The 249691-nt window shown below is 39.2% G+C and overlaps 3 pseudogenes; all 3 read right to left on the bottom strand.

The window, feature by feature from the left end:
- Window positions 1-23463: 23463 nt before the first annotated feature.
- On the bottom strand, window positions 23464-26383 carry LOC129490788 (G protein pathway suppressor 2-like; annotated as a pseudogene).
- Window positions 26384-41749: 15366 nt separating this feature from the next.
- On the bottom strand, window positions 41750-44619 carry LOC129490804 (ATP synthase subunit d, mitochondrial-like; annotated as a pseudogene).
- A 16690-nt stretch (window positions 44620-61309) lies between these two features.
- On the bottom strand, window positions 61310-200699 carry LOC129490787 (histone-arginine methyltransferase CARM1-like; annotated as a pseudogene).
- Between the last annotated feature and the right edge of the window lie 48992 nt (window positions 200700-249691).

The raw sequence follows: 249691 nt of genomic DNA, 5'->3' as shown, positions 1-249691 counted from the left end.
ACGCTGTTGGGCACATGTGTAGCCCTCACCTCTGCCATTGTGCTCATTCTATTCATGTGTCCATCATGCCCAATGCTGAAGACTGACCAATGTCAACTGGCCATGATATTTTGACTACTTAATTGTTCAATGTTTCTCCTTTAGTGGATGCTTTCTGATGAGTATTAGCACATGAAAATGTTTATACTTTGTGTACATTCTCATCTGACTCCTGGAAGCTTCACCAAAGTGGCCTGTGCCTGAATTTTTGTAAGATTTCTCTCCTGCCCTCTGGAACACATGTTCCTTACCAAGATTCCTAGCATAGCAGCCATGTCTTCATTTTATTGATGTAATGGATCCAATGTGATATTCTACAGGATGTCCAGATGGTCCAGATCTCTTCGGACTATATTAAGACAGAGGGTGGGCGAGCTAACATAGCCCTGGTGCAAAACTGTAAATGAGTATCGTTGTTCATTCCAAGGAATGTGAACTGTTTCTGATCTTATTTTCCATCTATTTTTTTCCATCTTTTTTACCATCTGCTGTGGCAACTCAGGCATTTCACCTTTGCTCAGCAACTGGGCACTGCTTTTACTAGGCTTTGGAAAGCCACATAGCAGTGTGTTTGTCCCATCCCTAGGGCCTTACCAGAGTGCTAGAAAACCATATCCTGAGAAAGTGACCCCAAGTCAATGCACTCTTGCTTGTTCACTTTTGTCTTCCAGCCCTTTGGTCAAGAACTCTCATAATCCTGCCTCTGAGTCCCCAAGTCAATGCACTCTTGCTTGTTCACTTTTGTATTCCAGCCCTCTGGTCAAGAACTCTCATAGTTCCCAATTCTTGAAAGTAAATGCTGTAGGTAATTGTTGCAGGTCCTTTAGGGTACATTCTCTCTTTATCCTCATAAGGCCCGGTATTTCTCTGGGATTTGACCTCAGTTATTGGCCTGGCAGTCAGGAGAGGCATCTGGGGCAGCTCTGGGTGGGGGAAGAGGGCAGATGTCGTCTTTCAGAAAGATACCTCTGTGTTGTCTTTCTGCAGGAGGGAAGTTTAGGTCTTAAAAAGGCCCTAAAACAAAGATTCAAGTGCAAATGGCTTAGTCTAGGAATGTCTGTGTGGGAATGGGGAGTGAGGCAGGGAACAGAAGATAAGCAACAAAATGTTCATTGTCAAACAATTTACCATTGTGGATAACCGAAGAGCCATCTTGTTAGGGAACTTTGGAAGCCAATGTAGTACATATAGCTCAGAGATAGCCCACCCAAGGGGTCCAGAAGCTGGGGCATTCATAGATGAACTTCCGTCAGTCATTGGTTGACGACTGCTTCTGAGGATGGGTGCAGAGGTAGTATTTCCCTAATATTTCTGGTCTGGTATAGGAGCATGAACGTGGCATCTGGTGGCATCAGAGAAACTTTCAGAAAAAGATCCATCTGCTGGCAATGGAAGGCCGGACAATGTGTACTGAAGAGGCAAGGGTGGGGATTTGGACAGTCTACTCGCAAGATCCACTACAGGATTATTAACAGTGGATTATTTCAGTTTCCTCAGCAGAAAGTCACATGGGCCCAGACCAGTGTGCTGATAGTAGGGAGTAAAAAGATAGAACAGATTTTATGAGCTTGTATAAAGGAATATTTGCAGGGATTGGTCTTAAAGACTCTTGTCTTATAAGGCAACCAGGGATTTTGGCCATTTAATGACTTTGGAGTCAGCCTCAAAAGAAATGTTATCCTGGTCCCACATGCATTATTCTTAATACAGTAGGGAAAATAACTGTTCACAACATCAATCTTTTTGAAAGAAGGATCTGGGGAAAGGTGGAATAAACACACTAATGGAATAGTAGTGTAATGTACAGTCACGGGCCATATAATGCCATTTTAATCAACAACCGTCCACATATACAAGAGTGGTTCAACAAAATTATAATGGAGCTAAAAATTCTTATCACCTAGTGATGTCATTGCAGTCATAATGTTATAGCACAGTTACTTAAAAAATTTATGTAACCTAACTGTACAGTGTTTATAAAGTTTACAGCAGTATACCATAGTGTCCTAGGTCTTTCCATTCACTTATTAATCACCCAATGACTCACCCACAGCAATTTCCAGTCTTGCACTCAATTCATGGTAAGTGCCCTAGGTAGGAGTACTATTTTCTATCACCTATACTGACCATTGTGTTACAATTGCATACAGTTATGTAGCACAGTAACCTGCTGTACAGGTGTGTAGCCTAGGAGCAACAGGCCATACCGTACAGCTTAGGTGTATAGTAGGCTGCACCACGTTAAGTTTGTGTAAGTGCACACTGTGATGTCCACACAATGATGAAACACATTTCTTTTTTTTTTTTGAAATGGAGTCTCGCTCTGTCGCCCAGGCTGCAGTGCAGTGGCACGATCTAGGCTCACTGCAAACTCCGCCTCCTGGGTTCACACCATTCTCCTGCCTCAGCCTCCCAAGTAGCTGGGACTACAGGCGCCCGCCACCACGCCCGACTAATTTTTTGTATTTTTAGTAGAGATGGGGTTTCACCATGTTAGCCAGGATGGTCTCGATCTCCTGACCTCATGATGCGCCCTCCTCAGCCTCCCAAAGTGCTAGGATTACAGGCGTGAGCCACCGTGGCCGGCTGAAACACATTGCTAACAACACATTTCTCAGAACGTATCCTTGTCTTTAAGTGACACACAACTGTACCTCAAACTCCAGACTTGCTCGTTTTAGCCATTCTGTCCTTTTCATAGAGACGAAACAAAAAATAAGAAATAATGGAAATCAAGAAACATTACCTAGGTATAAATGAAAAAAAATTAAAAGTACATTCTAACAGTTTGTTCAAATATTTCCAGCAGGAGCTTTTGAGAAAATCTCCCCCAAGTCTGATAATCAAAAAATAGAAGCATGAGCGAATAATACACTGAGGCATTAATTCAGTCTCATTCTCATAGCTGTAACAAAAAGAATGAGAGCTATTTTCCCTTTTCTTCACCCCTTGGCTCATCAGCAAGACAGAACAGACTTTAAAAGAAAAGAATATAAAAGAAAGATAAAGGAAAGCCGGGCTCCTTGGACCTGAGATGTCCAAGAGGGAAAGCATTCCGGGTATCAGGGAGCAGTGCAGGTGGTGATGGGACTGCAGTGGAGGTGGAAGTGGGAGGTGGGGGGCAGGACTCCCGCAATGTAGGGGAACACAAGGTGGAGCAGAAGGGAATGCCTCTGAGGGTCCAAAGGGCTTGGGGAATGAGCATTTCTTTGACAATGACAATGAACTAAAGATTAAAGACTCTGTTCCTTGATTTTTTTTCTGGCAGCTAAAGCCCTGTGGCACTCTTCGTGATGCAAGAGAGAGGGAGGGACTTCTAGAGACACCACTGAAAATATTCCACCACCTCTAGTGGGTGGCAGCTTAGCCAAATCTTTTCAATTTAGAAAAAAAAAAAAAGCTGATTCTTGCAGCAAATTCATACCTGCAACAGAAGGAATAACTAAGACATACCCTATACTTAAAAAAATCCCGCTTTTTTGCAATTATGTACTGAGAAGCACCACATCTGGGCGGGCAATGAGTGATATTTTGCCAGGCTTATGGCTGGAACCATCCTCCCCATGACTATTCTCAGACTTTGTCCATCAGTGTAGGTCGCTAGACATTCTCAGCAACCTAAGAATATTTCATTTTCCCCACTCTTCTTCTGAATTATTTTCTATCCTCTAGAAATTGACATGTGAACAAGAATGGGTACATATGACCAAGGAGAATGAAGACCTTCGAAAGGTATATATTTGAAAATAATGAGAAAGGATGAAGAGAAAGCAAAGCACAAAGGTCAAGAAGACAAAACATGAGGAGGATGAGAAGAGTAGAAAAGGGAAGTGGAGGAAAAGGTGAAGAGTAGAAAGGCAGAGGAAGAAGAGAGGGAAGAGAGGCTTGGCCAGGTGCTGTGGCTCATGCCTGTAATCCCAGCACTTCAGGAGGCTGAGGTTGGAGAATCACTTGAGGCCAGAGGTTTGAGAGCAGCCTGGGCAACATAGTGAGACCCCACCCATCTCTACAAAAAATTTTTAAAAGATTATCCAAGTGTGTTGGTGCATGCCAGTAGTCACAGATACTTGGGAGGCTGAGGCAGGAGGATCACTTGAGCCCAGTTTGAGGCTACATTAAGCTATAATTGTGCCACTCCATTCCAGCCTGGGTGACAGAGCAAGACCCTGTCTCAAAGAATGAAAGGAAGGAAGGGGAGGGGAGGTGAAACACAAAGGGAGTGAGGGAAGTAGGGAGGGAGGGAGGGAGTCTTAGAAAATACTATATATGCTTGAATATACAGAGCTCCTCTCTTCCATTTGTTGAAGAAGCCTCCAAAGTATATTTGGGCCAATTTGGTTAACTAAATTTTTATAGACATAAGTGAACTAGCCAAATGTCTGCTTATAATATTAATTTATGTAGTGACACAGACACATTTAAAATCACTTTAAAAATAATATACAAATTTATAAATATTGCTTGTTCTTACTTTGACATTTCATTTAGTAAACTCTGTACATTCATTTTTGATAGAAGTATCTTTGTTATCAATAGAGCCACTTTTTGAGTCATCCTATGCTATTTTCAGGAAGGACATTCAACATTAAGGTTTATAACTCAGGAACGACGCTTTGATGCTATAAGCAGCAGAGAAACCTGCCATAGCTCAGAACATAGCTGAGAATCATCCAGTGACCCTCACAGGCCAGGAGAGTCCAGGTGGGACAGATCTCACAACAGGCACAGTAAAACAAAGTCCATCTAACAGGTAGACTGGGATCTCATCATGGCAGGAAATATGAGTCTTTTATTTAACAAGCATTCGGTTGCCCCATGACTGGCAATTTTTTTTAGACACTAGGGAAATTTTAATAACAAGCAAAGATGACAATCTCTATACTCATGGAGATTATGTTCGAACAAGACGAAGAAAACAACAAAAATTAATAAGTAAAGCACAAAAAAATTTAGATAGTAATAAAGACTATGCAGAAAAATAAAGGAAGGGCCACACAGTCTCCGGGCCCTTGAAAGAAGCAAGAGAGTGCAGAATGCACCGTGTTAGCAACTGGAGGAACAGTGTTTTAGGCAGAGGGAACAGCAAATGCAGATGTCCTGAGGCAGAGCCATGCTTTGTTTGAAGAACAGCAAGAAGGCCCGTATTGTTAGTGAGGGTAAGTGGAGAAGGAGATGGATTTAGGGGGTTATCTGCGAGCCTGATTACAGTGTCTTGGATATTGCGAAGACCTCTATTTTTTTCTCTGAAGGAAAGGGACTGTGAGCAGAGGAGTGGGTACGATCTAACTTGTGGTTTTACAGGATCATTCTGGCTGCCATGTGGGGAATGAGCTTTGCAGGGAAAATGTGGAAGAAGGTAGACCAGTTAGGAGACTCTTTCAATAATCTGAGAAAAAGGGCTGGTAGCTTGGACCATGAAGGGGGCAGTGGAAGTTGTAAAAAGCAGTAGACAAGGTGGGGAAAAGTAGCAGAGCACACACGCAGAGCCAGAACCAGAATCATAACTGTTGAGTCAAGGGCAACTTGACCAAAATATGAAAGAAAACCCAGAGTCAGTGTGTCAGAAACCCGGGGAATCCACTAACATCAACATCAACTGAAGCCTGCAGATAGCACACCACACTCACAACCCTACAGCCCCGATATCTCTTTGTACACCTTGTATTTGAAATTATCCAGGCATTATAAAAGATGAAAATGCTATTTTGAGGGAAGAGGGACTTTTACCATTATTGAAGTCTTGAGAATTGGAATTCAAATTGCCAATCACTGTCTCCTGCTAAACATTTCTAAAAAGGAGACAAAAATGTGATTCCACAGAACACTTAGCATTATCATTCATTGAATCTGTGAGATTTGTGAATTGACAAAACTGAACACATGCAGTGGACGGAAATGTGGAAGAGCTAAGGCTGATACTTTTAAATGCCACTGTGTTTCACTATGAAAGTTTCTAATTACAAGACAAACAGAAGTGTGCACCGGAGGAGGGGCATCAACCACCAGATGGCACTATTTCCCTGAAATACCCAATGGTACCCAAAATCACCAGGATGGCATACTCTCCAGGATTCTGCAATACTCTCCAGGATAGAAAGGAGACTCTTTCATTATTATTAACATCTCTTCTAAAGTCAGGGCCTAGAACCACAGAGGCAAAGGTTCTGTTTGTTCTGAGGCAATTCGGTTCTCCTGGCACAGGATGGCCTGAAAGATTCTGTTTTTCCCAAAAAAGCTCCCAAAAGAGTTTAATGCAGGAGCTCTTAATCCCTATGGCAGTCTGGTGAGACTTCTGAACTCCTTCTCAGCATTGTGATTTTAAATGCAAAAATAGGATGCATAGGATTGCAACGGAAGCCAGTTAAATTGAAATGCAGCTACTGGAATATTTAAGCAAATGCAAGACATAGTAATATATGTGCTTCTTTATTAATGCAGTAAATAATAAAAGCAGAGGCAGGCCTCCCATCCATTGTAATTTTGAAATAGAAATAAGCAAAACCAATATTTCAAAATATCTGCAACAACTGTAATATGATGTTGTGGCTTACAATCATATTTTATAAACTATAATTTTACTTAAAAGTTAGTAAAAAATAAAGGTGTATTTTCTTTTCCCTTCTCTCTCTCTCTTTCCCTTCCTCCCTTCTTTTGTTCCTTTAAAAAATATTTTCACTGGCCAGGCATGGTGACTCACGCCTATAGTCCTAGCACTTTGGGAGGCCGAGGTGGGCGGATTACCTGAGGTCAGGAGTTCGAAACCAGCCTGGCCGACATAGCGAAACCCCGTCCCTACTAAAAATACAAAAAATTGGCTAGGCGCAGTGGTAGGCGCCTGTAATCTCAGCTACTTGGGAGGCTGAGGCAGGAGAATCACTTGCACCTGGGAGGCGGAGGTTGCAGTGAGCCGAGATCACGCCATTGCACTCCAGCCTGGGCAACAGAGAGAGACTCTGTCTCAAAAAAACAAAACAAAACAAAACAAAACAAACAAACAAAAACAAACAAAAAATTATATATATATATTTAGAAACTGTTTCTGTCCATGAACCTCTTGATTTCTGTCCATGAATCTCTTGAATATTGTCCCATGTTAATAACCTTTGGTTCAGTGCCTTTTTAATGACTGTATCATACATTTTTGCCAACTGAAGAAAGTAAAGCCTCCCTCAAGCTATCCACACTCAAAGAAGAAATGAGTTAATTAAAGAGATCTTTTTTTTTAAGTTACTTTTTTTTTAAAAAAGTTCAGGTGCAGTGGCCCACACCTGTAATTCCAGTGCTTTGGGAGGCTAAAGTGGAAGGATCACTTGAGGCCAGGAGTTTGAGAGCAGCCTGGCCAATATAGCCAGACCCTGTTTCTACAAAATATTAAAAAATTAACCTGCTGTGGTGGCTCATGCCTGTAGTTCCAGCTACTTGAGGGGCTGAGGCACAAGGGTTGCCTTAGGTCTAGGAGATCGAGGTTACAGTGAGCCATGATCACACCACTGCACTCCATCCAGCCTGGGCAACAGAGTGAGACCCTGTATCTAAAACAAAATAATAAACAACCTCCACCCCCGCAAAACCATCTGCACTTTATACTGTCTCTCTACAAAATGTTTGTTGTGGGTCATGAGCAAATTTCTATCGCTATCAAATAGAATACACATATCTATATATATACGTAGCTAAATATTTTAATATATATATAGCTAAATACTCTAGAGACTGGGATAAACTATAAATATAAATATATGAGGAAGAGAAGAATACGTGTTAACTAACTTTCAATAGCACAAATGAAAGTAATTTTGTTATTAATAATTTAATTTCTTTGTAAATTTTCTTACTTTCTCATCATGAACAACATGGGTAAGAATATTAATCATTTTACCTTTGTGTCTCATGGCCCAGGCAAATCAAAGTTGTAGTTTACTGAGATAATATGCAAATGAGATCATGGAACTGCAGCTAGTGGGACTTTTTTAACCTCATGGGTAACAAGAGACTGCAAGCAAGAACTTCACATCCTTTACATTTTCTAAGATGGGAAGAAAATAATCTCTACAAACTGCAGATTGGGGAACTCAGTCTTCGTTCCCAAGAGCGTACGAACCTGGAGAAACTGTTAGGAGACGCTGATCCCAGTAGGTGGCGCCAGCAAGCAGTCACCGAGGACAGACTCTAGCACAGTCACTCCACTCTTTTTCTGGAGCTTACTAGACTGGAGTGGCATATTAAGAGGATGTGTGAGTCCTCTGAAAGGTGTCTGAAGATCTTGCTAATGCTATACTTTCTCCAAGTGAAGAGATGTATGCTAAGCACAAATTAGGTGAATTCAGAACATTTAAAAATAAATAATCAGCCATTCTCGTATCTTATTAGTTTGTAAGATCTGCCATCCTGTCCTTTTTTCTGTGGGAAACCAGTCTTCTAGACTCACACTGGCATATGAACTTGTTTTCATCAAATGAGTTAATAGGAATGGGAGAGTTGATTTAGGAAATTTTTGGCTACATTGAGGGAAGAAGTTGAATGTCTTGAATGAAAGAGATGATGCATTTACTCTCTTTTGGGTGAGGCAAACCAACCTGGAAAGTTGTACTCTGTTTGGAAAATCACGTTTTAAAATTAGATACAGACAAATTGGAACACCTCAAGCAGAGAGTTAACGATGCTGACGATTCGGGATATGTACAGGAAATAGTACAGAGGATTTGAGATGTTTCAACGTGAGAAGGAGCATGGGTCATGACAGGGAGGGGGACAAAGCGTGTTGCTCACAGGCTGAGGCTGACACATAGAAGACTGTACAGTTCAGACAGTAAGTGCAGTCACTAGTCTAAGACCACAAACGAAGGGGAAATAATTAGTTTCAACAGCAGAGGAGCATTCAGTCACAAATGTTCTAAGAGGAAGATATGTTAGTATCTCTAGGAGTGAGTTCTAATTCACTGGAAGTATGCAAGCATAGGCAAGCTCCAGTTACACCTTTTACGGATTTGGGGAAGAAGAGTCAAGTATTGGATGAGTGGTAAGTAAGGTCAAAGTTTCTCACACACCAAGTAGTCTAGGGACTGATGGTAGTTTATTTAAAAATTTTTACTGGCTGGGCACGGTGGCTCACGCCTGTAATCCCAGCAATTTGGGAGGCTGAGGTGGGTGGATCACCTGAAGTCAGTAGTTCAAGACCAGCCTGAATAACATGGTGAAACCCCATCTCTACTAAAAATAGAAAAAATTAGCTGGGCGTGGTGGTGGGAGCCTGCAATCCCAGCTACTCGGGAGGCTGAGTCAGGAGAATTGCTTGAACCCGGGAGGTGGAGATTGCAGTTGGCCAAGATCTCACCATTGCACTCCAGCCTGGGTGACAACAGCAAAACTCCATCTCAAAAAAAAAAAAAAAAAGAAAAAAAGAAAACTATTTTTTTTTTTTTTTTTTACTATGTCCCTGGAAAGAAGTAGGCAGCATGGTTCATAAATCTAAATTTATTCAATGTAAAGGGCTATCATTTATTCTAAAATTATTTACTTCTTACTTTGTGAGGGTGAAATGCCTTTTCTTTGTATGAAATAATTGTCAGTGATAGATTGTAGTATGTTTGTAAATATACCTTACCTGTGGGAATAAATTTTGGAAATCCTCTATTGAACTCCCTAATTTTTATTGAAATATAATAATAAAAATTGAAATGTAAAAAATTAAAGGTCACTTATCTCAGTGATCTTTAGGCTCCTTTCGGTCCTGAGATGCTGTGATTCTAGACACTAATTATTCAGCATCCTTAAGGAGTGAGAGTCTCTTCCATTTCATTTGTCTTCCCAGTCAGCCTGGAGTGGGGCTGGCACATGTTAGGCCCTGCCTTCCTTGCTCACTCCTTCTATGCTCATCACTGTCTGGCTTCTCTTCACACTTTTACCACATAAGTGTGTACCCCTAAATACTATCATTTATGCTTTGCGTGTATTTGTCCTTTATAAGAACAAAATCATAGAAAATGTGTCCTTTTGTTTCTGTTCTCTTTTGCCCAACACTTGAAAAAAGAAGATCGATCTGGATTGTTGTGGATAGCTTTTATTTTGTGGCAAAATATAGCCAGAATATAGCACATTTATCAATTTTACTTTGATGGACACCTTTTCTACTTTTGGCTATTTTGAATAATGCTTCCCCAACATTCTTATTCATATCCCCTCATGCAGAGTAGAGAAGAACTGCTAAGTAGAATATTTTATATTAAATATAACCTTTGTGAAAATCAAGTATCCTTTCCATGCACAACCACTGGCCCAATCCTTATTGCCCAAAAGGGACCCATGACCGAAATTCTTTCAGCCTGTTCACAAAACCAGGGAACACTATACAAAAGTATCAAGTATACTGTTTGAAATATGAAGAGGTCAATTTGCTGATTTTCCCTCTACTTCAGATATGTCTGCCTGAATTGGGTCAGTCTCTCTCTCTCTTTTGTTTTCACGGCTCCGTTTTTTTTTCTTTTAACTCTTATTTGGAAAATGACTAACATATACCAAAAAGGTACAAAAATATACAGCTTACTGAATTAGTGTAAGGTGACCATCTGGGTAACTACTGCTCATGTCAAGAAATAAACAACATTTTCAACACCCTAAAAGTCCCCACAGGAGTCTCTTGGCTGTTCTTTGCCCTTGACTTTTGTATTGAACCTTCAACAATTAAACATAGATTTATCTGGTTTCATTCTTTTCTCTCCTTCCTCTTCCCCCGAACTGCTTGCTACTAGGGAGTCTTTTTATCTAAATTTATTTTATAACAGCATACTTGCTTATGTAATTCCTGTTACCTTCTCTCAGGCTCAAAAAATCTGGTATTATAAAAAAATTATTCTCTCAAATTTTTTTAAGTAAAAAATTTTTTTTCTACATATTTAATAGGGTAGAAAAGAGAGTGGAGAATAAATGAACTTAATTGGTCATTCAAAGTAACTTTACATGTCATGTGAATTTAAACAAGATGATTAAACCAGCAGAGCACCTGAGTGCCACCATGCCTTCAGCTTTATCACAGCTATGCCAATCTCGTTATTGGAACTGGTCACCTCCTCCTCCTCTCCTCACAAACTTTCCTCCCCTATTTGGTAATATTTGGCCTTTTTTCTGTGTATACTAAGTACACTCATTCCTTTTCTTCTAAGTTTTCTACCAAGTCCCCATTTCAGATACTACACTAAAATCTGTATCAGTGATAAGACCCACAACTCTCCCAATGATATTTGCATTTAAATAATTATCAAAAACATCCAACAGAATTTTATAAGCTCTAAATAGTATTTATATGCAGGCTTTATATAAAAATATTGATGTAACTTACCATTAAGAAAAATGGGGTAAATTTTGCAGAAGAGAGACCTATCCCATGAGTCAACCTTTAGGAATGCTACACTGAAATATACAAGCTGAGCATCCCCAAGGAAATCTTGATGGGTAAAAAGAATATGGAGATTAATCATTTTATTCTCTCAAACAATATCCCGAAAGACAAGAGAGAAATCTTTTAAATGTAAGAAATCACACCAGGCCAAGTGGTAAAGAAGCTTTAAATATAAATCATATTAATAAACTTGATATTGTAAACATTTCTAACAACAGGGAGGCAGGAGTGTGATATGGCATGGATCTGTGTCCCTGCCCAAATCTCATGTCAAATTGTAACCTGTAATGTTGGCGGGGCAGAGGGCGGGGGGCGCTGGTTGGAGGTGGTTGGATCATGGGGGTGGATTTCTCATGAATGGTTTAGCACCATCCCCTTGGTGCTGTTTTTGTTATAGTGACTGAGTTCTTCCAAGACCAGGTCGTTTAAAACTGTGTGGTACCTTCCCCCTTCCTTTTTCTTGCTCTGGCTCCTGCCATGTAAGATACCTGCTTCCCCTTTGACTTCTGCCATGATTGAAAGCTTCCTGAGGCCTCCCCAAAAGGAGAAGTCGCTATGATTCCTATACAGCCTGTAGAAATGTGAGCCAATTAAGCCTCTTTCCTTTATAAATCACCCAGGCTCAGGTATTTCTTTATAGCAATGCAAGAACAAATGAATACAGAGTGGGAAGGATCTACACAGGGAAGTTTTGATTAATGATATATTGATGATATCAAGAGCAACATGTATAAAGAAAATGTGGTAAATATACACCACATGGAATACTGCGCAGCCATAAAAAAGAATGAGATCATGTCCTTTGCAGGAACATGGATGGCACTGGAGGCCATTATCCTTGGCAAAGTAACACAGGAACAGGAAACTAAATACTGCATTCTCACTTATAAGTGAGAGCTAAATGATGAGAACACAGGAACACATAGAGGAGAACAACACACACTGGGGCCTCTTGGAAGGTAGATGTGGGAGGAGGAAGAGGATTGGGAAAAGTAACTAATGGGTACTAGGCTTAATACCTGGGTGAAGAAATAATCTGTACAACAAACCTCCATGATACAGTTTACCTATGTAACAAACCTGCACTTCTTCCCCCGAACTTAAAAGTTAAAAGTTACGTTAAAAAAGAGCGACATGTAAAGCTAGTAACCAGGAATCTCAGAGCTGCTTCTTCTTGATTAGAAGTCCCTTCTAAATTCGTCAGATCTATGTAGTGGGTTCTAGTAATCAACTTAATCACCTTGGGTATCCTTATCAATTGGAACTTTTTCCCTCTAGCTCCTTCCTAACGAAGATCTAAATAAAATAATAAAGATTTAGGGAAGGAAGCCTAAGCACCAGCTTGAGATGGCCTAGAGGAAGCAAGATTCTTCCTGATATTGTGGAAGCCATACCCCATAGACCCTACTTCTGAGGGCTGCTCTGCCTTACCCCTTCTGTTTGGGTAACCCATGTGTTTGGCCACTGATGCTGGTCTGGCCCATCTTTTACCAGGTCCTTCACATAAATTTGGAGGTCAATACGTTTCATTAAGAGGAAGTTGAGTTTCATTTGGAAAACTGGAGAAAATATATTTTACATATGATCTTTCCATTTTAACTGTTAAAGCCCACATCTGCTCACTCTTGCATGTTACTTCCACAAGACCTCACTACGCATCATCATCCACCTGCTCCAGAGTTGCCGAACAACTGGATTTTAGAAATTAAACAAAAAATTGGCTGCACGCGGTGGCTCACGCTTGTAATCCCAGCACTTTGGGAGGCCGAGGCGGGCGGATCGCGAGGTCAGGAGATCGAGACCATGGTGAAACCCCGTCTCTAATAAAAATACAAAAAAATTAGCATGGCGTGGTGGCGGGCGCCTGTAGTCCCAGCTACTGGGAGAGGTTGAGGCAGGAGAATGGCGTGAACCCGGGAGGCGGAGCTTGCAGTGACCCGAGATTGTGCCACTGCCCTCCAGCCTGGGCGACAGAGCGAGACTCCGTCTCGAAAAAAAAAAAAAAAAAATTAACTACTCAATGATTAAGGAAAGTTTCATAGTATTTCAGGAAATGATTGTCAGACTTTCAACCCAAGAAATTCATGGCCAGTGTGCTGGTGAATAGAGCTAACTAAACTAAAAGCTTTATTAAAAATTTTTAGCTTTGAACTGCATCCAACTGCTGGTAACCAGAGACCTGATCTGAGAGGCTTAAACAGATAAGGGGTATATGTTTTCATATTAAAAAAGAAACACAGGTAGACAGGATAAGGCTTGTATGGTGACCACTGCCATCAGGAATGCAGACATCTTCCTCTTTGCTGCCTCGCCATCCAGAAGGCAGCCACTCTTCTTGCAGTTTAGCAAAGCCTGAATAATGTGAACAGTTACAGTGAGTTCCAGAGTGGGAAAATGGAGAGGCTTTGCCTTTGAGGGCAACAAAAGAGAAGAGTTAAGGAATATTTCCACTGAAATAGAAGAGTTTGGAAGCCAATGGATGCCACATATTTTTCTGCACATGTCTGTGTAGATTTCTGGATGATTAGTGGATCAAAAGGACCTTGATTCATATTTTAAAATTGCTCTCCAGGGAAGTTGTACACCAGCAGTCCATGAGAGCGTCTATCTCACTGCTGCTCTTTGGTTATACTGGCCCTCACCTCCCTATGTACCCCATGCACTCGTGCCTTCTCTCCTGTTTTCTATCAAGCCTCCGTTTCAGGTATTACACTAAAATCTGATCACTGAGAAAAACTGTAACTTTTTAATGGTATTTGTATTTCAACAGCTGTTGAAGACATCCAAAATTGACCATTGTAATTGCTTTACTTCTTTTCCAGTTTGGGATTAAACACAATATTTCATTGCTGTATTTTATTTTAATGTATTACTAGTAAGTGGATTTTAAACATGTTTATTGGACTTTTGCATTTCTGCTGGAAATTCTTGCCCATATCCTTTGCATATTTAAAATTTGTAGTGTTAGGGTTTTGTTTTATTTCCAATTTATACAGGCTCTTCGTGTGTTAAAGATATCAGTCCATTGTCTACCATATTTGTTACCCACTGATCTTCCAACTCACTGATTCATTCTTCAGTTATATTCATCCTTTTATTTATTCCATGTCTTGTGTTCTCTATTTAGAATAGTATAGCTTTCACTTGGTTCCTTTTTGATTTCTTGCTCTTGTTTCATATATCTAATATCTTCTCTAATCTTAAACTTTTTTTTTTCTTTTTTTGATATGGATTCTCCCACTGTCCCCTTGGCTGGAGTGCAATGGCGCCACCTTGGCTCACTGCAACCTCTGCCTCCCGGGTTCAAGCGATTCTCCTGCCTCAGCGTTCCAAGTAACTGGGATTACAGGCCCCCACTACCATGCCCAGCTAATTTTTTTATAATTTTTTTTTTTTTTGTATTTTCTGAAACCCCACGAGACGGGGTTTCACTATAGTGGCTAGGCTGGTCTCGAACTCCTGACCTCATGATCCACCCACTTTAGCCTCCCAAAGTGCTGGGATTATAGGTGTGAGCCACCACACCCAGCCAAGCTTTTTTAACATTCATTTTTTTTTGTTATTATTATACTTTAAGTTTTAGGGTACATGTGCACAATGTGCGGGTTTGTTACATATGTATCCATGTGCCATGTTGGTGTGCTGCACCCATTAACTCGTCATTTAGCATTAGGTATATCTCCTAATGCCATCCCTCCCCACTCCCCCCACCCCACAACAGTCCCCGGAGTGTGATGTTCCCCTTCCTGTGTCCATGAGTTCTCTTATTTCCACAATTGTGCTTTAGATGAAATAGGAAGGGCGCATCTGTGCGAGTTCAGGTGAGTCGGAGGAGAGAGGAGGGATGAGCTCCAGTTGGAGCCCTGTGTACCCACAGAACCACTGTTGATCTTTGCCATTTGCTGCCAACTCACTATGCAGCTCCTCTGGTCAGGCTTGCGCCATTAAAAACACAGGAAGAAGGAGCCCTACGGGAAGGGAGACTCCCCTCGTGGCTGTCAGCAATAGCTCTGGGATTGAAGGAGAGCAGAGGATTACTCAGCCTTGTGTCTCTTTACATTCAATGTCCTGTTCCTACAACGCTTAGCGCCTGCATCCAAACCATCCTGTGGATACTGGCAGAGGAAGTGTGGACAATTGCAGGATTTTTTGCAGTAAAGAGTCAGTTGCTCTCACACAGTGTCTAATTTACATTAAACATTAATGGACACATAAGTTCTTTTTAAAGTGAAAAGATGACAGAAAATAGAACAAATAAAATAGAAAAAGAAAAAGAGTCAATTGGTGGTTGCACCAAGTAACCTAGGGAAGAGGCCTGTGTAGAATTTAATCAGCTTTTCTGCAACTCCTCTTTTCACTATTGCCTCGGGTCACCCTTCCTCTCAGCTGTAGCCACCCATCTATCCTAGCACAAACCAAGACAACTTGTCTATTTAGGGACACCTTCCATTTTTTCAATCACTAGTTTCTAGAGTTCTCGTTTCCTCTTGGTTCTGGGGTTTCCCCAGGGTTGATTTTGGAGGAAGGAGACAGCAGCTTGGGTAGTTGGTCATTTTAATAGTTTCCTAAGGCTGCTAGGAAATTGCCACAAACTGAGCGGGTTCACAACAGAATTGTATTCTCTCACAGTTCGAGAGGCCAGAAGTGCAAAATCCAGGTGTTGGCAGGATTGGTTCCTACTGGGGGCTCTAAGGGAGAACGTGTTCCAAGCCTCTGCCTAATTTTTGGTGTTTGCTGGCAATCCTTGGTGCTCCTTGGCTTGTAGATACATTGCCCCAATCTCTGCTTCCATCTTCACATTGCCTCTTCCCCTGAGTCTATGTCTTCTCTTCATATAAAGACATTTGTTGTTGGATTTATGGCCCACCCAGATAATCCAAGATGATCTTATCTTGAGGTCCTTAACTTATACATCTGCAAATATTCTTTTTCCAAATAAGTTCACCTTTCCAGTTTCTGGTGGGCATAGTTTTTTTTCCCCCATTTATTTATTTATTTAAACTTTTTTTTTTTTTTTTTTTTTTTTTTTTTTTTTTTTTTTTTTTTTTTTTTTTGAGATGGAATCTTGCTCTGTCGCCACGCTGGAGTGCAGTGGTGAGATCTCGGCTCACTGCAACTTCAGCCTGCCAGGTTCAAGCAATTCCGCTGCCTCAGCCTCCCAAGTAGCTGGGACTACAGGCATGCGCCACCAAAGCCAGCTAATTTTTTTGTATTTTTTAGTAGAGACGGGGTTTCACCATGTTGGCCAGGATAGTCTCGATCTCCTGACCTCGTGATCTGCACGCCTCTGCCTCCCAAAGTCCTGGGATTACAGGCATGAGCCAGTGCGCCTGGCCTAACTTTTACTTTAGGTTCAGGGGTGCATGTGCAGGTTTGTTACGTAGGTAAATTGCATGCTGCAGGGTTTTGGTGTACATATTATTTTGTTACCCAGATAATAAGTATAGTACCACACACGTAGTTTTTCGATCCTCATCCTCGTCCCACCCTGTATCCTCATGTAAGCCCTCGTGTCTGTTGTTTCCTTCTTTGAGTCCATATATACTCAGTGTTTACCTCCCACTTACAAGTGAGAACATGCAGTATTTGGTTTTCTTTTCCTGTGTTAGACATAGCTTTTTGGGGGCTATTGAATCCACTGTTGTTGAGCTGAAAATTCTAAGGGCAGCTGGTTCATCTGTATTTGTTTTCATTAATTCATTCCAGCAGGCATTTGTGTTACCTGATATACTACCTTTGCCTCTTGTGAGACATGCTTTCCTGAGCTTTGGAGCCAAATTCCCCTAGAATCCACCAAAAGGGCCTTGTTCCTCTCTCGAGTCTCCAGGAGGTCATAAGAACTCTTATTAAGAAGACATTTCTCAGTCTGGCCTGGAGGAAAGCCATGCATTTGTCCCAGGACCTTTGACCTTCTCTCTCCTCTGTCAACCATAATAGAGACTTAATAGACATGCCTAGCAGGGCCAGACTACATAAAAATCTATAAGCCATTAACCACAGCTATATTAAACTAATAAGAATCAATTCCCACACTTGCTTTCAAAGCATGCTCGGCTTCAGAAGTGACCTGAAAATTGACAGTCTGCATCCGGGCTGTGACCAGAGGGGTCTGGCCTGGAGCAGTCAGCTCCTCAGAGTTTAGAAATTGTCTGACCCTCAGGAGAAGGCTCTTGGCATAACCTTAGGAGGATGATTCATCAGGAGTCGAGAAGACCATTCCTTAACATGGACAAGAAATGAAGGGTCCAGGAAAGATTGAAAAGGGAATTAGTAATGGCCAAGCTCCCAAAGTCACTGAGTTTTGAAAACCCTGAGTTTTGCTTTGCCAAACAGCTCTGGGTTGCATTATGCCTATTGATCTTCCTGAGATTTCGCAGCCTGTAAATGATGAGCCTTTTAGCGCACTCCATGACTGAAGGGCACACAACTGTGAGAACAGCTCATTTCATTTTTTTCGATTTATACAAAAGATGCTGTGGCCCAAGCCCTCTAGGCACCCATCTCAATACATAAATATGCCAATTAAGCTAAATGGAGATCCTGCAGGTTAAAAGTGCCTCATAAAAGAAGGAGGCTTTTTCCAAAGCCAGAAAGTTTATCCACAGAAGAAACACCAAATCAACAAAAGTGGATCCATGCCAAGCCATGAAGGTCAAAAAAACAAGGCTTCTGGGATCCAAAAAAGAAGAAAAACAACCATTATTTGTTCCCCTAGAAAACTGGGGAAAAAATACCTTTAAGCTGTGACTTCAGGATTCCAGTCAGATACTACTACTATTATTATTTTTTTCATTGCATTTTCCTGGGCAGGGTTGATGGATGGGGTGGGAGAGTGGGAGAGGGAAGAAATCAGTCCTAAAGCTGAACTGACACAAAAGTGTCTCAGTTACCCACCAAATGTCACAAGGGCAGGTGTGGGCAAATCAGTGTTAGTTAGATATGCTATAGCCTTGCCACTCAAGGATGGCCCAACACACTCACGCCTGGCAGCCACAGCAGCTGCATCAGCTGGGAGATGGCTAAAAGGAGAGAATGCAGGCCCCATCCCACATTATATGTTAGCAAGAGACTGCATTTGGCCAAGATCCCCGAGGATTTTCCCGCATATTAAAATGCCAGAAGCCTTGACCTACACTAAATGGCCAGCCTGATACTCACCATCCCATCCCTGGAGAGCTTATACTCTTTCTGCCTACCCTACAGCACTGAGGGAATGGAGGTCTGGATCCAGGGAATGGGCTGAGGGAAAAAGATAGACAATTGGGTTTTTCTCCAGCTTTTAGTCAACTTCAACTGAGCGTAAGAATCTCAGGAGATGCTTCTGAATGGATTTATATACTCAGACTTGCCCATCATACATCTCCAAATCTTTGATGATCAGCTTCCAATCAAAAACTGGGTTTCTTGGGTCATCTTTAACACCTTATTTGGGGTCTGATACTATTTGAGGGCACTGAGGAAAAGTTTGGCAGTTTAGAGAGCAACAGATGGTAGCAGGTGAAAGCATTTTTACCTTATGCCCTTGGCCCTTGGATGTGCTTTTGTGTGAGCCAAGAACGCTGTATAGTTCTTCCAATGTTTCCTCCACTACTAATACTAAAAAGGCTTAGAAATGCCACAGACCCAACAATGTCACCGATGTTATGCAGACCATTTCATGAAACCCCAAGCATCTTTCCTCACTCACTCAGTCACTCCCTCAGCCATTGATTCTGTGAGCATTTCTCCATTATCTACTTGTCATAAACCCATTGCTCTGGGATTGCTGCCCTCTCATCTACTTTTTTTTCCTGCCAAAATTTACCCATAGTCATCAATAACTGCCTTCCTTTCCTGAGACCTTGCTGTCTTTATTTCTCTGCCATCTGTCACTATCCCCATGTCTCTATAGAAATAAGCCTTGAAAATCCCTTGTATCTCTTTGCCAAATGCAAGACAGAAATTCTTGACCATCTAATCGGAAACAAGAACTAAGGGTCATACTCTCTCTATGGCTTCCATGATACTGCATTTTATCTGCTCTCTTACTCCTGTAACTTCTCTCTTTCTTTGCCATCTTTATTTCCTCTCATTATTCATCTTCCCCAAGTTGAAAGAGCAATCACAAAGTTTTCAATTTCCATCTACAGACTCATAGAGTAGATGGGCAGTGGGGCAAGCACTCTACTACACATTTAACTTACATTTTCAGTTAAAGTCACAGCATGTCATCAAGTAATAGTTCTCATTCCTATTTTATTTTATTTATTTTTTAAATAGAGACAGGGGCTCGCTCTGCCGCCCAGGCTGGAGTGCCATGGCATGATCATAGCTCACTGCAGCTTTGATCTCCTGTAACTTCCTCTCACCTCAGCCTCCCAAGTAGCTGGGACTACAAGGCACACAACACTATGCCTGGCTAATATTTTTGTTTTAAAATTTTTTGCAGAGATGGAGTTTCACTATGTTGCTCAGGCTGGCCTCTTGAACTCCTGGCCTCAAGTGATCCTCCCACCTCAGCCTCCCAAAGTGCTGGGATTACAGGCATGAGGCACCATGCCTGGCCCATTATTTTAAAGACAATAAACTCAAGGCTCAAATGAGGTAAGTAACTTACTCAAGGTTACAGAGCTTGTTAGTGGGGAGCCCAAGCCCATTACATCCAAAATATAACCAGCAGGAATCCGTGGCCCTCTGAGGGAATCTAGAATAATGGGAGCTGAAAGTACTGACCAAACCATTAGGGCAATAGAAATCCTGGATGGATGGAGGGCTTGGTACGAGGGCTGGAGGGAAACTGGGCCATAGATGGAGTCACATAGAAGAGTTCTAGTCAGAGCTGACGGAGGCTGGTGGAGCAAGCTGGGATGGGGGCTGTTTTATGGGAGCTAATGCTGAGATAAGGAAATCAGTCACTTCAATGGAGGAGCAGCTTGGGTCTAGAGACAATCTTACCTGTTTCACCTATATGCTCTTGAACCCACTTTACCAATTCCTGAGTGGGTGTTATCACAACTTCATTCAATCCGGTGAACACTACTGTGGGCTTTTTCTGTGTCTCATGGTCTCTAGTTGGCAAAAGGGGAAAGAGCACATTGATTTAATTACCCCAAACATCAATATCAGAGAGACAAGGTGTCCAAGCCAAGCTCTACCACACAGTTGCTATAAGGCATTGTACAAGTTATATATCTCTCTAAACCTGTTTTCTTATCTGTAAATGGGGATGATAATAGTTTGTTACTCATTCAATTGATGCAATGTCTAAATGGATTATGCTCAAGAAGCACTTATTACATAGAAATACTCCCTGAAATGTCTGATAGACTGGAGGCTGGCAGGGAGGGGAATAAGACACAGTCTTTGCTCTCATGGGCTTATAATGGGGTGGGAGAGGGTAGGGAAAAGGCCTTGAACTGGGCAGTTTAAACATTTACCCGTATTTGTCTCATGGGATTTTCATGGGGAAGCATTTGTTGGGTAAACATGTGAGATGACAGATTCTATCTTTATCACACTGAACAGCAGAATGAGAAAAAGGGATGGAAATGGTGGGGAACCAGATTCTTCCAGCTCATCAGAAGTAATAACCTTCTAACAATAAGAATTGTCAAACAGCAATGAAAGAGTGAGTTTTCCAGCACTACGATTATATAAGTCAAAGATGGATGGCCCTTAGTAGGAAATGTTTTACAAAGGCATTCACAGGAATGAAAGACTGAATTTATGTTGTTTTACTCCTCCCCATCTGCCTGGCCTTTATGTATGACAGACTCTCAAGGTCAGGGCATCCTCCTCCTCCTCCTCTTTTCTTTCATCTGCTCCTACTGGCCACTCTCTCACTTCTTTGTCTGAGGTCTCTCTTCTGAGCTCCAGACACATGAATCCTATTGCTGATTGAACTTAGAAGGCTCCAATTCCCCAAGACCCAAAAGGAAGCTATGATCTTCCCCCACAAAACCTGGTCCTTCTCCAATCTGTGAACCAGAACTCAAAGGCATTTCACAGGCATGTCACTTTCAAAGGACTTCCCTGCTGTGTCGCAAAGGAAAAGTGAGAGAAGGTACTGTCAGTAGAGGGAGATGTCAGATAAGAAAAGAACCTCACAGGCTCTGTCAACACACTTTTCAATTGTGGATTTTTTTTTAACTAAAAAAAAAAAAGGTTTTAAAATCTGCTATTTTTTGAGCTTTGAAAAAAATTAATGTTGCTGTTTTATAACCTCTGACAAGGTTTTATTCTATAGCTGGACAGGTTCTTTCTGTTAATTTGCCTTATGCAAGTGAAGCAATTTCTGTATTTGCGTTTTAACGTATATGATACTCACAAACACACCCATTTAGCCCGACTTCCCCCCAGTGCTACCCATTACATATGCCACCCACAAAGCCCAGCTGGGTGTGACTGACTCTAAGCAAGACCTAATCATAGAGGCAGATCTGGAGAGGAAGACACATGCCACAGGCCAAGACCACAGGTTCAGCAAGATTCTCACTCTAGTTATGTGTATCACTGTTTCTCACTGTTTCTCACAGGCACCTCCTTAGACAGGCACACGATCCAGCCATAGTAAGTGTGTGTGGTCAGCCCCATTCCTGGTTTCATTTTGTCCCCATCCTTGTGTTTCTGTGTAATTTTGCCTAATTATAGTTTATACTATATTATTACATACACTTTATGGAATGAGCTCAAATCCTTTTGGAAAAGGGCAGGATAGATGAATAGATGTGTGGGTGGGTAGATAGGTAGGCCCTCTTTACAGCCACCTAGGAAAAGGGCTATTGATAAATCTTTACTGTTTCCATCGATTGATTTCCACTTAGAATTCCCCTCTCTTCTTTTCTTCCTTTAATTCAGTTTCTCTTTGCACTCGTCTTCCTCTCTTGCCTCCATCCCTGCTTCTCACCTCATCTCTGGGCCAAGATGGGGTTTGGGCTGACTGCAGGCTTAACACTATTAGAACTTTCCAGAGACAGTCCCTCAACCATGTTCCAGAAGTGCTAGGCCAATATTAATTTCCTTGGCTACTTTCCTGCCCTTGTTTCATTTCCTTATTCCCCCCAATCTTCATTCCAGAAAGATCATTTCCCACTTGTATCCCACCCAGGTTGGCATGAGTCTGCTTTTCTCTAAGATTGAGATCAATTTTCTCTTGAGGCATTTGGGCATAACTGTCATAAAATAGATAAAATTTCTGGAGGATGGGGAGTCTTGAGACAAGAAGTGTCAGAGAAGAAAGAATCCCAAGTGCTTTCTTCTGGTAGAAGGGGCATATGCTGGGAATGTCCTGTAGTCCTGGAATATATAATGCCCATGCGTGCCCACATGCACACACACACACACACACACACACACACACACCCCACACAATCAGGTTCATCACATTTTAGCCACGCCATGAACCCTCACACATTCCCACATATTTACTCTCAAAGGGAAGAATTGTCTTCAACTATTCAGCTCTCTCTTTCTCATCAGGACATGGCTTCATACTGGATTAGTTCATCCAAGATAAAGCTGAATGAATCAGCCAGTTCAAAAGTGGAGCCTCACAATCCTCTAAGAAAGAGAACTTTCAGTCAGAAGACATGTAATGAGTACCTACTGCATGCAAGGAAACCTAATAGGCAAATGCAGCGAGGGTGGAGGTAGACACATGAAGATGTGTGCAAGTCAGTCCCTTAAGACTCTTCAGGGAAAGCACCAAAAGCAAAATATTTATTCAAGATTGGCGACTTAGAATCAGCAGATGTGACACATTATGAATGTTCTTGGCATTCATTGCCAGCACATTAATCAAGCCAGATTCTTTCACAATTTGCATGGATATATTGTTGCCTTTGAGATAAGAGACAACTATGAATACCGATTCTCCAGGAAAGGCAGTTACCATCAGTCAAGTCCATTACTGAGTCACCAACAGTTAGGAAAATGTTTATTCCCAAACCGCTGGAAGAAGGAGCAGACCAGACAGGGAACCAGTAATCATTTTTTTTTTTTTCAGGGAAAAAAGGAAAGAAGCAACAAATTGGGGTATTAGTGCAGACAAACTTCAGGTAACTCTCCCCAAGACTGTGGCCCTCAAAGACACTGGGCAGAAAAGCCTAAAATATACTGCTTATTTTCTTTTGGTTTAGCTGCAGTTGCTATATTTTAATACAAAGCTATGTATTACCTATACTGTAAATAAATGAACTAAAAACCTACTCTGGCCACACGGTTGTTCACTAGCCCTCAATCTTGAACATTTGGGTTTGACCCTCTTCCCAGGATGTGTCTCTCTCAAATTCTTGAATTGGAAGATTTTCATTTCAGCCTCTCTGAGTTTGGCATTGATAATGCTTCTTTTGTGCTTCGCTCTGTGGTCTGCTTTGATATTCTCCTTTCTAAGAACCTGTCTGTTTCCTCCCGTTTCTAAGATTAGGCAGGAAAATAATACAGTTTTTTTCTCTGCTTGGAGCCACCATCACCCCCTAATGTATTATGACAGTGTACATAAAAGGGCTTCATAAAGAGTAAAGCAACGCACAAATGTTAATTGACGAGATTATAAGTAGCTGTTGTAAGTATCTCAAGTTGACTTCCAATCTCAATTTCTGTTACTAGGTCAAACATAAAATTGCCCTTCTTGCTTCTGTGACGACTGAACCATTCAGGCACAATGCTATTGTACCCTCACCCACGGTGGGGTGTGGGGGGACATGGTATTGAAGATATAATCTGATGGTCACTTGTGGTAGAATCGTAGGTTCCGGCTGTGTTGGGTGAAGGGGAGCCAAGGGCCAGGTTGGCTGGTAGCTGCAAACCCCGACTTCCCTGCTGGTTGCATCTGCACAGGGAGCTGCGGGAAAGCAAGGAGTCCAGGGGCTGGATGCAGAGCCTGGGGGTGCATGGGACGCAAAGACGATGAGTCGGAGAAGCCAATCTGCTGGTTAGCATGTTCCATCTGCTTTTGCAAGCATAGGGCACCACCAGGCCAGAGGAAATCTGTCTCAGTGGGCTCAAAGTGGCCGTGCAGGACACAGGGCTGTGGTTATGGCTGAGATAGGTACTGCACTGCAGGGAAGGACGAAGGAGCTCTGAGCTGCTGACTAGGATTATAAGCTGGCTGTGTGGGCCCATAGTGAGGTGGGGGCTAAGCAGTACCATAGGCACCACTAGGACTGCCTTGGAATTGTCCATGCTCTGGTGTCTCTGCAAAAGCAGCTGCTGGGTCAACGTAGTGCCAGGTCGTAAGCACTTTGGGTCCAAACATTTGTTTGGCTCTGTCAGCTGCCATGAGGGTGCCCGGGCAATTGTGTCCTCCAGGGCTCCCCTGCATGCTGAGGAGTAATGTTCCGGTGTGAACAGTCAGGCTCTGCTGGTATGAAGCTGATGTCAGGGTGGTCAGGTCACTCTGTTCCTTTCGCCTCCGTTTTTCTTCCTCATGTAAAACTTTCTTGAGCTGCAGGAAAAGCTGGTGCTTCTCTTCCTATAGCGCCAAAAGCTTCTCCTGCAACTTCAGAATTTGTTCCTTGGTCTCCTCTAGTGACATTCTCTCCTCCATCTCCTTTTTCTTCCTTCTCTCCTGTTCTTCCTTCATCTCCCGTTCCGTCTCTTGTCCACCTCTTCTTCCTCCTGTCGCTTGCGCTCCTGCTCCGTCACAACGTGCTTGGTGCAGTGCTCTGGCCATGGCGTTGGAAAGCCTGGGGACGCTCCGAGTGCGGGCACGGTGCTGCCCTGGGCGCTCGGGCCTTGGGCGCCTGGCTCTGTCTCTGACTCCAGACCTCAGACAGGGACCGCCTTCTCTCTGCTTTCTCCCTGTCTCCCGCGCGTCCTGGCCTCTGCGTCACGTCCGGCAGCTGGGCCGAATCCTTCCGGAGTCCCACAGGACTATTATAACAAACGGGAATCATTTAAAAATGAGCTTCTCTTCACTTGGCGTGTCAGGTGGTCATTTTAAAAACCGGGCTCTATGTTTTTATGAATTGGAACTGGTTCATATTTAAAAGGCACATGCCCCCTGCTTGGAGAGGGACTCAGGCAAGCAGTGGGGAGTGGGACATCAAACTAGGATCATGGGGACCTTGTTCGATGGTAAATCCTGATGGAACCGTCTCAAGAATGGCCAGCCAAGAGGGAGGCGTTTTGCAATACAACGCCAATTTTGACAGGGACAGGTGGGGATTCTGGCAGCTGATTAACTTAAGGGAGAGCCAACCAAGGACCTGAGCCAGCCAAGGGTGTGCTGGCAGGAGGGCAGGGCTTTCCCAGAAGCTCTAGAAGGGAAGGGATGATGGCAGGCAGATACATCATTGATGGCAACTTTCCATGACATCCCTGGGAACTTGTGTCAGAATGCTTAGGCACAAATGTCACATCTGCTAAATTTATTCTCCCAGGTCTCTTCCGCCTCCTCATAGGTCAGCTGTATTCAACAGACACTCCAGACACATGGGAACTCAAGTTAGACTCTACTTACCATGCTTACTACCTAAGAAGTAACTGCTTTTCTAAAAAAAAAAAAAATTATTAATTCAGAAGCTGTTAGTGGATTTGCAAAAACCTACTGCTTCCCACATTGGCAGATTTCTGGCTTTGTAGATGCAGAATAGCACGTGGGTAAAACACCACTTGTATCAAAAGGTGGAGGGTGGGAAGAATGTGCATGTATGTATGGAAGAATGACAAGAAAGTAATAACATTGGTTTCTTTGGGGGAAGTGAACTGGAAAGCAGGAAACAGTGATCAGATAGAGACATCATTGTGCATCCTTTTTACATTTTGAATTTTGAACCGTCTGAATCTATTGTATTTATTTGAATTTATTGAACAACTCAAAAGTTAAATTTAAATAATCCCCAGCATTGTGATCATCTGTCACCTTGATGGTTGATGAGGTAAGAGCTGTGACTTTCTCACCATCACACTCATCTTGATGGCCATGTTTTTGGGGGATCCAACATTATCATTGGCTGCCATCAGGTGCATAGACCCTTTCTGAGTTTGTGAAGAACAGATTTATTTATTCTTTCTCTTTTTGTTCATGTCTCTTCTGAGCATGTGGTTTACTATTACTTTATATGGAGATTCTGACAGGGAAAAATTTGCTCTCGGAGTGGTCTGTCTGGCAGGTGTACATTCCCAGTCTTGGGGACAGGATTCAGGAGAAGCCCCAAGCCCATATGGAGTCTACAAATACCAAGCTGAGGGCCCAAGTCTAACCAAAATTGGAGGGCATGAGATGTTATACACACTGTCAAGGCAGAGGTTCAGATACAGGGACCCTACTCCTACTCCATTTTTTTCCTGTTATTCTTCCCATTGAAACTCCTGGGAAAAGCTGTCTAGATTCTCTACTTGGTCACATCCCCTTCAGTCTTCACACCTGAAATGGCTCTTACCAGAGTCACTGATAACTTCTGTGCTAGGTATTCTAATGGCCAAATATCTCTTTTCATCATGTTTGAACTTATAGCCACATTTGACACAAATTTTCATCTTTCCTTCTTGAAGCAATTTTTTCATGTTACTGCATGCCTCCTACCTTACTGGGTAAAGCTCTCAGTCTGCCTGATGACCCTTTCTTCTCTGTGCAATTTTTAAATGTTCGAATTCTCTGCTCTTGCCTCTCTTCTTTATGCTGTCTTCAAATGGTCCTATGCTTTATCATCTGCATGCTCCCTGATTTTCCCAACCCTGTCTCCAAATAAGGCTTCTCCTGAGTTCCAGATGCACGTGTCTAACTGCCAGCCTGATAGCTCCACTCGACTGCAAGTGGCCATCTCAAACCTAATATGTTCACAGCCAAACTCTCGATTTTCCCTCCCAAACCTGCTCCTGACCTCCCCTTTACCATTTTACTAAATGGCACTGAGTTGCTCAGACCAAAAGCCTGCAAGATGACCTTTGATTCTTCTTTCCCTCTGCTACCGACAGCCAATCTGTCAGCAAGTTCTGTTACTGCTGTCTCCAGAATATATCCTGAGTCAGGTCACTTTTCAGCAACTTCACTACTAAAAGCCTAGTCTTAATGCCTCATCTCTCATTTGTTCTATTACAATAGCCTCCTGACTGATTTTCTTGCTTCCTTTTTTGCTCACATACAGTCTGCTTATCAAAAGTAACTGGAGTGAACAGTACACACGATCAATCCAATCTGCTTCAAACCTTCAGACTTCTGTTCTGTCTGCCAGAGTTCCTTTCTCTAAATCTTTATATGGCTACGCCTCATCAGCTCAACTACCAGCACTTCTGTGAGGAGTCTCTCTGAGCACTGCTGTGTAAGCAGCAACCTCCAAGTCAGTCTGCATCCAGTTTCCCAGTATAATTTTCTTCATGACACTCATCATTTTCTAATATTTTATATATTTGTTTGCTTATATGTTTATTGTACATATTCCTCCTACTAAAATGTAAAAGGGAGGTGCTCGGGATGATGCTGTATTAGCTAGGGTAGGCTTGGTCATTCTGCAATAAGAAAAGACTCTCAATCCTCGGTGGTTTTAAACAACAGAGGTTTATTTTTTGCTCAAACTACATGTATAACATAGGCTGACAGGAGAGATTCTCACCTCACATGTATTCAGAGGCTCAGGCTGAAGGAAGCCATACCATGTCATGACACTGTCAACACAACAGGACTCCTACAATTACAAAGGAGGAAGAAGAGGTACAAAGAATCTCACACCATCTCTCAAATGCTTCCACATGGAGGTGACGCACATCACTTCTGCTCACAATGGATGCGTCATGAAAGTCATAAGGTCTTGTCTCATTTCAAGGGGCCTAGGAAATAAAATCCTCATATGTTCCCAGAAAGAGAAGAAAACTGGGAATATTGGCAGGTAGCAGTTACACCTACCACAATGCCTAGCTGAGAGTAAGTACTCCATAAATATTTATTATAAATAGAATGGGAAAGAAAGAGACTCGGTTCTCAGATACGGGTACAAAGTGGAGACCTGGATTTCATGCACAATGCAGAAGTTTATGAAAACTGGAGCACCAGGTGAGAGCAGGGCAAGCAGCAAGGCTAAGTCGGTGCAGAGTCACCATGTGCATTGGACGAGGGCTCCTGATACTCCCTAACTAGGAAAAGATCAGGTTTCAGAGGCAGAACAGAAAAAATAGAATGCTTGGGAGAATAAGACTTATTTCCACTGAGAATTCACTGGAAACAAGAGAAGGAACTCGGCTTTACTAAAGAACGCGAGACCACCAGGCAGGTCTGCTAATATGAAACCGTGATTTACAGAGGGGTGTAGCTCCACAAGAGCCAGGTGCCTCTTAGTGATTTAGGTTCCTGAGAGTCCCTGAAAAACCTTATTCTGAGTGCTTTCCTTTGTCGGAATAGCCATGGCCTCAGACCATAGACTAAGATTTTCCCTTTGAAACTCTGTCTGTTCGTGTATCTATGTCTGTACTACAACCTAATAGAACTAAAAGGAAAGGATTACAACTATTCACCAACTAGTGATTACTAGGGACTTTAGATTTATTTCATTTCACCCTGAAGTAAATCTTTAAGATATGCGTTAGTATCCATATTCCACATCTGAGAAAACTGAGACTTAGAAAGGTTAACAAGGTTTCAATGGCTTTGGTCTTCCCTGTGAGTTCTCTCATTCTGAGAATATCAATAGAGGGCACTCAATAAATGATTACTGGTGAATAGTCACTGATGGTTTTTTATTCCTTTGAGGGTACGGGCCAAGTCTTCTGTGTGCTCCCAGGGCTTGGAGCAGTGAAGAGCACTGAGCACCCAGTGATGTGCTAATGGATACAATGACATGTCAAACCTGATAAAAAATGTGTGCCTATTTTTTTTCTGAAATTACAGCACTGGTGCTCAGGATTAAGAAAATGGCAGTGCTTTGAGGAAAAGGAAAGAGAACAAGGGAGCAGCTTCAAAAGAAGAAGGTGGAGAGATTGTAATGGCAGTCACAACAGGAGAGTTACACAGAGCACATCTCCTTGCTACTCAAAGTGTGACCCATGACCAGCAGTGTTGGCATCTCCAGGGAGTTTATTAGAAGTACAGAATCTCGAGCCATACTCCAGACTACTGAACCAGACTCTGCATTTTAACAAGACTTCCAGGTGATTCGTATGTACGTTTAAGTTTGAAGAGTAGCACTCTAGAGACCACCTGCATCTCTATCTCCTGCTCTAGCCCAGCACCAACTTCTCTAACTGACTGTTAGGGGCCAAGGAGGCCATGGAGCATTGCACCTGCTCCTCATTTGACCATCCATCACTCAATGGGCCTGGCGGTGCAACCCTAAGTGCGCAGAACAGCCTTCTACAGGTGTTATCAATGTGATCCCCAAATCTCTCACTCTTTACATACATGCAAATCTGTTGTGTCTGACTCAAAGTTCATGGTCTTATCCCTTCCGTTGTTGGAAGAACATGATTCTGGAGTTTCTGTCTTAATGAATACTTTCTTTTATTCTAATTTCCAAATATCTAGAAAACAGCGCCAGCCACTTTTGGTGCTTCCAATATATAAGTGCTTCTGTTGTTCCCCCCAAAATAACTTATATCCTAATAAGTAATCTATTAGTGAGATTTCCAAAAATTTTGTTCCTTATTACATTATTATAACAATGACAAATTAACTTTTCAGTAAGGACAATATACTACAAATATTAAAAGAATGTATTTTTATTTCTCCTTCAAATGACCATACTTCAGTTCTTCCTTTATATAGAATTTTTGACCCAGGGTAATTGAGGATGAAAGAATGAAGGAATGAATAAATGACTGAGGTTATTTCTTTAGCAAGACAATACGTTTAAAATTAAGCTATGGACAGAAAGTGGATTTTTCTGAATTGTTTTCACATATTCTACACTCAGTCAGAAGTTTCTTCTGTAAAGTAGATAAGCTGCCACTCCATATCTGGCAGCTAGATCACAAGGCTATTGCCTTTAGGTAGAAGAATAAGATTATAAAGTAGGGGAAGGAATAAGTAGCCATTCCTTCTGCTCTTAAAGAGTGTGGGTTGCAGAGGGAGAGAGGCTGATTGATAGGAGTAGCCACACACATGTCCCTCTTTCCCTGTTTTGGAAGCACGGTGGTTTTTAGAAAGGGCATAAGCATGGAGCTGGGAAGGGAAAAAAATAACCCATTCCATATGATAATAATAGCTATAGTTAATGAGTCAGGCACTGTGGTAAATGCTTCATGTATCTCTTTGCGATCAAACTTCATAAGAACCCTGTTGTAATTACTTTGTTTCAGTAGATAAGAAACTGAAATTTAGAGAGGACAAGTGACTGGCTCAAGTTTATACACTGCATAAATGGCAGAAATAGAATTTGAATGGACGTATATCTAAGTAAAGAGCCCACATCTTTAACCACCACGCTACAATGCCATTTTCAGTAATAGTTGGTCTAGAATTGAGTTGCTTTGGGTGCCTAAAAGCTCTGCTTCCTTGAATCCCTCCTTCATGCTGCCACCAAAGAGGTCCATCTATGATATAAACTGGATTGTGTTACTCTTCCCTTTGGCTCACTCCTGTAATCCCAGCAGTTTGGGAGGCAAAGGCGGGCAGATCATGAGGTCAGGAGATTGAGGCTGGTAGCATCATAATGTGTTCAGTGGACAACTCTGTGGGTCCCTCTTGCCCAACTCCAATCCAGGTATTTAGAGGTTACAATCTCTTGCGGGTTGTCACCTGTCCACCGTGGGTTGGAGCATTAGGCCCATGAAAATAGGAGATTGACCCACTCCACCCCAGCTGGGGCTTCATATCTTCTTTTTGAACGAAACCCTGCAATTTATCCTGGCCAACAAGGTGAAACCCCATCTCTACTAAAATACAAAAAATTAGCTGGGCGTGGTGGTGCATGCCTGTAGTCCCAGCTACTCAGGAAGCCGAGGCAGGGGAATCACTTGAACCCGGGAAGCCGAGATCACACCACTGCACTCCAGCCTGGCGACACAGTGAGATTCCATCTCAAAAAAAAAAAAATAAGTGCTAAATATCTCCTTATTACCAGATAAAGTCCAAAGTCAACATAGCGTGTACACTGAGGGGAGAAATGACTAAAAAAAGTCATGGGATGAATACTTGTGTGGTAATTACCTCCCTTGTTGTCCAATTTCTTCCACCATTCCATTAAATAAGCTATTCATTCAGTAAGCTCTTGGAATGTTAGCATTTCTTTTTGTGTGTGTGGCTTTTTCTTGGGTTTTAATTTATTTATTAAATTTCTTATTGTTACATAATAGTTGTACATATTTTAGGGGTACATATGATAATTTGATATATTCATGTAATCACATCAGGGTAATTGGGACATCCATCACCTTAAATATTTATCTTTTGTTTAGGCTTGGAACATTTGAATTATTCTCTTTTAGCTATTTTGAAGTGTATAATAGATTAATGACTATAGTAACCCTACTGACCTATTGAATACCAGCTCTTAAGAAATAATAGTATATCTTTTTTAAAAAATTTTATTATTATTTTTTAAAGTTCCAGGGTACATGTGCAGGATATGCAGGTTTGTTACATAGGTAAACATGTGCCACAGTGGTCTGCTGTACCTATCACCACATCACCTAGGTATTAAGCCCAGCATGTATTAACAATTTTCCCTAGTGCTCTCCCCCTACCTCAACCTCCCCCAACAGGCCCCACTGTGTGTTGTTCCCTTCTGTGTGTCCATGTGTCCTCATTGTTCAGCTCCCACTTACAAGTGAGAACATGCAGTGTTTGGTTTTCTGTTCCTGCATTAGTTTGCTGAGGATAATGGCTTTCAGCTCCATCCATGTCCCTGCAAAGGACATGATCTCATTCCTTTTTATGGCTATATAGTATTCCATGGTGTATATGTACCATATTTTCCTTATCCAGTCAATGATAGTATTTCTTAAAATGACATTTATCTTGTCCACAAACGAATATTCATTTTTTCTCTTTTTTTTTGGTGGGGGGGAGGACACTATTCAACCCACTATGCTACATTAAAAAAATAAGAAAAACCAAACATTAAATTTCATTAATTCTAATGCTTTATTTAACTGTGACTATTACATTTAAACAAGACACTACACATGTATGGCCAGGTCATGTGATCAGTATAATTAAACAGAGTCCCATGCTCAGAAGTGGTTGGGATTTAATGCGCTATGGTCATCTTGAAGTCCTTAATAATTATATCTTTGGATTTGTGTTTTGTAAGTAAAGTACAATGCGAAAATGGAGCATAAGCCAGGAACTTAAAGCCTCAGATCATGGTTGTCCTGCTTTGCTGCTGCCTCTCTGGGATGGATTTTCATCCACGTACCAAACCTCAGCCCCCACCTAGTCTATTCTTCCCTACTCCTTCCCCTTGACTACTACAGCCATCAGGTCACATTGGTTGGAGGTTCTTCCCTTCCTGGGCACAAGCCAGGAAGGGTCATGCCCATAAATGTGTCCTGCTGCATCACAGGATGGGGCAAGGCAATGCCAATCTCTGCTGGGAGCTGGTAGTATCACAATGTGTTCAGTGGACAACTCTGTGGGGCCCTCTAGCCCAACTCTAATCCAGGTATTTAGAGGTTACAATCTCTTGGGGGTTGTCACCTGTCCACTGTGGGTTGGAGCATTAAGCCCATGAAAATGGGAGATTGACCCACTCCACCCCAGCTGGGGCTTCATATCTTCTTTTTGAACTAAACTCTGCAAAACTTATGTAGCCTATTTTGTCTACAGCTTTCTAATATGTCTCTTTAAATATAATGTCTCTTCAACATAGCAGAAATGTCCAGTCATAATAAAATTGTGACATTAATGTTACCTCTAAGGGTGCCAAGTGCAAGGCACTAACAATTTAATAAGTTTGGGCTTTTGCATGACCTATGTTAATATGTGATTTCTTGCTATTTTACATGGCAAAGGAAGTTTTTCAGAATTCATTTGATTGCAAGATCAATGTGAAAATGCATTATCTGCCTGCCTTGAGCATGGCCAACTCTTGACCTCTCCAATTAAGTAGAGTTGAGAGTGAAAATTCAATTACAATGAACAAATGTTTCTTGAACATTTTCCATGTGTGAGGCCCTATGCCAGGCCTTGTGGAGAATATGCAGATCTGTGAGATTTTTTTCCTGTCTTTGGGATGCTTGCAAGCAAGTTGAAGGAGGCACAGACCCATGCACGGATGATCATGGTATCACATGCTATCTTAACTTATGAAAGCAGAGGAAATGGAGTTAGCGAAGCTGGACTTTTTGTAGGCAGCCCCTCATAGCAGGCATGGCTGGTTCCTTGCCATACGTTCATTCCCTTTCTATGAGATTAAAACCCTACTCCTGTTCTTTTAGGGCCTCTTTGTTGGAAAAGAGGAGTCCATCTCCAGCTCAGTGACAAATCTTGATAGCTTTATGCTTTTCATGATAATTCCATGCCTCTTGTCAGTGATTAGTTAAGAGGTGGGCCTGTGACTGAGTTCTGGCCAATGAAATATAAAGTAAAATCTCTGGGTTACTTTTAGAAAGGTTTTCTTGTAGTAGAAAGAGTTTCACAGTTAAGAGAACAGATTATGAAGTGAACCGCGTGGTTTATAATCCTGGGTCCACTGCTTACTAGCTGTGTGTCATTATAAGTCACTTAACGTTTCTGCCTTCACTTTCTCATCTGTTAAGTGGGATTAATATGTACCTAATGGGGTTGTTGTGAGTATCAAATTAGTGAATATTTTGTAAATAGACCAAGCCTACAACTCAGTGGCATTCCTGAGAGAGAAGGATAGAGAGTAAGCAACTTGGAAAATATATTTGAGGACACAGTTTTGAAAATTTCCCTACTCTCACCAGAGAAGGTGACATGAAAATTCGAGAAATACAGAGGTCCCATACTAGATGCTATACAAGATGATCATCCCCAAGGCACACAGTCATCAGATTCACCAAGGTCAATGTGAAAGAAAAAATCTTAAAGGAAGCTACAGAGAAGGGTTGGATTACACAAAAAGCGAAACCCGTCAGGCTAGCGGCAGACATCTCAGCAAAAACCTTACAAGCTAGAAGAGATTGGGGACCTATTTTCAGCATCTTTAAAGAAAAGAAACTCCAACCAAGAATTTCATTTCCTGGCACACTAAGCTTCATAAGCAAAGGAAAAGTAAAATCCTTCTCACACAAGCAAATGCTGAAGAAATTCATTATAACTAGACCAGCCTTAAAAGAGCCCCATAAGGGAGTGATAAACATGGAAACAAACTGACGACACCTGTTACCACAAAAACACACTTAAGGATATAACCCACAGACACCATAAAGGAACTACACAATCAAGTCTAGAAAGCAACCAGTTAACAATAACAGGATCAAAATCTCACATATCAGTATGAAAGGGGCTAAATGCCCCCACTTAAAAGACAGAGTGGCAAGCTGGACAAAAAGGAAAGACTCAATTGTCTGCTGTCTTCAAGAGACCCATCTCACATGCAGTGAGACTCACCAGCTCAAAGTAAAGGGATGGAGAAAGATCTACCACGCAAATAGAAAACAACAAAAAAAGCAGGAGTCACTATTTTTATATCAGATAAAACAGAGTTTAAACCAACAACAATAAGGACAGAGAAAAACATCCCATAATGACAAAGGGTACAATTCAACAGGAAGATTTACCTATTCTAAGTATATACGTACCCAACATTGGGGCACCCAGATTCATAAACAAGTTCTTCTTGACCTAGGAAAATACTTAGCACACGATAATAGTGGGAGAATATAACACCCTATTGACAACATTGGACAGATTATCAAGGCAGAAAACTAACAAGGGAAGTCTGGAATAAAACTCAATGCTTGAGCAACTGAACCTAATAGACACCTTCCACAGAATATACATTCTTCCCATCCACACTGGAATATATTCTAAGATTGGCAATGTGCTTAGTCATAAAGAAAGTCTCAATAAATTCAAAGAAATCAAAATCATACCAAGCACAATCTTGGACAACAGTGCAACAAAACAGAAATCAATAGCAAGAAAATCTATCAAAACTACATAAATACATAGAAAGCAATTTCCTCCTGAATAGCACTGGGTGAACAATGAAACCAAAGCAGAAATGGAAAAATTTGAAATTAATGAAGATAGAAACATGACTTACCAAAATCTCTGGGATACAGCTAAAGCAGTGTTAAGAGCAAAGTTTATAGTGCTAAACACCTTCATCAAGAAGTTAGAAAAATCTCAAATTAACAATATAACTTTGTACCTAGAGGAACTAGAAAATAAAGAATAAACCAACCCCAAAGCTAGCAGAAGAAAAGAAATAACTAAAATTATAGAAGAACCAAACCGAAAGATCAATGAAACTTAGAGTTGATTTTTAGAAAGAATAAACAAGATTGATAGACTGTTAGCTAGATTAACAAAGAAAAAAAAGAGAAGATCCACATACCATCAGAAATGACAAAGATGACATTACAACTAATCCCACAGAAACACAAAAGATCCTCAGACATTATTATGAACAACTCTATGCACAAAAGTTGAAAAATCTAGAGGAAATGGATAAATTATTGGAAACACACAACCTCCAAAGATTAAACCAGGAAGAAAGTGAAAACTTGAACGGACCAACAAGAAGTTCCGAACTTGCATCAGTAATAAAACACCTAACAACCAAAGAAAAAAAAAAGGCCCTAGATCAGATGGATTCTCAGCCAAATTGTACCAGACAAACAAAGAACTGTTATCAGTCATACTGAAACTATTTCAAAAAATCAAGGAGGAGGGGCTTCCTCTTAACTCGTTCTAAAAAGCCAGCATCAGCCTGATACTAAAATCTGGCAGAGACACAACAAAAAAGGAAAACTGCAGGCCAACATTTCTGGTGAACATAAATGCAAAAATCCGTAACTAAATACCACAAAACTAAATCCAGTAGCCCATCAAAAAATTAAAACACCATGATCAAGTAGGCTTTATTCATGAGATGCAGGGCTGGTTCAACATATGCAAATCAATAACTGTCATTCACCTCATAAACTGAATTAAAAGCAAAAGCCATCTGATTATCTCAATAGATGTAGAAAAAGCTTTTGGTAAAATCCAACATCGCTTCATGATAAAAACCCTCAACAAACTAGGCATTAAAGGAAAATATTTCAAAATAATAAGAGCAATCTATGACAAATCCACAGCTAACACTGTACTGAATGGGAAAAAGCTGAAACCATTCCCCTTGAGAACTGGAACAAGACAAGGATCCCCACTCTCACCACTCCTATTCAGCATAGGGCTGGAAGTCCCAGCCAGAGCAATCAGGCAAAAGAAAGAAATAAAAGGCATCCAAATAGGAGAAGAAGAAGTCAAACTATGATTCTATACCTAGAAAACCCTAAGGACTCTGCCAAAATGCCTCTAGAACTGATAAATGACTTCAGTACAGTTTCAGGATACAAAATCAATGTACAAGAATCAGTAGAATTTCTATACATCAATAATGTTTAAGCTGAGCATCAAATCAAGAACACGATCAAATTTACAATAGCCGTACACCAAGAAGTTGAAAGAGCTCTATAAGGAGAACTACAAAATACTGGTGAAAAAAAACAGAGATGACACAAGTAAATGAAAACACATTCCTTGCTCATGGATTAGAAGAATCGCTGTTTGAATGGCCATATTGCCCAAAGCAATTTACAGATTCAACACGGTTTCTGTCAAACTGTCAATGTCATTTTTCACAGAATTAGAAAAAACTATTATAAAATTCTAATGGTACCAAAAAAAGAGGCTGAATAGCCAAAGCAATCCTAACCAAGAACAAAGCCAGAGGCATTACACTACCCAACTTCAAACTATACTATAAGGCTGCAGTAACCAAAACAACATGGTACTGGTACAAAAACAAACACATAGAATAGAACCCAGAAATAAAGCTGCACACCTACAACCATCTAATCTTTGACAAAGTCAGCAATAATCAGCAATGAGGAAAGGACTCCCTATTCAATAAATAGTGCTGGGATAACTGAGTAGTCATTGCAGAATAATAAAACTGGACCCTATTTCACCATATACAAAAATTAACTCAAGGTGGATTAAAGATTTAAATGTAAGACCAAATTATAAAAATACTAGAAGAAAACTTAGAAAATACCCTTCTCAACATTGGCCTTGCCAAAAATTATTTTGCTAAGTCCCCAAAAGCAATTGCAACAGAAGCAAAAATTGACAATTAGGACCTAATTAAATTGAACGGCTTCTGCACAGCAAAAGAAATTATCTATAATCAGACAAACTCCAGAATGGGGGAAAATATTCATAAGCTATGCATTCAACAAAGGTCTAATATCCAGAATCTATAAGAATATTATAGAAATAAACAAAAAACAAACTTATTAAAAGATGGGCAAAGAACTTGAGCAGACACTTCTCAAAAGATGACATACATGTTTTCAACAAACATATGAAAAATGCTCATCACTAATCATCAGAGAAATGCAAATCAAAACCACAATGAGATGCCATCTCATACCAGTCAGAATGGCTGTTATAAAAACTCAAAAACCAACAGCTGCTAGTGAGGCTGTGGAGAAAAGGGAACTGGATAAAGAAAATATGGTACAAATACACCATGGAATACTACCCAGCCATAAAAAATGAAATCATGTCCTATGTAGCAAAATGGATGCAGCTGGAGGTCAGAATCCTATGAGAATTAATGCAGGAACAGAAAACCAAATATCTTATGTCCTCACTTATAAGTGGACACAAAACATTGAGTACACATGAACATAAAGATGGGAACAGTAGACTCCGTGGATTACTAGAGTAGGGAGGGAGAAAGGGGGCTGTGGGTTGAAAAACTACTTATTGGGGATTATGCTCACTACCTTAGTGATGGGACCTGTACCCCAAACCTCAGCGTCAGGCAATATACTTATGTAACAAATCTGCACATGTATCCCTGAATCTAAAATAAAAGTTGAAATTATAAAATAATAGAACTGCTTTTTCTTTTTTTGAGACAGGGTCTCACTCTGTCACCCAGGCTGGTGCAGTGATCTCTGTAGCCTCTACCTCCCGGGCTCAAGTGATCCTCCTACCTCAGTCTCCCCAGTAGCTGGGAACACAGGCTTGTGCCATCACACCTGGCTATTTTTTAAATTTTTTGTAGAGACAGCGTCTCTCTCTGAAATCCGGTCCTCAAGAGATCATCCCGTCTCAGCCTCCCAAAGTGTTGGGATCATAGGTGTGAGCCACCATGCCTGGCCAAAGTACATTTCTTTGCCAAATGCTTAACAGAGGGTCATTGCTTTGCTTTGCATAATGATTTTTATTAAAGTTTTGCATTTTCATGTCCAGACAAAAATTAAATGAACTAATTATGGTAAAAAAATAGTTATATTTATAAAGCATTTACAATAGTGCCTGGCGCATAAGTGTTAAATGTCATTATCATAACTTTAAGATGAAAATTATGATAACAAAAATGATAGTCATAGTTTTGCTGATGATTATCAACAAAAGTGATAGTCTCTTTTTATGACTCTGAGTGTTATGGTGTCTGGATGTGACCTCTGGAACTTTCATGGTCACCTTGTGCCTATAATGGGGGCTGGATGCAGAGCAAAAAAAGGAAAGAACCTCAGTCTTTGATGAAATCACAGAGTCACTGAGTCATCAATCTAGAGCCCACTGTACCTCTGGACTTCTTGCAATATGATATGATAAATTTCTTTGTTTAAAGTATTTTCAGTCGGGGTCTTGTGTTCTTGGCAAAGGCACAATTTAACTTCCATAGCAATTTACTGGTGTGTGTCCTGGAGTTCCTCAGCCCATGTGTTTTCCACATCCTCCTATGCATGTCCCAGCTGCATACCCCAAGATGTGAGCTGCCACAGAGCAGTTCCTCACATCAGTCATCATCAGTTCCTGCTATAATTCTTCATAGTTTTGAACTTATTTTAATTATGACTGGCTCACGAAAAACTGAGATTTCCAAGGTGTCCTTAAATCCAAAGCTACTCTTGATATTCACAAGTGTATTAGTCAGGATTCTTTAGAGAAACAGAACCAACAGTATGTGTATGTGTGTGTGTATGTGCGTGTGTGTATATATATGTGTGTGTATATGTGTGTGTGTATATGTGTGTGTGTGTGTGTGTGTATATATAGATATATGGTTGGATCTGTGTCCAATTCATTTTATATATATGTATCTTTACGTAAAGATATATATACGTATATATATATATAAAGAGATTATGAGAAACTGGCACACACAATCATGGACGCTGAGAAGTCCCTCAATCTACTGTCAGCAAGCTGGAGGCCCAGGAAAGCCCACTGGTGTGATTCAAGTTCAATTCCCAAGGCTTGAGAACCAGGGGAACTGATGGTGTAAATCCTAGGCCAAGGGCAGGAGAAGACCATGTCCCAGTTCAAGCAGGCAGGCAGGCAGGAAGAAGTTCCTTCTTCCTCTACCTTTTTGTTCTTTCAAGCTCTCAACAGATTGGATTATTCCCACCCACACTGGGGAGGGCAATTTACTTTATTAAATTCAACTGATTCAAATGCTAATCTCATCTGGAAATACCCTTGTAGACACACCCAGAAATAAAGTTTACTCTGACACCCCTAGTGCAGTCAAGTTGACACATAAAATTAACCATCTCAATGAAGGACATGCTTTGAGGTCCTTTCTAATTTACAAATACTAAAGTTACCTAATTTCCCCCACAAAATGCAATAAATGAACACTTTAATAAATAAGCTCCTTTCATTCTTTAATAATTCTATAGCTACAAGTTGAAATAATTAGTAAAGTTACAAAATTCCTTAACTGGAATAAACACAACCCTACATTACATCATTTTTATAGTAACATTTACTTAAGCACTTACTTAAATTTTCAAAACTAAGGTGAAGATGATGAATAGCAATTTTTAATATGAGGGGAATTGTTGCTTGCACGGAGGTGCATCCTCTGAGTGATCGATAAAAAGTCGGTTATTTCCCCACCTTGTAGCATATATCCGTAACAAATTTTTGCTTCAGCAAAATTAGAAATTCATAAACCTCACAGATCTTTCGGACTGTTCAAAGATAGGAAATAATACCAATTTGTGGATCTTTAAAAGTCATAAGTTTCATCTCTTATGCACACTTTTATATATTGATAATGGCTTCCTAGAACATGGGGCCTGAGAAGGATGGCAAGGCCTCATCAAGGCTCAGCAGGAAAGACTGCTAGGACAGATCATGCATGTTTGCCCTCAGTGTGGGTGGAGCAGAAGCCATCATGTATTTCTGCAATCTAGGGTTTATATTTTCTGCCTACCATGCTTGAAAGGCAATTAGAACATTGTCATGTCTGATTCTATAATTTTAGTTACTCTTAGGATCAATTTATTTATTTAATCGATGTACATTTATTGAGTACTTCCAATGTATGAGACATACTGTTAGGCAACTTGGGTAATAAACAAATGCATTGGATACAGATCCAACCAGTAAAGAACTTAAGTCTGATAGAAGGGAAAGATTTGTGCATGATAAAATGCTGCAAGATAGGACTAGATAAGGGGAGGGACTGCAGGATATGTCAAAGGTAGGAAAGGTACCTTTAGTGAGTGTGGAAGGAATCAGCAAGGCATACTGGGGAAGGTGTATTAGAAGTGAGCCTTGTAGTGATGTAAGATTGTTCGCGTGGATAGAAGGGGAAGACTATTTCAGACTGAGTAGCCAGAATGAGCAAAAGCACCAGAGTGGAAAGCTGAAAGCTCTGGGTGACTGCCTGACTGATGAGAATATGTAGCTGCTATTTATTCCAGTTCTCCCTACAGAGTGAGCAGGTTGCCTGGGGGGCTTCATTAGACTGGTGTGCTGATGTGACATCCATTTTTATAAGAGTTGTTTGGGCCAGGGAAAAATGCGCTCTTTAGAAAGATCATCTCTCATGGCCATTTGACATGTGACATATAACAAATGTCTTAAAGAAAAGGAGAGCCCTCACTGTGGTCTCACACTGTACATTTTTATTGTAAACCTAAGAGAATTGACAAAGGCTCCATCTTTATTCTCTTAACTACATACAGACTCATCAACTATTGCCAGCGAAGAACATTCCTGACAGCATATTATTCAACAACATGAATAAGGTAAAAAATTCCTAACACTAAGCTAGAAACTAGCTGACTTGTTGAAAATATTTGCAAAAAGAGATTGAAACTGCAAACAGAGGGTCACTCCTAACATGCTGTTATCTCAGTCATATATGTTGCATACATATAAACATGAGGTAGGGTTTTGTTAAATTTTTTTTAACTGTATAATTATCTTATTTTTAATGTCCAGAATGTGTAATATAAGGGCCAGATCTTCCTCCTGGACTCAATTTTATAAATTCTTGATTGGTTGGTGAGGTCATTAGGGATACTTTTTCTTGTCTAATTTGGTTTCTGGGAAAGCTTTTTTCAAGCCCTCAATGGTCATCTGATCAAATGGAATTAAGTTCTTCATTTTCTCCTTCTGTTTCTCACATTCTACAATCCTGGCCTTTGAGAGAGACACCCACTTAGCACAGATTTCACATCTTCTTTTTCTTCAGCATCCAGCTGGGCAGTATATTTATCCTCTGGCAGAGGAACCTTCAGGGCATTAAACTTCTCAAAGTCATCCACCAAGCCTGCCTTGGCTACATGGGCCTTGTAGTAAGCCCAGTCAACAGCTGGTGGATTCTCAGGTAAAGTAGTCAACCTGGAGGTGAGGGTCTCATTCCAGGATTTCAGGGAATTAACAATGGCCTTTTGGTTCTGGGGTATGATCTCTGCAAAAGCTACATAGTCAGTGGTTTTTATTTATTTATTTTATTATTATTATTATTTTTATTATTATACTTTAGGTTTTAGGGTACATGTGCACAATGCGCAGGTTTGTTACATATGTATCCATGTGCTGTGTTGGTTTGCTGCACCCATTAACTCGTCACGTAGCATTAGGTATATCTCCTAATGCTGTCCCACCCCTCTCCCCCCAACCCACAACAGTCCCCGGAGTGTGATGTTCCCCTTCCTGTGTCCATGAGTTCTCATTGTTCCATTCCCACATATGAGTGAGAACATGCAGTGTTTGGTTTTCTGTCCTTGCAATAGTTTACTGAGAATGATGTTTTCCAGTTTCATCCATGTCCCTACAAAGGACATGAACTCATCATTTTTTATGGCTGCATAGTATTCCATGGTGTATATGTGCCACATTTTCTTAATCCAGTCTATCGTTGTTGGACATTTGGGTTGGTTCCAACTCTTTGCTATTGTGAATAGTGCCGCAATAAACATACGTGTGCATGTGTCTTTATAGCAGCATGATTTATAGTCCTTTGGGTATATACCCAGTAATGGGATGGCTGGGTCAAATGGTATTTCTAGTTCTAGATCCCTGAGGAATCGCCACACTGACTTCCACAATGGTTGAACTAGTTTACAGTCCCACCAACAGTGTAAAAGTGTTCCTATTTCTCCATATCCTCTCCAGCACCTGTTGTTTCCTGACTTTTTAATGATGGCCATTCTAACTGGTGTGAGATGGTATCTCATTGTGGTTTTGATTTCCATTTCTCTGATGGCCAGTGATGATGAGCATTTTTTCATGTGTTTTTTGGCTGCATAAATGTCTTCTTTTGAGAAGTGTCTATTCATGTCCTTCGCCCACTTTTTGATGGGGTTGTTTGTTTTTTTCTTGTAAATTTGTTTGAGTTCATTGTAGATTCTGGATATTAGCCCTTTGTCAGATGAGTAGGTTGCAAAAATTTTCTCCCATTCTGTAGGTTGCCTGTTCACTCTGATGGTAGTTTCTTTTGCTGTGCAGAAGCTATTTAGTTTAATTAGATCCCATTTGTCAATTTTGGCTTTCGTTGCCATTGCTTTTGGTGTTTTAGACATGAAGTCCTTGCCCACGTCTATGTCCTGAATGGTATTGCCTAGGTTTTCTCGTAGGATTTTAATGGTTTTAGGTCTAACATTTAAGTCTTTAATCCATCTTGAATTAATTTTTGTATAAGGTGTAAGGAAGGGATCCAGTTTCAGCTTTCTACATATGGCTAGCCAGTTTTCCCAGCACCATTTATTAAAAAGGGAATCCTTTCCCCATTGCTTGTTTTTGTCAGGTTTGTCAAAGATCAGATAGTTGTAGATATGCCGCATCATTTCTGAGGGCTCTGTTCTGTTCCATTGATCTATATCTCTGTTGTGGTACCAGTACCATGCTGTTTTGGTTACTGTAGCCTTGTAGTATAGTTTGAAGTCAGGTAGCGTGATGCCTCCAGCTTTGTTCTTTTGGCTTAGGATTGACTTGGCGATGCGGGCTCTTTTTTGGTTCCATATGAACTTTAAAGTAGTTTTTTCCAATTCTGTGAAGAAAGTCATTGGTAGCTTGATGGGGAGGGCATTGAATCTATAAATTACATTGGGCAGTATGGCCATTTTCACGATATTGATTCTTCCAACCCATGAGCATGGAATGTTCTTCCATTTGTTTGTATCCTCTTTTATTTCATTGAGCAGTGGTTTGTAGTTCTCCTTGAAGAGGTCCTTCACATCCCTTGTAAGTTGGATTCCTAGGTATTTTATTCTCTTTGACGCAATTGTGAATGGGAGTTCACTCATGATTTGGCTCTCTGTTTGTCTGTGATTGGTGTACAAGAATGCTTGTGATTTTTGTACATTGATTTTGTATCCTGAGACTTTGCTGAAGTTGCTAATCAGCTTAAGGAGATTCTGGGCTGAGACAATGGGGTTTTCTAGATATACAATCATGTCATCTGCAAACAGGGACAATTTGACTTCCTCTTTTCCTAATTGAATACCCTTTATTTCCTTCTCCTGCCTGATTGCCCTGGCCAGAACTTCCAGCGCTATGTTGAATAGGAGTAATGAGAGAAGGCATCCCTGTCTTGTGCCAGTTTTCAAAGGGAATGCTTCCAGTTTTTGCCCATTCAGTATGATATTGGCTGTGGGTTTGTCATAGATAGCTCTTATTATTTTGAGATACGTCCCATCAATACCTAATTTATTGAGAGTTTTTAGCATGAAGGGTTGTTGAATTTTGTCAAAGGCCTTTTCTGCATCTATTGAGATAATCATGTGGTTTTTGTCTTTGGTTCTGTTTATAGGCTGGATTACGTTTATTGATTTGCATATGTTGAACCAGCCTTGCATCCCAGGATGGTTTTTAGAGTAAGTTTTCACCCAACCATCTTGGGATCCTTCACCAACCCTGGCTGCCCACGGTCCACAGCCTAAATTTCTTTAAAAATACTTATAAAATTAAAGTAATGCTGTTTGTTTTGCTATAGTAGTAATAAAGAGAAACCCAAAATTAAAAGAAATTGAATCTTCAGGCCCATGCAGAAAATTATAAAGAGCTAGTCTAAGAAGCACCGAGAAATAGACTTTTCAATAAAGTTTGTATGCAAATTTTAGAGTTAGAAAAAAAATTAAATAAACCAAAACACCCTTGTAAAGTTTAGAATGCATAGATCGTGAAGTATGAACTTGGATGCAGATAAACTTCACAGGCCTTCATTTTACTTATTGCTTGGCTTGTTGCTAGTGTCTTCTAAGCAAACCTAAAACAGAGAAAGTGATTCTATGGCACTGAAGTGGTTAAGTTCTAGCCAGATCCAAAGCTATAAGCAAGCAAGTTTTGTTTTCATGTCCTCTCCTTCCCCTCCTTTCCCCTTTCCCCTTTCCTATTCTCACTCTCACGCCTTTCCCTGGAGTTTTTAGGGGCAGCCTTAAATCTATATTTACTCACTATATTCAGTACGTTTGATTATGCGCAGCCTGAATTCAGATCCAAGACGATGATCCAGATTTTTGTTCATCAAAAGAACTTTTTTTCTTTTCTGTAGATTTATAGCAGAGCCTAAGCACTGACTTATTTTTCTGCTACTCAATAGGCTCATCTTGCCTGAGGCCCTTGCTCTTACTTCTGTCTTCTGGAAGGTTCTTCGTGTGCATCTGCCCATGCTGGCTCCTTTTTGGACATTTAGGCCTCTACTCAGGTGCCACGTCTTGGGACAGATCTCCTCCACCAATCCTCCAATCCTTCAATCCTGGCCTTGACACTTTCTAGCTTATCATTCCTTTTTCACTTTCCTGTAATTCCTTTATGTAATCATTTTTAAATAAGTTTTTATGTAATTAAAAAATTTACATACAGTAAAATTCACTCTTTTTAATGTATAGTTCTCTGAGTTTTGACAAAGCATATAGCTATATGTGCTGCCACCACTACAATCACGATATGGAAAAGTTCCATTGCTCACCCCTAAAATTTTCCCATGCCTCTTTAGAGCCAACCCTTCTCAGAACCCCAGCTCTGTTCTGTTTTTTTGTTTGTTTTTGAAACAGGCCCTTGCTCTGTCACTCAGGCTGCAGTGCAGTGGCACAATCTCAGCTCATTGCAACCTCCACCTCCCAGGCTCAAGAGATCCTCCAGCCTCAGCACCCTGAGTAGTTGGGACTACAGTTGCACACCACCATGCTCAGCTAATTTTTATATTTTTTGTAGAGATGGGGCTTTGCCAGGTAGCTCTGATCTGTTTTCTTATCCATAATGTTGCTTTTTCCACAGTGGCATATAAATAGAATCTAATAGTACATAGCCTTTTGAATCTGGCTTCTTTCAGTGAGAGTAATGTAGTGATATTGTTACACATATCAGTACTCCATTCCTTATTATTATTATTATTCCATTGTATGAATGAACAACAGTGTGTTTGTTTATTCTCTATTTAAGAGACATTTCAGTTGTTTCGAGGTGTGGTGATTACAAATAAAGCTGCAATAAACATTCAAATGTAGTTTTCACTGTTAATGCAAGTTTTTATTTCGCTAAGGTAAATATCAAGGAGTGAGATTGCCAGGTCACGTGGTAAGTGAATGCTTAACTATATCAGAAGCTGTGAAACGGTTTTCCTAAGTGATAGTGCCATTTTGTATTCCCACCAGCAATAAATGAGAATTCCAGTAGTTCTACATATTTGTCAGCACTTAGCATTGTTGGATTCTTACATTTTAGCCACCTAATAGTTGTGTAGTGGTATCTCATCATGGTTTTAATTTAAATTTCCCTAATGACTAATGATGCCAAACATCTTTTCATGTGCTTATTTGCTATGATATGGAACTTTTTTTTTTTTGGTAAAGTAGTTGTTCAAATCTTTTGCCTTTAACATTATTTTTTAAATTGAGTTTTCTCATTACAGGGCTTTTAGACAGAATTATATCACAAGTTCTTTAATATTCTAGATTTTTTTTTCAGGTTTGTGATTTCCAAATAGTTTCACCCAGTGTAAGACTTGTCTTTTAATTTTCTTAGTGTCTCTTTCCAAGGTTATGAGTTCTTAATTTTAAAGTATTATTTATCATTTTTCTCTTTTGAGTTTTTGAGATCATATGTAAGAAATCTTTGTCTAACTTGAGGCCACAAAGATTTTCTTTGATTTTTTTTCCTAGAAATTTTATGCTTTTAGGTTTTATATTTTAATCTACGATTTCTTTTAAGTTTCGTAGATGCTATGAGATATAGATTAAAGTTTATTTTTAAAAATCACATACTGATCTCCAATGATTCCAGCATTTTTGAAAGACTAACTCTTCTACATTGAATTATCTGCAACTGCCAAAAACCAATTGACCATGTATGTTAGGGTCTGTTTTTGATCTAATCCATCCTATTGACCTACACATCTACCCTTTCATGAGTACTGCACAGCCTCAATTACTGTGGTTTTACAGTAAGTAATGAAATCAGGTAGCTATTACCCTTCATCTTTTTCAGAAAACTTCCCACCATCTAAAATTATCCTATGTGCTTAGCTTCTTTTTTTTTTTTTTAATTCCTTTTTAGATAGGAACTTGCTTTGCCACCCAGGCTGGAGTGCAGTGGTATGATCAGGGCTCACTGCAGCCTCAATCTCCTAGGCTCCAGTGATTTTCCCACCTCAGCCTCCTGAGTAGCTGGGACTACAAGTGTGCACCACTATGCCTGGCAGGGATTTTTTGTTTGTTTTTTGTTTTGGTAGAGATGGGGTCTTGCCATATTGCCCAGGCTGGTCTCAAACTCCTGAAATCAAGCGATTATCCCACTTTGGCATCCCAAAATGCTGGGATTACAGGCATCAGCCACCTTGCCCAGCCTACTTTTTAAAAAAATTTCTGTTGGGAGACATCAAACCATGAGACTCTCTAGAACCATGGGACCAGGGAGTTTGTACCTATCTCATTCTCTGTTCTACTCCAGCACCAAGAACAGTACCTAACACACCATAATTGTTTAATAAATTGTTTGAAAGAAAGAAGGGATGTTAAGAAATACTTAAGTTGAGGAAATTAAGCGAACTTAATATTTTGGAAAAGGAAGGATCAGATTGTTTTGTGAGAGCTATTAATATAATAATAGAGGTTTGCTGTTGTGCTAGCCTGGAAGATTAAATGCTCTTTTGGCCATGATATTTTGATCATAAGCTTACTTCTTTTAGGACGCATGAGGAGCTCTTTGGGGCCACATTCATTCACTCATTCATCAAACATTTATCCAGCACCTTTCCGTAACACTGTGTTACAAAGGGCAGTAGACAAGGTCTTGTGTTCAAAGCATTAGGGGTCCCAGACAAGTTAAACAATAACTGAGACCAACCTCATCCAGATGCCATAAAAGTGATGTTTGTGCAGGGGTCTTTGAGTGATGTGGGAGAGGCATCTAACTCAGCCTTGGGAAAAGCTTTGCAGAAGACGACATGCTTGATGAAGTTTTCAAGTTTCAATAGGAAACTTTGAGCCCCACCTTCCCTTCAAATAGGTCACTCTGTAACAATGTACCACACGTTTCTTCTTGCGTTCTAAAGCACCTCCAGCTGTTTCTGGATTTGGGTCACTGGCGGTGGCTGTTTTACAGATTAACTCTGCAACTCTGCAACTCTGCTCTAGGTCTCCCACTAAATGCTCCCTTAGCACCCTTTCGCTCTCCTTCATATCACTTATTGCAATTATGATAATTAATTATGCATCACGCTATTTGATGCCTACTTCCCTCCCACTACGATATGAGTTTCCTGGAGGCAGGGATTGAATCTGTCCCAATCTGCTGCATTTCTGCTGCCTGACATAGTGAGTGACCCAGTCACTGAATGATGAAGCACTAGTCTCAAAGCTCTTGTAAAATCTGCCAGGTTACCTGAGAGCTTGTCCTCTCTGATGAAGCGTTTTTGTCCTCTTGCTCAGTTTTAGGAACATCTGTTAGCTTTTCTTTTACTTTCAAATCACTTTAAAATAATTAATTTTCAAAATAAAGTTTTCCACCCCACCAAGGAAAAATAGAAACTTTCACATTATATGCAATGGTGGATGTTTGTGCCTTTAGTAATAACTTCGCTGATCTTGAGATGTTTCTAGTATGTCAGTGACACCCAGATGGTATGCTCCTGCATATCAGTAGTGTTTATAGTGCCTTAAAAATGGTAGAACAAAAAACAAGTGGAGAAAAAGTTATTCTGGTGCTAAATTACCAACAATTCCTCTGGGTAACACAATTTATTTTAGTTCTTCCCAACACACACACATGCTTCCTCTCAGATGCTGTAATAGCAAATTGCCATTGAACTGGGACAGGGAGTGGTTTGGAGAAGGGCATTACCATTGTTGAACACTTAATTGAGCACCTACTGTCTGCTAAGCACTTTTCTAATATTCTGTCATTTAGTCCCCATCTCCACTGAGGATGCTGATGTCTAGACATCAGGAAAGAGATGGTGAAGAAATATAGTCAAGATCTGGAATTCTCGGGGAATTAAGCACGCTCCTCTGCTTCTGTCTGTCCGCTGCTGAGTAAGAGGCAAAGGAAAAGGAAAGTCATGTGCCCTTCGCTCAACAGCCAGTCTGTTTTGACTGGGCTGTGGCCATCTTGAATTATCCTCAGACCTTACAATCTCTCGCTATGACCTTATGGTCACTGTTTGTGCCTTCACTCGAGGCAGGTGTTGGCCCTGGCCAGGATCTCTCTGGGTGGTTTTTTGGTAAAAGCCTTGTTCTTGAGGTGGGACTCAAGAGTTAGTAGTTTACGTGGTTCTTGTATTTAAAGGGCGAGTTTTCTAAAACCTTCTAAGTAGTCACGTTCTTTTTCAAATCCCAAAGCATTCTGTTTGGCATAAACTACAAATCATCATCTATTTACCATATTGAGAGAGTTGGAAAGCAGAGAACAGGAAGAAAAGGGAGGAAGAAAGAAAATGAGCATTTACTGAGCACTAATTCTGTGAACTGTTAGGTACTTGAGCATGTTATGTAAATTCTTGCAATCCTAGTGAGGTATATGCTTTTTATCTCATTATACAGATAAAAACACTGAGGCCTACGTAGGTTAAATAATTTGCCTCAAATTGGTCTGCATGTTAGTGAGCAGTCAGCTTGTTCTCTCTGAGGCCCAAACCTGTGCCCTTTGCTTTACATGGCATGATTGTGTTAAGGACGGATGAAAGCAAGGACACCTCCCTTCCCTCAGAATTAAAGACGTGATCTGTATCTCTAATGGGCAATGAGTTTCAAAGATTCATGCCATATGGGACAACTGGTACACAATGTATTACATTGTAGCTTTGCCCTTTTTTTTTTTCTCTCCTGCTTCAAGGTCAAAATCTCTCATTTTCTTATCTCTGCTAAAGAATTATTGGTTTGGTTTCCTGAGTTTCCTCTTTGCTTCAAGTTTTTCAATACTACAGAGATATGATGCTTTGACTAATACCCTTTGGGAGACATTGTAATATGAGGAAAAAGCCTCTTTTTAATAAGGAAATCATAGTAAGAGTGTCCAGTGGTTTTATTTGTGTGGCTGATTTCATGTGTGGATTTTTAATTGGCTCATAGTTGAACAGGTGTCTAAGGATGGGGAGTTTTTTTCTGAAAACAATTGTTGTATTCATCTCATTGTGGCAAGTTCCTTGTATCAGATGAAATCTGCATAGCTCTTAAAGAGAGGAATGTCCTGACTTATGTGAGCTACACATCTGATGAGTCTCAAAAAAAGTAACTTAAACGAATTCATGTTTTAGGTGTATTGAAATAACTGCTACATAAAGTGAATGAAAGTCAGATTATCTTTGAATCCCACATTTTACAGATGAGAAAACCAAATGCCAGGGAAAGAAACTGGCTTTGCCTGAGGTTACACAGCTCATTATAGCTCAGCTGGAGGACTGAGCTCACTTGGAACTGGAGGACATGGTAGCTCACTTTGTAGGACTCTCTAGTGCCTTTGTTTCATGTCAGATTATTGTGTATTGAATTCTGTTTAAGGGATCATAAAACATTCAGCTCCATACAGGTGCCAAGTCTCCTCAGAGAGGAAGAGAACTAGTAGATACTTTCTTTTCATCTTAGGAAATATAGAGTTATTCTGCACCTCTTTACCTGGTCATGGAGTGATTGAGATTTTATAAACATAGGTGTAAAATGCATGGGAAGATTTCTTACCTAAAGAAAGGATTCTTAAGTCGAGGATGTTCTCAGATCTGAAGCCTGTTTGGTTCACCAACGCCACGATCTGAATGTCATAGCTCTGTCTGCATTACAGAGAAAAACATCCCACAAGACTGGTCAGCTACTCATGTACATATAAGGCATCTTCCATATACACATACTTCATAAGGGTTTTCAGAGTAGGTGTTTGGCATTTTATATAAGTACATGTGCATTTATCTGGAAGCCATTAATATTTGTAGAGGCAATTCAAAGTCTTGTTTATTCATTAGAAGAGTTTGATAGCTATAATTTCTTGATCTAAAAATTACAAAGGTAATGGTACTCCTGGTTGATCAAAGCACATTTTTGCGGGGGTGTGGAGTAGGGAAGCTTTATCAACATCAATGACAGAAAATGGCTGTAAGTAACAGAGATGCTTTATATGTCATCATTGAAGTTCCAAAACAATCTCAATCACGGAAGGATTGGGTGAGCTAAAATTTCAAACTGATGTAAAACAGCTAATAGCAAACAGATGTGATTGATTTTAGGCGGCCTCAGATGAAGTCTCATGCAATTAAAGTGAGAGGAATTGGCTGTTAAGAATAAATAACATTCCTGGTGACTAGCCTGAAGGAGTTATGTTTGTATGATTTTATTAGTCATTCTTAATTATATATTTCTGCTGATTATAAAAATGTTACATATTCACTGTAGAAAAACAGAGAAAAATATAAGGAAAATAAAATAAAATAATCCATAATAATGATTCTTTCAGCTATTTTATTTTCCTTCTATTTTTCTCTCTGTATACTTATAGATGTAAATGTTTAACAAAATGATGCTTAAGTATTGCTTTATATATTCCTTCTTTTATTTGACATAAGCACGTGTTTATCCTGTATCATAATTCTTGAAAATGTATTTTTCAATTCTATGAACTACATAATTCATCTGAATTATGTGAATATATAGCTCTATTTAATAATTTCCCACTGCTGAATATTTATATTTTTATAATATATTATTACTCATAATAACAAACACTGAATTTTTTACAGAAATGTGGTAAAGGACATTCTTGCAATACATCTTTATGTCCTACATACAATTATTTACTGGAATAAATTAGAGGTAGACTCACCAGCCTAAAGCATATCCATGTACTTAAAATTCCCAAAACTAATTGCTAAAATATCTTCCAGAAAGAGTACCAAATTACTTCCTCACCTACAAAGCATGTAAGTGCTATTTTTTTTAAGAGACAGCTCTCGCTCTTTCTCAGGCTGGAGTGCGGCGGCATGATTACAGCTCACTGCGGACTCAAACTCCTGGGCTCACGTGATCTTCGCACCTAACCTGCCCAATAGATAGGACTATAGGCGCTTGCCACCACGTCTGGTTAATTTTTATTATGTTTTGTAGAGACAGGTCTACCCATGTTGCCCAGGCTGGTTTTGAACTCCTGGCCTCAGGCAATCCTCTTGCCTGAGGTTCCCCAAAACATTGGGAATACAGGTGTGAGTCATCATGCCCAATGTGAAAGTGCTAATTTTATTATGCCTTTCCAAATCCGTAATATTTAAATATTTGGAGTTAAAATATAGATTTTTAATTTCCTGGATTATTAAGCTTCTTTTTTAAATGTCAGAAATTAATGAGTGATATAAAGTCCTCTATCCCCACTTCCACACTGTCATTGCCAACAGAAGCCTGAGTAGCCTTAAATATGATGTAATATCCTGTAAAACCAATAACTCAAGTTCTGGATTTTATTGGGCCAGGCAAACTAGGAAGAAAACATAGCTACGACATGTTTAAAAATCAAGACTATATCCTTTGATCCCTTTTAACTCAGCTAATTGGCTCAGAACATTGTTTTAAAATTTTTCTTCCAAGACAACTACATCCAGTACTTTACTACATTTGTGATACCTGAAGGTAGATTCAAGGGGAACTAGATATTGTGACAATGAGCTCCTTAGGAGAGGTTCAAACCTTGCTGGAATCATAGAAAGACTGAGATATCAGCCTGGTGAATAAGTCAGGGAGAGACACATCTACACTTTTTGCCAAATGAAAGACATCTTAATAATGTCTGAAGTAATTAACATAGAACTCCAAGTAGGAACTGAGTATTCTGACGTACGAGTGGATGTGTGTATTTATGGACGCACATATGAACCAGGTTAGTCACAAGAACTGCATGGTTCTTGTTGTGGTTGGGATGAACAATCAATAGATTTTTGTTATGGGGTCTTCAGCACGGCTCTTTTTCAGAACAGGATGTATGATAATGTAGCTACTTCACACTCACTTTTTACAACCCATTCCTCTTTGCCCACTGTCAAAATCCTACCTTCTCTGCTGGAAAGAAAAAGAGGGAGCAGTTTGGGGTCAGTCTGGGCAGTGAAAAGCTGAGATTTGTGGTTAAATCCCTTCAGTGTGTGGCAGGGGAGAAAGAGGGGTGCAGGGAAAGAATAGTCAGGTACACTGATTTGATAGCGATTCACCTGACCAAGGAGAATGTGTCCTTATTTAAAATTTTGGGAAAATAATATACTGTAGTAGCAGTGTCATGCTAATGCCAAGATACCGAGAAGGTCAACTCCAAACTCAACAATTAAAGTGCAATGTTTATGGAAAGTTTCTAAAGCAGCCAATAATGAACAATCTAAGACTGTGTCTACAGAACTTTTAACAACTATTAGTTGTTTTGAACTAGTTATTTGGCAATGTGCATTTTTTAAAACCCTAGTTCTTTGCCACACTTAGTTATTTTAAACTGTATAGAGGCAGAGCAGGTGGGTTAAGTGGGAACATATCTTAGTTCAAGGATTGAATACAAAACCATCACTTTGTATACCAGCATTTCTTTTGCAATATCCAAGAATAAATTGGAAACTTGGGAACAACATATGCAGAAAATGTCTTTCCAGAGAGTATGGTAATTCATGATAATTTCCTCTTACAGAAGACAGAAGATGAAATAGTGGGATAGGCTTAGTTCTGACCATCAAAGAATAATGGGATGGAACAATAAGTGGCAGGAAGCTTGGGAAAAAATTACCCAAGTCACCGAGGATTCGCTGATACATAAAGAAATGAAAGCCTCTGCAGGCATGGACTCTACACCAGTGTTCTTCAGAGGGGTTGAATTTTTCACCAGAGAGAACGTGGGATGACACATTGGAGTGTAGAAGAAAATGCTGCACTATTATTTTAAAATTTTTTATTAGTTATGATGGATTGAATTGTGTCCTTCCAAAACATGCTCAAGGCCTAACTACCACTACCTGTGAATGTTACCTTGTTTGGAAATAGGGTTTTGCACCCGTAGCCAAGTTCACATGAGGCCATACTGAATTGGAGTAGATTCCAAATTCCATGACTGTCCTCATAAGAAGAGGAGAGGACACAGAGATACATGCAGGGAAGACAGCCATGTGAAGACAGAAGCAGAGACTGGAGCCATGCAGCTCCAAGGAATCCCAGGGACTGCAAGGCACCATAAGAAGCTGAAAAGCAAAGGGCAGCTTCTTCCTTTCAGCTTTCAGAGGAAATGTGGCCCTGCTGACACTTTACAGAATTTCTGTCAAAAATTCAGTGTTTATTATTATAAGTAATACAACATTATAAAAATATGAATATTCAACAATGGGAAATTATTAAATAGTGCTATATATTCATATAATGCCATTGAAAACTACATTTTCAAGAATTATGATATAGGACAGACACTTGCTAATGTCAAATAAAAGAAGGAATATATGAAGCAATACTTAAGCATCATTTTGTTAAACATTTACATCTATAAGTATACAGTGAGAAAAAAATAGAACACTCTGTAACAGCTGAAATAATATACCATCATTATGGTTAGATTCAATAAGACTCTAATCACATTTAAAATAATATGGTGCAACATTAGTGAGTAAATACCAGCCATGTGATGGGCACACGGGTCAAAGCTAGAAGAATATGAGTAACATTGTAGAGCAAAAAAATGTCATCTAAAGCTGCACTAGCACATTCTATTACTTCACTGTGCTGAGTAATGCACAACAGTTTCTTCCATAATTCCTTCTGATGCACATAAACACATATATAACTAGGGAGAGGTTTCATTTTATGTGATGTCCAAGGTAAAGCAGTTTAACAATGACCATTAGAAATAGCAATGATTGCAATGGTGCTTCCTACACTTTAATTCTTTGATCAGCATTTCTTCCAGGTTTATAAACTACAAAGCTCATCAAACTCTCTCGAAACCAAATCCCTCGGCAAATCTGGGTATAGCAGGCCTTCACAGGGATCCAAAAATTTTAAATAATGTTTCAAAATATTTTGGTATAAGTGGCTGAGCTAGATCCAACAATCAGCCTATATTTATTCTTCAATGCATCCTTTTGATTTCTATTTTTGTATGTCTTACAAAATATATATGAGTTTCTATATATGCATATGTACACATAGATCTGTCTATGCATGCATGCATATATATATGTGGATAGGTATATATAGCATGTCTGTATACATCTGTGTGTGTGTGTGTGTGTGTGTGGGTGGGTGTGTAGTTAGAGAGAAACTACTTAGTTCTGGGCTTTCTATTATTATTACTGCAGTACATGCACATAATTAAAAGATAAATATTGGTATATTGGGGAAGACATACATAAAGTGTTTTTATTCATAGGTGCAGATGATCAAAAATTTTAAAGACCACTTCTATGAACTTTCAGGATATAAATTTCATAAAGTTAATGAAAACACTAGGTTCTACTTTATTGCCAGAGCAATAAAATTAATGACAGCTCCAGAATGATGGGAGACTGTCAAAAATAAAATGCTAACAGTACAATAAAAAATGGGCCTGATGGGGAAGAAAAGGGCAGTTATTGTCACACCTGTGAGGTTGCATAGGGAGCTCTCCTAGGAATTCAGAGTTTAAAAGAATATTTGACAATAAGGGAGGGGGAGATTCTATCCAAAGCAGTACAAAGGGACAGCACCTTACTGAAAAAGAATGAAAACACTGACATTCACGAAGTGCAGAGGCTTTTAGAAAATACCAAGGAAGACAAGGATTTCAAACCCAAAATATCTGAAGAGATACATTAAGAATAAGGATGAGAATAAGGGAAGGGGAATTGGAACGAAGATACTGTGGGCTTACTATGTGTTAATCACAAATACTATCTTCTCTCTTTTAATATTTGTAAAAGTTTGGTGAGACAATGATTACAAATACTACTTTATAGGTGATGGATGAGGTGAGGAAACTCGGATGCTGGATTCATTAACTTGCCAAAGATCACTCCAGTACCAACCAGTATACAGAAGAGACTGAACAGAACTAGGACATAGCAGACTCCAAACCCTGGTCTCTCTACTACATAAGGGGGCTAACCTAATAAGATTAAAAACTTCCTCCCTTCCTTTCTTCCTTTGCAAAGCATTACATGGCCACATTTTAGCTGCTTCGTTCAATTGTGCTAGACTAACTTCTTAATGAGAGATGGATATCAGCTCATGACACCTTCACTCAGTAATTCCACAATATTTCTGGGTCTCTGAATTACATTAAGTAAAGAGTGATACACCATAGAATAAGACTCAGTCTGTCTTCTCAGGCAGTTCACATATAGCAAATTATAGCAATAAATGGGTGCTCTAACAGAGGTATTACAGGGCTGTAGGAGCCATGGGCATACGTGTGAAGTAGATGGTTTGCCTCCTTCTTACCTATTAGGGGAAATGAAGAAAGAAGGGTAGAAAAAATATTACCCATAAGGATGAAACACAAGGTGTGTCAGAAAAAAAATGACAGAAGAATAAGATGACTTAAATTCACTCACAAAATTATACACTAAGAAATTGTAAAAATATAAATATCTGAAAGAAAAAGAATGTTATCCTGGTTTGCAAAAAGCAGAAAAGGCAAAGTCCAAAATTCCAGGCAGATGTTGGCTATTGCTCCTTTGCACTTTTCTTTTTTTCTTTTTCTTTCTTTATTTCTTTTTTCTTTTTTTTTTAGAACTGGTCATTAAACAGATGGTTTATAAGGATTTAGAAAGAAAGTAGTAACTTTCAGGATGAACATGGCATAAGTCAGCATTTTCTACTTTTCCTTCTGGAAGCTATCCAAAAACAAGAATCGAAATATTTTGCAGATGGCAAACCTCATTTTCTATAACACTAGGAGAAGGAGATAATCTAGTCTTTGACATATATGTAAGGGCTATAAAAGCAGTCAAGATTGGTTATTATTCATGTGGGAGAAGGTACAAAAGAAGTGCAAAGAGGGACAAAAGAGCCCAGGGGCAGCACATCTTAGCAACTGAAGATTAGAAGCATTTTTCTGAAATGCAAAAGGTATATTCCTTGTTTGTAACATCTTGTGCGGGAATTGGGGTGAGCAGAGCTTTGGACAGAAATGCTGCTGGAACTGGAGCATGGTGGAACTACCCAAAGAATACAAGAGGAGCCATTCTTTCAGGAAGCAGTGTGATTCTGTGGCAACCTAGAAGGAGAAAAAGTTTGAGTTGAGAAAAACTGATAGAACGAAAACTGTCACATCTTCTTCTGCCATAGAAACTTTCTCCTGTAAATAGCTGCCCAGAAAAGTCCTATAATTTGATGAACAATAATAACATCAAAACAACAAGCGAGAGAGAGGTAATCAGGAATAAAAGTAGAAAAAAGGTAGTAAAATTTACAAACACACGAAAAACATGTGTCAGTAAAATGATGCCATAGCACGTGTAAAAAAGGTGAGCAAATATTTTGTCACAATTTTTAAAACACAATGAAGACTTCACCACTATGGAGGAAGCAATAACTTTCATGAAGGAAGATCATGATGCAGACGGAAGAGAACAAGAAGGATCTTGATGTGCAGATATGGAAATGTCTTTGCGATGTATTGTTAAGTGAAAAAGGACATAGAAAACAGATACAGAATGTTACTATTTAGGTAAAAAAGCAGTGAGGGGGAAATAAATAAGAAAGTAGATTCTTACCTTTACAGTGTTTTGTAATTTTATATCTAAAATGAAACTCTGAGAGGATATGCAAGAAATAATAAGAGAGGCTACATGATGGGGGAAGGGGAGGGGCACAAATGAGGTTAAGGAAATAGAAAGTCATGATAATTAGAGATCTAGCTCAGTCTCACTATAATAAAAGCTATGTCCAATTAGTTTCATTTCCTTTTTATTGGCAGAGTTATTGGACTGGGCTATGAGAGTAAAGTCAGAAATTAAGCTTATTTAGACATCTTATTCCAAAAAGGTCATATCATATTTCCTTCTGGCCTAGATGGAGAAATGTGGGCTGGGAATGAATACAGGCGAGTGGATTTTGAGCTACTTCCATGACCAAAGCCAAAAGTTGTGAAGAAAGCTGGATACATGCAAACTTTGAAGGAAGAGTACATCCTTGGCCTTTTTCTACTTAATATTTTTTAAATAAAAATTTGCCTATTAAATCTATACAAGATAAAATGGTAGAAATCACTAATATGCTAAAAAAAATTAAAAGAAATAATCCACTGGCTCTAGTAAAGATACAAAAACAGTAGAGAATTGAATGAGTGGAATAAATACGAAAACCTGTACGGAAGTTGAAAAAGACCAGCTGCATACTAGGAAAAGGGAGAAAGGTGATTTAAAAGTCAATCATGCAAAAATACACTTCTTGTGTTTAATTGACTATACACTCAAGTAAAATGGATCCCAAACTTAAAAATATATTATTATGATTTAAAACAGAAATAGTCACTGTTGCTCTGATCCCAGCATTTATCAGAACACGTATGCTGTTGTCCTGTAATTAATTCTGAAGAAATGTTTTAAAAGGGGACATTGATAACCAGGGTATTTCAGAGGGGATTACTTAGAATTTCAAACTATTTCAAAATCACTCTTATAGGAGGGAGGAGTTGAGGATGTTAGCTTAAAGACAGGTAGGCTAGAAGGACATTTGGTAAAACTTTCCAAATATTTGAACAATTGCCATTTAGAGCTTAGAACCAACCTACTTTGTTTGAGTTCAGAGACACAAAGATCAATAAGTAGAATCTATAGAAAGTAAGATATGGAATCAACAGCAAGGATAATTTGTTAATAATTGCAGATGTTGAAAATGGGAGACATTTATGCAGCCAAAAAACACATGAAGAAATGCTCCTCATCACTGGCCATCAGAGAAATGCAAATCAAAACCACAGTGAGATACCATCTCACACCAGTTAGAATGGCCATCATTAAAAAATCAGGAAACAACAGGTGCTGGAGAGGATGTGGAGAAATAGGAACACTTTTACACTGTTGGTGGGACTGTAAACTAGTTCAACCATTGTGGAAGTCAGTGTGGCGATTCCTCAGGGATCTCGAACTAGAAATACCATTTGACCCAGCCATCCCATTACTGGGTATATACCCAAAGGACTATAAATCATGCTGCTATAAAGACACATGCACACGTATGTTTATTGCGGCACTATTCACAATAGCAAAGAGTTGGAACCAACCCAAATGTCCAACAACGATAGACTGGATTAAGAAAATGTGGCACATATACACCATGGAATACTATGCAGCCATAAAAAATGATGAGTTCGTGTCCTTTGTAGGGACATGGATGAAACTGGAAAACATCATTCTCAGTAAACTATCGCAAGGACAAAAAACCAAACACCGCATGTTCTCACTCATAGGTGGGAATTGAACAATGAGAACTCATGGACACAGGAAGGGGAACATCACGCTCCGGGGACTGTTGTGGGGTGGGGGGAGGGGGGAGGGACAGCATTAGGAGATACACCTAATGCTAAATGACGAATTAATGGGTGCAGGAAATCAACATGGCACATGGATACATATGTAACAAACCTGCACATTGTGCACATGTACCCTAAAACCCTAAAGTATAATAAAAAAAAAAAAAAAAGAAGAAAAAAAAAAAAAGAAAATGGGAGACATTAATAGCCAAGGACTATATGAAGAGTGACTTAACCTTACCAAAAATTAAATACAAACCAAACAATAAGATGCTACTGTAAAAAAATATTTTTGGGTCTATCAGACTGACACAAATCATAGAGATGGATAACATGAAGTTTAGGAAAAGACGTAGAGAAATGAACATGCTTATTTATTGCTGGCACAAGGGGAAATTGGTGCAACCATTGAGAAAAGTAGTATCTACCAGAGCATAACATGTACCTACTCTGTGATTCAGCATTTCCATTTCTAGGCATCTCATTTGAAAACACTCATGTCACCGTGCACACTGTGTGTTCCAAGATGTTTACTGCAGAATTTTTTGCAATGCCAAAATAATTGAAAGCAACCTGAATCAGTCAATCAGAGATTTTTTTTAAAAAAAAAACATTATAGTATATCCATGCTCTGGACTATTATGTGTGTATTAAAAAGAACAAAAAAGATCTATCTGTGCAGATTCAGGACTTATTACTAAGTAAAAATTAAGTTGCAGACTTCTAGTATAACTTGTACAAACAAGCCCCATCATGGTGTTATTTGTTGGCACGTCACGGAAAAATCACCTGAAAGTATACAAATCAGACTGTCACATCAGGTGTGGGCTGAGGTGTGGGAGTGGAAAAGGACTCTATACACTTTTGTAGTTTTGAATTATATGTGAGTATGTTAGATTTTTGTAATTAAAGAAATAAAGACTTTAAAAATGAAAGGGTCAATTTGTGAGGTGGTGAGCTCTTTGTCACAGGAGTATTCAAGCACAGGCGTTTTTCTGCTTAATAGTTTTGAAATAAAAATTTGACTATTACATCTGCAAAAGATAAAATAGAAGGAAGAGTGTGTGGTAGCGAGAAAAGGAAGTTGAATAAGATGACCTCTGAGTACCCTTGATACCCTGAAGGTCTGGGAACCACTTCTCTACTCTTCTGTCCTCTAATTCACACAGCAGAGTTCCACCAAGGTGAAATAGGACATTGAAAAACGAGAGATAAATCAAGGTAAATCTTGCAGATAACTCGTGAAATCCATTACCCCAGAGTCCTTCCTGACACTATACACTGCCTCTGGAATGCTTTTCTCCCCTGTACACAGATCAATTTTATTGTACTCAATTTGGGGGTATGTGGCAACATCGATGTAAGTCAGTCCAGGAAGCTGACAAACACCTGATCATTCAAGCCTTGGCAAGTGCTCCTGTGAGCTGCTGGATTTCCTTCCTTCCTCCATGGTCAGGTGGAGAACACTGCCCTGAAGTTATTTGAAGCTCCTCTTCCTTACCACACGCAGTGCTCAGGCAGGCCACTGGAAAGCTTGCTGTCCATTTGTAGGTGCTGGAGTCTCAGGGGCCTGCCAGCTTCCTCCTGCTCCCAGACCTCAATGCCCAGGAAACAGAGGTGAAAGCACATCTGTACTTTCCTGCTTATCGTTTATTGGCTACAAATGGCACTTTCCCTGACAGTGTCTCCCCTTCCTTGGCAAAGAGAGGAGTCTGCAGGAGGCACCGCAGCTGGTACCAATGAGTCAGAGGCTCAGTTGGGGCTGTTGACAGCCAAACAGTTACCCTGTAGGGCAAGAAAAGAGATAAAAGCCAATCACACGCCAGACCCACATTAATGGGTTGGATTGGAGACTAAGGTTGATAGTGGTTTTCCTTCTTTTGACTCATAGAGCCCTATGATGAGAAGGATAGCTCAATTTACGGAGCAGGTCAGGCGCGGTGGCCCACGGCTGTATAATCCCAGCACTTTGGGAAGCCAAGGCGGGTGGATCACAAGGTCAGGAGATCGAGACCAGCCTGGCCAATATGATGAAACCCCATCTCTACTAAAAATACAAAAATTAGACGGACATGGTGGCAGGCCCCTGTAGTCCCAGCTACTCGGGAGGCTGAGGCGGGAGAATAGCTTGAACCTGGGAGGCAGAGGTTGCAGTGACTGAGATCGCACCACTGCACTCCAGCCTGGGAGACAGAGTAAGACTCTGTCTCAAAAAATAAAAAATTGTGGAGCAAGTAACCACCTGTCGAGTACTGAATTAAGAGTTTCTGTATATAATTTTAGTAAATCTATACAATCGTCCTGTGAAGTATGCCAAGAGAGGTTAAACAATTTGCTCCACATCACACAGGACAACTGGAGCGCCATGCTTCAAACTCATAGACTCGGCCACCACGGCAACCTGTATTTCTGAATCAAAGCTCATTAGAGGACCAATAAGTAACAAGGTTAAATCAGAAGCTGATTTGCTTGAATAGTGTAGCAAAGGGAGATGTCTGGAGTCTGGTCTCCTACTGACTCCTGCCAACCTGTTCAGGGGTCTTGAAGGGGCTTCTGGAAGCAAGAAAAACTACTAGAGCAGATGACCTCTCCCATGCTTCCAGCTCAGACACCCTGTGTATGTCTGCCTGAGTGTTAAATTGAGTTTCCTCATTTCATACAAAACAGTGAGAAAGTCTTGCTGTGCTTCTACACCAAGGTCACCTGTCCAGTGGTTGGGCAGTGGTTGCTGGCTGGAGGGGAGCAAGGGGCACATTTAGCATGGGGAAAATTCCTAGAGGGTTAATTTTGACTTGAAGATTTGGGGAAAATTTTTATGTAATTTAGCTGCCTAAGAATATAAATGACTTTTACATCAAAATATACTGAGATGTAATATAGAATAGAATGCAAATCTTCCTTCCCCTTCTTCTTCTTTTTTCTTTTTGAAACAGGGTAGAAACCCTGTTTCGAAGCCTGTTTTTCTGTTGCCCAGGGGCTCAAGTGATCCTCCCACCTCAGCCTCCCGAGTAGCTGGGACTACAGGCATTCACCACCACACCCAGCTAATTTTTAAAAAAATTTTTGCGAGATAGGGTCTCACTATGTTGCCCAAGTTGGCCCACAAATTTTCTACATATTTTTTTTAAAAAGATAAAGCATTTCACTTCAAAGACACTTCCCTCTTGAGGTAGGTAGGCCACTTCAAGCTTGTCTCTCTCACCCTTGCAGGACCAAATTCATTTACATGGGTTATTACAGAGAGGAGCAAATGTATGTATTCTTAGAACAAACATGTTCATATGGAGCCAAGATGATTTGTGCCTCATTTTATTTTTTTCAGATTGTCAGCTCTGACAAGGTTTCCAGGGGTCCCCTCTCTTGAGTCTTCCCCCAGGCCCCCAAGCTGTATTACAGCCTCATGGGCATTTCTAGGCAGGTACAATGAAAAGCCTGGGCATTCTCACAAGGAATGGAGGAAAGTACACAGTAAACATTTTCCTCCACTTGGGCATGTGGTCCAGACCAGATTTCTTTGCTGGTTGGAACATATTAGAAGGCCTGGGAAGAGAGTAGGCAGTCAGGAAGAGAACAGAGATTTGGGGGCCATGGAGTGCTGCAGCCCACAGAAGGAACTCCACACAGTGACAGCCAACGTGTAGGTAGTCTTTCCCCTCTTTTCCCTGCAACTTTCAAACCTGTGCAGTAGGAAGGTGCACAGATAGTGAAATTTCCTAATGTTGCAACCAGCATTAGTAATACACACCTGCCTGATCGTCAAAGGACTCCAGAGTATAAACCAAAATCAGGAAAAGTATAACTCAAGGTATCACCCAGATACAAGAGATTGTACAACCAGGTGTGTCAGAAACAAAAGCAAAGGCTTGGGGTACCACCCGATCGATTCTATTAAAGACAAAGAAGTTTCAAAAAACACAAACCCTCTCTCACTCCTCCAAAGCTCAATCCATTTGGCTTAAGAGGCTTTGCATAGTTTAGTTAGAGTTGATATGACACACAGAAAAGCATCTCATTTTCACTTTTTCCTAAAATCTAAAATTAACATTAACATCTGTGTTTATTTCCTTGAAAATTGGAGAAACAAGAATTAGTATCATTGAAATCAATTATTAAACACTTTAAAATTGTGATTACAAATAGTAGATAGCATGGGGTAGAACAGACTGAGAAAATGTTGGTGGGGGGTGTACATACAGAGATCCAACAAATGCCACATCAAACCAGAATGCCAGGCCATGGATGAGCCCAGACTGTGCCATCTGAAACACAAAGGGAATTTCTACTCTGTAAGGAAATAAAATGATGAAAGACTTGAAATTATTTTGTTGTTGTTGACAGATGTAATAGATGTATTTGTGAGGTCAGTAGGAATATTTTCTTTCTCTCTTGGGCACTTTTGCCTTGGCAGCAAAGTTCTCTCAGTGTGTGATTAATGCTTGGGTGATGCTGCACATTTGAGAAGCTTACTTCTTGACAAAACCCTTCAAGAACTACGCTACTCTGCTGCAATGACCTGGAACTGCATAGGGTGAATGTAACATCTGGAGCTGGGTGTGACTAGAGAAGAGGAGGATGACGCAGGACCCAGAGGGCAGCCATCCTTCAAGAAGCCAAAGCATGGGCAGGGACAGTTCCCCCACACAGCTGCTCAAAGGGAAAGGTTGTTCAGGCCTCTAAAAATAGACTGGAGCACAAAGGAAAGAAACATCGAGCTGAGAAGGTCACCCTCATAGTTCATTTCTTTCTGTGGGAGGCAATTTAACTTCCAGTAGGCTATAACAAGAGTCATGCAGAAGTGGCTATGGTTTATGCCAAATGCAGAATAAGCAGGAATAGAAAGAATATTGGGAAATAGACAATGCAGTCTAGATGCTGGACCTATTTTAGCTGTGGAACCTTGGAAGGTCACTTAAATTCCCGAAACTTGGTATCTGCATTTGTTGGAGGGTGACAAAATCTCTCTGCTACTTTCCTCATAATGTTCTTCTGTATGTTAAATGGAAAAACATGTATATAAGTGTTCTTTGCAAACTTTAGAGTGATTCATAATTAAAAGGTGATATTATTGGCTCATTGCTGGGGCTGTATCATTCCAAGGAGTTGGATTTTCTGAAGTGCTTCAGAAGTTTTCAAAGAAGGTTGTATGTTATCTGTATTCATGGTGTCCCCAAAGACTTAACTGCCTTCACTCTGCTGAAAATAAAATATTTCTAGAGTTTTCCATTGTACTTGGCACATTGAATTTATTGGTCTTGACTGTTATTATTTCTTTTCATGTTTTGCATCTCCTTAGATACATTATGAGCTCTTGAAGAATAGAGACTTTAAAAATTACTTTCCACACATGTGCTAGCACCACCACAGTACCTGGCACATAGTAGGATCACAATAAACATTTGCTGAATTGATGCATAAATGAATGAATGACATCAGTGGAAAACCCACATAGACATAATTTTCAAAATATTCCCTAGGATTCAGGAGGTAGTTCAGAGCAATAAATAAAGCTAATCAAAGTTGATTTTGTCTGGATCTTTGATAGTTATTAAAGTCATTTGCAAATGCCATTTCCCTTGCTCTGAGCATATGGTAGGATTGCAGTTTTCCACCCACTTGAGCTCAGGTACTGCCACGTGATTTGCTTCAACTGATCAAATGTGAACGGAAGTGACTTGTGCCATTTCCAGGCAGAAGCTTTCATTGCCCTTGCATACTTTGACACACTCATTCTTTCTCCTCAGTGACCAGCATCATTTCAGACAGAAGCTGCTGCACTGGCCCAATTACTGGTGTGGGTAATGCATGGTAGAGATAAAGGTGGTGCATGATGGATACATTGTGCAGAAAACAAGACACCTATGTTATTAGAAGCCACTGAGGTTTCTTTTTGTTACTGCAGCATGTTCTGGCCTATCCTAACATCCAGGATACCCTTTGTGCATCATGATGTCAAGTTGGATGATATTTTCATTAGCCAGATGCACCTTCTAAATTCTCACCCTTGCTTCCTCAGTAGCTCCAGGCAAACAACCACCTGGCTAAGTCTTAACTTTCTTGTCCAGAAAACAAATATGACTATTAATCTTCTAAGGGAGAAAAAGACAAAATATTAGTGAAAGATCACCTCAAAGGGATTCATACCACCATCTAAAAAAATGGAGCCAAGTCAAGGTAGGAATCCTCATTTCAGAGTCTTTTCAAATGGAGGGGAAGAGGGCACAAATGAACATTTATTGAGTGCCCTCTTTAGAAATCAGCTGGTGCCTCTAAAACACTTAGCACAGTACCTAGTGTGTAGAAGGCATTTAACAAGTTGTAGCTCTTTACTTAATACATTCACTGGCCTAAGTGCATTCACATATATGCTGTCACTTTAGAGGCACAAAGCAGAGTGGCTAGAAGCACAGACTTTGGGGCCTTCTGAAAGGTTTAAATCCTAGTTCTAATATACTTTTTAATTCTGTGACTTTATGCAACATAGCATTCCACTTTGCCTCGTATGTGTCATCTATAAAATGGGGATAATATCCTAGGAAAGAGACATCATTATCTTTATTTAGCAATAAATGAAGCTAATATTGACACATCATTCCCATATGTGACCAGTATCTAAAATCTCTCCCCTGTGTGAGTAGCAAAAGTCTGCAATGAAGTATGTGGGTGGGAGATGTAGAGGGAAGATTTTAAACATCAAGAGCAACACTGATTTGCACAAACCTGTGTAGATCTTCCTCTTCTGCATCCATAAAGTTTACTGTGTATTTGACTGTTCGAGCCATCGAAATCCTAACCTTAAATGTGTCCTTGGGGGAAAAAATCAAAGATGTTACCTTTCTGCCAAGATAAACTGAGCTCAAGGAAATTCGCGGTTTAGCTTTTCTCCTGTAATTTTAAGTCATCAGGAGCTGGGATTTAGAAAGCATGAGCTTAATGAGAATAATGTTAACAATAAAAACGTTTATGAGTACCTACTATGTTAAGCACTGAGTGCTTTTCGTGCTTTACTAAGTGCTAAGGGCTTTACTAGGATATATCATTTTACTCTTTAAAAATCTCTGGAGCAGGCATTTGGTGTGTGTGTGTGTGTGTGTGTGTGTGTGTGTGTGTGTGTGTGTGTGTTTTCGGACTATCCAGAATTTATTTAGCAGTGCAGATTTATCTCTTCTCCACATTTTGTCCAAAAAGTTCCGTGTGAACTTAGACCACCCTCAGTAACAGGTGTGGCACGTGACCCGACCGGCAAGTCAGAGCACTACTTTTCCCCTGAAGAAAGTGATTGGTCCATAATGAGCACATAATCCAAGGTAGGATAACCTAACTAAACTACCTAAACTAAATCTGGAGCTTTTGGCTTAAGTTATTAGGAAAAGGCAGGCTTTCCTGTGGAATTTAGAGTCATAAGAATCAAGGCTGGAGTTTCTGTAGCCATCTTGCTACCATGAAGGGAAAGTCTGTCTAGGAAAAGAGTTAAATCAGAGGAAGTGGAGATAAGTGACAAGGATAGAAAAATCACATCCTGGTGACATTTTTGGAGCTCCTGCAACAGGTCCTAGTAGCAAACTCTGTCTCCAGGCTTTGTAATTTTTGAAAGACAGTCATTCAATTTTAGCTTAAGCCAATTTGATTTTTCTTCCACTTACAACTGAAAGAATTTCAGATGATGAAAACTTAAAGTTTTCCAAGGTTATACAGCAAAATGGGGCCATGGCTGAAATTTAAATCTGATTAACGGCAAAGCTCCTGTTCTAAGCTGTTATATAATGCTCGCTCTTCTATTATGTTTTGGGCCACTAGAATGAATGGGAGGATGTGAATTATTGAACAAACGTAAGGGCTGAATTGTGTATGGGGTGGGTCAGGGCAGTGGGGAACTGGAAGTTACTTACTGAAAGGTGGTTTAAAAATTCCCTTGCTTTCAACAGTATCATTGTCTGATGATTTTCTTAATTGATGGCGGAGATTAGAGCTAGAAGACTTGAAAACATAGCGCTCTAGGGAACTCTTTCTCCTATTCTGTGATGGCTTAGCACAGAACCTGGCAGCACAGTGCATGCCAGTGAATGAGCGAGTGAATGAATGAATCAATATATAAACATGGGAGAAAGCCTGCAAAGAGAGCACAGCCTGAAGTATTCATCCACTACGGCACCCCAGAGACTGGACAGATTGACTCCATAGAAACATTGCTGGTACCTAAAATAGCACAAAAAACCACCATGCATCTTGTCTGTCATCTGAGTCCCCAGGCCCCCCATAGCTGTTATGTGCTTTGAGGCTGCCTCATGGGTCCTCTGCGTTAGCCCTTGGGAGAATGTTTGCACATGTGAAGGGCAGCTGGTCTATAGGGTGTGGCAAGAAATTCTCTCTAGAAAATTTGCAGACCTGTATTTGACCTGGGGTGGGGAGAGAAAGAAGGGGAAATGAAGTTGAGTTGAAATAAATTGGGCTCACCTCGTAATCCCAGCACTTTGGGAGGCTGAGGTGGGAGGATCACCTGAGCTCAGGAGTTCAAGAAAAGCCTGGGAAACATGGTGAAACCTCATCTTTACTAAAATTACAAAAATTAGCCGCGCATGGTGGCAGGCACCTATAGTCCCAGCTACTTGGGAGGCTGAGGCAGGAGAATCACTTGAACCTGGGAGGCAGAGGTTGTAGTGAGCCAAGATCATGCCACTGCACTCTGGCATGGGTGACAGAGTGAGATCATGTTTCTAAATAAGTAAATAAATAAATAAACTTGTAAGGAGATTATCAAGAAGAATATTTGCGGGCAGGAAGGCCTTTGAGCTCCTACCCTTGATCTCCCCCGACAGGTGGCCCCCCAACTTTGTGCTGTGCTGTCCAAGTGCTGAAATGCAGTTTCCTTGGTCCTCTCACTATCCCAACCAAGAGCACGACTTTAGATCTCCAAAGCCTCTTGATACTCCTGCTGTTTAAGAAAATAGATTTTCCTTCTCTGTTCTTCCCTAGCCACTGGCTGGTGCCTTCATGATGGCATTTGTTGTGATAGCTGACACCAGGCAGCAAGTCACAAGCGAGCAGGGGAGGTATCAGTTGGTGACCTGGAGCCAGCTCATAACAGCTTATCAGAGCCCACTGTGCACATTTCTTCCCAATTCCATGGTCAGTGACATCTGAACCATAGAAACTGACAAAGATTACAAATCATTTCTCCACCCCTCCCCCCACCAAGACAGCCAGATATAATGTGTTTACCAGCACACCACTGGCTCTGTTTTATTAGGCCGGTGCAAAAGTGATCGTGGTTTCTGGCATTAATAGCAAAAACCGCAATTACTTTTGCACCAACCTAATACCTTTATGTGTCCACTGCAATATAGACTGTGCCTGGAGCATAGCAGGTATTTCATATTAGCTTGTCTAATGGCCTTGAAAATTTAGAAAAGCAATCTAGGGTATGAAATCAGAGTAGTTTTGATTCTAGTTCTGCCACTGACTAGCTGTGTGATCCAGACAAGTCATTTGAACTCTGTGCCCCAGTTTCCTTATCTCTAAAATGGACATAGTTATAAGCTTGCCTTATAGGGTTCTTATGAGGGTTAAGTGAGTTAATTTTTAAAAAGCACTTTGAATGATTCCTGGCATTTTGTTACTACGAGATAAGTGTTAGCTAGTATGCCCTGAATGTACCTTCTCACATCAGCACTGGGCACTAGGGAAGTGCTGTCCAATCTGACTGTGCTAAGGGTTTACTTGGGGGAACCTGTTAAGAATTCAGATTCCCAGGCCCAAACTCCAGAAAGGCTTGGCAACCTTATCACTAGAGGTTGAAAGCCTGTATCCCTCATTAAGATTCCCTAATAAGGGTGTGTTTTGTATGTGATATATAGTCTGCGAATCAAATGGGAACTCAATTCATCAGTCCTCACGCACCCCAAACCCAATACCCACCAGCCTGTAGGGAAGAAAGAAAAAAACAAAACACAGAAACATGGAATAAACATAAAAAATTGGGGTGCAGTTAGATTTTGTTGAAAGGATCATCCAAAGTGAGGCTCGAAATCAAAAGTCAAAGCCTCAAATGTGCTCACAGGCAGCAGTGAGGAGAGCAGCCTGGTGTCATTAGTCAGCAGCCAGTCCTCAACATGCAAGCCAAACTTGAGCCCCATTGAACACTCACACATTCTTACAGGGATTGTACCATTTCTCACCTCTGAGCTTTTAGTTGTTTTCCCCTCTACCTGGAATGCCCCTTTTCGTTTTTTGCCCTAATTCCTGTTTAGTCTTTAAGACTTGGCTCACTGTTTGTCTGTTATTCGTGTATAGGAATGCTTGCGATTTTTGCACATTGATTTTGTTCCTGAGACTTTGCTGAAGTTGCTTATCAGCTTAAGGAGATTTGGGGCTGAAATGATGGGTTTTTCTAAATATACAATCATGTCATCTGCAAACAGAGACAATTTGACGTCCTCTTTTCCTAACTGAATACCCTTTATTTCTTTCTCTTGCCTGATTGCCCTGGCCAGAACTTCCAATACTATGTTGAATAGGAGTGGTGAGAAAGGGCATTCTTGTCTTGTGCTGGTTTTCGAAGGGAATGGCCCATTCAATATGGTATTGGCTGTGGGTTTGTCATAAATATCTCTTATTATTTTGAGACACGTTCCATCAATACCTAGTTTATTAAGGGTTTTTAGCATGAAGGGCTGTTGAATTTTGTCAAACTCCCATTCACAATTGCTACAAAGAGAATAAAATACCTAGGAATACAACTTATAAGGGATGTGAAGGACCTCTTCAAGGAGAACAACAAACCTCTGCTCAAGGAAATAAGAGAGGACACAAACAAATGGAAAAACATTCCATGCTCACGGATAGGAAAAGTCAATATCGTGAAAATGGCCATGGTGCCAAAAGTAATTTAAAGACTCAATGCTATCACCATCAAACTACCACTGACTTTCTTCACAGAATTGGAAAAAAACTACTTTAAATGTCATATGGAACCAAAAAGAGCCTGCATAGCCAAGACAATCATAAGCAAAAAGAACAAAGCTGGGGACATCACGCTACCTGACTTCAAACTATACTACAAAGCTACAGTAACCAAAACAGCATGGTACTGGCACCAAAACAGACATATAGACCAATGGAACAGAACAGAGGCCTCAGAAATAACACCACACAGCTACAACTATCTGATCTTTGACAAACCTGACAAAAACAAGCAATGGGGAAACGATTCCCTATTTAATAAATGTTGAGAGAACTGGCTAGCCATATGCAGAAAGCTGAAACTGGATCCCTTCCTTACACCTTACATGAAAATTAACTCAAGATGGATTAAAGACTTAAACACAAGACCTAAAACCATAAAAATCCTAGAAGAAAACCTAGGCAATACCATTCAGGACATAGGCATGGGCAAAGACTTCATGACTAAAACACCAAAAGCAATTGCAACAAAAGCCAAAATTGACAAATCAGATCTAATTAAACTAAAGAGCTTCTGCACAGCAAATCAAACTATCATCAGAGTGAACAGGCTACCTACAGAATGGAAGAAAATGTTTGCAATCTATCCATCTGACAAAGGGCTAATATTCAGAATTTACAAAGAACTTAAATACATTAAAAAGAAAAAAAAACAACCCCATCAAAAAGTGGGTGAAGGATCTGAACAGACAATTCTCAAAAGAAGACATTTATGCAGCCAACAAACATGAAAAAAAGCTCATCATCACTGGTCACTAGAGAAATGCAAATCAAAACCACAATGAGATACTATCTCATGCCAGTTAGAATGGTCATCATTAAAAAGTCAGGAAACAACAGATGAAGGAGTGGATGTGGAGAAATAGAAATGCTTTTCCACTATTGGTAGGAGTGTAAATTGGTTCAAACATTGTGGAAGACAGTATTGCAATTCCTCAAGGGTCTAGAACTAGAAATACCATTTGACCCAGCAATCCCATTACTGGGTATATACCCAAAGGATTATAAACCATTCTACTCTGAAGACACATGCACATGCATGTTTATTGTGGCACTGTTCACAATAGCAAAGACTTGGAACCAACACAAATGCCCATCAGTGATAGACTAGATAAAGAAAATGTGACACATATACACCATGGAATACTATGCATCCATAAAAAAGAATGAATTCATGTCCTTTGCAGGGACATGGATGAAGCTGGAAACCATCATTCTCAGCAAACTAACACAAGAACAGAAAACCAAACACCGCATGTTCTCATAAGTGCGAGTTGGACAATGAGAACACATGGTCACAGGGAGGGGAACATCACACACAGGTGCCTGTCAGGGAGTAGGAGGTAGGGGAAGGGATAGCATTAGGAGAAATATCTAATGTAGAAGATGATGGGGGTTGATGGCTGCAGCAAATCACCATGGTACATGTATACCTATGTAACAAACCTGCATGTTCTGCACATGTACCCCAGAACTTAAAGTATAATAAAAAAAAGATTGTGCTCAAATATTTCCAATTAAGAATGCAAAACGTTGTGTTACAATTAAGTATCTATGCTTCATTCACTTAAAAGCAGGAGAATTATCTTATTCATCAGTGTATACTTAACACTTAGCATGGGGCCAGGAATATTGTTAGGGTGAAAAAGATCTGTCTACATTTATTTATTTAATGAATAAATTAATCAGTGAGTGAACTGGAGGGCCTGGTACCCTAAAGGGCTCTATATGTGGGTGCAGGCATCGACAACAATGAAGAGGAAATGGGAAAAGTCATCTGTCCATGTTTCTTCAGCTTCATCACTCAATTCCTAATCTTCTACTTCTACCAAGGGCCAGAGCCAAGATGGTTCACTGGTAAAGCCAAATAGTGCTTCACATCATTTTATTAATACACATATTGAAAACAAGCCTACTATAATCCTAGAAAATGTTTGGAAATAGAACACTGTAGATTTAAATGGCTTTTTTAAAACAGTTAGAATGAGAATGGGAGTGTTCTTGGGGAAATAATCATGTCACAACAGCCTATTATTAGGTTAATGCAAAAGGAGTTGCAGTTTTTGCCATTACTTTTGCACCAAACTTATATTTGAAGGAGGGAGGGAGAAAAGGAGAGATGAAGCAAAGAATGAAAGGAGGAGAGGGAGGGGGAGAAGGAGGGAGAAACAGAAAGAAAATTTTTCAATAGCTTAGAAAACTATGGTTTTTAGAATTTATTGGAAAATTTTAAAAAAGTGCTGATGCCTCTGAATTGTGATGCATTTGATCTAGGGATAACCCTAGTGCCTGTTCATTTCCACAGCTAAACAGGTGATTCTAAAGTGCAACCAGGGTTGGGTACTAAGTTAGTTGTTCTAGATTCTTGGCCAAGTAGATTCTTGGCCATAAAGAAAACCCCACGGGCAAAGATAGTCCTCCACGTGGCATGACTGAGTTGAAAACTTCCCTCTATCCACTGAAAACCACCTCAGCTCTCAAAGAGGATGATGTGTCTGTGCCATTTGCTTTGCATGTTCAGTACCAATTAAAACCCAGCAGCCACAAACAGTGTGGTGCAGATGGGCACCATTTCTGGGGCAGATGGAAAGCTGTGGGCAAAGAGCCCACTGCCTGGGTTTTTAAAAAATTTCTGGCTGGACCATATTTCTTATTTCTAATTCTTAGAAATTTTAAATATCCTTCTGCAATGCATCATAAAATAATTAAAGCAGATAAAATCTGGCATCTCTCTGGGTCTGAGATAAATTGTGTGTGTCAGGGAGTCGGGGAGATTGATCAGGCAACTAATCTGTTGAATGGGGAGCTAGGGATAGTTTCCATTGTTTTCATCAGCTGTGGCTTCTCTTTTCTAAGTTAATTTAGGGTGTCTTTATGAGCACATAAGAGAAAGAGTCTGGGTGTTTTTTCTCCTGAGTTCGCATTCCCAATTCCTACCATTCTTCATGTGGGAAATCCTTCACATTTACCAACACCACAACCATAATGCATGCAACATCTGGAAAGGCCTGAAAATACAGTTCATATAAATCAGACACTTTAAGAAGAATCTTTTGTTTTTATTCTATTCTGAAAAAAAAAGAGCTACTCATCCCCATTAAGAAGTTTTCTTCCTTTGAAAAAAGAGAAGAAGGAAGGTAGAAAGATAAATGAGAGAGAGAGAGAGAAGTGGGATGGTGTTGGGGGTGGGGAATACAGTTTGTGCTGTTTGACAGTTAAGCAACTTTTGTGTCTTAATGTGCTGTGTTCTACCAGAATTAACAACCAAGGGTACACTAACCTGATGGGAGACATATGTAACTCCAAGAACTAGGAAACAAAAGCAAAGATTCAAAAATGTCACCACAGCCACAAAGAGTGTTGAAAATGTGGCATAACAGTATGGCTGGGAGTTCCTAATAGGAGAAGGGTGTGTGTCTAGGAATAAATTGCATCTTTGATTTCTTATATGTTCCCTATATACAGCAGGACTTGAGGCTTAGTTGTTTTTGACAAATTTCTTTTAAAATTAAATTCTATATGGTTATTTTATGTGTTAATTGTGGCAAAAACATTTATAAAATCTACTCTCTTACAAATCTTTGAGGGTACATTATTTTTGACTATAGGTACAACGTTGTACAGCAGAGCTGTACTTATTTATCTTGCTTGACTAAAACTTTATACTCATTGGTTAGTAATCCTCCATGTTTCCCCCAGCTGCTGGTAATCACCATTCCACTCTTTGAGTCTATAAACTTGGCTACTTTAAATACCTCATATACATGGGATCAAGCAGTAGTTGTCTTTCTGTGACTGGCTTATTTCATTTAGCATAATGTCCTCAAGGTTCATCTATATTATCACGTATTGCAGACATGTTGTCATGCTCTGCCTTCTGTTTTTAATATTTGACAATGCTTCCTGTATGATTTTATTTTATTTTTTAATTTTCATTTTAGGTTCGGAGGTACATATGAAAGTTCTTTACATAGGTAAACTCATGTCGTGAGTGTTTGTTGTCCTGATTATTTCATCACTCGTGGATTAAGTGCAGTGACCAATAGTTATCTTTTCTGTTCCTCTCCCCACAGCCCTCCACCCTCAAGTAGACCCCAGTGTCAGTTGTTTCCTTCTTTGTGTTCATGAGTTCTCATCATTTAGCTCCCACTTATAAGTGAGAATATGCAGTATTTGGTTTTCTGTTCCTGCATTAGTTTACTAAGGATAATAGCCTCTAGCTCCATCCATATTCCCACAAAACACATGACCTCATTCTACTTCATGGCTGCATCTGCCTTCTTTTTAAGGCAAAATACATTCTACTGCATGTATATACCACTTTTTTTTTTTTTTTTTTTTTTTTTTTGAGACGGAGTCTCACTCTGTCCACCCAGGCTGGAGTGCAGTGGCGTGATCTCGGCTCACTGCAAGCTCTGCCTCCCGGGTTCACGCCATTCTCCTGCCTCAGCCTCTCTGAGTAGCTGGGACTACAGGCGCCCGCCACCACGCCCGGCTAATTTTCTTGTATTTTTAGTAGAGACGGGGTTTCACCGTATACCACATTTTTTAAATCCATTCATCTGTTGATGGACACTTAGATTGTTTCCATATCTTGGCAATTGTGAATAGTGCTACAATGAATATAGGAGTACTAACATCTATTAAAGATCCTGATTTCAATTCTTTTGGATAAATACCCCAAAGTGGGATTGCTGAATCATATGGTAGTTTTATTTTTAAATTTTTGAATAACCAACATATATTTTTTCATAGCAGCTATATAATTTTTCATTCCTGTTAACAATGTACAGGGGTTCCAATTTCTCCACATACTCACCAACGCTTGTCTTATTTTTTTAATAATAGCCATCCTGAAAGGTGTGAGGTGATCTCTCACTGTGATTTTGATTTGATACAATTTTCCACCCCAGCAGAATGCAGGCACATTAACCACTGTGGAAAGTGGTATCTGTGCAAAGATGCATGCTCATTATGTCTCTGATTTTACTGGTTTAAACCCCAGCAAAGTAGCGTGGCTTGTATTTTCCATATGCTGTGGTTAGATATTTTTTGCATTTGTAATAGCTTTTTTTCTTTTTTAAGTATAAATGAGAGGGGAAACAGGTGCACTTCAGACCATGGCTCTTTGGTAAAAAGTAAGGGAAAGTCTGTGATTCTGTAAAGAAATCTGTGGAGCATTCCCAGGTGTGTCAAGCTACGACTAGATATTATAGTGGTTGGCCTAAGAATTGGACCTAAGAAAGCCATATTGGAGGGAAGGATGAATGAGTCAAGGCATCTATGATGGCTATCTCGTGTCTGTTCTACCTGGCGAATGGCTGCCCTTACAGTAGCAGCACCAGATTTTCTTCTGTGAGGCATCTCTTTCTTACTCACAGTTCCTGTGGTTTAGGTGGTCTTGACTATGCTTTCAACATGGGGCTCAGTCTCAGGCAATCACAGCGTCTTATCACCCTAGCCTTGGTGACAGACTTAGGGTTAAGCACGTAACCCAACGAGTCAAGCCTATGACTTTTGTTTAAACTGTGGCAAAGGAGAAGTGGGGATGGAGCTATCAGTCTATAAATCTGGATTCTCTAGAAAACACACTGCTGCCATGAGGGAAAAGCTACCTAGGAATGGAGCCAAGCTGAGTGATAGAGAGAGATCAGAATCCAATATAAGTGCCTTGAAATCCATTTGTGTCTGAGAAGCTGAATCTATCCTTAGCCTTTTCAGGTACATTAGTCAGAAATATTCTTTTTTCTTAAGCGACGTTTTGTGGGACTTTTGGCCACTTAAAACAAAAAGTGTCTTAACTGAAAAAAATTAATGGGTCTTTATGTACTGTACTATGTACACATAATTCTGAGAGAATAGCTTTGCCTGGTTCAGTGAAGTCCTAATTCTACCAGGACTGAACTAAATTTCATAACCCATAATTGGGCCAGGGGATGGGAATACTGCATATCCCTGACAACACAAGTCAGGATGTGTAGAAGAGGCATGAGCTTGATAGAGGCAGACTATTATAAAAGAGCCATGAGTTTGACAAACGTTATGAAACAAGATAAATACAGAAATCAAGCCTTATCCTAACAGCATAAGCCAGATGAGTTCAACAGCTGCAGATATAAACAGAGATGCAGAGGACATATCAAGAATGAGTACTGGGTAACTGAAAGAGGATTAGAGACCAAGAAATCACTGAAATATGAATGGGATAAGGACAGGGGCACATGAAAATACTGATATGATTTTTTGGTTATGGTAATATTCCTACATAAGTTCCTTCTCTGTGATGCTTTGCGCTGTTTACTTGGCTTCTGAAAAATATTTGGTTATCTCGTATGCTAATTTGAAATATTTTTATTTGATCTACATAGTATTTCCATGAACTAGTGACCATCAGGGTCAAATATACTTTTGGGAATGACTAGAAGGCCTAAAACTCTAACTATGCAAAATAAACTTTAGTGGGAAATTTAGGTTGGTGCATAATTAGGCTAGGAACAAATCGTTCATTACCTTCACAGTAGAATTCAGCAGCTTGTCCACTCAGTACAATGGATTTCTTTTAAAATAATGTTTCTCAGTAGTACCATGGGCAACAAGGTATTTAGTAGACTCAGAGTAGAAAGGAGCAAAAAGGGAGCTCTCGCTGCCTATGGCCATATTCTACCTACATTTACCTTCGCTCATCCTTTGCGAGCACAGACCTCCGATTTCTGTAAAAAACAATTGACCACAGGCCATTCACTGCTGGGATCCCTGACATCACTCAGTTGGCTCTGCTCTGGTCCAGCATGATAGATGCAGACTATCCATGCATAATACTCTGAAAAGGGAACTGGAAAATATTTTTTGGTGCCTTTGGTGGTATATCACCTTTTAAGTGCCATCCCAGATCTTTCTTACCTGTCTCTGGAATCCTTAGCCATGTGTTCTGCACCAACTGTGCCAAAGGATGGGCTCCTGTGACCTCGCATGGGCACGGTGCAACAATGTCTCACCCCAGGCCTACACAATGTGCCTCTCTCCTCCTGCCCTGGGGCAACCCTGTTAACTTTGGGTATGAGATGCCATAAGACCCAGAAGTCTAGTTAATGTCGGCAGGATGAGTATTTGATAAATGAGGAGATAAAACCCAGTGTATAAATTCATTTATCTGCTGTATAAACTGCCCTGGATGTAGTTCATTTGATCTTTTGAAGACGGTCCTGAGAGAGCCGGCAATCTCTTGTTTAATACTACGTGATGGTCAGCATGGTAATGATGGCAGCGGCAGCCTGTGCGAAGCAGCCGCTGCCATGACGCCGGCTGCAGTGGGGTACGGGAGTAGCTCGCGGGTCCTCAGGTACAGACTCTGAGGTGGGCAGCCCCCGAACCTGCTGCCCTAAGAACCCACCCTTGGGAGCCCCGGGAATAGGGGCCCCGCTTCAGGGGCTCAGGGCAAGAAGTGGGAGTGGCACCCACTTCAAGGACCTGCCCAGTGACACGAACACTGCGCCCAACCCGCCGATGGCGCCAAGTTCCTGCGCCTCAGGAAGAGGCTCTGTATGGGGCCGCCCGACACCGTATCCCCAGTACCTGCCCCACATTAAGGTGACCGCTAAGCCAGGCAATCCTGATGGTCAGGCCCCGCGCCTGCCATCTGCTCCTGCAGGCGCCCCCTAACCCCAGGCATGGCCGTGAGCCGGCGAGGCGGTACTGAGGCAGGGGGCGTGTCCTGTTCATTGGAGAGGTTCAGCCCAGTAAGTGAACCAGACACACTGTTCAAGGGAGCAGGAGTTAGCAAGCAGGACGAGGGGGAGCCCCGTGCCGCCCCTGAGCACTAGGGCCCCAGGGAGAACTCGTGACAACATCACCCCTGCCCCAGTCGTAGGCCCGGGACCAGTGAGGACATGAAGCCCCCACCCCAGGCTGCAAGGAGGCGCCACGAGGGCTGCATGCTCCATGGAGCTGTTGGGACCTGGAGACAGGTGAGAGGCCTGCCCCTTCCAATTTGGAGCAAGAGCTTCTAGGGTGCAGCTGCAGCTGCTGCAGGGTGGCTGCAGACCCAGGCATCTCTGCGTTCTTGGGGGCCCAGGAGGATCCCCTTGCCCCCGGCAGGCTGGGAAGTTCCTGCTGCTGCTGCCTGGCTTCTCCCCGCTGTTGGTGTCCACTTCGATCTTGGAGCTAAGTTGGGGCCGAGTCCAGGCTCTGTTGCAGTCTGGCCAGGTATGCACACGATTGCGGCAGTGCTGACACACCAGTCCCCTGCCACCTCGACCTCCTCTAGACTTTGGGCTCTGACAAACATGAAAAGGTGGCTTAGGGGTGGCTGAGGACAGCTCAGCACTGGCCTGCAGGTGCCCCTTGGCATGAAGGCATGAACAGTGACTGGAGGCAGACAGGCTCCCGGGAAGAAGGGGGCGGGTCCCCGGTGAAGCCTCACCTTCAAGCCAGAGAGGGCCTGAAACCTGAGGGCTGGGCGGCCAGTGACCTTGACCTGAGGGGAACTTGTGGTGCTTTTCCCTGGGTGGGCCCATAGCCACTTGTGGACCAATCAGCACGCACTTCCTCCCCTCTGAGTCCCAAAAAATCTGGGATTCAGCCAGACTTCAAGGGAGGATGGAGAGACAACTGGAAGAACAGCTGCAGAGAGGAGCTATCCTCTCTGCGAAGAGCTTAACCCTCCTCTGGACACCCTGGCTACAGAGAGGAGCTACCCACTGTGCGTCTCCTCTGAGCTGTTCTTTTGCTCAATAAAGCTCCTCTTCATTTTGCTCACCCTCCACTTGTCTGAATACCTCATTCATCCTGTATGCAGGACAAGAACTCAGGACTCGCCATTCAGGGCTAAAAGATCTGTGACACAAACATGGCTGAAACACATTCTTTGCTCTCCATTTTGCAGGCAAAAAGAAGAAGAGAAGGGCTGCAGCCCTTTGGGGATCCCAGACCTGGGAGCTCCTTGAGCCAGGTCTGTGACTCCCTCTTTGGGGCCCTGCAGTTCCTGGAAGGCTCTAAGCTTCTGGGCACTACTGTGTTCCCCAGTGCCAGCCGTGGAAGCTGCTTGTAGTGCGCCTGGTCCAGCTGTGGTCTTGCAGGGAGCCGGTGCCGCTGCTGGCACCTGGAGCTACCTGTCCTGCAGCAGCAGTTGGCCTGCCTGGCTATGCACAGAGACTGGACCCCATGCTTGCTCACACACCCCTTGCCACTCCGCACCTGGCTTGCCCTTGGCATCCTGAGATACAGGCTGGTAGTGTGAGCCGAATGCAGCCTGCCAGGCTGAGTAGGCAGAACAAAGCAAAACTCAGTCAAAGGTGCCACTGGCCACAGAGGTTTCTGGCTGGCGAAGCAACACCCCAAGGATCTCGTAATTATAATGCACCTTTGCACCAGCACTCCCCTCACTCCCTGCCTCATTCTTCTTTCTCCCAATTCTTGTTTCACTGGAAATACACTTCTTAGTAAAGTTGTAGTATATAAGCTTCATATATACACTCTGTTGCCCAGGCTGGAATGCAGTGGTGCAATCTCAGCTCACTTCAACCTCCATCTCCCAGGTTCAAGTGATTCTCTCTGCCTCAGCCTCCCAAGTAGCTGGGACTAGAGGTGCCTGCCACCACACCAAGCTAATTTTTATTAGTAGAGACAGGGTTTCACCACGTTGGCCAGCCTGGTCTCAAACTCCTGACCTCAGGTGATCTGCCCACCTTGGCCTCCTAAAGTGCTGGGATCACAGGCGTGAGCCACTGTGCCGAGCCTTTCATCACAAATTCTAGTGGTCTTGCTGATGGTTAATTAGGATGCAGTAAAGGTAGAAGGTGAAACATGGGGCTTTATGGCAACTGTGTGCTTGAAATTTTGGAGCAATGATAATTACATGAATTGAGGAGTAGGCAAGCCTCTGTTGACAGCATTGCAAGCTTTGCAAAAAGAAAATTTTAATCTCAGAGAAGCCAACTCCCAACTTAAGACACACTGTGAAATCCGGAGGGGCTTTCTAGCAGATTTAAAGAAATTCCTATCTCTTTGGTGCTCCAAGGCCTGCTGTGCTGAAAATCATGTATAGAATTTGACAAGTAGAAGCCACATCTTTGGAACTGAAACTGTCCCATCCCCCTACTCCAAATAAGATAGTAAAACGGTAATAGTAGAAGAGCTGCAGAGGAGATTGGACATGCACTCTTGACAGGTCTTATGTATTAAATTTGTGGCCCAGACAGGGAAAGGTATGGCCCTGAGACCTGGGGTTGGCATAATTGGGTGGGCAAAGCAGAGAAGCCTGAAATCTTTCCGATTCCCCTGAATCTTTCAAGCCAGCAGAGGCAGAATACTTTCCCCTTTTGCCAGAGGAAAACAGCCTTGCTTAAAGACTATGCAACAACTTCTCCAAGAGCCTGTGCCTTGAAAGATGATTTTATTCTCTTCAAGATCTGCCTCATGATCACTCATTGCCTTCAGGCTAATAGTTCCTCATCGCTGTCAGGCCAATAACTCAAGCACAGCCAGAGCAGTAAACACAATTCCTATTCCAGAAGGAGATAATTTACATACCTAAAAAACTGCAGAAGCCAGATAATATTTTCTGCTAAGAACTAGGAAATATTGTATTAGAGTGGATTTTAAGTCCATAAAGAGGGCAGAATGTAAATGAGGAGAGAGTCAACTCATTGAAATGGGGCACTCATAGATTCAGTGTTCCAACAAGACACCAGAAGCCAGTCCTAATAATCCACTGGATGTCACTTTGAAGTTTGGTCATCATGATGGCCTGCAGTCAATGAGGTGGAGATTTCAGAACTTCTGCTGCATTAAGGAAGGAGTCAGAAGAAGGCATAGGGACATGGAAATTCTAGATGGATTGACTATGGAATACCTAAGAACATTCAACCTGACTATTTTCTCAGAACACAGGAATTCTTTTTACAAGGTAATAGGGAAAAAACTGCTTAGGTAACAGTGGCATCTTTGAGAGCCTTAGAGTAGTTGTCCTTGGTAGATGAAAGATGGTGGTAGGTGATGTAGCCATTAAATTGTGCTCTGAATGAACACAATTTGGATGACATTTCAGAATGTCAGAGCAGGAAAGCAGTAATTATCTGGCCTAGGCAAGAATGGCATAATTACTGTGTAAAAAGCTAGGGTAGAGTAGCAATAGGGCACCTTGACGTACAAGAACCCTTGGTGTTAATAGATACTGGTGTTACTAGAGAGGTAAAATAGATGGAAAGTCAGCTAGGATAGTGCTCAATTTGTACAACAAAAAATGGCTAGCTCATGAGCAGAAAGATGATGTCAGCTGTCACAATGGAAATATTAAGTCCCTCACCCCAATTCCAGATCCAAGTGGTCTAGACTTAAGTGGAGTCCCAGTCCTCTTGAGGAAGGACTCACTGCCACCACAAGCACACACAGTAAACATTCCCCACTCCTTCTCCAGAGAGACCAGGGTTTCTATGACAAAGCAACCGTGGTGAAGGAACGATACCTCGATTTTTTGAGAAATGTTAGATGAGAAATTTGAGCTGATATTGATACAAAAGAATCTAGAATTCCTCAGGTTAGTGAAGGCTATGGCGGATAGGTAGTAAGTGGAGTTTTGGACCAAGTCCATCTCACAGTGTATCCACTTGTTTCATGCAAACCCTATGATTATTTTGCTGGTCCCTGAATATGTAATTGGGATAGATATATTCAGCATCTGGAAGAACCCTACACCATGGGTAACCTGGTCCATGAAGAAAGGGCTACTATGGTAGAAAAGTACAAGCAGAGGACCCATCCCTGAAATTTCATCATCTCCAGGTAGGTAAAACTATCTTCTTCAATTTATGAATTGAAATTAATCTCAGGGAGATTAAATTAACTTGGCTAAGGCTTTACAGTTGGTAATTGACAGAACCAAGAATTAAACATAATTCCATCTGGATCTAGAGTCTGAATCATCTGGCTTTTAACTACTACCTATTTTGTTTGTGCTTTTATGTTCTATAACTGTAATAAATGTAAAAAAACAGTCTAGTTTAGTCTCAAGCTTCTTGGCAATATTTGGCTGCACGTCTTAATTGATCCTATGTATATATTTTTCTTCATATGAGAATCCATTTAAAATTGTATCTATAGGCTTTGGCGTAAAACCCCTGAGCCAATTATTTTCAATAATGCCAGAGGTACCCATCACATTAAGAAGAATTACAGTTGGGAATGATGATTCTTTATGATGAGCCTTACTCTCAGGAGATAATTCCCATCACCTTAATTAATGGGGCCCAAGGAATCATCATGTAAAAGAAAATTATTAATTTTATAGGTGACTGCTACTAGCATCAGAATGTAATAATTTGGTCTACTAAGAGAGAGCCTCATAATTGGTTATTTGGAAAGGATAAAGTTATATGGTTATTGCAGACTGTATACTAAGATGAATTTCAGAGTTAAATGCAAATTTTAAAAAATGTTACATGGAAAAGTAAAAACTTTAAAAAAGGAAGTTAATACCAAATTCACTGGGGAGGGGGAGGGGGAGCTAAAAAATTACAAAGGAAAATGAAGAAACAAGAAAAGACAATTATTGGTAGATCCAGCTACATAAAAAATTTAAGTTGTTTTGTGGTCAAAACTATCACAATAAAATCACAAAGCAAGCTGGAAATTCTGAAGAAAATACGACAGTCTTAATGTCCTTAATATAGACAGAATTTTCACAAATCAATGCATTTGTCTTTTAATCATCAAAAATGTCTGCAGCAACTACTGTTAGCCAGGTTGGATGACGGGGTTACAGAAGTAAATGAAGCAGTCACACTTAGGGAACTTGTAGTCTCATGGTGGAGATAGACAATAAATAAGTAAAAACACATAATATGGTATATGGTGATACATAGTATAAAGAAAAATGAATTTGAAAGTGTGGTACAGGCTTGCAGGAGGAAAGAGACTGCAGTTTGTAATTAATAGAAGGTTTCTCTGGGACGGTGGCATGTGAGCAAAGACCTGCAGGAAGTGAGAAAAGCCACTGGATTGTCTGTGTCTTGGGCAGAGCGAATGTCAGGGAGGCAGGAGCATGCCTGGTTTGTTCCAAGGAAAGCAAGGAGGCCAGCCATTGAGGCCGGAGGGAAACAGAGTGAGAGAGGAAGTAGTAGGAGACAGAGTCAGAGGGGTAGCAGGGTAGGAACTAGATCATGTACAGTCTTCCCAACCATTATGAGAACTCTGGCTTTCACTATGCAGAAACAGGGAAGCCACGAGAAGACTTTATACAGTGAAATAATATAATCTGAATTACGTTTCATCAAGAGCATGGTTGTTGTTTAAAAAGAAGATTTAAGTTAGAAGGCTATTGCCAAGACTGTAGTAGACACAGGGATGTTTTGTTTTGCAAAGGTGGGCAGTGGGGAGATGGTGAGGATCAGTAGCTTGCATTTAAGCACGTTAATTTTGAGATGCCCAATAGACATCCAAGTGGAGTTGTAAACAGGCAGTTGGACATCCAAGTCTGTGGTTCTGGGCAGAGGTCTGGGCTGGAGTTCTAACTATGTGAGTTGTAGACAGAAAGATGGTATTTATAGCCAAGAGACAGAATGAGATCAAGTAAGACAGTGAGTGTTGACAGAAAGGGGAAGACATGTAAGAAAGAAACCTGGAGTCACTCCAATGTTAAAGATTTGGGCCATGAGGAAGAATCAGCAAAGGAGACTGAGAAGTAGGGGCCAGAAAGGTAGGAGGAAAAACCAGGTTCAGGCTTGAGAATTGGAGCAAAGAGAGAGTCAACTGTGTCAAGTGCAGATCATAGGAAAATCAGGTGAGGACTAAAAACTGATTGCATCTGATGATCTTGTTTAGCCAGTTAGTTGTTCCTTAATCTCTCAGCTGAGAGATCTCACACAAACTTATTTTTTGCACCACTCCCCACCCCGCCCCCAGCGTACATATCCACTTCTTTGCTTCTTCTGACAGAAATCATGCAAGCATTCACCACCTGTTTCCTGGATCAAAGCAACAAGATACTCAAATGCCAGTTGTCTAATGCAGAAACCTCACAAAGGGAGAGGAATTAGAAGGAAAGCAAAGGCTGTGAATTTTGATAACTATATATTTTTAAAAATATTTTTGTGTTTGTTGACTAAAAATAATCGTTCAAATGCACCAGCTATCAAAGAAATACAGATTAAAAATAAACTGGCCACCATTTTTTTTGCAAATCAAATTGGCATTTTAAAAAGCATATCCCGTATGGGCAAGAGTTAGCAGACATTCCCAAATACCACTGGTGGAAGTGTTAATTGGTAAAACTTTTCTAGAGGGCAATTTGGCAATATATAAGAATAATTTTTTATAAGTTCCTTCTTCACATTTTTTGGTCCAGTAATTCTGCTTTTAGCAATTTATCATATGGAAATAATCAGAATGTACACCAAAATTTATATGAAAAGAGGTTCACTTTAGTGTTGTGTCTTATAGAATTTAGGATATAGAATTCTATAGGATTCTATATTCTTACAGAATATTGAAACCTTGGTGGGGTTTGTTATAGAATCTATAGGACTAAAGTGACAATTCAAATAATATAATATTCAACACTGAAACTTGAGTTAATAAATTATGAGTCACAAAAGAAATACTCTTCAGCCAAAAGTATGTAAATGATATGAGAACATGTCAACAAAGTATTGTGAAAGTAAAAAAAAAAAAAAAAGAACCAAGCTATAAAATGGTACTTATGATTCTGGTTTTGTAAAGAAAGGGTAGAAAAACCAGAAATATATCACCTAAACAATCTTAATAATTATTTTCATGCATGTTTGGGCATACTGCAGTTTTTATTCATTCAGAAACATTTATTAAGAGCCCACCCTGTGGCAGGCACTGTTCTGGGTGCTTGGGATACACAGTGGAAACTGACAGCATTGCTGACCTTGCAGTGCTTACATTTTATCAAGACGGATACAGACCATAGATAATAATAGGAAGGGGTTATATATCTTTTAGGATGCTGTAAGTGTTAGAGGAAAAACACAGAATTGAAAAAGAAGGGTTGGGCATGGTATGGGTGCAATTTAAAATAGGATGGTCAGGGTAGATCTCATTGAGAAGGTAGCATTTGACAAAGACTTTATGGAGTTAAAGGAATTGACCATGTGAACATTGAGGAAAAAGTATTCAAAGCAAAAAAAAAAAAAAAAAAAAACAAAACAAAACCCTGCAAATGCGAAGGCCCTAACTTAGGAGCATGCCTGGTGTGTCTGAGGATCAGCACACAAGCCCGTGCAGCAGGAGCCAAATGAACATGGTAGCAGGAAATGAGTCTAGAGAGTACCTAGGAGCCAGCCAATGAAGAAGCTCCTGCCAGGCTCTGGCTCTGTTGAGAAGAGACAGGTAAGAAGCTATTGCAGTAATCTAGATGAGAGATGATGGTGTTGAGAAAAAGAGGAAACAGTGAATATAATAAAAATTGCTGTGATTCTGGATATATTTTGAAAATAGAACCAATATAATTACTTGATGGTTTGGATTCAGGAGATAAAGAAAGAGAGGCCTTCAAACTTCTTGGTTTGAATGATGGGGAGGATAAAGTTGTTATCAATTGAGACAGAAAAACTATGAGTACAGTAGGTTTTGGGTAGAAATTGGGAGATCAGAAGTTGAATTTTGCACATGATAAATTTCTGCATGGGGGGGAACATCCAGGAGGCAGTTGGCTAGGAAAATACCAAGTTTGGAGGATACATCCACACTGCAGAGGGACACTTGGGAACCATTAGCCTATGGATGGTATTTGTAGTTATGAGAATGGGTGAGCTCACCAAGGGAGCCTGCACAGATAAGAGGACCAAACACTGCGTCTTGGGGCACTCCAACGTCAGGTGCTTATGGAGACAAGTAACAATGAAGGGATAGCTGGTTGAGAAAGTTCCAGCAAGGGAGGAGAAAAATCAAAAGATCATGGGACTAAAAGAGTGTTTCAAATGATGCCGCTAAGTTAAATAAGTTGAGAAGTGACAGTTATCACTGGAATTAGCAATGTGGAGGTCAGGGCACTGGTGACCTCGAAAAGAGTGGTTTTGGAGAAATGGCTCCAGTGAGAAATGGAAGCGGGGAGTTGGACACTGAGTATAGACAACTCTTTTGAGGAATTTTGCTGAAAGGGGCTTAGAGAGTTGGCCATGGCTGACTGGGAAAGCGACATCTAGAGAAGATTATGTTTCATTTTTGGTTCTGTTTTTCATTTTTAGATGCAATAAATAGCAGCATGTTGGTATGTTGTGGAAATCTAAGCCAAACCACTGTGATCATTAATATCCTCAAGTTAGTAAGATGGCAGCAGATGGTATGGTTGGAAGGTCACACAAGGACTGCCTGGACGACAAACCTCTAGTTTGTTGGTCTGGTCTATTCTGCTGCTTAAAATTCGTAACCCTTTCATCTCTGCATTTCCTCAGGAGGTCATAATTAAAATGCAACCATTTAGGGTCAGTATAATCTCACAGAGCAATGATTATCAAGGTAAAAGCTTCCCCACCATCCCTCTGCCCCACCCGATACATATACACACCTAGAAGCCCTTCACCCCCACAGGAAAGCCTGTGGCTTAGAATCTCAGAATTGCAGATTCCACAAAATCACAAAATGCCCTGAATCTGTGCTAGGAAAGCCTATTTTGCCAAAACAAAAAAAAATAGGAAGAAAAATAAGCCATTTGACTCGACTCCTCAAAGAGCTTAGTAGCCCAGGAAATCAAAGTTCCTCTTATTTGCTGTCCCTTCTCTAGGATTACAAAGAGAAAAACCCAGAAATCAACTTTGGACCTCTTTGTATTACAAGGCCCTGTATACCTCAGACCAAAGTCAAACCTTAAATTTGAGGATCCTGACCCCCCTGCAGGCCACGCCTGTGCTCCCACACATGTAACATTCCGACAAGGATGATATCTGCTCTCTTTCTCCCTCCCATTCTCCTTCCTTCCTTCTTCTTGTAAAAACCAGTTCTCAGAAAGGAATCCCAGAAGCAATGGTGGTTTCAAACTGGCAGGAGATTTTGTATGAGTTCCCATTTTACACATAAAGAAATTCAATCTCAGAGGGGTGAAGTGGCTGCAAAAGCCAACCGCCAATTAAAACTCCGAAAAGGTTTGATCAACTCATTTATCAGGTGTACTGATTGATATGTTCTCTGTCAAAGTCAAGTCCTAACAGAAGCCATTGCCCTGAGGCAAAGAAGCGGATGGTGAAAAATGGGAAGAGAGCGACAGCAGGCAGGGGAGGATGTTGTTTGAGCAGCAGGATAGCTTTCCGGATGTTTGATGTGACGTGAACGGCTCCTTGATTCACCTGTCTCTGATTTATGAGTAGTGGTCTCAACCGGGGGTGATTTTGACCCGCAAGGGCACATTTGGCAATGTCTGGAGGGCATTTGTGGTTGTCACAACTCTGGGGTGAAGATGGTCCTGATATCTTGTAGGTAGAGACCAGGGATGCTGCTAAACATTCTACAGTATATGGGATAGGTGCTTCACTGCCACCACCCCCCTCTCCCCCTACCCAACAACACACATATGACCCCAATTAGCAATAGTTTTAAAAACTCTGGTTTACTTTGAAGGGAAAGGAAGGGAGTAGAAAAGAATATTACCAAAAATTGGCTCTGGAGAAGTGTTCCACATAGACCTGCTAATCAGAAAAAGGGGCCAAGTGGATGTCGCTGAATGTCGGGAACATCATTCCTAATGAGCAAAACACAACAGACCCAGAAGTCAGCTTCTACTGCTTCCTGATTGAAGGCTATACTCACCAACCACCTGAGACCAATTCCATTCTTCTGCTTCAGTTATGACATGATAGCATAAAATATAATTTTGTCTCAAGGCAAGTATAAAAAATTAGTCAGAAGAGTAGAGGGGCTATAGAAAATATCAAAGCAAGTCACAAAGCAATACAATGATGAAAGCTTGTAGAGACTTAGGCAAGCCGTTTAACCTGGCAGTTGCCTTCTCAGCTACTGGCTTTTTTTTTTCCTTTCTGTATGTCCTATGAATTCTGGATACGTTTATTTATTTATTTAATCTCTTATTTATTGTAACAATAATTTAGCTTTAAAAATAATCACAATCCCATCTTCCTATCACATTCTCAGACTTTGTCCATGTAGAATCAGATCGACCACCTGTCTTCTTAGGTGGTCTGCTGTTGGGATTTATGTTTTTATGGATGCTCACCAAACTTCATGCTGGGAAATACACGTTTGTGCTTGCTTATTTCTTGGCATCCACAATCACCACAGGAAAGGTAGATTTTTCAGTGGGCAAATGAGCACCTAGAATGGCATGCCTGAAGTCGGGACTTTCTGAGTAGGCAGACCTGATGGTCAGCATTGTTATTCTTGCAATTTTAGGGAAAATCTTTTTATAGCCATTTATTAAATTGCACATGAAAGAAAGAGGAACTATTAACTATATTTCAGAAATAAGGCTGACTTAAGACACCGGAGATGTTGTCATAAAAACAACAATAATAGCTAAAATTTCTCGGTTATGATAACCCTGTCATGTACTTTTCCAAAGGCTTCCCATGCATTAATTTATGTAATTCTCATACTAACATAAAGTGGGTTCTATTATTATGTCCATTTTATAAACAAGAAAACAGAGAAATTTACGTTACTTGGTCACGATCACAGAGCTAATAAATAGCGGAGCAAAATCCAGGGAGTGGAATCTCATCTGATAGTCAGTGCCCCATCCTTAAACTATGTGGCTTTCCATATCTGTTAAAACAGATTATTTTATTTGGGGTATTTTCAGAAGTGGTCAGGGGCAAAGCATGATCATAACCTCATTCATATGTCCCCATCTAAATCTCAGGCACTGGTATCAAAACAATAATGATTGCTTGGTGGTTTTTCAATTTCGAGATGATAGAAGGATATTAAATAACCCCAGAGAAGTAATATGTATCTCTGCTTGTGTAAACTTGGGAAGATTTAGAGGATGATGTTATGAGCCTCAACCTAATAGGAATTCCAAGAATGTCGGATAAAATAGAGGGGAGAAAATCAAATGTAAAATGTTTTGAAAATTCCGAGAGCAGAAGAAAATCAGGCTCCTGATTAAACATGTTCACTGAATTTCCAGCACAAGAACCTAGAAAAGATTCTCATTAGAACACTAGAAATAAAGAGAAGATACTAAAAACATCTAGAGGGGAAAACTTTGTTACTCTAAAGGAGCAGGAGTCAGAATGGCATTGGACTTCTCAATAGCAAGATTTGCAGACAGAAATAAACACAAAAACCAAAACACCAAACTTTGAAAATATTGAGTAAAAATTGTTTTTAAGTTAAATTCTTGACCAAATAATAATACAAGGGCTCCATAAAAAGTAACTTCTCAAGCTCCTTTTCTGCAGAAGCTGGTAGAGAATATCCTTTGCTGAAATGATATCGTAAACCAACAAAGAGGAAGACAAAAGAAGGATGATGATGGAAAGTCAATATATGACAGTCATGCGATAGGGATGGAGAACACTCCGTTCATGTTGCTAGGGAAGGCTAGAGGACTACTGAATAGAGGGGAGCAACAGAGGAACACATATTGATAGGCATCTGTCAGATCTACTGGAGTGTAGAAACATTTAGCCATGAATATATAAAAGCTAAGCTAATGAAAGAAACCAAGACAATTAACTCCGGGAAAAACAAAAGATTATATGAGAAAACATACATAAGCATAGAGCATCTACTATACCATCTGACTCAGCATTCATCATAACGCTGGAAACACTGATTCTTAATTTAACCAGATAATGATCTAGGCCTATATTCTTTATGCTAAATTCTGAGATCTGAAAAGCAACAGATTTTTATAAGTTTGCAGCAGCATCATTTCATGGCAAAACCTGACCTGAACTGACACGACAGTTTATTTGTAGTCTTTATTTATTCCACTTTGTATCAATATTCTTATGTTTTGTTGCAGCAATATAATGTGTTTCATTACAGAGTGTTGCCTCAGATCCCACTGGGGAGAATTAAGTAATACATGGTATGTGATATTAACTTTTGACAGTTCTTCAGGTTCTGAATTCTGAAACATATCTGGCCCCAAGGGTTGGGATAGAGGAACTGAGGACCTATCTAAATATATTGAGAGGATGGGGGTGGGGTAGGTGCATCAGGAAGGAAGGAGCTGCTATTCAGGAAAGCTAAATTCTCAAGCAGAGAGTGACGAGAATAGCAATGTAATCATCTTAGATAGGAATATGTAGGTAAATAATAGAAGAGACAACAGATAGAGTTGAAAGTGATTGCCTTTGGGGAGCAGTCTCACGATAGAAAGAGGGGTGGCAGGAGGCTATTTTTCATTATAAGCCTTTTTATTATTAATCGATGTTTTAAACTATGTCTTATTTTGATGGAATATACAAATAATTAGACAAAAAAATCAATCACCCTTCCCTGAGGAATACACAGCCTAGAAAGCCAATAAAATCAGTATTCATTTCTACTTGCCTAGTTAAAGATATATAGCCCAGTATAAAATGTCATACTCATTTCAAATATCCAGGAAAAAAGATACCTAGATATCATCTAAATACTGTTTAAGAGGGGCTCAGGTGATGCATGTTAATTAACTACATTATAAATCTCATCATACAGAAGCACCTAACATCTGAAAAAGTCCAGGAAAAAAACCATACAAATTCTTCCTGGGGGCACTGAGGAAGAAATCCAAGCCACTTTGTACCTTCACTTTCATCTCCCACAGTTCAATTTTATGGCATACACACAAGGCTTCCAAGAGCATCCTGAGCTGTTTTACAGCAAGATTGCTAATGAAGTTCTTGACATCAGGTATACGTTGCCTGAGTTTATTTATTTATTTATGCATGAGTTTTCTTTTAGTGCCTATTTCTGAAGTTTGAAGCATGTAGGAAATTATAAACTTCAAACTTCACTTATATGCATGTTAGTATGTATAAGTTGCATGGTTGTTCACTATTTTGTTTTCATTGAATACCAAGGTACGGAGCTACAACATTGGTAATTTACGTAAATACAACTGGGGTAAGGAGCTGAAATTCTCATGAGATGCAACTTAAAATTGGCAAGTTATCCTCCATGCCTTAATTGAAAACACCTGCTGTTGGAATGTGCCTACTTTCTCTGGTGAAGAGTGGAAAGCTAGTGTGTGTGCTGAAGTCATGAGTGTAGGCGTCAGTGTCAGATGGATGTAGGCTCAAATTCTTGGCCTGCCAATTGTTAGATGTTTGTTCTTGCCATGTTACTTTTCCTCATTGAGCCTCAGCTTTCTCTTTATAAAATGGGATGATAACAACATCCCCTACTAACTCAGATCTCAATCGTATACTATTGACATTTTGGGCTAGATAATTCTTTGATGTAGGGGACTGTCTTGTGCATGGAAGGATGCTTCACAGCATCTTTGCTCCTATTCACTAGATGCTAGTACCCCAGCCCCTGCTGCCATTGTGACAACCAAAATGTCTCCAGACATTATCGAATATCCCTGGGGAAGGTTGCAAAATTAGCTTCAAGGCTAACCCCTCAAATAAATTGAAAACCTTCATCATTCAGACTGTATAAGGATTTTATAAAATAATTTATTCAAATTGCTTAGCACATGCAGTCACTTGGAAAGCACAAAAAGCATATTAGATTTAATATTATCTTGACTATGTGTAGCGATCATAGACAGAGAAATACAGTAGGGAAAAAATATATCAAAAAGAACAAGCAGACCCCAGAGAGTTCCTCACATTACAGAAGGCCAACACTTGAAAGGACATTAGAGATTATGTGTAATAATGTCATTATACAGATGAGGAAACCAAAGCCAAACGGTCAAGCGTTAGCCCAAGTTCATTAAGGAATGAGGGGATTGAACTAGGACAAAAAACACAGAACTCAGACCTGGCTGTCTATACCATGTTGAATACTGTGCAGCATACCTGTGTTCTTATGATGGGAGACGAGTTAATTTGTTATGGAAGAATGAGATGAGAAAAACAAATAATTGAGTATAATAGAAATGCTCTCTCCTTCTTTCTGTACAGAACCACATGTGGGGGAAAGAGAGTGGCAAAATTTTACAGAGAAGTTAGACTGTTTTTTAAACCAAGAATAGGCCAACTTACCATTTGATTTTAGCCATTTTTTGGAATGAAGGTAACTCTCTAGCATCCTTCATTGAACAGCATGTATCCCATTGGTTCGGAAATGATCACATCTACAGCCTCAGGAAGTGAGATGTCTTCAATTTTTCCTGGCAAAACAATGATCTTGTCTGAAAGGTGATTGTTTTTCACTAGCATCTGAAAAAGATAAAATAGGGTGCCAGAACGGTTGTTATTCAGGATCTTATGAAAAATGAGTTTTATCGATTAAGGGCTGAGAATGTGACAAGAAGAAGAAAGAAGTAACATTTGTTTCTAGAAACACTTCTAAAGAAAAATAACTTATTTGTCTTACTACACAAAAATTGTGTGTTTAATATAGACAATTTTGGAAAAGATACAGATAAAAAACAAATAAAACACCTACAATCCTACTGCATAGAAATAATAACGATTAATATTTTGATGCATTCTCTTCTAGACTCTTTACACAAACATACACATATATGTGTATGTATACCAGTATGTGTGGTCTGTGTATGTGTGTATAAATATAAATATATATTTGGGGGGATTTTTTAAATTCATGGCTTCAATTTATTTCCCATTGTTCTACTTGCAATAGAGATGCCAAACAACTCTGTACAAAATCTTCCACAGATTAAAGATCTTTTTTCTTTTGCCTGGTTTTGCAGGCAAGACTGGAGTGCAGTGGTGTGATCATGGCTCATTGCAGCCTCGACCTCCTGAGCTCGAGTGATCCTGCCACCTCAGCCTTCCAAAGTGCTAGGATTACAGGTGTGAGCCACTGCACGCAGGCCAATGAGCTTGATCCTTATTAAATTTTTCCTTGGTCTTTTGATGTCAAAAATAAGTACCACGATTACTGATCTTTCTTTAGGAGTACATTTTTACAGTCATGTATTAATATTCTTTGATGTCCTTGATATTTTATTTAATAAATTTAAACTCTTTTAAAAGAGGCACCCTGAAGAGAAATACATTTTTTATGTTTCTAATGTATTTCTTCTGAATGCCAAATATGACACGGTGATTGAATTATTATGTCTTTCTACTGCCTGAAAACATATTTTCTAATAAACATCTTATATTTGCCAGCATAAACATATAAACAACTCAGAGAGTTGTTCCTCTCTGAGACTTGTAGATCTTTGCTCATTGTATTTACAGCCTGTCAGAGTCCTTCCATTTTGTATTTTTGTAACTTAATCCCTTTGCTCATCCTAAGTGCAATGTACTATGCACTTGTTATAATTCAGTGGCACCTTCTTAATTTCTGATCACTTCTTCAAATGGCTAGGATACCTTTCACATTAATCCTAATTCTAGGGTGCTGCTCACCAACAAATCCTCTGTGAGCATACAAAATGTCTTTCTTACTTTGTTTTTTAAAATCAAGCAATCTCTGATCTACGGAGGAATAATAAAGAAAACTATTTGAACATGTCATCCATTGTCAGTGTTCATCCATGGCCAACGACTCTTGGAATGCTATTCTATCATCATTCCACACACAGAAGTCAAGTCCCTGGGAGTTCTGCAGAGACAAAGACAAAGGTTCGAGCTTTTGGTGTCCTGCTTTTCTCTCTACACTCTTTCCAGGAGAATCAATTCTCCTGCACAGCTCTGACTGTGGCTCCATTGTGAATGACTATCCAAACTACATCTTTCGTTTCGTCCTCTCAGCTGAGTTTCAACAATAACTTGGACATTTTCACTAGTGAGTTTTGCACCTCCTAAATAACAAGTAAACAGCAAAGCTCAGCCGCTTCTTGAACATGAATCATTCCCTGAGTTTGCCCTTAAAAACTTGTAAAATATTGCATTTCCATGATTCTGTTTTAGTCATTAATACCACAATCCCCAATGTCCTAGAGGTGTACTTAGTTCCCACAGGTAATTAGTTATTATATTTTCTTATTTCTACCTTTCAGATACATTTTGTTTCTACCTTCTTCTGCCAGCATCAACTTGTCCAGTTCCTACTAGCTTCAAATATGGACTTAAAAAATGACATTTATATAATGAAAACAACGATGGCAGTGACTACTTCATAGGTTTGAGGATCAAATCAAATAAAATATATTAAGAGCTATGTAAGCATTAAAATTATTATTATATTATTCTTATTAAATAATACTTTTGGCCAGGTGTGGTGGCTTACACCTGTAATCCCAGCACTTTGGGAAGCTGAGGTGGGCAGATCACTTGAGGTCAGGAGTTTGAGACCAGTCTGGCTAACATGCTGAAACTCAATTCTACCAAATATACAAAAAAATTAGACAAACGTGGTGGAGCATGCCTGTAATCAGCTACTCAGGAGGCTGAGGTGGGAGAATCCCTTGAACTCGGGGGAAGGAGGTTGTAGTGAGCTGAGATCTTGCCGCTGCACTCCAGCCTAGGTGACAGAGTGAGACTCTGTCAAAAAAAACAAAAAAACAAAAACTTTTTACTTAAAAAGAGAAATGCAAATAAACAAAAGCATAAAAATTACTAGTATTCCAGATAGAGGAAAGGTATGTACTAATATTCCAGATACACGAAAGGTATGTTTTCAATCAGACATTGGAGTATATCTCAAAACTCAATGTAATAATACTTCATAATTTTTTCCCAGCAATATGTTTTAGATCAGTTTTCTGAACACTTTTACATTATGGCGCACATTTTTAAAACCAAATAATTTTATGGTACACTTGAGTGAAAGAAGAACCTGCTTGCATTTTGAGACATTTGAGTGGGGGACTCTGGCCACACTAGACCCTGACTACCTGCCATGAGAGCAAACGACAACAAAATTTCAATACCTAGCAAATTTGTTGGGAAGCTCTGTTCTAGACATCTTTCCGTGAGTGGTTCTATAACATAAATTTATTGGCTATATAGTATTTAATAGATGTATATTGATTTATTTGATATCTCCTATTATTGGATACTCAGGTTATTTCAAATTTCTATTAAAATAGTGCATTGACAAACACTAGTGCAATTAAATCTGAAAATACACTTTCTGCTATTTCCTACAAAGTTAAAGGGTATGAAGCTGGTAGGGGTTTTTGATGTACACCGCTGCACTGCTTACCAGAAAGGTGGCCCCTTTTCTAAATTTCAGGCCCTCTCTAAATTCTGCTTATGGGGTCTGAGGCTGTCCAGATAACCTCAGCATAAGAAACTGCCTCTTGCCATAGACTTGTCAACTTGGAACAGGATGCTGGAAGGGGAGTTGTTTTCTAAGTGTTGCTGGAGGGCACAATATAATAAGATATTCAGGTGAATATCTGTGATGTAGGCCTTGTATGCAGAATTTAGAGAGGATATCCCTAGACTCTTGAATCTTCAGGGAGAGCAGAGATGTAATAAGGTTTCAGAGAGGGGATTTCATGAGCTGTCAGAAGTGCAATTTTGGGTCCACAGGAAATAATTTTAGGTCTCATTATTCTCACTGGCAAAGAAGGACGTATCACATGCCTGGAAGGGAGCAAATAGGCCTGCCTTCAGGTCATTGCATCTTGTGACTTAATGTATTTTTGATCAGTTTCACACAAGATCAGGAATCTGAAGATAAAAATTCTAGTTCTACCTTTATCACCAAAGAGCTATGTGACCTTGGGGAAGTCACTGAAAGCCTCTAAATTTTAGTTTCCCTTCTTCTAAAATTAGGGTTTAAAACTGGAGTTGTTTTGAGGCATGCTGTAGTTTGAATATTTTATGATTAGAAGAAAGCAAAATTTCTTGAGATATGTTCCAGGAGTCCATGAATACAAGGGCTTCATGATCAAATAACTTAGAACTTCTTTGTAATATATATCCCTCTTACAAATTCAGAGTACATTAGCGTATTAACAGCTTTGAGGAATTCTACAGAAAAGAAAACTCTTGGCTTGGTTAAATTAAAGACACCCAAACTTATTTGAATACTTTGCAGGTTTTTTTCCCCACTGGATATATACGCATCTCCTTAGATCAGTCTTTAGGAAACAATGAAAATAATTATTTGATTATCCCACGTTTGATTACAATTCCTTAACAAAGATATTTGAAAACAGGACATAAACTCAACCAGCAATCGCTCTAATACAGAAGGGCAGCTAAGTCTAGATGCGTGACTGTTCTTTGAGTCAGTCTTGCTGCCTCCCCTCATCTTCACTTTACAACATTCTCAGTATAGATTATCTTTGGGTAGCCTGTCATTTCATACGCCATTCTTCTAAAACTGTAACTCAAGAGAGATATCCTTTCCAGGAATAAATGGACTTCACTATACCCCTCCAAGTGCTAGAAAAGTCCCCTAACACAGGGCAAGGTTCTACCATCCACCATGTTAATTGCTGCACACATTTACCCTGTGTGACCTGGTGTTTTTCTAAGAGCTCAGGATGGAGGGATATTCCAAATAAAGGCTCTTCTCAGACACCATCGAGGTCCAAGCAAACCCACATCATATTCTTGTTTTAATCCTGTTTCCTTGTTATTAAATTGGGTTTCTAAAGTCTATGTCAATAGTACTGTCACTTGCATCTGCTGCTTAAAACACACACATGCACATACACATACGCATACACATACACGTACACATACACACTTAAGGTGGTAGCAGCAGAATTCATCCTTTTAGGTACAAGGGTAAGTTCCAAGAGAGATCAGGGCAGTAATTCCACCTGGTATGCTGCTGTTCTTGTCTAATTTAGGAGGGTTTTCAAGAAGTTACATGTACTATAGATGTGTTGTTTATTTATTCCTGTTCAGTTTAGAAGCTGAATTAGTCTTAGAGGCTGTACTATACAATATAGCACCTAATTATAGTCTGTCTCAAAGCATGAAAAAAGCAAGCATTTTGGAGGTGAAGGCCTCAGCTGCTAGTTTGGATCCTCCATTTACTAGCTGTGGCCTGTGGCCAAGTTGCATAATTTCCTGGGAGTCCATTTCTTTACCTATAAAATGGGAATCATAATAGTACCTATTCTTCAGTGTTATTTCAAAGATCAAATCAAATAAGAAAGTGCAAAGGAACATATAAGTCAAGGACTATATAAGTCATAGAATACAGATGAAATAAAACAAGAATTTAAAGAAAAGATGATAAAGCAATAGAACTCAGATTAAAAGGAAGATTTGACTCAAGGAAACAAATCAAGAAGCAACATGACATAATAACAGAATAATAGCCATCAACCAGGTAGAGAATATATTACGTTGAAATATATGTAACTATTTTAGAAAATCACTTGGCATTATTCAGTCAAGTTAAAGATGTACTTATAATTTGGAAATATCACCCCTCAGAAGCATACATTCTAGAAAAAATTTGAACATGTGTACTAGATAATATATACTAAAATATGGGAGGTGGAGCCAAGATGGCCGAATAGGAACAGCTCCGGTCTACAGCTCCCAGCGTGAGCGACACAGAAGATGGGTGATTTCTGCATTTCCGTTTGAGGTACCGGGTTCATCTCACTAGGGAGTGCCAAACAGTGGGTGCAAGACAGTCAGTTCAGCGCACTGTGTGCGAGCCAAAGCAGGGCGAGGCATTGCCTCACTTGGGAAGCACAAGGGGTCACGGAGTTTCATTTCCTAGTCAAAGAAAGGGGTAACAGATGGCACCTGGAAAATCGGGTCAGTCCCACCTTAATACTGTGCATTTCCAATGGGCTTGGAAAACGGCACATCAGGAGACTGTGTCCTGCACCTGGCTCAGAGGGTCCTATGCCCACGGAGTCTCACTGATTGCTAGCACAGCAGTCTGAGATCAAACTGCAAGGAAGCAGCCAGGCTGGGGGAGGGGTGCCCGCCATTGCCCAGGCTTGCTTAGGTAAACAAAGCAGCCAGGAAGCTCGAACTGGGTGGAGGCCACCACAGCTCAAGGAGGCCTGCCTGCCTCTGTAGGCTCCACCTCTGGGGGCAGGGCACAGACAAACAAAAAGTCAGCAGGAACCTCTGCAGACTTAAATGTCCCTGTCTGACTGACAGCTTTGAAGAGAGTAGTGGTTCTCCCAGCACACAGCTGGAGATCTGAGAACGGACAGACTGCCTCCTAAAGTGGGTCCCTGACCCCCGAGCAGCCTAACTGGGAGGCACCCCCCAGTAGGGAGAGACTGACAACTCACTCGGCCGGGTACTCCTCTGAGACAAAACTTCCAGAGGAACTATCAGACAGCTGAATTTGTGGTCTCACGAAAATCCGCTGTTCTGCAGACACTGCTGCTGACACCCAGCCAAACAGGGTCTGGAGTGGACCTCTAGCAAACTCCAACAGACCTGCAGCTGAGGGTCCTGTCTCGTAGAAGGAAAACTAACAAACAGAAAGGACATCCACACCAAAAACCCATCTGTACATCACCATCATCAAAGACCAAAAGTAGATAAAACCACAAAGATGGGGAAAAAACAGAGCAGAAAAACTGGAAACTCTAAAAAGCAGAGCACCTCTCGTCCTCCAAAGGAATGCAGTTCCTCACCAGCAACGGAACAAAGCTGGACAGAGAACGACTTTGACGAGTTGAGAGAAGAAGGCTTCAGACGATCAAACTACTCTGAGCTACGGGAGGACATTCAAAACAATAGCAAAGAAGTTAAAAACTTTGAAAAAAAATTAGACCAATGGATAACTAGAATAAACAATGGAGAGAAGGGCTTAAAGGAGCTGATGGAGCTGAAAGCCAAGTATCGAGAACTACGCGAAGATTGCAGAAGCCTCAGTAGCTGATGCGATCAACTGGAAAAAAGGGTATCAGTGATGGAAGATGAAATGAATGAAATGAAGTGAGAAGGGAAGTTTAGAGAAAAAAGAATAAAAAGAAATGAACAAAGCCTCCAAGAAACTTGGGACTATGTGAGAAGACCAAACCTACGACTCATTGGTGTACCTGAAAATGAGGGGGAGAATGGAAACAAGTTGGAAGACACTCTGCAAGATACTATCCAGGAGAATTTCCCCAATCTAGCAAGGCAGGCCAACATTCAAATTCAGGAAATAGAGAGAATGCCACAAAAATACTCCTCGAGTAGAGCAACTCCAAGACACATAATTGTCAGATTCACTAAAGTTGAAATGAAGGAAAAAATGTTAAGGGCGGCCAGAGACAAAGGTCAGGTTACCCACAAAGGGAAGCCCATCAGACTAACAGCTGATCTCTCGGCAGAAACTCTACAAGCCAGAAGAGAGTGGGGGCCGATATTAAACATTCTTAAAGAAAAGAACTTTCAATCCAGAATTTCACATCCAGCCAAACTAAGCTTCATAAGTGAAGGAGAAATAAAATACTTTACAGACAAGCAAATGCTGGTGATTTTGTCACCACCAGGCCTGCCCTAAAAGAGCTCCTGAAGGAAGCACTAAACATGGAAAGGAACGACCGGTACCAGCCACTGCAAAAACATGCCAAATTGTAAAGACCATCGAGGCTAGGAAGAAACTGCATCAACTAACAAGCAAAATAACCAACTAACATCACAATGACAGGATCACATTCACACATAACAATATTAACTTTAAATGTAAATGGGCTAAATGCTCCAATTAAAAGACACAGACTGGCAAACTGGATAAGGAGTCAAGACCCATCAGTGGGCTGTATTCAGGAAACCTATCTCACGTGCAGAGACACACACAGACTCAAAATAAAGGGATGGAGGAAGATCTATCAAGCAAATGGAAAACAAAAAAAGGCAGGGGTTGCAATGCTAGTCTCTGATAAAATAGACTTTAAACCAACAAAGATCAAAAGAGACAAAGAAGGCCATTACATAATGGTAAAGGGATCAATTCAACAAGAAGAGCTAACTATCCTAAACATATATGCACCCAACACAGGAGCACCCAGATTCATAAAGCAAGTCCTGAGTGACCTACAAAGGGACTTAAACTCCTACACAACAATAATGGGAGATTTTAACACCCCACTGTCAACATTAGACAGATCAACGAAACAGAAAGTTAACAAGGATATCCAGGAATTGAACTCAGCTCTGTACAAAGTGGACCTAATAGACATCTACAGAACTCTCCACCCCAAATCAACAGAATATACATTTTTTCAGCACCACACCACACCTATTCCAATATTGACCACATAGTTGGAAGTAAAGCTCTCCTCAGCAAATGTAAAAAACAGAAATTATAACAAACTGTCTCTCAGACCATAGTGCAATCAAACTAGAACTCAGGATTAAGAAACTCACTCAAAACCGCTCAACTACATTGAAACTGAACAACCTGCTCCTGAATGACTACTGCGTACATAATGAAATGAAGGCAGAAATAAAGATGTTCTTTAAAACCAATGAGAACAAAGACACAACATACCAGAATCTCTGGGACACATTCAAAGCAGTGTGTAGAGGGAAATTTATAGCACTAAATGCCCACAAGAGAAAGCAGAAAAGATCCAAAATTGACACCCTAACTTCACAATTAAAAGTACTAGAAAAGCAACAGCAAACACATTCAAAAGCTAGCAGAAGGCTAGAAATAACTAAAATCAGAGCAGAACTGAAGGAAATAGAGACACAAAAAACACTTCAAAAAATTAATGAATCCAGCAGCTGGTTTTTTGAAAAGATCGACAAAATTGATAGACCACTAGCAAGACTAATAAAGAATAAAGGAGAGAAGAATTAGATGCAATAAAAAATGAAAAAGGGGATATCACCACTGATCCCACAGAAATACAATCTACCATCAGAGAATACTACAAACACCTCTATGCAAATAAACTAGAAAATCTAGAAGAAATAGATAAATTCCTCGACAAATACACCCTCCCAAGACCAAACCAGGAAGAAGTTGAATCTCTGAATAGACCAATAACAGGTTCTGAAATAGTGGCAATAATCAATAGCTTATCAACCAAAAAGAGTCCAGGACCTGATGGATTCACAGCCGAATCCTACCAGAGGTACAAGGAGGAACTGGTACCATTCCTTCTGAAACTATTCCAATCGATAGAAAAAGAGGGAATCCTCCCTAACACATTTTAGGAAGCCAGCATCGTCCTGATACCAAAGCCTGGCAGAGACATAACCAAAAAAGAGAATTTCAGACCAATATCCTTGATGAACATTGATGCAAAAATCCTCAATAAAATACTGGCAAACCGAATCCAGCAGCACATCAAAAGGCTTATACACCATGATCAAGTGGGCTTCATCCCTGGGATGCAAGGCTGGTTCAACATACGCAAAACAATAAATGTAATCCAGCATATAAACAGAACCAAAGACAAAAACCACATGATTATCTCAACAGATGCAGAAAAGGCCTTTGACAAAATTCAACAATGCTTCATGCTAAAAACTTTCAATAAATTAGGTATTGATGGGATGTATCTCAAAATAATAAGAGCTATCTATGACAAACCCACAGCCAACATCAAGCTGAAAGAGCAAAAACTGGAAGCATTCCCTTTGAAAACTGGCACAAGACAGGGATGCCTTCTCTCACCACTCCTATTCAACATAGTGCTGGAAGTTCTGGCCAGAGAAATCAGGCAGGAGAAGGAAATAAAGGGTATTCAATTAGGAAAAGAGGAAGTCAAATTGTCCCTGTTTGCAGATGACATGATTGTATATCTAGAAAACCCCATTGTCTCAGCCCCAAATCTCCTTAAGCTGATTAGCAACTTCAGCAAAGTCTCAGGATACAAAATCAATGTACAAAAATCACAAGCATTCTTGTACACCAATCACAGACAAACAGAGAGCCAAATCATGAGTGAACTCCCATTCATAATTGCTTCAAAGAGTATAAAATACCTAGGAATCCAACTTACAAGGGATGTGAAGGACCTCTTCAAGGAGAACTACAAACCACTGCTCAATGAAATAAAAGAGGATACAAACAAATGGAAGAACATTCCATGCTCATGTGTTGGAAGGATCAATATCATGAAAATGGCCATACTGCCCAATGTAATTTATAGATTCAATGCCATCCCCATCAAGCTACCAATGACTTTCTTCACAGAATTGGAAAAAACTACTTTAAAGTTCATATGGAACCAAAAAAGAGCCTGCATCACCAAGTCAATCCTAAGCCAAAAGAACAAAGCTGGAGGCATCACGCTACCCGACTTCAAACTATACTACAAGGCTACAGTAACCAAAACAGCATGGTACTGGTACCACAACAGAGACATAGATCAATGGAACAGAACAGAGCTCTCAGAAATGATGCCGTATATCTACAACTATCTGATCTTTGACAAACCTGACAAAAACAAGCAATGGGGAAAGGATTCCCTATTTAATAAATGGTTCTGGGAAAACTGGCTAGCCATATGTAGAAAGCTGAAACTGGATCCCTTACTTACACCTTATACAAAAATTAATTCAAGATGGATTAAAGACTTAAATGTTAGATCTAAAACCATTAAAATCCTACAAGAAAACCTAGGCAATACCATTCAGGACATAGGCGTGGGCAAGGACTTCATGTCTAAAACACCAAAAGCAATGGCAACAAAGGCCAAAATTGACAAATGGGATCTCATTAAACTAAAGAGCTTCTGCACAGCAAAAGAAACTACCATCAGAGTGAACAGGCAACCTACAGAATGGGAGAAAATTTTTGCAACCTACTCATCTGACAAAAGGCTAATATCCAGAATCTACAATGAACTCAAACAAATTTACAAGAAAAAAACAAACAACCCCATCAAAAAGTGGGCAAAGGACATGAACAGACACTTCTCAAAAGAAGACATTTATGCAGCCAAAAAACACATGAAAAAACGCTCATCATCACTGGCCATCAGAGAAATGCAAATCAAAACCATAGTGAGATACCATCTCACACCAGTTAGAATGGCCATCATTAAAAAGTCAGGAAACAACAGCTGCTGGAGAGGATGTGGAGAAATAGGAACACTTTTACACTGTTGGTGGGACTGTAAACTAGTTCAACCATTGTGGAAGTCAGTGTGGCGATTCCTCAGGGATCTAGAACTAGAAATACCATTCTAGAAATACCATTTGACCCAGCCATCCCATTACTGGGTATATACCCAAAGGACTATAAATCATGCTGTTATAAAGACACATGCACACGTATGTTTATTGCGGCACTATTCACAATAGCAAAGAGTTGGAACCAACCCAAATGTCCAACAACGATAGACTGGATTAAGAAAATGTGGCACATATACACCATGGAATATTATGCAGTCATAAAAAATGATGAGTTCGTGTCCTTTGTAGGGACATGGATGAAACTGGAAAACGTCATTCTCAGTAAACTATTGCAAGGTCAAAAAACCAAACACCGCATGTTCTCACCTGTAGGTGGGAATTGAAAAATGAGAGCTCATGGACACAGGAAGGGGAACATCACACTCCGGGGACTGTTGTGGGGTGGGCAGAGCGGGGAGGGACAGCATTAGGAGATATACCTAATGCTAAATGACGAGTTAATGGGTGCAGCAAAACAACATGGCACATGGATACATACGTAACAAACCTGCCATGTACCCTAAAACCTAAAGTATAATAATAAAAAAAATGAAAAAATAAAAAAATTAGTAATAAACAAGCTATAATTTAAAAACCAATGGTTATAAATTAACCCATCAAATTACAGAACAAATACTAAACAATTACATGTAGTTTTGTTATATTTGGTCATATTTCAATGTGAATTACCTTACCCTTTGACAATATAAAAAAGATATAGAGCTAACAAAAGGGAGAGGAGGAAGGGAAAGATATGAGAGTGTTCATGACTTCATCTCTTTCATAGAAAATAATATTTTTATCATAAAGTAGAAAAAATAATTCAAATTTTCTAATGTTTTCATAACTTTAGAGGAATCCTTTAGAAAGTGATTTCTCTTATGGTGAAGAAGCATTTATTTAAAGTTTAGCAATTTCTCTTCTTTTATCTCAGTTTCTTTTCCTTCTGTTAAATTTCCTACAAGTACTTTTCTCTATCTGTTCTTCTCTATATTTGCATTAGAAATGTTTGCAGTGCTGTTCACACAATATTAATAATGATTATTATGGTTGGTTTCCATTTTTTCTTCTTTATTAAATTTCTGAATTGCTTACTTTCTTTATAATAAGATATTATGTTATGAAAATAGCAAATTTATTTTTCTTTAAAAAATATTAGTAAAAGCAGAGGTCTAAGCAAATGTATCTACCTCCTCTATTTTCTTATATTGCCCAGCAATGTAGGAAATGTTATAAATCAGAAGAAAACCTTAATATGCATATATATTTAAAAAGCTAGCATAGGAGGAGAAATTTTGAGGGAACTCTAAAAGACAGAAAGCAGACTGAATTGGATTGATGGAAAAAACCAGAACATATTATTCTGAACCCCTAAATATCAGAGCTAAGAAAGATTCCCTGAAAGGAGTTTGGGAGTAAAATGGAAATTTTGAATCATCAAATTCCAGGAGCAGAAGAAGCCCTCAGGACTATCACTGGGGCTGGCATATTCCACTTCCCTCATCTTGGGTCTTTGGAGTATGTGAGGCTGATATCACTGGGTTTTGTCCCCTGGCTAAAGCTCTTGGCACTGTTTTTTGATGAAATGCCCTAGAAGAGATCTTAAGATACTGAAGCCAGAAACGTTAACAGAGTAGAGCTTGGGGTAACTTTAGAGTCTAGTTTCAGACTCTGAGAGAACAAAACTATCAAGCAGCACCACCCAAAGTTTCAGTCCTGTGAACAAAACTCTTATTTGGTGAATTGTCAAAGCTTAAGGCTAACATACTAATAGAGAAGGGAGATTTGAGAAAATCTGAGAATGTAGCAACCGAAACCGTAAAAGTAACAGTCAAGTTGACATGTACATAATAGATAAATAAATAATAAACAATTCCGAGAAATCAAGAAAGATACTCGTCTTTAGACGGAAAGGGCCCACTAAATATGAAGCAGAGAGGATAAAGTTCCTTAGTCCACATCTAAATACATCATGGCAAAACTGGACAACCCTAGAGATAAAGAGAAAAGTCCTTAAATTTTACATTGATAAAAAAAAAGTTACACTATGCTTTGAGTGAACAAAAATCACACTAATCCCAGAAATCTCATCAGCATCTCAGGATATTAGCCGATAATGAAGCAACTTCTGAACGAAAATGATTTTGAGGCTTGAATTCTATACACAGTCAAAAATTTGAAAATAATAAAGGAATATAAAACATTTTCACACATGAAAAACCTCAAAGATGTTAAAATTATATATATATGACAAATGACAACATACAAGGAAAAATATAAGGAAAAGAGAAATATAAGAGAAACAGTGGCAACCAGACTATGAAGGGAAAGAAGGGATGCAATCTAACAGGGAGAAGGTTTATCTGGTTTTGATATACAGAACTTTTTTTTTTAACATCTTTTTTTCTTTTTTTTTTGAGAGAGTCCCGCTCTGTCACCCAGGCTGGAGTGCAGTGGCGCAATATCGGCTTACTGTAGCCTCTGCCTCCTGGTTTCAAGCGATTCTCTTGCCTCAGCCTCCGAGCAGTTGGGTAACAGGCGTGCATTACCACACCCAGTTAATTTTTATATTTTTAGTAGAGATGGGGTTTCCTCTTGTTGGCCAGGCTAGTCTCGAACTCCCGACCTCAGGTGACCTACCTGCCTCAGCCTCCCAAAGTGCTGGGATTACAGGTGTGAGCCACCTTGCCCAGCCCTAGAACATTCCTCTTGGAGTGGCAAGAGTTCAGTGACAAAGGACCACATTTCCTTTTCTATGGGTCCAAGGAATCAACTTCGTTCCATAGTGAAGAGTATTTATATAATCATTATACTTAATATGACTTTTTAGGGGCTTAGATTTTCAGAAGCAATCTATAGACAAAGCATGAAAGACAGTGATGTATTCCATATCTTGACAACCTAGAAATAATATAACCAAACAAAATTGGGAGTCACACCAGAAGAGGGAAGTTTCTCTTTTGGGAGTCAACAATATATCCAAAGTTGGTAATTCAGAAAACAGAAATACATTATGACATAAAGTCGTAGTAATCAACGGAAGAACTAAAAAGACATAAGCTCAGAATGGTTAACACTGGAGAATGTGGACAGGCAGGAGTGGGGTAGGTGGGGGACGATTTCTTTCTAAATTTTAGACCTTCCTATGTTGTTTGATTCTCTTCCCTGTGTACAGGTATTTACTTTCATTTAAAAGAAAAAAGTCAGAAGCTCCCCAAACAACAGAATACCTAACCAATCCTTTTATTCTCTCCTTTCAAATCCCACTCCTTAATAGTCAATTCTGAACATCTGCTTGAACATTTATAAAAAGCAACATTATCTTTACTCTTAAAAAAAACTCAACAGCTTTATTTTAGTTAAGCAGAATGCTTAAGCCGAAGCTCTTTGCTAACTACCTGTTCCAATGTTGTCATTTTATAAATCAGGAAACTGAGTCCTAGAGAGGTCAGTATTCAAAACAAGGAAATACTATAGGCAGTGGCAGACTTGAAGGAAAGTGACTATCATCAGTGTTTAAAACAGTTGAGCTCATGACTGTTAAGTGGCAACAGTAACATTATGGCTTGGCTCCTTTCTGAGAAAGGTCGAAGGAAGAAATAGATGGGGTCGTGGCCGCTGTCTCTCTCTTTCCTTTCTCTATCTCAGTGTACACCTGCCTCCTGCCTGGAATTCAGGGGAATTGCTCAGCACTGCACAGGATGCCTCTTGGCGCACTGGTTCTTAATTATCAGCGTGCAGAAGGCAGGGCCCTCTGAAATCTGCTGCCAAGAAAGAGTAAATGGATCCCTGGAGGAAGCAGCCTGAGATCTGAGGGTAAAATGAAAAACAAAAACAAAAACAGAAAAAAAAAACTTTGCAAATGAGAACTAGTAGGCAGGGCAATGAGGACAACACATAGACAGAGGATGACAAATGAGAGAGTGGAAGGGAGGGGAAGAGTGGCAAAGACAGAAACATCCCTCCCTGTTTGTCTTTGAGCCGATTTAAGGGCAGAATTTGAGGAGTCCAGAAGGCTTCCCTGTACTGAGCAAGTTGATGCCTCTTTATCACTGCAGAAAATCTAAAGGTGACAGAAGGAAGTCATGTGAAGCTTTTAAGAGGGAAATGCTGCCAAACCCATAGTTTGGCTGTCCGCAAAAAAACCACACTGGCAATTTTAATGCAATAGTGTTTATCCTCTGATGATGCTACAAACTGCTCAACAATTGGGGAAGAACAAGGAGGCAGACAAGCTGTCCAGGCTTGGAAAGGATGTTTTGAACAAATTATAATGTAAGCCCTAAAAAATACCTAATGTGCATAGAAGCAATTCACGGAGTTGGGTGGAGTGCACATTTGTACATTATATTGGACAACACATTTGCCCTCTATTGGAAGGTAAGTTTTCCCCTGTATACTGTAAGTATCTGACAGCAGGAACCATGCCTACTTTGTCCATCTAGCAGAGTCTCTGGCACATTGAAGGCATCCAACACACATTTGCTAATTACTTCACGAAAGATGACATGACAGCCACTGGAATCCAATTTTCCATCTTAGTTTGGAAAGTTATTACCAACACACTAGGACAGTTCAAAGAGAAAAGATCATTCTTTGACCTTCGCTCTCTCTCTGCTGGACATCTAGTAGTGGATAAATTGGAGGGTAGATAGGAAAAAGGAATCTGAGATATTCCTTACATCCCCCTAAACACTGGTATATCAGGCAATGGGGAGAAGATAATCTAGGTACGCTAGAAAAAACTTTTAAATTATGAAAAACTTTGAACTAGACAAAAAGTTACTCAGTGTCCTTTCTAGCGCACATTTCCAGGTTATTTTTATCTTTTGGTTCCTTTACTCTGTATGTAAAGCCGATAATAGAAAGTCATTCTCATCCTTAGAAATGGAAAGAAATTGTGCCTGGTGGAATGCAATTGATTATTGCCCAATGAATAGACCAGTCTTGCGTCTATTTGAAAATTCTTTCCAGCATTCCTCATTGCCTGTATATCTGTGTTTCACTGAATTCTCTTTTGAACATGTTTGACATCCTATTGGTTCACTCAGTTAATTAAAATATTTGACACATGTTAATTTTATGTTTGTATAAGAGTCATCATTTTACCTTTTTAAAAATTAACTTTTAGCATTTTAATATACAATTTTTCATTTTAGTTCAGGGATTTAATTTATTCTGTTACCTCTTTATAACTCTTTTTTTCTTCCTTTTCCCTTGTGTGTGTGTCTATGCGTATGTGGGATATAGCACAGTGCAGTGGTAGAGCACTTGCTTCTAAGACGAAAGAACCTGAGTTCAAGTCTCTCCTTCCACACTTCCTAGTAATCTTGGTCAAGTTAATTAACCACAGAGCCGCAGTTCCCATATATGTAAAATAGGAATAGTGCTAGTACCTACTTTATGGCTTGACCTGAGGCTTTAATGAAATAGTGCATGCAAAATGATTACGCATTGCTTGTCATATAGTAAGCACACAACAGATATGAGCTATTACTCCTCTTTTTTCCTATGGTAGGCAAGCCAGGTTATTAGTGATCAGTTCCCAGCAGAAATGTGAGTGTGGACGTAGACTGTTGGTCAAGCCACTGGCAGCAATTCTCCTTGACCATAGATTCTCCTTTCTACACTTTACCCAGAGTCCAAAATAATTTATACCTGGTGTGGCAGCTGCTACTAGTTGCCCATCCAACACCCATTCTTGCCTTTTATCTTATTAATAAAATGCCTATATTACTGGGGGCAACAATGCACTAACTAAAATATTACATTCCTAGCCTCCTCTGCAGCTAAGTATGTCTATTTAGTCAGTTCTGGCCTTCAAGATAGCATACATTGTTGGGTGGGACTTCCAGGAAGGTTACTTAAAAGGAGGAAAAAAAGCTAAGGGAAGACATTTTTAGGTCTTCCCTTCCTTTATCCTATTTCCCAGAACATGAATTCATTGACTGAAGTTCCAAGAGCCATCTTGAACCTTGAGGTGACTGACCTTCAGATAAGCCATATACCACACACCAGGATAACATAACAGGAAGCCGGGGCTCTATGAATTTTGTGGGGCTGCCACGTTGCCTTAGGCTCCCTCCTACAGATTTCTTTTACAAGAGATAAAAAAAACGTTCTTGTGCATTTGAGCCAGTGTTAATTCGGGTTTTCTGTTAGATACAGCTGAACCAATGGACAGATGCTGGGTGTCTTATTTAACCAAAGGAGCCTCTTACCCACGATAGTCATAACAGAACCATATGGTCTGAGAACTAAGAACTCAGACCAACTTTTGTTTTTTTTTTTTTTGGAGACACGGACTCACTCACCCAGGCTAGAGTGCAGTGGCACAGTCACAGCTCACTGCAGCCTTGACCTCCTGGGGCTCAAGCCATCTTCCTGCCTCAGCCTTCCAAGTGGCTGGGATTACAGGCACACACCACTACACCAGGCTAAATTTTATATTTTTTGTAGAGATGGGGTTTTGCCATGTTGCCTGGACGGGTCTCAAACTCCTGTACTCAAGCAATCTTCCTGCCTTGACCTCCCAGAGTTTTTGGGATCACAGGTGTGAGCCCCCAAGCATGCCCCAGTTTCTACCCTTTTGCCATCTGTAGCTGCGTTACCTGACGGCTTCAAGAGAACGTGCAGTGCTAGAGAACTTTGTCTTAAAAAGTGGAGAGTCTCTTCTACCTACAGCCCCCTTTGACACAAATGTGTAAATTTCCCCACTGGAGATTTTTTTCCACCCAAAAGCAATTTTCAAGGGGTAGAGGACTGTGAGTAACCAGTATAACTATGGAGTTTAGAGAAATGCTAAATATTAATACATAAAAAATTTCTGATTTGCCTCCTCTGGGCAGATAAATCAGTATGTAATTATATAATTATATAACTAGAGTTATAGTTAGGTTATGCGATTTTACAGTTATATGATATTTTAGTGGCTTTGCTTTTGATAAAATCAATAATATTAGAGTTTAGTTACATAATTATAGTTGGTAGATTTCCTTTTGGTTAAAAATCAGTGATAATATTAGATTTTTACCTTTCACAAAATGTGTTCCCTTAATTATCTCATGTCCACCCCACAACACTATGGGAGATGCATTATTATCATCTTCATTTTTTAGATAGGAAAACTGAAATTCAAATCAATTCTATTAAGGTTACTCAGTTTCTTTATAGCAATGGGTCACTTTACAAAGCTCTTGACTCAACTGGATTTTTTTTATAGCTAATGTGAATATAAAATGTTTAGCAAAGTTGGAGCTTTTGATAATATAAGTGACTGCTAAATTATAGGTTTGACCCTGCTCGTTTCAAACTTTTATACAAATAATAAAGTACTGGTGATAGGACCAAACAAAGTGAGGAGCTTTGTTGGGAAAAAAAAAAACTGTATGTTTATGAAAAATTCTGACAAAGCAATATTTTGACAATTTAAATATGAAGAAATTGGGATTATCTGGATTTTATTTTCCATCAAATGCTATGCAAGTATAAAAACTGTCTTTGGTTTTTATCAAACCTCACACGTTTCATCTTCTTAAATGATTTCTCCTCAAATGTACAATTCAGCTAATTAGCCCATCGCTGGCTTTAATGGCCACCAGTGACACGAATATCTAGAAGTCCAATCTGCAACCAGTTCTGTGAAGCTCTGAGGAGGCCACAGCTAAATAAATGGAATTGCTCCTCCACAGTAAGGGCTGATATGTTTTGTGCATATACCACAAAAACATAACTAAGGCATTCTGAATTTTCTTTTCTCTAGGCCTTTCTTAAGAAAAAGAGTACCTAGTATAAGAAAGCTGCTCATGAAAAAATCATTCTTCTGAAAGGTCAAGCAAGTAGTGCTATGAATGGATGGAAATATTCACGATAAGAGAAAACCCACCCAAGGAAGGGTTAACTCATGTGGAACTCCATTACGAAGTAAATATCATTAGGATTAACAGAATAAACACACTAGGGCAGCAAGGCTTTAATGAGAAACTAGGTCTGAATGAAAATACACTTATTACAAGTCGCAAAAATCATGGGCTTTTAGAATCTGGATCTTGGCATGTGTTCTTCCTCCTTCTCCATGCCACCCCACTTGTGTTACAGGGATTGTTCAGCAAGACGATTTCCTCCACATCCATATCCCCTCTTGCTTCAGAGAAATATCTGGTGATGATTTGGGTAGAGTGACCCAGATCACTGCACCCTTACAAAGCATCTGTCTTCCAAGATAATCAAAACCCATTGTCTTGGTTAAGTGTGCCAAAGATCATTTCATCACTAGCCAGTTAGTCCCTTAACTGACTTGTTACCACCTCAAAGCATTTAAACAAGATCTGTACTTGAAAGGTGAGCAGCTGATATATTTCTGACAGTCCCTTCTTCTGTTTCAGTCAGTTATCAGTGACCTTAGCCTTCCAGCTAGGTTGCCTGAAGTTAAAGGGAAGGTCCAGGCATGCTTTTCACTTTTTATATTTCCTTCTGTCAGTTTCTGTTTCACGCAAGACCTCACAAAAAACACACATGCATAATGGTAATGATGATGAATAGTCTTCTATCTTCCATGTGGAAATGCTTCTTTCCTGAGTCATTAATACAATTTCTCAGAATTAAGAAATAGGGTTGACCCCACCTGTCCTTTATTTCATTTACTTGTAAAGCAAGATCAGAGTCTCATTCAAACCTCGAGTTCAGTTTGAGACAATAAAATACAGAAAACACAGATATTGGCACTGAGCTTCAAGAGAGTAATTAAGTGGTGGACTGTCAGAAACTAGAGTAAAAGTATTTACCCTGGAGACAGAAGACTGAGAATCTATAGGTTTGCACAATGTTATAGAGGAAGTACAAGCAGAGGCAGGATCTCAAAGATTGCAGTCATAGTTCAACAATCGCATTGTACAAAAAGGAAAACTGACACCTAGAGAAGTGATATATCTTACTGATTTCAAGAAACCAATGAGCAATCCAGTCAAGGCTAGAAGCCAAACCCACGGTGCCCCGTGCAGCTATTTTCTCATTCCACCACTTGGACTCCCACTTGGAGATGACCTCCCCTATTTTTGGAACAAGAGGAGTTGCTGCATCAGGAACCAGACTGTGTCTCATATATTTGGGCAATGAACAGTTGCACATTGTTTCCTTGCTCTTGCTTTAGGTAGCTTGATTCAACCACCTTTTCCATCATTAGGTACTATTCAGACCAGCTGAGGAATTCTCCTGCTGATTTATTAGTCTCTACTGGGCTACATTCCATGTAATTTTCAAGCAAAGGGGAGGAAGAATTTCCATCAGCTTGAAAGCTGTGTGAAGTGCAGAGGTTAAAACAACATCTCCCCTGAATAATGCATTTAAAAAGTCACCCAAAGCATGTTATTCAATCTGGCACCCAGATTTAAAGATTACCAGATGGCCCACCCAGGCCTCTGAGGAAGAAATATCACATTGCTCTTCCCTTCTTTATCCTGCCTTGCACTGATAATATCACAATTGAAAAAGAACCACAAAACTGCCTCATTCAATTATGCCAATAACTAAAGGTAAGATGCTCAAGCTGAATCATCTCTCTATACCTGAAGACAAAACAGCATTTGTGTGTGTAATACCAAATTCCCTACACATTTTTAAGAAAGCAAGGAAACCTCAGGGACAGACCAAGAAAGAGCAGTGGTTTCAAATTCCTCCTAGGGGAAGCCTTTGAGATCTAACTATATAAATGGGATGACAAAGCCTAATATCCCAAACATACTATCTCACACATGCAGACAGACCTTCAGTTCCTGCCCCAGTATCACTCTGAACTATCAATGCCTTAAATTTAATCAAAGATTGTGTATCAGGCACACAGTGCTCTGCTATGTGTTGTACTATATGTGATGCAATACCGTTGTACGTAGGACCAAGCATAGTCTCTACCTACGATAGGTTAGTGTAACAGACAGACATATACACACCAGAAATAACAGCTAATGCCAAGTAGGGCTTACTTGTGCCTTGTACTGTCTTAAGCTCTTTATATATATTAATCACCTTAATTGCTGAACAACCTCATAAGATAGGATATATTATTATTCTATTTTACTAATATGGGAACTGAAACTAGGCAGTGTGTCAAAGGTCACCGTTACTGGGTTGAATTGTGTTCCCCCAAAATTCATATGTTGACGTCCTAACCCCCAGGACCGTAGAATGTGACCTTATCTGAATATAGGGTTTTTGTATATGTAATTAGTTAAGTTGTAGTGGGGTCTGGTAGGCCCCTAATACAATGTACCTCTTTTCTTTACAAAAAGAGGAAATTTGGAGATAGCTACACACACGGCGAGTGCATCATGTGAAAACGAAGGCAGGGTTCAGTGTGATACAGCAGAAGCCGAGGAATGCCAAAGATTCCAGCAATCTTCCAGTAGCTGGGAGGGAGGCCTGGAACGGATTCTCCGTCACAGTCCTCAGAGGGAACCAACCTGCTGACCCCTTAGTCTTGGACTTCTCAGCTCCTGAACTGTGAGACAGTAAATGTCTCTTGAAGCCATTCAGTCTGTACCACTTTCTTACGGCAGCCCTAGCAAACTGAAATGGTCACCAAGCCAAGAAACAGCGAAGTCAATATTCAAGTTCAAGCAATGAGGCACCAGAATCTGCCTTTGCAATCATTAAACCGCTCACACTGCTGAAGGCATCGACCTATGTATTATAACAAGCACTTCCCTACATCTAAAGCAGAAGACGGGAGACACAGGAAGGAGCACATAAACTGAGTTCAAAGATTTTAATCTTCCCAACTGAAAACATTCATTGAATAAACATTTGTTGAGAATTTACAAATGTGGGGACTCAAAGTGCAAAGACATGTCTCTATTCTCATGAAAATTTAGTTGGATCTCTGAACAACTAAAATATATGGAGTCAAGAAACGTTTACACCAGAAGTGACGTGTTAGTAAAATCTGGAAGGATGATGAGCTCACTCGGTAACTATGGGGAGAAAGAAGGTTGAACAGAGAAAGCAAAGTGTGTAACGTTACAGAATCGTGAGCGAGAGACAGCAAGGCAAGGATGGCAATGCCCAGATTTTGAATAAATTGTGTAAGGCTGGGTTAAGGCCTATTCTCTCTCAGGTTCTCTTTTTACAAAAATGTTTATTTTAGGTTCAGGGTACATGTGCAGGCTTGTTATATAGGTAAACTGTGTGTGGTGGGAGTTTGGTATGCAGATTATTTCATCACCCAGGAAGCGAACATAGTATCCAATAGGTAGTTTTTGATCTTCTCCCTCCTCCCAGCCTTCACCCTCACACAGGCCTTGGTATCTGCTGTTTCCTCCTTTGCGTCCATGTGATCTTAGTGTTTTGCTGCCACAAACATCTAGAAAGCAGCCAGGGACTGGAGCCTGCCAGCTCTGGCGCTGACCCAGACCACCCTCTTTTGTCATCTGGATTTAACCTTCTCCCTCTTCCTCCCTCTGGCAGCCTCTTTCCAGCTAAGTGTTAGCACCTGAGGACCCTCTCCAGCTTGCCAAGTTTCTTATCTCCTGCTTTGGAAGGCTTCTTGGCTTTGTCCCTTGGCTTTTTTTGGGGGGACACCTTTCAGTTCTTCTCTTGGGTTCCACGGAGCCTGGGTCAGCCAAGCCTGCCCTGCATGAGGCAGTTAGGGCAGGTGAAGGGAACCAGTCCACCAGTACCCAGGCCACCAGTCAGGGTAAAGGGAGAGTGGCGGGTCAGTATGGGTTGAATTGCAGTTCCCCAAATTCATATGCTGAAGTTCTAACCCTTGGGAGCTCAGAATGTGACTGAATTTAGAGACAGGGTCTTTAAAGAGATTAAGTTAAAATAAAGTCAATAGAGTGGGCCCCAATGCAACATGACTGGTGTCCTTATAAGAAGAGAAGATTAGGACACAGGCAACTACAGAGGACAGCTTATGGGAAGACACAGAGAAAAGAAGGCAATCTTCAAGCCAAGGAGAGAGGCCTCTGAAGAAACGAACACTGCTGACGCCTTAAGCTTGCACTCCCAGCCTCCAGAACTGAGAGAAAATAAATTTCTGTTGTCTAAGCCACCAGCCTGTGGTACTTGGTTATGGCAGGCCCAGCAAACTAACCCACAGTGATAAAGGACAGGAAAGGAAGCTGTTCATCAGTGAAGCCTCACTACCTCTGAGGCAGCTCCGGTTCCTGGAGTGAAGATCAAGAGACAGTGCCCTTTTGATGCCGGTTTCAGGAAAAAGCTCCCAGCTAATGAGTCTAAATGCTAGCACCTGACGACTTCAGCTAAGTAAGGCTGGGGACATTTTCCTGGAACTGGCATCTAGAAGGAATATATGTAAGTGATATGGGCTCACAGAGAGATGGATCCCATATCACTGTCCCCAGCTATTGCTAAAAACACTGAATCAGTTTCACCTTCAGGACTGTTGTCATATTGTTAAGTATGATTCCCATCACCCCACCTCTCTCCTTTTCTCAGAGGCTGTCATCTATCACAGTTAGAGTTCAAGGCCTAAAATTGCAACACTGATTGAGAAGGTCAAATTCATTAACACAAGAGTAACCCAGCTGATCAATCAACAAAGGAAAGTGACAATTATTTCTTTTTCTCTGTTTTGATTGGAAAAGCAGGAGGCATTGGGAGCTAGAAATGGGAGCAGGGTTCATAACAGTGATGGATACAGTGTGTGTGCATGCACATATGTGTTTATGCATGTCTGTGTGCATGCATGTGTGGCTCTGTACAGAGAAATGACTATAGGAATGGTGCCTGGAGACACAGCAGCCAGATTTATAAAAATTCTGCCTACTATTGGCCTTATTTACCTTTGGCAGGGTCGTTTGGAAGTATTTTAGTTGCACTCACACATACAAGCCGCTGGGCTTCTGAGGATTTATGAAGATTTCTTTTGTGACTTCATTATAAAGGCGCTTCTTTCCCAAGGGGTCTATTCATCAAGGCAACACGGCAGTGTGCTTCCTGCCTTTGGCCTTGCCATGAAAGCCCTTTCAAACAAACTGTGCACAGCTGCAACGCAGAGAGTGCTGCCTCGAGCACATGAATTAAATTAAACATCATTCAGTAAGTATGAGAAACAGGCTGTCAAGGCATCAGGAGGAAAAGTGAAAAATTCAGTCAATTTGTCCTGATCCTTCCTTGACATAATCTGCATATTCGGAGCTATTGGGATCTGGTTGGGGTTGAACATTTCTCCAAGAGAAGGGCTGTGTATTACTCTTCTTGAATATCCCCTAGCACCAAGCCAGAAACATAATAGCACTCAGAAAATACATACCGCAGAATTTTTCATATTATAGCTGTATAGTTATAGTCTTGCAGATGTAGTGTCATTCCTAAGTAACAAGCACCACTTCTAGGTTTAATACTAAACAGCTTTTGTCATTGACTTCCTCCATTTGCTGGTAACCTCTTGCCTATTTATTACAGCTTTACTTCCAACTAACTAAGTGTATAGAACAATAGTTGCCTGCCACCAACATTAATTTACTCTAGTAAATAATGTGGCCTTTTATTCAACATGAAAAGAAAAATAACAGAAATTAGCATTTGAACAAGGCTTTAAAGCTTAAAAAAAAGGCTTTTACATGCTTCATTGTATTTAGAGTAGGGTAGGTATGTGTTCAATGTTCCAGCTAACTTCACCTGTACAGGATCTGTGTTTCCACTGGTAAATTCTGGTAAATTCTTTCTCCCCTATTCTGATCATATGATGCTGGGGACGCTGCTAATTACAGACAACTTCCCTTACCCTGGCCACAGAAATGGGCATGTGATTCAGCTCCAGGCAATCACTGTACTCCCATTCCTCCCAGAATAATGACTGGGAGGGTAGGCAGCAAGGCTCATCAAAATCCTTCCCCAGATTTTTTTCAATGTAGATGTGGAGGAGAAGAAGGCTTGTTTTCTGAGTCATGGATCTGAAAGGATGGTATTCAGAGATTGTCAGTCATCTCCTCCACATGTAGATGGACTGTCTGTAGTAAAAGAATGAATCCAACAGAAAGAGAAGGAGACAGAGCTAAGGTTGTAACCACAGGACCAGCTCAAACCAATTAACCATTGCTTAAGTTGTTACAGATGATACAGAGACAAAATTGCCTGGGCACATGCCTTCTGATTGCTAACACCATCAGCCTGGCAGATTGGCTACATTGGTATTACCTAGAACTAGTTAGAAATGCCATAAAAGCTTGACCCACCCTTAGATTAGGGAGACAGATTTGACTGTTGCCTCCTCTTTGCTTGCTAGTCAGCTTGCAGTACAACACCCGCCCCCCCCCACCACCTTTCTTTTTCTCGAAAGTCGGTGCTGCAGTAGTGGCTCCTATGCGTGTTGGGCAGCGAGCCTCTTTCTCAATAGCAAGGTAGGGGGAGAGGTGCGGGGCTGGGGAGAAAAACTCATTTGAGTTGCTAACCACTCCCTCTCTAGACTGCCTGGTTACATGAGCCAGTACATTTTCTTTTTTCTAAGCCAATATACCTTTCTGGGATTTGCAACCAAATATCTAGCCAATAGATTTTACAAAATCAGACAGATTTTTGAAGATGAAAAAACCAAATGGTTTTCCCATCGTCTAAAAATATTCTCTTCCCTTCCCCCAGGTAAAATCATACGTTCTTGCCCCATTCACATCAGTCTGAGCCACATGACTTGCTTTAGTCAGTAAAATAAGCCATAGGCATGGGCATGTATGTGAGCAAAAAATGGGCTTTAGGCCTAAGAAGTTGAAGACCTTTGATATGTAGCAGACCTTGCCTATCCTGACTGATAACACCTATACTAAGTGCTACTCCACTATCGAACTAGCTTATTTGATTTCAAATTCTACAGTTCTTGTTTACACCATACCAAGCTGCTTCTGGCAAACCTACTCTCCAAGTCTTCCAGTGCATCTCTGAAAAACAAGAATCCTATCAAAACACAAAGCAAAATAAAACAAAAAACCCTGGTCTCATGGCAAATCCTGGGTAGAGCTAGGATGACTGATGTAAATTAAAGTGATAACACTGTTAATAACAACTAATATTAACATCCAGTAAGAGGCAACCTTTATGTGAACAGGGGCCTAGGATGCTTTGCTTAATGTTTTGTCCTAAGAAGTTAGTGCAGTGTCTGGCACATTGTAAAACTCAATAAATATTTGTTCAGTGTTAAAAGAAATAGTTGCCAGATTTTGTACTAAATTCTTTACCATATTCTCATCTGATTCAGCTACTTAACAGAAATGTATTGTGGACCTCCTATGTGCCAGGTTGTAAACACCAGGGACAACATAGACCAGGTTCCCACTCTCATGCTGCCGAACCCTACAGCTGGCCTTCTCAATATTGATATTTTGGACCAGATAATTATTTTTTTTCTGTAGGGAACTTCTCTGAGAATTTTAGGGTGCTTAACTGCATGTCTGGCCTCTACTCCTTCCTTCAGTGTGACAAACAAAAATGTTTCCAGACATTACCAAATGTCTTCCAGGAGGCAAAGTCATCCAACATTGAGAACCAGTGGGCTAGTGGTGGGAGACAGATGAGCAGAGTATTGATTTGAGATGTGTTCGATATAAAAGTGCCATTAATAAAAATAAAGCAAGATAAAGGAAAAGAGAATGATCCAAAGGGAGATTCCTCTTTACATAGAGTGATTAGAGAAGACCTTCTAAGTGAACATTAGAAGGGAGCTGAATGGAATAAATGCTAGCCTTGTGGCTACCAGGGGGAAGAATTTTTCTAGAAAAGGGAACAGTTAGAGCAAGGTCCATGTGGTAGAAGGGTCCTTGCTGTGTTTGAGAAGAGCAATAAGGCCAGAAATGCTGGAGCAGAGTGAGTGAGGGAAGCGTGAGAGTAAACAGAAGGAATGGATGGTCAACCATGAATGGCTTTGCAGGCTACAGCAAGGACTCTGGATTTTATCCAGATTAGAATGGGAAACCACCAGAAAGTTCCAGAACAAAAGTGTCAGGTCCTAAATTATATTTTAAAGAATTTATCTGGCTGTTTTGTGGAAAACAGAATAAGAGGAACAAGGAATGAAGCAAGTAGACTAGTTAGGAGGCTCCTCTAGTATTTTAGGTAGGAGATAGCTTAGCCTGAAGGGGAATGGTAGAGGGCTTGAGAAGCAGCTGAATTCTGGGTATGTTTTAAAGGTAGAGTTTATTAGATTTGATGTGTCGAATATGGAGAAAGAGGAAAAGGATTTGATGATAAGGCTGCACTATTATTGTCCTCATTTTACAGATGACGAAACCAAAGAGCAAGAGTTTAAGCAGTTTTGCAGGACCACAGAGCTAGTAAATGATACCCAGACACTTACTTCAAGCTTATACTCTTCATGTCTGTATTATATTGCCAATAAAAAGCTGGCAGCCTCGGTGGGGGAACAAAGCAAATTGAGGTGCACTAGGCACCCATTTTCTTCCTAACATAGCACTTTATTTACCCTCTTTCAGGCTCAAAGACATCTAAGACATATCTACGTAGTCATAATACAAAAGTAAGCAACAATAAGAAAATGGCAGAGTTGGCCCTTTTCATTATTGGCTCTTAGGCCCATTTTGATACAAAGATCATGGATATCTGTCACAAGAATACAGTTGAAAATATTTGATATGACAAAAAAACTTATTTGAAATGTATATTTACACTAAATATCATTAACAACAAATTTTAGCTTAAGGGTATATATTGTGCCACTAAAAATCATCAGAATTTGCAAGACATTTAAACAACTTATCATCTGGGATATGAAGACAAACTCTTACGATTTTAAAGCAATGTTGAAAGTTTTGTATTACTCAGTTCAATTCTCCATAAAATTTCCCCAAACTTTATAAGCCAGTTTTGATATTCCTTACATAATAAAAAAAGATAACAAGCCAAATATCAATGAGAAATACTTGTTCTCCCTGTAGTAGTAAAAATGGCTAAAATAATACATGGAATCAATGTGGCAAAAAACAGAAATAAATTCATTTGTCAGCAAATATTATTGATGATGCAGAGAAAGCATTATTGATGATTTTAGAAAAATTCAGAAATAAGTTATGTGGGAGGTTTGATATATATATTTGTACTGAATATAGATCTTCTTAAGAAAAATGTGTTTCAATAACAAATATAAGAACAACTGCTTTTTGTCAATCAACTAAATGAAGGAGTTCTGGAAGAAGACCTCATGAGCTTTAATAAACTCAGTGTTTCATGGGAAAACTGTATAACCGTAACTACTGATAGAGCAATGGCTTTGATGGAAATTCTGAAAAACTCACACAAAGAGAAAGTTGTAGAGACAGCTCTACATGTGATATTTATTCACAGCATCATGTTATTAGAGATAAGAAGTTAAGGTTACAAGTCCATAGGGGACTATATGATGTGGTTAGTTTTATATTCAAGAGAATTTTTGAAAGATGAAGAAGTAGGAAGCACCATGAATCCAATGTCCCCACCCAGAAAATAATTGCACAGGCAAAATCTGCTTTATGTAACTAAATTAAAATTCTGGTGTAAATTGAAGGCTTGCAATTTCCAGGAGAAGGCTTAGATGGTAAATTGTGGTTAATTTTGGTCAGTTGGAACTTTTAGCTTAGCAACAGCTATCCATTCCCTACCTCCAGCCTAGTAGCAGGCAGCTGTGCAAGTGTTACTGAAGAACCTTTTATGCAGCCTGTGGGAGCAAGGCTGAGCAATAGAAACTCTGTCCTCCAAATATCAGGGTTCTATGTTCTCATAATTGGTTTTTGCTTCTGATTATGGAGGTGCAGACACAGAGGCAGGCAGTCACTGTGGCCCCTTCCTTCCAATTTTCATAAGCTTCTCTCTCCAAAACTTCCAGGAGATTTCAAAGGTTGACACCCTGATTTCCATCATTTTTCTATTTTCCCCTTTTGGGGGTCAGACATTAAAGACTACGGCATTCAAAAGCATCTGCATACACAGGGGAAATTAATAAGTTACTGCACATGCCCAGTGAAAGTTTACACTTCAGGCTGATTCTTGGTATGGAGACAGATTAAAATAATAAAAAAACACAAATTTTAAAAACAGCAAACCCTGGGGAAAGAGCATAATCTGATTTCCTACTACCACACTATTAAATTCAAATGTTCAGTTTCTTGGGGACAATTTCTGTCCCCAAGAAAAACTAGAAACAGACATACAAGACAAAGACTTTAAAGCAACTGTCTTAAAGATGCTCAAAAAACTAAAGAAGAAATGGAGAAAATAAAAAAAAATGTATGAACAAAACTGAGATATCAGTAAAATGATGGGGAAAACAAGAAGAAACCAAAAAAATTTTTAGAACTCAACAGCACAACAACTGAAATAAAAAATTTATTAGAGGGATTCAAAGCAGATTGAAGCAAGCCAAAGAAAGAATTGGCAAACTTGAAGATAGGACAATTGAAATTATGAAGTTTAAAGAACAAAATGGGAAAGGTTGAACAAAAATAAAGCCTAAGGGACCTATAGAGCACCCTCAAGCAGACCAACGTGGGCACTGATGGAGTTCAGAAAGAGAAACAGAAATGGATGGAGAGATTATCTGAAAAATAAATCATAGAAAACTTTCCAAATTTGATGAAAGATATGAATATAAATATCCAAGCAGCTCAACAAACTCCAAATAAGATGAACTCAAAGAGACCCACACTGAGACACATTATAATCAAACTGTGGAAAATCAAAGACAAAGAGAGAATTTTTTTAAGACGGGGTCTCACTCTGTCACCCAGGATGGAGGGCAATGGCATGATCACAGCTAACTGCAGCCTTGAACTCCCAGGCTCAGTCAATCCTCCCATCTCAGACTTTCAAGTAGCTGGGACTACAGGCATGTGCCACCACATATGCCTAATTATTGTATTTTTTGTAGAGACCAGGTCTCAGGTGATCCACTCACCTCAGCTTCCAAAACTGCTGGTATTACAGATGTAAGCCACTGCACCCAGTCTCAAAGAGAAAGTCTTGAAAGCAGCAAGAGGGTACAGGCATGGCAGCTCACAGCTGTAATCCCAGCACTTTGGGAAGCCAACGTGGGTGTACCATTTGAGGCCAGGAGTTTGAAACCAACCTGGCCAACATGGTGAAGCCCCATCTCTACTAAAAATACAAAAATTAGCCGAGCATGGTGGTGCATGCCTGTAATCCCAGCCACTTGGGAGGCTGAGGCAGGAGAATTGCTTGAACCTGGGAGGTGGAGGTTGCAGTGAGCCGAGACGGCACCCCTGCACTCTAGCCTGGGTGACAGAGCAAGACTCTGTCTCAAACCAACAAATAAACAAACAAAAACAAAAAAGAAAAGAAAAGAAATCAAGAGAGAAGTGACTCATTACATACAATAGATCATCAATAAGATTACAAGTAGATTTCTTATGAGAAACTTTGCAGGCCAGAAGGCATTGGTGGATATATTTAATGTGCTAAAATTAAAAATAAAAAAAACTGTCAACAAAGAATTTTATACCCAAAAAAATCTGTCCTTCAAATATTAGGGAGAAATCAAGACATTCTCAGATCAACAAAAGCTGAGGGAATTTGTTACGCCTAGACACGTCCCACAAGAAATCCAAAGGGGGTCTTGCAGGTTAAAATGAAAAGATATTAGACAGGGGCACAAAGTTGTATGAAGAAAAACATATCAATGTAGGTAAATACATGGACATTTATAAAAGCTAGCGTTGTTTTAACAATAGTTGTAACTCTACTTTTCATCTTCTACATGATTTAAGAGGATAATTAACTTTTAAAAAACAATTTCTAGTTTATGTTTTGTTGTTGTTGTTTTTTAAGATGGAGTCTTGCTCTTTCACCCAGCCTGGAGTGCAGTGGCATGATCTTGGCTCACTGCAGCCTCCACCTCCCAGGCTCAAGTGATTCTCCTGCCTCAGCCTCCCAAGAAGCTGGGATTACAGGTGCCTGCCACCATGCCTGGCTAGTTTTTGTATTTTTAGTAGAGATGGGGTTTCACTACGTTGGTCAGCCTGGTCTTGAATTCCTGAGCTCAAGCAATCTGCCAACATTGGCCTCCTAAAGTGCTGGGATTATAGGTATGAGCCGCCACGCCTGGCCTAGTTTATGTTTTTGGACGCACAACAATGTAATGGTAATCATTACAATTACATTAAATGGGAAGGGGATGATTGCATCCCCTTCAGCTTTATTGAGCTATGATTGCCAAATAAAAATTGCAGGTATTTAATATATACAACGTGATGGCTTAATATGTATATACATTGTGAGTTATTGTCATAATCAAACAAATTAATATAACAAGGATGTAATTTAGTGACATCAATGAATTAAAAGGAGTGGAGACAAAGCTGGAAATAGAGGATTTGAACAACAAAATAATCCAACTAGCTCTAACATACATATGCCGAACACTCTACCCACCAACAGAATACATATTATTCCATAGTGGAGATGAGACATTCTCCAGTATACACCAGATGTTATGTCACAAATTAAGTCTCAAACATTTAAAAATAGAGATATTATACAAAGCTTCTTCTCCAACCACAGTGATATGAAGTTAGAAATCAATAATCAAAGGAAAACAAGAAAATCACAAATTTGAGCAAATTGAAGAACACCATCTTAAACAACCAATGGATTTAAAAAAGGTCAGAAGGAAAAGTAGAAAACAATCAGAGATGAAAGAAAATGAAAACACGACATACCAAAACTTATGAAATACAGTGAAACCAACGCTGACGGAAAATTTATAGCTATATATTCTTACATTAAAAACAATCAAGATCTCAAATCAACAACCTACCTTAATGACAAGGAACTAGAAAAAGAAGGACTAGCCTTAAAGCTAGCAAAAAATAAAAATAAAATAAAAAACAATAAAGATTATAGCAGAGATAAATAGATAATAGAAAAACAATAGAGGACAATCAACAAAATAAAACATTTGGTTCTTTAAAAAGATCAACAAAATTGACAAATTGTTATCTAGACTGACTGTATTAGTCAGGGTTCATCTCCAAATAAGATGAACTCAAAGAGACCCACACTGAGGCACATTATAATCAAGCTGTGGAAAACCAAAGACAAAGAGGGAATTATTTTTAAGACAGGGTCTCACTCTGTCACCCAGTCTGCAGAGCAATAGCATCTATCCTATTAGGGACAGGACTAATAGGATAGATGTATATATGATGGGGAGTTTATTAAAGAATATTGACTCACATAATCACAAGGTGAAGTCCCACAATAGGCTGTCAAGGAAGCCAATCTGAGCCCCCAAACCTCAAAAGTGTGGATGCCAACAGTACAGCCTTCAGTGGCAAAAGGCCTGAGAACCCTGGCAAACCACTGATGTAAGTCTAAGAGTCCAAAAGCTGAAGAACTTGGAGTCCAGTGTTTGAGGGCAGGAAGCATCCAGCGTGGAAGAAAGATGAAGGCCAGAAGACTCAGCAAGTCTGCTCTTTCCACCTCCTTCTGCCTGCTTTATTCTAGCCATGCTGGCAGCTGATTAAACGGTGCCCACCTAAATTGAGGGTGAGTCTGCCTTTCCCTCTGCACTGACTCAAATGTTAATCTCTTTTGGCAACACCCTCACAGAGACACCCAGGAACAATACTTTGCATCCTTCAATCCAATCAAGTTGACACTCAATAATAACCATCACACTGACTAAGAAAAAGAAAAGATGAAGTCTCAAGTTACTATAATCAGAAATGAAATTGGTATATTACTACTGAATTTATAGAAATATAAAGTATTATAAGAGAATACTATGAGCAAACATATGGCAACAAATTGGATAACCTAGATGAAATAGACAAATTCCTACAAACATAAAATCTACAAGGACAGAATCATGAAGGAATAGAAAATCTGAGTAGACCTATAACTAGTTAGGAGATTGAACTAGCAATAAAAAATCGTTGACCAAAAATATGCCCCGGACTAGATGGCTTCACTGGTGAACTAACAGCAATCTTTCTCAAAGTTTTCCAAAACACCGAAGAGGAGGAAACACTTCATAACACAGTTTATGAAGCTACTATTATCTGAATGCCAAAGCCTGACAAAGAAACCACAAGAAAATAGAACAAGAAAAATAAACCAATATCATGGACATTGATCCTGGTCTGATACAACAACACAAAATACTAGCAAACAAAATTCACCAGCATATTAAAACACACAACCAAGTGAGATTTATTCCTTGAGTGGAAGGGTGGTTCAACATAAGAAAACTGATCAACGTATAATAATTCACGATATTATTATAACAGAATAAAAAGGAGAAAACCCATGTGATCATCAGTGGTGCTTCTGATTCATGCAGAAACAATATTTGACAAAATTCAACACTCTTTTATGATAAAAACACTCAAGAAACAAGAATAGAAGGAAAGTGCCTCAGCATAATGGAAGCCATATATCAACATCCCATAGCAAACATCATACTCAATGGTGAAAGACTGAAAGGTTTTCTTCTAAGACAGGGAACAGGGCAAGGATGCCCATTTTCATCATTTCTATTCGATATAGTACTAGAAGTCCTAACATACTGTTTGGCAATAAAAAGAAACAAAGAACATCCAAATTGGAAGTAAAAAAGCAAAATGATCTCTGTTCACAGAAAATATGACTTTCTATGTAGGAATCTTAAGTATTCTACAAAAACCTGTTAAAACTAATGAACACAATCAGCAAAGGAAAGGGACTTGAATAGACATTTCTCCCAAGAAGATATAGGAATGGCCACTAAGCATATAAAAAGATGCTCAACATTACCAGTCATTAGAGAAATTCAAATCAAAACCACAATTAGAATGGATATATATAAAAAAGAAAATAACAAGTGTCGGTGAAGATGTGGGAAAATTGGAACCCTTGTGCTCTGTTGGTGGGAATGATACAGCTGTTGTTGAAGGCAATATGGCAGTTCCTCAAAAAATTAAATGTAGAATTACCATATGATCCAGCAATTCCATATCTGAGTATATGCCCAAAAGAACTGAAAGCACAATCTTGGAGATATATTTGTACCCCCATGTTCATAGCAGCATTATTCATATAGGTCAAACTGTGAAACAACCTGCTATGACTTGAATGTGTGCCCTCTATAATTCAGTTGGGATGGTATTAACAGGTGGGCCCTTTACAAGGTGATTAGGCCATGAGGACCTTTCCCTTGTGAATGGGATTAAAGCGTTTATAAAAGAGATTTCACGCAGTATTCAGCTCATTTATCCTTCCACCTGCCTTCCACCATGTGAGGACACAGTGTTTCTCCCCTCCAGAGGATGTAGCCTTCACCAGACAACCAAACATACTGGCACCTTTATCTTGGACTTACCAGGCTCCAGGCCTATGAGAAATAAATTTTTCCTTCATAAATTACCTAGTCTCCACATGTTGAGCAGAAAGAACCTCAGCAGCATAAAATGGACTAAGATGCAACCACAGTGTTCATCAACAGATGCATGAATAGGTAAAACGTGGCATATACCTAAAATGGATTATTGTTTAGCCTTAAAAAGCAAGGAAATTCTGACACATGCTACAACATGGATTAACTTTGAGAACATTATTCTAAGTGAAATAAATTAATCACAGATAGAAAAATACTATATGATACCACATATATGAAGTACCTACAGCAGTCAAAATTATACAGACAGTGGTTACTAGGGGCTGAGAGGAAGAGGAATAGTGACTTACTGTTTAATGGACAGAGAGGTTTCATTTTGTGAGATGAAAAAAGTTCTGTGGATGGATGGTGGTGATGGTCGCACAACAACATGAATGTAGTAATTATCACCGAACTGTACACTTAAAATGGTTAAGATGGTAAATTTCATGGTGTGTGTGCTTTATTACAACAAGAATGTTGAAACAATGGCCTTTAAGAGATAGTAGACTGTTTACAGTAGTTTGGAATAACATGTAGATGTCCTTGAAAATCTTTTCAGGAATGGACTTTTACTGGCTGTTTAATAGCAAAGTATTTAGGAGAGTTGCTGCACTTACAAATCAATCATGGAATTTTCTTGTTAAAGATAAGAGTTGAAAGTCTCTGTAATGACAAGTAGCTGTCAAAATTATCCCATCCAGGAAGTATTTTTGAAAAAATAAGCTTATTTTGCCATTCTGAAATGATGATTTTTTAGTAATGAATGCAAGAGGAACTATTTTTCAAAAGAAACTCATGCTATGGAAAGAACATTTTGAAAGTGGCTCATAGGAATATTTCACTGTTATATGGTTTTGTTGCTAAAAATGATATAAAAACCTTATATCTGCAAATTTTAAAAACTTGGCAATATAATTTTATAACTTAAAAACAATCTTCCAAAAGAATAAATAATTTTAAATCTATTTCTTAAAAATGTAAAAATGCCACACATCCTGATTCATTTGTAAGAGCTTCTGACTGACATCAGGGCAAAGAGAAATGTATTAACTGAATTTCACATGTTTTGCATAATGGTGGATGGGTTGAAAAGTGAATATTATTATTTACTTTGCTCAAACTAGTTTACTTTTCTTCCATTTGGATTTGTATAACTGATGTTTGTTTTTTAGCAGCTGCAACAGCCCTTATAACCAAGTGTCAAAATAAACTTAACGTGCAACCAGATCTTTAAATCATAATGTCACCAAACAGTCGATCAATATGTTAAATTACATAACACTATAGGTTTTTGTGTGCCATTAGTGAAATCTATTGATTTTTTAAATATTGTTATTTTATTCTTATATTTTCTCCCTCTTTAAATCCTTTTATTTTTTATATTATTGCACTAATACCGACACAGGCTACAACATGGATGACTAGAAGTACATGTTGACCAGAAGTTTACTTTTGTTTTTTCAAATCATGTTTATGAGGTATGATTTACATATCATGAAACACTAATTTTAAGTGTATAGTTCAATGTTTTAATAACTATATATATCCATGTAACCACCACCACAATCAAGATATAGAAAATACCTGTCCGCCTCAAACTTCCTACGTGCCTCTTCACAGTTCATCCCACCCGCCTTTACCCATCCACCATCCCTCAGCCACCAGTGATCTGCTTTCTGTCACTGTAGATTAGTTTTCCCTGTTTTAGAATTTAATACAAATGATTCCCATACAGTATACGCTTCTTTTGACTGGCATGATGTTTTTAAGATTCATCTATATTGTTATGTGCATAGACAGTTCACTTTTGTTGCTTAACAATATTCCATTGTTTAGATTCACCACAACTGGTTTATTCTTTCATTTGTTAATAGGCATTTGGGTTGTTTCCAGGTTTTCAAGTACAAATCTTTGTGTGGGCATAAATGTTCATTTCTCTTAGGGAAACACAAAGGAGTAGAATTGCTGGGTCATAGGGCAGTGGATGTTTAATTTTGTGAGAAACTGCCCAGCTGTTTTTGAAAGTGTGTCATTTTCTATTTCTACCAGCAATATATGAGGCTTCCACTGGCCCCACATCCTTGTGTACTTGCTTATTGTCATTCTTTTAAATTTTAGCTATTCATGGGTATACAGTGGCATCTCATCATTTTAACTTTGGAGAATGTTTCTAACATACATAAAGTGTGAATACGGTAATACACATATAGCTTCCAAAATAAATCACTATATATATATAATGGCAGGATTGCCCCAAATGTTCACTGGTCATGATACACAACAAAACCCTTGGAGATATACACAGTAATGTCCAGGTCACTGCATTAAGTGCCAGCTGCCACAGTACTTACGAATTTGTTTTTTCAGATACTACAGCATGAAGGTTTTAGAGTTTAAAATGTTATATTTTTAAGGAGTTTAGGGAGGAGAAAGAATGATTTTCTTGCTTTTACTTCTAACTTTGGTAGGTGCTAGCAGAGGCTGCCTGTCCACTGGGGTAGTGAGGAGACTATGCAGCGTGTTTTTGCTCCAGTGTTGCACCCTGTAGTGACAGCTTTGGTTTCACCTGTGATTGAAGTTCATTTGCACAGAAGGTGCCCCTGAAGAAAAACACATTTCCCCTTCCAGCATTGCCCAGGAGGCAGCTGGGCCCCAGCAGTTTCTTGGGCACTTTACTTGCCATTCACACGAAAGTTTAGGGACACTCATCTGTCATTTGACGGCTTGTCGGCAGAAAAACAACAGTGCAAATACCAAGAAACCTCAGCAGTAAGTCAGTTTGAAGCAGGTCAGATGCCCCGTAATATGCGCAGTGTTATAGTTTAATCAGAGAATCATGCGGTATTATTGCTTCTGCCTGAGAGGAGGAGACTTTTTTCTTTTCAAGAAAGTGCTTTTCAGATAGCTATTAGGTTGTTGAATGAGGAACTGCAGAAAAGAAATGCTGGCTCCTTGTGGTCTTTCAGATCATTAAAAAGTAACCCAGGTGGCAAAACCAGTTATCATTTTCTCAGCTGCAGTAGATAAAAGAGCAAGATTGGACACCAATCTGTGGCTACATGATGGCAAAACCATCCGCCCAGAGCAAAAGAGGTTTCATCAATTCCGTGGAAAATATGGAGTCAACGTGATTACTTGGCATTGCGCAGGTGCCAACCTGTTGATCTGACTGATTTTGCTTTTCAGATGTTGATCTAGTATTGAAAAGTCTCATACACCCAAACTCACTGATCCTGTTTTTCTCTCTCTTGCAGCAACTTGTACATATAGGATAAAACTCTTGAGGTACCCAGCTGGAAAAGGAAAAGTTGAGGGAATGTGAGGCCAATTCCCTGCTAGGGTGAAAAGAGTTCCAAGACATTGTAAGCGATAATTAGTAATCAACCATCTGAATGCTTTTTAGTTTCATTATAATACAGGAATTATTAAGAAATAATTTTTAGGCAGATAGAAAGGGCAAAAGGAGTTCTTGTAAAGGCTTTTTCTTTTAATAAAAGCAACACCCAAACCATTTATTTTCTAACAGAAAATGGCTTGAAGGGCTAGGCTGGCAAGATTTGATATGCAAATCCTGGCCATTAGAAATGGCCCACCCAATATGGCGATTCCTGCCTTCTTCTTCTTGTCACCATGTGTGCCAAGAGTCATGGCCACCTCCAAGTAACACCATGTGTTCAGAACATTATGGCGACTCATATTTGCATATTAAAGGGGTAAGGTAGGAGGGCCAGGTTTTTCACGGGCTACATAAATGACACACCTCATCAAAACCAATCCCCTGGGCCCTACGCAAACCAGACACCGCCTCCTACAGCATCCCAATATAAGCAATCACTTTTCCACTGCACATGAGGTTTCCCTTTATTCGAGTCTCCCCTCTCTCTGTCTCTGTACAGGGGAGCTGTTTTGTTCTTCCTTCTTCTTGCCTAATAGACTCTCTGCTCCTTAAAACCACTCCACGTGTATCCATGTTGTTTTATCTAAATTGGCGTGAGACCAAGGACCCTAGTATTCCTCCAGTCATTGAAGCCATATCAATTATTTAGTGTACTTAAATTATAGTCCGTCCCAACGTTCCTTCTTTTCTTGCCAAGAAAACATGTGGCCTAATCACAATCCCCCTAGAATGTGTGGCTGCTGCAGTAGAAAAATGCTTTAGATCAACAAGCATTTTCTCTAAACATGCTGCTTCTCTCCGCTAATACCCAGAATGAAATGGGTCCTTAAATAGGGCCCCATGACAGCAATGCACAATAGTGGCTTCTAGGAGCAGATGGGTAAGGAGAGAACTAAAAGAAGAAGGTAGGTGGCTGAGAGAAAGACTTTGGCTTAAGAAAAGTAGATTTCAGAAGCTGCAAAGTGAGCTAAGGAAGTTGCTTGAATTGTGGTTTAAATACTGAAATGACAGATATGTCAATGTTGGAAACAAGAACAACTTCCCATGGCAGAGGTGTCTTAGTCTGTTTGTGCTGCTTATACAAAATGCCTGAAACTGAGTATAAGGAAACTTATTGCTCCAGTTCTGGAATCTGGGGAGTCCAAGATCCAGGTGCTGCAGGTTTGGTGTCTAGTGAAGGCCCATTTTACAAAGTTAGCTCTGTCTAGGTGTCCTCATATGGTGGAAGGGATGGGTAGGGGCAAAAGGGGATGAACAGTGTCCTCGTGCATCAAAGAAATGAAAGGGCAAAAGGGAACACCCTAAACTAGTTATCCCCAGCCCTTTTCTAGGGTGCAAATACATTCATAAAGGCAGAACCCTCATGACTTAATCACTGCCTAAAAGGTCTTCCCCACCTCTCAATACCATCACAATGGAGATTAAGTTTCAATAGTGAATATTGGGGGCACTGACACTATAGAAAAAGGAAAAGCAACTGTGGATTTGGACAAACCACTTAACTTCTCTAGGCTCCCTCTGTTAATTGAGGAAATTGGGTCTCAGCTTCTAAAGTTTTTCTTGATCTCCTTCTGCAAGCAAAAGTTAATCCAGAAGCCCAAAAAGTAAAACAGATAGAAGGGGTGTTGTTCTCATGATAGAAGTTTTTGGGGAGGTAGGTTTGCTATTGAAGTTCAAGCTCCCTTACCTCTCTAACTTAGTCCCAGAAGGGACTTGTTGCATCTTTCAAAATCACAGTGGTAAATCATTTTTACCGGTTGTTTCAGTTTCAATGTTATATAATCCTAGTGGTTCTCAAAGTGTGATCCCAGAAGCATCATTATTAGACATGCAAATTCTCAAGTGAGTCCCCATACTTACTGAATCAGACACTCTGGGGATGGGCCCCAGCAATCTGTGTTTTAAAAGCCCCTCAGGGGATTCTAGTGCACCTCTTTGAGAGCCATTGTATTTCTCCCCGCTGCTAAAGAGTTGTGTTCCTTCTGAACAGTTGCCAATACTGAGACCAACCAAGGAGAACTGAGTAGACTGGGGTGAGCAAGAGAAGAAGCAAGTGGAGGAAGAACTTAGGAACAACTGTGGATTTTTCCTGAGAATCGGATACCAGAGAGCTGCTGAAGACACTGCCCTGCCAAGTCTTTAGATGCTATGAGAAGAGTTGGGAAACAAGTACATCCTCAGCATCTGTAATGTTTGGGTTTTAAAAAGCAGTGACAAAGGACATTTCAACATGCAATTGAAACAACATGCTCTTGAAAAAAATGTGCTCTGCCTGGCCCTGTCCTCCCCACTGTTGCCTAGTGATCCTCCTTCCATGATATTTGTTTGGTTAATTTATACAGAGATATGGATGAAACGAGGCCCCATAATAACGTTGATGATCACCGTGATGACAATAATAGCACTAGCTAGAGAATGACAGGCACTGTGCTAATTTTATATGGGTTTTCTTATTCAATCCTTATAATATCTTTATGAGGGACTATTGTTATCTACAGTTTTATAGGTTAAAAAAAACAAGGTCGGGAAAGGTCAAGTAACTTGTGTAGTAGGCAAAATAATGGCTTCCCAAAGATGTCCACATCCTGATTCCTGAAAACTGTGCATTGTTATATTACATATCAAAGGGACTTTGCAGATGTTATTAAAAATGGTGAAATGGGGAGATTATCTTAGATTATCTAGAAGGGTCCAAAACAGTCACAAGAGTCCTTATAAGACGGAGGCAGTAGGGTCAGAATCAGAGAAGGAGATGTGATAATGGAAGCAAAAGTCAGAGTGATGTAGCCACGATCCAAGAAATGTGGACAACCTCTAAAGGCTGGAAAAGGCAAGAAGCTGATTCTCCCCTACAGCATCCAGAAAGAACAGATTACTGCAACACCTTCATTTTAGCCCCATGAGACCCATTTCTGACTTCTGACCTCCAGAGCTGTAAGGTAATACAACTGTATTTTTTTAAGCTACTGTTTGCATTAATTTTTTACAGCAGCAATAGGAAACGTAATACATTTGTCAAGGTCACACAGCCATTAGGTCATAGGGACAGGAATATAACCTCACACTGTCTGATTCCAGAACCCACCCTCAATTTGAATCCTTGCAAAGGTATTTAGGATCTACCCTACAGGGATGTGAATGTCAAGTGAGATGAAGACACATGGATATTCTCTCCCAAGTTGTCTTCTTTCCTCATCAATCACCAATCTAGCTATGAGAAGGCTCTTTATTTCTTGGGTGAGGCTTTGTGGCAAACAGGGGGACATTCCACATGGATTACTTTAAACTCCTCCTCTAAATGTGTTACTAGCTGAATTTGCCAATGGAGCAGGGTTCCTTTTGGGGTGGTAGAACTGTCTCCGTGTTTAAGTGCTTCACAATAGGTTGCTTGGTAAGTGAAAGATGGTTTTTCTCTTGCTTCCTGAATGAACAATCTACAGGGGTAGGTGCTAGGCAAACACATTCACTTCTTCACTTTCAAGGGAACCACCAGTTCCTGCTTACCTGAACATTCTAGAAGGAAGCAGCAAGGAATTGTTGTCACAAGTCATGTCCCACCTTCATGGCTACCTTCTCTGAGGTTCTTTCTTAACTGTAATGTGGGGATGGTATTGTTTGCTCCAAGCAGCACACAGACTCTTCCTGAAGATCTATGAGTTTATAGATGTGGAAATGCTCTCAAAACTCAAAAACTTCAGCTCTGCCAAATGCTTATTATTGTTTCCTTAACAGATTCCTTATTGCCACCTTTTAACTTCATTGTCAGTGCAAAAATAAAAAGTGTTGACAGGCTGGATGGAATCTTGTGACTCAGGCATTTGGTGTCTGTGGGAGAGTGAGGAGGAAGGAGAAGTTAGCAATTGGAGACACTTAAGAAATTGGAGAAAAACCCTAGCTCAAAGAGTTGAAATCAGGATAAATTCATATAGAAAAACTTCAAAGTATATGCTTTTTCTAGTGTTCAAGATTGAAACTGAGAAGTACCTTTCCAATAATTGGCCTTCAAAGCATTTATGAAGACATTATCAACACATTTAAGATGGGGAACCCGATGGGAACCTAGGCATTTTCAAAAATCTCATTGCTGGCAGTAAGACGTGAAAAATGAAAAGAGGAACATTTAATTTCTTCTCATCCTTCAGGATCCATCTGAAGTCACATATCTTTTCTGAAGGCTTCCCTAACCACCCCAGCTTATGGGAATGGTTCATTGTGTAGACATGCCATGTTTCATCTCTGCCATTCATTGGCACTTTGCATTCACTGTGTGTCAGGAATTTTATTTGTTTGAAAACCAACTGGATTTTAAGCTGTATGCTCTATGTCCTCCCAGGGCTTAGAATAATACAGACTACATCGGATCAGGTGATGTATTCAATTTCTAGAAAGCTTTTGCTTACAACTAAAGGACTCATACCCTATCGCCTTGTGGCTTTTCCTAAGCTTTTGGCGTCATCCTCCTGGCTCCCTCATTCTAACTGTCTTCCTTTGATTTACTGTCATCTTTTCTTTATCCTCCATCAGCTTCCTGTTGGTAGCCCAAAGTCAGAATCCTGGATCTGGAAGCACGTGCTGTGGCATACCAGACAAATCCTTGCTTCTGGACCAAGGCACCCATTTCCCCAACTGCTGGGAATATTGGCAGATGATGGCTCCCAGGTGAGTCATGTTCTAAGTGCTGCCCAGGACAGCCACCTTACCCAAGGTCACACTTCTTCCTCAGTGTATGTGCATTAAAAAAATGTGGAATATAAACTCCCCTTCCTCAAGGTGGTTCAACTCTGAAGGGCCACCCCAGCTCAAGAACTCCCTGTGCAATTGACTGAGTCCATTAGTAAGACTATATTGCAGCTTAACTCCTCCCTCGGCCAGTCTATCCTGCTTCCTTCACTTCCCCAGAAGTGAGGCTCCTGAGAGCTCTTCCCAATATACTTCCTGCTTACAAACCTCCACGTTGAGTCTGTTTCCTAGAGAAGCTGCTCTATGACAGATCTTACATATAAATGAGAGGACAAACAGTGTCCACAGTAAGGAGGATCGATGGAGGCCTGCCTCACCTAAAGTCAAGCCAGACCAATCTGGCCACAGCTACCAATTCCTCGCAGTGAACACAGCCATCATCCTGGCCACCACATGCCAGAAAGGTGAAGTTTGGCTACTTCTGGTCTCCATCATTGCTGCCCAGTAGAACTTTCTGTGCCGATGGAAACGTATTCTACATCTTTCCTGTCCAGTGCAATAACCAATAGCTACTTGTGGCTACTGAGCACTAGAAATGCTATGGTGACTAAGGAATTTAATTTTTTACTTTTATTTTATTTTAGTCTCACTTTGTTGCCCAGACTGGAGGGCAGTGGTGTGATCTCAGCTTACTGCAACCCCTACCTCCTGGGTTCAAGTGATTCTCATGCCTCAGTCTCCCGAGTAGCTGGGACTACAAGTGCTTGCTACCATACGTGGCTATTTTTTTTTTTTTTTTGAGGTGGAGTCTCGCTCTGTGCCCAGGCTGGAGTACAGTGGCATGATCTTGGCTCACTGCAACCTCCACCTCCCTGATTCAAGCAATTCCCCTGCCTCAGCCTCCCAAGTAGCTGGGATTGCAGGCACATGCCACCACGTCCAGCTAATTTTTTGTATTTTTAGTACAGACAGCGTTTTACCACGTTGGCCAGATTGGTCTCGACCTCCTGACCTCAGGCAATCCACCCGATTTTTTGTATTTGCAGTAGAGACAAGGTTTTGCCATACTGGCCAGGATGGTCTCAAATGCCTGACCTCAAGTGATCCACCCGCCTTAGCCTCCCAAAGTGCTGGGATTACAGGCGTGAGCCACTATACCCAGCTAGGAATTTAAATTTTATTGTTAATTAATTTATATTTAAAGAGCCACATGTATGTGATGGCTACCATATTGCACAGAGCAGCTTAAGATGATGAGCTGCTTTACAGAGGGAATGTCACAACAGTTCCATTTCCATGTGCCTTTACTTCCACCATCCCATGATCTGGAAACACTTGGTCTGACCCTTAAAAATCATTCTAATGAGGCATATCTAGGAACTGTGTACTAGTGATGTCTAATTATAAAGTGGCCCAATAATGATTCTGAACGTTGTTAAATCTGAGTGCCAGAGAACTTTGTTGTAAGTTTAAGTTGATTACAGCACAAAAATCTAGTAATAATCACTCACTTTAATTGTCTATTACCCTGGTGGCCCTTTAAGGAGTTTCTCATTTAGGTAGAGAGATGTAACATCTATCTGTGTATAAATTTAAATTAAGGAATATCCTTTTCTCGATTTTATACTTGTATGGATTTGATGAACGCTTACTTCTTTTCCATTTGGTCTCTGTAATCTCGGGGACTTTGCTTTGTGTTTTGTATATAAGAAAAGGGAAAAAAAGAGCAAGAGATAGCTTCCAGCTTGAGGTGGGAAGGTTCACAGCTTGGAGACCCACAGGAGACCTTTAGTCCTGCCCTGTTCCTTAAACAGGAATGATATCTTATTACTGACCCAGAAATGTCACATGGGACCCACAGTGAGAGCACGTAGCCACACCTTGCCAAGCTTGTGACCACTCCTGCAAAAACATGTACATGCATGCCGTACAGATAAGAAGTCGTTGGCATCAGCCTGCCTACCAAGGACCAATCCTTACAAAATCAGGCTGTTCTACTAAGTGAAACTGAAATTGAATTCAATGCAAATTGAAAATATTCTATTTACTTAAAGCCTAGAAGGCTGGTGTATGAAGAAGAATCCAGCGACAGGAGATGGTAGTTAAATTTGTAAATTTTTCTTTCTTGTTGCAATTTTATCTTTTCCGAGAAATTTAATGAAGACTCCAGAGAAAAGAATTAAATGTCTGCTGGTTCAATTAGCAAATAATGAAAAGGTCAAAAGGAGCACCATGCACTGTGTGCTGAGCTGCTAGATCAGCCTATTCTTAGAGTAAAATTCTTTTCCGTGCTGTTCACAGTCGCATTTTGCCACCCACAAACCATACAGATGAGTGTTGGTGTGAGAAGCAAAAACCGCGAGCTGGTACAGATCATCCTCCACAAGGTGAAAGGGTCTTGGTCCCTGGGGAACATCTCATGACACCCACGCAGGAGTGATGGGCAGAGTAGAGGCCATGGATTTCAGGAGGGACCAGACTGTTGTTAAATCCACATTTTGAGAAGATTCTAATAATCGTTGGTGCTGAATACATTTTTAACCAGCCTGTTCTTAGGACCACATGCAGGGGAAGCCTCAGGAGCAAAACAGACTTGTGAGCAAGGATTTCAAGGGCTCCCAGCAGTCCCTGACAGCATTTGGAAAGACACTCCTGTCCCCAACCTGCCCCAGTTGTACATAGAAAAGAAAGATTACTGTAACACACACATCCCCTATAGAAGCTAAAACCAAAGATAAACTATGATGCTTTGGAATTCATTAGAACTTTGGTTTTAATGTTTTAAAAATCAAGCCTCCAGGAGACTGAGGCAGGAGAATCGCTTGAACCTGGGAGGCAGAGTTTGCAGTGAGCCGAGATCGCGCCACTGCACTCCAACCCGGGTGAAATAGCAAGACTCCGTCCTCCAGCTGCCCCTACCCAAAAAATCAAGTCTTCCTAGAAATACTAGGTAAAGGAAGGGAAGAGGCAGTTAAGTATAGACTCCTTTCACCTCAGCACCATGGTGACAGTCTCCCTGCTCATGCTGGGACCACCCCAAACAGCTTTTACCACCGAAACTGAGAGAGTCAATGAGCAAGTCATCATATAGCTTCTTTTTCAGCTTTAAATCAAGTTCTCTTTTGGTCATATAAAAGCCTCGTTTTTAGGAAATACACGCTGAAATGCTTAATGATAAAGGGCTATGGCTATGATATATATAACTGACCCACAGAAAAAATGTGTGTCTCTATATTTCTGGACATATGTGTATGTTTTCATATACATACATGTATATATGTTCATATACTTACATGTGTGTTCATATATATACATGTGTGCTCATGTGTTCATATACATATGTGTGTATTTTTCATATATACATTCATGTTCATATAAATGTGTGTATATGTTCGTAAACATGTGTGATCATATACATGTGTGTTCATATACATATGTGTATACATATTAATATTAATATATGTTTGCATGTGGTGCGAAGACAAACTAGAACAAATGATAAAGCAAACAGGGTGAAATGTAAACAACAGGTGAATCTAGGGGAAGGGAATTTGAGTAGTCGTTGAGCTGTTTTTATTTATTTATTTGCTTATTAGAGACAGGGATTTGCTATGTCGCTGAGGCTGGAGTACAGTGGCTATTCACAGGCACGATCACAGTGTACTTGCACCTGCTATGGCTGGAGACAGGATTATGGCTCAGAAACGTGAGAATATCTCTAGCTAATTTCTTCCTGGTTTTCCTTAAAGTACTATATCCAAGGATATTGGATGTTTAAGGTTCTAAAAGTAACTAAAGTATCTCAAACCACTTTAAAATATATGAAAAACAAACTATATGAAGGAAAGAAAACTCCCAAATAATTTATGCCACTCTTTTATTTTATTTTTTGGTCTCTTGTATAAGATACAACAGGATCAATACCTTATTAAAAATCAAATCTCTTTGAATATAGTAAGAGACCTTGATTATTACTTTTTCTCCTGTATTGCCCAACAACAGAAATGTAGAGTGCAATTGAGTAAAGATATGAATAAATGAATAAGCAGCACCCAAAACAAAGTTCTAAACAACCCCTCACCTTAAGAATTCATTTTAAAATCTACTAATGTCTAAGCAGAGGCATTGTTATCTATGGAGTTCTCTCTACATATTTTTATCCCCCTCTTCTCTATTCTTTTTTAGACCTCTCTATCTAAAGCTTACAAGGGCCATTAGGAAAATGAAAATGTAAGGTACAAACTGGGAGAAGATATTTGCTACATACATAACTGACATAGGATTAATATCTAGAAAATAGAATTCATTCCTACAAATAAATTAGAATTAGACAAACAATTCAAAAGAAAAATTGTCCAAAACCTGAATAGGCATTTTACTGAAGAGAAAGCACAAATGGCCAAAATACTTGCAAATATGTTTAAAGTCATAAGCAAGTGGAAAAAACAAAACCGCAAAGATCCTGTCATAACCACTAGATTGGCAAAAATTTCAAAGTCTGACAATATCAAAGTGCTAACAAAGACATAGAACAATGGCACCCATATCCTGCTGGAGGGAATAAAAATTGGCACAGCCACTTTGGAAAACAATTTGGCATTATATAGCAAAGTCGAAGGTATGCACACCCTATGACCCAACAATTCCACTCCTGTGTATGCCTGAGAAACTTCAGCAAAGATGCAGTGGAGACTGTGTGCAAAAATATTCATAATAATACTTTTATAATGTAAACCATCCAAAGTCTGCCAACAGTACTTACAACTTGAGGCATATCATATCACGAGACACTCTACAGCATTGAAAATGTATAAACAACAGCTGTGTGCATCAACAAAGATGGCCCTCAGGAACACGATGTTGGGTGAAAAAAACGCAAATTGCAGGAGAATGCATATATTATGAGCCCATTCATGGAAAGTTCATAAGTGATATGTTTTTAGGAATAGAAATATAAGTGGTAAAAGTATAAAGAATAAGATAACGATAAACAAAAATTCACAGTAGTGACTACCTCTGTTCAGGGCAAAAAAGTAATGTGACCAGGACAAGGTACATGGGCCTTTAAAGAAAATGCTAACGGTCTATTTCTTAAAAGGAGAAGTAGGCACACATTCATTGTATTGTTATTCTTTACAGTATATATATTTACAAATATTATTTGGAGTGTAGTCAATATTTAATAAAAATGACATTTAAGAATTGATAAAGAAACAAATGACTGAAAATATTTTCTTCAGGACTTGCTGGAAGCAGAAAAGGAATACAGCAACCTACCCATCCATTAGGCTCTGACAATCTTTCCCTCCAAACATGTCAGAGTTGTCTACTTGTCTCTTGGTTCCTCTTTGCTCACTTACACCAAAACCAACTATCACTCAGAGGTACCAGTTGTCTGGGCCTGGAGGAGGGTTTCATGATGCTCATCTGAAGCAGCAGCCAAGCTTTTCTATCTGTCATCCTACCCCTCATTAAAATTCAGGCCTCTTCCAGGTACGAATGACAAGCGCATTACCCTGTTCACACGGGTGCACACATATCAGATTTCTGCAGCTTGATTGGGTTATTATTACATCCAAATATTACTGAAAGCCATTATTACCTGACTCTTGACTTTGACTTATTTTATAATATTTGTACACATTTCATAATGATAACAGAGCACTACATTTAAAACAAATCTTCTCCCTCTCCTCCAATCAGAACCTGAAATCTTAAAAAGCTCCTCGAAACACAGACACCTGTCTTTTTCTCTTATTACAACCGTGTAGCAACCGCCCCTTAAACCAAAAGTAACATTTAAAGTGAATGGTGCAGCTATTGTCATTACAGCACTTAAAAAGAAAACAATAAATCTAGCTGCAGTGAAACATTACTCCTCACCCGGATGATTAAAGAAAACATTCATGTCTCCCTTCCTCTGCCCCAGCACCATCTGCCACCCAGTGGATGGGAAGGGAGAAGGTTTTGCTACAATTTCAGTATCATGACAATTAAAAAAATTAATTTTTTCATATCAATCACTACAGGTAAATCAGGCTTGATTTCCAGTAACATTCCAATACAGCAAAAATTAGAAATTGGTTTTATTAGTCCATTTTCACACTGCTGATAAAGACATACCTAAGACTGCATAATTTATAAAGAAAAAGAGGTTTAATGGACTCACAGTTCCATGTAGCTGGGGAGGCCTCACAGTCATGCTGGAAGGCGAAAGGCATGTCTTACATGGTGGCAGACAAGAGAGAATGAGAGCCAAGCAAAAGGGGTTTCCCCTTATAAAATCATCAGCTCTTGTGAGACTTATTCACTACCATGAAACAGTATGGAGAAAACTGCTCCCATGATTCAATTATCTCCCACCAGGTCCCTCCTACAACACATGGCAATAAAGGGAACTACAATTCAAGATGAGATTGGGGTGGAGACACAGCCAAACCATATCACTGGTTAAAAAAAACAAATTATTCTAAATGACCTTCCTGGAAGACTCCATCACTGGGTACCCTGAGTGACTTAGTACTAAAGATGAGCTTAGTAACTGCCTTAAAAATACAACCACTGCCCGGGCATAGTGGCTCACGCCTGTAATCCCAGCACTCTGGGAGGCCGAGGCGGGCGGATCACGAGGTCAGGAGATCGAGACCATCCTGGCTAACACAGTGAAACCCCGTCTCTACTAAAAAATATATATATCTATAAAAAATTAGCCAGGCGTAGTGGCAGGTGCCTGTAGTCCCAGCTACTTGGGAGGCTGAGGCAGGAGAATGGCGTGAACCCGGGAGGCGGAGCTTGCAGTGAGCTGAGATTGCCCCACTGCACTCCAGCCTGGGCGACAGAGCCAGACCCCACCTCAAAAAAAAAAAAAAATACAACCTCCTACCTCAGCATACTGTGCTTCTGAACTGGCTTCAACTGCATAAACTCTCCTAGCTCCAGCCTGTACAGCAAAAATGACAGGATTCCTGATCCACAACCAACATCTAGAACCACCTGAAAGGAAAGAAGACAACAAAAAAAAATGTGAAAACACAAACAAGGGCTTGGCTACTGGCACAAAGCTGGCTTTGGGTGTTGAGGTCAGACTTATTAAAACACTAGCTTTGATGTTTCTAGTGGCCTTACCTTGGCAAGGTTATGAATCTTTGTGAGACTTGTTTTTCTTACATGTTAAATGGGGTTAATAACAAACACTCTTAGAATTGGATCTAGAGATTAAATAATATGAAAGTATGCAAAGCACTTGGCACATAATTGGTGTTTCACAAATTATTGCTATTATTATAGTTTCTTTTTAACATGGATTGCTTTGAGGATGCTTAGGGCCAAGAGAAGTGGTGTCACAAATGAGCTCGCTCCACCAATTCTATCAGCATAAACAAACGAAAACCATGGCCAATAACTTTTGGAATGATATACCCAGGTTTAGAAATCACTGAAGATAGTGTTGAAAAATTCAAAAGTGAAGGGTGTGCTTTTATACCAGGCCCCCTCCATAAAGTTGGGAAGGTTTCTATGGAGAGTAGGAGCAGATGAAGGTAGTGAAGTGACGAAATTTGTCTTCCACTCTCTGTGTTCAGACCTGGATCTTACATCAAGAAAACCATCATTTACTGGCATAAAAAGGCCAGCACTTAACCCTGAATGCAAGGGGTGGATGGTATGTGGTCAACCCCCCTCCCCAAGCACTGCTGGAACTAAGGCCTGAATCTCAGCCTGATCATTGAAATTTCAAGTTACTGTATTTCTGTCTCATTGATGCCTTTTAGTCTCAGCATCTTTTGGCACTAGCTTTGAACAAGACATTTTCCTTGGCTTTACCTCCTCACAATAACAACATGAATAGACAACATTACTGTGCCCATGTAATAGGAAAAAAAAAGAAACCCTGAAAATTGGAGACATCGAACAATCACCTCAAGTTCAGCTGGCAATAAATAGGGAGGCTAAGAGTTGACTCTGAACATGTCTGCCTTCATGCTCATGTTTTGTATTATCATACATTGCTTGCTGACATTTGTCTTCTATAAAACTGACATTTCAACACAGCAATACCAATAGACAACGGTTGACAAGGAAACAAAGTAATATGTTTTGTTGGAAAATTTAGAAAAGTTAAAAAAATTATAGCAGGAAAAATTTGCCAAAAAACAAGAAATATTAAGGGGTCTGTGTGTGTGTGTGTGTGTGTGTGCATTTTAACTGCAATATCACACTGTGATGACACAGATACTTTGCCATTATTCCAAGAGAACATGCTGTTAGTAATGGGTTCACAGTGCTCACTTATATTAATCTAGAGCTGTGGCTGTATTCCATACGGTTTCCCAGGGTTTGGGTAATTAGGAGCATTACCAATTTAAAATGTCACCCAGACTCCAAAATTGGCTATCAGGCTGTCTATACTTTTAGAAATTTTAGTATTCTCTTTTCCTCATCCTCCCCAGGAAATACATCATCTTCATGTGGCCATGGTCTGTTGCAAGAACACTCACAACTGCCATTTAAGAAATGGAGGCTGTTAAGTTGGAGAATGCAATCCGTGGTCCCAAAGAAAAATGTACTACATTCAGAAGAAACTTTCTAGAACTTTCTTTGATTAAGAGTACCACACCCCAGATTTCAAGTTCAGCCCAAGGTATGGCTGCAAAGTTAAGAGACAATGGAAATTGCACCTGGATGCTCTGGGAACAGGTGCCCTGGAAATGTGTAAATGAAGTTCTTTATCTAGTTTATTAAGATGGCACGAAGCACATCTTAGGGCAGTGTTTTCCAGTTCTCATGATGCTGCAGACTCAAAACTAAAGGAACATCTTACGATTAGCAGAGAGATGGGGGAAAGGAAATAGGGAGAAAGAAAAAGAGACATAGATGAGAGGGAGCCTTATGTGGTTAGGCTTTTGGAAAATTGGTCCATTTGGTAAAAAGATACTTTAACAGACCCAGGCCATATCTAGAGAAGTAGCGACAAATTATAAGCTGAGAAAATTTTCTAAAAATGCAAGCCAAAGTAACTTTAATCATTTGGCTATTTCAAAACAGAGTTAGGCCTTGAAAAAGAATCCAATCTTTTGCTAGCACTGTCCAGATAAGTCCATCTGCTGCCCACTTATGTGGATATTAAAAAATCTTGACAAGTAAATTTTCAGTCATGCAATGGGAAGAGACAGTGAGGAGGTAGAGGGACATTTCCCCTTCTCTACATAAGCCATGCAACTTTGGAAAACAAAGCCTTGGAGGACCAAGGATAAATTCTGTAGGGAAAAAGAACTAATAGTCAAAGCAAATATTTAGGCTCTAATGGAAATACACTACCTCAGCCCTTTCCACCTGTGGTTTCCAATACTGTGGAAGAAGAAAAGTCATTAACATGGGTAATTCCATTACGCTTTCTTACATAGCACCTTAGGAAGCATTGGAGCTGCCTCTAATTGTATTTATTTGTTCTTATAGAGATAATACTGAGCTCATTTCTTATTCTACCATTGGTAGATCATCACAGAAGTGGATATATTTCAGGAACTTGGCAGACATTAAGTTATACTTCCATGCTCTGGGAAAAAATATCTCCCCTCAGGCAGAGGCAAAATAAAGTAACTAAATATCCTTGTATATGTAGAGCAGTTTACGGTTTCCAAAGGATGTTTGCCTGACATTATCTATTTGATCCTCATGCCTCTCGGGAATACAGAGTACATAGAGTTTTGTGCCCATTTTATTGATAAGCTGAGGCTCAGAGATACCAAGTAGCCAGCCCAAGCAGCTAGCATTGGCAGAGTTGGGATGAAAATACAGTGTTTAGCTCTTTGCACCACTCTCACTTTTTGTGCAGAAAAAAAAAAGAAATGAGTGGACTGTGAAGAGATGCATATCTGGCCATATCACACTTCTAATAGTTCCACACATCTGGAGGAGAAGGAGAAGGAGAAGGTCTCTCTGGTATGTTGTCCTTAGCCCTGAGCCATCCAGTAATGACTGACCTTTCTGGCCTCTTCTTTTATACTTCTCTCCCTTCTTCCACACACACCCTGGGCTAGGAATCATGTCCCTTTACTTCATTCTGTGCTCCCTCACGTGCAATTCTCTGTGGCAGTGGGAGCCATCACCCCATACCAAATGTTCACGCTTTCTCACAATGCAGCTGCCAGGAAGCAGCTGCCTACCCAAGACTACATCTCTCTACCCCCTTGCATCTACATGCATGGCCAGTGGAATGTGGGGCAAAGTGATGAGTGTCACTTCTGGGCCAAGGTGGTTAAAGGTCCAGCATACTTTCCCTGCACTGAAGATGAAAACAGCCTGAATCTCTGGATCACCACTTTGGGAAGAGCCAGTCAGAACACACTGGACATGTCACAAGCAAGAAATAAATTTTATTATGATAAACAGCTGAGATTTGGGGATCATTTTAGTAGTTGGCATCCACTGATCAATACGTTTCCCTTAGATAACATTCCCTCCTCTCATTTTTCTACCTGGGAAACATCCTTCGAGACCTAGCTCACATCTCATATCTCAGGGATGCGTTCCCTGATTCCCCAGTCGGGGTGGCCTGGGCTGTCTGCACCTTTGCATGTCACTCTCTAACAGCACTTATCACAGGATATGACAAGTAGTTCTTTATGTGGTTGTCTTTCCTGCTTAGCCTGTGAGCTTACCAAAGACAGGAATCACATCACCTCTCAGTACCCAGTGAGCACAGCAGGAAATATAAAAACCATTAATAAATACTTGTTGCATAAATGGCTGAATGGGATGGCCCAAGATAGCAGACTTTTAATTCCAACATCACTTTGAAATATCTTTGGAAAAGGCCTATGACTTTTGTCTAACATTTGGACTCCGGGAATGCTCTTGCATTACAAGGCAGCACCCAAAGAGGATGAGCTCAGTATGCCCTTGCCTTATTCAAGATTCATAGCCTGTAATGTTTCACTCAACCTTCCTTGTCTTTTGCATTCAGGCCTCTTTCTTATTTCTTGGCCTCCAAGTCACCCCATGCATCTGACACTTTTCACTCTTGATCTCCATGATCTCTACTCTTCTTCCTTGACTATGATTGGAACACGATCATCCTTCTGACTAGATGAGGTAGCCTTCCGCCAGGTCTTTCTGCCCGAACACAGGCCTTCTTAGAAGACTTTATGCTCATTCCTGCCACAGGCCTTAGTATATACTGTTCCGTTTGCTTACTATGCTCTTCATTACACACAATCCGCTTTCAGTCTGCAGTCATTTTCTTTCACCTACTCAGTGACTGTTGTGCTGGATATTTTCTATTTGCTTCTCCAGATCTATCCTCCACTCTTCTCTTCCTGGTCTTTGGCAGGAGCCTGATCTATACAGACTGTAACAATGGGCTTCCTTGCCACTGGATTCTAGTTGGGATAAGTCAACAGAAATGACAATAGGAGATCAGATGGGGTGAGGACAGTGAGGTCAGATTATTTATTCTTTTGGCTTCCTTTTTTCTGTCTCCGTGGATTGTGACTTTACTGAAGTCACAGTTCTTGTTGGACTCCCAGGTCTTACAGCTCGGATATTATGTCACATCTCCAGTAACCACTTCTACGTCCAGATAGAATAACAGGTCCACATTCTTACTGGTAACAGAGTGCTTCACTATCCCTTCTTTGTTCTCCTAACTCTGCCTACATCTTTGTAAATAGTCATGTTATTTTTAACTCTCATAAAACACCCTCTGTGATGGTTAATACTGAGTGTGAACTTGATTGAAGAATACAAAGTATTCATCCTGGGTGTGTCTGTGTGGGTGTTACCAAGAGATATTAACATTTGAGTCAGTGGTCTGGGGAAGGTGGATTCACCCTTAATCTGGTGGGCACAATCTAATCAGCTTCCAGCAAATATAAAGCAGCCAGAAAAACTTGAAAAGGAGAGACTAGCCTAGCCCCCCAGCCTACATCTTTCTCCTGTACTGGAGGCTTCCTGCCCTTGGACATTGGACTCCAAGTTCTTCAGTTTTGGGACTCAGACTGGCTCTCCTTGCTCCTCAGCTTGCAAAGAGCCTGTTGTGGGACCTTGTGATCGTGTAAGTTAATACTTAATAAACTCCCTTTCAGATAGATAGATAGATAGATAGATAGATAGATAGATAGATAGACAGATAGATACATAGATAGATAGATGCATAGATACATAGATGGATTATATAGATATAGATATAGATATAGATATAGATATAGATATAGATATAGATATGGATATATCTCCAATTAGCTCTGTCCCTCTAAGAGAACCCTAATACACTCTGTCATGTGTGCTGTCTCTCTCCTGCAGGGACCCTGGCTGTTAAACCAACTCATCCTTAAGGTCACAAACACCTCCATCTTTTAATCATCAGTGTAGGGAAAGTATGCTGGACCATTAACCACCTTGGCCCAGAAGTGACACTCATCACTTCCTCTTACATTCCATTGGCCATGCATGTAGGTGCAAGTAGGTGGGGAGATGTTGTCTTGGCTAAGTCACAAACACCTCCCCTGGTCTTTGCTCTCCTACCATGCTAGGTCCTCCTGTAGTATACTTTCTTATCAGCATCTCTTCGTACTCTTTCTTCATAACATTCACCAGAATTATAATTTTTCAGGTAATGAGTGATTATTTGATTAATATCTGCCCTCTCCCCTGGATAGTAATCTTCATTAAAGGAGAGACCCCATCCGTTCCTCACTATTGAATCTGACATGTAGTACAGAATCTGGTGCACAGTAGAGACACTCACTAAATTTTTATTGAACAAACTGAAGGAATGAAAATGTCTCTCACTACCACAAATAGAGGACAGATTCGTGATCCAGAAAATATGGTAAATATCTGTTACCTTGCTGAGAAGCCACCTTATACCAGCATAAGTCCTCTCCAACCTAGTTAAATTAAGAATCTTTCAAAGGATGACTTTCTTTTGACCTTGTCATATTCTCCCTATATTACCATCCAGTTAGGTCTTGTGGACAATTACCTTCTAGAGAGGGAATTCATCCTCAGCTGCCGGTTGGATACACAGGCAGTGACTGTAGACATGGCTATTTTTTGGCTTATACATAGTGGCACCCGAAAATAGTATGAAATCCCTGGCAGGACTAACTGGGAAAAGTCAACAACTGGTCCATGCAATAGTGGCCAAACGTCCTGGGAATTTATTGGTAAGAAAAGTTTTAAAAATATTAGAAAGAAAGGGTTATCATTTTGCTTTCCGGATTATTTTAATTACATGTTCTTGTGGCTTCCTGGGCAAAGAAATCCTGCAAAATGCTTGGACAGGGCTTACATAGCTCCAAGTAGATTCAAAACTATTCATTTGGATTTAGTAGGTTAAAATGAACAAGGAATATATAGATCCTTATGAAAGTATGAAACAAAATTACCCTTGAATAAAAGAGCAAAAATAAATACAGTCATCTGTTGGTATACATGGGGAATTGGTTCCAGGAATCCCCTTGGATACCCAAATCCTTGGATGCTCAAGTCCCTTATATAAAATAGTGTGGTATTTGCATATGACATATGCATATCCTCCTGAATACCTTAAGGAGTCTCTAGATTACTTATAATACCTAGTACAATGTAAGTGCTGTGTAAATAGTTCTTGTACTATATTGTTTAGGGAATAATGACAAGAAAAAAGTGTCCATCCATGTTCAGTACAGACACAATCGCCCATCTTTTTTCCAAATATTTTTGTTCCACAGTTGGTTGTATCCATGACGTAGAACCCACAGAAACAGAGCACACGAATATGAAGGACCTATTGTATCTACTACTTCTTGTATACTTATTATACGCTACGCCTGTTTAGTACTATGTAGGCATTACCTTTTAAACTTGTGATAACAATTATTATTTTCTCCATTTTGTAGATAAGGAGGCTGAGAATCAGAGATGAGATTCTTAAAATTATCGAAGTTGAATCCTATACTATTAGCCACTCTCTCAACTTCAATTCTTAATTATTTGTTCTATTCAGACTAGAGTAATACTGGCCACATTTAGCCTTATTTTTCACTCCAGCTTTTTATAATTGTCTTCAAATATGAAGGTTTTGATTATCCCACAATTGGTTCCTCAAGTGATATCAGTTATTATTTACTAATTTTCTTTATTTTTTGAGCACATCAGTGGCTGCTCTGAATTGCAATACCTGTTATTGCTGTATGCCTTATATTCCTATGTTCTGTGTCCTACTTCCACAGCCATCACTCCTTCCTGCCCTCATTTTATTCCATCTTTAGTCAGCTCACTAGACAGTCCAAAACCACATGTGGCTCAAGCTGGGGCACAGTATCATGTGCTTCATCATCACTGTTGGCTGCCACAGGTTGCCATCCCCCATAGACTGCATCCAGTATCCAGATCTTCCAATATCCAAACTGTGGACTGACAGGTTAAATGAGCAACTTCTGGGCAGTAACAGAAAGAGGAGGCTGCACAGATTTTTGCAGTGCATCGCATCTCCTACTCCAGCTTTTATCAGAGAAGAAAATGTCCAAAGCATCTCAAGGACTACAGAAGACATCCTCTTATGGCCTTTGCGGCTTGGACTTAAATCTTGTTCAGATACTTAGCACTTTCATCATGGCAGGAAAATTCTGCAGTGATAGCTCCTCCTAAGACAGAACTCTACATCTGCTGTGCAGTGAAACTTGCTTGCACCCAGAGGGTTGCCTGTGTTTAAATAATGCAGAATTAATGCTTATGAGCACATTCTACTTGGTCTTCTGGCAGAGGACAGAAAAACTTACTACCAACTTTTTAACCCCCTTCTACCAGTTCTATAACTATTTTCCTCTCTAATTAGGGAATATTCAAAACATGTGATCATGCTTAGCTTCTCTCCTCACAATTAACCCTGCTTTAGACCTGGGCATGATCACTCAGCTCTAGATCCTTAAACACTCTTTCATTCATTCACCAATGTGGCAAGCACTGCCAGGTGCTGAGAATGCAAAGATGAATAGAGCAGGACTGTCTGGGAGGAGGAACAGGCATTAATAAAGAAGTACAATCATGTGCTACAGTGGCAATAATAGAATTATATAAGGGCACAGTGTGAGCAGAAGGACAAAGAGGCTACTTTACCGCAGGGTCTGGAAAGATTTCACTGAGGTGACCTGGGTACTGGAGATTGAAAAGCAAGTCAATATTGTGCCATTTAAATGATGGGAAATGCAGGAGCTCCAGGAAGAATGGACAAAGGTATCTAAGAATGATACAGCCAGTTGCATAAGGAAGGCAGTAAATTGCATCAGGAGCATGATGTGAGTATTAGAGGTAGAAGTGGTGCATGGTTAAGACATGAACATGGCAAAAGCAAAATCTGGAGAAACTGGCAGATGCTTGATCATAAATAGTCTTTTGTGCAAGACTTGGCTTGATTCTTCAGCAAAGAAGAATCATCAGAAAGTTTTAAATAGAAGGATTATTTCATAGGATTATGTCATAGTTGCATTTCAGCAACATCATACTAGTGGCATGGATTGGAGGGGCACAACATCAAAGGTAACAGAACCTAGTAATTCCTAACCAGCATCAGTCCCCTCTCCCTTCCTCCTTCCAATCAGAACTTCAGTTTTATTGAATACTTACCCTCCTGTATGTGGTTAACCATCTGCAGATCCAGAGAGGGGATCTTGATTGGTTTAGGACAATCATAAGTGGTTCTATTCCTTTTGCCAATGATGGGTTTAGGCTTGGGCATGTGATATGACTTTCTTTATGAGTAACTGAGAAAGACTACTTAGGAAAGATTTCCTCCCTTTTAAAGAGACACAGAAAAGATGCCTCCTATTTCCCGAATGTGGTTAAATTTGGATGTGATGCTCAAAGCTCAAAGTAATTGGCTAAAACAGTCAAAGGTAATGCGACTTCATGGATTAAAACACAGAAAGTCGCATTACCTTTGACTGTTTTAGCCAATTTGAGTAGGGATTTTTCCTATTTCGAGTCAAAGATATCTTAACTGGTACAAGCAGGAAAAGTAGTTGCAAAACTTTTGCAATACTCCAGGAAAGATACAATAAGAGTAAGAACTAGGGACTTGCTGTGGGACAGGAGAAGTGAAAAGGTTGCAGAAATGCTGAGACCATTGAATCTAAGGGATTTAGACTTGAAAGGAGACTAAAAGTATAGATTGACTCCTAGGTTCCTGGTATGAGTGGCTGGTTATAATGCCTTTGGTTTTGCCTCATGCCAGAAGAGAACGCTTGCCTTGCTATTTAGCAGAGGGGTCCTAGAAATTGCTTGCACTGATCTTTGAATCCTGGAGCTGAGTTTTATTGCTGCTGCTGCTGCTGCTGCTGCTGCTGCTGCTGTTGCTGCTATATTCATTACTGCCTGAGGAACTTGTTGCAATGGTTTTTTCTAGGTCCCCATATCATTCATTAGCACAAAAAACAGTGCACAGCTCGTTTATGCCATGTGCTTCCTATAGTGGAATTTCCTTGTTTCTGTCAAGGCAGAGAAAGCACTGCAGCACCTACTTGATGCTCATGCGTGTGTACCATTGAAGTGTAAGGTAGTTAATACCCAGTGAGGGAATACTTTGACCAATGGAAGATGGCAGCTAATGAATAAATCATTTTCCCTTTCTCCTCTTGGAAGAACTATTTGAGGATGAATTAGCTTCATGTTACCCCTTTGAAGACGTCCTGTGACACCAAGCAATCAGTTTTTCATAAAGCTGTGGCCTGCTCAGTAATGTACTGTCTTCTACTTGCTCTCCCTCCTTCCCTGCTTCACTCTCCTTTCTCCTACTCCTGTTTTCCTGAGATTAATACTCCCTGATAAAGTGCCAGCCCAGAAGCCTTTGCCCCATGCTCTGCAATTTAGGGAAACTAGGCTAAGAAATTGGTGGTAGTTACAGGAAAATCAACATGTTTGTTGACATTTCCCTGTGATTTTGTCTTTTTCTGGGTTTCTGGAACTTCTGAATTCCAAAGCTAAGCCACCACTCTGAAGTTAAAGTGGACATGCCAATACTACAGACTCAGGAAATTAAGTGAAAAGAGGATTTAGGCAGAAGTTCTAAATTCACCAGAATTTTTCTCGTTCAGTGCCAAAAAAGACCAGGGTCTAGTACAGGCAGCCCTCAGCATCTGTGAGTTCTGCATCCAAGGATTCAACCAATACATCAAAAATATCAAAAGCAAAACACCCCATAAAAATAACAATACAACAATTAAAATAATACAAATAAAAATACTGTAAAAAATTATTCATGTAGCGTTTACACTGTATTAGATATTAATCTAGAGATGATTTAAAGCACACAGGAGGATGCGCATAGATTATGTGCAAATGTCATGCCATTTTACACAAGAAAGTTGAGCACCCACAAATTTTAATTTGGGGGGTATGTGTGTGTCTTGGAGCAAAACTCCCATGGATACCAAGGGATGAAAATACAATATTTTGAAGAGCTTATTAGTTGGTTGCTTCATCCCATTGAACTGCTTTTTAATGATCTCTTCCTCTTTATTTACTTACATTCTTAGCCTTCAAGCAGACATTAAAACAAAGTCATCTATTTTAGATATTACAGTGTCATACAGAGCCTTCTATACAAGCCTTTAGAAAGTCAGTAGTTGCCCCAAATTGGCCCTTCATGGCACTGTCTTAGAGGAAGAGTGAAAGTGTTGGAAATTCAACTCTAGGAACTTTCTAAAATGCTTTGCGTCCAGTGGCTAGGCAATCCACCAGGCAGAAGTTAATTTCAATGAAATCCTGTAAGTGAAGTATTAATCCATCAAGTCCCTCTTTTTTTCTAACCCCCTCCCACGCACAGCTGGTGTACTGAAAATATCACCTTATCAAACTGTCCCTACCTTAATGAGTTTGCAAAGGTAATATACAGTGCCATTTACCAAATATTTCTGTTTCTTCTTATGGGCAGATGTAGATTTGCATTTCCCTGCTTTGTTGAAATTAGGAGTGACCATATGACTTGCTTTGGCCAACGTAATGTAGTTATAAGTAACACTGGCCACTTTCAGGTGGAAGATTTAAGAACTAGCTGTGTGATTTGCTAGGTCCTCCTTTTCTCTACAACAGGAACTAGTAGTGCTTTTCATGGAGGCTGTTCCATCAGCCTGGGTCCTGGAGTGAGAATGATACAGATTAGAGAAATAAAGCTCTGTTGGATTAAGCCGCTGACATTTAGGAGTTGATTGTTACAGCAGCATAGCCCTGACTCACAAGTCTGGATAAGCTGTATCTTTGAGGGTCCAGTGATTTCATGATTTCTGATTCTGATTCCCCAGTCGCGTGTGCAGCATTCCAGAGCTGTGCTGAGACTCTCCAAGAAGTTGCTTACTAAATTTTTACAGCCACCCCGTGGTTAAGTATTCTTACCGCAATTTAAAATTAACCTCAAAAAGATCAAGGTCACATGTCACCATCTTGAAAGGAGCAGAGATGTGCTTTGAGTGCAAACATCTTGATTAGAAAGCCACCTATTGCATTGTACCCTAAAGCCCTCAGCTTCCTTTTTCGAAATTACCCTAAAATCAGTCTGTGACCAATGCTTATTCACAGTCTTCTTGGCTCTCCTGGAGAGCTGCACTTTGCTTTCATACCAAATGAAAACATTTCCTTTTGCCGACTCTGGCATCTTTCTCCAGCAACCTTTCAGGAAGCAAATCTACTCAAGCTCAGGATGCTGGCACAGATAGACTCCTCCTTCACTCACAGGCAGAAGATCTGTTCCGAGGGTCCCCTTTGGGCTTAAGGGACCAAAGAGATCAGTTAAACCTAGGCTCATTTTCTATCACTTTCTCTTTACATTTATTACAGAGAATTCATCTCAGGAATGAGTTATTGTGATATCTAACTTAATGAAAGTAGTCTCTATACTGCATTGAATAGTGTCTACCTCCCCAAAATTCATGTCTATCCAGAACCTGTGAATGTGACCTTATTTGGAAATAGGGTCTTTGCAGATGTAATCAAGTTAAGATAAGGTTATAATGAATCAGGGTGGGCCCTAAATCCCATATGGCTGGTGTCAGTATGAGAGGAGAGAAATTTACACAGAAACACGTACTGGGAGAATGCCATGTAACAACAGAGGCAGCAATCGGAATGATGCATCTATAAGCCAAGGGGTACCAAAGACCGCCAGCAACCAGCAGAAGCCAGGAAGAGGCAAGGAAGTATCCTCTCCTAAAGCCTTAAGAGGGAGCATGGCCCTGCAGACATCTTGATTTCGGACTTCTAGCCTCCAGAACAATGAGAGAACAAATTTCAGTTGCACTTAGCTATTAACTTTGTGGTAATTTGTTATGGTAGCCCTGGAAAACTGAATCAAACTTAAAATCCCAAGCTATAGAAAAAATTTTATATATATATATATATATATATGTATATACATGTAAGTAGATACTGTTTTTTACCATCACAGCCTGCTCCCCTCACATTCCAAAAACCACATAGAGAAATGTCAGTTTATCAACCTAGAACATAAAACAAATGACTTTCTGTCACCCCTAAAATCATCCTGCAGTACAGGCTTTGCATACAGACAGACCAGAGTTTGCTTGTAGCTCTGCCACGTAGCAGTTGTTTATGCTAAAACAAGTTAGTTAACTTTCTGTAGCTCCAATCTCTGTCTATACTATTAGCCTAACAATATGTATTGCATTTGTTTGCTGTACAGCGCAGTGGGTATTTGCCATTCTTTGGTGCCTCTCAGCATCAGAACTCCCTTCCCATATTTGGGGAATGCCCCACATTCTAAGGCAGCACCAGCCTCTTGCTAGGGAAGTGAACGTGTCAGCTAAAGCACAAGCATGACCCAGGCTCTGCCAGGAAGATGTGGTTTGCATGGGAGCTCAGACTGTGAAGATGTAGGGACTATATGGAGTCCACTATGGTGAGGTCACAGTAACCTCCAGACCCTAGAGCATCAGAGGGAAAGTTCTTAGGACAACACTCCAGATTGGTATTTGGTGAAAGCTGTGCACGCTGCAGGGCCTACGTGTGGCTGCACTGCTGTTTTCCTGAGATCAATTCTGCAACATGATTTTGAAAATTATTCCGGATATGTAGCTTCTAAGACTCATTATCTGATGTTCCTGTAAGCTTTAAGGAAATCCTTTCACCCCACCTTAAATTAGTAGAATTAGTTTCCGATGCCAGCAACTAAGAACCTTGACTAACACACAAAGACTAAATTAGATGGGATATGTGAAGCCCCTAGCAGGAATCATAAGTAATTTCCTTTTCTTTCTATTCCTAGCCACGGGCTCTGAACAAGGATTCTGCTAACACAGGGTTAACATCTATGCTGGTGAAGAAGTAGAGGGTCAGTAGAAACAGAGGGAAGCAAGCACTTACAGACAGCACTATGCGGCAGATCTAGGCTACAGCCTTTATTCCAGTCAATGATGAAGGTCAGGCCTCATTAGTGTGTGCAGTGTGTTAAAGTGAGGGAGAATTTCAGAACAGGATTAGAAATGGACTCAAAGGCCTTTGACCAAATTGATGATAAGCCCACACCAAAGAAAACTCACATCAGAAGAACCAAAGCTCAAGCTCTGCAAATCTGAGTATCAGCTGACAGTCTGAACAGGTTGCTTTCCATGTTTGTTGTTATTTATGTTTTCTTTTAAGCTTTCAAATCCCTAAATCCCTTCTGCCTAAGCCAAACTCACATTTGGATGCACTAAGCAGCTGTTGCAAGTAGGGATTCTCTCCTCTGTGAAAACACTGATTTTAAAAAATAATAAGCTCTCAGCTCCTGCTCACTCTCACAAGTTTCCAGCAACTGGTGCCCTGACAAATGAAGTGTCAAAACATTTTCAAATTAAAACCCCACAGCTCACACAGCCCCATACCCTCAGCAGGATGGACTTTCCCTGCTTGTGCCCAGTGCACACTTCAAGAAACTAAAAATAGCCAGATGGCAATTAACAGAAACTCCAAGAAGGGGAGATGGGTTGGATTCTAGTGGGGTCAGTTGCCTGGAAGGATTCCAAATGGAGTTCTCAGCCAGCAGTGTGCTCTGGCCAAGAAAGGATTTTCATTAAAACTACATGGAGGAGGCAGAATGAAAAATCAAGATTTGCAAGCTTTGAAGTTAGAGCAGAGGTGGAAACCCATGACCATCAATAATAATAATCCTTGCTAACATAGAGTTTATAGACACTGTATCATCTTGAACTTGTAAGAGCTCTAGGAAGTAGCTACTACTCTTATCATTTTCCTACTTTTATACATAAAGAAGCCAAAGCCCACAGACTGTAGACAACCTGCCCAAGATCTCAAGACAAACAGGACAAAGGTCTATGGCGGGTATATGGTAAATGGTCAAGCAGGAGTTTCAACTCAGCTCTCTGGCTCCAGAACTTATGAATGTAACCACTGTGCAAGGCAACCTCATGTATTCATGGGGATGTTTAAGTAACCAAAATGTTTTTATCCCATCCTTAGGCCTGGAGAAACAAAAATCTCCTTTAGCAATTTTAGCCAACCTTCCCATGGGCAATGCCTTTCGGGGATTATGTGTGCAGGCTCCAAAGTTAGACTAAGAGGGTCTTATTCTGGCCTTTTTATTTCTAGTTGTATAAAATCAGGTAAATTATCAACCTTCCTGGGCCTTTATTCGCTCATCTCTAAAAGGGCAATAATATTAGTATTTATCTCATAAAGTTGTGATGAAGATTAAAAGAAATGGTGTATGGAAAGCCCTTAGCATGGTGCTTGCCCATACTAAGCTCCTCAATAAATAATAGCTATTGTTATTGATCATTCTAAACCCCTATGCTTTTAGGCAGTCAATTTCAATGCCCTTTTAAATAGTCAATTTCAATGAGAAAGAATACAAGGATTTAGTGAAAAAGGAGCATCCTCCACAGACTCCCAGGTATTATTCCAGAATGCTCTTCAGTATGATGTAAGCAAACAAAAAAAGGACTAAAAAAGATTTTGCATTTGTGATGGATTTGGAGTGAGGGGTCCCAACCATCCTGGTTTGTTCAGAACCAGGGGATTCCTGGGTCACTAAAGTAGGGTCAGTTTTCTCCTTCAATTTTCAGAAGGGAGGAAATATTTACTCCCAGGAGAGGGCAGTAATGGAATTAAGAGCGGTCATTTACCCTCCCTCTTTTTTCCCCTTAGCAGGAATGATTCACTTTGATGATGACACTGGGAAATAGGATGGAGCAAGCATAGTGCATGCACTTGGGAGGGGTCGGCCTGCCCACTCCGAACCAAGTGTGTGCCCTTGAGTCCCCCATGTGAGAAACTTAAGGGGCAGGCTCTGGACTTGCTTGGGAGACCAGTTGTTTAGCATGTAAGTGAGTGGAAAAGTTTGGTTTGGGAGCAGAAGATTTAGGCAACTGCATTTGGCCATAGGTCTGAACCCTGTTCTCCAAACAGCAACAATAATGTTAATATTGTGATTTCTTCCTGACATCTGTGTCTATTTCTAAATTGATTCAGCACTCAAAGAAGGAAAGGGATATAATTAATTATCAACCATGTGATTAATTATCACCTTCATAACCCCTAACAGATGGATGCCTATTTCATTTCATTGGCAGATGAAACTATTTCAGGCAGGCAAGGAAAGGGTATTTTGTAAAATCAAATCAAGTTAGAGATGGGAGTGACCTTAAAGATAATCTAGTCCAATATCTTCATTGTTATAGATGAAAAGATGCAAAAATGAAATTGCCAAGTGATAAAATCCATGTGAAAAGTCTGTGAAAGACTTTTATAATGTAAGTTATTAGTGTCATTAGTAGTTTAGGGAGTGGTCTTTAAAGTTGTAACCAGAATTTAAAATAGATCATAGATAACATAGAAAATAGATTATAGATTAAAACTAAGTCCCTATATAGAGAAAGAATATTCTCTAAATAAAACTAATACCTCCAGGAAACATGCTCAAACCACAAAGAAGAAATCAGCATTTCAGAGCTAAATTTTATTTTAACTGGAAAAAACCTACCTTAGGTTGACAAGATTGCTTACTTAAACCTTGAAGGCCAGATAAGCTCAAAAATGAACTAGTTTTTCTCCTTTGTCTTCATCCTGCCCACCTATCCTAGCAGATCCTCTTAACTGGGAATGTTTACTTCATAATTGTTAACCAGGCATGTCCCACTGGCAAGGTAAGGTTGTTTGCTGGGCACCTCAAGACATATAAGACTCTTTGGCTAAACCCCGCCATTTCTGATCACACCTTTGCCTCTTACCCATTACCCTCACCCATCAGAGCACATAGAGGTGGCTTTTAGATAGTGTCCAGTCCTGGGTGGGTTGGATGAAGCCCACTTTACCCTCTCTCTCTCTCTCTCTTTCTCACTGAATTGAATATAGCTGTAACACCTGGACAGAACGGCTAGAGCAACTACTTGAGGACTCCGAAGACTTAAGAATGTCAGGCAGATTAGGATGTGTATTAGTCTGTTCTCACACTGTTACTAAAGACATACCTGAGACTGGGTAATTTATAAAGGAAAGAGGTTTAATTGACTCACAATTCAACATGGCTAGGGAGGCCTCAGGAAACTTGTAATCATGGCAGAAGGGGAAGCAAACATCCTTCTTCACATGACGGCTGGAAGCAGAAGTGCCGAGCAAAAGGGGAAAAGACTCTTATAAAACCATCACATCTCAAGATAATTCACTCACTATTCCAAGAACAGCATGAGGATAACCACCCCATGATTAAATTACCTCCCACTGGGTCCCTCCCAGGATATGTGGGGATTATGGGAGCTACAATTCAAGATGAGATTTGGGTAGGGACACAGCCAAACCATATCAGGAAATAAGACTGGGATTTGAAATACTACCCAACCAACAGTGAGTTTACTCCTTTTTTCCTCCAGTAAACCCTGACCTAAAGTCAACACACTGGAAATGGGCACCAGGGTACAAAAAGAGCTCATGAGACACCTGGTAGTTGTGGCTTTAGCAGCGGGAAAGTAAACTCCTAATAGTCAGGGTGTGAAAATTCTCTGTGTTTCTCTCTTCTCCCCCTCCTCTCTTCCCTCTATTTCCCTTCCTTTTCCTTCCTTCTTTCACATTCCCATCCCCAAGAATCTTGTGGTATTGGCAACATCAGCCTGCATTAGCCAAAACTATAAGGGAAGGAAACCTTCCTCCCCATTCAGTCTCCCAAGGCTGGGCTGGCCCCTAGTGCTTTTTATTCTCTCTCGGTCTCTCTCTGCTTGGCCAATATACAGGCAAAGTCATGGAAGTACATGGCAGAGTAAACTTGTTGACAAGAGACTGAAAAGTAGTCACAGGGAACCAAAAAGTATCACGGAGAGGAAGGAGCTTGGCAAAACAGCTCCATACAGTTTCTTTTATAAATTCCTGGGGTCATCCTCAGCCTGTGCATGCATGGATCTGGTACTAATTAGCATACCAAAACTTTGAGAACTCTGCCCAGGTGCCAGGCTGACCACTGGGTGACATATACAGAGGACAGATCCAAATAGCACTGCCAAGGCTTTGAAAAACGAACTCATATGACGACATATGAAACACAGCCCTCAGAAGACCAACTATGGGGAGGGAACTTGCAGCCCAAACCCAACCATGAAGAACTGGGAAAACCTCAATTCCTATGGGAAAAGATAATCAGCTGAAACTAACACTGACATGCCATGACAACTAACATTGCCATGACACAGAGGTCAGAACAATCTGACAAACACTTTTAAAGCAGCTATTATTTAAAAAGTTCCAACTGGCAATCATGAATACCACTAAAACCAATGGAAAATAGAAAGTGTCAGCCAAGAAACAGATGATATAACAAAGTGCCAAATGGAAATTTTGGCAATGAAAAATATGATAACCAAAATAAAAACTTCACTGATGGGCTCAATAGCAGAATGGAGATGACAAAGAATAGAAAGCCATGTGCAAACCAACTTCTAGCTGGGGGCCTATTTATCACTACCTTTCATGCATCTTTCCCTCTGTTTTCATTAACTATTGTTGTATAACAATACCATACCGTTGTATATACTTGTATGCGGTTGTATAATTGTATTGTATATAACTATAACTACTGTTATGCAACAATAGTTAGTGAAAACAGAGGGAAAGATGCAAGAATATTTAGTGACTTAAACCAGAAACAATTTATGAATTCTCTCAATTCTGTGGGAGGGCTGGGCAGTTTCTCTACTGGTTGTGCTTGGATTTGTTCATTCTTCTGCATCCAGCAGGAGGGTTGGTTGGACTGGAAGACCCAAGATGGCCTCGCTCACAGGTCTGGCAGTTGTTGGTGACGGCTGCTAGCTGAGGTGCTTCAGTTCTCCATGTGACCTCTGAACTCTAGCAGGCTAGACTCCTTCACAGTATGGTAATCACTGGGTTCCAAGAAATGGAGAGCAAAAGCTATAAGGCTCATTAGGGCCTAGGCTCTGGAACTCACACAGCATCACCACTGTCATATTCTATTGGTCAAAGCAAGTCACAAAGCCAGCACAGAGATAAGGGCCAAAAAATTAGAATGCCTCTTGATGAGAGAAGTAGCTACATGACTACATAAGTGTGGATACAGGGAGGCATGATTATTGGAATAATTATTTCAATATTCTACCACAACCTTCCTGGGAAGTAATGCTGCAAAGGTAAAAGACCATGGATCTGCAATTATTATGTCAGTAGACTAGACTGTGAGGCTTAGAGAAGTTCAGCATTTTGCCTAAGATCACAAAGCTAGTTAAGGAGAAAATATGAAACTAGATCCCATACTGCCAAGTCTTTGGACTAGTACTGTTGACTGAGAGATAAGCTGTTGAGTGTTTTGAACAGTTTGTCTCTTTAACAGGTAGAAGAACCCTGGACAACAGTTGTATAATGTGCTGGCAACCATTCATCATTCGTATCCATTTCATGAAGGAAATAAATGCATGTACTTGTGGAGTCTATGAAGAAATTGAAGTAGAGTGTCTCATGAAGAGCTATTTATTATGTAGCAATAAAGCTCCTATAAACTGTTCGATGCACCAGAACAGTGCATTCGGTCCCTCGAGTTCCTGGCACTCAAAGGTTATTAATTTTAGTGAGATAAATTCACATAACATCAAATTAACCATTAACTATTTTAAAGTATACAGTATGGTGTCATTTAATACATTCATTACATTGGGCGACCGTTACCTTTATCTGGTTATAAGACATTTCTATCACCCCCAAAGGAAACTCTGTCCCCATTAAGCAGTTACTTCCTATTTCCCTTTCTCCCTCATCCCTGGCAACCACTAGTGCACTTTCTATCTCTATAAATTTATCTATTCTGATGCTTCACATAAATGGAATCACATGATCTTTTGTGACTGACTTCTTTCACTTAGCTTTTTTTGGGGTTCATCCATGGTGATGCATGTGTCAGCATTGCATCCCTTCTTATGAATAATACAAATGTGAATAATAGTCATAATATTCCATGTGTAAATATACCACATTTTGCTTATATATTCATCAGTTGATGGGCATTTAGATTGTTTCCACTTTCTGGCTATTTTGAACGGTGCTGTTATGAACATTTGTGTACAAGTATTTACTTGAATGCCTGTTTCAATTCTTTTGGGTGTATAGCTAGGAGGGGAATTTCTGGGTCATATGGTAATTCTACTAAAGCTTCATTTTTATTCTGGTCTTGAATAAGCTTCTGAAATGCATGAGATTCATAAACTGCTGCCGGCATTACCTTGTCTCTAAAGTCAATGTGATTCTGGAGGATGGCTCTGTGGTAAGTGGCTGTCCTCACAAAATCTTGCGTCATGTTCTGCTGTTGAGAAATGCAGCCATAAAACTATAAGGGAAAGAGATAAGAGGGGGAGTAAACAACCCACAAAGTCAGCACAATCATGAGCATCTGGTTCTGACAGCCACTTTGGTCAAGGAAGACATGATCTTTCACAAACAGAGAAGCTGAGGCTCTGAGAGACACAGTGACCTGGCCACGTTGGCCCTATATGTAAAGCACAGAATTCTAAGTAGATCCCAGACTTCTGACTATATAGATTCAATAGATTCAGGCCTAGATATTGATGAGATAAGTACTCAAGATCCCTTCCTAAATCAGAGGTTATGAGAGAGCACAAATTGAGAATAATAGACAAGTTGGGATGGTTGACACCTGCAATCCCAGAACTTCGGGAGGTTTAAATAGGAGGATCACTTGAGCCCAAGAGTTGGAGGCTGCAGTGAGCTATAATCACACAAGTGCGGTCCAGCCTAGGCAAGAGAGCGAGGCCCTGTCAAAAAAAAAAAAACAAAAAAAAAGAGAATAGAGTCAAGAGAGAAAGGAGCCAGGACCAAAAGGGATGACCTGCCCTGATGAGCCCCATTAGCCTCGACAGGAAAACAGAACTTGGATAGAAATCCTGGTGGAGGTGGAAGTGAGGCAGAAGGCAGTGATCGCGGTAATCCTGATGGAAACAGAGCCAAGCCAGTTGGGTGATGTGGTGCATATAAATCCCTGAATGCTGGTAAGAAATATTATTGTTGTAATTGCCACCATTTGGTAGAGCTTTCTATGGGCCAGGTACCATGCTAAGTGCTTCACAGTTTCATCAAATTAAATTAAAGCATCATGACAATCAGGTGAATGATGTTCCTCAGATGAGGAAGCTGAGGCTCAGAAAGATCCAGCAACTTGTCCAAGTCCTGACAATATAATAAGTGGCAGAATGGGAATTTAAATCTATGTAATGCTGATGCTGCTGGTCTGGTGACCACATTTTGAGAACCACTGCAATAGAATATTGATTATCTCCTCTCCACCCACCCTGCCTAGATGTGTTCAGAGGCACACCTTGAAACAAATCAATTTATTCCACCCAGGATAACCCTCCTGACCTGGAAGTACTGTGCAGCAGATGCTTCTTCTGTCCGCTGGCTGAACACTGAGTATTCCTTTTTTTTATTTCAGCATATTTTCAAAGTATTTGCAAAGGCACTGAATTCTGCAAGGATAAAAAGCAGATCCATTTCTTCACCTTGGAAATCATAGAGCTCACCATTGCACTCTGCAAAAAATTCCAACTGTGAAAATATTAGAAGATGAAAATGGCACATTCATCCCTGAACACATACATGATAAGAGATGGCAAGGCGGAAATGGGTACTATTCCGACCTGTGACACGCTTATTTACACTTGTCAGACATATTTGCATTCAGAAATGTCAAGAGAGAGAGCACAAAGAAACACAGGCAGAAACCGGGCTCCAGAAATTCTCCCAGTGCTGCGCTTACAAAGCTCATAGATTTATACTCAGAAAGTGCTCTAGGCAAGGTGATTGTTGATGATAAGAAAAAAAAACATATATGTGAATACAAAAAAATAGAATACATACATATATACACATATATTTTATATATACATTCATATAACCTCATTCTATTGTCATGACAGTTTTTTCTCTCTCATTTAGTATTATCGAGATTTACAGAGAAAAGGTAAAATAACTGGGGATATGTGAATACAAAGAAATCCTCTGTCATTTGAAGAAAGAATATAGAAGTGAAAGCTCAAAAAATTTCAGAAGTGATATTGCTGATAGATAACACAGTGTTCACAGTGGCCAATCCCTGTGACTTCTGCCTGAGAGATGTCTCCTGAATACTGCCCAGTAGTCTCCACTGTCTGTGGCCTCTTTCCACTCCACCACAGGCACTGTGACCAGGTCTCTCCCTTATATTACAGCCTTGGCTGGATCCCTAATGCCCACACACTCTTGGTTCATGATAAGCTCTGGCCCCTCACATTCTAGACCCAACCTAGATGTTCTAGATGATCTTGTCCAGTAACCTGTATGCACTTTCCAGAACCCTCTCTGTACTCTCTTCCTGCACACATGAGACCTGCCCTATGACCTCCATGCTTCCACCATGCTGAACACTTACAAATTCCCACATCAACCCAGTCCTGGCCAGGCATCTTGACTTTGAATTTCCCTATTTTTTTCTGTTAGATTATCTTTTGACATCAAACTTCTATTCATCCTGCCAGATTCTATTCAACTAGCATTTCTTCACTGCTATATTCTGAAACATCATAGACAAAATCAGCTGCTGTAATAGAGTAGATCTCAAACTCACCTTTAGTTCAGAATCACCTGGGAAGTTTTTTAAACCTATGGATACTGGGCCCTCACCCTACATCTAATAATTAAATGTTCTAGTGGTAGGGACAAGGCATCTGTATTTTTTAAAAAGCCTCCAGAGTAAATTCTCCTGCATAGCCAAGGATGACAAATATCCCTCCAATCTCATCTTCTAAGCTTACATCATTCATGTTATACTGAACTTATAGATTTTTTTAAAAAAAATCTCCATTTCTCTACCTAAATCAAATTTTGGGGAAACTGTTTAGGGGGTGTCTTAGTCCATTTTGTGTTGCTATATCAGAATACCACAGACTGGGTAATTTACAAAGAACAGTAATTAATTTCTTACAGTTCTGGAGTCTGGGAAGTCCAAGGTTGAGGAACAACATCTGGTGAGGACCTTCTTGCTGTGTCTTACCACGGCAGAAGGCAGAGGGCAAGCAAGTGCAAGAGCAAGAGACAGAGAGGGCCACTTTTATAACAACCCACTCTATTGAAATTAACCATTTCATGAGAATGGAGCCTTCATGGCTTACTCACTTCTTAAAAGTCATACTTCTTTTTCTTTTTCTTTTTTTTTTGAGTCGAAGTTCACTCTTGTCACTCAGGGTAGAGTGCAATGGCACGGTTTCAGCTCACTGCAACCTCCACCTCCTGGTTTCAAGTGATTCTCCTGCCTCAGCCTCCAGAGTAGCTGTGATTACAAGCGCCTGCCACCATGCCTGGCTAATTTTTGTGTTTTTAGTACAGATGGGTTTTCACCACGTTGGCCAGGCTGGTCTTGAACTCCCGACCTCAGGTGACCCACCCACCTCGGACTCCCAAAGTGCTGGGATTATAGGCATGAGCCACCATGCCTAGCCAAAGTCACTTTTATTAATACTGTCACAATGGCAATTAAATTTTAATATGAGTTTTGCAGGTGACCCTTAAACCATAGCAGAAGTTTAAGCCTCATTTATCGCTAGTCCCTAGAACACAGTGCTAATGTAGCAGCCATCCTAATAAATAAGTCTGAAATGTAAATTCAATACATTTGGGAAAATGACTAATGAACTTGGTGAAACTATTTAATTTGAGAAGCAGCCCTGTGAGGCCCTGGGGCCATCCCATGTAGGAACAGATAGTCTGAAAAAAGATCTTGTTGGAAAATAAACATGTAAACGCATGTAACCACTGCCCCTCCTGCACAAGGGAATGCCATCTCCTCAAAAGGACCCAGAGAAGGATAAAGGGAGGAGTTCTTGGTGGAAATGTAGATCAGGATTAGATTTACAGTATACTCTGAACAATCGCTATTTCACCAATTTGTAAGGACTCATCCCAAATAATTAACCTCACCTACCTAATGTTTCCATGTGGATTTTTTTAAATGAAAACGGAAGGATTCTTTGGTTAAAAATGTATCTTCATTATAAAATTTCTGTCAACTCTATCTTTTGCAATTATATCCCTATAAAGGAAAGGATGCAAATGATGGTTTAAAAACAACTACAAAACCAACAAATGAAAAGTATAAAAAATTTAGAAAAATGCAACAAATCAAAAAGAATACAATAAAAAAAATGATTCCATTACACAAGTGACTGACTATGCTTAACATTCTGGGTATGTTTGTGTGTATGTAAAAATTCCTCTTACTTATAAAATTACATCATATTATTTTATAACCAGCACTTTTTATTTAAGATGCTATGAATAACGTCCTAGGCCATTAAGTAGTCTTCTCCACCTCACTGCTAATGGATATATGATTTCAGCTCAATAATGTGCCATAATTTGAACAATTCCCTGTGGCTAAATTTCCAAGCCTCACTCCAAGTCTACTGTATCAGAATGATAAAACCCAGAATCTGTATTCCTGGTGATTCTGGTAACAAGAGAGTTTCAGCCAATAAAGTATGGCAACATTCACATAGTAAGAATATCCTATTACAGTAAAAGCAAAGCCATTTCTTCACAGCATCTTCCTACACATAAAAATCAATGTATTGGTTGATATTTCTGTTCTCCCATTATATTTTTTCTTTTGACCTTTTCTTTTCTCTTTTTTTTTTTTTTTTTTGAGATAGGGTCTCACTCTGTCCCCCAGACTGGAGTGCAGTGGCATGATCTCAGCTCACTACAACCTCTGCCTCCTAGGTTCAAGCAATTCTCCTGCTTCAGCCTCCCGAGTAGCTGGGATTATGGGTGTGAGCCACTACTGCCTGGCTAATTTTTGTATTTTTAGTAGAGACAGGGTTTCACCATTTGGCCAGGCTAGTCTTGAACCCCTGACCTCAAATGATCCACCCTTCTCAGCCTCCCAAAATGCTGGGATTACAGGTGTGAGCCACCACGCCCGGCCTTAAACATTTTCTTTTGCAATTAAAAAAATTTGTCTCTTACTTAACCACATGAAATTTAGAAATGCAGAAAAGCCAAAAAGGAAAAATAATTCCCAGATATAATCACTGATAACATTTTGGGACTTACCCAGGAATTTTTCTTTACATTTGTACATCTATCTCTATATTATATACAACAATAGTATTGTACTCTATTTGTTGACAACCTGCATTTTCACTATTAACAATGTACTGTCAGCTTTTTTCTGTGTCAACACTTTTCATAGAGACTCACTCAACTACATATAAAGCTTCAAAGCTCCTTAATTGTCATATCATTTTGCTCATTTCTCCAATTTGTTCTCAGAGGCAACATCAGAGACTAAGTAGATCTTAATTTATCTTAATTTCAACAATGTTTTTTGACTATGTTCCCTTAAATTCTGGACCCAACTATTTGCTTATAAAATTTGACTGGGAGTCAAAAATATCAAGTCTGTTAAGCTGCAATTTCCTATATTTGCGTTTTTCTCTTTTAAAAAGATATTGGACAATATTTACCCAGCTCTAGTTTCCTGGCACCTCTCCAATTCTCTCTGAGTTCTCAGAGATTGCCAGCAGTGGTTTTTGTCACCCATCTGTGAGTTCTTTGAGTCTCTGTTGTTTGGGCTTTCAAAGCCTATGGTAAATTAATTTGTTTAACAAATAATCTTTTGAATATTCTCAACAGTTGCAAGTCTCTATCCTTTGGGGGAAATTTGAGACCTTAATACAACGCAAAATAATGGCTGCCCAATTAAGTTAATAGGATATATGGCCAGTTGAAAAATATCATTTTTGGTTAAAAAACGAGATTTTGACTATAAAGTCACACACCTGGTGTTCTTGTATGGCTCGCCAATTATCTCCAAAAAGAAAATGTAAAAGAGAAGCTCCAACAAAGTTTTGTGTTACACCAGCATCCATGCAATACATAAATAGCCTACAAAGTAACTACTGAGCTGGATGTGTCAGTTCTATTGTGTTTGAGATTTTAAAAATCCAATTTTATTATATTATTAACAGTGTTAGTCTGCTTAGGCTGCCATAATAAAATGCCACAGATCGGGTGGCTTAAACAACAGAAATTTATTTTCTCAAAGTTTTGGAGACTGGGAAGTCCAAAGTCAAGGTGCCAGACGGTTAGGTTCCTGGCAAGGGTTCCTGGCTTGCAGTTTTCTGCCTTTTCCACTGCATCCTCACATGGTAGAGACAGCGAGCTATTGAGTTCTCTGATGTCTCTTTTTATAAGGACATGAGTTCTGCAGAACCAAGGCTCTACCTCATGACCTCGTTTAAACTTAATTGCTTCCTTACTCCAAATACAGCCACACTGGGGTTAGGATTTCAACATGTGAATCTAGATGGGACACAATTCAGTCCGTGGCAGACACTATAGTCACAGCTATTTATAATCCTAATACAGGGGCCACATTTAACAAATCAAAAATCACAGCCTCTTGTTTGACAAGTTTAAGATATATTTATGGGATTGATGGGATTTAGAAAATCAGGAGTATCCTGGTAAGTCCAGGAACCATCATCAACTAATTCCTTCCTGTGGGGAATTCTGTCAAAAGAATGTGTTTTTTTTTTTTTCACAATTTATCCTCACTTTTATTTTAATGGTTAAATAAATGTGTATAAATAAAGTGTCTGTGTTTCCACATGGTGTATAAAGAGTCAAAAAAATTAATAAATAAACCTCTGTAAAAAGGAAAAGAAACTTAATTGTCGATTTCTCCCCTCTCCTCAGCTACTTTGGAGAACCCAAAAGGAAAGGAACAGTAATAGCCTATCCTCCTCTCCTCCTCAGTTCTCCAAACTGGGGGGCAGAATTTGGGGTAAGAGAAGTAAAGGGCTCTTTAAATCCAGCAGGTAATTTTGCCTTTGGAGAAGATTTTGGCAAGGAGTGCTTTTTTTCTTTTTCTTTTTTTTTTTTTTTTTTTTGATGTGGAGGAGCCTTTTGATCTGCAGGTACCATTTGTTTGAAGGATGCTGTTAATTCTGTAGAGCTGGAATGGTTACCAGAGGAGAGGGAAGAAAGGCCAGCTATTTAGAATATAAGAAAGTCAAAATGGATGTCCACATTTGCACAGTGGGTCCTTCAGCTGCTCAGGGTAGAGAGGTGGGAAGACATGGATTAGAATTGCCGCTCTGGAATAAAGAGGTCCCTACGGGGATATTGCCTAGAAGCCTGAGGGCAGTGGGCTGAGTATATAGGGATGGGGAACTGCCCTCAGTTATTCGTAAAAGCCCAGTTCCTATGGCTAGAGCACACATTATGAGTAAAATGAGAACTCCTTTCAAAGGACACATCTACCCACACTGTTTCTAAAAGGAATGACCTGGTGGAACTACTATTATAAAGTCTCAGGCTGTAAACCATTGTGTCTTGTGATTTTTTTGATCACAAATACACAAATGTAATTTTCTCTATCATGTAGATATTTTACCAAGGACATAGCAGCTCCATGCTATAGCCATGATTCCAATTATTTTCCTTCCATTCTCAGGCTTGATTTAGGCTTCTTCATGACAAACCATTACTTTTCAATTTTAGTACGTATTTCTACTCATGAATCAATACAGACTACTCAGTTGTACCATTTTCTTTCTGTTCTGCTACTCCTAAAAGACCAGATTGAAGGGATCTGTTTTTGTTTGCTTGCTTCTCTTAAATAGCTGCTATTTACAAGTCACACTGTCTGTGGTGCTTTCCATACAAAGTTTATTTACCAAGACACTAGCTTCTTTCTGTGCCAGGAAAGGGTAATACCTGTCTGACTACCTCAGCTGTTCTGGCCACATGTCCCAACATTATACCAGAAAATGTACAACTGACAATAGAATAGTCATGGTGTGGATTTTTATAAAATAATGTCAAACTCTAGACATTGCTGCAAAACTGATTCTGGGCTATGTTGAAGAATTTGCAGACAGCTCATTTCAATTCTCTCCAGTCCATCAGATTGAGCTTACCCAATTAAGCTCTCTTTACTGGACACTCAAGGAAGAAAAAGATACCATTTTAATCAGTGTACAAAGAAGAGAGCAACACTAACCACTTGCTTCATTTAATTCTTCTTCCCCCGCCCTTTTTTTTTTTTTTTTTTTTTGAGATGGAGTCTTGCTCTGTCGCCCAGGCTGGAGTGCAGTGGTGCCATCTCGGCTCACTGCAAGCTCCACCTCCCGGGTTCACGCCATTCTCCCACCTCAGCCTCCCGAGTAGCTGGGACTACAGGCACCTGCCACTAGGTCCGGCTAATTTTGTTTTTGTATTTTCAGTAGACACGGGGTTTCAACGTGTTAACCAGGATGGTCTTGATCTCCTGACCTGCTCAGTGCTGGGAGAAATGGAATTACACCCAGAACATCATTCAAGCAGGATGGATGTGATATCTGCAGCTGGAATACTGGTCTTCTTCTCTGTGTCTGCCTCTTATTAGTTCTTTGTATAACATAGAGGATAATAATTACTATTTTGTCTAGTTACTTAGTTTTTTCTATCTTGCTCCATAGAATGTAAGCTTAAAAGATTTAGAGAGTACAAAGATTTATTCACCATCAAATCCTAGATCAAATTATGATACCTGGCACATAGTAAGTGTGCAATAAATATCATTGAATACATAAATAGATGAATTAATGAAAGCATTCTTTCTTTTTCTCCCTTCCTTTCCTCTTCCTTCTCCTTCTTCTTCCTTTTCTCCTCCTGCTTCTCCTCATCTCCTTCTTCTTCTACCTCTTCTTCTTTCTCATCTGTTCTTTTCTTCTTCTTCCTACGCCTTCTTTTTCTTCTTTTCCTCCTCCTCCTCCTCTTTCATTCTTCTTTCTCTTTATTTTCCCTCCTCGTCCTCTTTCTCCTTTTTTGATCCATTTCGACTTCTACCTCTTGACTGGTTCACGTCTTCTAAAGCAATTACCTCAGAATAAGGAGTTTATTTTCTCATTTACTTATTTCTTCCCTAATCATAGGTGTGTAAACTTCAATATTTGGGCTCCATCTATTTACTTAAAAGGTCTAATCATAAAGTTCTTTGAGTTAGTATCTCAGTGGCAAAACCAAATTACCTGATCCATCATATATTTCAAGTCAAAATCCACTTATTATCTAAACTCCTAAATATGACAATATATTTTTGATTCTATTTTTTTCAATGGATAAGGACACATTTGCATATGACAGTTCCCACACCTTCTTCATCCCAACTTTCAAAGTTAGATAAACATAAACCAAATTTTACGAATTTTCCTATACAGATATGCTGTGTGTGTTTTTCCAGAGAAAGGCACAGATATCTCAGGTGGTAAGACATGAAGTAGTATAGGAAAATGAATACATTCTAAATGTGTATACAGACAGGGGACTCTGCTGCTGAGTGAAATTCAACATAAGGGTGGCCTTCTTACACTTTATACAAGGGTTTGGTTACTTAGAAAAGTAGCAAAAAGCGTTTAGATATAAAGCAGATTCTCTGAGTGCCCAACATATATAGCATTATTATAAGACACTGTATGTTCCTATTGCATACAGGAAAAAACTAGAAAAATGCACAGCTTCATCAAACTTCAAGCTAATTTCTCCCTTTTAGTGCTTTTGTCTCCTCTTTAAAAAGAACTTGCCAGCAAAAGCAGCCATCAAATCAAACTCTCTTAAAACAAAGTTACTTATAAGTTCTAAGAAACTGAATATATTATTTGACTTTCCTCTTCACTCGAAGCCTTACAATTGACAACCAAGCCTACAGTTCACAAGTTGTGTAACACTAACCTAACACTATTTTTGTCCAACCAAAAGATTGGTGCGAAGTACTGGGTAGGACTATTATTGGGAGTATTTTGTGTATTTGTCAAATCTTTAACTGTCAAGAATCTTATGGCAAAACAATTGAGATCATGTTTTTTCAAATCAGAGATGATCTTCATGCATATCTTCAAAACCAAAGAACACTGAGATGACAATTAGTGACCTAAACATTAGTAAAATAGTAATGTTAAACATTTATAAAGGCAAGGGTGGTTTATTCATTTGTTTGAACATTGAGTGAGATCCCTAATCCCTGTAGAATCCTGGTAGACTTGCCCTGATGCTCTACCCATCAACGAAGAAAGCTCAAGATGTAAGAACTGCATGGTCTCCAATAAACATATGGAACAGGAGGTCAACCTTAAATAGAGGAATAATTGACTGAACCAGAACAGAACCAAGATTCTAAGGTATATCTGTGAAAACTCTTTTATTAACAAGTGGTGAAAAACTCAACAACGTATAACTTGAATAGGAGCTTTATGGCTCACAAAACCGAAAAACACAGGATTAAGCTTCCATTTTCAAGAATAGCTATTTTCAACCTCTCCTTTGCTGTTGTTAGGACTTGCTCTCTCACTTGTGTGTGCTGTCACTCTCTTGCTCTCTTTCTTTTTTTCTTGTTTTCTTGCTCTGCATTTCTCTGTTTTTTCTTCCTCGTTAGGCAGGCTTCCCCCTCATAGAACAAGATGATTACCAGCAACTCTAAAACAACACTGCTACAAGCTTAGCAACCTCAGTCCTTCCAAAGAGTTCCAACAAAAGCCCCATATTGAGTCTTGTTGAACCATGTTAAATTAAAGACCCATCTCTGAATCCATGTCTGGGGCCAGGGGATCAATGCCAATGGACTAGCCTTGAGCCAGCCTTATCTAACCCAAAAGGAAAACTGGGCTTCCATTATCAGAAGAAAGGAGAGTATATCAAAGATAAGCAAAATCACAGTTAGCTACTACCGAAAAAGAGGTAGAAACATTATAGACCAAGCTAAAAGAAAGGAAACAGAACTGAGAAAATCTGCGTGCTTCGGGGACAAATGGGAGAAGGTGAGTCATGGAAAATACCCACTCAGCTCATCAGCTTCTGAAATCTTGAAACTTGCATTAGCTTAAACCCAGATTTTGCTTCCAGCAGCAGGTGGTTGTTGTGACAGGCTGCTACAAGCCAATTGGTGGAAATCAAAGAGGGACAGGTTCTGAAGCTCTAATGTTGTTGGTGGTAGTCAGGTAATCCTATGTCTTGGTTCACCTGGAACATCTCAGTTTATATCTGCTGTCCAGGAGAAATAATCGATCCCACTGCCTTTCATATTCAAAAGATTCATGATTTGCATGATAAATGATGAGTCATCCTGCCTATAATTTCATGTAATTTTGGGAGAGGTAGCCACTCACAAGTGAGAGAGTTGGGGAGACAGAAAGATGATTATGGAGAGACCATGCAACACTTGAAAGCTGGAGACGATATACCTGCTTCCCCACCATGGTACCAGGACACTGTCTGGGCCTGAAATGCCTTAAATTCCAGGAGACATTTCACTTCGATAACTTTTTCTTTTTGACTTGAGCTACTTTGTATAGGTAGATATGATTAAAACAGAATTCCCCCAATTTACAATAATGTATTTTTTCCTGGGTCATTGCCAGACACTAGAGTTTGCTGAGAGTGTATTATTTTCATTTGTTTTTACTAAAAATTGTATGTATTTTAACGTCTTACTCATTTCATGTGGTTTTAAAATCTGCACCATGCTTTTCTGAACCCTAGAGGTGAAACAGTCTATTTGCAATTAGGCCTATTTCTACCACGGTGCTTTAACCAATCCAGTAAGACCACCCCATATTAATATTACTTGGGATGAAGATGGAATTTCAAACAACCTCCTAGTCATTTGAAGGTCACCAGACTTGTAGAAAGATAAATGGTACTTTCATTCATTAAGTAAGGCCAGAATGCACCTTCTGGAACATTTAACATGTATTCACAGAGGGACTAATTTATTTATGTTGCAGCATGAGCTATTATTCAATTAGTTCTCATAGCTTCCTGAGGCCTCTGTATGCCTCCCAGCAAGTAAAGCAGCACAGGTAAACACCAAACAGGTGGCATAAAGGCAAATTTCCAATTTGATTAGATTTACACTGTTTAAAAAATGACATTTGACAACTGAAATGAACATTTTCATGATTGCTTATGCCATACTCCCACCATTCCCCTAACAAATAACTTTGGAGAAGCATTAGTGTAATCCTATATAGTATTTAAAAAACTGAAACAGCAGTCTGTACCTTCACTGCATAATGCTTGGGGCACTTTATTTTGCCAAGAGAAAACTTTGCATAATAGGTAGACTTCAAAATCTCTCTGGGCTTTCCCTTTATATATTATCCATAAATGAATGAGACAAAAACATCTACAAACTCAGTTGAGAAACGCTATAGCTGTTACAAGACAGAGGAAAGAAAGTATTTTGTACCTGGAAGACTTGAGATTTCAAATCACATAAACAGACCAGTTTGGATGACAAGTAACTGCTTTGTTAGTTTTGCAATGCGATTTTTTAAGATCTAGCTCTCTTCCCATTCAAACATGCATTTAACAATAATTCTGCATGGTTGTGCTACCTAATCCTATTCAAGAAATTCATCTTGTATTCATTTTTTTAGAGAGCAAAATGTACCCACTGTAGTTCTTAGTGAAGCGAATCTATGATAATTGGCTAAAAGCGTGATGTGCATCTGTCTTCTTAGCTCAATCTCTTTGCTTTTATCTTGTTTTCTCTTTCATATTTATATTGATCGTCAACTGGGTGCAAAATGAGCAGAGGCTAAATCTGGTCTGTAGGAATACTTAATTTGGCCATGATGTGTTTTAAAACTCAGAAGAATGTCACAGGAAACATGGATTTCTACCTAAAATAGTATGACAGGGCACACTAGGGTCTGAATTACTGTGTAGCAACAACCGACATGAGAGAAGTAGCTACTGCAACCTTTTGAATGGATATGAGATCTCCAGTTGCCATAGTTGCCCCATTCTCTCTTCTTTACAACCAGTCCACTTCATGCATTTCCATGACTTGCTTGGGCTGTATAGGCATTTGAGTCTGTGCTTCCCATATACTCAAGGTCCCATTACAAAACTTCATGGACAAAAAGTCTGCAACTTAAAATATCAAGTACTTCCCTTCTATTTTTGAGCACCACGAAATCATAAAAGCTAAGAAAAATGATAGCCAAACATATTATTGTATGCTTGTTTCAATCAATTGACAATTTTAAATGTGTAACAGAAGTAGTTGTGTTTCTTGACAATGACCTTATTTGGTCATTTTGTGCAGACATTCATTAGGGCAGGTTCAAAGTCAAAGTCTAGAGCTATCAGATAAGTTCTGGTGAGTCAGTCACTATCATTCCCAAACAACATATGTTTATATGAATATGGTACTGTTGACTGATTTCAGCTATGAAAGCAAGTTTTTCTCAAACCGTTCATCTCCCCACCCTTCCTGTATAATTACTAATGATCCATGGGATCCTGGAGTATGGCATCTATATTAAAGAGTGATTCCACTCAGAGAGGATGCCCACGGCACCCGCTGCTTTATCATCCTTCCCTAACAAAGTGATCAAGCATCTACTCTATGACAAGCAACTAATAGATCCAGCAGTGGTTAAATTACTGCTTCCTGGTTGACATCCATCTGCACTTTCCTTACACAGAAGAGGGGATAACATGGACCGAAAGCCAGGAGGATTCAATCCAGGGATATTGGTTACCATTCAATATTTTTATAACCACAACCAGCAGATCTTTGTATATAAACGGCCTACCTTCAGCTTTAACTGCAATCCAGCTCTAGAATGAGTGTCAAATCTATAATTTTTTGATACGTTGATAAAAAGGGATATTCTAAATCTTATTGAGAATGTAGCTATTGAGTGACTATTGAGTCTAGAATCCTTGACACTCTAGTATGAAGGCATATTCCAAGTCCTATTAGGAACCCATATAAAAAATTTTCTTCAGATCCAAATGCCAAAAGAAGCTTTGTTTGACATATTCTGCCCTCCTGCCACTGCTCTATCTTTTATGGACTCTGGAGATCATGTAAATTCACAGTATTTCCCCGTTTGCTTGAATGCCAAGATGCCCAGAGTCAAAATCATGGGTTGGCAGTAATACTTATGAGTCCTTTAATGTGCAGATTTGTGTTTTAATTTGCTCTTGGCCTCAGACTTCTGTGCTTTCTATATGTTCTCTAATTTTGAACTTTATCTGTTTATATTTTACTATAGAGATTTGTGAGGAAACTCAAACTCTCTGTGGTAAAAGTTAGGAGATGGATACACGTATGGATAGATGGATGAATGGATAGATGGACAGATGAACAGATAGGTAGAAAGACTGATCAATGAATCCCATCAATATTACATGAAGCTTTAACAGAGACTGATTAAATCATGCTGCAATTTTTCTGCCTCACTTTCCACACAATAACCCACCCTGCTCTGAACAGCAAACATGAGGGCTTTGGAAGCAACAGCCTTGGTCCCATATGCTGAAAGCAGATGGGAGCTGCACTGTCTTCACAGTAGCAGCTGCCCAGGAACCAAAGTGAAGAGGAGGAGGCTGGGGGAAAGGAGCACAAGGGGAGAGAAACACAAAAGAACAATCGGGAGTGGAGAGGAGATACTTCCTGCTGCCAATCTCAGCCAGGGTCAAAAGCAAACACGCACTCAGGAAGTGCTCCATTTAGTACCATTTTCACTTTCATAGTGCCATTTAATCCAATCCCCATTGCCAAGAGATATTATGATCTCCATCATACAGATGGAAGAGAGATACAGACACAGTTTGCTCTGAGACAAACCAGCCAGGCCACTGTTCATTCCAGCACCAATATCTGCATTCCAGAAAGTAGGAAATTCTGAAACCTAGGACAACACTGAGGGGCGTGTTCTACCTCAGAATCAGCTGCTTGTGAATCAGTTGACGATGGCTGAGAAGAAAAGATACACACAAAATTAAGATGTAACATATTCATGTAACATAGCTAACAGGGAAATGGCTTCAGCTCCAACCAGAAAGATTGGCTAGAAAGGGAAAGGTTTTCTGATCCCAAATTTTACAAAATCAAGACAGTGAAAATTTCTCTGTGTAACTGCAGACGTTTTTTCTTTGGAGATAATTATTTGAAAACTAGTTAGCTATTATTCTGGACTGGCAAAGTGTTGCCAGAAATTTATGAAAAATACTCTAGCTGAACTCCTCCTGTACTTATAAACCAGGTATCTATCAATTATACAATGTGTGATTTATTACAGTAAAGCAACAAGACCACCATGTTTATAAAATACTGCACCTTAAATTTTTTCCTGTGTTGTCTATACACAGGTACACATACACATGTACACATACACATGTACACACACACACAACACACACAAACAAAGACATGAATTAATTCTAAGAGGTATAGTATAGAAGTATTCAGTGCAGGGGCAGAGAGCTCAGACTCTCTCTCTCTTTCTCACTTGCTAGGTAGACAGAGAGACAAAATCCACGTGCATACATATTACATGTACATGTGTTATATGTTAATACCTATTTATACACGAGTGCATGAGTGCATGCACACACCTATATAGATATCATATAGTAAAAATTTAAATGAGTGTTAACTTAGGTTGGAAATTCTGTTTCATTTTGATAAAGGAAAATGGACATAGGTGTGAATTTTATCCAAGTGGCCCCTAAGTCTCTTCTCCACTGGGGATCTATTTCTTTCACAATTACCCCAGGGTAGGATGGCCCTTTCTGAGTTTTTTCTTTGAAGATCTAGCATTGAAATTCATACCAGCACTATGGAAGGAAGCCAAGAAAGCCAGCTTTTCTTGGAAGGCTGCATGCCTCAGAACAATCTGAGCCAAGGGGGCTAGAGTGCTGGCGGTGAGTCAGCTCCTTATTAAAAAGATTTATTGATCACCTGCTGTGTGCTAGGCACAGGAGTGGGGGATATGGAGGATGGCTACAAACAAAATTAGAAATGAGACTTCCCCCATCAAGGAATATGTGACGAGGAGAGAGAGAGAGGGAAAGAGAGAAAGAGAGAGAGAGAGAGAGAGAGGAGAGAGAGAGAGACAGAAGAAATGGACACACACGAGAACTACTACAAAGCAATACATTGTTACACACAAAATTTTTTTAGAATAATTTGTATTCAAAGATCCAGGGAGATCAAGCTCTGTGCATTCCATCAGGGAAGGCTGCTTAGAGGAGGTGAACTGTGAACCAAAGAAGAAGCAGACATTTGGATAGGCAGAAAGGAGGAAGGAGGGCAAGGGCTTCAGGCAAAGCTTCCAGCGGGGAAATTTGGAGTCACTATGTAGGCAAAAGTGTAGCCTGATTTTCCAGCGTGAAAGAACTGAGATACAGAGTTACAGAAAAAAATAAAGGCTAAGCGGAAACTCCAGTTAGTGACGTAATGTTAAATGTAAGGTTGGATTTGTCATTTTATGCAACCAGTAGCGTGTGTGCGTTTTTCAGAAGGGTCCTGATGGCAATTTTCGCAGTTTTCTTTGTGCTGAACTTTTGTCCTGCCATGAATAGCAGAGCTGACTTCATGATCACTTCCATCAAAATTCATTAGGTTGCAACCTATGTGAGGGAAGGAAGCCTGTTTCTGGCTTGTTCACCATTACGAAGGTCAGTAACTGGTGCACTGCAGAAAACCAATCATTCCTATGATGAACAAGAAAAAAATCCCCTATTAATTAATTAATTAGTTTATTTATTGAGACAGGGGTCTCATTCTGTCGTCCAGGCTGGAGTGCAGTGCAACCATCAGGACTCATTGCAACCTTGGCCTCCTGCGCTCAAGCAATCCTCCTGCCTCGGCTCCCAGAGTAGCTAGGATTACAGGCATGTGCCATCACACCCAGCTAATTATTTTTATTTTTTATTTTTTAGTAGAGATGAGGTCTCATTATGTTGCCCAGGCTGATCTCAAACTCCTGAGCTGAAGTGATTCTCCCACCTCAGCCTCCCAAAGGGCTGGAATACAGGTGTGAGCCACCACGACCAGCTACCTATTTAGTAATTAAAATTTAACATATTGTGTTAGTAAAGGTTCTGCAGAGGGACAGGACTAATAGGATAGATGTATATATGAAGGAGAGTTTATTGACTCACACAATCCCAAGGTGTTTGTGATTGTGTCTGCAGTAGGCTCTCTGCAAGCTGGGGGGCAAGGAAGCCTATCTGAATCCCAAAACCTCAAAAGTAGGGAAGCTGACAGTGCAGCCTTCAGTCAGTGGTCGAAGGTCCAAGAGCCCCTGGCAAATCACTGGTGTAAGCCCAAGAGTCCAAAAGCTGAATAACTTGGAGTCCGATGTTCGAAGGCAGGATGCGTTCAGCGTGGGAGAAGGATGGAGGCCTGAAGACTCAGCAAGTCTGCTCTTTCCATGCCTGCTTTTATGCTGGCAGCTGATTGGATGGTGCCCACCCAGACTGAGGGTGGGTCTGCCTCTCCCAGTCTACTGACTCAGATGTTAATCTTCTTTGGCAACAGCCTCACAGATACACCCAGGAACAATACTTTGCATCCTTCAATCCAATTAAGTTGACACTCAATATTAACCATCATATATATATATATAAAGTGCTTGGCAGAGTGTCTAGCACAAAAGAATCTCCATCAAAGTACTGCTATTCTTTTCTCCTCTTTGTCTGCATCCTCCTCCTCCTCTTCCTCCTTTTTCTTCATGAGTAAGGCAATAGAATACAGAGTACTCATCATGGTCTCAAATGAGTCCTGTCCCTTGGGATCCCAGGGCAGCTGGATATCACCACGCAGATTGTGCACTGTACAACTGCAGTTTACAACACCCACATAGGCTATGAAGAGAACAGTGTTCCTTGGAATTATGTTACACAGCAGCCCTGTGCAGACAAGCTTTTCATGTCATACCCAACTTGGAAACTCCTTTCGTACTTCAAAATCCTAGAATAACCTCAAAAACCCTTCCTGCCTTCACAGCAGAAGGCAGATCAAAGAGTGGACAGAGCAGAAAGAAACTATAACAGTGCAAAAATGAGAGAAGTAATTCCCAAGGCAACTGGTAGCTGCAGCAGCATTTTAAAAGTGTATTGGAAGAAAAGAACTCTCCTAAAGGTTTGCAAAAAGGAAGAATGGAGAGATCACTACTTTAAAAGCATGAACTTGAGTAACTACAGTCAAAGCCACATAAAAAAGCTCTGCGATTGTTATAAAATCCCTGATTCAAGATCCTGAGAGGTGAATGGGGCATCGAACAGCACAGGACATGAGCAGACAGCACACGAAAGAATTCGTGGGTAATGCTGATCCAGGAAGACTTCAGGAGACAAACTGAATTTATTAGGACTGTTATTATGGGATTTATCAATTCTTTCTGGAAGTGAGATTAGCTGTTAGCATCTGAACATCACTTTTTATTATTTTAGTCTCAGAAGTATGTCCCATGATTTATACTTAACATAACAGAAAACAATTTGGAGAACTGTGTCTGTTAAAACCATATGGAGGTTCCAGTAACTTACAAATAGTCACTTTGTTATCTTTGTCTTTAAGGGCTGAGCTTAAAAATTCTATAACTAAAGACAGGAACATAGTCTAGGTGGTCCCCAGGTGATAGCCCACTTAGGATTCTGGTTGGTGGCCAGATTGGGTGAAATAAGTTATCTTACAAAAAGAGGTAAGGGTATGATTCATTTCTAAGTAGAAATTAAAATAATGCTAACACATAAAAACATAGATTACCATGTTTCTCACCTCGCTTGTAAATGACTTATCAAAAAACTATACACGTTTTATTAGAATACCTTCTATTTAATAGAAATTCACCAGTGACAAGGTGCTATCTGCCATAAGCTGAACTGGAGTACATTACAAACGATGGAAAGTGGAAGTTCTACCCCTGTGGCTGCCAAGGGACTGTGAGCAGATGAAAGGGCAAGGGGTGCTGGCAAAGGCAATGGTGATGCTGGATTTAAAATGCTGCAGCACAGTTGTGGGCTGTAGGAGATTAGCAGAAGTGCAAGGACTGACCTTGTGTAGCAGTCCCAGGTGGGTCTGCTGTCTCTTTGAGCAAGCACCCTGAGCATTCCAAAACCCTAGGAAGCAGTACTGCACACAGTGAGATGACAAATTGTCACGGCTGTGCCTCTCTTGCAGACAAGATCACTCTGCCATGTGTGACAATTATTGGGGCACATGGCCACCTCCCTGCTAGACTCCATGTTCCTGGGGAGTGTGCAGCTGTGTCTGGTTCATTTTTTGATCTCCTAGAGTGCCTCGCTCACCACTGGGCCCATAGTGGAGCCTCACAGTGTCCTGAGTGATATACATCTTTTTCTTTTTTCTTTCTTTCTTTTTTTTTTTTTTTTTTTGAGACAGGGTCTTGCTCTGTCACCAAGGCTGCAGTGCAGTGGCCCAATCATAGCTCACTGCAGCCTTGAACTCCTGGGCTCAGGAGATCCTCCAGAGTAGCTGGATTATCTCATTTAATCAACCAGTAGTCCTCTGTAGTATATATGGGAACTAACCCCATCTCACAAATGAGGACACTGAAGTTTAGAAAGATGAAGAGGCAGACGTTAAGTTACACAGCTGATTGCCAACATCCACAGGCTTTGCAAAAGGTCATCCTTTTAACCACCATATTCCTCTGCTTCTAGATCAGGGGTTGGCAAATTACAGGCCACAGGCCAAATCCAGCCCCTTGTCTCTTTCTGTAGAGCATATCAGCCAATAATAGTTTTCATGTTTTTTACATGGTTTAAAAAATCAAAGTAAGAATAATATTTTGTGACAAATGAAAATCATATGAAATTCACATTTCAGCGTCCATAAATAAAGTGTTTCGGTAGCACAGCCACATTCATTTGTACACGTATTGTCTATGGCTGCTTTCATGCTACAGTGACAGAGCTGAGTGGTTGCAACAAAGCCCATGGCCCATGGAGCCTAAAGTGCTTACTATCTGGCCCTTTACAGAAAAAAAATGTTCATCCCTGCTCTAGGTCCAGATGCACTAAGAGGCAGACACGCTCCTCTGTCCAAGAGTGAAGACAGATTGACATGCAAGGCTAGAGAAATCCTGGAGTGATGAGTGCCAGGTCAGCTTACTTACATCCTATCCCAAAGGGCATGGCTACAGCCTGACCACACCTGAAACCAGTGAGGCAGGCAGCACCAGGCAGTTGGCTCAGGCCATTTCTTGGCAGCGAGGATAGAGCTAATGGTAGTTCTGAAGGTCAGTGAAGATGCTCAATAAACCATTGACTGATTTGGCCAACTTGCAAGCAATATGGGTCTTGCGGTTGACTGAGTTCTGCAGATGATGTAAAATTGCATTTAGCTTTGAGTCGGCAACCTCCTTTCCCACCAAGCCCTCTGTAGAGCAGCCGACAAGTTGCAGAATTGATAGGTTTGAGTATTATCACCCTGTGCTAGGGATGGTAATTGAGGAATGCCATAGCCAGGTGGCAGATAGCAGGAAGGGAGAGAGAGGTACAAGCCAGGTGCCTGCACAATCCAGTACCTGCAGGATGAGAAGGGCTCAGTTGAACCTTCTCTCTGCTCAGCCAAGAGAACCCAGTGGAAGCAGGAGGGAAACCTGAAGGCCAGAAACTAGCCCTGGAATTGGGGGCTCAGGAAAGGGGAAGAGATGGTCACATGATTGTCCGGATATTTTATGGACCTCCTGCCAATGGTCAAGCCAAAGGCCACGCATGTCCTAGTAGGGGCTGGGACAAAGTGGCCACTACACTGGTTCATACTAGATGCTCCATACAGGATGTAACTCATTGTGATCTGGTACTCTGCAGCCACTGTTCTGCACAGCTATCCTGAAACTGTGCAGAAATAGAGGGAAGAGAGGAGCAGAAAACCACCTCCTTGGAAAACAAAATGGTACAATAAGTAAAGCACAGGCTTTGGGGACCAGAAGCCCCAGGCTTCAGTTTTACCTCTGACACTACTACTCCTTGTATGATTATTGTTTGGTCACTTAATTTTTCAGATTTTCGGTGAACTTCCCTGCAAAATGAGCTAAGATAATTAATATTATGAACTTCCCTATAAAATAAGCTAATATAGTTAATATTAGCTCATTTGTGAGTTATGTATTGTATATGAGTCAAGATTAGATTTGTATGCATATAACAACAAAAAACTGCCCAAAATTATAGTAGATTAAATGAATTAGTAATTTATTTTTCTCTCTCATAACAGAAGTCCAGAATTAGACAGTTCAGCAGTTCGGCAGTTATGCAGACACAAGGAAGGACAAGGCAAAGGCATCCTTCCCTGATGTGCTTAGAGCACACTTTCCATCCTGAGAGTGCCTGGAAGTCACAAAGTGACGCTGCAGCTCTGGAAATCATGTCTACATTCCTGGCAGCAAGAAGCAGGAAGAGGCAATGAAGAAATGACCTACCTTTTCTCTGAGTTAGCCTGTGTTAAGGAAATTTTGCCGAAACCCTACCCAACTTTAGCTACTGTCTTTACTTGCAGGGCACACTGGGAGGTGCAGATTTTTAACTCCACCCATTGCCACACCTAAAAGTATAGGACTTCTGTTAGTGTGGAAGAAGGAGAGAATAGAATGGGGAGACAACCAGCAGTCTTGGTCACCACAAATGCCTACTTTGAGGGCTGCTGCTCTTCCCAAATGTCCTAGTGTATATGGAAGAACATTTTAAGGTGAAGAGGGTCATGCACAGAAAATCACACTCCTTGGCTCCTTCATGAAGAAGGAGGCTCAGAGTCACTATCTCTTGTCAAGGTCATTTGCTGGTTAATAGAAGTGCCAGGATTTGAACCAAGCCCCAAGTAATTCCAGGGGCTATGTAGCAGCCACTGCACAATAGGGGACACACTGGTTCTTCTGAAGCTTTTTCAAGGCCCCTCATATGGCCCATTAGATTTGTATGCATATAACCACAAAAAACTGCCTAAAATTATAGTAGATTAAATGAATTAGTAATTTATTTTTCTCTCTCATAACAGAAGTCCAGAATTAGACAGTTCAGCAGTTCGGCAGTTATGCAGACACAAGGAAGGACAAGGCAAAGGCATCCTTCTCTGATGTGCTTAGAGCACACTTTCCATCCTGAGAGTGCCTCCAAGGGCCTCCAAGGCCCTTCATGACTGAGCCTCATTCTGCTTTTACTCAGACCAGGTGTCTTCCTCTGGAAGCTTCCCTGGAGTTCCAGGTTGGGCTAAGTGTCCCTTTGCTGTGGTCTCACAATGCCCGCTGGACTTCTGTCCCATCACTCTTCCCATTACTTTGAAATGACCATCTATGCCTTTATCTTTCCCTCAAGACCTGCACTGAGCAATACCATAGCCAATAGTCACAGGAGGTGATGGAGCCCTTGAAATGGGGCTAGTCAAAATTCACAAGGGCTGTTAAGTACAAAATAAAATGTACTAGATTTCAAAAACATAGTAAAAAGAAAAACAACGTAAAATATCTCATTAATAATTTTCTATACTGCTTTCGCGTTTAAATGATAACACTTTAGAGATACTGGGTTAAATGAAGTATATTAGCTAAATGAAAGTCACCTGTTTCTTTTGGTTATTTTAACATGTACTTCTGAGGCTTGCATTTATGGCTTATGTTGTATTTCTGTTGGTTGGAGTGTAAGCTCCTAGAGGGCAGGAACTAGGTTCTATTGGTTTTCGTGTCTCTAGCATCTGCACGGTGTCTGTTTGGTGAGTGTTGGATGGATGAAATCATGCGTAGGATAAAAGCCTTGGTACCAATGTAGCAAAGGCAGGAAATAGGGAAAGAAGATAGCAGTAAAGGACGGTGACCTGGCAGAGTCAAACGGGCCATATGAGGGGCCTTGAGAAAGCTTCAGAAGAACCAGTGTGTCCCCTATTGTGCAGTGGCTGCTACATAGCCCCTGGAATTACATGGGGCTTGATTCAAATCCTGGCACTTCTATTAACCAGCAAATGACCTTGACAAGAGATAGTGACTCTGAACCTCCTTCTTCATCTGTAAACCAGCAATGATTATAGCACTGACCCCATGACCTTTTGAAGAGAAATGAAGGGGATTATGTTGGTAGGATGCTTGGCATGGCCCCTGAAGCATAATGAATGATCAGTACATGTTGGCTCTTTTTATTAGCTTTTATGGGCCTGTTGTAAAAGAAAAGCCATTTTTAAAAAGTTGCCCAAAGCCAACCAGCATTAAGTCATTTCCCTGCTGAATATTAAAACAGAATTTTTAATCTGAGATGACAAAAATAATTTGAGCTGGCAGATGGCATAGTGTTGTCACCCACTTTGTTGCTTGGAATTGAATGGATTATACATAAATACCACTGAACTCTTTCCTTGTTTGGAAAAGCACCTGACTCCAAGATCTGCTGCAGTGCTCTGTGGTGTTGCAATGGCCTGGCACCCTAGTGCTGTGGCACGGCAACGCAGGCAACTGAACTGTTCACGTTGGCCAAATCAGTCAGGAGAGGTGGCTGTGCTTTGTAACACACAGTCTTCAAATCTCAGTGGCCTAGAACAAATTTACTTCTCAGTTATTCTGCCTGTCCATCACAGACCACTGTAGGGCCTTTGCTTCTTGTTATCCTCACCCAAAAACCCAGACTAGAAAGTGCCTGGGATCATGGATGCAAGAAAACAGGAACATGGTGATTCTTACAATGATGTGTAAAACCTTCAGCTAGAAGTGACACATTGCTCCCACTCACACTCAGTGGACAAAGCAAGCCATATGTCCATGCCTAACTTTGAGGGAGTAGGGAAGTGTAATCTCATCATGTGACTAGAAGAAGGAGACAAGAATGAATGCCCATGAACAGCTCTGATGACCGCCACTGCGTGAGTAGATGGTTTCACGATGGCAGAGAGATGATGCCACCCAGTGTCCCAAGATCAAATTCTGGTATGTTAACAAAATCCTCCTCAGTTTCACATCAATAGAATGTAAAGAAATACAATTTAAAGGGTGTACTTTTTTTTTTAGAACAACTGAATTAGGCAGTATTTAAAAACTTCCAATGTCCAATTTTTATGAGGTTTCAGTGAAATGATACATTCAAACACTGCTGGAATCATCATAAATCACAAAGCAGAACATGTGTTTTGGGAAGCAATTTGGCAGCATGTAGCAGAGCAAAAAACAAAAAGTTCATATCCTTTGGCAGAGTTTTCCACCCTCTTAGGATTGATCTGAATGAAACCATCGAAAAGCTACCCACCCAAAGACGTCTATTTATTTATAATTTTCAAAGTTGCTACTACTAATTATAATAGAAAAAATATTATTTATGATAGAAAAAGCAGAAACTATTTAAATGCTCTACTATAGGCGATTGGTTAAGCAAATAACAGGAATTCTTGTGTGGAATATTATTTATATATTTTTGAAGTCATAAAGTCTAACAAACATGAAAATATGCTTATTATAGAGCATTAAATGAAGATGGTGAATATAAAACAACATTTAAATAATGATCACCACTATTCAAAAATGGATACAAAACAAAAATGCTGAAAATAATTAAACCAAAATGCTAATAGTGATATATTAGCCTTATTTTTATCTCAAATATAATACTGAAAAATAAACTTTAACATGGAATCTGAACAAACTAAAACGTATCTCCAGTTGAGAGGGGTTCTCTGAAGCAGCTGCTTGGGCAGAAGCTCTATGTAGAACATGGTCTGTCCATGAGAACAGGGATCTGTAATAGTGCCTTTTCTTAGTAGGTGCTCAAAAAAAGTTATTGTATAAATAAAAGGAAAATGATGAATAAAGAAAAAATAGAAAAAGAATAAATGAATGTTGAGCTGAGAACATGAAAATGGAAGGGCCAACTCTCTTAAGAACCCTAAATAGGTAACATTAATCACTAATGAGAGAAGTCATTTTCAGGCCCAGAAAGAACAGCTTCCCAGGGTCAGTTCTGTGTGAGCAAGAAGGTCTAGCGGCCACAAACCAAATGGAAAAAACTCTTTACCTCCTTGACATTACCTCTCAGAAATCTCCTCCACTTTGGTTTCCTTCTCCCATTCAACCATTCCTCCCTGGATTTTGCTCCTCCTACCCCCAAGACTGGTCCAGAACAGAGTATGAGCTGAAAAGCTGCCTGTTAGAAAGAACAAGGTATTTTCTCTTTACCAAAGAGAAGATGAGATAAGGGTGATCTTACTGTCACTCTGTGATCTTCCTTGTTCTTTTAACGATCTGCTCAAACCTCAGATCACTTAATGGAATGCCCAGGAAAGCCTATAAGTTTTCCGTAAGTTTCCTTATGAAATACAGACCTTACTTAATTTAAATACACAAGACAGCCATGTACAGTTGTGCAGGATGTGCATTGCACAACCCTGGGACCATTTTTTTTATCAAAAACATCACAGATTTATTTATTATAAATTCTTTAGCAAATGGCAGTGAATTCATTTTTCTAACAAAATCAGTATATCATAACTTTATGACACATGAAAGAAAAAACCTGTCTTAAGGAATGTTGGTTTTTCTCTTCCCAATTTGGACAAGGAGCCATGTGGACTATGATAGTCCTTGAGCACACAGATTAGTCCTTGCCTGTTCTTTCATGGTCTACCCTGGAAAGGGGTGGCATACTCAAGTCCTTCATGGTCACACAGGTGCCATAAATAGGTGAAGAAGGCCAAGTATGTGTATCTTTAGAAAGTAGGAGGGTTGTAAAAAGCTACATGGGAGGGCACAATATGGAAATTTCCCAATATGGAAATTCTATAAGTGGACAAACAACAGATTGTCTCACCAATAAATTCTTAATAAAGGGTTTCCTTCCCTGAGGTGGGTTTAATATAGCACACTGCCCCTTCATATATGGTCAGTGGGCCCATAGGATGCAATATAATCTCCTGAGATACCATGAATCAAACTGGTTTGGGGATATCACTACCTTATCTGGGAAGCATAGGGAGGTTTCTCTTACAAAGAGAAGTTGAGAGGGTTGTGGGAGGCACTTATCTGGTAACAAAGTGCTCAAAAAATGGAAAATCAATAAAATGAAATATTACATCCTTAGCACCCAGCACAGTACCTGAAGGGCTGGGAGTTCTAAACACTGAATAAATATTTCTTAAATTGAGTAACAGACAGTATAAAGTGTCCCCCAGTTAAATCTAAAAAAGAGAGGGACCCTCAGTTCCAGGAAATATCCACCCCTTTCCCAGAAAACTCATGAATAATCCACCCCCTGTTTAGCATATACTCAAGAAATAACTATAAGTATACTCAGTCAAGCAGCTCATGCTGCTGCTCTGCCTATGGAGTAGACTTTTTTTTATTATTCCTTTACTTTCTTAATAAACTTGCTTTAATTTTAGCCAAGAACAGAAAATTTTAATTGAACTAGAAGTTCTTTTCATAAGTAAAAATTTTTAAAATAGCTGTATGGTATTCCAAACCACCCATCGCCTGAAGATGAACACTTTTATTGTTTTCAGTATATTGCTATTACAAATAATGATTTAGTGTTAATAGTTTCTTAAATTTCATTTTGCTCATTTATGAATATATTTAGCTTAAATTCCTAGAAGTCAGATCAAAAGACATACATATATATGTGTGTGTGTGTGTGTGTGTGTGTATATATATATATATATATGTAATTTTAAAATATATTGCCAGCCAGTTGCAGTGGCTCACACCTGTAATCCTAGCACTTTGGGAGGCTGAGGTGGGCGGATCACTTAGGTCAGGAGATCGAAACCAGCTTGGCCAACATGATAAAGCCCCCATTTCTACTAAGTATACAAAAATTAGCCAGGTGTGGTGGCAGGTGCCTGTAATCCCAGTTACTCAGGAGGCTGAGGCAGGAGAATCACTGTGCCTGGGAGGTGGAGGTTGCAGTGAGACAAGATCACAGTATTGCACTCCAGCCTGGGCAACAGAGTGAGACTCTGTCTCTCTCTCTGTGTCTGTCTGTCTGTCTGTCTGTCTCTCTCTCTCTCTCTCTCTCTCTCTCTCTCTATATATATATATATATATATAAAACTAAAAATGAGCCAGGCATAGTGGTATTGCCCTATGCCCCATATATAATATATATATGTTACATATATAATATATGTTATATTATATATGTTACATATATGTTATATTATATATGTTACATATATGTTATATTATATATGTTACATATATGTTATATTATGTATGTTACATATGTTATATTATATATGTTACATATATGTTATATTATATGTTACATATATATGTTATATTATATATGTTACATATATGTTATATTATATATGTTACATATATTATATTATATATGTAATATAAAATATATGTTGTATTATATATGTAATATAAAATATATGTTGTATTATATATGTAATATAAAATATATGTTATATTATATATGTAATATAATATATGTTATATTATATATGTTGCATATGTAATATATGTTATATTATATATGTTGCATATACAATATGTTATATTATATATAATATATTATATATGTTACATATAATATATATTATAAATAATATATATTATATATGTAACATATATAATGTATATTATAAATAATATATATTATATATGTTACATATATAATGTATAATATAAATAATATATATTAAATATGTAACATATATAATATATAATATATGTGTAACATATATAATATGTAATATATTTAATAGATAATATATATACATTATACTTGGGGCATAGGGGACTACCACTATGTCCTGATCATTTTTAATTTTTTTTTTTTGGTAGAGTCAGGGTCTGCCTGTGTTGCCCAGGCTGGTCTCAAACCCCCAGCCTCAAGCAATTCTCCCATCTTGGCCTCTCAAAGTGCTGGGATCAAAGGCGTGAGCCACCACATCCTGCCAGAATATTTTCTTTCATGTTAATTTATTAAATGATATGTATTCCTTTCATGCTCCTAAGAGAGCTGAGACATTTGAATGCATTTTGAAGAAGAAAGAGGGGGATACAAATGTTAATGCTGAGCACAGTGTGTCCTATAACAAATATCTCTGTTCTACCTCACCTGGAAGCTAATAGTCAAATGCAGCAAATTCCAAACTATAAAAACTCTCAAGTTCCACTAGTCAGCCACCCCAGCCTCTTGCTATTGCTACTGTAATTGTTAAGAGAATATTTCAAGGCAGCTCCAAAACTCTTGATCATTACACTTTGGACGACCAGCAGATTAATCAACTTGTAGATGAGTGACATTGTTCCTTTGTAGCTCCTCATACCCCAAGTCATGTTTTTGTGAACTTTTCAAACATTATGAGTTTTTTCAACTTTTATTATGAAAAATTTCAAATGTACATAGTTAGATTAATATAGAGAATCCTATTCCCAAGATTTAAAATTTGTTAAGATTTTTTCATCTCAATTCATCTGTACTGCCACGCCTTTTGGGGAATTTTTTTTTGGCTGTACATTTTAAAGCTAATTGCAGACATCATGTTATTTTACCCATAAATCTTTCAGTAGAATGCATATTTTGTGCACTTGCTCAGCAGGAAACAGGGAGCAGAGAAGATGGTTGCTATAATAAATACTGAGAGCAGAGAGGCATAGAGCAGTCATGCTCCAGCTGGGTTTAAGTGAAGTATGAGTTTTTCCTATAAGAGAAAAAAATTGAAAAACAGCTGGTAGAAAGTTGGAGTTTTTACTTTTTGCCTTCTTTTGTAATCATCTGAAGCATCACTTCACATGTACTCAATGAAATATCATTTATGATATGGGAAAGGGACATAAAACATCAACAGTTATAGCTTGTAATTCCAGTTCTCCTCCCTCAATAATTAATAGAACAAGTAGACCAAGAACCATTAGGGATCAACCAACTTGACCCAAATGTTATTTAGAGAAAACTCCACCCAACAAGAACAAAACACACATTCTTTTTAAGTGCTCATGGAACATTCATCAACATGGACCATATTGTGGGCTATAAAACAGACTCCAACAAATGTGAAACCATTAATGTCATACAGAGCATTTTCCCAGATCACGAAAGAATTCAACTAGAAATCATGACAAAGAGATACCTGGAAAATCCCCAAATGATTGGAAATTAAACATGCCCAAATAATCCATGGATCAAAAAATAAATCCATAGGGCAAAGAGAAAATAACAATAAAAATTAGAAAATATATTGAACTGTATAGCAAGAAAACCACAACATACACAAATTTATGAGATGTTGCTAGAGCAGAGTGTAGAAAGAAATGTCCAGCATTAAAGCAGTGTATTACAACAAAGGAAAGAATTCAACAATCTAAGCTTAAGTTAGAGAAGTGTAATCAGAAAAACAAAGTAATCAGAGAAAAGAAAATAACAAGATGAGAGAAAGAATCAATAAGATAGAAAATGGACAAAATAGAGAAAAATGAATGAAACCGAAAGCTGTTTCATTGAAAAGATCAACAAAACTGATAAGCCTCTTGTTAGGCTAATTAAGAAAATAAAAAGATAAGACCTATTATCAATATAAAACATGAGATATTTGAAGAAATGACACCAATTCTATACAGTTCCCCAAAGATTAGGGAGTATGTCCCAACTCGTTTAATAAGGCCAATATTACTCTGATATCCAAGCCCCACAAAGGCATTAAGAAAACTACAAAGCAATATCAAATGAACACAGACACAAAACTCATTTATAAAATTCTAGCAAACTTTATATTGATAATAGGTCTTATCTTTTTATTTTCTTGATTAGCCTAACAAGAGGCTTATCAATTTTGTTGATCTTTTCAATGAAACAGCTTTCGGTTTCATTCATTTTTCTCTACTTTGTCCATTTTCTATCTTATTGATTCTTTCTCTCATCTTTGTTATTTTCTTTTCTCTGATTACTTTGTTTCTCTGATTACACTTCTCTAATTTAATCTAAAAAAATTTGGCAATATATTAAAAGGTTCACACATCATGACCATGAGGTTTAACTCAGAAATTCAAGGTTGTTTTAGCGTTGAAAAATCGATATATTAACAGCGTAAAATAAAAATGATATAATTATCTCTGTAGATTCAGAAAAGCATTTCATGAAACATATATTCAAAGTAGAAACTCTCAGCAAATTAGAAATAGAATAGACCTTTCTCAGCTTAATAAAGGGCATCTATTTTTTAAAAAATCTACAGCTAACATGAGGAAAACTAAATGCTCTTGAGTTCACGAACGAGGCAAGGATGCTCACTCTCTTCTATACAACATTGTACATTGTAGTACAGGAACTAGCTGGTGCAATAAGGCAAAAAAAGAAAAAAAAAAGGAAGGAAGGCAAGACATACAGATAGGATAGGAAGGAAGTAAAACTGTCTCTAATCACAGCTGATATAACCACTTATGTAGAAAATTCTAGGAATCTATCCAAAAAAATCATATAAAAACTAAGTGACTTAGCAAGGTTGCAGGATACAAGGCTAACACACAAAAAGATCAACTGTCTTTCCGAAGCAATGGATAACAATTGGATACTAAATTTGAGGTAGGAGGCTGTATGATGAGGAACAGGATATTTGTGGGATCTCAAAGTGTTTTTGCACAGATTGCTTATGAATTATGGCTAACAGGGAAAGAAGAGTAACTTTGCAGTGGAGAAAATGGAAAACACCCTGACCTGGTGATCAAAACCAACGAGGGGTAGATGGGCTTCGGTGCTCCCCGATGTGATATCCTGAGAAGGACACAATAGAACTTGGGTAGTTTTCTGCCTGGGGATGTGTAAACTAATCTTTTTATGAGGAAACCAGAAAAGAAACACAAATGGGGAATATTCTATAACATAACTGGTCTATATTCTTTGAATATCTCAATGTCATAAAAGAAAGAAAAGGCTGAAGAACTGTTTCAAATTAAAGGAGACTAAAGAAACGTGACAACTAAATGCAAGACTTGGTCCTGGGCCAGATCAAGTAATGGAGGGAAAAATATGCTATAAAGGCATAAATTGGGACCATTTATGAAATTGGACTATGGGCTATAGATCAAACAAATATTGTATACATGTTAAATTCCTGAATTTGATAACTCTACTGTGGTTATGTAAGAGAATATTCTTATTCATAGGCAATGCCCAATGAAGTACAAAGGGTAAAGGAATGTGTCATATGCAAATTGCTCTCAAAAGGTTCAGAAATAAAATTATGTGATTATATATATGCACACACACATACAGAGAAAGAGATAAACCCAATGTGACAGAGCATTATACATTAATGAATCTATTTAAAGGGTATTCATAAGTTCTCTGTTATGTTTATGTAACTGTTCTGTAAGTTTGAAAATTTTTCAAATTCCTGAAGAAACCTTTCCATGACTCACAAATCCCCAGAATAAAGTCTGCCGGTGCCTCTATTTGTTTTTGTCAGTTAGTGAAATGTTGATAAAAGTTGGTTTTCCCATGTTCTTGATATCATCCCACATAACGACATGAGTTTTCTATGTTAGATGGCAGCAGCCAATGCAATGAAAGGTGAAGGGGAAGTCTGGAGGATACAGAAAGAGAAGGGGCCTTGTATTTTATTTTTGACACCTAGGCAATTTCCTTAATATTTGTGAGCCTTAGTGTCTTTGCTGAAAAATGGGAATAATAAAATATACCAACCTCATGGGTCTGCTATGAGAATCAAAATGAAAGAGGGTATAACTGCATACCTTTAAAAAGTATATAAAAATGATATAATTCCTAGACCATGTCAAGCCCCTGCTACAGGTTCTCCAAAGCTTCTCATCTCCCTCAGGACATAGCTAAAGTCCTCATTATGATCCCCAGTATCTCACCTGACCAGGCCTCTAGCAATCTGATCCTGTCTCCTGCCTTCTCCTCCATCCTTTGAACACATCCTGCCTCAAGGGCTTTGTAGTTCTGCTCCCTCTGTCTGGACTACCCTTAGCGCAGGCTCCTCCCCATCCCCATTGTAGTTTTCTACTCAGATGTCATCTTATTATGAGGCTACCCCCCTCCAAAATTACCTATATATAGTACATTCATTTAATCCCCAGTCATTCTCTGTTCGTTATTCTGGTTTGTCTTTTCCGCACTTATCGCACATAACTCACTATATGTTTATTTGTTTATTGTCTGTCCCTTAAAATGTCAGCTTTGTAATTGTAAGAACTTCTATTTCTTCAGTGCTGTATCTTCAGCATATAAAGAAGTACTTGGCACATAACTAACTCTCAATACATATTTGTTGAATGACTGGATGAATGGATAGGTGAACAGGAATTAACCTTGCAAATATGTTGTAAGTACACAGTCAATGCTTCACAGATATTACCATAAGTCCGTTAATTAAACTTTAAAAAAAAAACTTAAAAAACTTTTTGACACTTGGCCAGGCACGGTGGCTCACACCTATACTCCCAGCACTTTGGGAGGCCAAGGCAAGTGGATCACCTGAGATCAGGAGTTCAAGACCAGCTTGGACTACATGATAAAACTCCTTCTCTACTAAAAACACAAAAATTAGCTGGGCACTATGGCACATGCCCATAATCCCAGCTACTCAGGAGACTGAGGCACAAGAATCACTTGAACCTGGGAGGCAGAGGTTGCCCTGAGCTGAGATTGTGCCATTGCACTCCAGCCTGGGCGACAGAGTGAGACTGTTTTTTTTTTTTTTAATGACACTCATTAAATATTCCCACTGCTTCCAAAATACAATGAATTAAAAAATATTTTATTTTTAGGATTTCATACTAGTATTTGAGATTACTGGAGATTATTTGACATATGACCAAATCAGGCTTGGAAATCACTGAGTCACAATTCTGAAGAAGGAAGAGAGGGAAGAAATAGTCTTCACACTGTCATATTTGTATATTTGATCATTTCTTTCCTAGTGGGGCCTCCTAATTATCAATACAGGTCAACTCCCCAGTGAAGGTGGATTTATTTTTTACCCAAGTCACAGATACTTGACAGCTGTTCACTCACTTCTAAATATAAAAGCCTTGCATTTCAAACTCCACATCCTCTTATTCCAGGAAATCAGCACACATCTTGAAAACTCAGCGATTGTATCTGATAGGCAGTGATATAAGTAGACAGCCTTCTGTCAACACCCAGGCTGACAAATGACAATCAAGATGCACTGCTACCTGGGATCTGGGCCATCTGGGACCTTCCAAGTCACATCCTGAGATAAGGCTTATCCTGATTTTCATTACTGAAGATAGGAATTTCTTGGTTTTATTAAAACTGACCCAAATGTAATCCAATCAGGATTGCAAGATGTTATATTTGACTTATAAATATAAGTCAACATGGCTCTCTTTATCTGGGAGCCAGTTGTTGTGAAGGCAGAATTCCTTCATATATGTTTTATTGTTGCAGATAAAACTCAGTATTCAAAAACTGCTTTTTTTTTAAATTTTTAACACAAAGGACCCACCAAGATGTTCACATGGACTGATCCACCAGGGCTTACCAAGCTGCACTGCCCAAGAAGTACAACTTACAAACCCCTTATAACTAGACCTGTCTTCCTTGGCTTCTGGGGTGCATCTAAATGAACCAAGAGAGTGATTTTCCTCTCACTGAGTCTGTTTCTAAATTATTTCTGGTTTATTGCTATCCGAATATCTGGTTGTGTTTCTGTCTCAAGCCTACTGAAATTATTTTTATCTAATGGATATCTGGTCCCCTCAAATAAGTGAAAAGCCCTGAGGCTGGTATTTATCCTCATTCAGTGTTGTTTCTCTATAGTTTTCAGGGTAACTTGAATGACTGAAGCACCTACTTCTCTATAATCAGGCTGGTGGGGGCAAAATTTTTCAAGATGTAAGGCTTGTCGCAATTGAATTATTAAGAGAGGTATACAATGGAATAGCTTATACTACAAATATCATTTTATCTTAGCTGTAGAAGGAATTCTAAATCGCGTCAACCACGTCTGTATTTCCTACAAAGGTTGTTCATGTATGTGTTTGTGTCTAGTTTGATCTGATCTATGAATTAAGCTTCCTATACTACCATTCTCTGTGTCTGTGTGTCTATACGTAAGAGTATCTTTTCCCTCCTCCACATGGAACAAAAATGTTGGGAGACGTTCCTCTGTCAGTCTCATACTGGGTTTCATACCTGTCTTGCTGAGTGCGCCAAGAATGCAGGACTTCAACCACTCTTTGTCTGGGCTATTTCTCAGAGTTATGTATGCAGCAAGCAGCCTCAAGGGATGAAGTGACATCTTCCTCTGGAATAAACAGCAGGCTTTCTTACTTCTTGCTATAAAATAGCAGGTTCTCCAAGTTCGGTGGTCCTCTCCTATAATGCAACTGACTACATCTATAGGTAACCACCAGGCCTCTGCATCTGCCTGTGGGAACTGGAGCTCACAGAACTGACAATGTGCTGACACTCTGGCTAATGCTCTTTCTCTGAGTATTAAAGCCTTTATCTCTGAACCAGGATCCCTATGTCCTTTGTCAGCACCCATGAAACAGTAGCACTGTAACTTGTTAACTTGCAAATAGGATAAAATCTCAGATTCTTCACAATTCTTGATAAAAAAAATTGGCTTTTTGATATGGTCTGTAATGGTAGCCCTATCTGTCAGTGGTCAGTATTTTGGAGGCACACTTTAAGATCACAGGAAGATTCCTGAAGATAATAGAAACATGTCATTTGCATACATTATAGGAATATCGAAGTCAAAAAGGCTGATCTATCATTAATGGGAAGGGACCATTTGCAAATATTTTGAGTTGAAGACTGTTTTGCCTGGCTCGGAGAGCAGAAAGTTCTGACTCTGTCCAATTGCATGAACGGGCAAGAATGTGTGTTAGAATGAGAATACAGAGGAATGGAAATGTTGATTGAGTCTGGCTTTTCATCCAAATCTAAAGGGTTCTAAGTGTATGAATTTCTTTTCCTTCAAAGAAATATGGAGGACTTCTACTCATAATCATGACATTAACTGCTACCATACCTTCCCACCCACTGCCGTAAGAAAACTAAGCAAAATATGTTAAACAATAGCTGTCACACAATGGAGAACAGTCCATGCCAAACTGTGATCTTTAAAAGAAGGTAAACCAATAAGGTCAGTGCTATGATTAACTTGGTTTTCTGCCTTGAGGCACTATCCAGACTTCAGTGTAGGGTGTGGGAAGCAAAATAGAGCAAAGTGGTCTTGCTGAGTTAAAAATACAAAGAATGGCATTCAGGGAAGCTGAAGCTGCTGCTGGAATTTCTACAGTGATTGTCAAATAGAACGGAGTTATATCAAGAAGGAGCTCAAAATATCTACAAAAGCCTCCCCTTCAGTTTCTAGCTTGATAAATTCTAAGCAGCGCATATATATGGTAAGTTTCCACAAGTGGACAAAAACCTCTATGGGAAAAGAATAACTTTAAGGAGCTCTAATTGTTCTAAGCTGAACAATTCCCAGAGATAATATAACATGGAGAAAGTTTATAGTTCCAACCAGTCAGTGTGAAAAGACCGTGTTGAACACTTGAGACATACATCAGAAAACACAGTTTGTTCACACTTTAGTAGCATATCTAAACTAGACCTGGAATAAAGATTTCTTAGCCATAGCAAAGCTAAAAATAAGCCTCAGAATAATGAAGCTGACCTATACTAGGTAATCTGCCTACCTGAGCAAACCTCAATATTCCTTAAAGGAAGGTTACAAAATCCAGACACTTGACCCACAACATTTAGAATGTCCAGCTTCAATAACCAAAAGATACATGAAACATTCCCAAGTACATGGAAATTAAACCACTTCTCATTATCCCAAGGGTCAAAGAAGTAATTACAACAGAAAGTAGCATATATTTTGAACTGAATAATAATGATGATGCAACATACTAAAATTTGGTCATATAGATAATCCATGCTCAGTGGAAACCTAATGGTTTTAAGAAATTATATTAGAAAAAATAAAAGAATGAAGTTAATGACCTAGGTTTTCACTATAAGAGGCTGTAACAAAAGAGCAAAGTAAGCCCAAAGAACACAGAATCAAGAAAATAATAAAAATAAGACTAGAAATCAATGAAATAAAAAATAGAAAAACTATAGAGAAATGAATACAGCCAAATTTGATTTGTTGAAAAACTAAAAAATTGATAAACCCCTACCTACATGGATCAAAGAAAAAAAGAAGAAACATTAATAACAACTATCAGAAAAGAAATAGTAGAAATTATTACAAATCTTACAAAATTAAAAGTATAACATGCAAATTATGAACAATTTTGCCAATGAATCTGACATCTTCGATGAAATGGAAAATTCCATGAAAGGATGTAAAATATCAAATTGAAACAAGAGGAAAATCTGAAGAGCCCCATATCTATTAAAGAATTACCATGAATATCCCCATGAATAAAATTTCAAGCCTCAATAAATTCACAGGTGAATTCTATCAAACATTTAACAGACAAATAATATCAATTCTACACAAAGCACATAATTCAAAGCAACCAAAGTTATAGAATATTATCATATCAATAGTTTTAAAAAAGCTTGACAAAATCCAATGCCCAATAATGACAAAAATTTTCTGCAAGCTAAGGATAGAAGGGAATTTCCTGAATCTGAGAAAGATCTTCCACAAAAAAATACAACAAATATTATACTTCATGGTGGCATACTGGACTTTTATCTATAACTTGGAAACTGTCAAGGACAGTTGCTCTCTTTTGCCTCTTCAATAAATTGCTCAATACATTCAATAAATTGTTAAAAGTACAATTCTCACCAAATTGATCAATCTCAATTATAATTGGATCAAGAATTTTTGTAGAAATTGACAACTTAATTATAAATGTATACGGAAATGCAAAGGACCAAAAGATCCAAAACAATCACGACAAAAAAGAACTAAGTTGAAGGACATAGACTATCTGACCTCAAGAGTTACTTTAAAGGTAATCCAGACAATGTGATATTGGTATAAGGATAATTAAAGGAACAGAATAAAGTGTTCAAGAATTTTATATGGTCATTTGACTTGAAAATGTCTTTTCGGTAAACATTATTAGAATAGTGGGATATCTGTATGAACTAAAAATAATTCTTGGCTTCATACTTCATATCATATGAAAAATAATTTAGATGGATTACATACCTAAAATATAAAAGTTAAAGCTAGGAAACTTCTAGAAGGAAATATAGGATAAATCATTCAGTATTGAAAGTAGCAAAGGGTTCTTAGGACACAGAGAGCAATAAACAAAGAAGAAGAATGATTAATTAGACTTCAAATTTTAAAACTTCTGCTCAACATAAGACAACATTATGGTAATGAATAAGCAACTACAAAGCATCCGTAAATTACATATCTGATACAAGCATGGTATCCTGGATATATACAGAACAACGACTCTATGGACACACAACCAATTAGTAACAGGCAAACAATTTGAATTCAAAAGCACATGAAAAAGTGCTTAACATCATTAGACATCAGGAAAATGGAAATTGAAACTGTAATGAGATATAACTCATATCTCATGCAAGACCAAATGCTAGCAGGAATGTGGAACAACCAGAACTCTTATTCATTATTTGTTGCTGGGAGTGTAAAATGCTATAACCACTTTGGAAAAAAATTATGGCTATTTCCTATAAAACTCATCATGCACTTACTCTATGACCCAGGAATTTTACTCTTAGATTTTTGACTCGAAAAATGAAAAAAATATGTATAGAAATATATTGGAATGAGAATATTTATAGCGGCCATATTCATAATAGCCAAAATCTGGAAACAGCCTCAATATCCATCAAAATGAGAATAAACAAATTGTGACTATTTCTTAGCAAGAAAAATGAACAAACTGCTAATGCTTGTAACAACATAGACGAGCCTGAAAACACTGTGCTGAGTGACCTTAATAAAGAGAGTACATATTGAATTATTTCATTTATAGGAAGTTCTAGAAAAGACAAAGCTACTCTATGGTGGGAAAAATATCAGAACAGTGATGATTACCCCTGTCAGAATGGCAGTGGGGAATGACTGGGAAAGGGCATGAGGTAATTTTCAGGAACGATAGTATCTTAAGATTTGTGTACTTCAACGGACAATTTGTAAATTTAATCTCAACAGAAACAAATAAAAATCATCAACACATTTTGAATTCTAATTAATGATATGCACATTGAAATATATGGGGGTGAAACATGCTGACTATTAAAATTTACTCTGAAATTCCTGATTAAAGATAAGGTAGATTGATGGATAGAGAGATAGATGTATGGATAGATATATGATAAAGTAAGTTCATCTCTCTGGCTGACTCCAGATTCACTTTAGAAATCAGTTTAACTTCTTTATCCCAAGGTAGTTAATAATAAAAGAGCTTTGGATATTTTAGTTAACCAGAGAAGAATCCATACCATTGCTAGCATTTTACACTGTATGAGGATTAACACCGTATGTGAGATGGAACAGTTTATATCTAAGTTAAAGAAATGACACTCAACCATCCAAGGTTGACCCAAGGCACTGTTGGTTCTAATTTCATCAGGTTGGAAATCTTTCAGAGGGTGGTTCAGTACTTTCTTAAAATACTTCTAGTTACACTTTAACTTACTTCTCTGTTGCTTGATTTTTATTGTCCACAGTCTAAAAATGCTCAATAAATGATTCAAAGACAAAAACAGGATGAAATCATTCTGACCAACACTCAAACTGAAAGTCACCTTTCTTCAAACAACCTCATCTTCAAGGAGAATTGACAAGAGTGGTGAAGATCTGCACAACCTTTGGTGGTCTCTCCTGCAGCTTAGGATGAAGGAAGACCAAAAGGAGGGCTAAGAATAAAAACATTCTCATACTCTAGGAAAAGATTGATTGTTCTCTAGCTATGGTATCAAGTAAGTACCAAGACCAGCTTAAAATCATTTCATCAATTTATGAGAATTGACTGGTATCAGGAAACATGCTCTGAAAGCCAACTAATCAGTAACCACTGAAAGAGAGCTGATCAGGAGATTCTTCATTGGATAAGACAGGGGGTCTGGATAGGCACAAAACTTAGCAGCATGAGACTCAAACTTCAGTATAGCACTGCTATACCCCAGACTAATCAAGATGGACTCCTTCCCCACACGGCAACCTTCAGTGTCTCTGTTGAGTAAGCATTTAAAGACACAGACGCCATCGGCTATACAGAGTAAAAAAAAAAAAAAAGGGATTAGATAAACTCACTTCGGCCTTTGTAAAAAGTATTCAAAAGTGGCATTCCTACTTTTCTCTCATGTTCCCAAGGTTCCACTTCTGTCTTCTTGATATAATGCCTCCTAGACATATGTGAATATGAGAATCAGATGAGAAGAATCTAATCATGGCCAAATACCAATTCTCTGCATATGGATCAGTGCAGAGCTCAACACTGACCCCTGTTTATTGGCTCTTGCCTGTATGTCCAGGGCCCCATTGCCCACAATTCTTACACTGCCCAAGTCAACTGTGTGTCTCTTGACAGCATCCCAGGAGAGTTCAGTCTATGTCTCGAAGACATTCTCGATCACCTGTTATTTTCCAGAGCTATCACAACAAATCTCCATTGTGTTATCATTGCCAAGTTCCTAGTGAAGGCAAGGCAGAGAGTTTAGTCCCAAATATGCACGGCTAGTAAGTGGCAGAACGGGAATTCCAACCTAGGTATTGTTAAAAGAGAAACTTTAAACAAACTAAATCCAACAGTGTTTAAGCAAAGAATCCTTCATGAATCAGACAACTCCCAAACTAGAGTAGGTTCAGAGCCACTGTGGCTCTGCGATGTGGTTGGGGAGGATTTACTGACAGAAAACAGCAAAGTGATGTACAGAGAAAGGAACGAAGTGAGGTGCAGCAACAGCTGGATTGATTTGAGCTTGGCTTTGGTCTTATCTGAATAGTTGGTTGCCTGTGATTGGCTGAAACTTGGTGATTGGTACAAGAGTAGATTACAGTCTGTTCACACATCCCATTATGTTACAATTCACTATGTCCAGAGAATCCTTTAGACTGAATTTACAAGGAGGCAGCTTTAGGCTAAACTGAATAATATTTGACTCCAAAGCTCATGTTTCTTCTACCACAATGTGCCGACAAAATCACGATAAAGAGGGAGCTTAGATAGTTGAGAACTAACCTGCTAAACCTCCTTTTACAGGTTAGACAGGCCTTTAGCATAGTGTGATGTAGTGTGGTGGTAACAGCAATGAACTTGAGGCTTTACTTTTATCTTTGAAAGCAAACAGGAACTTCAATTACCTAATCACACTGAGTCATATTTTTTAATCAATCATGTAAAATGAAAATACTGGTGCTTATTTCATAGGCTTTGGTAAAGACTGAATAATAAAGGTAAAATAATTTCTAAACAACTATTAAAATAATAAGGGATTATTATTATTTTATCCATTTTTAAGATAGATTCTCTTTTTTCTTGAGTTTTTCTTTTTTTTTCTTTTAAGTTTCTTTGAGTTTTCTTTTTTTTCTTTTAAGATTCTTGTTTTCTTGAGACAGAGTTTTGCTCTTGTTGCCCAGCCTGCAGTGCGGTGGCGCGATCTCGGCTCACCACAACCTCCATCTCCCAGGTTCAAGCGATTCTCCTGCCCCAGTCTCCCAAGTAGCTGGGATTACAGGCATGTGCCGCTACGCCCAGCTAATTTTTCTGTATTTTTAGTAGAGACAGGATTTCTCCATGTTGGCCAGGCTGGTCTCAAACTCCCAAACTCAAGCAATCCACCCACCTTGGCCTCCCAAAGTGCTAGGATTACAGACGTGAGCCACCGCGCCTGGCTGCCAAGATAGATTCTTAAGGCCTTTCATTCTTTCCTACAAAATCAAATACAGAAAGTGTATTAATTCCAAAACATAATTATATGTAAAATTCTACCGCTACACATGAGCATATGCACCTTCATGCACACACACTCAACACACACACACTCACATACACAGAGTTAGGATGACCAAATATTTTCAAATGCTTACATCTCTTACTTCAAGTGAATGAGTATCTCTTGATGAAAGCATTCACAAATATTTTTCACAAAATGTCTTGGCTGGTTAAATAGTGCAGAGTTTTGAAAACATTTTCCTGGAGTCAAACATGATTACAGGTTTAGGTATTACAGCCCAGTCAGTGTCTCAAAGGCATCATTGCCTCCTCTCAGGGAAGTAACCGTGGACGCAGACACAGAAGAAGGGACTTTGGGGCTCTTCTAAGTATGTTCTCTTGAAATCATAAGAAATATTTTTCAAGAAATTAGAATTTTTAGCATTTTGCCAACTTTTCCTCCTGTGGTTTAGAAGTAGAATAAGATAAAGAAAGGAGGAGGATTCTAGGCTCCTACTGTGCCTTGTACATACATGACTATTGCAATCTGTAAGCTCTTTGCTGGCAGTAGTAATTTTACTTTATTTTCAGAATCAATACTTTTTTTCTGAGTCGAAACTAAAGCACAGTGCCTGATGCTTAACAGATATTTGTTGAATCAGTAAAAGCATTTCTCTATGTATTGGTACCATCCCAGAAGAGACAAAAACCTTCAAAATTTGTCTGGTTCAATTTTCTTTATTCAGAAAGGCTCAGAATTTTTGTTTTGTAGTTGTTTGTTTTGTTGTGATCTGATTAAAATATAAATTGAGTTTTTCCCCTATTTTTATAAATTGCAAAATGTCTGTCTATGTATTATCCTCTTTTTTCACCTCTCCCTATCCTCTGTTAAAATATGGGTGGAGAAGGTATTTTTAAGCATGCCATAAAATCCAGAAAGTACAAGTAACTACTCAAAAATTTAAAATATACTTATGTAAAAAAATTTTAAATAAACAAAATTGAAAAACAGTGATAAGCTGGGAAAATATTTTCAACATACATAAAGACTTAATATTCCCAATATACAATTAACTTTTAAAAATAAGAAGCAAGCATCCCTATTGAAAAGTCAGTAAGAGGCTGAATGCAGTGGCTCACTCCTGTAATTCCAGCACTTTGGGAGACCAAGGCTGGTTGGATCTTTTGAGCCCAGGAGCTCGAGAACCAGCCTGGGCAACATACTGAAACCCCATTTCTACTAAAAATACAAAAAATAGCTGAGTGTGATGGCCCATGGGGGCTGAGGTGAGAGGATCACCTGAGTCTTGGGAGGTCAAGGCTGCAGTGAGCTGTGATTGGGCACTGCCCTCCAGCCTGGGCGAGAGAGTGAAACCCTGTCTCAAAAAAATAAAAATAAAAATAGAATAAAAGTTAGTAAGAGGTGTTAGCAACTAGCAAAATGCTAATAGCAAAAAAAGTGAAAAAATAATCTCAGTAATAATAATAAATTTAAAAAATGAAGTCATTTGATCTCATTAAAATTTTAAAAATATATTGATAATATCAAATGTTGGGGAGGATATAAGAAAACAGTGAATGACTATTATTGGAACTGTACATTTCTGTATTTCTGGAATGTATTCTGCCCTTATGAATCAAAATTTAAAATTTATATATTCTTTGCTAGACATTCTACTTATCATTATTTCTTCCAGGCTGTACTTTTTCAAGTGTGGATGGATGCATATTCAAGGATGTTCTTAGAGTTGTTTACTATAGCTAGAAAATTCAAAGAAGCTGAGTCCATCACTTAACACAGTTGGTTAAATCAAATACAGTACACCGCCATGTTCAGTTTGCAGACAGCATGTATCTATCTTAGCAACAATTTAATTTTGCGTTTATCTTCACAGAAAGCTGTTTAAGGCCAGGCACCGTGGCTCACACCTGTAATCCCAGCACCTTGGGAGGCCGAGGCAGGCGGATCACCTGAGGTCAGGAGTTGCAAGACCAGCCTGGCCAACATGGAGAAACCCTGTCTCTATAAAAATACAAAAATTAGCTGGAAATGATGGTGGGTGCCTGTAATCCCAGTCACTCGGGAGGCTGAGGCAGGAAATCGCTTCGAATATGGGAGGCGGAGGTTGCAGTGAGCCGAGATCGAGCCATTCATTGGACTCCAGCCTGGGTGACATAGTGAGACTCTGTCTCGAAAAGGAAAAAAAGAAAAGAAAGGAAAGCTATTTAAAAAGACACTCAAGGAAGTGGGACTTGAACAGTGAAAACACATGGACACAGGGAGAGGAACGTCACACACCGGCGCCTGTCGGGGGGTGGGGGACTAGGGCAGAGATGTCATTAGGAGAAATACCTCATGTAGATGACAGGTTGAGGGGGGCAGCCAACCACCGTGGCACATGTTTGTCTATGTAACAAACCTGCACGTTCTGCACATGGACCCCAGAACTTAAAGTATAATAGTAATAATAATAAAAAAAAAGATACTGACCAAAATGTCAACAGTGGTTCCCTCTTGATGGAGAGATTTGGGGTCATTTTAATTTTTCCCTTTATACAGTTCGGCCTTGTTTGAAATTTCTAGGTGACTACTTATTTTTACAATCAGGAAAAAAAACAACAACAAGAAAACTATTTTCATTTGGTAGAAAGCAATCAAACAAAAAACAAACTACCATTTAGTGTATTTCACCAGTATCATTCTTTTAATTTTTTCATTTATTAGATATTCATTGGTACTTCACTTAAACATATTTATTAAGGAATTATTGCATCCAATATTACTATTATTCTGAAGTGTGGTCGCAGGATCACAGCTCACTGCACCTCCCATTCCTGTGCTGAAGCCATCCTCCCACCTCAGCCTCCTGAGTAGCTGAGACTACAGGCACACATCGCCCTGCCCTGCTAATTGTTTTTGTATTTTTTTTTTGGCAGAGATGGGGTTTCACCATGTTGCCCAGGCTGCTCTCCAACTCCTGGGCTCAAGTGATTGGCCTACCCCAACGTCTCAAAGTACTGGGAATACAGGAGTGAGCCACCATGCCTGGCCTAATTCCCATTTTTAATTCTCCATAAGAACGAACATCTTCCCGTGTCTTTTTGCTAATCGTAAAACTTCTTGTGTTATATATTTTTTCCTGTCCTGTACTAACCAGGTTAATACATAAAACAAACATTCTAAATGATTTCTGTTAACTAATGGAATCAAGATTAAAGTGCAGCTATTTTAGGGGAAAATATATTATCAAATGAGAAATGTATCTTCTTTAGTGTAAAAAATTTACATTAGAAAAGTGAAATATGATTTAAAAATTATTGCAGAACACACATAAATCCAACAACATGAAAGGCCACAACCCTGATGGAGAATGAAGTGGTGGGGACTCTCTCCCAGGTGCCTTAGGCTGAGGCTCAGGGCAACTATCTTTCTATGACTTTATTACTGCTGCTACTACTATGAATAACTATGAATAACTACATTTGCAGAACACTCTGACTCCCTTTCACAATCATCTCATTTCATCTTTTCGGTGGCCCAATTGGCTGACTGCCTCTGTGTATTTACTATCATTTTACTTTTGAACTTTGCTTCCATCAGCAGCACTCTGCTACTTCTTCAAAGGGCAAGGCCTGAGCTGCCAAGTAGCTGCAAAGGAACAAGCAGAAAAAGTACATATGCACAGAACTTAGCTTCAGGAAAGCCCAGAGCGTTGATGAAAAATCACATTTGCCCAGAGGTCTCACAAAGAAAAGTATAACGATGGTGACTCCAGACCCCTTACTCTACCCTCTCCCTCAGCCTCATCTGACAAAACTTCCAAAGGCACACCAAGAAATCCAGGATTCACTCATTTGACAAGTGCACATGAGTAACCACAGAAAATGCCACAGGGTAAGGTCAAGAGTATTGTCCTTGCTTCTCTTAACCAACATTTCTCTACTTTTTAAACATATACCCCTTTCCTTTCAGCCTATACAAATGCAAAAGTCCAATCTTCATAGGAAAACTACAACACTAGTTGACCAAGAATATTAGATATCAGTCAAAGTCTAGAACAGGGGTTCTACAAAATATTTTTATTCATAAATTATTATACAAAACAGAACAGAACTCATTACCTAATAATATGGTATAGATGCAAACTCTATGCAAAGTGACCCTCTTAACATTTCCCTATCTAGAAATAGGAAGTTAGTCTACCTAAGTACTGTATTTCCTAGAAATCGGTAACTAAAAATAATTACATAGGCAGTACCTATACAGATGGAGTAAAGTATATAGATAACTGTGCAGTTATTATTTTTAATAAACAACCACATAAAATGAATGAAAAGAAAGATTTGTTCCATAATCCAAAAAGAAAGAAACTTCCATAATGCATGATTCAACTCCCAAAAAACATAATATTAAAATTAGCTATCAATACTAATCACATTACACAGTTTTTTATGAGAGGCGACAAAAAGAATAATAAATTGCATATTCACAGCTTCTTTCACTCCTCTACCTAGTATGCAGAATTTTGTTTCTAAGATTAGATTTTAGTGTTTTTTGTTTGTTTTTTTGCTGAAGTGATGATAGTGAAGAAAAACTGAAAATGGATTGAAAGGGGCCAAAAGTTAATAGCAGAGGAGAAATGAAGAGAATGGAAAAATAAACCAGAAAAGAAAGATTTGGAAGAGGTTTTAGAGTTGGGACAAGAGGTTGAGCCAAATATGAGATTAGCAGAAGAGATGGAAAGAGGGCTTTTAAAGAGCATATGTCAATCTCAAAATACAGATACGAATAATATCGCCACCAATTGTGAGTACTGAAATGGTTGTTTGGTTTTGTTGTTGGTTTGTTTTGGGAGATTATTTAGGTGAGTCTGAGGTAAACTCATGAGTCCTTTAAATCTGAGTCTATAGGTTAAATACAGGAAGTCAGAGATTTCAAGTATGAGAAGAATTCAGCATGTTGCTGCAGGCTTGAAGACGGAGGGAACAAGGAATGTGGGTGGCGTTCAGATGGTGAGAGCAATCCCAGCTAACACCCAGAAAGGAAATGGAACTTCAGTCTTACAACCACAAGGAACTGAATTCAGCTAACCACAAGATGAGCTGGGAAGCAGATTTTTTTTTCTCAGAACCTCCAGACTAGAGCTCAATCCAGCCAGCACTTTGAATTCAGCCTTCTGAAACCCTGCAGAGAATTCAGCTACATTTTGCTAGACTTCTGACCTACTGAAACTGTGAGCTAATATTGGGTTATTATTTTAAGCCACTAAGATTGGGGCAGTTTGTTAAGCAGCAGTAAAAATCTAGTACAGGCAGCTAGTCACCAGATTACCCTACAGTGAAGCCTAGAAGTCATACCAATAATCAAAACTTCAGAACTGCTTCTTAGAACCTCACATCAAAATGAATGATCAGCCAAAGTATACTAGCTATTTGAGGAAAGCCTCCAAAATGAAAATAAAAGCAAAAACAGAAATAGAACTTCAAGGAGACAGAGATCAAACAGAAAACAGTAGAAAAAACTTAATATAATTAATATAGAAGCCTTTTTCGTTCAACAGTTGTTTGTTAAGCACCTGCTGAGTGTCAGGTAGCATTTTAGAAGCTAAGAAATGAGGAAAAAATATTGTGTTAATAAGCTACCAACAGAATGCTACGAAAAAGAAACAAAGCACAAGAAAAACAGTGAATTTTTAAATGTAGCCGAAATAAAACATTCGATAGAAGAATTAAATTAAGAATGAATGAACAGAGAAAGCAGAGGGGAAGAATTTAGCAAAGAAACCAGGAATTATTCAGAAATCAAAGACACGTGTCTCCAGATGATAAAGACTCCTCAAGTATCTAGATCAGTGAATGAAAAATTACATACACCAAGGCAAATTGTTGTGAAGTTCAGAGCATCAGGGATAAAATTAAAATTCTAAAAGCCTCCAAAGAAAGAAAAAATAAAATTGGGCACAGATGAAAGAAGTGAAATAGAGTGACAGCGGACTTCTATAGTGACCCTGGAGGCTTGAGGTAAATTGAAGAATTTCTTTAAAATCACAGGGTAAAATAATTTTCTATACCTAATCAGCCAATCAATCATGTAAAGGTAAGATAATACATTTCCAGGCATAAAATAATTCAAATGGCTTACCTCCCAAGAACCTTTCATTAGGAAACTACTGGAGAACATCCCAGTAATAATAACCAACACAGAGAAGTAAGTGGAAAAAACAGAGAGAAGGTTTTTCTCTAATATCCAGTATGAGGAATGAGTAATGGAGAGTATCGTGATGACAGCCATGTCACAGGTGGAAGCTTTAAACAAAAAATGTTTGCAAGATAGGAAATTTCACAGCTGCAATGAAGGATATATGCATAAGTGCACAAATATTACAATAAAACCATACTGGAAAGGGGAAGGAAGAGAAGTGAGGCTATGAGCATACCATGGGGGTGTTGAATTTTCACCCACCAGAGTCATTAGGGAATGTCCAACACTGATAAATCAACAAATATCATCATATTCTTTAGAAAAGGGAGTCAACACTAGAAAAAAGAAAACAGCTAGTTTAGCTAAAAATGGTTGCCTCTAGGGAGTGAACTCAGGAGAAGTGATGATTCAAGGAACCTTCATTTTTCACTATAAGTTCTAAAGTCCTATTTGATTTTTAATTACATGTATGTATTATTTTGAAAAAACAATTTAAATTAATAATAAATGACATCTACTTAGTGCTTACTTTACGCCAAACACAGTGCAAGACACTTCATGTACATAATCTCGTGGAATCCTGAAACCCTCTGAAATGGGAAATGTTACTCCATTTTTTTATAGATTGCATATCTGAAGTATCCAGAGATTAAGCTCCCAGCCTGGGATTACACAGCTGCTAGTGGATCCATGATTTAAACCCAGGAAGCTTCACTCCAGAGGCCACATTCTTAGCAAGTGTAGGGAGAGAAGGTAGAGAACTAATTGGATGCATTTGCATAGAGGACAAGATGCATTTTGAAGAGGAATGCCTTGAACCCCCAGACTGTATTCTTTTTGAAATGCTATATTACCATAATGATTTGCTGGACCAAGGTGGGCAGATTCCTTTGACAGGAAAAGCCAGTGAATTCTCCAATGAGAAATTCACCATGAGGAAAGGGAAAGTCTGGACCAGGGGCATGGGTTCAATAGAAGATTGTGGGGTTTGTGGGTATTCTGATTCTGACACAGTTTGGCTGAATCTGGAAGCTTCTTTATGCCTGATACCCAGGCATAGTACTGAGCAGCTGAGTGTGAGCCAAGGAGGTATCACCTTGAGTGTGCACACATAGAGATTCCCTGGATAGCCATGCGGGAATGAGGGGTCTTCAGTTTTGTATATTGGTCAGCTGACAGCTTCTAAGCCCCACCCCTCCATCTGCCTCTTGTGCCCCACATCTAGGTAAACTGATAAGAAAGCCTAGATTATCCCTCCTGATTCAAACAAGCAATCCCCTGCCCATGTGCAGGAACTTCCACCCTGGTCCCACCTCCTGACCACAGTAAAAACCTAGACCAGTCTCCTTTCCTTGCTTTCTTTCAAGCCACTCAGAACTGCTTGAGAGGTCTGCCCTGCTCTTGCCGGAGATCTAAATTACATAAGCGATAAACCTTTGCAGAGCCTCTTGGTGTATGTTGGGTTGTCAGTCTCAACATCTGCACAAAAGAGCTTGGTAGTCCATCTGCCACTGCAGGTAACCATAACAATTGGATAAAGGCAGGCGAGACTGTGGGGCATCAGCTTTCAAAAGCAACAGCACTAGTACTGGTAGCAGTGACAGTGAAAATTGGTGAATGACCAATTTTGAATCAGGCCCTTTGGTTCTCTCATGCTTGGAAGTAGGGTTGGCCAAAGTAGGGTTGGCCCCTCACAGTAAGTAAAACCTTGAAGTTCTTAGATGAAAAGTGAGAGAGACATTGAGGAAAATATTTACTTAATGTGGTTTAAAAGAGCCTCAAAATGATTAAGTGGAAAAATAAAAGTGATGTCATTAGAACTGAACATCAAGTTAGCAAAGCCAATCATGTCAGACAGTGTTATTTGAGAGTCACTTAAGAGAGAAGCAGAAGGAATTGCAAGCATTTTTTCTTGCATGCCTCTGTATCACAGATACTATAAAGGGAACATAATATAAACAGTTCATGGAAGGTAGGTCATAATAGCTCCATGTTACAGATAAAGAAACTGAGGCTCACATACATTTGTGTAACTTTTCTAAGATCACAAAAGATAGGTGCAGCTGGGAAGACACCCCCTGCCAAAATGATTATGCTCAAGCGGATTCTGAAATTCTACCTGAAAATTCTACCATTTAAAATTCATTTTTAGGACTTTCCACTCTTTACGAACCTTTTGTGTCTAAAACATAAGCTCCTTTCTAGTAGGTTAATGCCTTAATACCTTATGCAAGGGAAGAAGGCTGATGGATAACAGGGAAGAAAAGTAAGAGGTTACTTGTTAAAACGAAGACAAGTGCTTGAGAACAGAGGAAGGGTGCTGGTGAAATGCCTAAAAAAGAAAAGAGAAGCTTCCCAGGCAGATTCTGGCTGGAGTATGGCACAGAGAAAAGATGTCCCAGATATGCCCTATCGTCCTGGAATGTCAAAGCTCTACTTGACCCTGACGGATAACCTAGCCCAATTTTACAAATGGAGAAACTGAGCCTCAAAGATATAAAGTTACTTCCCTTGGTTAATACCCAGGTATAGTTAATACCCATGTATTGCAGGACTAGAATGAGGGTCAGCCTGTGCCAGTCTCTATCTCAGGGCCACTTCAGTTCATTTGTCATGCAGAATGATGTCTTCCCTTTAACATTTACTAGATCTAGACTATGACCAAATCCAATCCAGGTGTTATATGAAAGCCTCTACTGTTTGGAGGAAAAAATATTCTATCAAAACTTTAGTCCACTTGCATTTACACATTTAATTGAAAATGTTATCGAGATCAGCAGATTTATATGCAGCTGTACAAAAGAAATATGAAGTTACTGTGTACATATCATCTAATTTCCTCAAATGATAATGTTTCACAATGGTAATATTTAGCATTTTGCAATGATAACATTTAGTATACTATCACAATCAGGTTATTGACATTTATACAATCCACCAATCTTATTCAAATGTCTTCAGTTTTACTTGCAATCATATATGCATGCCTCTATGTGTATGTATGTATTTTATCACATGTGTAAATCTGTGCATTCACTACAACAGTCAAGATACTCACAAGTATCCTTTATGTTGTCCGTTTATAACTAAACCACCTCCTACCCACCCCACCCTACTTCTGTAACCTCTGTCAACCACTAATCTATTCTCTATTTCTAAAAATTGATCATTTCAAAAATGTTATATAGGTGGAGTTATATAGTAAATAACCTTTTAGTATTGGCTTTTTTTCACATATCAAAGTTCCCTGGAGATTCAGCCAAGTTGTTGCATGTATCAATATTTCATTCCTTTTTATTTCTGAGTAGTATTCCATGATGCGGATTTACCACAGTTCGTGGAATCATTCAAACGCTGAACCATTTATCTGGGTCATTTCCATTTTGGGCTAATACTAATAAAATTGCTGTGAACATTTATGTACAAGTTTGTGTGAACATAAGTTTTCATTTTCCTGGGATAAAAACCTGAGGGTGCAATTGCTGGGTTGTATGGTAACCACACTTACAGTTTAATAAGAAACCACCAAATTGTTTTCCATTGTGACTGTGCCACATAACATTCCCATCAGCAATGGGAATGAATGAATGAATGATCCAATTTCTCCATATTCTCAGAAACATTTGGTGTTGTCACTGTTTTTTTTTTATTTTAGACATCCTGATAGTTGTATAGTGATATCTCATTGTGGGTTTAATTGGCATTTCCCTGATGACTTACAGTGCTGAGCATCTTTTCATATAGCTATTTGTCAGCTGTATATCCTCTTTGGTGAATGTCTGTTCGTGTCTTTTACCCATTTTCAAATTGGATTGTTTGTTTTTTACTGTTGAGTTTTAAGAATTCTTCACATAGCCTAGATACTAGCCCTTTGTCTGGTATGTGGCTTGCAAATGTTTCACCCATTCTGTACCTTATCTTTTCATTCTTTTTAACAAAATCTTTTACAGACCTAAAGTTTTTAACTTTGATAAGGTTCAACTTAACAATTTTTCTCTTTATGGATTGTGCTTTTGGTGCCAAGTCTAAGAACATTTTGCTTGAATCCCTTGACATTGTCCATTCTGTGGTCTCATTGCATCTCAACTGGACAACCATGATAGTCTCTCCACTGCTATCTGCTCCTGCCATTGAAAATGAATTCATCCTACCCCAAACTGCCAGTTTGCAATTAACGTTGCACAGGTGCAATCACAGAAATGCTGTCCTCGAACATTCAAAGATCCTCACCGAATATTAAAGCACAATCTCTCCTGCCTAGAATTGTAACCCAGGCCCCCCACCTGCCACTTTTTCTGCTTCTGCCCAGCCAGCTCCCTTCCCCCTTAACATGCCATATTCTAGACAAAACAACTACTAGCTACTCTCCAGGAAGCACTTATAATTATGGTATTGGTGGGGATATGAACTGGGAAGAATGGACTTCTGAAGTGATACATAAAACTCCCTTTCTGCCAATGAAAATTCTACCTAACTTATCAATGTCCATTTTAAATGCCACCATATCCATGGAACTGTTCTTGATTGCACTGAACTGGCATGTGTTATCTCCCTCACTTCACTAAACCAACAGCACATTGCACTTTTCTTACAGCACTTATTTTATTCTCCCATTTGTACCCCAGTCTTATACATTTTGCAAGACGTTGGTCTGCCCAAGGGCAGGAATTGTGTCCTCCTCGTCTTTGATTCCCCTGCAAGACCTGGTACACAAAAAGGACCCGGAATTGTTTAGTTGACTGGAACCACATCAGCATCACTCCAGTTCAGAAGCACATGGCCTATTCACCATATAAAACAAAATAAAAAGGCAAGCTATGCTCATCTTTCCTGCCTCCAGGCCAGCCTTAAGATTTTTTCCTAACCATTCCTTCCCTTCTTCCACATCCTTCCCTCTACACATAACCAAAGCAAAAAGAAGAAAAAGAAATAAATGCTGAAGCTGATGCCACACTGAAATTTTATTTTATTTATTTATTTATTTTTACAGGGCTTTGACTCCTGGGTCTGAAAAAGGCACTGACTCCTGCCAAATTTTGTTTGTTATATGTTAATTTTCAACAATTTTTATGGGTTCAAGGTAGGTGTATATATTTATGGTATACATGAGATAGTTTGATACAGGCATGCAACAAGCAATAATCACATCATGGAAAATGGAGAATCCATCCCCTGAAGTATTTATTCTTTGTGTTACAAGCAATCCGGTTATACTCTTCGAGTTATTTTAAAATGTACATTTGAAGTATTATTGACTGCAGTTGCCCTGTTCACACTGAAATTTTAAACACCTCTATGAGCAATATTTTCAAATCAGAAGTAAGTAACTTTTCATTCTGTATTGAGTGCAATAGTGTGCCATGCCTCTAACAACTTCTCTAGGAGCCTACTACTCCCTCGAATTTACTTACGACTCCCATCTTGGCAGTTCTTCAATTCCCCTGCAATTCAAGGCAGAAAAGCAACGAGGTGTCAGAGAGTCCATTGTTGCTAGCACTTCTAGGAAAAGGAGTAATAGATCTTTTTCTTTTTACAATCCCAACTCTTTCTTATCAAATACATGTCTACTCTTCTGAGCACAGAGATGATAATTTTTAAATGCTCATTGAATTAAACAAGTGAATAAACACAGTCACTGAAGCCTTGTTAGCTTCCTAAACCACATTAGAAACAAAAAGAATAAAAGAGCATTACAGATAACAAAATATCAAAAACTTGGTATTTTTAGTTGACTTTTTTAACACTGGCAAGTTGTTTGGAGCTATTGGTGTAAAAATGTTTTCCCCATTATAATAATATATCTAGAAAAAGTGTGTTTCTCCACAGGAATGTAAAATTCTTTCTACTTTTCCTGAAATGCTGCCTCTCTCAAATGTAAATGTAGTTTCATTGTGAAAGTCTCTTTAAGATAACCAAGTATTGTAGAGTCTACGTCTTGTCTGAATAGGGTTTTTGTCAGATCAACAGATTTCTCCTTGTGGTTCTAGAAATTATTAACTATTCTCTTCTAGTCACCCATTCAAGGAGAGTTGCTCTGATGTAGATTCACCAGCTATACTAACAAAAAAAGTGGGACCTGCCAATGAAAAGACATAAAATAACTTCACAGTCAAGAGCTGTTCTAGAAATTCATTTTGGCATTGAATCTATAAATTACCTTGGGCAGTATGGCCATTTTCACGATATTGATTCTTCCAACCCATGAGCATGGAATGTTCTTCCATTTGTTTGTATCCTCTTTTATTTCATTGAGCAGTGGTTTGTAGTTCTCCTTGAAGAGGTCCTTCACATCCCTTGTAAGTTGGATTCCTAGGTATTTTATTCTCTTTGAAGCAATTGTGAATGGGAGTTCACTCATGATTTGGCTCTCTGTTTGTCTGTTATTGGTGTACAAGAATGCTTGTGATTTTTGTACATTAATTTTGTATCCTGAGACTTTGCTGAAGTTGCTAATCAGCTTAAGGAGATTTTGGGCTGAGACAATGGGGTTTTCTAGATATACAATCATGTCATCTGCAAACAGGGACAATTTGACTTCCTCTTTTCCTAATTGAATACCCTTTATTTCCTTCTCCTGCCTGATTGCTCTGGCCAGAACTTCCAGCACTATGTTGAATAGGAGCGGTGAGAGAGGGCATCCCTGTCTTGTGCCAGTTTTCAGAGGGAATGCTTCCAGTTTTTGCCCATTCAGTATGATATTGGCTGTGGGTTTGTCGTAGATAGCTCTTATTATTTTGAGATACGTCCCATCAATACCTAATTTATTGAGAGTTTTTAGCATGAAGGGTTGTTGAATTTTGTCAAAGGCCTTTTCTGCATCTATTGAGATAATCATGTGGTTTTTGTCTTTGGTTCTGTTTATATGCTGGATTACATTTATTGATTTGCGTATGTTGAACCAGCCTTGCATCCCAGGGATGAAGCCCACTTGATCATGGTGGATAAGCTTTTTGATGTGCTGCTGGATTCGGTTTGCCAGTATTTTATTGAGGATTTTTGCATCAATGTTCATCAAGGATATTGGTCTGAAATTCTCTTTTTTGGTTATGTCTCTGCCAGGTTTTGGTATCAGGACGATGCTGGCTTCGTAAAATGTGTTAGGGAGGATTCCCTCTTTTTCTATCGATTGGAATAGTTTCAGAAGGAATGGTACCAGTTCCTCCTTGTACCTCTGGTAGAATTCAGCTGTGAATCCATCAGGTCCTGGACTCTTTTTGGTTGGTAAGCTATCGATTATTGCCACAATTTCAGAACCTGTTATTGCTCTATTCAGGGATTCAACTTCTTCCTGGTTTAGTCTTGGGAGGGTGTATTTGTCGAGGAATTTATCCATTTCTTCTAGATTTTCTAGTTTATTTGCATAGAGGTGTTTGTAGTATTCTCTGATGGTAGATTGTATTTCTGTGGGATCGGTGGTGATATCCCCTTTTTCGTTTTTTATTGCATCTATTTGATTCTTCTCTCTTTTCTTCTTTATTAGTCTTGCTAGCGGTCCATCAATTTTGTTGATCTTTGCAAAAAACCAGCTCCTGGATTCATTAATTTTTTGAAGGGTTTTTTGTGTCTCTATTTTCTTCAGTTCTGCTCTGATTTTAGTTATTTCTAGCCTTCTGCTAGCTTTTGAATGTGTTTGCTCTTGCTTTTCTAGTTCTTTTAATTGTGATGTTAGGGTGTCAATTTTGGATCTTTCCTGCTTTCTCTTGTGGGCATTTAGTGCTATAAATTTCCCTCTACATACTGCTTTGAACGTGTCCCAGAGATCAACCCATTGTGGAAGTCAGTGTGGCGATTCCTCAGGGATCTAGAACTAGAAATACCATTTGACCCAGCCATCCCATTACTGGGTATATACCCAAAGGACTATAAATCATGCTGCTATAAAGACACATGCACACGTATGTTTATTGCGGCACTATTCACAATAGCAAAGAGTTGGAACCAACCCAAATGTCCAACAACGATAGACTGGATTAAGAAAATGTGGCACATATACACCATGGAATACTATGCAGTCATAAAAAATGATGAGTTCGTGTCCTTTGTAGGGACATGGATGAAACTGGAAAACATCATTCTCAGTAAACTATCGCAAGGACAAAAAACCAAACACCGCATGTTCTCACTCATAGGTGGGAATTGAACAATGAGAACTCATGGACACGGGAAGGGGAACATCACACTCCAGGGACTGTTGTGGGGTGGGGGGAGGGGGGAGAGACAGCATTAGGAGATACACCTAATGCTAAATGACGAGTTAATGGGTGCAGGAAATCAACATGGCACATGGATACATATGTAACAAACCTGCACATTGTGCACATGTACCCTAAAACCCTAAAGTATAACACAAAAAAAAAAAAAAAGAAATTCATTTTGGTTTTTGCCCCGCAGTAGATATGGTGAAAGCAGACATCTGCAAGCCTCTTACATGCACATACAACTAACATTTATGAGCATCTGATATAAGCCAGACAGTGTCAATTGGCACTAAGGAAAGGTGCAAAAATAAATAAACTGTCGCCACAATCTTGAGAGAGTGCATAGTGCAAGGAGAAGAGGTGTGTTCAAAATGCTATGGTACCTCAGAAAAACAAGCCATGAATTTTACCTGGAAGATTCTTCATAGGAGACATTACATTGAATCTGAGTCTTGGACGAAATGGAAGAGCTTGCCAAGTAGAAAGGAAATATAAGGAAGATGGGGAAACAGTCTATATAATAGGCTAGTGAATAAATGTATCACAAATGAACGTGACAGGTCCAGGAATAAGTGGTTCCGTGTGGTTTGCAGATGGAGTAATGAGTCTTAAAACATCAGTCTGCATAGGGAAATTGGAGCAGGGATTTTAAAAGGTTTTGATTTATCACAATTAATATTTCTATTTTGATTGACAACAATTGCTCATAGTAACATGAAGAAACCTAGGAGAACTGAGCAGCTAACTGCCTGTGTTGAGTCTTTTCAAATCCTTTACCTCATTTGTGCCTCACAGCTACATTATGAGGTGGGGTTTCTTATGTCCATTCTACATATAGAAACCTAGGACCCTAGGTTATTAAGACTCTGTATCAGCTCACCCTGGTCCGCGTTGCTTCAAAGTCTGTTCCCATTGCTCTGTGTTATGTATCTCCTCCCTTGATAAGTTAAAAAAAAAAAAAAAAAAAAAAAAAAAAAAAGGTCAGTGGGGGAGGAGGACAAAGAAAGGGAGTTCAAATTTCTCAGTATACGAGTTCTAGGATCCTGTTTTCAAAGTGGTGTTTTGTTTATAAGTACGTATAAACATCCCTCTTTCTATTTAATCTTAGCTACTCTTACAAGCCCATTTTAAGCCCTACCTTGAAAGACAGAGAATCACTCTGGCCCATGAGTATCACCTCACCAGGAATTAAGCATAGCTTTCATTACGCTCATTTCTTGCCATACATTGTTATCTTCTATTTGTGAACCAGTCTTATCACCCTCTTAGTTGATAAGCTCCTTCAGATGCCTTATTCATGGCCTTTTGTCAGCAGCCCGGACCTCAATACCTTACACACAACTCACATTCCCTACAGGTTGGTTCCTTGAGTGTAAATCAGGACTTTTTGGCCAGGTCCTGAGGAAAAAAATTGAAAGACTCTATAGAATTTTCTCCAAGAAAATTTTGAAGCTAGATGGTTTCACAAACAATATTTTATCAAACATTTGAGGAAGAGATAGTTTCTCTTCTATTTAAACTGGCAAAGGAAAAGATGGAATGTATCCTAAATCACTTACAAAGCCAATGTAATACAATAATAAAACTTGACAAAGATACTCCCAAAATAAAGCTTAAGTCCCATTAGGAATATTGAGGCAAAATGGAGACAACACAGCTTTGCATATGGGTTAGAGCACTTACTCAGTTTATCTCCTTGGTAGTATGATTTAACTTTTCCACAACTATGGTTTTACTAATGATAAGATAAATAAAATAATAGTACAGTATGATAATACAGGGTTACTCCAGGTTCAACAAAAGTAGTCACGATAATGATGATGCTCACATTTATTATTTGTCTGGCACTGTTCTAAGACCTTTATATGCATGAATACCTAATCTTCCCAACAACCCTGAGGTAGGTATTACTCTAACCCCCACTTTGCAAGTGAAGCACCTGTGACAGCACGAAGAGAAGCACCACAGTTACACGACTTGTAAATGATAGTAATATGGTCTGAATGTCTGTGGCTCTCCAAAATCTGTATGTTGAAATTACAACCCGCAATTTGATGGGATTAAGAGGTGGGACCTTTGGGAAGTAACTCTATTATCAGGGCAAAGCCCTCATGAGTGGGATTAATGCCCTTATAAAATAGGCACAAGGGAGCTTGTTTTCCCTTTCTGTTACGAGAGCATGCAGTGAGAAGGTGTTGTCTGTGGGGAACCAGCCCTCACCAGACACTGAATCTGCCAGCACCTTCCAGCCTCCATAACTATGAGAAGTAAATTTATCTTGTTTACAAACTTCCTAGTTTATGGTATTTTGTTATAGCAGCCCAAACAAACTAAGTTGAGTCAGGATTTGAACCTAGCCAGACTGGTTCCAGGTCTCATACTCTTAGCAGCTCCTCTAGTCATTAATGTTAGTGTCATATTAATATGGCAAAGGAAAATATGTGAAACATCTTATCAATACAGAAAAATAAAAGAACAAGAAAAAAACAGCTTTTTATTGAAAAATAAACTTTAAGCGATATAGGGTACATCTTTACTAAAAAAAAAAAAATTTGTATTGAACCAAAGATCAATATTGAACTTAACTTTGAAATTTATTTAAAGTCACAAATAAGACCAATAAGTTTGCAGAAATTTCTATTAATTTACATTGTTGTTAGAATTTCTAATGATCTTAAAATCCTACAAGAAAACCTAGGCAATACCATTCAGGACATAGGCGTGGGCAAGGACTTCATGTCTAAGACACCAAAAGCAATGGTAACAAAAGCCAAAATCGACAAATGCGATCTCATTAAACTAAAGAGCTTCTGCACAGCAAAAGAAACTATCATTAGAGTGAACAGGCAACCTACAGAATGGGAGAAAATTTTTGCAACCTACTCATCTGACAAAGGGCTAATATCCAGAATCTACAATGAACTCAAACAAATTTACAAGAAAAAAACAAACAACCCCATCAAAAAGTGGGCAGAGGATATGAACAGACACTTCTCAAAAGAAGACATTTATGCAGCCAAAAAACACATGAAGAAATGCTCATTATCACTGGCCATCAGAGAAATGCAAATCAAAACCACAGTGAGATACCATCTCACACCAGTTAGAATGGCCATCATTAAAAAATCAGGAAACAACAGGTGCTGGAGAGGATGTGGAGAAATAGGAACACTTTTACACTGTTGGTGGGACTGTAAACTAGTTCAACCATTGTGGAAGTCAGTGTGGCGATTCCTCAGGGATCTCGAACTAGAAATACCATTTGACCCAGCCAACCCATTACTGGGTATATACCCAAAGGACTATAAATCATGCTGCTATAAAGACACATGCACACGTATGTTTATTGCGGCACTATTCACAATAGCAAAGAGTTGGAACCAACCCAAATGTCCAACAATGATAGACTGGATTAAGAAAATGTGGCACATATACACCATGGAATACTATGCAGCCATAAAAAATGATGAGTTCGTGTCCTTTGTAGGGACATGGATGAAACTGGAAACCATCATTCTCAGTAAACTATCGCAAGGACAAAAAACCAAATACCGCATGTTCTCACGCATAGGTGGGAACTGAACAATGAGAACTCATGGACACAGGAAGGGGAACATCACACTCCGGGGACTGTTGTGGGGTGGGGGGAGGGGGGAGGGACAGCATTAGGAGATACACCTAATGCTAAATGACGAGTTAATGGGTGCAGGAAATCAACATGGCACATGGATACATATGTAACAAACCTGCACATTGTGCACATGTACCCTAAAACCCTAAAGTATAATAAAATAAATAAATAAATAAATAAATAAATAAAAAGAACTTCTAATGATCATTATGCTGAGCATTGTAGCCAATGTAATAAGGCATGAAAATAAACTAGAAGTCTGTCTTAGCCCATTTGCATTGCTATAAAGCAATATCTGAGGTTGGGTAATTTATATTGAAAAGAGGTTTATCTGGCTTACAGTTCTGCAGGCTATACAAGCACAGCCCCAGCATCTGTTTCTGGTGAGGGCTTCAGGTGCCTTCTACTCACGGCAGAAGGCTAAGGGGAGCTGGTGTACATAAATCACATGGCAGAAAGTGAGAAAGAGGGGAGGAGTTGCCATGCCTTTTAACAATCAGATCTTAAGGGAAGTAAGAGCAAGAACTCAATCCTGTGAAAGTGACTTCAAGCCATTGATGAGGGATCTGCACCCATGACATAAATCCCTTCCACCAGGCCCTGCCTTTAACAATGGGGAGCAAATTTTAACATGAGATTTGGAGGGGACAAAAATCCAAACTATAACAAGGTCTAAGTATTGTAACGGAGATGGTTTGATCATGGATCTGAAAGTATCAATAGAATCAACTTAAAGCCTATTCACGCTGGTAAGGGAAACTGGTTACAAAATAAAATTACTCAACAGTTCTATATGTCTGCAAAAAACCCAAAGCTATAAAAAGTTTAACTCAAAGAATTCTATTTTAAATAGCAGCACAATTATAAAACAATTAGAAATAAACTTAGCAAGATATGTGAAAGACCAGACCATATAAACAGAAAAGAACTACAAAATCTGCGATGCATGAAAGACAGATAAATGCAAAGTCTAGAAGTTACCTATAATTCCAACAAGAAGTTCAATGTTTTTGTGAGAAAATTTTTCTGTGATTCTAAATTTTGTTCTAGAAGGTAAACAGATGAAAAAGAAAACCTATGGATTTCTTTTTTTGGAGGATAGGAGTGAAATGAATAAAAACCCAGATACAATGTTATCACAGATTATAAATAAAAGTTGTGTTGTATCAGTACATTAGTGGACAGAGAGATGAATGTAACAGAGGGAAAATAAAAACAGAAATAAATGTATCAAATAATTAAGTATTTTATAAAAATGGCATTTCAAGTCAATATAGGATGAATTGATTTTTAAACAAATAATAAACAAATTTAGTCTCATGGCAGAGGGGAAATTTTCTTTAAGTGGAGGAAATCCACCCTTCTTCCCCCTTTCTCTAACTCTGCTGTCTCAAAAGCAAATGTGACGGCTGAAGCTCTATTAGCCATTCTATAGCCATTAATATGAGTGGGAGCTGAAAGGTAGACTAGCAAGGTGAAGGGTAGGTCAGTACCTAAAAATGTCCTGAAGCCAACACTGGTCTGGTAACTACTGAACTTATTTTATGTGAGAGAAAACTGGACTTCAATATTTTTAAAGACATTGTGATTTGGGAGTTTCCTCACATATGAAATTGAGCTGAATCCTACCTGATACAGATTCCTACCTAACAACTTAAACTCAAATAAACATCGCCTTTTTAAAGAATAAGTAGACATTTTAGAAATAAGCCAGGTTATAGAGAAATATTTCTCACATCTTAGGAAACAGAAGGCTTAAGTGTATATACAAAGCAAAATATATAAAGAAAAATTGACAATGAAAGAATTAAACTTTTTAAAATATAAAAATCAGGAAAGTGTACATCTTGGGAAATAGTTATATAAAAGGTATTCAAAATTATCTTAATAAATGAAAAGTTTTGTATATATCAACAAGAAAAAGCTCCCCAATTACCGAATACATAATATTATGAAGCAATTTCTAAGAAAGAATAACATTTGGCCTGCTAACATGTGAACCATATAAAAATACTAGTGTGCATCGTTTCCTTCCCTGTGTCCATGTGCTCTCATGTTCAGCTCCCACTTATAAGTGAGAATATGCGGTGCTTGGTTTTCTGTCCCTGTGTTAGTTTGCTGGGGGTAATGGTTTCTAGCTCCATCCTGTCCCTGCAAAGGACATGATCTTGTTTCTTTTTATGGCTGTATAGTATAACATGGTATATATGTACCACATTTTCTTTATCCAGTCTATCATTGATGGGCATTTGGGTTGATTCCATGTCTTTGCTATTGTGAATAGTGCTGCAATGAACATACACGTGCATGTATCTTTATAATAGAATGATGTCTATTCCTTTGGGTATATACCCAGTAATGGGATTGCTGGGTCAAATGGTATTTCTGTTTCTAGATCTTTAAGGAATTGCCACACAGTCTTCCAAAACGGTTAAACTAATTTACATTCCCACAAACAGTGCAAAAGTGTTCCTATTTCTCCATAACCTCGCCAGCATCTGTTGTTCCTTAACTTTTTAATAACCACTATTCTGACTGGCATGAGATGGTATCTCATTGTGGTTTTGATTTGCAATGAGATTTTTTTCATGTTTGTTGGCTAAATGAATGTCTTATTTTGAGAAGTGTCTGTTCACGTCCTTTGCCCACTTTTTAATGGGATTGTTTTCTTCTTGTAAATTTAACTCTTTTAAACATGTTTAATAAACAGAATTCGTGAATATTCAAGGAAATTGGCACCTTCAAACAATATTAGTGGGAGTATTATCATTATAACTTGATCTATAGGGCAATTTATTAATATCTGTCAAAAATCTTAATAGTATTTACAATATTTGATTTCACAAATCTATAGGAATTTGTCCTAGAGAAATTATTATGGTAATGTGTGACAGTGTCTGGATAAAACATTTTGCTGTAACGAAGTGTATAACGGTGCAAATGTGAAGCAAACTAAATGTTCAAATAGAAGACTAATTAAATAAAGGCAGTCTACACATGAAACAATATCATTCAACCATTAGAAATATTTAGTTAAAAAATAATCATGAAAAAATATTCACAATATATTGTAATATAAAAGAAAAAAGACAAAATATTTGCAGGGTAATCTTTTTGTATTTTTTACAGTAGCAAATACACAAAATATCAAAAGTAATTATATCCATGTGGTGATATTTTGTCCATCCTTTTGGAGTGTTCCTGCACCTTGAAAATTTTATGTCGTTAGCATATATTAAATTTATAATTGAGTAAAATTTAAAAGCAACAGAAAAAGATTGCTAATGATGTGAATCAAGATTGTAATTTATAAATTTTAAATTAGAGCCCCATATTTTTCACTAAGATTATTCTTTAAAACATCAGACCCAGGTGGAACTTTTGTATTGAATAAGAGCGGACCATAGTTCTTGGCTTTATAAGTTATTTCCATTGACAATCAGAATAGGATAAAAATCGTCTTTAGACTTGAGATTCCAAACGTCCAACAATAGATGAATGGATGAATTCCAAAATGTCCAGTGATTGATGAATGGATAAAGAAAATGTGATATAAGCATACAATGGAATATTGTTCAGCCTTCAAAAGGAAGAACATTCTAGCATTTGTAACATCATCAGTGAACTTGGAGGCCATTATGCTAAGTAAAAGGTGCCAGTCACAAAAGGACAAATACTGCATGACTCAATTTACATGAGGTGTCTAAAATAGACTCACAGAAGCAGTGAATAGAGAATAGAATGATGGTTACCAGGAGCTCAGGAGAGGCAAGAATGGCGAATTGTTGCTCAATGGGCATAAAGTTCCAGTTATGCAAGATAAACATGTCCTAGAGATCTGTTGTACAACACAGTACCTATAGTTAAAAGTAGGACATTGTGCTTTTGAAAATATGTTAAGAGGATAGATCTTGTGTTAAGTGTTTACCCAAACAACAAAATGAAACAAACACACACAGGAACATAAGAAAATTTTTGGAGGTGATGGATATGTTTAGTACCTTGATTGTGGTGATGGTATTGTGGGTACATGCATATGTTCAAACTCATCAAAATGTATACATTAAATGCAAGCATTTTTTCATATATCAATTATACCTCAATAAAGCTTAAAAGAACTGAGTTTCCGTCTGTCTTTCAAAGCATTTCTTTGGTGCGATCTTATTGGGAAGATTAGAATGTAGTGGAATAGCTAGAATTTAAAATCAACAAGTTATTCTAAAAGCAGGATACCTATTTGAACAGTAAACTTAGTCACATTAAAGAGAAACCTCTTTTGGTGTGTAAGAATGGAGGCATTCACATGATACTCCTGAATCCGTGACGCATATGCGTCTCAGGAGAGAGCAGATTAAATCTGATTAACATATAAATAAGTGATACAGCTCGGTTCATGCTGATGAAAATTATTTGCCAGAGGAATCCTTCCAAGGCAGTTAAACCAAAAACTTATCACTTCACTGCAGTGTGCACAGAGTCAGATCCAAAGAGCACTCTCCATGCTCTCTTTATGAATGGCAATAAAACCACACTCAGGGAGAGAAGGAAGAGGAAACAAATAAGCAGAACCTCAAATGTGAGCAATGCAGGAAGTGCTTAATGCAGCCAGGTCACGTGGTGCTGGACATCAAGTTGAATGCAACTGACTAATCAAGCTAAGGATCCACAAGACTTCAGGCAGGGCCATTCCAGGCTGCAATGAGTGAAAGCTCAAAGATGGAGTGACAGCAATTCTAGCGACCACTTTACAGTGCCCCACAGAGACAGTTACGGAAAGGAGAGAGCCCCACACACTAGCTCAGGATCATTCCTCAACTCTCGCCACACCATTCTCACCACACCTATGACCACTGCCCTGGTTCAGGCCCTCATTACTCCTCAGTTGCATGCTGAAGCATCCTCCTGCCTTTCTTATTTTTCCTTTCTTGAGTTTTTTGGTGCCCCATTCATCCTCCACATTGTCCCCAGAGATAGTGAGTACAGCAAATATTATGAGGGTTAGGGACAGAGCATCATAAGCTCAAATACTGGGCTTAAATCCATCACTGACTAGCCATGTGGACTTGGTAAAAAAATGCAACCACTCTGAGCCCCAGTTTTCCCATAAGTAAAATAGGTCTGTTAATCCTTCATGGGTGCTGACAGGATCATTTGAGGATGAAATGGAAGATACCAGCACAGTGTCTACTGGTAGGATAGTGCTCAGTATCCTGGTATGGCACCTCTTTGCCTGTAGAAATGTTATCCATATTGAGTTTCTTGGAATAGTATTTCCACGTACCGTGGACTATCAAGACTCTGAGAAGTCCTGAAACAGCCAATAACCCTGTTTAACATTACTGAATCCAGAACTTTCAAATCCATTGCCCGGGAAAATAGTTTTCTTTCCTAGAAACACTTATTAACCTCACATGTGTTTCTGTAAGAGGCAAATATGCAATATTTCATCAACTTATTAGCCACAAAATCCCTTTATTAGAAAACATTCCTCAGGACCAAAATTATATAAAGACCTTTGGAAAATGTTAGTCTATAAAAGGGAGCTCATGTTGATCCTCCATGGTCTGGCTGCAGCCTACCTTCTCAGACTGATTTCCCAAACTCCAACTCACATTTTAGCCCTATCCAACTACGTACCACCTCCAAAATAAACCAGCACTTCCCACATCCATGTCTGGGCTTAAGAGATTCCCTTTATCCCTTTCACCCTCACTCCACTCATTCATGCCTTCTGTATCTTCTGAAGCTCTATTTCCAGCTCTCATGCTGTGGAGTTATCTTATTTCAAATCAGGACAAACTGCTTATATTTCCATTAAGGCAAATATTGAGATTAGCTTGAAATGCTAGATAGGTCTTTATAATTTGCCTTTTTGGCTACTTTGTCTTTATATGCCTCAGGCCCAACTATTGTACTTTACATTCAATAAGGACTGGGTGAGCAAAAGGATGACAGGAAATTACCATTGTTAATAAATAATAATCCTCCCAACGTTGTCTTGGTCAGTTCAGGCTGCTTTAAAAAAGTAGCATACACTGGGTGGCTATAAACAACAGAAATTTATTTCTCAGAATTCTGAAGGCTGGGAAGTTCAAATTCAAGATATTGGCAGACTCAGTGTTTGTTGAAGGCCTGCCTCCTGGTTCCGACAGCTGTCATTCCACTAAGTCTTCATGTGGCAGAAGCAGGAGACAGTTCTCTGGATTCTTTTATAGGGCACTAATCTCATTCATGAGGGCTCCATCCTCATGACCTAATAACTTCACAAAGGTCCCACCTCCTCATACCATCACACTGGGGGTTAGGTTTCAAATATATGAATTTTAGGATACAAACAGCCCATAGCAAACCTCTTCACTTATTTTTTATTTATTTTTTACTGTATTGCTCCTTATGCATCTTTGCAATCATTTTCAATCCTTACTAAAATGCAGCAAGGAATAAATTAATAATGACCAAAAAACCAGACATTCACAGAACACTTCCAACATTACAGTTAGGGGACTGAGCTTCATGAGACTCAGATACTTTTCCTCAAAGCAGAGAAACTGGTATTAGAAGCTGGCTGTCTCGTCTACCCAAAGACTGTGCTTGTTCCATGTGCACGTACAATCTCAGCCATATCCTAACGACTTCTCTGCCCATGGGATCTCTTCAGTTTTAAAGCAATAGCTGCAGCCTGCCCTAAAGTTGAGTAGGCTCTAGAAGCTTAAAGAGCCATTAAATAAAACAGATTTTAAAAAATTCTAAGTATACGATGGAAAAAGATTTCACAATAATCACTGTGATATGCCTGTAGATAAGTTCAGTCCAAATGAAAAGCCGTACTTAGAATTTCCCCCCACCAAGGTCCACTGTAAAAACACTCTGTGCTATTCCGACACTTACAATTTTATTATATAAATAATGATGACAATAATCACATCAGTCAGCAACAATAAAATGTGATTGCGATGTCAGCAGCAATAAAAGTCTCCAATGACGGGGTGTCAAATATGTGCTGAGCACTTTATATATATTCATTTAATTAATTTTCATAATAACTCTTCAAGGCTGCTGTTACTTTAGAGATGAGAAAAGTGGAGCTAAAAGTGGTAAAGCAACTTGCCTAAGTTCACAACTGGCCAATTATGGGATCCAGATTCATCTCCAAATCTAGTTGACCCCAGATCTTATGCTCTTTTTGTCTTGCAACATTGTCTCCCATCTGTTTGAAGTGTGCAACTGTATAATTCATAATTCATCATACTTTGACATTTATTAGACATCTACTATGAGGGTTGTGCTAGATAATGAGGATGTTAAGATGGATATGGCTTCATCCTGACCCTAAGGGACGCACAATTTAGTAAATAAGACAGGGCCACTACCTATGATTGTGTAGGCTGTTTTTCTGCAACTTCACTAATCACCATCCATACAAACTTCAAGCAAATAGTTCCATCTTGAGCTGGGCAACAAGGCAGTCCAGAGAAAGACAAACCCATATACAATCAAGTCATTCATTTTAAGTGACAAAGAGACTTAGTCTTATGTTTTAACCCATTTCACTAACCCAAAGAAGAGACTAATTAGAAATCTGGGCAGTGAGGAAGAGTCTAGGAAGGAGATCTACTTCTGGGCAGAGTGCATAGTTTCACTCACTTCATGCCCTGAGCCAGTCCTACCTGGTGCTGGGTTCAACAAAGACCTGCTGGCCATTACAGAAAGGACTTACCATGGGCTCCTTCAGTAAAACTATGTGCATCTGAATACACACGAATAATCATCCCTTTGAAAAAGGTGCTTGGAAAAAGAGAACTGTCTAGCTAAAGTTGTCAGGGGCAGGAAGAATTGAACCATTCATTAGAAATAAAGACACAGCAATATGGTATGCTTTATACCCTCACTTTGTGGAAAACATTTTCAAAAGGGGAGGCAAAGCTACAAAGAAATCTTTCTTCTCCCGCAGTACGAAGACCCCTGCCCTCTTAGGAGATGTTTCTTTACATACTTATTTCCAGCATGACCTCTTTTTAAAAAAAAATACTGTTTTTTTTTCATTTCAATAGCTTTTGGGGTACAAGTGGTTTTTGGTTACATGGATGAATTGTATGGTGGTGAAATCTGAGATTTTAGTGCACCCATCACCCAAGTAGCGCACATTGTACCCAGTATGTAGCTTCTATCCCTAACCCCTCCCACCTTCCCCGTTTTGAGTCTCCAAGGTCCATAATATCTCTCTGTATCATGGCCTCTTTAAAAAAAAAAAAAAAAAAAGGATGAGTAGGTACAGGGAGAGGGGAAGGATTTGGTTGTTGTGGGGAAAGGGAAATTAGGCAATTTGCTTATTTGCTTATTTGCTTCTTATTCATTTATTAATTCAAGAGGATGAATATATAAATGCTTCACAAAATTCAAAAGGTAGAAAAGAATATGCAGTGAAAGTAAGTCTCCCTCCTGCTTTTGACCCCCAGTCCCCAATTCCTCTCCCCAAAGGTAACCACTGCTACCAGTTGAGTACCCTTCCAGAGATAATTTATGCACATACCAATCCATGTTTGGCTATATTGACATTGGGTTTAACATACACTCTCTCCTATGTCTTGCTGCATATCATCTTAAAAAGCATATCCTGGGTTCTGCACCTTGAATTTTTTTAATGTAACAATATATCTTGGCAATTATTCCATGTCAGTATATATAGAAGTGTTTCATCCTTTCCAATGGCTGTATGATATTCCCTCATATGACTGTATCAGTTTTTTTTCATATCAATTGCTATTACAAAAAGACTGCAATGAACATCATGTTACATACATTGCTGCGCACGTGCATAAGTGCACATGCCTTTTCTCTCCTCTCCGGCTTATTTTACTTTCTTTTAATCTCTGGTTTCTGTGATGATGCTATATTATATCTTGTAGTTTATATCTTTTTAGTTTGTTCTGCTTAGAATTCATTGTGCCTATTGATTCGAAGATTCACCTTTCAGAAGTTACTGAAAATTATTAGCTCTTTATCTCTTCATACACAGCCCTTGGCTCTTTTTTTCTTCTTTTCTCCTTCTGGAACTCCAATTCACTGTAGGTTATACCTTCTCAAACTATCATGCATGTCTCTTATCAATTCTTTTATGATGGTGCATGGGGCTTTGCTCTGTAGTGTCGTTCTCTAGGCTCAGGTAGAGGACTTAGATAAACTCTAGCACCATCTAACCCATAAAACAGTACGGAAACAGCTTAGACAAAGCTGAATTAATGAACTGTAAACCCAACTTAGGCAATCTTCTTGAATGCATGAGAGAAAGAAAGAGACAGAAACCATAAAAGCAGTTAGAAGACTGATGCCAGAGCAAGAAGATCTAATACGTGTCTAATGTAAGTTACATGAGGAGAGAATAGAGATAATAGGGGAAGAGTCATACTTGCAAATATAATGGATAAGAACTTTCCAAACCTAATGAAAACAGGAATCCTCATAAACTAGGAGCATGAGTTGTCATCAGGATAAGGAAAATAAATTCTATCTTTAGAAACATTGCGGTGAAACTTTGGCATATCCAATCAAAGCTAAAATCAGAAAGCCGTCAGAAAATAAAAAACAAATCCATTATAAAAGAATGAGAATTATATTGCCATTGCCAAAAGAAAGAAAGCTGCACTGATATAAACAATTTTCAAAATCAGAATTTTTTTTTAAAGTACTTTTGGCTTGGAAAATTAACTATATGGTCACAAAATATGGAATCTACTAATTCCTCATGAAAACAAAGGGCTTAAGGCCAAAGTTTAAGTTTTTTTGTTTTGTTTTGTTTTTGTTTTTTGAGATGGAGTCTCGCTGTGTTGCGCAGGCTAGAGTGCAGTTGCATGATCTCGGCTCACTGCGATACCACCTTCCTTCCAGGTTCAAACAATTCTCCTGCCTCAGCCTCCCGAGTAGCTGGGATTACAGGTGCACACCACCATGCCTGGATAATTTTTGTAATTTTTAGTCAAGATGGGGTTTCGCCATGTTGGCCAGGCTGATCTTGAACTCCTGACATCAGGGTGATCTGCCCACCTCAGCCTCCCAAGGTGCTGGGATTACATGTGTGAGCCACCACGCCCAGCCCCAAGTTTAAGTTTTATGCCAAGCTCTTTCCATGAAATCATTGACTTTAAAGCTGTATAAGACACCAGAGGTCATCTCCTTCAACTTTCTCATTTAAAATTTGGACCTGAAGCTCACGGAGTGAAGTGATTTGTCTGACTGTGTCATTAGTTCACAGCAGATCTGGAGCTAGAACTTTAACATCTTCCACTCCTTGCAAGTGGAAATCTGCAAAGTTAAAATTTTCTTTAGTTGGTTTCATTTGCCTTAAAACACTTATTCAAAAAACCTAAAATCATACACCAATTTTTATACACACAGATTTCCCTCACAAACCCTCTTTCACACACCAATAGTGATTATCATAGATTAGAGAAGAGACCAAAGAATGGTCAGGCCTTTCGAAACTCTTGGCCAATCAGAAGCAGCTCATATGTACTTTAGGCAGCTTACTGCAGAGATACTCCACGGTGACTGGCATTTTTTACACAATCTAAGAGATTGCACGCATTGTCCTTACATGTGCTATAATTGCATTTTCGTTGCTCAGCACTAGCAGCAAGGTTCTGTTGGCTATGTTGCAGCTTTCCCATCTCTGCCTGGAGAAATCTGAGAACACACAGTCACCTTCCTTATTACTTTCAGATGGTAAGTAATTTGTTTGCGGGTCAAGATTCTAGATGTTAGCATGGATAATTAAAACAGAAATGAGGCCGGGCGCAGTGGCTCACGCCTGTAATCCCAGCACTTTGGGAGGCAGAGGCAGGCAGATCACGAGGTCAGGAGATCGAGACCATCCTGGCTAACACAGTGAAACCCCGTCTCTACTAAAAATACAAAATATTAGCCGGGAGTGGTGGTGGGCACCTGTAGTCCCAGCTACTCGGGAGGCTGAGGCAGGAGAATGGCGTGAACCCGGGAGGCGGAGCTTGCAGTGTGCCAAGATTGCGCCACTGCACTCCAGCCTGGGTAACAGAGTGAGACTCTGTCTCAAAAAGAAAAAAGAAAAAAGGAAAAACAAACAAACAACAACAAAAAAACAGAAACACATTTGGAAAAATTAGGTCCAACGTATCTCTTTAACAAGTAAATGAAGAAGCTCTTATTGTTAATTAAATCTATAACCATAGAGCTGAAAAGAACTCAAATTCCTTGTTCAAATTCCTTTACTTTTGCTCAAAGTGTTCTCCATGACCATTAGCGTCACATTACAGGGAAGCTTGCTGGAAAGGTAGATCTCCGGCCCACCCCAGATACTGAGTCAGAACATGTATATCAAGATCTCAGGGTGATGTGTATGAATAAGAATGTTTGAAAAAAACTGTTCTAACCATCCAAAAGTGAGGGTTGTTTATCCTGTTTTTTATACCATACCATATATATTATTTTCTTATTGTTTTATGCTAATTCATTCCTTTATAACACATACGCCTATATTCTCAGCACCTTTGCTTTTTGAAAAATAGAATCGCTGAGAAGTGAACATAGACTTGGAAATACCATTAAAGCTATTAGACATTTGAGTAAATCTCTGTCCCATTCAAAAGTAATTTCTAATACCATTAAGTTAGGCTTAATTCAATGACTGCTTCAATTACCCTTGAGAAATAGATAATCTAATGTTTTTGCTCTTTTGTGTGCATAAACGCAAAACAAGAGACAATCTAATCAGTTATTGAGTGAGTTTAGCTGTATGTTCCACTTGCTGTCATAATAATCAATGACTGTGGAGGCATTTCCAGATTTCCTTAATAGCACTAAGGTTTTTTAAAGATGTGCAAAAGCAGCTAATGTTTCATTTTTCAAAGTGGTTACTAAACAGACAGATAAGCCACTTAGAATGTTAAAATGTAGAACATTTCCAATGTTCTTTCACAATTAGGGAGCAACTAGGCAACGTTTTTCTAGTGCTCTTCTAATGCAGGAAATCTTTCCTTGCAAGTTTTCAAGAAATCCTAGGTTTAAAGAAAGAGTGACAAGATGACTATCTCAGAGGGTCCCCACTGTCAGTGAAATGATAATTTAGCTCCATGTCTTCACTTTAGAAAGGAATCAAAAGTCCCTTTATAAAAGGCATTAAGGGATGTGATCTGATACAGCACTTGCATTTTTACTGCAGCCACAAAAAGATGATTAAATATTTAGATCAGTATGTTTTTATAAAACACAATGAAATTTTTCAAATAATTTGAATTACTTTTCAACTTTAGAAAACGCAAATAAGTGGGGATGGCATTATTTGTTCAATTATTGTGTTGAGACAATCGGATAAACATTTGAGAAATAAAAATAATTACATATTTACCTGTTACTTCTCCCCCAAAATAAGTATCAGTAGATTAAAGATTTATTTGAAGAAAAAAATGAAACCATAAAAACATAACATGTAGGTAAATGGCTACATCGACTTGGGCTGTATAATAGCTATATATTTTCCAGGCATGATACTACAGGCAATAGCCATGAAAAATGAACCAAATACATTTGGCAACATATTCTTAAAAAGCGCACAAACTGAAGACAAATTGCAAGCTGGAAAATAGGCTGTAATACATGACAAAAGGATAACATCTTTAAAGACTCATGAAGAGCTACCTGTTTTTGTCTACCAAATTTGTAAAGTTATTTTTCAGTATTTTAGTGAGAGTAGGTGAAGATGCAGAGAAATAGCATTCTCATACAATAAGAGTGTAAATGATATAATATTTTATAAGGGTAATTTGGTAATATATAAAAAAAGATTTTAAATAATCATGCCCTTGGACCTAGTAATTTCAGTTTGGTGAGTTTATCCTCAGAATACAATATAGATTGTGTGGAAAGATTTAATTGCAATTCTATTCATCACAGTGCTGCTTGCCCTTTTGAAAAATTAGAAAAGTTTAAATGTCAAGCAATAGGGGATTAATTAAATAGATTTTAGTTCTTCCACATAAAGGAACACCATGAAATTGCCAAAAATGTTAACACAGATAGTTCTTCCTCAAGTATTTCAAAATAATAAAATGTTTTACACAACGCTACAAGGAAAAAATATACGCACTTCGAAAAGTGCCAAATAAAGCATGCCAATAAAGCTTTAAAAGTGTGGTTTTTTTTCTTGGTAGGTAAAATTATGATTTGTCTTCTTGCTTCTCTCCATATAAAATTTTTTTCAGTAATTAATATGCGTTGCTTTTTAGTAAGAAAAGACAAAAAAAGTTATTTCTACAAAAAAGAAAGAGAAATATAGCATATATCTCATATGTCTTGAAGTGGTAATAATAACAGTACTATTTTAAATGGAAAGCCACAGAAAGTGAATCTCATGTATGCCTAAGACCTTAAGATTTTGCCCTCTAGGGAATTATTAGAAAGTATTTGACACTGAATTTGGTAAGTGCATACTCAAAAATGAGAAATCAAGGCTGAGTGTTCTTGATTTCCCACATTTCCCTAAAAATTCACAGATTCCCCAAAAACATGAGTGTAAGTTCATAAATAGTATGGTCTATATACATATCTTCCAAACTCTCTTTTATTTAAAACTTCCATGCTGTATTTTGAGTTGTGAGCTTTCCTGACTGACCACCTGCTTTTTTCTTCTTTTTACTTTTCTTATTTTTTTTTTCTCGGGGGGGTGGACAACTGATGATGAATTTATTACATCATTGAAATTCATATCTTACTCTTTATAAGAAAACTACCCTTAGTACGTATTTTACATTCATTGACTTTGCTGGCACGTTATATTTACTGGATCTGATAGCCTCATTAACTATTAGTATCTTTCTTTTCTTAATTGATAAGTAAAAATTGTCTATATGGTGTAAAACATAATTTTTTGATATATGTATACATTGTAGAATGGCTAAATCAAGCTATTTTATATATGCATTACCTTATATACTTATTTGTGTGTGTGTATGTGGTGACAACACCGAAAATTTACTCGCTTAGTAATTTTCAAGTATAGAATACATTAACTGTGGTCACCATGATGTGTAATAGATCTCTTGAACTTCGTCCTAACAAATTTTGTGTCCTTTGACCAACATCTCCCAATTCTCCCAGGCCCTATCCTCACAAAATTGCCATTTTGTCCTGTTTCTATGAGGTTTTTTTCCTTAACTGTCTTCATCTGTTAAATTTTTCTAATAAATTCAGAACTTGAGACTTGTGCACAGATGAGAGACCCTGAGTGTCCAGCTACCTACATACTAAAGCCACTTTCTGAAATCACAGAGGCCAAAATTTTCTTTGTCCTATTTTCTCTTCTCTGACATATTTCTAACCTAGTTTCTATCACTGTGACATCTTGTGAGGACCAGGCTTTTCAGACTGTAGATCCTCAACTTTTGAAATAGTCAGTCCTAAAATACATGTATGTATGCATACACATTTAGAGTCATGGAAATATGCCACACATACATATAATATAGGTTTAAAGTAGTATTTGGCGATAAACAGAAAATAACTTAATAGTAACTTTGGATGCGTTTACCAGCTAATCATCAAATCATACAAATTTTTAAACTTAGATCCCCTTCATTTATTAGACACTATTCTTTGTATAAGTAGATTAAGATATGCCCTAATTTTACCATATTTGCAGTTTTGTGGAAAATATTTCTCATTTTTGCAAGCCCTTAAGTTACCCTGAAGGGGTAACTTAAATTAAGAAATAATTATTCTCCATAATGGACCTATTAACAGAGCCCCAACTTATGCGTTTTTCTCTAAGGTATATTCTGGTATTTTAATTTACTTTCTCAAGCTGATCTTTAGTCCTTATATAATGTTACACAAATATTAGTAGGAATGAATGCTTGTAGGCATTGGTTCAATTCTGCAAGCACTGATGGAGCCCTGTAATGTGCCATTCTCCGCTAACTAAGAGGGTAACACAGAGCAAGAAGAAGTTGTGCCTCAAGGTGTTCAGAACCTCAACTTGCAAGTCAAGTGTTGCGATATGAATAGCGTTATGATGACAGTGTACACAGAAAAAGAGCCCCTGCCCAGATCTGGAGAAGAGGGCAGGGGTTCCAGGAGACTTGCAGGAGAGAACTCTAAATTAAGGCTTAAAAAATTACTACACAAAGAAGTGAGAATGACCTGATCCAGTTTGACCTTGTGATCCGCCCACCTCGGCCTCCCAAAGTGCTGGGATTACAGGCGTAAGCCACCATGCCTGGCCCCCAGCTCACTTTCAACAGGAATTAACTCAACTAGCGGAAGTCTAATTCCAAGAAATAGGGCCACCTTTATTTAACCCAGGAGATTTGGTATTGGTGAAAGCTCTGCCTTCTCTCTCTCTCTCCTTCCCTAAGCCCAAGCTGGGAAGGGCCTTACACCATTCTCCTTTCCATTGCTTCAGTGGTAAAAGTCTCAGGAACTGACTCTTGGATACATCACACTCAAGCCAAAGATTGGAAAGCTGAGAGAGCAACCCCTGACAGCTCAGAGGAACGCACCAGATATCAATGCAAAGAAATAGGAGATCTTACACTGAAAATCATAAAAGACAAATAAATGAGTAAGGGCTACTCAGCCTACTCAGTCCCACCTTTACCTTACTAGACACTTTGTCATTTCTACTTTTCCTCTTGAGATTTGCCGTCAAATATTGGAGTTTCTTTTTGACACATATTTGTAGGGAGATTATCCATGGGATTTCATTTGTAACTTTATACACTCCCAAAGGGAAATTCTGTACCTTGGATTTTGCTTAATTATTATCCTTATAGCAGGGATAATAGTTACTGAAGAGAGGTGAACATGAAGGTTTTACTATCACTGAGTCTGCTAGGATTTTTTATTGGACTTAGTGATATGTTACACCCTTTAGCTCCTATGATGATATCAGCCATGGCCCTTTTGTACAACAAGACTAATTGCTGGGTCTGTTCTGAGCAGTTTGCTCAGTTCAATAACAATAAGGAACCTCTCAATGACCCAGAACTTACTGTCCTAGGATTCCGTTTTTTAGCTTTACCTTTAGCCCTTGAAGACTTATCAGGCATAACTGGGACATGGTATAGGAGCACATTCAGCTGGGTAACTAAATTGTCTCAGGAAAATGCTCCCCATAAACCTCTGTGCCGGGAAATACTCTCCCCAAAGATAAGCTTCATACCGGGAAAAGTTGACCGAATCATAGCAAATGCCTCCCTCTGCTTTAAAAGCAGCGGGGAAGGACCATATCTGGGATATCTCATATATTGTAACATCACACTTGCAACTGCTGATAACTCAGAGATCATGGGAGGAAAATGCATTAGGGGTGATCTAAAAGGATTGGAAGCCCTATGCGGGGGATGTGGGAGGGGAAAGGGCTTTCAGAATCTAGCATCTCCTCCTGGTTGGAAGTCCTGATGGGAATGTCATGCTCTAAGTACCACCTTGACTGACACATGGTACTATAATGTAAAGAATAACACATGGGCCTCTTCCGACATGCCGCCTCATGAAATTCCAGAGCCCTGTGTGATGTTTGCTAATAGTAGTGGCCTACAAATCTGTGGGTGAACACGAGACATCTAGACCGACAGCTCTTGCTGCGAGGATTATCTGAGATAATTGGCCAGGGCATATTATGTTCCTAATTTTTCAAAACTCCCTTCGTCAGGTGTACCCTTCTCATTTAGCATGTAATGTTCCAAGCGGCATTGTGAATGACTATCCTGAGTATGGATATCCCTATCCCAAAGATGCTCCTATTTTCTGTAAGTGGGGAAGCTTCTAAGATATGAGAAAGATTTGCCTGTGTCCCTCACAAGCCAAAACTTAGAACCATCCCTTCAAGGGACAGGGCTATATTTCCTTTGTGGCTCCTGGCTACGCTTAATCCGCCTTAGGCACTGGAAGGGAACCTGCACTATAGTAGCAGTGGTCCTCAACCTGTTATTTTTAAATTCCACTGACATAGCAGCATCATCTGGGGACACACCTAACCTAGGCTCTTTTTTTATTTTTCATTTTTTTTTATTTTTAGACAGAGTTTCACTCTGTCGCCCAGGCTGGAGTGCAGTGGCACAATCTTGGCTCACTGCAACCTCTGCCTCCCAGGTTCAAGCAATTCTCCTGCCTCAGCCTCCTGAGTAACCGGAACTACAGGCACCCACCACCATGCCTGGCTAATTTTTGTATTTTTAGTAGAGATAGGGTTTCACCATATTGGCCAGACTGGTCTCAAACTCCTGACCTTGTGATCCGCCTGCCTTGGCCTCCCAAAGTGTTGGGATTACAGGTGTGAGCCACTGCACCTGGCCTAATCTAGGCTCTTTTATAAAGAGTGCACTATCTCAGATATGCTGAACAAAGAGATCAATCATTTTCATGGCCTCATATGGAGATGTAACTGAAAGAGAAGACTGGGGTGGGGGCATGAACATGACAATCCCATCTTAGAAAAACCATGGATGGGGAATTCTATAGCCAGAGGACTATTCTGGTTTGCTGGTATTCCTCTCCTTGAAAGATCAGTAGTTAATATTTCCATTATAATGTAATGAGGATGGAAGGCAACAGTAGGGGCCACAGAAGTACAACAATCCATAAACTCTTTAGCCTGTGTAGTAGCACAAAATAGATGGGCCTTGGAGATGTCCTTACAGCTGCGATGGGGGGGGTACCTGTGCAATTTTAAATGAAACATGCTGCTTCTGGATCAACACCTCTAGTCAAGTAGAAGAAAACCTACAGGTGCTTAAAAATCAAATTAGAATCATTAACAGGTTAAGAGAAAAAAGCTGGCTCCAGCCCCAGGTGGCTACAATCTCTCTTTAAGTAACTCCAGTCTTCCTTGTGGAATTGGTTCGTTACTTTATTAAGCCCCCTCTTGCTCATATGTCTTACATTAATATTTGGACCTTGTATACTCAATACTATAACTCAAATTGTTTCCTCTCGCCTAGAAGAAATCAAACTCCAAATGGTGCTGCACACTGAACCATATATGGACACACCTTTCTTTCAAGGACGCTTACTTAGATCAACCTCAGGAGGAGCCCTAGCTACTGTTTCCCACACTAAGCCTCTTTTCAGCAGGAAGTAGCCAGGAAGAGTCATTGTCCAACACCCACTAACAGCAGTTAGGCTTACCACTCCGGAGAGGGGAAATAATGCAGGAGCTAAAAAGAAATTATTTAGGCAGTTAGTGAGGGTAAAGGAGTCCTCGGCAAGGCTTGCCTTTAACAAAAAGCTGCCCCCAAATCATTTCTTTTCAACAAAAAGCAGCCTGTAGACATCGAGCTGCAGACGTAGACAAGCAGGCTCGAATCTTGCATGGGTGAATGCCGCCAGCTGTGCCAACAGGAAAAGGCTAGCTGGGGGCCAGGCAGGTTCAACATGGAGGCTCCATCTTCCCTTTTCCTTGTCAACCACGTGTACAATAAAGGAACGGGCATCATGGTGCCAGCCAGGTAGAGAACCCGTCTGCATAATAAAAGATTAGGGTGGGGCGGCCAGCTCCTTCACACACTATGCAAATGGCATACCTGGTCTGACCAATCTCTCGTGCCCTATGTAAATCAGACACCGCCTCCTCAAGCTCATCTATAAAAACTCCTGCACTTCACCACAGGCTGGAAGACCCGCCAGGGAGCCCCTCTACCTCTGCAGGAGAGAGAGCTTTTCGCTTTTTCTGTGTCCTCTCACCTACCAAACCCCTGCTCTTAAACTCACTTCCTGCGTGTCTCATCCTTGATTTCCTTGGCGTCAGATAATGAACTTTGGGTATGTACTCCAGACAAAGACACCACTTCACTGCTATGGACCTTTTTGTATAAGTTTTTGCTTGAACATATGTTTTCCATTCTCTTGAATATATCTAGGAGTAGAATTGCTAAGTCATATGATATCTCTCTGTTAAATTTTTTGAGAAACTGTCAAACTATTTTCTACTAGGTTCACACCACTTTACATTACCCCCAGCAATGTAGGAGGTTTTCAACTTTTCCACATCCTCCCGAACACTAAGTATTGTCCATTTGTGTTTATTATTATTATTATAGCTATTCTAATGGGAGTGAAGTGTATCTTATTCTGGTTCTGACCTGCATTTCTCTAATGATTAATGGCAGTGAGCATCTTTTCATGTGCTTATTGCTCATGTTATATTTTCTTTGGAGAAATGGCCATTCAAAGCAAATGTTTTTAATTTTCAGCAAGTCCAGTTTATCTGTCTTTTCTTTAGTGGCTTGTGCTTTAGGTATTATATCTAAGAAACCACCATGAAATCCAAACTCACAAAGATTTAGTCCTATGTTTTCTTTCAAAAGTTTTATAGTTTTAACTCTTACACTTGGGCCTTTGACCTACTTTTAGTTAATTTTTTGCTATAATGAACAGATCCAACTTACTTACTTTGGATATCTAGTTGTTCCAGAACTATTTGCTGAAAAGGCTTCCTTTTCCGCCATTAAATTGACTTGTCACCTTTCCCAAAAATCAATAGGTGTATTCATTTATTTTTGGACTCCCAATTCCAGTCTATTGTCTATCCTTATGGCAGTATTATACTGTCTTGATTACTGTAGTTTTGTAGTAAGTTTTAGAACTTGAAACTGTGAGTCTTTCAACTTTTCTTTTTTTTTTGGTTTTTTTTTGGGGGGCTTTTTTTGTGTGTGTATTTCAGGCCCCTTACATTTCCATATGAACTTTAGGATCAGCTTAGCCCTTTCTGCAGGAGGCAGTTGGATTTTTTATAGGGATTATATTGAATCTGTAGATAAATTTCAAGAGTATTCTCATCTTAAAGATATTAAGTCTCCCAATCCATGAACATGAGGTGTCTTCCATTTATTTATGTCTTATTTAATTTCTTTCAAAAGTGTTTTGTAGTTTTTAGTGTACAAGTCTTACATTTTTTGTTAAATGTGTTTCTAAATTTTTTTCTTTTATTCAAATAATTTGGAATTTTTTGAATATCACTGTCAGATTTATCATAGCTATTGTAGAGAAATGCAACTGATTCTTATGTCCTACTTATGTCCTTGATCTTACATCCTACAAACTTGCTGAACTACTTTGTTAGATCTTAGAAGTTTTTTATGGGTACCAGTGGATTTTTTTAATATACAAGTAGAGATAATTTTACTTTTTCCTTTTCTCTGGATGCCTTTTATTTCCTTTTTTAATCTAAATGCCTTGACTAGAACCCCCAGCGCAATGTTGAATAGAACTGGTGAGAACAGACATCCTTGTGTTGCTCTCAGTCTTTGGAGGAAAGTTTTAAGTGTTTCCCCAGCAGGTGTGCTCTTCGCTATACGTGAAGGATTTTAAGAAGTAGATTGAAGGGTTGCAAGACTGGAAGCGTGGAGACGCAACATACCTGGAGAGTTTACATTCTTTGCGTTATAAATTAAGGCCAATTACATTTTTACGATATTTAGTGTCTGCAGTGTTTCTCAGTGTATTGTTTCTCTCCACACTCTGTCCTCCCTACAAGGAAGGGGCAGCTCCTATCCTCCTGTTTCTAACAAGATCACTTCTCTCCCAGACTACCACACCACCTTTCCAGAAATGCTGAAACGCTATCTCATAGTCTCAGTCACTCAGAGAACAGCAGTTTCCCCCAAGAGAACTTTTCTTATCTCTTTGCTGCTACACCACTAGGAACTGTAGAAGAGAGCAGGGGCCCACTGGCCCCATATCTTCCAGCTGATTGCCCACTTTGCTGGTGTTCAGGATTTGTCCCATTATGCCTCACACTGCCATTACCTTATGTAGCAGTAGGATTTCAAGCGTTGTAGGTCTTTCAGTGATTTGACCTGATGTCCCATAATTCAATGGTCATCAACACCCTGAAGTAGACTCTTCTTTTCCTCAATTACCTCCACTTTTTTTCTGAAGTTCTCCTCATCTTCTTTTTCCTTTTTTTTTTTTTCTTGAGATGGTGTTTTGCTCTTGTTGCCCAGGCAGGAGTGCAGTAGCACAATCTTGGCCCACTGCTGATTGCTTGACCCTCCTAGGTGCAAGCAATTCTCCTGCCTCAGCCTCCTGAGTAGCTGGGATTACAGGCATGTATCACCACACCTGGCTAATTTTGTATTTTTAGTAGAGACAGGGTTTCACCATGTTGGTTTGGTCAGGCTGGTCTCAAACTCCTGACCTCAGGTGATCCACCCGCCATGGCCTGCCAAAGTGCTGGGATTACAGCCATGAGCCACTGTGCCTGGCTGTCTCATCTTCTTTTATAACAGAAATCTAGCTGACCTCTAATTAGCCCACATCTGCAAGTCTCTCAATTCAAAAAATTGACACACCCAATGTATTACTTCTCTATTTCTACATTAGCAACTTAACACATATTTATTGATTAATTTAGTGTTATGTAGGTGAGAAGTCCTTTTGTTAATGACTGGCTCCTTTTTTGCATTTAGACTTCAATTTAAACATCACCCCCTAATAAAGGCCCTCCCTGACCATTTTGTCTTAAATCATCTCTCAGTGACTCCTTATCACGTAATCCTATTTTAAGTCTCCACATAGCTTTATCACTATCTGACATTTTTATGTGTGCATATATTGGAAGCTCTCCATTAACATACTTATTTGGGGCCTCTTTTTCCTTTATGTGCTAACTTTACTAACTTTCTTATTATGCCTATGATTGTTTTCAGTTGATTCTCTTAGCTTTTCTAAGTAAACAATCTAACATTGAAGGCAATAACTTTGTGTTTTCCTTTCTACTTGTTTTTTTAAAAATTATTTTATTGCCTAAAATTTTAATGACTACAACAAAGTCAGGCTGACTTTTTTAATAGATGAATTTGGTCATTTACCAATCAGAAATTAATTAAGTCTAAATTCCTAAAGAATCTTTCCTGTTATTGCAGAATTGCTCTAAGAAAGTAATAGTTGAGTAAATGGTCAGACTTAGAAGAAAAATGCTTCTTTGCATGTGAAGATTCAAATTTTAAAAACAACTATCAGTCCATTAATGAAAAAAATCGGCTCCTCCCTAATGCAACAATGTCAGTAGAAAGAATCTATCACAAGAAAATGATTGAGCCTAAGCATATGATTATATTATTTTCAAATGTATATTATTTGCACAAATTTCAAACAGTCTTTTTGACCTTGACTAACTCAAGATCCATTTCTCCTTTGCTGAGGAGTATCACAGAGCTCCTCCCCTCCCTGGAAGTCACAGAGCCTTGTCTGCTGATCACAGTGTGATGTTTGGAAAGGTCCTTAGGTTGTACTCATGCAGGAAATAAAAAATAGTGTAAAGACAAGCCACAGGAGAAAATACTTACAAAAGACATATGTGATAAAGGACTGTTACCCACAATTTACGAAAAACTCTTAAAACTCAGCCATAAGAAAACAACCTGATTTTTAAAATGGGCAAAAAACTTTAACAGACACCTCACCAGAGAAGATAAACAGATGAAAGTAAGCATATGAAAAGATGCTCCATATCATATGTCATTAGGGAAATGCAAATTAAAATAAGAATGAGATACAAGTACATATCTATTAGAATGGCCAGATTCCAGAACACTGACAACACCAAATGCTGACGAGGATGGGAAGCAACAGGAACTATCACTCATTGCTGGTGGGAATGCAAAATGGTACAGCCACTTTGGAAGGCATTTGGCAGTTTCTTAAAAAACAAAACATTCTTATCATTTGATCCACCAATCATACCCCTTTATATTTATCCAAAGGAGTTGGAAAGTTATATCTGCACAAAAACCTTTCCATGGCTGTTTACAGCAGCTTTATTCATAATGGCCAAAACTTGGAAGTAACGGAGATGTCCTTTAATAGGTGAATGAATAAATTAACTGTGGCATATCAGACATGAATATTATTCAGTGCCAAAAAGAAATCAGCTATCAAGCCATGAACTGACACAGAGTAAACTTAAATGAATACTACTAACTGAAATAAGCCAGTCTGAAAAAGCTGCATGCCATATGATTCCAATTACATGAAAAGGCAAAACTATGGGGGCAGTAAAAAGGGATAAATAGGCAAAGCACAGAGGATTTCTAAGGCAATAGAAATACTTTGTATGAACTATAATGGTGGCTACCTATCACTATACATTTGACATTTGTCCAGACTCATAGACTGTACAACATCAAGAGTGAATCCTAATGTAAAGTATGGACTTTGGGTTATGATGTGTCAATGTAGGTTCATCGATGGTAATAAACGTGTCACTCTGGTGGGGATGTTGATAATGTGGGAGGCTATGCATGTGTTGGGGGCAGGCAGCGTATGGGAAATCTCTGTACCTTCCTCTCAATTTTGCCTTGAACCTAAAACTACTCTTAAAAAGTTTTTAAAGGAAAATAAGACATCTATAATTTTTTAATTTAAATTTTAAGTTCAAGGGTACCTGTGCAGGTTTGTTATATAGGTAAACTTGCACCATGGGAGTTTGCTGTGCAGATTACTTCATCACCCAGGTATTAAGCCCAGTACTCATTAGTTATTTTCCTGATACTCTTCCTCCTCCCACCCTCCACCCTCTGATAGGCCCCAGTGTGTGTTGTTCCCCTCCATGTGTCCATGTGTTCTCATCATATTGCTCCCACTTGTGAGAACAAACAGCACTTGGTTTTCTATTCCTGTGTTAGTTTTGCTAAGGATAATATCCTCCAGCTCCATCCATGTCCCAGCAAAGGACATGATCATATACATGTGTATATGTACCACATTTTCTTTATCTAGTCTATCATCCAAAGGACATGATCTCGTTCTTTCTTTGTGGCACATAGTATTCCATGGTGCATATGTACCACATTTTCTTTATCCAGTCTATCATTGACGGACATTTAGGTTGATTCCATGTCTTTGCTATTGTGAATATGCTGCAATGAAAATACATGTGTATGTATGTATATAACAGAACAATTTATATTCCTTTGGGTAAATAGCCTTTAACGGGATTCCTGGGTCAAATGATATTTCTGCTTTTAGGTCTTTGAGGAATCACCACAGTGTCTTCCACAATGTCTGAACTAATTTATACTCCCACCAACAGTATATAAGCATTCTTTTCTCTCCACAACCTCCCCAGCGTCTGTTATTTTTTGAAAAAGACTGTAATCTTAATGAGTTATGGAACATGGGTATGACAGTAACTATTGAGTATTTATCTCCTTCCTGAAATGCAGTTCTTAAGCATGGCAAAAACTGAAACACTTCAATGGCACCACCTATGAAATAATAATGGTGAGAGTACATCTATGTCACACTTTTAATATTAGATTAATATCTCAATAGTTTCAACATTTAATGTGATGATTGCTATACATTTATGATACAAATTCTTTAACATGCTAATGGAGTTTTAAAATATTGTTTAACTAATATTTTAACACAATGAAGATTAAATTTATTACTTTTTGCCATCTATTTATTTTTTTCCTTTAGTCTTAATATATACTAAGTGCTAGATTTTATTAATAGGCATTCTATGTTAAATTATCCCTGCATTTCTTTGATAACTGATGGCTATTATTATTATTTCACTAAACTTCTGTATTTTATTGTTCTAGCATAGAACCAATATGTGCAGACAAAGACCAAGAATTCTTTTTGCACAGATTATTTGTTATGTTTTTATATTTTTACTTCTATGGAAGATTAGCCTATGGTGGCTTTGCTCTTTTTGACATATTTTGGCAATCAGTGACATGTTAACCTCATGAAAATGAATGCAGTGCCCTAGGAAGTTGACCAAAATGTTCCAACTGTGTAACAGTTTTAACAACATTGGAAATATCTGTCTAAGGATATTTAAAGATTTGATAAGATTCTCCCAATTAACTATCTGAGTCCGGTAAAAAATGGCATTAAAAAATTCCTCTGAATTATATGCCTTCTTATCTTTGAGGACATATTTTCTGAACTATTAATATATGCTGGCTTCTTGCTTGGCAAAGTTGTAAACCCAGGTTTCTTAGGCCAGTGCTTTAGCCAAAAACAAGAAAAAAGGTGGAAAAGCGGGCAAGGAGGTAACTGCAGGGTTAGTCCACTTCAAACCATATGATACTGTTGCACTTCTAGAGAAGTCTAAAATGATCAATGCAAGAACATCTGGCTTTTGCCATTTTCTTGTCCTTGTCCTTTGAGTCTACAGTCAGGGATTTGTTATTGATTAGAAGTTATTTACTCTCAATGTAGACCCATTATTTAGCTACCAAGAGAATCAGAGTTCTGAGGAACCAACTCTGCCAATACTTGCTCATAAATAAAAAGGTTTCTTTTAAATTGTGTCTTTTTAAATTTTTAAAATCATGCTACTTTTGAAGTAGTGAGACCCATGCACATGTGCATGTACACATACATATTTGTTTTTACTAATTATGATTAAGATGGGCTTTAAGAAACTGATCCTACTGTCTAAACAATGCCACCACAAAGAGCTTTGGAGGAACCATTCATTGGTTTATATCAAACAGTCCCATGCAGTTCATTATCTACTCAGTCTCTTTTGTTTACATTTTACAAATAATTAATCTTGGAGGACACACCAGGAGTTCATGCTCCTTAAATCTAGCCTTATGAATGTTTTTAATGAGTTATGGAAATGGTAGACATTCGGTTGCACTAGCTTTAATAACTTTTCCAGGTTAAAATTTACTTGGTCATACTAAATGGAGTAGAACTCTTGGTCTTGGTCTGCACATATTGACTCTATGTTAGCACAGATAGAAATTTTTTTTCTTATGATAATATTGATCTTATCTTAAGTCTCTAGCCTCAACCTCTACCCTGCAGTTCACTTCCAAGCAAAATATGTGTGCGTGAGTGCATGAAAGGTGGTAAGGCATGGAGACTAGCTCTATTCAGGCATGAGACCTTCTTCACCACCATTTTTGTATGAGAATGTCAATTGTGTGCCCAGCTCAGTTGATAGTTAAACCATATGACTCCTTACTCAACTGGCTACATCAATGGCTGTGCAAAAGGAACTTATCCAGAAACACAATTTTGAATTCTGCTGCCCAATAGCTATTACAACCTGGGCTAAGAGTAATATTTATGAAAAACTGGCTTCCAGTCTTAACATTCTAATGTCTACCTCTATATTAAGCCAAATCATCACAAAGATGTATATCAAATGTCCATCCTTCCTTTTATACCTCTCTCCTTTGGCTTACCATTCCTTCCATATATTTTATAGAGACCATGAATTGATTATTTATCCATTTTCATGCTGGTGGCTAAAAAACTTAAAGTGAAACTTGTGGTATACCCTTAACAAGTATATAGCACAGCACCATAGGTTTGCTGTCTTTGATGTAACACTGGTACCATTTCATAGCTTTACCATTTTTTTCTCTTTCTCTTTTTTCTATTTATAATTTATTTTTCTTACTATGTCTTACTTAAACCTTTGTCTCCTTAAATAAATTTTGGAATAAGATAGGGAACATGTAATAAATAGCTGATCTTCCTGCCTTTGAAATTCCTCCCTAATATTCACCCTCTCCATAGATGTTGAGTGAAATTTCTAATACACATGTTTTATCATGGCACTGCCCTCCTTAAAACTCTTTGAAGGGCCTCCATCATACATGGTACTGATTGCAAATTCATTGGCCCGGGGCCTCCAACATCTCTTTCTCCAAATCTTCTATCTTACTTAGGAGACAGTGCAGGATAGGAGTTAAAGAGTTCAAATTCTGGCTTCACCAAGTACCATATACTGGCCACTTGACAAATATTTAACTCTTCTGGGCCTCAGTTTCCTCATCTGTGAAAAGGCAGTAACAGTAACTACTATACAGGTTATTGAGAAGATAGAGTTTTTTTTTTTTTTTTTTTTGAGACGGAGTCTCGCTCAGAAAGAGTTTTTATACACAAAATATTAAGAACAGTTTCTGAGAACCTTCAGAAGTAGCTATTGTTACTCATCTTTACTCCGTTCTTTAAATTGTGATCTGTTCAAAACAAATTACTTGGAGTGACCTGTGGCTCCCTCTATATTAAATAATTCCTAAAATACTGCATGTTATGCTCCCAGCCTTGTTTATTTTTTACAGCAGGTGAATTCTTCTCTCACCAGACCCAGACCATGTATCTAACATCTGCAAATAAGTAAATAAGTTATTCCTAATCCCTTCATCCCACCCAACCTTCCTGGCCTGGAAAGTTTAACAGAACAACTGTTTCTCTTACCATACTTTACTTTGTGGAGTCTTGTATTAGAGCACTTAGCTCACTTCATTTCAAATATGCAATTATCAACTGGCCTTTCTTACTGAATTGGGAGTTCTTGGAGGCCCAAGATTACAACCTAACTACAATTGTATTTCTAGCAGCGTAAACTATCAATAAATATTGGATAAGGTATGAATAAATGAATGGGCAACTAAATGAATGAATGATGGCACCATATTATGAATAAATAATGTAAACCAAAGAAGGAATTTAAGAACAGAAGTAATAAAAAGAATTAATGATTAATGGTCTGGGGGATCACAAAGCCGAGTATGTTTTAACAAGCCTCACAAAAATACACTGAGATTTATGAAGATCAAATGGATAGCAATACACAATTTATTTTGCAGGCAATGCCATTATAAGTGAAGTGTCCATCTTGGCTAAGTGTCTGCTTGTAAGTAAACTGAATTTGCATCTCTATAGATTATACACATTAAGTGAGATCTGCATACATGAATAATGTTAGTCCCTTGAAAACTACTCAAAACTGTATGCTCAAAAAGTTAGGAAATGTTCCTATGGGAACATTTTATGGTTAACTATATAAAATGAACTCTTCTTCACATAAGGTTTATATTATTGCAGTTCTCAGTGTGATATGGACACCCTGGATTTATATTGATGCATATACTCCTTGCCCTTATGTCTCAGGGCCAATACTCAGCATTTTCAAGAAAGCTACTGGAGGCTATAAATGTTACCTGTGGCCCATGACTCATTAAGAGTATTGTTCTATCCAAGAATGAACATGTGACATCTTTAGAACCACAGTCTAACCTATGTATTTTCATAAAATTTCTCTCAATGGATCCATTAAAAATCTATGAATAAAATAAAACCTTACTTATCCAATTTAAAAAATCAGAAATCACCTAAAAGAACATACTTGAAAGAGAAAGAGAGAGAGAGAAAGAAAGATTGGATTAGAAGGTCATGTTTATTTTATTGACTGGATCAAATTAAGTGCCTGTGTAAGTTGCTAGATTTTAAAGAAATTTGTTATTTTTGAAGAAATTAGTTATTTAAAATTAAGTCCAAATTATTTAAAAGATTATTGATTACCATGATATGAAATAAATTTAATCAGAATTTCATTATATACTTGTTTCCTTCTTTGGTTTTTCTAGATTAAAGCATGCAAGTTTTCTGGGAAACAGTAAAATACTTTTTTATAGCCAAAATGTTTTAAAAACTCACTATTTCACTATTAAGAAAGTTCCAAAAATGCATCTTCTCATCCTATATCATATTCTAAGTAAATTCAAAATATAACATAGAAAATAAGTATGAATATATCGTAAGTACCCAGCTCAATAAATTTTCATAAATTATACATATATCCATTGGGGTGTGTGTATGTTTAAATTGCCAAACACTTTTCCAAAGTGATTGTATCCATTTACGCTCACATCAGGAGTATATGAGAGGTCCAGTTGCTTCAAATTCTCACCATTTTATGTCAGCTTTAAAATTTTATCTACTGTAGTATGTGTGTAATGATATATTATTATGGCTTTACTTTTCATTCCCCTAATAACTAGTGACATTGAGGTCTTTTTTCTCATATTTATTACCATGTGGATACTCCCCTTAGTGAACAACCTGTTGAAGTTTTGTCCATTTTTAAATTGAGGTTTCTGCCTTTTTCTTATTGATTCATAGGAGTTCTTTACATATTCCAGATAAAGTAACTTTACTGGAGATATACTGTAACACTTTGTGTATCACATGCTGTCAGTCCTCCACACTACGCCCAGCAATTACTTGCAGCTTGGTAGATGCTTCCCATTCATGCCAATGACATTTTAGCATATGTTTCTGTGCCTCTTTGCATGGAAGCTTCTGGCTCAGAAATACGCTCAGCCCATACTCAAGGCAGGCTAGAAGCACCAGGGAGTGAACGTCCTCGGAACGATTTTCCATAAATATAGGGCAGGAGATGGTGGATAAATAACCTGGTTTTCTCAGTTCTCAGTGAAACAATTCTGAGGCCTGTCCAATACAATTTCTCAGGGGATCTTTGGAACTGAGCCATAGTTACCCCATGAACTTTATTGGGCTTCCTTCATTTTCTGTCTCATTTCCCTACTTCCTTGTTGTAGCTTTTGCTTTTATGTAAGATCAC

The sequence above is a fragment of the Symphalangus syndactylus genome, chromosome 9 (genome assembly GCF_028878055.3).
Source record: "Symphalangus syndactylus isolate Jambi chromosome 9, NHGRI_mSymSyn1-v2.1_pri, whole genome shotgun sequence".
Classification (NCBI taxonomy): domain Eukaryota; kingdom Metazoa; phylum Chordata; class Mammalia; order Primates; family Hylobatidae; genus Symphalangus; species Symphalangus syndactylus.
Note: the sequence above shows the minus strand (reverse complement) of the source record. Positions and strands in the feature narration are given on the sequence as shown.